Genomic DNA, 273,177 nt, shown 5'->3' on the forward strand with positions numbered 1-273,177 from the left:
ATTGTAAAAATTAAGTTCATTGTTACCTCGTCTATTTCAAAATTTCATCAATGGTATGGATTCCTTGCTGTTTTTCTGAAAAAAAAACAAACAAAATGTAAACTTTCATTCAAATAATTCGAAAACAAATGGGGCCTATTTAAGTTCTCTAGTAACGCCTCTGAATTGTTGACGGAAGAAAATTTTGTTTGTTACAGCGACAAGTTTCCGCTACTTTCCAGGGGTAGCTACAAAAAAGTTTGACGAAACAGCAAAAAGTCAAATTAATTCTGAAATCCTTGTGTTCATTTTTCATCTTCTTCTATTATAGCTTTCAATGAGAGTGCCGATCATTTCATCAATATGTTCAATAATTTCATTGTGCTTATTGTATGTGCTAAGCATAACCTATTTGAAAAAGAACGTTAAAAAATTTAGAGAGACCAGACCAACAATTTAAAAAATGACAAGAACGTTCGATTGTTACAAGCAAAACCCCAAAAAATGTTGTTTACCGGGGATTTGCCGGAACGTGTCCCCGTGCTCTGCTCCCGCGTTTCAGGAGCCCTTGTTCCATCGCGCGACTACTGCGGATTGCACTCTCCCCCCGTTGCTGCGGCGCCTGTCGCGCTAGGGGACAGCATCGGCCCACTGCCGATATTGGCAGTGCCGCACCGCAGGGGATGAAGGCGAATTTGAGGGAGGACAGCGCGCTCCCGCGGCGGCGGCCGCTCTGGTGAGCCCACGGCGCATCTTTAAAAAATCCCGGAGCATCGCAGCGCCTACCGCCGCCCCCCGCGCGGAAATAGCGGCGGGCGTAGATTAGAGGCAGGCGGCGGCGGAGTTGAAATTCGCGAGGCTGCTCCGGGGTCCGCCGCCCCCCAGCAGGGGCCAAATTCGTGCTCCGGGTAAAGGAGGCCGGGCCGCCGAGAGGGTCTTCCTCCTGCCGCTGCCAAAGGCCTGGCCAACCCCGCGCCGCCCGCCGGGTTGCGCCCGTGAGCCCGTGCGCGCGGCGGGCGCAGGCGGAGACCGCCGCCGCTTCCCGCCCCCGCGGCCTCACTGAGGTTCCACCGGCCCACCGTGGTTGGAGTTCAGCTCCTTACTGCCGGCGCCGACATGTTAGTGGCTGCGGAAGCGGGAGCGCGGAGGAGGGGCAACGGGACTGAGCAGGGGAGCAGGGCACAGACTCCTCCTGCTGCTGCTGCCACCGCCGCTCTGCTCCCTCCGCTGCCTGGGGCGCTCCGGCCTCCTCCTGCCCGGACCTGGGGCTCCCAGAGAGCAGGGGGCGGCAGCGGCACTCGCTCTGCCTCACGCTCTCCACAGCCAGCACCACCACCACCGCCGCCTCCTCCTGCTGCTGCTGCTGCTGGCGAGGGGCGGGCAGCGCGGCGCGCATGCGCAAGACCCCCCCCTTCAGGGCACTGGGGGGGGGGGTGGTGGTGTACGGCGGCCGCAACGCGCAGGCGCACCAAGCCCCCCTCCGGGGCACTAGGCAGCGGGCGGCAAGACGTTGCGCCCTCCGAGAGTGAGACCGAGATGCTGCCCGCGCAGGCGCCTCGCCAGCAGCAGCAGCAGCAGGAGGAGGCGGCGGTGGTGGTGGTGCTGGCTGTGGAGAGCGTGAGGCAGAGCGAGTGCCGCTGCCGCCCCCTGCTCTCTGGGAGCCCCAGGTCCGGGCGGAGGAGGCCGGAGCGCCCCGGAGGCGGCGGAGGGAGCCAGAGCGGCGGTGGCAGCAGCAGCAGGAGGAGTCTGTGCCCGGCCCCCCTCCCCTCCCCCCTGCTCAGTCCCGTTACAGCCCCCCTCCCTCCGCGCTCCGCTCCGCAGCCACCAACATGTCGGCGCCGGCGGCCAAAGTCAGTAAGAAGGAGCTGAACTCCAACCACGATGGGGCCGACGAGACCTCAGGTGAGGCCGCGCCGGGGGCGGGAAGGGAATGGCGGCAGCCGCCGCGGCCTCCGCCTCGCACCGCGCCGCACCGACCGCCATTTTCCCCAGCCACACGGGCCGCGGCCGGGCCGGAGGCGGGAAGAGCGCGGGGTTGGCCGGGCGGATGTGCAGGCCCCAGCAGCGGCAGGAGGAGGCCATGTTAGCGCCCTTTTGTCTCCGCTCCCCGGCCCGGCCTCCTTCCCCACGGGCGCAGGCGGGGCCGGGCGGGGGGCGCTGCGGCCTTGGCGGAGCAGCGGGACCCCCCCGCCCCCCCTCCCGGAGCAGCATCCGCGGAGCCTCATTGTGCTCCGCCGCCGCCATGATGCTTCGCCGCCTCCTGGTCCCCGCGCCGCCGCGGCCGCGTGGTGCTGCCCCGCCGCGCGGGGATGCAGCGGGGCCTGGCCGCCCGGGGAGCCACGCGGTGCTCGGGCGGCGATGGAGCCGCCCGCGTCGGCCCCACGTGCGATTCGCGGCAGCTCAGGGATTTTTAAAGGTCGCCGCGCCGTGGGTTTCCTCCCGGCGGCCGCCGCCGCGGGAAGGGCGCAGCGCTCTTCTTCCTCCTTCCATCAAACTCGCCTTCGCTCCCTGCGGTGCGGCGCCCGCTGCCAGCGCCGGTCACACACGTGCTTTCTATCCGCGGCCGCTTCTCCGCCGTGGGGAGGGCGAAGCAGAGCGTTCTTCGGGAGAGCTGTCCCCTAACGCGGGCTGAGCCGCGCGGGATACTTAACAGGGGAGGAGGGAGAGTGCTGCACTGCTCCCGCGACTTTCCGCGGCCGGTCATTCATCTCCAGCGCGATAGGTAAACAGGGCTCCTGAAACGCGGAGCTCAGGCAGGCTCTGTGGAGGGGACGTTCCGGTGCGAAAATCCCGGTAAACGGCGGCTTTGAAGGGTTTTTCGCTTGTAACCGTCCTGTCGAACGTTCTTGTCATTTTTTAGAAGGCGGCGTGTCCCCGTTCTATTGATTTTTCTGGTCTCTCTAAATTTTTTAACGTTCTTTCAAATGGGTTTGTCTTAGCACATACGGCTCAAAGCTTTTTAATGAAATTGTTATTTATGTGTCATGATCGACTTCTCATTGAAGTTGAGTTGTAAAGCCGTGTAGGGGAATGTGAACTGGGATTTCTAAGGGTGAACTCTCTCTGACTGCTGTTTCGTCAAACTTTTCTGTGCTTCAGCTGTAGCGCACCCTGGAAGTAGCTGAAGCTTTAAGTCCTTGTAATACTTATGACATTTAGTAGAAATATCCGTGTAATTCAGAAGTACGTTACTAGAAAAGGGCTTAAGCAAAACCCCGGCTGATTTGTCAGGCTTGAATGAAGGGATTTTGATGCATTTTTGTTTGTTTTTTTCAGAAAAAGAGCAACAGGAAGCAATCGAACACATTGATGAAGTACAGAATGAAATAGACAGGTAACAATGAGCAAGCTTTTACAATGAATGCTTTAGTAGAAATTGAAGTGTAACTTTCAAAAGTCAGAGTATTTAGTAAAGAAACCTACTCGGTGGTAGCTCTCACTGTGTTTAAATTCTTTCAAGACACACTTTTGTGGTGACTTGATTAGATATAAGAGGTGTTTGTATGTGATAAAAGAATTGAAGTATCCTGGGGTCTTGTTTTATTTCGGGTATTTTAAAAGGTAGGCCTTGAGCTTAAAGCTTAAAATTTATTGTGATATTTTTGATACTAGAGATTTATTTTCTATTGGGCTTTCAAGTTCTTGTGTATGCTCTTTTGCAGAAGTGTTTCTACATGTGTAAGTGGAGCCAAAAACTTGTTTGAAAAGTTAGGTTTCATTATACGTTTAAAAACTTGCATATTCATTTGCTTAGAAAGCATCACTGAATCATAAGTTCCACGTGCCAAAACTCTGTGGGTTCAGTTGCTATTTGCCTGGATTGTAGCTCTGTGCACACTGGCCTACAAAGACTGCAGATGACCACTGAGGCTCTGGCCATGTGAAGCTGTTGCATTATCGAGGCTCTTTTTTTGGAGCCAAACCCAATTGGATATTGCACCTTCAGATGTTACTTGTGTCAATCCAGAATTGCTTTGCTGGAGCTTGCTTGCTCAAAACTTAAAAAGAGCAGGTGATAGTGTTATGTGTTGTCTGTGTTTAGGTCTTTTGCAATCAAAACATTTAAGAGGTAAAAGCTACTTTGCTTTGCACAAATAAGGGTCTGTCCCTCATGTAATGTTGCAGAACATAGGATGTATTAGAAATGTTTTATTAAGATCAGTGAAATTGCTTCTGGTAGTGTGTTTCTGAATAGTCATTATGGGCTTAGGGCCTCTGTTTTTTGTTTTAGATGCCTCATCTGTTGAATATGGGAGACTAGTTTAATCAAACCTGGTCAGTTTTTTGGCTAACTATTGCTGATGTGGCTTTAAAATTCAGTTCTCACTCTTGTGCTTTAACGTGGCTCTTTGTCTTTACAGACTGAATGAACAAGCCAGTGAGGAAATTTTGAAAGTAGAACAGAAATACAACAAACTCCGCCAGCCATTCTTCCAGAAGAGGTCAGAATTGATCGCCAAAATCCCAAACTTCTGGGTAACAACATTTGTCAACCACCCACAAGGTATATTCTTAAAAGCCCTCTTTTTCAGTGTGTTCTTGCTGGTGATGGGTCTTGCAGCTCTTCAGGGTTTTCTAGAATTGTTGCTGGACATGTGTTTAAACAGAAGCCTGTTCCATATGCAAACACTTCCTCCTTTGTTCTAGAGTGCATTTTACAAGCTTTTTATTTCTTACACTTGTTGCTCAAAGGAGCATCTTGGTCACTGAAAATCCTGTGGTGGTTTTTTTTCTGTATTTCAAATGATAAGTTTCCTGATTTTTTTTCATTAGTTGGGCCCTTAAGAAAAAGGACACAAAAAAAAAATAATTCTAGTTTTAGTGGTTTTGCTAATTTTTAAATTGGAGGTGAGCTCCTGACAGTAAACTGACTTTCCATAAAACGTGTTGGTAGGCTGCTTGTAGAGTGGTGAATGCCATGTGTGAAAATCTATTTGAGAGAAGGGTAGATGCATGTAGAGCTTTTCTTGCTTCTTAAAATTAAACTATAACAAGCAAATATCATGGTTTGACCTCAGCAATATAAATCACATAAATGCCAATAGTCTGTTGGCTGATAATTTGCAAACAGTGGGCTGCAAGAGGTTGGCTTGGACAGGCGTGCTGCATTTTAAATCCTTCTTGCTGTCAATTCCCTGTATTTCACCTGCATGATTCCCATGATACACCATTCATAGCTTTGTTAATGTGGGATTCCTAATTCTGTCTTTAGTATCTGCACTGCTGGGAGAAGAAGATGAGGAAGCACTGCATTATTTGACCAGAGTTGAGGTGACAGAATTTGAAGACATCAAATCAGGTTACAGAATAGATTTTGTAAGTACTTTAAAGAAATCTTTCATTTATGATTTTTCTGCTGGTTTTTATGTACTTGCATATTGGGTTGTAGTTTGTAACTTAATCTCTTCAGTTACACAGTTAGTAATAGGTAGTGCTAACTCCTAGGACTTGGCACATGTGTTTACATGATGTGGGTTCTAACTCTTTGCTTTCAACTCTGCAGTATTTTGATGAGAATCCATACTTTGAAAATAAAGTTCTCTCCAAAGAGTTTCACCTCAATGAAAGTGGAGACCCTTCTTCAAAATCAACTGAGATCAAATGGAAATCTGGGAAGGTATGTATCTGGGAAAGAGGATTGCTCCTCTCTGTGATGCCATCACTTTAAGTATGTACCTGTGACTAGTTTTGTATTGGAAGATGCCTTGTCCTCCATTTCTTCCTCTGTCAATCCACTGCCACTTCTCTACATACATAGTGCATGCCTATCATGGAGGGTTTGGAATACCCCATTGATGTGAGATCTGTTGTGAATTCTCTTGCTCAGCTGAGCAGTGAAAGTACAAGTATGACCAGGTGGAGAGATTACAACTGCATTAGCTTGTCTCTCTCTGGCATGAATCTAGATGTGTTTTGTTGTTCGCTTAAGATAACTGTTAAATTAGGAATTCCAAAACTAGCAGGATTATGGGGGGTCAGACAGTGGTATATGATTTGATTTTATTCTCTTTATTTCCTCAATTTAATTTCTAAACACTGCATCTTTGTAGAAGTTGCAGCCGCGCAATAATGTGACCATACCTTTCATCCATCTGCTATTCAAATGTGATTAATTTGCTGTAGTTTCTGCAATAGTTGTGAATGCTTTCACGTTATTCTGAAGATTGTGAACTGAGTCTTTAAAAGCAGAACTGAGGGTTGCAGTTAAGTCACTGCTTATTTTGTCACCCTCAGACTGAGAGGAAAACTTAATCTTTAATTGAGAACTGTGCCTCTTGTACAAGAAGTTACAGCCCAGTACAAACTAGCCGAGTGATCTTTACAACATACTACAAAAGCAGTGTGAATTCTGGTATTCTTCATTAAACAGTCTAAACCTATAAATGTTGTGATTCTGTCAAGAAAACAAATACTAGAAGTTCGGAGTTACATGATCAAAGAAAGATTGGATTTAAATAGCGCATCGTAATTTTCTTTTCAATCTCCACAAAAAGATTGTTGCAGACTTCTGAAATTTGGGTAGATACAGGACCCATGTATGTTCTTCTGACCATGTTTTAGCGGTTTGTGTGGGGCTTTCTTGTCTCTTCACTTACTACGAAGAATGGCCTGAAGACTCCAAAGCAGGAAATCTTAGGATAAGAAGGCTGGGCAGTTCTTTAAGCTCTGCCTTTAACTTGAGATAGAGGTGTGGAGACTGAGTCTTTCTTAAATCATGTAGTAGTCGTAGCATTTAGCCATTGTAAGATCTTGTAAGTTCAGTATGTCATTAAACACTTGTCAGACTTGTGCTTCCCTGTGATAGAGGAACATAAATCAAATGCAAGATCTTGTGAATTTTCAGTACTTCTGTGGAGGTCCTTGAAAGGAACAGGCGGTTTTGCTGTTTTCTCATGTTCATGAGAAACATAGTGTCTTTTTCTGTGAGTTGTTTGGGTTCCAGATGTTTCTTAAAGACTTATTCCTGAAAGAGGGAGTAATAAGTGACTTCTTGTGGCTGTTTACATAAGTACATTTCTAAATGGTGCTTATTTGAAAAAAAAAAAAAAAAAAAGAAGCCATGTAAAGACCACTTTTTAGTGGAACTTCTTAACTTTCTTTTCAGGATCTGACAAAACGGTCAAGCCAGACACAGAACAAAGCCAGTAGGAAGAGGCAGCATGAAGAGCCAGAAAGCTTTTTCACCTGGTTCACTGACCACTCTGATGCAGGCGCTGATGAGCTAGGAGAAGTCATCAAGGATGACATCTGGCCAAATCCATTGCAATACTACTTGGTAAGTACAGCACGGAGCTGTTGATCCATACCCATAATAGCACCATGTAAGTGAATTTGATCACTGTAGTTAATGGTATATACGTATCTTTAAGGTTCCTGATATGGATGATGAGGAAGGGGAGGGAGAAGAGGATGATGATGATGATGAAGAGGAAGAAGGGTTAGAGGATATTGATGAAGAAGGAGATGAAGATGAGGGGGAGGAAGATGAAGATGATGATGAGGGTGAGGAAGGAGAGGTGAGTAATAATACCCCTTAACACTGTCTAGCTCTGGTGTTTGAGAATCTAAAGAAACTTAAGAGGGATCTTGCCAGAATACCGAGTTATTTTTTTGTACAATTGCTGACAAGGAGTTTGGAGGGGAGAATCCAGGCATATTTACTACCTTAATTTGTGGAATGATTTCAGTGAATTATTTCAGTGTATTATATTTCACTGTACTTATGCTTGTGCATATGACAGTGAAAACAAGTAGTTTTAGTAAACTTGTAAGGGAGATGCTTTAGAAGAATTAGGATGTGAGCATAACAAAATCCTTGGTGTACATTCTAGCAAGGCTTTACTTGTAAATAGCTTTTGTTGGTGCGTCCAGTTCTGTCATCCTCCCACCTTTGGTTTATTTCTGCTTATGGGCAGCTTAGGTAAGGTTCTCTGTTGGGCTCAGGAATTAAAAATTTCCTTTAGTAGCAAGTGGTATTTGAGGGACAGCATTCAGGGAGTTGATAACTTCAAGTTTAGAATGTCTTTGTTTCTCACATTTAGATGTGTCTCTGAGCTTCAGCAGCTAAAAAACTGTTCACATTGGGACAGAAGGGTTGTTGTGGGCACCAGCGTGTTATTACTTAACCTAGAACTCAGCATCTGGAAGTGCTAAATTCAGCCTGAAATTTAGCACTAATACATCTGAAATATATTACTCTTCAGAGTTTAAAACTAGGGGTGGGGAAAAAAAGACCCCTTCACTTTGTAAATATTAAACCTATGTGTTTGTAGTGATTTTTTCCAGACCTGGTGTTTCTTTCACTGGGACATCCAGTTATTAACTTATTTCTGTGTAGGTGGGTGCTCATGGCAAGTGTTACTACTCCTTAGTGAAGAGTGAAAGAGTGATCATCAGACAGCATGCTATGAGTAACACTGTAGGATTGTAGTCTGTAGGGTAGTGAAACAGTTGTGGTTACTGCATTTGAAAGTTCGTGCTCTATGAAGTTTAGTGACTAGATTTGTTTAATTGTTGCTTATCTTTCAACAGGAGGATGAAGGAGAAGATGACTAATTGAACACTGATGGATTCCAAACCCCCTTTTTACCTTTTTAATTTTAATCCAGTCCCTGGGAGCAAGTTGCTGTCTTTTTTTTCTTGTGCTCAGTCGCCTTGTTCTCTTGAGGTCTCTTTTTCTCTCCTCTACACCATGGTTCACACTTTTATTTTTGGGGGAAATACCTTGAGCAGAATACGGTGGAAAAGAATCTACCAGTTTCTGTTCCAAGTTCATTTTTATCCCTTTCTGTCTCAAAACAAAAAACTGTTTATGGAATCAACACACCATGTTCTGTGGGAAAAAAGAAAACCTTCTGCTCCCTTCACTCTGCTGGAAGCTGAAGAGTGCTAGGCCCCTGTGTAGTAGTGCATAGAATCTAGCTTTTTTCCTTCTTTCTCTGTATATTGGGCTCAGAGATTACACTGTGTCTCTATGTGAATATGGACAGTTAGCATTTACCAACATGTATCTGTCTACTTTCTCTTGTTTAAAAAAAAAAAGAAAAAGCTAAAAAAAATAAATAAAATAAAAAACTGGGGTTCTAGAAGGTGAGCTGGGTGGGTTTCAGATGTTGGGGTGGGTTACGTGGGCATTTTGACAACATGGCTTCTTCTCCTTTGGCATGTTTAATTGTGATGTTTAACAAACATCCTTGCAGTTTAAGATGACACTTTTAAAATAAAATCTTCTCCTAATGATGACTTTGAGCCCTGCCACTTGATGGAGAATCAGCAGAACCTGTAGGATCTTATTTGGAATTGACATTTCTCTATTGTAATTTTGTTCTTGTTTATTTTTAAATTCTTTTTTTGTTCTTTTTTTTTTTTTTTTTTGTTTCACTGGAAAGGAAAGAAAGATGCTCAGTTTTAAACGTTAAAGTGTACAAGTTGCTTTGTTACAATAAAACTAAATGTGTACACAAAGGGACTGGTTGGTCTTCACTGAAAGAAACAGTTTTAATAACCTGTTTTGAACTTGTTTTGTAGTTTCTTGGCATTTTGGGGGGCATTTGGTCAGTATTGATGCAGCTTGAAGCAACCTTGCGGTTGTGTGCACTGATGAGCAGTTCATTGAGTTGCCACTATTTGAATACTTGTGAAATGTTTCATTTGATAGTTACTGCTGCACACTCCAGTTCTTTAATTGCCAAACTTACTAAGACAGGGCTGTGGGTGCATATGCCTTGTGTGAACATAGAGGTTTATATCTGTGTTTTGCAAGAGGAAAAACCACTTAATTATTAACTATCTGAAGTAGTAGCTTGCAGCATTGTATCTCCGGTAAATCAGTTTGCATAAAGATACCATGCAAGCTCAGAATAAAAAGATCAAGGGGTTTTGTAAATCTTTTCAGTTGAAAATCTTAAGTGCAAACTAATTTTGGGGCTATTTCAAAAAGCAAGATTATTAGCAAAGCTTGTGTACAAAAAGTTGCTACTCGACTGCTTTCTTTCCTTGGTAGCAGCATGTATATATGCTTTAGATCTACTGTACTCTTCCTCATGTTAAGAGACTGCACTTGAGTAGCTTGTAACAATTTCACCTAGAAGTTGTTGGTACTGATATTCCACAAAGTGTAATGAAAGTTGTTTTAACATGCTGTGCTTTTGAAATATTTAAAAGAAAATGTTGTATCAGCTAATCTAAAATTCAAACAGCTAGTTCTCTTTGGATGTGTAGAAAAGACTGTCTTCTGGGAAGACTTGCTGTTATATTCTCTGATTCCTTTTCCTCACAGAATTTGCTATCATTAAATTTGGCATTTTTGATGCTTAAGAATACACTTAGAACAAAATCAATCTCTGTTTAAGACATGCCCAAATAACATGTGGGGGAAACATTCTGTAAGTGTCTGGTCCAGCTTGAATTTAATCCAGTTATCAGAGACAATAAAACATCCAGTCTGCACGTGAGCAATGCAAAATAAGGCAACCATTTACTTCAGTCCATCTCAACAAAAGCTTCTGCCCTGATCCTGCTTGCAGGGTAAAGATGATGTTAATCAGGAATGGTTTCTTAGCATCTAGAGAAAGGAGGAACCAAACCTATGAAGTCTCTTCAGTTTTAATTCTTTTTATTTGATTCTTTGTTGTGAGATTGGAAGCCATTTGCTGTTGTGATAGAGGGTCAATGTGCTATTTCTTGCCATGATGCCTTGTTACTTAATTGTTACGTAGTCCTAACTGTAGCTTTTCAAGGAAAATAATCTTTTCCAGGACTTTTTCATGCTTTAGGAAAAATACTGTACCATTGTTACACCCCTGTTGGTTACTAGCAGAAAACCGCTAAAAACTTTTGAAAGTAATCAAAGCTTCAGGTTCTGTAAATTCAAATCCATGAACAAGAAGTGAGAAGTCTGGATAATGAAATACTACTTCTGAGGTTTTTCTTTGCAGATTGCCTAAATCTTTAGGGTTCAGAGGTTGCCAAAACACTTGCTACTGTACTGATAATACTGAATTGCTTGAGAAGCTTAAGGTTTTACTCCTGACAATGGCTAAAGAGTAAACTAATGTGCTAAAAGAATAAACTGTTATTTAAGTGTAATTTTTTTCTAGCAATGGAAGACATGAGTAGGGATTAGCACATTTCTCTGCAATGCTGAAGAAATACTACAGATGGCTGTCATGTGCTCTGACTGTTCACTTAATGTCTAATTTGGCTGAATGTGTAATGGGTGTCCATTTTTACTTCATTTAATTTGTATATGCATATAATGAGCATTTAAAGCCTTTCACCTTGGATAAGAGTGGGAGATTCATTCTTATTATGTGTCTGTATCTCATTAATTCCCCACTGCTCTTTGAGCTCCTCACATCCAGTTAATGCTGCCAATTGAAATCTGTCACAGGTGGAAGCTGAATTCAGCCTTTCTGGCCTGAATTTCCAGAGTTAGAATATAGAGTTGGCAGCAGTTTAAAAAAGAATGAAACTACTGTTCTGGGGCTGTATGACTTGAATGACTTGAAAGACTATTTTTGTTTGAAGTTTAATTGCTATAAACTGGAATCTTTTGTCTGTAATTTCTAGTGTCAAAGGAAAGCAAATACATCCATGTGTGTGTAAATACAGTTAGAAAGGTTTGGGTTATTTTTAAACAGATGATCTGTGTGCTTATTCATACTTGTCAAGATAGTTTTTGTCCCTGTAAACAAGCATTATCTGAATGGATTGCTCAGTCGTTTATGCCATCATTTGAATCTGTAAGCTTCTCTTTGTACCACACTAAACCAGGTGCACAACCACAGTACTTTGTTTATTGGATATTGTTCCTGAATTTTGAAGCCTTTTTTTTTTCTTTGAAAAGACTGAAATCAATGAAATAATTTCTCTGATGTACCTTCAAGATATCCTTCTGTTTGAAGGAATTAAAGTACATTCAACTGTCACTTGATGTTACCATTTCCAAGAGTCTTTTTCAAAAGAATCAGTTACTAGTCCTACACTCAGCATCATCTTTCACTGATCAGGCTGATAGTGACTGCTTCTTTAAAGATACCAGATGCCCAGTGTGATAAGAGTGACAGGAGGTCACAAGTGATTTGAACATGATGCTTGCTTCCTCTGGGGATCAGATTAATGCTTAATCTCTTGCTCTCCCGCTGCTGCATTAAAAATGGAAACTTCTAAGACTTTTTATCATCACCTTCTCTGAGTGAATGTACTCTGGTGGAAGGAGCCCTGTAAGACCTAACTCCTGCTCCCCTGGGTCCTCAGCTAGTGGGGCTCCTTTGTTCCCCAAGCTCACAGGGGGATGGAGGGAGGAGTGGGTGGGTTTCTGCAGCACCCGACATGGGCTGTAGCAGGAGTATTTCCTGGCCAGGAAGGAGTGTAAAACGGGAGACTTGGCAAAGGGCTTCGGGAAGTGAGGGCATCCTTTCCCAGTGCTTCCGCCTTTTAATGCTTGCCAAATGCAATTCATCTACAAGCTGGTGCCGCAACCTCTGGATGGGTTGGTGGAAGGCAGGGCTCCCCTGCCTCGCCTGGGGGGCACAAGACCTGAAGGAAAGAGGGGGAAGCCCTCGTATGAACCCCAAGAGCAGCAAAATGGCCTCTGTAGCCACGACCCCAAACCTCTCAGTGCAAGACAAATACAACCTGAATCCTGGCTGCTGGGACAAGCCCAGTCTGCTGGAGGGATGGTCCTGTCCCTGTCCTGAGCTTCAATCCACACCTACCAGCTTTTACTTTCCCCTTTCCAGTACTTTCAATGAATATGCAGTCTAATAATAATAATCCCTTAAATACTAAACAGAGCCTGGGCCATGTTACAAATAGCAATAGGTTCCAGAGGGTTTACATTAATCTAATGCACTTGCTTTATTAACAACAAGAGCATGATCAAAGGTTTTATAGAAGTTTAAGGCTTTATTAATTCAACTCAGTCAAGATAAATTTCTGCCGATTTCCTAATTATTCACTTGCAGATCATTTACAAAACACTTATGCTAGAAAAAAAACATTCTAATTAAATAAAAGGAAACCATTTCTGTTTATTAATTTCTTTCTAAACTTGATTGTGGGAATGCTGTAACCTCCAGATGCCTTCTGACTCAAAGCTGTGCATTGCTCCAGGACCCAAACCAAGCATTTTAGTGCAATAATAACATTACATAAAACTGCTGAGGAGGGATCTTACAAGTGGTGGTCTTCACCACCTGAAAGCAATAAGTATTTGTGATGTGTTTTAAGCATTATGACACACTGTAAATCAGTTCTGCAAGACAACATAGTGGGGTTTTCACTTGTGATAGCTGGGGGGTTACTGCCAGCCTTGCCAATGGATTTGGGTTCTTTTTTCACTCTAGTCTTCAGCTGAAACACCACATACTACACATAAAGGGGCACTTAGGCAAAAACCAGCAGTGGCAGCAGGGAATGCCCCTGTTCCAGGGGAGCACCCTATCTAGAGAAGAGCTGCAGTTTGCTTGCTTCTCTACCAACAGACACCAGTTACGAGTCAATGTGGAGAACTCAAATTGGAAACCACCCGATATCCTCAGTACAGCACAGCAAGCTGGGCCCAGCCACAGGCATTTTTCCTCACAGCACCCAGAGGTGTCTACAAGTGATCAAAACCCGATACCTGGATAAGGATATCTGCCACTGTGTATGTCCCTGTACTGCCCCTCCATCGCGAACCCGCTATTTCTATACCTACACAGAACACTGACCCCCTAAAACCTCTCCTTCCCCAGCAGCGCGACGCGGAGGGGTTGCTGTCCACGCCAGGCAGCGGGAGGTACCTCAGTCTCCTCAGCGTCCGGCCTGTCGCGCCTCTCTCCTTCCCGCCGCCATCCCGCGCCAGGTCCCGGCTGCGCATTTCCCCTCAGGGCGGGCGCAGGCCGCGGGACGACCTCCTGCCAGGGAGGCGTGTGGGGAACGGAGGCTCCCGGCTCCCTGCGGGCCGGCCGCGGGCAAGCTCTCCCGGGCCCGCACCCCGCGAGAGGGCGCTGGCCGGCGGCGCGCCGCTCCCCGGGAAGGCCGGAGTTTGAAAAGTGCCGGTTGCCGGCGGTGCCGCACGGAGCAATGGCGGCGGGGACCCCGCAGGTGAGCGCCGCGCTGAGGGCAAGGAGGGGCGACTCATGGCGGGTGGGCTGAGGGGAGGGGGTTTCCCCACCCTGGGCGGTCGCCTCCATACTTCTGGGGTCCCCTCTACTTTTCGGGGGTCTTCTCCATTTTTCCTGCCCAGCCGGAAGCCCCCCGGCCCCGGGCAGACAGGGAGGGAGCGAGCGGGCTTCCCGCTGTCTCCTCAGCTGGTCGCGGTGGCCGCGCTCTGGGGAAGAGGGAGAGGCCTTGGGGGGCGGGTGGGATCCCCTAAAAATGTCCCTCCCCGCCTCAGGGGAGTGGGGCTCGGGCCAGGTTGGTGCCCGCTGGGGTAATCCCTGTCTCGGCATCGAGGAGGGGTGGGTCAGCGGGGCGCTGCCGGGGCTGGGAGGGCCGCCAGCCTCCGTGCTCCGAAAAACATCCAGTTCTGGAATAAACTCGGTGCCCTCTTCCCTTGAGGCGTTTCCAGCCTAATCTGGGAAAGATGGGATGGAGAGAGCGGCATAAAAGACGCGGTTCTCCCTGGCTCGGAGCCCTCCACCCTTACACAGACTGGAGTTGGGAAGGGAGCTGAATGGCTCCAGACAGGATTGCAAGTGGCTTTTTACGATGCTTGCAGTGTCTTTTTTTCTTGTAAAGAGTGAATGTGGCTAGCATGTGTGTGCCGACACAGGCCTTTTCCCTACAGCACACAGTTGCCCTGAAGGATGTGATTTTCAATGTCCTGGTGAACACATGTGAGCTTTCTCATTTGAATAGTTTCTGGGTAGTTGATCAGCTCATTTAATCAAACTGTAAATCGGTTTCTGTGTTAGTGGTGAAACTGTAAGAGCCAGGTCTGCCCTGGGCTTTGTGCAGGTGAAGCTTATTGCCAAACTGGGCATAACCAGTAAGGGGATGGGATCTTCCCAGGCTGCAATCCCAAGGACTAAGTGCAGCTTTGATACTGCTGATATTTCTGCCAGTTAGGAAGCAGTGTAGACACTTCAGTGCAAGGAGCCTAGTGGAAGCCCTGGGTGAGTTGTGGAGGCCCTGGGTGAGTTTTGGAAGCCCTGGGTAAGTTGTGGCAGCCCTACTACAAGTACCAAAAACGAGTTTATTTAAGCCTGCTTGGGTACTTCTCTGCAAGTTGTAAATGCATTTTGGGATTGTGTTGGAGCCTTATCCTGAAGGACTGAGCTTTGTGGGGAGCCCAGGAACAGCTGCAGCATGGGCTGGGGCAGTCTCCTGATACCGCACCGAAATTCCTGAGTCAGAATGCAAAATGGATCAATCCAAATGCAAATTCACCTTTTCCATCCTCCTCAAAAAGTCCCTACCCGTGGCAGGGGGGTTGGAACTAGATGATGAGCTTAAGGTAATTTGCAAGCCAAACCATTCCATGATTTTATGAAAACATACCATGTTTAAATTCTAAATATATTTAGAAAAACCAGCATGGTGCATTAGCCAGTATTCATACTAGCTTCTGGCAGAGAGTGATGTGGAGGAAAATTGACCCCAAAACTGCCCAGACTATACCTGTTCTCTGAATCAATACACAGGTCTCTGTATTCAGCTCCCTTCATTGGTATTACACTTGCACCACTACTCATTCCCTTGCTCTGAGCAGACCCAGGGGGTGGATTGCTTACACCCATTTGCATAGTTTGGATAGAAAAGAGATCTGTATGTTTTTTCTAATGGTTTAAATGAGAATTGCAGCCGAACAGACTCCTTTTAGTCATTTGCTACAGAATGGATAAAGAGCTTACTGATTTTTCAACCTTGAGCTGGTAAAGGCTGCCTGTGACTCAGGAACTCCATGATTCAAGTTCTTCCTCACAAAACTTTGGATGTTTATCAAAGCTCTGGCTTATAGTTCCTGGCTTTACTAATTGGGCGAGAACTTCCTGGAATCAGGATGTTAATCTGAGCCTTTTTGTTACCAATCCCAACAACTCCTGTTTTGGCTATTGTGTATCTCCTGCAGACCCAACTTGATTCTAAGCCAGCTTTAAAATAGATGTTTTTTTCCTTCTTCTTTAACTATTTTGGTGTTAGACTGAAATAAGTAAAACTGATGGAGGATGTTTGGTAGGGTCTTTGATTAAATAATTGTTTCTGTGTGAGTGGTTTAAGCTTTGAATGCACGGCACACTCCTAAAGTGCAGTATTGTTACCTGAGTAACACAAAACCAGTGTGGTTTATTGTTGCAAATGTGGTCAACCGACTAAGGAGTCTGAAAGCAAGTTGGGATTCCTGAGTTCTGTCTTCAGTCACTGACGTGCTGTGTGGCATCAGTAGTAGAGCTTGACAACCATTGCTTTTGCGTTTAAGCAGGTAGTATGCGGAATCATTAACGTTAGGTTATTAATATATGTATTGCTTTGAATGCCCTAAAGGCACTCTTCCTGTTGAAGAGAGAAACAATGTCTTGCTTGGATCTGTTACAGTTTTAAGTAGCATCCTCATGGATAAAGCTTTCACAGCTCTGGTCTGAGTTCAGTGTTTATGTGGTCAGTGAGATGCACCTCTGCTGCAACTGCCTGTGCTGTGTATGTCCAGAGCCTGGAGACAGAGCATCTCCATCCAGAGCTGATGGTATATCACTAGAACAAGCAGTGTTGAAAATAATGTAGAACAAGCTTGAATGCTACTAATGCAAATCAAAAATAGTCCGTGTTTCTAAGTGGCTTTACCGCCTGTAAATCACAGAGTAGAGACTGAGACAACAATTGGCTCACCTTTGCAGCAACAGCAGAAAGTTAAGTTACTCTGTTGCTTGTTCATTTGTTGAAACATCTGTAGGCTTTACATTTTATTTCTTCATGCATAACAGCCAAGAGTTAATGCATGCTTGTGATATGCCTAGGAAGCTCTAATGGGTTAGTTGGGATGTGTCTTTGAGCAGTCAGCATCAAGACACATCCATGTAAAAATCTGTATCTATTACATCATACTAGTAAAAGTGAATGGTGATCAGAACAAGAGCAAATATTGTCTGGGCTTTGATATTTGAAGAGCAAAGATGTGTGTGTACGTTAGATAACAAGGAGACAATGTGAAGGTTTTTCTCCAGTATGGTTTAAAATGAAATTAAGGCATGTTAAGATCAAAGTTGTGTTCTGTCCTCTGCAATTTAAATGTAGGTCTGGTCTTGTTGGAAGTTTGCTGAAAAGTTTGGCTTAAGAATTTGTTTGAACCAGTTTCTAAATGAAATGAAGGAGTGGAATGTTATGAGGGTATTGCTATACCATAAAAATGGTTGAACTGTGTTATCTCTGAAATCCTATTGGCTTGATTACAGGGCAGCTGTCTCTTGCAGCTGAGCAATGGTGTGAACTTAATGGATCCAGGCTTTCAGCAAAAACTGGAGGGTGAGAAGGAATTGCTTCGCCGTGCTATACAGAAAGAACTGAAGATTAAAGAGGGAGCAGAAAACCTGCGCAAAGCGACAACAGACAGAAAGAATCTTGTTCATATAGAGCATGTGCTGAAATCTTCCAACCGAAAACTGGAGCAACTGCATTGGGAACTTCAGGAGCTTAATGCAAGGATTGTAATAACAGACAAAGAGGAGAATAAGACAGGTAGGGCTTGGGTTATGATTGACAGGAAAATTCTCTTATAGTGCTTCATATTTATATATATTGAATTGATGTATTTTTCTGTTGAGGGCTCAGAAGTAGTAAGAGTTTCTTCTGTTGGTATTTAGCTGATGAAATTATTGTGCAGTAAAAAGTTGAGTATGGGCAATAAAAGTGAAAGAAAGCAACATGAGAGATTGATGCAGGGAGAAGACCAGCTGAGTGCTGGATACAGGTAATATTCAGGCATAGGCTGCAGGTGGAATTGAAGAGATTTGAACAGTTTCTGGGCAGTTGATCAGCCAAGTATCTGACAGGATGAGTGAGTATAAAAGGTTCAAAGAGTGCTTGTTAGAATGGGTTCATTGATAAACTAAGAAATACTGATTTTCATTTGAAAGAGTGTTTTGCAGTCAGTTTTGTAGACAAGACCTTTTTGTACTTCCTTTTATAGACTAACCTTATTTTATAGAGTCACCCATCAATAACCAGTGAAATGACACAAGATAAGATAACTAATGGTATTGATTGTATTGTTTATACAGATGGATCGGTGTCTCCATATCCTTGTCTCTGGGAAAGAAACCCAGACCCCATGGCAAGGAAGGTTGAAGCTCTGAAAAAGCAGCTACATGTTGAAATGAAAGTGAAACAAGGAGCTGAAAACATGATCCAAATGTATTCAACATCTAAGGTAAACAGGAATAAGCAACCATTTGAGAATATGGATTTTTGGATTAAAATGTGTGTTTAAAATCCATACATAAAAACTCTCTCTGATAATTGGTGTGTGGAAGAAATTAATTTGTAAAGCTTGTTTGGCTAAATCCTGTCTCTGCGTTTTGGTTCTCAGCATAGTGGCTGCATGTCACATTACAGCACAGGACAACCAATACTGTAACTGTGCATTAGGCTTCCTGCAACATGATACAGATTTCAAGAATTTAGCAGGAATCAAAAAGGGAGTGAATGATGCATGTTTCATTTGCCAAGGACTTGATCCAACCTATAATTACTGGATGATTGAGTTTGGTATAACCCTATTTAAAAGACAAATTAAAATATTTAAAAGACCCATTAAAAAAAACAATAAATTCCAAACTTATTATGAAGCTTAATTTATCCAGACCAGCAGTGTAGAGGGTGTGATACTCTTATTTGTTAAAAACCTCTGTTCACAAAACAGTGTAAGCACAGTTAACCAGTGAATCACTAGTCTCAGTGACTGCAAGATTTGGTATTATAACTGGTCATCACCTTGACCTGTCCTTTCCCTCTAAAAATGGAGATAGCAGTCTCAAAGTCCTTGATCCTCAGAGGTGTCTCCTTTACATAACTGCTTATGTATGCTATTTCAGAATCATTTATGACCCTTCTTGCAGGTACCACCTCATCCTCATATGTGAACACCTCAGTGCAATCCATTCTTAATGAGCAGGTTCCCTCTCTGCCTATGCTTTCTTTTTTGGCAGGAGCGGAAGCTGCTGGCTACAGCTCAGCAGATGCTTCAGGACAGCAAGACAAAGATTGAGATAATCCGCATGCACATTGGGAAAGTATCTCAGTCAGCAGGAGGGATGGAAGATCCAGCGGATCCAGCAGGTAGGGTGTTTTAAGTAACTGATAACAGCCGAGAACAGATGCAGCCAAAACCTTAATATCCACAGTGCTCAGTCAGTTCTCATCCTTGCCATATTTTATCTCCCAAATGGCCAGTGAGGATGGGGAGCACCATCAGTGCTTTGGAGCTGCGCGTTGAGGAGCTGCGACATCACCTGCGCATTGAAGCTGCTGTAGCTGAGGGGGCCAAAAATGTGCTGAAGATCCTGGGAGGAAGTCGGGTACAGGACCGCAAGTTCTTGGCTGAAGTAAGCACTTATTCAGTCTTTCTTGAGAGGGTGGTTTCATGATGCTTCAACATCAGTGATTTAGTATGAATGAGTAGAGTTAACCAAGAGTTATTAATCTGGTATTTCCTGTCTCTCTGAGAACAAACTGGGATCACTTTCCCTTCTAGGAATAACATTCCTTCAGAAGTGACACTGATGGGGGTGATCAGGATCTGTGGGAAAATATTTAGTCTTTTTCCTTTATTAGTAAGGTGTTATCTGGTCTGGGTTGGAAGCTTGCTTTAGTAGTTCAGAAAGGATTAAAGTACCTGGACTGGGGCTGAACGACGCCTGTTTTCTGTTCTACTTCATATTGCCAGGCTCAGGGTCGTTTGCAAGAGTCCTCTCAGAAGATTGACCTGCTGCGCTTGTCCTTGGAACGTCAGCTTAGTGAGCTTTCTCCTGATCATCCAAAAAGAGCACTCATCAAGCAGGAGCTAGTAAATACTTCCTCCCTGGGAGCTCAACATGGCAGCATCCAACCAACTTCAGTTGTCAAACCTACAGCCCTTACAGGTACATGAGTTCTGCATGGCATGTTGTTTGTGAGGAGGATAGGGCGGAAAAATTAATTGCATTTATTTTCATTATTGTACTGCCTTTTGCTACATGGGGATTTGGTTTTCTAGGGACTGGAATTATGTCTTCTAAGCCAGGCAGAGCTTTTTAATCATATGGATTTGCAGTCCCTTAATCTGGGGTAGATTTGAGCTATTAACCAAGAAAATATGAATCTGAGAAATTTTCAGACCCTTGTGAGCACAAGGCTGACTGGACTCACTTTTTTTACATTACACAAAAATTGGATGAATGTGAGGATTTAATAGTAATAATATTCTTTACTCTCCTAAAATTCCTCAGGAACATTGGAAGTGAGACTAATGGGGTGTCAGGATCTATTGGAAAACGTTCCAGGACGTTCCCGAATGACTAGTTCTTCTCCAATCTGTGGCAGCCCAAGTGATTTGAGATCCCTTTCCCGAACACGAGTTGGCCTGGGTATCCATGGCCGTAGTGTTGCAGGGAAGTACCTGCGAAATGAAGAGCCATGTAGTGAGTATGGGGTTCCCTCTTGAACTGAGTGGCATATTGGGTCTTGTCATCATGGTATTGATTAGCCTTGTGTGAGTGTAATTACAAGATACCTGTTTTCTGCAAAGCTAAGAGTTAATTGCATTGTACCTGGTCCTCCCTCTACTCTTCTAGAAATTACAGTTGTTTGGGATATTTGCCTTCAGCATAGGAAATTCTCTGTGGTAAAATATTATAATCCATGTTTTCTCCTTTGTTTAGATGAGGTCCTTGCTGTTCTCAAAGCGGACAATAAAGTGGTTGGCCAAACAAACTGGGGACCAGTTAATAACCAGGCATGGGACCAGAGCTTTGTCATTGAACTGGACCGGGTAAGTCTGCGTAGATTCCTTGTAGTGTTTGTTTTTCCATTTCTCCTTACCTGATTTGCTTGTTTAGCTGCCATTCCAGTTGAGTGAACTCTGCATTGCTGCTGTCCCCTTGTCCTTTTCTGTGCCAGTTATCTTAGCCTTCCCTTGAAGGCAGTGCATCTCTGGCAGAGGTTCAGCCTGAACAGCATCTGTTGTCCTTCTCTCCTTATCTGAGCAGTTTTATTTCCGTTATCAGCAAAGTGGCTCTCACAGGGATTTCTGAAATTGGAAGCCAAGACAACCATCTTCAGAGGGTCTATAATTAAGATGTGAAAACAACAGAGAAAGTGGGAAACAAGTATTAAAGAAGATTCTTATGCATACTGTTTAGTTTACTGATTTTATTTCTTCTATTTACTTTAACAGCAGCATGTGTGTGCCATTGCCAGAGCATGGGGTAGTATGTAACTCTCTCCTGCCTTTTTTTTCTCTCCCTTACCACTCACCCATCCCACCAGTCTCGTGAGCTAGAAATTGCCATTTACTGGAGAGACTGGAGAGAACTTTGTGCAGTGAAGTTTTTACGTTTGGATGATTTTCTGGATAACGAACGTCACGGGATGTGCCTCCCACTGGAACCCCAAGGAATGCTCTTTGCAGAGGTATAAGCTTTGTTTCTTTTTAAGAGAACTCTGCTTAGGATGCTTGCCCTCAAAGCAGTTGTTCAACCCAGGATACAAGGGATGGAAGGAGCAATAATCTAGAAGGGTAGAATGACACCTGAAATCCTTTTCTGTGTAAGAATAAGGAGCAACATGATATAATAGATGTGCATATGCCATAGCCTGGAGTGACTCCTCAACTGCTCCACTGTAATTATCTGTGTGTGTGCTGTGTAATCTGTTGGGTTTTATTTGCTTTCATTGTGAGTCATTGGTGACACTTTAATTAAACATACGGCTTAATGGTCAGAATTGAATCAGAGAGACTGTAGAATCAGAGATGCACATTCCCTCTGGGTATGCTTATTTTATCATCTTTCTGAGGTTAATAGTTTCAAGTACCATCAATGAAGAGATTATGCAGGTAATCCCGTAAAAGCCACAGTACTTTGTGTTGTGATGAAAGTTCCTGTGGTTATCTCTCCAAAAACAGGATCTTGACCTCATGTACCAAAGAAGGCAGGAGAGGAGGCAAATTTGGGTTTTGTGGGGGCTGGTTTTGGTGTTTTGGTTTTTACTTCTCTGCCATGGACTAATACTTTTTTTTTACCCTACAAATGGATGTGTTCTTTATGCATGGCTTTACAGATTAGATTAATGATGTTTGGGATATGAATTTGTCTGGGTTTTTTTCTGCTTTCAGGTAGCAGAAAATTCCAACGTCTAAAACTGTTGCTAAAGTAATGGATGCTTAGAGGGTGAAGCTAGAATAACACAGTCTGGAGTGTATGTAATTTGACTCCTACTTATCAAACAGATACGAATGGAGAATTTGATGAGAGGGCAGGCACGTGTGAAGGTCTGTGTTCACAGTGTAAATGAAAAATCCTGACAAATCCCCATTGCTTCTCTGCCAGGTGATGTTCTGTAATCCTGTCATTGAGAGAAAGCCAAAACTGCAGCGACAGAAACGCATCTTCCCCAAACAGAAAGGTAAGCTACTGGAGAGCTGACTGCTTGCTATGTAGGGTGTGTAGATGAGGGCAGGGGTTTGCACAAGCAGGCTGGTGTACCCTCCTATCCCACCGAGTTTGTAAGACACTAGAATGCTTGCTAATTCCTGCGTCTAAGTAGGTGGGCCTATTAGAATGGCAAAGTTTGTTCAATCGCAAAACATGTAGGCAGCCTGGCTATGTAATGTGATAATTGTTGTGATGTTTCTACTCATAATTAACGTTTTGAGGAAGATATAATTACTAGTTACTTAACAGCCTCCTTAGCAAGATCAGAGACTCAAGCTGTGCTAATTTAACTAGTAATGCTGTTACTGATGAACAGAGTTTGGAAGGTTTTCAGGAAAACTCTGAATTATAGAAGACTGTGTCATGAACAGGCTACTGATTGTCAAGTCTTTAGAGCTGACATCTCAGATTATTAGTTTAGAGACTGGAATAACTTGCATACTTTCTTCTTTGTCTGCAAATTCTTTCTTGTGAAGCTGAATAAGGTAAGACTTTACATACTGAGAACTCCTGGCAGTGGGGATAAATGAGATATTATATTATTCAGGAAGCAGTAAAAATAACAAAAACATTCCAAATGTTTTATTCTTTTCAAGGCATTTTCAGAAACTTTCTGTTACCAAGCTGCCTGATTAAAATACAGTGTTGAAATAGAAGAAAACCTGACTTAAAATAAGGTTTTTAATGTTTCATGCAGTTTCTACTTGAGGATTGTTATGATATTCTATGGAACTGAACTTAAGTGAAACAGTAGATCTGTATCATCATCATTACTAATCTTTCTTTCAGGGGGGAAAAAAGCCCATTTTCCCCGAGGTGGGATCCCTTTTTGAATAACCCACGGGTGTTTGGGTGAAAACAATAATTTAACAGTACATGAGATTGTAATTTATGTGTTGTTAAATCGCTGGTGGTTTGACTCTGACTCCTCCAGGGAAAGAATTTCTCCGAGCTCCTCAAATGAACATAAATGTTGCTGCTTGGGGTCGCCTGATGATGAGTTTCCTCCCTCCGTGTAGTTCCATGGGCACTCTGAGTCCCCCACTCCATGATCCCATTCACACAGACTTTTCTCCAGTTCCCCCACAAAGTCATGTTGATCCAGTGTCCAAATTAAGTAGGTAAGTCATGTTCTGAGTGTTGCTGGATGACACTCTGGAACAAGTGTAGGATAGATCTTAAAATTTGGTTGCACCTCACTAAGGTGGGGGAAGATATTGATCAGAAAAATGTATCTGAGGATTTAACTCAGGATTTTAAGTGCTGCCTGAAATTATGTAATTTTAGTGGGGTGTTCAGTACATCGTGGGTAGCTCTGACTTATTGTTAGCACTTGGTCTGGTTTCCAGAATTGCTCACCTAACAAGCAGTGTGTTCCAGAGCCAGTAAGACTTCAGCAGCTTTCTTTTCCTCTGCAGTGAGATCTGTGGGCAAGTGGTGATAAGTAACCACTGTGATGCTACAAAATAAAACACCCCAAAACAAACACAAAAAACCCAACAAAACAAAAGCAACAGAAAAAAAAACAAAAAAACAAAAGGGGGAAGAAAACCCCAAAACCCAAACCTAACCAAAAGCAGATTTCAAGAGTTACTTTATATACAAAGAAAGGTGTATTGGTTTTGTGCTGTAAAGGAAAGAAATTCCACATATAAAGTATCTTTACCAGTATAGTAACTGAACTCCAAGCAAGGTCACAATGTGATTGTTGTAGTAAAAATGCACTCTTCCTTCGTGAGGCTAAGTGTACCCCAACCACTAGCATAAGGGAGCACTCAGAAGGTACATCGCATAGAAGGTATATCGTATCTAAAAGACACTATTCCTGCTGATTCACAAGACATAGAAAAGCTAAAAAGAAAAAAAATCAGCTACTGTGTTGCTGTTAAAATCAAGGCTTCCTTTAAATTCTTGATAACAGTGACTTATTTCTACGTACCTCTGTTTAATTGATTTTTATAGCATCAGAGAGCTGTTGTTGGATGTGAGTTTAACTATCACCAACTTAATAGCTTCTTTTCATTTATTTAGGAGAGCATAACTCTTGATACCTCACAGACTTGTGATGTGAATCAGGGAGTCCTGTTGTCTAGTGTGTTGGGCTGAATTAATATACAAAAGATGTGCCTGTACGATGTTCTGTTCTAAGGCAATCTCTTTCTATTTTGTCTTACAAATGCAGTGACTTTCCTGCAGCTAAGCTCACTTTTGCTGATGAAGCTCCACCCAAGCCTCCACGTCTGTTCCAGATGGCCAACTCCAAAGAATCAACCCCATCTCCTGCAGATTCTCCGGTAATAGTTAGGGCTAACAGGGAGACCTTCTATTGGTTGTTATTCTTTCAAGGCCCAGTTCTTATTTGTTTCTTACTGGAGAAATCAGCTATAGACAGGCATCTCCTCATTAGCTGGCTGATCTCCAGGGATTCAGAATCCGGTGAGCTGTTTTGGCATGGAATCTTTAAAAAAATTAAATTGAGAGTTCGGGGCAAGAGTGCAGAGAGAAGGTGGGGAAGGAAGGTAGGCAGGCTTTTAGGACAAGATGAAGTTCTTTGTTGTTGAAGAAACTGGGCAAACCCAAGAAGAGCTCTATTTTTCTGACATTTTCTGACAGGAAGGAGCAGGAAAATTGTTTTGAGTAGTATAATGGTTAATGACCTGTGTTTTACCACATCTTACCCTTTCTTATTTGCCTTTGGTGATAGAGGAAGCTGCATTCTTTGATCACTGTGACTCTTCCTGGGACAGGAAGTGTCTTTTTTTCCTAGAAAGGAAATGTTTTATCCCAGACTTACAAAAGCATTTACTTGAAAGGGTTTGAGCCTATAAAAAAAAAAAATCATACATGTTACGTGAGACTATAGACAATCTGTTTTCATGCTGCTTCCCTCCGAGCAGAGGGGATGACCAACTGTGAGAACTTGTCTGTGGTTATGCTGATTCATGACAGAGGAGACAACTTGGATGTGGATGTTCAGGTCTGACTTGATGATTCCGGATTCTGTCCTTTTCTTTCTGTTCCTAGCGTCTGAAGAGGCTGCATGTTGAAGAGAAGTCCTGCAGCTCTGCTGTAACAGTCCCAGCATCTCCAAGGTAACTGTGGACAGCATGGGCTATCTTGGGTCACAGATTAAAGAGGAACTGGGCTGAAATGTTTGAGCATGCAGTCTAAAATTCAGCTCAAGGTCTGCTTTGGTTTCTCAGCAGCAGCCTCTTAGTGCTGAGTGTAGACAGTACCATGAAAAGTCTGCTCTGAACTTGTCCAAATGTGACTTATCTGCTTTTTAACCCCATCACTTAGACTAGTGATAGGCTGTACACTACAGTGTAATAGATTATTTGAGTAGAAGGTAAAGTCACTTACCTGTCTTCAAGTGCTTCCTTCTTTGAAGTTTTATGGTGTGGTATATTTAAATGTGCCTGTGTTCTAAGTAATAAATTTCAGAACCACTTTTGCTATCTCTCACACTTCTGTTTCTGTTGATATGCAAGATACACTGTATTTCGTTACATAGGGAGGCATAAACCAGTAAGTTGTTTATAGTCTGTGGCGGCTATATATGCACAATTTGTATGTAACAACAACACACAGCAGTAAATATACCAAAACCAGGACAGGTAAAAATAATTATTATTGTTGAACAAATACTGACAAAAAAAAGCATGAATAGCAAAATCTATCAAAGCTGATCTTACGGTTCAGATCATAGAATTATCTTCATAATTTCATTATCACTTTTGAGGGGTCCCATCTTCAAAACTATGTCAGGCACCTGCCTACTTTCCCTCTGAGAAGGCTCGGGAGGGATTTTAGTCCTTCATGGGTAGATACTTTGCTCTTTGTTTCACTGACTGGAGGTGTCCTGGAGTATCTGCTGCCATTTAAAGGATGATCCTGGACTCGGGTGTTTAGGATGTGGGTTGTTTGTTGGGGATTTTTTTATTATTATTTCCAAGCAGTTCTGCAGACTGAGTTTCCCTGGTAACACCTTGTGGCTGACACAGCATCTCTTTATTCAGCTATGTTTTTTCCACCAACATCTTATGTCTTTTGTCTCACCATGTTTCATTTCCAGTTCTTGAGAGAGAACTTCTTTTCTTATGCCCTTATCCTACCAGCACTTGATATACATGCTCATGTCTGATTAACACAATTGATGTTGAGCCTGCTGAAAGAAGCGAAGGCAAAATTGAATTTTACTCCCTCAAGGATGGGGGTGGAGGGGAACTAATCCTGTTACGGAAAGTAACAGAGAAAGCAAGCTTTGGAGAGTCAGAATTGTTGCTCCTCTGCCAGCAGAGATTCAAGTCAGACTGCTGCCACTGAGAACAGTTTCCTTTTGGTTGCCTGCTACTTTTTTCAGTGGCAGAACAGCAGCAAGCCTAAGTTTTCAGGATTTCATCTTAGACAAGAAGTGGTTGACACAGCTGTTTGCTTTCCGTTTTGCTATATAGAGCTTCTTCACCTAACAGAAATATGTACTCTTTAGTTATCTGCTTGTGCATGTTTTGGGTATTGTCTCAGCAATCCTGTGTTTGTCTGCAGGAAAAGGACAGTTCAGCTTGAGGATTTTCACTGCATTGCTATGTTGGGACGTGGTCACTTTGGGAAGGTAATACAGAAGTGTACGCTTTCTGAAAGAGGGCAGAGGGACTGTGGCTCTGAGGATTGGCCTTTGCCTCAGAGTCCAAATAGAAACGTTGCAGTACAGAAGAGATTTGTTGTAACGCAGATGTACAAAACAAACCCAGCCCAACCGCACAAGCAGCAGATAAGTTGTTAACAGTCAAAATTCCTGAAGATCTGTGGCTTCAAAGCCTGAAGAAAACTATCCTGAGAGTCATTTCATAAAGCACACCATTACCATTCCTTTCTTTTTCATGGTGGTCACTAATGGAATAGCTCCATTCCCAAAATCTGTATACATAGTTCCTTGCTGTGAGAGCTCTGAGGTGCTCATGAAGCACTGCACCAGCTGTGATACTACTGTTTGTGGAAAGAATATAACTTACACCAACATCCTTCTAGACTGTTTCAGTACAAGGAGCAGGAAAAAAGCACTAAATTTTTGGAGTTACTTGATCTTGGCGTTGAGAATGACTCCCATTGACACAAATTATTTCTATCCACTCCAGTCAAAGTAATCCAATAAGAAAGTAACAGATTTGTTTGAAGTAGAGCTTTTCTGTTGTCTTTCAGGTACTGCTGGCTCAATACAAGTCAACTGGGAAGCTGTATGCTATCAAAGCCCTGAAGAAAAAAGATATTATTAGGAGAGATGAAATTGATAGGTGAGCTTGGTTTAGAGATGGTACTATTGCCAGAGGGTACATTTACACACCTGTAATCAAATGTTAGTAGGTTTTATGTGTACTGGTCATGGCACTGTTAAAGTTAAATATGACCTTAGGGCTTGAGTAAGTAAAATCACGAGTAAGGAAACTTACAACAGTGCTCCTTCCTGCCTTCTGGTGGAATAACACCTGAAGAACATTGTAAGACTGAAGATTTGGAAGGATGTAAGATAAATGTCGTATTAGCCCTCGCTTTTTATTTCTCTAACTTAAACTGTAACGATTTTCTTCTTCATCCTGTCTTTCTCAGAACAGGCTTTTCTGCCAGGTTTTAACACTGATGTTTTCTTTCTTTGAATCCCGGCAGCTTGAACTGTGAGAAGCGAATATTTGAAGTGGTCAATTCTTCTGGTCATCCATTCCTGGTGAACATGTTTGCATGTTTCCAGACACCTCATCATGCTTGTTTCGTGATGGAATATACTCCGGGTGGTGATCTTATGATGCGCATCCATGAAGACGTCTTTCCAGAGCATGTGGCACAGTGAGTTAGAATTAGTCTAGTTTCCAGGCACTAAACATTTTGAACTTGATTCTCATATATATTTCCTGATAACTGTTCCTCTCTTTTAGGTTTTACACAGCCTGCGTAGTCTTGGGGCTCCAGTTCTTGCATGCGAAGAAAATTGTTTATAGGTAAAGAAGCAAAAATTCACAAATAAGACAGTCCAGCAACTTGAAGGTTGATTTTTCCTGTCTGGAGCTCACTATCTTGCTAGGGTCTCTGATCTTTCTGCTTGTCTTTATTTTCCCCATCGCCTGCTGCTATCAGCATGTTCATCGTGTTTAAAGTAAAGAAAGTCATCCAAAAGCTATTCATCTGACATATTGCAGGTGATTAGTCCTCTCTGACATGGCAATACATTCTGGGGGGCACCTGTATGCCACTGCTTTCTTTTTTACTATCATAGTCAAGTAATGTGTCATGCTGTTGTGGGGTGCTCTTTTCCAGATGAATAAGCCCCACTCAGCTCCAAGCTGCTTTGTGAGCCTTTCATTAAGAGGAAAACATCAATAACTTAAGGGAAATCTTTGAAATAATACATGATTTCAAACAAATGCAGACTTTGCTCAATTTAAATTTGATTTTATTAACATCTAGCTTGCACCTCTTGTGCAAAAAAATATGTTGGATGGCAAAAAAATATGTAGGACTTCATTCACTATTTTCTTTCCTCTCCTTTACCTTCAGGGACCTGAAATTGGATAATCTGCTTTTAGATGCTGAAGGATTCGTGAAGATTGCAGATTTTGGATTGTGTAAGGAAGGTGAGTGACTTTGGTGAAGCTGAAATTGAACCATCAGAACCAGTTTAGGGTCTGGGCTTCAGTAATTTGTTTTCAAATACAGATACTGAGGTGGTCCTGTGTAACTTGCATTGATCCCCATCTTTAAAACAAAATAAAACCCACTAAGACCAAAAAACCCCAACAAACCAATCAACAAAACACCGTCACCTGTCTGGCCCTGATGAACTTGGAAAGAGAAATTTGCCCTTTCACCTTCAGGAAGCTTACGAAGGAGTTTACAATGTGTTTGCTTGTTCAAAGGAGCCAGAATATAGGATGCTACAAAATGTGTACTTGAGTAAATGAGCAATGGAATCTGCAGGGAATTGCCTTGTTTATTCTGTTTCTTTAAGCATTGTCTGTATATTTCTTATTTGGAGTTGTCAAGGGCCTCAGGTTTCATACCTGCTATTGCTGTTTACAGACATTAAAGAGAACCCTCGCCTTGTTAACAACATTAGATTATCAGTGATAAGCTGTGGCTTCCAGAAAGTGAGGCTCCATGTGGTCCCTTTAGTAACGTGTGCTGGGTTTTACAAGTGTTCTTTTCCTACAGGAATAGGTTTTGGAGATCGCACAAACACCTTCTGTGGCACCCCTGAATTTCTGGCTCCAGAAGTCCTGACGGACATCTCGTACACTCGGGCAGTAGACTGGTGGGGATTGGGTGTGCTCATTTATGAGATGCTTGTTGGCGAGGTAAGACCTTTCTTTAAGAGGACTTCCCTAAACAGGCTTGTGGCAATAGCACCCAACCACGTAAGATAACACTTTGCTGAATGCAGTCAACTGTTAGTACTTAAATTACATTTTACTCATTCATAGTGCTTGCCAAACACTAATTCATACAGTTGTATGCTATTCTCATCCCTATGTAATAGTGAGGAATGGGTGCTATGTGAATTGAATAATCAGATGTCCCAATTGCAGTCACCATTCCCTGGAGACGATGAGGAGGAAGTCTTTGACAGCATTGTCAATGATGAAGTCCGGTATCCACGATTCCTTTCATCTGAGGCACTTTCTATAATCCGGAAGGTAATGGGCTTGATGGGTCGCTGAGGAATTTGCATTTATTGTGGAAGTGGATCCAGAGGGACTCTGTTAGGACTGGATAACATTTGTGTGTGTAATCTGGAGCTGCCTGCGCAGACTAAGGAAACATTTAACATTTACACATATTTTTCCTTTCCTTCCCTTTACATAAATGTTATTCTTCTGTCTAAGGATGACTAAGCAGACTTCTTACTGAGGGCTGTTGCTGCCAAGTCTGACATGGAAAAGTGTTGATTCAAGGGCAGGAATGTCGGAATCATTCAGTTTTTAAATGTAACCCAGTAGTCAGGGGTTCACAATTAAGATGAGATGCTTCATGCGGTTTATAGCAGGTACCTTAATGATGTGGGCAAGTTATTTACAAGGAGCTAGGTCTGAGCTATTACTAGCAGATTTATGACCTTGCTGCAAAGTGAGAATGAGAAGATACCTAGGGGTCAGTCCATCTCCTTTCTTTTTTTCTTTTTTTTCTCTGGAATATGATTTCTGTCCACCTTTGTTCCCAGTGTTTAATTTTGACCTGATATTTTCTGCAGCTTCTTCAGAAATGTCCAGAGCGTAGACTGGGAGCAGGGGAAAAAGATGCAGAAGAGATTAAAATCCAGGCCTTTTTTAAGGTAGGAACTCACTTTATCCCTCCTCCTCATCTCTTGTGCTTGAGCTGAGAGTGATATACTTTCTGTTGGTATGGAGGCATGTTTTCTATTAGTCATCAGTGAGATTTTAGTGGTAGCTTCTATTGCACCTCAGTGCTCTATTCCAGAATGTGTTTCATGTTTGAAATGACATCTCCCAGGAGTGTATTCTGGGATCTATAAGCTCCCAGAACTGGTTTATTTCTGATTGTGCTGCTTCTAGGTACCAATACACCTACCTTGTAAGCCATAAACATCTAATTTCATAAATAATCTTAATGTCAATTTGGTCTGTTCACTTCCTTCTCTTACAGGGAATTGATTGGGATGCCTTGTTGGCCAGGACTCTGAAGCCCCCTTTTGTGCCCACTATAAGAGACCCAACTGACATTAGCAACTTTGATGAAGAGTTTACATCACAAAAGCCCATCCTTACTCCTCCTGAGGAGGTTGCTCTCCTAACCCGTAAGGAGCAGAATGTCTTCAAGGACTTTGACTTTGTCTCCAGGCACCTTTTACATGTTTGACTCGAGCTATAAAAAACATGAACAGATTGTTACCACCTTGAGAGAGCAAACAGAGGACTTGGCATGAGCAATGGAAAAGTCAACAGATCTACTAGATCTAGTAGTAGTGCTGATGACCCTGGGATGAGAGTGATCCACAAGCTGTGTTAACCTCCTGTGGGTTTTTTTCAGCCTCCTTTGCTGGAGGGATACTGGATGTCAGTTGTTTTTAAGGAGCAATTAGTTTGACTGGATTTATCTTCTGCTGCCATTACATATAGATGGAAGTGTGGAATTTAAGATGGACTTAATGAAATCAAATAATCTCTGCAACCCAGGTTACTCTTTGCAAAAAGCCTGAGTAAGTAGCACAGCTTTTCAAAGTTGCATAGTATTAGAGGGAATGGCCACTTCTTAACTGTTGTCTAAAAAAAGATACATACAGCATTCCCTCTTTGTAATGATTTTTAAGCTCATTCCCACTCATAATTATGTGTATGCCAGAGAAGGACTGGATTTTAACACAACCAAGACAATGATATTTGGGTTTGATAATGATCCGAGTGATTTATCTTGAGGAAAATTAGTCTCTTTCTACTTCTTTGAGGATGCTAAATCTCAAATACTGTTTTTAATGATATGAAGAAGCCACAGCTTTGCACATTCTATTCTTGAAAATAAAGAAACCATTCCTTATAATGAAATTCCAGCTTTTCATCTCCTTTGTGTTAGCTGAACATTTCAGGTCAGGGCTAACCATATTCTGTCCAACAGGCAGGCTTTTCTCTGTAAATGTTAATAGTAGCATTTCCTTCCTTCCTTCCTCCCTTCCTCTCAGTTGTCTGTGTACACGTTGCATGGTGTCATCCACTGTCACAGACAAATGACTGTAGTCAAATTGTCTCTCCACAGATGTTATCAATATGTATCCTGTATCTTTTGTTGGGATAGTCAAATAATTAGTGTTAATACTGGAAAATCAGTAAGTTAAAGGTGATTTCCTTTGCCTGGTAGCATGTGTTGTAATTATACTTGGTAAGATACATTTTTCCTCTTAAATTCATAATATTAGCCTGTTGGGAAAAAAAAAAAGTAGTGCAAGAGTATCTAGAAATGAAGCATCATATTGATCACAAATAGGGAACACACAGCTATTACTCTTTCAGTTTGTCTCCAACAGAGGTAAACAGAAGTTGAAGCAATGCAATTGTGCTGTATATGGAGATAAGGCTCAGTGCAGGTAGTGAGTTGCCACTGTTACATCAAGGCTGGTCAAGAATTCATAGAGGTAAGAGCTATGTTTGTGCAAAACAGGTACTTCACACTGAATCTAGATTTAGTATTTTCAGAGCCAATTATAACTGCATCTGAAATCCCTGTGTTCAAATATCCTTCATCCTCCTGCTCTGCCTTGCAGTCTAATGACCCTTTTAAAGCAGGATATGCATTTTCCTGCCCTTTGTTTGAACAGTGCTGCCTGGCTTGCTGTTGGCCCCTACAGTGTGTTTTGTGACCTTTCTTAAGGTCAAAGCCTTTGTAAAGTGATCAGTAAAGTGGATTGTTAGCACAGTGAAATCTAGAACTTGGGTTCAAAGAAGGAGGCGTAACCAAAAAGGCATATTTAATTTTTTAATCCAGAAAAAAGACAGTAAATTACCATCCTGGTGCATTCTAAGAAGAATTACCAAGCAGTGCAAAACTGTGTGTTCTGAGTTGTAGTATCTGCTGAGGAGCTTTTATTTGACTGATACTTGAAGAACCAGAGATTGTGATGTGGCCAATGAGCCACACTGACACAAACTGCAGAATCTTCTCTGGATGACATGCCATTGTTCTGAAAATAATTCTTAGTGTTCTGATTTCCCTCTGATAGGAGTTTCTACCCTGAACTAACCAGGCTGGAAACAGATCACAAGCACTGGAGTTGGTAAAAAAAGGGATGCTGTTCTGCTTTTGGACTATCATGCTGTGTTAGTGACTACACTGTCCTTCCATGAGTGCTCATCAGCTTTAAATCCTGAGTGCTTTCTACCAGCTCACCGGATGTGCTCTTGAGCTGGTGCATTTCCTGAGCCAAGGCAATTAAGGCACAAAATCATTTTAATGTTAAAGTTTATTTTGCTGCTTGTTTGGTTTTGTTGTTGGTTTTGGTTTGTTGGGGGTTTTCTTACAGAAAAGGCTCAGGACTAAACTTCACACCATAGCCTTTTCTACTTTTAAAGCTAAAATCGGTTATCCCATACTTTCTTTAGTCCACTATGGAAGTCTGACCTTTTATTCCACTGGAACACAAGTAAGCTTGCTGCTGTCCTAGAAGGCTGTCAATCCTCCTTCACCTCAGTGAAACACACAGGACCTACAATCTTTCCTTTTGCACTGAAACTTGGTATTCTTTTATAAATTTTTATTAGTATGTTGAGGTAGTAATATTGCCAACAGTGTTACTGGAGCTAGGCAAGAAGTATCCACCTCTACTACTGGTTCTTTCCCCACAGGCTACAGTAAAGGCCTAAGCATGAAGTTATCTGCAGAAATAATTCTGTATGTAAGTATGTTGGTATTATTCTTTGCTGAGTTGATTCAAAAATAGTCTCTGAATTGTTAACAGCACCATCAGTTTAGAGAAAAAACCCTTAGGAAGCTGGTCAGAGCATTATCTCATAATCTGAATGTACTGTTTTACAGCTGTTTCTCATGCACATTAACACTATTAAAGCCTCAGATCTTTGTAAAAAAGCATTAAGTTGAGGCATGTGGTCAAAATGAAATTTGCCTTTGACTGTCCAAATATTGACTCAAGTATTTCTATTACATGCCTAACACTACTGACAAAAGGCACTGCAGTTCTCACAGTGAGAACCAGGTTGAAGAAAGGCCACGGGAATTATATTGATTCTCGCTGATTTTGTCTGTAATTGCTGTTCTTTGGCAGCAAAAGGAGAGGGAAGCTTTGGGGAAGTGAATGTGGATGATCACACTGCTCATTTGTCTCTTCTGGGGAGATATGGATGCAGTTACAAAAGGAAGTAAATTTAGAGAGAGACCTTTGCTCCATCCAGAACTCAGCTCTGCTGCCCTTCCCAGACCCAGTGTTTAACAGTGTTACCCATATGTAAAAAAAATAACCAACTTATCCTTGAAGTGTAATCTGCAGGATGAACAGCTTGTGGAATAAGCTGCATAGTTCAAGATGTACTGAAGTTCCATCTAAGGCAAGAGCAGCAATTGCATTAGCAAAGCTTTACCCAGCAGATGTGTTGGCGCTCTACCAGGTAGGTGCTGCTGTGACTAGACAGGCTCATTGTTCCTGTGAAAATAGATTTTCTCCCATGCAGTCAGGTGGCACGAACAGAAGAATCTCCAGAGATTGAGGATGACCCCTTGGTCAAAGGGATTCTCCAACTCGGAGTGTCGCAGGTAGGAGATGCGATGATGTGACATGAATTCCCAGGTGGTGGTGTTGCATGAGATCAGATAGAGGTGTGAAATGAGCAGCAGCACAACAACAATGGTGAATATAACTATCAGGAGAAAGGATGTGAGGAGGAAAATGTTGTGATTCAGCCACTCCCAGGACAGTTCAAAGTAGAGGCCTGACCTGTCAATTCAAAGAGCAATAAATTCATGGTTAAAAATGTTGAGCTAGTTTCATAAGCCAAGCGACCTTGATGGAACATGTAAGTTGGTACATAACTACTGAACTTCTGATAATCATGTTCTACAGAGAGTTATAATTCTACTGTTAACATACTGTTACTTAAGAGTTAATAAACTCTTAAGAGTCTGCACCAATAGTGACTTAGTATCTAAGAAGTTAAAAAGATACCGGTTCCCCTGACAGCTGAGACAATCATCTTCAGTTAACTCCTCCTGAACAGGCTGAAACCCTGTTGGTGTTTCCAGTACTTGGATTTGTAAGCCCAGGTCTTATTAGAGTAATTGAAGCAAAATCAGTTTTGGTACTGCTGTGAATTCTGGTAATTAAATCTTAATGATGAATATGAAACCTAAATTATCAGATTCTGCTCAACTATTGCTCAGCTATGTTGTCCCTCAGCAGATTAGGGAGCTCCAGGGTGCAAAAGAGGGTGAAGATCCAAAGCCTACAATTACTGCTTTGTTCTACAGAACCCCTTCAGTGGGACTCTAGCAACATCAGAACATTTAGCCATCTCAGAGGTCAGAGTGATGCCTCAAGGCCTTACCAAGCAACCTGACCTCCCCACAGCAGCACGACAAGCTGCACACTCAGGTAGACTATAAAGAAGGGGTGATTCTTTTCTCCTATGCAGTTCTCAATCCAGGGACAGTGATGGTCGTAGCGCCGCACGCAGTGCTGGCACAGCTGGCAGTGCCTGGCTCGCATCGGCTGCTGCAAAACACAACCAACAAAAAGAGAAGAAAACCACTATCAGTAGCCTGCTACTGTGGTTGTGCTAGTGTGGTAGAAGAGAACATCATGCAAAACTCCCTTCCTCCACAGCGGTACTGTCCCAAAACCACTCTTTTTTGAGATAACAGCACAACATACACGGCTAAGACAACTAAAGGGGATCGTGATCTCCCTGGTAAAGGTCCAAATGAATGAGTTCCAAATTAAATTATTCTCCCACATTTCTTCTAGCTATATTTTTCAATCTACTTATTTATAGGAAGTTCAGTGTGTAAGGGAGGGAGCTAGAGCCAATCGGTCTATTCAGGATTGATGTGGAAAGCTAGGACGACGACTGTTGAATAAAGTGGGCAGAGATGGGATGTTCTTACGCGACTGCATGGAGGAGGGAAATGTCTCTGCTGCTGGGGAAACACAACACACACACACAGAGGAAAGGGACTCAAGTGCCAGGAGCAGAGAATATGAAAGATCTGGCTGAGAAAAGTAGTGCCCCCTAGGATTTGTTCCCCAAGGCATATAAATGTCTTGCCAGTTTTTCCTCTTGTAATAAGCTCACTTCTCCTGGTAGATATTCTTCAGGAATTCATGGAAGCTAGGATAATGCTTGATTTTATTAAACTGATAAGCATCACTGTGAAAACAGGCTTTTCTAGGCTTTAGGCAAACTATTTTAAGAGCTTATCTAATTGCTCTAATTTTTCCTTCATGCTGTCTTTTACAACTCAGACTAACATTTTGCTGGGTTTAGACCTCCAAATGATAGAGATAGCAACAGTTTTTGTATGTCATGCTTGGATGCCTTTATCACAGTATCTTCAAAATAACCTTTTTGACAATACTGTAAAGTCTGACTGACATGGCAGTAAGAATGTTGCAAAAGATCCTTGTTTCTGTAAGCCAGCAGGGAATTGTTTCAGCCTCAGAAAACAGCAATGCCCATGACTACATCTTTAGCTACATAGTTCCTTTGGATCACTTCAATTCAGAACTGTATTGGAATTCAATTTGCTCGTTGTGCCTATTTTTTCTGTAAGTTTTTCAGCAGAAGGGTGACCCTTTAATAGAATCAATCAGATCTGCCATGCCTCCAAGCTGAGCAGTGAGCAGCAATGATAGAAAAGCAACAGCTGCTGAACAAAGAGGTTGCCAAAACATGTAAGCTTGGGAATTGCCCATCCCATTCTCTTCTAGTGTGTTACAAATGCCTACTTTCCCCATGAACACCTACCTTCACCATGCAGTAACCACAACGCCGCAGCTTGACATTACTTGGAACCAGGGGTATGACCACACTTTGTTCTTCACTCTTGTCTGCCTACAAAGAAGAGGGAGTAACTAAAGAGGTTTTGTGTGTTGCTGCTGTGGCATGACTGAGTTGTCTGTATCCTTTTAGTTAATAGTTAAGCAGTGCTGGTTCTCTCTGTCATTAAGAAGGTTAAACAGAGTAATTTCTTCAAATCCCTACAGGAACTGCAGACAGTTAAGGTACAGCAAGAGAAAACAGACTACTATAACCACCAAAAGAATGTTTTCACAGAGGCAGAAATAACTGTGGGCAAGATACCACACTGATCCCAAGGCTACACTTTGGGACAAAAACAAGGTTAGACTTTGCTTCCAAACACAATAATGGTATTTTTTCAGTATAAGCAGTGCTACTTATTCTTAGCACAGCCAACATGTACTTCAATGATGGATGATTAAAACTTGTCCTACACAATTTGTAGGCAGTTAACCTGAAGCAGACTATCTCTGTTACTGAAACTTTGCATCTTTTTTACTTCATTGTAACTTGTATGTGTACATGTCCGCTGAGAGGACAACAAATCTATACACAGTTCAATAGAGCTGCAGAGAGCTTTCTTCCAAGCTTGCCATTTGTTTTTTTGCACTTGGACCACTTGGCAGTAGTTAGTATAAACCAGGTCATGTATACATTCCATAGGGTATTGCAGCCTCTGATGTTGAGAGAGAGGACTTGTGCTCAAATGGCACAGTGCATTTAGAATGGGGATGTGGTGTAAAAGACACACTTAAAGTCTATGAACCCTACTGCTGTCACAGAATATGACTTGGACACTGTCCATCCTGATCTCCAGTGGTCCGTGTAGGTTTCCTTTATGCCAAGTGCAACAGAAACAGATTGTTCGTATCTAACAGTGTGGGGAAACAAAAGAAAAGTGTATAGATGTTATAACCTCACCACTTTCTTCCATTCATGAAGTGTTATACCTTCTCTTCCTCTTCAGCCTTAACAAAACCTGGGTCCATGAGAGACACCCTGAAGTACAGCAGGATCGAGCACAAAACCAGCGAGACGAAGATCAGCGGCTGCAGCAGCTCCCCGCGCTCCTCTTGCTTTTGCAGATCTGCAAAGGAGAGCAGTGCCTTCCTTGTGAAGCCTTTAGGGCTTTTCTCTCTGCCCCTAACAAAGGGCTCCCGCACCCCTACGGGAGGAGCGATGGAAGAGGGCGGTAACGGTAGGGGCTCCCGAGCGCCCCACAGGTTCCCTTGTGCCCTCAGGTCCAGAGGCCGACGCAAGGCAGGGAACACCCGCGCTCCCCCCGGCGCAGCCCGAGCCCGGGCCGCAGCCTCCTCTGCCCAGGGGCGGGCCTGGCCCAGCCCTCGGCCGCCCCCTCCCCGTGTCAGGCAGGGCCCCGCCTCACCTGTGCGGTGCAGGAACAGCCCCAGCGCCAACCCGCCGCTGAGGGCCGTGTGTGCCACCCTCACCCACAGCCGCCCGCCACCCATGGCGCCCGCCGGCCCGGAAGGGCGGGCGGCTCCCGAGGGCGGTGCCTGCGGCCGGCAAGGACCGGGACTCCGCTGCGGAGCGGGCGTTGTTGAGCTCCGAGCGTGGACCGCGGCTGTGCTGTGAGGTGGCCTGAGCAGTGGCCGGCACCTCGGGCTCGGCTCCCACGAATGGGAACCGGGGTCTCTTCCCTCCCCCCCCCCCCCCCCCTTGCACTTGCAGCCTGGCTGTAGCCTGCCGGCCGCCTTTCTTCCCCTCACGCCGTCCTGCATGCTGGCCCTCCACCTCCTTCAGCTCCCTTCGCTCTTGTCCTCCCACCCTGAACCCCGAGATCCACGCGGCCCCTCTGTCCCCAGACGGGTGTTGTGGCTGTTAAGTACTACGGGGAGCACAGGGCAGGGGCCCTTGAGGGCAGTGATGCTGGTTAAACTGCCCGGCACCTCAGTTAAACTCGAGGCAAATGCTGCTCAATGTAGATAGGAGCAGTAAGAGTCTCACAGAGGTGTGCCGCTCAAAGGCGAGGGGGTCAAGGTGCTGTCTGGGTGAACTCTGGTTGTGCCACTTTATTTCACGTGTTGATTTCTATCCCCTAGGAAGAAACGCAGAGGTTCTGCCTGGCTGAACACGTTTAGCTTCTGAAATGTTTGACATACTTTCAACAGGAGGCTGCTGGGGTGGGTGGGAGCTGATCTGAATTCCAGTGTCTGCAGACTCCCCTGACAGCAGCAGAGGGAACCTGGCTTGTCTAGAGGATGGTCCTTCTCATCTGAAAACAGCTGAATTGCACCCCAGATGTGTTGGTTTTAATCTCTTGCTAACAGTAAGGAAAGCGAAGATGACTAGCTTAAATGTACACATTTACACTCTCTCTGTTGGTTTGGGGGAGATGAATCTCATCACAGGCCTCTAAAAGTTCTGAAATCAGGTTTTTTTCTCTTTAAACTCTTCAGTTTTAACACAGATGTATCTTGCTGATATCTTGTTACCTTCTTTCCCAGTCAAAATTTTGTGAAAGAAAAATCACATTCTGTGCACATTTAAACTTAAAACCTATCAGATTCCTTGGTATTGTTTGACCACAAGGGGGGTATTCTTGATTTGGTCACCTTCAATCAGTGGCCACCTGCTGATTCTAGGAAAGCACCTGGCTTAAAATGGTTTATGTGAGACAGCTGTGTTGAAATGTTAATGAAAAACATAGTTTACATTTCCAACAGTCATTCAAATCCTTCTGCTTTCTTTTTTTGTTCTAGGTAAGTGCAAACCCTACAAAAATCCTCCCTCAGACACCTCATAGACTGCATCAGGGCTTGTCAAACCTCACTTTGTATGTGAGGTGGCCCTGCTACTCTCTGCCTGCTTTAAATATCTTGAAAACCTTTCCCTTCCTTGAGTTGCAAAGGAAGCCTTGCAGAACGGTAGGAAGCTCAGAACAGCACCATCAGGCTCTATCTACAAACAGAAAGAGAAGGTGGGTAGTGTCTTTCCGTTCTTTGCAGAGAGGTGTAAATTTTAAAGCTTAGTGAAGGCAATTTGCGTAGTAGCAATATTACCCGCTTGAAAGTAGAAACATTCTTATGTTCTAGAAAAGTCTGTCCTAAGGAATGTATTCTCTCTCTCTTTGTGATTAAAACCATTTGGTACATGTTAGATTTCTGGCTTACAGAGATCAGGGCTTATCTCTGCCTTAAGGGGTTCAACCTAAATGACTGGTTGAAATTAGGCTTAGCTCCAGAAAAGTCTCTACTAGCCAGTTTGAGTGGAGGATCTAGGTTCTTGTGGCATTCCAGCTAGGAATTTCATGCTCCTGGAAGCATCTCTTTGTACTCTTACAACACGGTACATTTTCAGCTTCCCAGAGGTAGTTCAGTTTCACATGATTCCTCCTTCAGCCAGCCAGAGTGTGATCCTTTAAAGTTTACATTGACCATTGAATTAACTGGTAGTTGAACCCTTGCAGGACCAGGGTCATGAGAGGAAACTCAAGCCAGCCTTAAAGCGGATTGATTGTTTAAGCCACAGTCTTAAGTATTCAGCTTCTGCCCACTTACAAAGCTTAGGCTGTGGAATGCAAGCCACAGATCCGTTGCGGAGTTCAGAGGCAATATGCAGAGGCAAATATTGTTCTGATTTTTTTCCTTCTCTCCCATAATTTCGTAACAATACTCCCTTCCTCCATGCCTCTTTTCTATGGACAAACAGTTATTGTATCCTTTGGAGTGATGAAGGGAAAAGCCACTGAACTGCATCATCAACACATGGCAGTTCCTTTCATTTGCAATTAAACACATGACAGCAAATGGAGCAGTGATGTACCTAAATGAACCACATTCATAGATCAAAAGAAGAAGACATTGTTAAGCACTAGGTTTAATACACAGCGGGTATCCAATGGATACAACAGAAAAGTTAATTCATTCAGAATTGTAAGGAAGCAACAGTTGTGCATTATTATTTTTTTGCTTGGTTTCACCATGTACAAACATTTGAACCAGGCCTTTCAACATTAGGCAGGTCAATGGACAGAGTAAAAGCAGACACTTGCTCATTATAACTGAGGTTACTTTCTTGAAGCAAAACAAGGAAATACACATTTGGTTAGCTTAAAAAATTTTTTTTAAACAAGAAAAGAATTGGAGAGAATCAGTGACAATTCGATGAAATCAAAACATAGTCTGCTAAAGCAGAAGTGTTTCAGCTCAGCAGATCTCCCTCACTTCTTTTAAGTGCTGTCTTCTCATTCAGCCCCCATGTTTTCATCCATTCCTGACTCTCTTACCCTCTGTGCTTCTTACAGATGGCTGTTGTGGAGACCAGCTATTTTCCTGCTTTTAATTCTCTTTTTCTAGCACAAGCTCCCCTCTAACACCTGAGCTGTGGCAGCTCCTCCCTAAACGGTGTCAAGAAAATGTCATTTCTGTGGAGCAATGCTTGAATGCAGTGCCCCTACAGCTCTTCTCCTGTGGGTAATTATTGCCTTCAAGTGATGAGAGGGGACTAAGCTCACAGCTCCAAGACTTTTCTTCCCCCTTATCTTTCACAGAGACCAGAGTGCCTACAGCAGAAGCCCAACAAACGGGATAAGCTGGATAGGATTGTGCTGAACAGATCATTTCATCTAGCAGGTGCAGGGTGATAGCAGCCATCACGCAGATGAGGCAGATGAATTATCTGCAATGTTACTAATTGCCACAGGAAACAGTGCTAAACTTTCTTGGCTTGGACTAAATAAGAAAGTCTGGTGCTGCTGAGCGCTAAACTTCATACAAGTAGATGCCAATCCTTTATAAGCAGTTCCTCCCATAGATCCTGTAAAATGGAAGCACTTGTGGAAGGCTGCCCACTAATTTGCTTTCTTCTCTATTGCAGAGAAAACAGCAGACACCTGACGCTCTGCATGTTGGACTTTGACTTGGCCAAGTCATTGACTTGGGCTGCTAAACCATGAAGGCATCCTCCAGCCAGGATAGAAACTACATACAGTCAAGGTAGAAGGTTCCTTTGATGGCACAGTCTCTGCAGAGAGCTACTGAGTTGTGTTTGTGCTCTGTCTGCCATGCTTCTGAATATGAAAGGAAATGTAATAGTGAGAACATGAATAGGCTGAACAGGACAACAGCTACAGAGCATGAGGAGCCCCTCTGCCACATCTTTACGCATTATGAACTTCTCTGCCCCTGAATTCTCATTTGACAGAGATTTTGTTCTAGTTTTCTAGGCAGGGTTGGTTCTTGGCTCTATAATTCTGCATGAAGTTGAAGTCTCCAGGTTCATTCCTTTGCTCCAGCAAAGCCGGAAGGCCTGAGAGGCTTCTCTAACAGTCAAACATTTCAGGGTATGCAACTTCCCCTTTTACATTAGACCTTCATAAAAAATCAGCCACTTTGCCCTCTCCTCCTTTACAGAATATTGGTGTGATAGCTGCAGATAATTACCCTGTTCTGTCCTGGGTAATTAACACCTCTTTGCCTCCAAAAAGTGCTTTTGGATCATGGTACCTGCATTATGCCCAAGGTGCAACAGCTCCTGTGCTTTCAGTTGGGAAAATGGAGGTACAAATTAGTTTTAAACTTCCAATTCTAGGAATTCTTGGATTCTGCTCAGCTATTCAGAGGATACCTTTCTCTCTTTTCCTCCTTACTGAAAGGGAAATGTTATTTTTCAGCTCACAAAGTCCTTTGGCTTGAAGACATGGAAGCTTGTAGCCAAAGCTCACATTACTCTAACAGGGATGCTATTTTAAAATGCTATCTCAGGAACTTACTTTGCTGGTGGCCTGACTCAAAATCTTATGTGTAGCTGGCTATTACAGAGCAGTTACACCTCCCCCTTCCCCTGGGCTCAGTGGCAGATTTCAGAAAGCTAAGCTTTTCTGTCAGCCTGACCTGACTCCATTAATCTCCACGGGTCTTGTCAAGTGATTCAAGACTTTAATGGCAGGAGCTTTCACTATATGGGCATTAGAAAGGAGGAAGCCTTAGTGGGTGGCACTGTCACATGAAGCAACTTCAGAAGGTCAGCAGCACTAAATGGAGAATTAAATGAGCAAAGCCTGACTCCCCTCTTAGGTTTGCATCTAGAAGGAAGATTAGCAAATGTTACACAGAAAACAGACCTTGAAATAAGCTTCCCTGTCTCAAAGCTCATAGGGACACAAATCCTTGGGGAGCAGGTATGACAGAGAGGAAAATACATTTCATTCAAACAACTGCAAAAAAACAAAGTATAATTTGTCAAGTTTTGCAAACCATATGAAAACAATTCCAAAGTGACACAAAAATATATATAAGTTTGAAAAATACTTAAAAGAAAAAAGTACAGATCTCACAATACCAAAACAAATGACGTATGGTTAAAAAGACATTGAATAACACCATATTGGCAGAAAAAGTAAACCTGTCCAGGGCAGCTGTGTTGTGTCATTTAAAGTGTCAGTTTGTGTATCTAGGATCTGTCTATATTGTGCTCAGCAATGACAACATTAACTCTGAGCATTAGAAGAACCTCATAGCAGCGAGTCAAATCTGAGAGCAATGTATACAAGGGAAGAGAGCAGCGAAGGTTACTGTGCTGAGGCCTGAAATGTCTGAACACGTGTGGCTGTGGCCTCCTCTTACTGCTGCCAGACATGGACTCTTTCCTGAATCCTTCCTACGGGAAGATTCATGAGAGAACTGTGGCAAGCAGAGGGCTCTAGTCAAAGGACTGCCCTTTGTTGAGTGTGTTGTTGAGTGCCCAGCTGCAAGACAAGCCTCAGCCTGTGGTATCTTGAGCCTTTAGAGATCCAGAGCCTGCCGGGTGAAGACCACCTCACCAGGACTCTCCTCTCACCTACACTGTATCAGTTGGAGTAATGCTGCTGATGCGAGCAGGATTGCACTGGTAAGTGATAAGAGTCAGGTAAGGATAGAGCCTTCTGCTTCCCAGAAGAGGGGAAATATGTTGTGGTGCAACAAGAGGTGCTATTTCATGGGACTGTTCTCCTTAGGGTGCCTGGAGACTCTCCAGTCTCTGGAGGGTTGTTTGGCATCTCCAGTTGCATCCTCTGTGCTGCAGTAAGCTTCCTATAAGGTAATCTCCAATAATCTCCACTCACACTGATGCAGACTGAGGGAGAGCAGAGCAGCTCCAGTACTTTACTAGGACCTGCACAAGTGGTTCATACCACTCTGGACTAGGGCCTAGTAGATCTTATCATGCAAAGCGGAAATACTGTCTCTGGCATTTGTAGCCCTTCCCCATAAAACAGAACACAAGTGAAAAGGTGGTGAAGGACCTGAATGAAGATGTGTAGCCCTTTGTGAACAAATCTTGTTCCTTGTTGCACAGGCTCCCTTAGAGAGAAAAGCTCTGTGTAGCCAAGAATGTCTAAATGGTTTTACCGGTCATTCCTGGTCTTGAGGCTAGCTGGGCTGGCAGATCCCACTGCACTGCCAGAGGGGACAAACCAGGCCTCTTGACTTTAATGGGAATGTCTTACTTCCAAATGACCCACATACAGTTAGCAATGCTTCCATTAATGTGAGTCTTCTATAAAAACCCTTAAGGGAGTGAATTAACTTGGAAGATCTTCTTCATTTCCTCCCTTTACAATTAACACTAAAAAGGTCTGTTCTTTTGCTATAATTCTCGGGTATTGTCCCCCCCAACATCTCTAACCAAATAAGTAACTCATTGCTGCCTGCAGCCCCACTGAGCAGCCAATGCCAATTAGGGACTGGTGTTCTTGCAGACATTACAGGACCTCATGCAATACAGCAAAAGGGAATTTTCTAAAAAGTGGGAAATAAAAACGTCACACTAGTGATCACACAAGTAGGTCTTCAAGCTCATGGTCATTTGAGGCTCTGTGTGGTCTAAAATAAAAAGGTTAAAAGATACATAGTGTAGTTGTCTTTGCTTTTTTTTTTTTTTTCTTTTTATACAGAAATCATACACACAGAACTTCAACCTGAAACTTCATAACAAAAAAAGTCCACTAATTTAAGGAAAGCATTTTGTTGTGCAAAAAGTCCCTCCCCGCCTCCCCTGTTCACCTTCATCTACTGAGGGTCTCACACACACACATAAAGTTTCCTTCCAACAGGCGTGTTGGTAAGAAAGAGTCCTCCCTATATACAGTGAATTAGAGAGAAGCTGGATACAGTGCTGGCATGAGGCGTTAGAGGACTGCCTCTATCTGGAAGTGTCCATGTTCTCCTCCTTAAAGTTACTGCAGTGCTCTATAACTTTCCTATGGATAAAACAAGGACAGGGAGAGAGGGTTTAGTTTAAAGCTTACTGCATGACAGTTGTGGGACAGTTCTTATACTGCTGTCCCACAACTCCATCTCTGTGTAATGTGTATGATTTGCAGCAGGCAGGCTCTTCTGAGCTACACATCAATCAACATCTGTGTCAAACCCAGTGTACTCCACAAATGCAGCTCAGAGCTCCCAGTTCCTCCCCTTGGAAGTTCAGTGGCCAGATCCATGCATGATTCTGGATACAGGGAGCCCACACAAGTATGGTGAGTAGCAACGGCTGGAGACCATTGGTGTAAGAGATGCAATTAGCTGTGGGGCTCCACTGTCTGACAAGCCACTTCTGTAACAAATTTGCCTGATACAACCTGTGTGTCCCACCTACAAACACCTCTCTAGTCTTCTGTTTTCATCCTCTTTCCCCTACTCTTCTCCTGTGTTCACTTCTTGCCCCTCACACACATCAATATAGGCCATTCTTTGGTAGCCTTACTTGATGTGGAAGAAAAAAACCTAGCTAAAGCTAATGTCTGATGGTAGCACACTGGTTTCCTACCGGGCCATTTCCTTGGTCTCTTGCCGTGCTGAGGCCATTTTAATCATGTCCTTCAGAAGAGGGATCCCACCTTCTTTGACCAGCAGTGGGCAGTACTTGTCAGCTGCAGAGAAAAGAATAAAACAGGTCATTGTGAACCTTCACAAAAGTGGTAAAAGGGTGGCAGAAGGGAAAGGGGAAACCTGTGGCCCAAAAACGTATAAAACTTTATTATGGAGCTAGCCTGCTAGAGGTGTAAAACCACAGCCATAAAATGGCTGAGAATGTAAAAGCATGGCCAGAAGGATCAAAACATCGAAGGAATTTCCTACACACTAAGTCTCATTGTTTCTTATTTGGCTTTGTGCTGCTTGGACATTCCTGCATCATTCAAAGACCGTTTTCTCTACTGCCATCACTGAAGTGGGAAGACCATTTCTAACAAGCTCAGAACCACACCCTCAGCTCTTCCAGTGAAGTGGATGTGATTTCAAAAAGGGAACTTACGGTAGACAGAGACCAGGTTATACAGTGCCCAGGTAGCCCAGTGCTGGCTGACTGGGGAGATCCCTTGTGGAAGAAGTCGAAGGATTGGTTCAAAAGACCTGCACAGAAATATTGCAGAAGCTGTTAGAAATACCAAGAGCAGCTTCTTTCAGCACTTCTACTACTTCAAGCAGCACAAACTTGGGTGTTCACAGATACCATAACAGTAAATCCACTGGCATGTCAAAGATTCTGGCATTGAAGATGAGGTCTGTGTCGCATGGCAATACAGCCCCTACTGCTTTAGCATAAACATGCTGCCTGGATAAATAGCTGCAATGAATGCAAGATGTGATTTCTATCCTCTGTGAGTTACTTCCCCACAACAGCTGAAGCCCAGCAGCAATGATCTGTAGAGGGGCTGCTTGCATACAATAGCTGCTGTGGTTTTTCTGACCACAATAATGTGTTGATACTGTAGAGCAGGCACTGGAATGCCATTTGTTCTGGATTCCTGCCAGGCATTAAAGGGAATACAGAGTATACCTGATACCCTCTTATAGGAAGGACTTTGGAGGACTCCACCAGTTGTATTAACCCTTGAAGGGATTTCTGGGAACTGTGTCTCCCAGAGAAGAGTGAAAGCTAACAGCAATCCATGTGATTTTCAGAAGCAAACAGACTTAAGTAGGCAAAATGACAAGTCTAGCAGGAAAATGGTTAAGCAGTCCCAGACAAACAGATCATGTTTCCTGGGCTATGTAATTTCACCAGAAACACACAGGAGAAACTCTTTTGGGCTCCCACACTTCTCTCATAGGAAGTGCCAGGGCAGGTGTCTTAATTTCAGCAGCCTGTGTAACACATTTCAAAGGAAGGTGTAAAACCCTCACGACAGAGTATTGTCCCTGAGGATCTTTTTCCTTTATTCTAAACAGAGCCTCCTTGCTGGGTTGCACCTCTTCCCTCCTCTCTGTTGGTGTTTGCTTCCTGTGACAACCCTGGCTCCTAGGGGAGCAGGCCAAACTTTGCTATTCCTCACCTGTAATTGATATTTCTCCTGGAGTTGATATCCCAGCTTTGGATTGCTGCCCACATCCTCTTTACAACTTCCTCTCGGTGGGGCTCACATATACCCCAAGCCTCTGGACCATCAAACATGATATGGGAGAGCACACCACAGGCATTATAGGATACCTCAATCCCATCTGCTTTGCTTTCCAGCAAGTTACTGCCAAGGAAGAAGAGATTACTCAGAGGCTGACACACCATGTTTAAAAGTCTCCAGGTGACCCAGGAGAAGAGCTCCAGAGCATTCACTCTCCTCCAGCCCAGCAGTTCATTAGCCAGGCACTCACCTGAACACACTGATGAACTGGGAGGTCATGAGCTGTGGGCGGAGCTCCTTCACCTCTGCTACATTGCCCAGGAGGCCCAACATGTTTCGATGCAGCTCCTGCTTCTCAGGGAACTCCTAGGCAAGCAAAGAACAGGATTATACAAAGTGGAGTTATAGCGGTGCTGAGAACATGCAACCTGCGAGAAAGATTGTACAGTACATCTAGAAAGGACTGAGTACGTTTAGGGAGTCAGCAATGGCTCTTAGCAGATGCCCAAATGGATCTCTAGTGTTACAGATACATGTGAAATGAGATTCAATGCTGCTCTACTTAAGGGGGACTGCACACAAGATGAGGAAAGACGAAGATGGGTGTAAGTTTCTCTGTTCTTCTTATGGTTGGATGGATAGATGTGAGAAGAAGAAAATATGCAAGCTTTTTCTTTTCTGTCTGTGCAATACAGGAAGTACTGCTTATAGATTAGCATAGCCAGGGATCCTGCCCAGGCACCTGCATCTCTACTGCTGATGTCAGCATTCCTCTGGAAGGAACCAGATGTACTCACTTTCAAGCACTCTAAGAACAGTTTCATGCCACTGTAGTTAAGGAACATCTCGCAGTTATCAGGGGTCTCATCAGTGATGTTCCAGAGGGCACTCCAAGAGAACTCCATCACCTGATCACACTACAAAGCAGAAGAGAAAGGAACTGAAACAGCTTTGCTGATGTGGGTGCCCAGTGCAAACCAACTCCTCTTGTTTCCTCTCTGGTCTCACCCTAGATGACTCCAAAGGTAAGAAAACCTTGTTATTCACTTTCAACTTATCAGCAAGTGGATTTTTAATATTTCTTGTCTCCTTGTCACATTCTCCTGCCCTCACTCTGGGACAGGAAATTCTGCAGCATCAATTGAGATGTCTTGCATTTGTTAGTGAAGCTTTGGGCTGATCTCCATGCTCAAGTCAGACTGGAGAGAAAATACTCTATGGATATGTTTTTTGGGAAACACTCACCGTTTTATCAGCCAACTTCTTCTGAATCAACTTCAGCATTGTCTGTGGGCAGAGGAAGGGGAAGAGTGAGAAACAGTTCCAGAACCACGCAGCTAAAATTAACTGCTGTAGTACTGCAGGGCTGGCTGCAGGCATGTGCAATTTTGATCCTTTGTAGAAAACCTACTTGGTATCTCTTTCTTTAAACAGGTGGGACAGGGTTATGTTCAATGTTACAGGCATTTACAGAGCTGAACTGTGTCATAGTCCCTGAGCTGTTGAATTTGCAGTCAAGTTAGTTTTGATCTGTATTACAAAGTCTGGAATGTGGTATAACTGCAGCAAAGCAGTGGCCTCTGCAGCTCTTTGAAAAGGTGTGAGGGAGATGGGTTGACACGAGCTGGGAAGCTGATGCAAACTCGGGGAGATGCAGAAGGAGCTAGTCAGAAGGGATCATTTTCATTCTGGAAATGATATGATAAAGAGGTCAGGTCTAAGGTTATACTGCTTCCTGCTCTCATAGGTTGCCTGTCTCTGAGTGGATCACATCCAGTGCTGGTAGGCAAGTAGGGATAGGTCAGGAAAGGTTATCATTGGTAGGACACTAATTTCCTCCTGTGATACTGCAAGGCTGGATCACTGGCTCATGCATTTGGTGGACTGCTGCAAGGGAATTGTGGTAGCCTGGGTTAAGGATAAGTAGACACCATGGGACCATACCAACCATGACAAACCCCATCTTGCCCACAGCTTCTTTATGATCATTGTCCACCTGGCAGACCAGAGCATTACAGAGGTGCACAGCGATGCGCTGGATGGACTCATCCTGCCGGCTCTGGTTGAGGATGTTCAGCAGCAGCTCGTTGACCCGGCGATACTGGAACTCCAGTTCCTCGGGAATGCTGAAGTTGCACAGTGTCAGGCAGCAGTTCCGCTGTACCTGGGTCAGAAGGAAGCAAATGCTGGGCCAAGTGGCTATGAAAACACGGACCCCATCACCTCATGTTTCTTTGCTCCTTGGAACTGAAGCCATCTTCTTGCTTTACTACAACCTAGTCTCATAGGGCCATACAATCACCCAGTGCCCATCACTTTCAAGCCAGTTCCTTGCTGCCTGTGAGCTCTCTATGCAGCAGTCCCCATTCTGCAGCCCAGTGGCATTATAATGTCAGCCAGCTTCTGATACAGTGTACTGGGATAATGTTTCTTTCTGTTGGCTCAACAACCCCAATGCCTGCAACCTTTTCACCCCGCAGTCAGTTATGGATGTCTATGCTGTGCGTCCTATACACCCTTTAAACACCTCTATCATCAGATAAGAAGGACACTTGCTATCATCACTTTCTTCCCCTTGTTCTGGAGAAGATCACATGGCAAGGGGGTTGGAACTAGATGATCTTTAAGGTCACTTCCAATCCAAAGCATTCTACGAATCTATGATAAGGAGCATCCTGCCTGTAATGCCCATCATTCAGTGAAGGCAAGCAGCAGATCTGGGCAGTAGCTTCTCTGGTGTCTGCCTTGATTCATATCCTGGAGGCTTAGAAGACCCAGATGCTAATGCCAGAAAATAATCCCAGATCCTAATACAGAAAAGGGGATTATGGGATCTGAAGGAGACTGCACTGCTCTTACTGTGACTTCCTGGTAGGACTCCATGCCATTCAGCACCACCTGGATGACCTGGCGCCGCAGCTTTACACTCTGCTCCATGCGATACTCTGAGTTGGTCAAGTAGAACAGTGCTGCGCTGCCTGTCACCTGGATGTTCTTGTCATCCTTGTGGCACTTGAGGGCTGTGATCACCAGCTGCAGAGAAGCAACACGAAGCTTCAGTGCCACTGCCTTGCTGCTGAGTCTTGGAGTGACTGTTACAAGCCTGCAAGGAATGTGTGGCCCAGGCATTGCAGGAACATGCTTGTGAATTGAAGGTACCCAGTTTCACTGCATGACTGGAAGTTTCTCCAGAATGGCCTGATATGGTGTCTCAGGGTCAAGAAAAGACTGGGGTTGCAAAACTTCCCTTGTTATGGTGAGGTAAATGCTAGCATGGGGCTTACCTGAAGGGCTCGCAGCAGTTGGCTGCAGCGTTCAATACGTGCTATGTCAAAAAGGAGGTTGATGGCCCGGGATGTGATTTCTGGCCGGTGTTCAGTGTAAGCCTCAATTGCATTCAGGACTTGCTCTTCGTTCTTGTCTCCACTCACCTGGGAGGAACAAGAAGCATCATTTATAAAGGAGTAAAACAAACATGAGAAGGGAACTCTGAAAGGTCGAAGGGTACAATTTTCCTCTGCCCTGCTGACGGGACTGGGCCCAGGATGGGAGCAAAGAGGTTGAATCACTTCTCAGCCCAGGCGAAAAAGAAATGGGACCTTTGGAGCAGGAAGATGATATTCACAAGTAAGACTCCTATTGTCTTAAATTCTTTTACTGTAGCCACAAACATCCTGGTTTTTCAGGCAGGATGATTCTTCCATGCTCTTCTTTAAGAGACATGTTTTCTAACCCTTGTAAAAACCATATGGGGCACAGGTCTTGCTTTATTAAGGACTTACTGAAAGATCAGAGCTCGGCTGTCACACGAGACCTGAAGAGCTCCATTTTTATGTTCTTTCAACTTCTACCAAGCTCCTACTGCCAGTATTCTTGTGGCCTCATTACCTTGTAGGCTGGAATATGCGTCAGGCGACAGAGAGATGTTTCAAAAAGGCCCAAGAACTGGAGCGGTCGTTTCAGACCCCGGAAGGGAGCGATGCTGCTCTTTGCTGGCTCAATACTGACAGAAAAAATAGAGATCACTCATGTTGGTACCATGTTTCTTCAGGTTTCTCCTGCCATAGAAACACCTATCTGCTTTGCACTCACTCTGACTGTACTGCTTCATAACCAGAGTGATAATAGCTACACAAGCCAGCTGCTCCTAAACTTAACACTAGACATTCATTCCAGATGACTGAGTGAAGGGCTAAATGTGTTGAACAGAAACAGCAGTAAGAATTCATGCAGACAGAATGCAGCTTTCCTGGGTAGAAATTGTCCTGGAAATTCACTAGCTGGGATGAACATTTCCTCTTGGAAAAGGGCTGTGGATTTCGCTAATCCAAGGTATTTACAAACTGGATTGCATGTCATACAATCACAGACTGGTTTGGGTTGGAAGGGACCATGTTCCTTACTGACCAAGAGCCAGTATTTCTTCACCAGCTTTAGTGGAAAGGAGCCAGTACTGTCCCACTCATTTGCTTTTGTTCAGTAAGTGCTTGGGGAATAGGCAGGCAGAGTTCTTGGCTGATCTGGAAGACCAGACCTCTGGGTATGCCTCTACTGAGGTGCACCAGGATTCTCAAAAGTTGATCTGCTCAGTACCCAGGTCAAATCTGAAAATATACCTTTAGATTCTGAGCTCCTAAAACACTCGGCCCTCCTATGAACACTGATGTAACAACTCAGTGTAGAATTGTTTTGTCTCATAAAAGTCGGAATTTCAAGCGAGGGTAAGAATGTTTTGTGTGGAAAATGTGTACAAAGGGTTTTGGGTTACTTTCAGGAAAAGTATAAAATACTGCAAGAGGTCCCTGGAAAATGTGTGTGGCAAAGAACTGAAACACTTCTTCAGATATGCATGGCAGGAAGACAGGATGAATTCTTTATTACTCTTAAAGTCTTTACGTGTGTCACATACAGGAATCACAGCTGCTTCCCATACCACCCTTTACTCTTATGGGGAATCTAGCAAGAGTTATATCCTGTATTTTAGTATTAACTAGACCTCCAGAATCTGGAAACCTAGAGGGAACTGTTCTTAATTCAATTTGTCTTTGACTGATCTATCTACCCAAGCAGACCTCAGTAATTGCTGTTTCTTTACCTTGTCTGGCCCATCTTCTCCTCCATGCTTGGGATAGTGCAGTTCTCCAGCATGGTGTGCCCTGAGATATCGAGCGATGTGAGGTTTACCAAGTTTTCCACAAACAGGTTTAGAACCCGCCGGGTCAGCTTGAATTTGTAGTAACTGGACAGATGGTCTCGGGAGATATCCAAGTGCCTGCAAATGACAGAGAGCATCTCAGAGCCCGGAAAGCATTGGCTGTGGCTTCTGCCTCTCTGCCAGAGGAAGATGACAAGCCAAGTGTGAGTATTATATTTTTTATTTATCTTTTATTACCATAATTTCCTTCACAGGATACAGGAATGTGGCTGTGTGGGATCTGGCAACAGGATCTAGCCCTATGTCTAACTGAAGCACACAGATATCTGGTAGAGGTCTACTCAGAATAGAGCACAATGAATTATCTGGCCACACATCACAAAGGAAATTGCTCCAGGCTCAGGAGCTGCCTTTCCCAAACTCCATCACAGCAGCCACCTGAGCATTTCTGCCTGGTGACTATAATGCACCAGAGGATCTTTGCATCCCCAAACACGTTGCCTCATCCCACAAATTGTCGCACAGTTTCTGTCTGCTTCCCCAGTCTTGTATTTTTATCACCCCAGGCTATTACACTACCCTCATTCAGTTATTTAAATGCTTAAGCTTTTGGGAAACCCTGATGCTATGTGGAGTGGTGGGACATACTGACCAGCCATCCTATGCCCGTGGGGTCACTTACAGGACAGGGGCTGCTCTTGCCTGCCAATCACTACCTAAGCCCCTTGGGAGAAGACTTTTTTATAAGACAGGAGCCAACATCCCACTCACAAAACTCTTTTCTACTTGTTATAAAGTAAGTTTCATTGCAAGTCACTGGGAGTGAAAGTTCTTGGGTTTATAATGTTATCCAGGAGGCTCCCTGAGAGTCCAGGTCATGTGTTAACGTGGTACCCCCTAGTGTCTGCACTCAGTAGAGACGATACTAAAGCCACTGCAGAGGATCCTTCACGTGAATACTATGACCCTTCTCCTTGGCTTGGAAAGTCCTGGCTCCCTCTCTTAACACCACTGTGCAATTGAACAGCAATTGTCTCGGCTCTGTTTCAGGAAGTCTTTTCACTGCCAACACCGTGGGGTCAAGAGTGCCTATTTATTTACACGGCTTGTTCCCTGGTTGCACCATCCACGCAGTGTGCTTCCACATGACACAGTGAGCAGTCTGAGCTCAGAGTTTTTCCTAGGTTTACCTCAGAGTTAGCCTTAAATTTTGGACGTTCCTGTTTGACAAGTGGTTTGGAGGACTGAGTTTCCCAGTGTGATTATTGCTACAGTAGTTTATCTACACATCAGCAGTCATTTTCTTTGCCATCTCTCAGGTATTCAGCTGTTGGTTTTTATTTGACTGGGAGGTGGTTGGTTTAGTTTATTCTTTCTTTGCTGTGTAAGGTTTTTTTTGAGGGGTTTGTGTTGGTTTTTGGTTTTCTAAGAGGGAGTTTCTGCTAAGTGACAACCTTTTGCAAGCAAAATGCAGGCTGGCTTTAGACATGTCAGATATATGTAGTGAGCCACTGAGCAAGCCTGGCCAGATGGGGGTTTATAACTTGAAACCAGCAGTGGGTGGCTCTCTAAATTGTTAGCACCTAAATGAGCTTTCCCTATCAGTGGGAAAAGGATAAACAAGGAAGAATGGATGTGCTGACCTGAGCTTGCGAAGCTGTGCGATCACTTGGATGTGCTCCTCTGAAAGGTCCATGTTGTAAAGCACTAAGGAAACCAGACTGTCCTTCCACTGGGTCAGAAATCCCACATCGTTCAGCTGGATCCCAGAGAGATCAAGAGCTGCAAGGGAGGCCAAAGGCCGAAGCAACGTCTCCACATTTACCCCCTCGATCAAGCGGCCCAGGTTCAGGAAGCGCAAGCGGCTGAAGCCTTCAAAAGTAAAGTCCTTCACCAAGACCTGGCGAGTTGGGTTCACCAAACAGTCATCTTCACAGCCTCCAGGGTTCTCCTCCTCATAGAAGATATTACAGCAGCCAAAGAGGCTAAGGGAGATAAGTGTGTGGCTGAAGCTCACCAAGGTTTGTAGGCTCTTGGCTGTCAGCTTCTCACAGTTAGTCAGGTAAAGCTCAACAAGATCCTGGAAGATGGGAAATCAAAGTTAGAACTATTTCACAGGTAGAAATAGTTTGCTACATCACCTCCCACGGGGAGAGACTGAGACCATATATTTCCAAATTTGACTAGTATTCCTACCCCATCCCATACAGTGATTCTGGGAGATGAGAAGGGAGAAGCTGAAAGTTTCCCAAGTAAGATTTGGACGGTGAAGGATGCAGTCTTGAGCATTTCTGCGTGCCTGGTATTCTAGCTGGTGCCCTTGCAGCAATGCTGCCATGCAAAGTGGCAGCTGGAGACTGTCAGTGCAATACCTGCTTCCTGATGGCCTCCAGGTCCTGGTCCTGCACAATCTGTTCCCGCAAGTGGATCCGAGCTAGCCTGGTGCTCCGGGGATCTGAGAACAGGGTGAAGAAGCTCTCATGGGGTTCAAAGATGCTGTCTGTCTTCACGAGCTCCACGTACCTGTATTTGGGCAATGGCGTTAGCACAGCATGACACAAAGGGTCAGCCTCAGCTCTAGCACCTTCCCTGGTTACAAGAAAATATGAGCAAGTGCATAAGCACATGCAGAGTTCCCTCCTGATCTTCAACCTTTGGGGCAATGGGAGCTGGCCTGTTACTTCTTCTTGCACAGAACTAATGATCCTTAGGAAAATCTCAGGCATGCTCAAATGTGTGAGTGATCAGATTGGATTCTGGCAAGCCCAGACTCCAGGGTTTTTCCCCCATAGCTGTTTAATGATAGTAATTTGGTATTTTTTCATTATTTGGAACATTAGATGGCCAAAGTTCTCTGCCAGACTTTGAGGACAGGAGTTCAGCCAGGAGAGACTGTGACAGCCAAATTACACGAATCCCTGGAAACAGGTTGCTTTGTAAAGCTGTGGGAGCAGCAGCCTTAAAATTTAACATCTGTTAGCACTTTGCACTCTTATTTCTTTGATTTGAGAGAGCTGTAATGCTTCAGTGGTGGGAAATGAGAAGGCTCCTTTGTTACTTACTGATGTTCTTGGAAGGAGCAGGAACTGTTTCACTCTGGGTTTACTTATGTGGAAATGGTGACTGCCACAGGAACTAGAATGATATACAGCAGTACAATAACCCTTGGGGACACTTCCTCCTCAAATTAATGCAGCTCCTTATTTCCAATATGAGCATCAATTGGAAACCACCCCAGCCCTATGAATTCTTCCCCATTTTGTAATCCTTTCCCATCATTCTTTTCAGAGAATGACATCCCCCCTTCCCTTTGGGCTCCTTCCCAGACCAGCTTCTCCACGGGCCTGAAACGTACTCATTGACAAGCTTGTCACAAATCTCGCTTGGCAAGAAAATGTCAGGATGGAGCCGGAGAGTTTCGTTGTCCAGCAGGTAGCAGAGAGTCCCCTCCAAGTTGCGAAGGCAGTAATCAGTGCACAGGGCCATCAGTGACTCAGGGCTATCGGATGCCATCTTGAGGGAAGTTATGGGAAGGGGAAGAGCAGAAGGAAGCTTTTGAGTCAGGAAATCCTTTCCTCAAATGAAGCTCCAGGATGAATTTACAGGGACATCAGGACAACTATGAACAGAGGGGAGAAAAAGATGCATTGAGAAAGGCACATCGGCAGGTGTCCTGCAAAGCTGTTGTACCAGATCATTGTATTTACAGGCCATCACTTGCTGACCTCAAAAGAACCTACTGCCTTTTGGCCTCTCTGGCAGTATGCCCTTAATTCCTTGGTATCCCCACCCCAGGGGACACTGTGGGAATGAGTTAACACAAACCATGTTTGGAAATGAGGCTACACAGCAAGAAAATGTTTTCTTATTGCAGGAGTTATCTGGCAGACAAGGCCCTCTGAAAGGGAAGTGGAAGAAACCACACTGCTTGGTTTCCTTCTGAATGAGCTGGATAAACCAGAAGAAAATCTACTGTTGGGATGATGCAAATAGAAGTATGGCCTCATATCTTGGGCCTGCAATTGTTTGCCACCATTTCAAGGCAAATTTCATGTTCAAGCTGAGTGTTTCTCTCAAGCCAGAAGCTTCATGCAAGTCCTTAAACTAGACTGTGAAATGGATTAGAAGCCAAAGGAAAACATACAGACTGGTTTGGCTTCTCTTTGTAATGTAAAGCCAGGTTTATTCATATGTTGGACATCTACATCCAGCAAACTGGGACACGCTCACTCAAACTGTTCCAAATCTGTCACAAAAAAGTATGAGTGACTAACCTGGAAAAGACACTTTTGCCCTTCATTTTTAGTACAGGATGAAGAAGGATGGGTAAGGAAACAACTGGGGGAAGCTATTCCTGTCTCTCTTCTTATTTGAAATAAGAAGCCTCACTCACTGGCACTGAAGAAGGGCTTGCTGGAGCCTTGGAGGTGTTTAGCAGAAGCGACTGAAGACCAAAGAGTCAAATCACATTAGAAACAACCCTGATGGACTTCTTCCGTATATTTCCATGGACATGCAACAACTGTGTTGAAATGTTTATTTTTAATGTAAAACCTGTGGCTTATCAATTGTTATGTCCCTGCACTTGTTTGCTCTCTCCTTCATTCCTGCAGTATCAGTACAAGACAGAAGAGTTTAATTCCCTTTTCTCACCTTAGCCCATATCCCCAGAGGCACCCGGGGTGGATCAGGCACCTTCCCTCCTCACTTTCAGATGCTCTGTTCAGCTCTGCCTGGCGATGACACCTGAAAAAAGGATCAGTCAAGGCTGTGGATGAGGTAATCTTTGGAATTCAGGCACCAAATGGTCTCTCTGGGTGATAAGAACACAGCTGTGACTGAGCCTGCCTGGCAGCCCGGGCTCCCAGCCTTCTGATCCCTCCCTGCAGAATGGATTTCCATGCAAACATGGAGGCAGCACAAGTTAGAAATCAAAGCTCTTTTCTTTCTTCCTACTCAGTTTCATTCATTCTTTTTCTGAGGGCGTGCTTCAATGTCAGGGACAAAGATCTGGCCAAGGAATTAACCCAGCACAGAGAGAAGCCTGGTGCTGAACTTGAATTACCTTTTGGCTTTACCTGAATTTGATCTATAGTTTCTCTTTCCTGTAAGCATTTTTGGGAAGTCTATTTGCTGCAACTGGCAGGTTCATGTTCCAATCCCAAACTACTTCTGAACCACTTGTTCTGACCTACAGCTTACAACAGCCTTTCCAGTGTGGATCTTAGGTTCTCTTCTTGTTTTGACTTAAGAGGGAAAAGCAAAAGCAGATGCTGGGCAAAAAACCCTGAAACCAGCAACCACAAAACCTGTACTTAACATCCTGATTATAGACAGTTTGAAGGGTGTATCCTGCTCTGCTGGGTCAGAGTCCTGAGCTGGGGTCACCATAATGTAAAACTGTGACTTCTTGAGGGTGCCTTAATAGCTTGGAGACCTTTTGAGATGCATTTGGAACAAAACAAATGAGTAAAGCCTTTCGTCTTCACCTTTGAAAAAGAAGGAAATCCCTAATCCAGCACCCTCTCCTTTGTAGTTAATTCAGGGAGAAGTCAAGGATGAAATGGGCCACTGGGTGCAGAGCATTGTCTCATGGGCTGTGAGGTCCTGGCTATGGGAATGCAGGTGGGAGGAACTTGTCCTGTGTTCTGTGCTGTGTCTGTGTTGGAGATGAATCTGCTTCACCTCCAGAACGAGTCCCTTGCAGATTTTGCCTGGAGCTTGCTTCAGAGAATCTTTCCAGAAAGGCAAGATCAACAGGAAGATCTGAACCACTCGGGAAACATGTTCTGCTATCCCTACCAGTTCCCCTTGTGCCATCAGACAGGAGGTCCCTGCAGCCACTGTTCTTCCACTGTTTACTACCGATGGCCAGAGAACTCGAAAACAGATTCCCATTGACAATCTATTATCACGTGCAGCTGGAAACAGCCAGTGCTTGGGACTTGTCCAAGCAGCTTTGAGCACTAAAGGGCAAGGATTGCCTTCCTGTGGCTCTGACAATCCTCTATTCCCCCTCTGCTGAGACCAGCACAATGTAGCTGGTTGATCCCAGCCCTGGAGAAATCAGCTGCCCTTTAACTTCTGAGCTCCATGTGACCCACCAACAAAATCCCATGTGGAAGGTGGATATAAAGAAAAGTGGTTAAAGCATCCCAGTAAAATAACACCAAAGAAATGCATTCATCCTCGTGATTTCTTATGGACATCTGAGCACCACCCAGAGCTCCTGCTGTGACCTTTTGTATGGGGCACAGTACAAGCCAGCCTCTCCCTCCTCAGTCAGACTCAAGACATGACACATGGGCAGAGGGAGATGGAAGTAAGTGTCCATAGCTGCCCTGATCAATAGTGTCTATAGTTATAAGCCTAGCTTGTTGATAAAAGCAAATGAACTAGAGCTGCTGACTAATTAACGTTTACTTAATTGTTATTCTTGGGCAGCTTTCCCCAGGCAACAGATCAGCACACTGCCAGCCCAGCGCACTGTCACCAGCACTTTCAATGATGAGCAATGAGCTTTCTACTGCATGTGAAAGACGCTGAAAATTCAAGTATAAGAATCAAAAAGTGACCAGAACTACGGCTGCCAAGAATTTTTCCAATTTATTTTTCCAATAGATTTGCTTCCATCTTCACACATGAAGGAACAGAGCCCACTGGAGATGCAGGAGATATAAAGGCATATAGACACAACGAGCCCTCGCTGCAGAGCATCAGCACCCTCCCATTGTTTACAGACCCAAAGGAAGCTGCAGCACATGCAGCTTCACTCTCTTCCACCACCAACCTTCCAGGCCCAGCCAGCAAATCTGGCAAATATTGCTTATGTGTATGCTCCATCCTCATTGTTACGGCACTTTAGGCGGTGCTGGCACAAGAGCCTTGGGACTGCTCCTGGCACTCCTGGGGCTGCCCATGCCAATATCCTCTGCCTTGGACTCCAGACTTATCTTCTCTCCCAGTCTCTCTCCAGGCAGTTGCCCAAGCCAAGCCTGACTCACCATGGCTGCACGCCAACAACATAACGTTTGTGCTGCTGCTACAAAAATGATTGCAAAGCGACTTTTCCAGCATCAGGGATTTGTCCAAGGAGAGGGCAAACAATATGCACTGATGGGAAGTGATTGCAATGACTTTAGAATACCAAATACAATGTAAATGCAGAATTTGGCACAGGTTACACCTTGAAGGAAAACTGCACCGTCATTTTAGCTGGCGTCTCGCAGCTGTAAATCACTGAGATTTCATTAATTGATGGGTCACCACAGTTTGTGTGGGGAAATACCATCCCTTTCTTACAGCAGCGAAACTGAAGCAGGAGTAGGCTGAACTATTCCATGGCCCAGCCAAACCTGCAATTCTCAAACCTGTCAGCCTGGCAAGACTGACACTGTAAATGAGACAAACCACGCTAGCTGAGAAACATGTTGATCTTTGTACCTGCCTGCAGTAAAGATGCTCCTTCGGCTCACTGAATCATAGCAAGGGTTCTCTTTCCAAAAGGTCACCTGCCCAGGAGGACACCCCGGGGGAGCCCCTGGGGTTCCCACTCCCTGGGTGCAATGGGCTCTGACAGCCCTATGAGCCCCTTGACTAGCCTGCGGCCAGGTCGCCAGCCCAAACCTCCCTCGCTCCCCGATTCGGGGCGCCGGCCCCGCTCCGTGGGGCGACCTTCCCTTCCTTCCCTTCCCGAGCACCCGGAGGTCACCTCTCCCAGCAGCGCCGGGGCTCGTCCCGGACGGGCTGCCGCGGCCCAGGCCCCGGCTGCCCCCACAGTCCCGAGGAGAGGTCGAGAGCCTCTCCAGGGGAGCACCGGCCGGCGCTGCCGGGGGCGGCGGTTCCGCGTGGGGCGGCGCTGCCTCGCCGTGCAGGCCCGGTGTCCCCGGGCAGGGCGAGCCCCGCGGGTCAGGCTGGGGAGGGGGACGCCGGCACTCACCTGGCGCCAGGCCCCCGCCCGGCGCGGCCGATGGGCGGCGGGAGCCGCGGCTCGTCCCGGCGCCGCTCCCCGGGGCGGGCACGGGGGTGTCCGCGTCCTCCTGGGGCCCACTCCCCCCGCCGCGGCCTCCGCTGTCAACAAACCCCGGCGTCACTTCCGCCAGCCGGGACCTCCCGTACCGGAAGCGCCGCCGCTTTCCCCTCCCGGAAACCGCGGCCAGCCCGGAACGCTCGGGCCGTGCCCGCCGGTGCGCGGGCAGCCCCGGTTCTCCCTCACGCACCGTGACCTCACGGGGCGCGACGGTGAGGACGTCACGGCAGCGGCACGCACTGCGGTGACATCGGCCGCCATGTCACGGTTGCACCGGAGCAGGTGGGTGCCGGGGCTCTGCCCGTGGCGGGGCTGCGGCGGGAGGGTGCTGTGGGGTCGGTGGGTGCCGGTGTGTGTGGGGGGTGTCTGTAACACGCGTTATAGCGGCCGCGGCTCCGCTTCCCTCAGGATCGCGGACTTCCAGGAGGTGCTGGGCGAACCCACGGTGGCGCTGGCCAAGCTCCGCGACCTGTGCTTCAGCGGTGAGCGGCCCGGCCGGGGCAGGAGGGTGAGGGCACGGCCTGAGCCTTGGGGAGGGGCCCTCCGGTGGTGGCCCGGGGCTGGGGCCGTCCTCGCGGGGCTCAGAACGCGTTGTCAGGCCCCGAAGGATGTGGCGGGTGATGGTCCCCTCAGCTACGGCGAGTGAACCCGCTGCCATTGCCGCTGTGAAGCGGCGGGGGTTGCAAACCGCGGCTCACGGGTGTGTTTTCAAGCCCAAGCTCCAGTCAGGCCGCAGCGGTCCCCACCCGGCCTCTGAACACAGCCACAGGCTTCCAGGCAAACCCTTCCTACCCTTTCGTGAGGTACTTGTGGCTTTCATCGCTTCTGGCCATCACCTGCGCGTCCCCGTCTTTCTGCTCCCAACACCCGCAGGAACCCTCCCAGCCCCGTGGGAGGCCCCGGCATTGTGGCACCGTGTAAAGCCCCATCGCGGCCCTGTGGGAACTTCTTGCCCCCCGGGAAGGGAAAGTGCTGCCTCGCCTGTTTGTGTGGTGGCATTAGCGAACCGCCGCCAGGAGACCGGGCTTAACGGAGCTGTTTCTTTGCCTGATGTTCCACAGGGATCCCCTTTGATGGTGGGCTGCGCTGCCTGTGCTGGAAGGTGGGTTTTGCTTGGGGTGCTTCTGTGTCTTGTGAGGGGGGCTTTGCGTTGCTGAGGGACACGTAGTGTTTTGTTGGCGCTTGCGGTTATGATCAAAGCAATCTAGAGCTGAAAAACCACTCAAAATCAAGAGTAATTTGCGGAGCTCAGCACTGGCACACACTCACAGCAGCATTTACTGACACGGGGCTGCCATTGCTTTGGAGGATAGAAAGTGGCTGTCGGCTCTTTTGCATGAGAACAGCTCTCAGTATTAAGCTAGGGGTGCATTTGGTCAGGTTAGCTATTGATCAGCCCTGCAGATGGGTCTGTGTTGAAAACCAGTCCCTGAAATATCCTTGGCTGTTTCTTGGCAAAGTATTGGGCTTTCTGGAGAAAGCTGACAATGTTTTCAAAGAGCCGGTTGTAGCCTCTGTGTTTGCTTTGCTCATCTTTCAGGTATAACAGCTCACCCTCCAAACACTTATTTCTGTGTCTCTCTGTCTTCTGTACAGATACTCCTGAACTACCTCCCTTTAGAGAAAGCCTTATGGAGCTCTTTGCTGAAGAAACAGAGGTGAGAACGTTGCTGCTTGCCCCTTTGTTTCTAAAGATATCTGCAGAGAAGGAGAATAGTTCCTTAAATAATTAAGTACCTTCACAGAAAGAATTGTTCTTGTGTGGAATGTACTGTTCTGTAGACTGATGGGCGGATTGACCTCTTCAGCTAAACTCAACCGAAGAGAAAATCAAATGCCCTCTGGCTGAGCAGAGTGGCACAGAGAGATCTGTTCGACCTCAGTTTGCTGCTTCACTGACGTAATCTTCTGCTTCATTGCAACTTCCTCTTTTCCTCCTAAAGGGATCTGTATTCCCAGTTCCTCAAGGAAATGATTATCCAGCCTGGGATTGCGAAAGCCAACCTGGGTGTTTCAAGGGAAGATGTGACCTTAGAAGATCATGTAAGTGTTGTTAAGTCTTTGTGCTGCAGAAAGCTACTCAGTGTTATTAACAGTTGTTCTGGATTCTGGACCCCTGGGCTGGTTTTGGCTCTGTTCTCAACTGGTTTGCCTTGCTAAAAACAGGAGAGACTGTTCCTAAGTACAAGCCTGGCACTTGTGTCTTAGTAGCTTTCTGTGTGAATTACTGGCAAAGCACCAATAGTTCTGAAGAGAGCTGTTTTCAGCTATGCATGTGCCTTCTAGCCTCCTCTGGGGATAGCTGCTCTAGGGTCTCCTAGGGAGAGGCTCACAAGAGGTACCTGTGGCAAAGAAACACTCTCCTGGAAAGTTGGGTCCATGGTGGCCTCAGAGCAGGGTAATCTGAACAGAGGATATAGAAGTGACAGGAGAGGTAAGTTGGGCTGTGGCATGGAAGGCAGGAAACTCACTCACTTCTAGTTTTGCTGCCTGGCTTTTTAGTGAACCATCTCCTGCATCCCTTGGCCTTTTCCTTCTCTGAGAACTCTGAAGAGTGTATGTGATGGGGGAGGGAATGAGGTAACTGATCAGAAAAGACTGTAAAATGATACAAGTGCTTCCATGACCAGTCTTGAACATTAACTTCTCTGCTAGCATGCAGTCATCTGTGTGGCTGTGATCTCTGGAGGCCTTGGTGCTGTAAAACTAATGTCTATAAAACTCTGGCAGGTTACAGCGATCTTTGAATCTTCTTGGTTAGTTGTTACCTGTGCTTCTTGTGTTGCAAAACTGGTCAGGTACAGGGAAGGTTGTTCATAGTAGTATGTATTTCCTTTTCGCTGGCCATGATGGTGATGTTTAATCAGCCTTCTTGGAACTGAGGTAGAGGAATATTTGCAACTACTAACCCCAATGGCCAAGAAATGGCTGGGTAACTCTTAGCCTAACTACAAAGACCATCTCCTGCAATCAGGAATCTTGTTGACATGGGACAGGGAGTCTGATTTTGGAACAAAGTCATTAAGAGACTGGTGAAAAGGGATTGGAAATGTCGGCTTCTGCCTCTGTAAGTGAGCCTGCATGCTTGCTTGTTTCACAAGCTCTAATCATTCCCTGCAGACTGTGTGAAGAACATTAAACGCAGCTAGTGAAAAATTAAACCTGATGTGCTACGAGCGTGCTGGTACTGGATGACAGAGGGACAGCAGGAATGTTAAATCACTGGGTATTTACTGAGGGTTTGGGTACATGTGAAACGTGCTTGTTCTGTCTCTGTTGTTTGTTTCTTCAGCCCCTCAATCCAAATCCTGACAGCCGATGGAATACTTACTTCAAGGATAACGAAGTGCTTCTCCAGATAGATAAAGATGTCAGGTGTGTGAGGAACAGTGACTCAGGTCTCTGAACCCCAGTGCTTCGGTTAACACGTTGTCCTTTGGAAACAAAGTTTAATATTAAACCCAGCCTCCATGGGGCTCAGACTTCCTTTTCTTATGCCTGATTTCCTTCTGTGTCCATCCTAGGAGGCTGTACCCTGACATGGCATTCTTCCAGCGCCCAACAGACTACCCCTGCCTTTTAATCCTGGACCCCCAGAATGAGTTTGAGACGCTGCGCAAGCGGGTGGAGCAGACAACGCTCAAGTCCCAGACAGTGGCACGGAACCGCAGCGGGGTCACAAATGTGAGATGCGGGGAGGCTGGCCAGGGAGCGAGGCAGCTTAGCTGATAAGGGAAGGCTGTTTCCTGGGCTTTTCTTATGTTTTTCTCACTGCTTGTGCAGTGGAATGACGCCAGTACCTCAGCAGGCACTGTGTGTTCTGGTGGCTGGACAGCTTTGTAGAACCAGTTGATGTGCCTGACACTAAGGAATTACAGGTGTATTTAATGTTAAAGATATTTTTTCCTGACTCCTGTAGGAAGTTAGAGTTGCAGGAAAATTTGAGTATTTTATGCTTGACATGTGCCTTTCTGTATGGGAACAAAACACTGGAGGGGTAATTTATTTGAGTTGAATCTGCTGAAATACACGTTGTCTCTTTCCTGAGCCTTACAGCACAAGTGCCACATGCTGTTGGGGAATGTGGCTTGTTACCACAACAGATCTATGCTTTTCCTCATTCTACTAACAAAGAAGTGGAACTGCTGTGGCTTCTTGCTGCGTGGGATCAGGTGGTGCAATGATTGAGGGGAGCTTTCTGTTGCTGCACAGACTGCTTTGTTCTTCAGGGGTACCCAGAACTAGGACTTCACTGCTTTTGTACTTCCCAAGTTGCTTGTCTTGGTTTATGTGAACACCTCCCTGCTTGGTATAAGCTGCCTTAATCTTTTGGGGGGCACTGTGTATTAAAAGCCAAGCTTGTCACATGTACAAAGCTATCTGTGCCAGCTGGTTATGCTGAGTCAGCCCTGGTCTTGTATTGCTTTCAGGTGAGCTCCCCTCTTAAAACAACACCTAATGCTCTGAGTGAGTATGAAGTTCTGCCCAACGGCTGTGAAGCTCACTGGGAAGTGGTGGAGCGAATCCTGTTCATCTATGCCAAGCTGAACCCTGGGATAGCATATGTGCAAGGGATGAATGAAATTGTGGGGCCTCTTTACTACACCTTTGCTACAGATCCTAACAGTGAATGGAAAGGTGAGAGACTTTGCTCAGTAAGGGCTGTTTTACTCTGTGCCCTCTACATGAAGAACTGCTTTGGGAAGGAGACTCTCTTAAAACAACTGATAAGAATAGAATGGGAGTACTTTGCTCATCACTTCACAGGAGCTCTGAGGGTATGGGCTCATGCTGGGGAGAGCAGATGATGTTCTTGGGCATAGATAACTGGTTTGTGACCCAGTGTCACGAAGACCTTGTGTTACACACAGGGTCTGAATCTGCAGTGGCTCTGTAGACACTTCTAGTTGGGGAAAAAAAAGAAGTATCTTGTCCCAAACCAAGTAAGCCAAGATCTTGTGGGATCTGCTACTTGAATCCAGTACAGCAACCAGATTATGGAGCAAGAATATTTCTGTGTGCCTTTGTCAGTGCTGCTTGCTTTATTCCCCTGTGATACTATGGGGGGTTTTATCAATTCTTTTTCCAGAACATGCTGAAGCAGACACATTTTTCTGCTTTACCAATCTAATGGCTGAAATTCGGGACAACTTCATTAAGAGCCTGGATGATTCTCAGTGTGGTATTACCTACAAAATGGAGAAGGTCTACTCCACCCTGAAGGAGAAAGATGTGGAGCTGTATTTGAAACTTGTGAGGAGCTAAGTGTTTCTCTGAGTCTTGGTTGGAATGTGGGGAGTGGAGCTCAGTAGTGCATTTAAATATCAACCAGTTGTGTTAAACTGTTACTGTGCTTGAATAGAAAGGCTGAGAGAGTGTGGGAAGGGCTTTGCCTATAAGGCATAGAGACCCTTATCTGTGAGCCAAAACAACCTCTCCTTGGAGTAAGCCTAGAGCGAGCTGACACAGCCAGGCTTTCCTCCCTTGCCTCACTGAATGCAAACAATAGTTGTTGCAGAGCTGTGAGTCCAGAGTGACTTGGCCATGATCCCTGGTCACCTGGCTGGAGTCTTTGCTCTCTTCTACTTAATAGACAAAGCATGAGTTTTGTGGTAGAGTTCAAACAAAAACTAGCCTTCAGTCCATGCACACACTGCCCTGATAGCACTTAGACTGCATGGAGCTCATTCCAGAAGTGAAATGCAACAAGCTGGACCCTCTCACCCACCTAATTCTATCTTTCTCCTTCATCCAGTGGTCTCTTAGTGCCTTAGTGGGAGATAAGTAGAAGGCAGCTTTTGTTGAAAACATGTTCAGGTCGTATTGTCCATTTGGTGTGAAAGCCCAAGGAGAATTTGGAAGGGAAAGCTGTTCTTGTTACCCCATCCTTCACTAGATCATGCTTTGATCTCTTTTGCCTGTAGAAAAACCAGGATGTATTTCTTTTACAGTCCAAAAGATGCTTTGTCAACACAGTGACATGATCCACAGTGTTGACTGATTCAGTGGGGAAAATATAAACTCCTTCTATTTGGCTGTCAGGAGCTGGCCTTGGCTGTGCAGCAGGTGGTGTTTAAGAATATCAGCAGGATCCTGAACTTATTTGATCTTGATTAAACCTGCAGTCCCTGGGATTTAACAGCAGAAAACAAGAAAGCTTCAGGCTGGAAGTTTTTATGCTGTGCTTTAGTGACCATCAGTGTGAACTCTGTTCCATCTTTGTTTCTTTTTGTGAATAGTAGAACTTCTGCTAAATACAGGGCTCCTGGGAAGGAGAGGAAATCCTGACAAAACAGTGCTCCGCTAGAGGGGGAGGGTTGTGGCTTTGCAGATAAAATGCTGTTCAAATGGGAATTACTTGGCAAGTTTAAAGGAACTAACACAACTGGTGCCTTTAGGAAGAAAAGCTTCCTCTGCTTCAAGTTGTGGTCAGAGGAGCATTGTCTGGCTTGGCTGTAGACATGGGGCATGGCTACATTGAAAACCTCTCTCTGTCTTGAATGTGAAAGCCTTCAAAGGAGGCAGTGGGTTTGCTGATGTTGCAGGATGAGTTGGCAGCTTAGAGCAATACCAGGGTGGAGATGGGGATGGAAACATGGGGTGCATCTCTTACTTGTAGGGAGCACATACTCATTCTTTGCCTGGTGCCTGTCTGACAGCAAGAACAGAACATCAAACCCCAGTTCTTTGCCTTCCGCTGGCTGACGCTGCTCTTGTCCCAAGAGTTCCTGCTGCCAGATGTCATCCGCATCTGGGACTCCCTCTTTGCTGACGACAAGCGCTTCGATTTTCTTCTGCTCGTCTGTTGTGCCATGTTGACGTAAGTACATCGGTAGCATTCCTGCTCTTCCCTTCCTTTACCTGAGTCTGTGGATCCAGGAGTCTTCTGTAGCTGTATGTTCAGGCATCCGGTGAATAGGTGATAGTCCTTGTTCATCATGGTAGCAGAAGTGTTTCTGAAAGCCTCTATAAGGGCACAGTGTGGCCTGTCAATAAAGCTCCTTTGTGGAGTCAGAAGTAGCTGGAATAATTTTCATCTTTCAGACTAATCCGGGATCAGTTGCTGGAAGGAGACTTCACTCTGAACATGAGGCTGCTACAGGTAAGGATTGGATGCAGTGGGCATAGGAGTCAATGTAAAGAGTCTTAAAATAGTCCTGTGAGAGGATGATGGTGTGAGGGAGGATGTGCCTGGCTGAAAAGGAATATGGATTTCTGCTGTTTGCATGCAGAAAAATCTTGAGGAATCTCACAGCGTGCTCATTGCTGGAAGTGCTAAGATTTTGCTTGTGCATCCATTCTGTCCTACAGAGAAATTATCATAGATTAGAGGCTCCTTTTGGTTTGCAAAAGATGGAAGCAAAGATGTGAAATTCTATGTGACAGTGCTAAATTTGTTGGCCAGAGGCTTTTGTTTAGTTCTGAGATCTGTGGGAGGCCAAGGTCGAGAACACCTGCACTGCACAGTAGGAGATCTTTGTTTCTGCCAGTTCCTGCTTTGGGCTGTGCAAGATACTGGCTTTGATAAGGCTTTCTGGCATGAAGATAGCCCTTGTAGCAGGCCAGTTTGCTGGCCAAATTAAAGGACAAATTAAAAAGAAAACAAACAAAACCTTGAAGGGTATTGAGGCTTGATCAGTTATAAAACAGGGAACTATTAGCTGTTAAGGGAGTAACAACATGGCATTATGTGTTATAATAGGCCCAGAATGCTCTTGCCAAGGTTTGTCCTACTTAAGTGAACCAGAAATGCTGGGCAGTCATTGACATCACTTTGTTTCTTTGACACAGGATTATCCTATCTCTGATGTTCATCTGATTTTGAAGAAGGCAAAAGAACTTCAAGATTCCAAATAGTCCATGAACCTAACAAAAGGTGTCATAGAAACTGTGTGGCAGCAGATCCCAGGAGATGCCCCTCGTGCAGCATGGAGCATTAAAGCTCCTTGTGATCTCTGCAGGACTTCAGGTTTCATGTTTGGGCTACTGGCCATCTTGAAGACTTCCTCCTACTCTATTTATTAGGTCAAGGACTGATTGCTTCCCCATCTGCTTGGGTCCTGCACTCCAGATATTTTTTCTGTGCTGCCAAAAGCAGTTCTTTGTATCTTTTTAATGACTTTCAAGTTTGAGGAGAAAGAAACCACCTGTCTGCATATCCCTGAAGGGATGGACTCCTGTATCACGGGAGTGACACATGGAGTAACTCCTGATTGGGAAGGGACAGGCAGGGTCCAGTGGATTTTGGTGGGTGAGTATAGAAGGATCTTCCTCCTGTGAATAGAATGTACTCCAATGAAGTCACACCTCCTGCCATTCAAGTAGCTCCTGGATTCTTCTCCCTCGTGTCTGTGCTTGGCCATCCCTGGGGTGTATAAAGAAGATTACATTGGGTTTTGGTGATTGTCATCTGGCATCCTGCAGTTTGGACCCCTTTGCCTGGGAAAGGGACCTTGATGAGCTAAGATGGGAGGACATGATTACAGCTGGTGGCTTCGTGCACTGAAACTGCCTGAATCCAGAATCGCCTTATCAACACAGTCTCCTTGACAGCCAGACTGTGGTGGCTTTAATCGATGAGTCAAGTGCAGTTTGAACTCGAGCCTTATTATGCACAGCCTTAGAGCAGGAGCGTGTTGCTGCAGGAAGGCCTCATGCTGCTTTCCTGGCTCTGAACTGGAGCATATCCAGCTACAATCCGGATTCTGAAACACAAGAAACGGCCATCTAGACATGTGCAATGAAGACAGATGTATATAGAGGCTTATACAGGCATGGCACTGGGCTGTTCTGCCTCAGTGGCTTGCATAATATTACCCTGCAAGAAGCTCTGGTCACAGGGACCTTGATACTGTCTCACAGTACATCTTGCCAGGAAGAGACATGGTACAGGTCTGAGCTACAAGTAAGATTGCTTTCCTGGTGTAATCCAGTAGACATACAGGCATCACACTAAGTCCTGGTGGAGTCACAGTCCTGAGCTGAACACTGGACCCTCTTGAGAGAGGAAACTACTGCATTTCCAGTACGGTGGAGCAGGTGAACAGCAACTGAAACAAACCATGGAGAGAGCTGCTAACCTGTGGCAATGTTGAGCTGATCAGAAACTCTAATCCTTGGAGGGAGAAACTGCCAGCACCCGGGTGCCTGGGTGGAGCAGAAGCTCTTGAGTGAACACTAATCCAGCGTGCTTTCCCCTTCTGTTCCGTGCTGCCTCACCTCTGCATAGCTGTTTGACACTGCAGGTTTTGGTATTTATGGGTACTGATTTGTTAAAGGTCAGTCTTTGCAAGATCTGCTTAAGCTGCTGATGGCCTAGAATTGCCTTAGCAGGAGGGATGCTGTCAGCCTGCAGCTTTTATACTGGTGTTATTTCCTTCACTGAAGGCCAGTTCTTTACAGGCTCCTGTAATTGTCACAAAGGTGTGTGGGGAGGCTGGGGGACAGGTTGATGCATGTACCTCTGTTCTTACTGGCAATCTGTAAGCAAGCTCTGCCTCTAGAGGAGATGCTAGAGTAACCCTGGGGCAGCCCAGTGTTGCTGCTGTGGTGGAGCAAAAGCAACTGAAGACTTAAAACAATCTGTAATTAATACCTATGGCTAACACTATCCCTCTCTGCTGCACTCCTTTCTAGAGGGTAGAGTTTTCCTTCAAGAAATATGGAACCAATAGGCCAGCACAGCTGTGTGATGAAGCATCCTGCCTGCTCTAACCACTGGATGGATCTTTCTGCCTTGTATTGCTGAGCTATTCCAGGGGGTCTCATGGTCTCAGCTCATAGGTACCCCACACTAGAGGGGCCAGCAGGCAGACCTCATGTGGCCAAAGAGCTAGGTGACAGGCACAAATGTAGAATGAAAAGGTCAAGCTCTTAGGCAAAATTTGACCCCCTCCAAACACTTCTGCCTCAGAACTGCTGTAAATGCACTGTTGCTTTCTCCCATTCTGTTTCTCACATTGTGTTTTTGCACACACAATCTCTGCTCTCACCTCCCCAAATACCTGGCCTGTCTGTTTCAGGCCCCCCTGGCAAGTGCAGGGGTCCCTTACACTGTATTTTCTCACTAACAGGATCCTCGAGGGTTCCTGCTCTGAACAACTAAAAGTCTCCTTAAAATAACCTGAGAAGGCTGCAGGCAAATCAGGATTAAAGCATTACTGGGAGATGAACTTCTGATGTTTTCAGAGCAGCATTTGGGCCCTGAGGTTGACCTAGAGGAAGACACTGGGGAGGTGTAGATGTAGGTGGCTGACTGAGTACTGGTATTGTGCTGTCTTCTCCCTTCCTAGGTGTTGAAGAGCTTAGGGGTGATGGTAAGTGCTTTTAAAAGGAGTCTGCAGTGGTTTAATGGGATGTGATGAGAGCTTTGGCTGCAGGAAAGGTTCTTCTGGATGAATTCTCTAGCTTTATCCAGACTATGGATTCAACTGATTGAGGACTGATGAAGGACTTCTTTGGGGAGCACTTGTAACAACTTTGATACACCCAGAGAGGCTGGATCTTACATGAAAAGTTGTTTTATAATCCTCCTTATCCCCTCCTGTGTGGTAAGCCTGTTGAAAGGAGCTGTACTTTTCAATGTCTTGGGACATCCAGTTCCTTATTCCAAGCCTTTCTCCTTTCTTTAAGAACAAAACCTGGTTTTCTGAGTGGAGAAAACAAAGTCTTAACTTGTTACCAGCTTTTGCATCTCCTCGTGGCTTCATTCCTCAAAGGCTTCTGGTGATGTTTTGCTGTTGTTGAGGTCCGGCAGTATTTATCTACCGGTTCCTTGCTTTTGTGGCCAACTAACAACGACTCCACCCTTGAGGTGCTTCCACTTCTGATCCATTTCAGTTCTGATCTGCTGCAGGAGCAGGAGGTTGGCTGAAGCAGCGGTTCTTTGGGATGGGAGGCGTTAATCTGGGGTGCCTTGGGGCCCCCTTATTTCATAGGGGCCTAAACAAGATGTTTAAATAGCTCTTGTTCTGTGTTCCTCGCAGGCAGGCCTGCTGCCAGGCAGGGGAACCCATCCTCACCTGGGTGGGAAAACAGGGATGCGGGGAGGGATGAGCCCTCCCTGCAGGAGGAGCTCTGCCTTGCACCTGCTGCAGTCAGAGCTTTGGGAAACCTTGGGGCTTTGCCAGGGAGGGTAGGACCAGCAGGATGGGTGCTGGAGATGTTGATGGTGGTCACGCCGAGCATTGATTTGCGTTGGCATTATGTGACCTAAGTACGCTTCGGTAGTGAGCAGAATGAAGGGCTGGGGTTGCTTCGGGTGCTTGGGAAAGCATTTCCCCGAATGAACGTCAGGGACTTGTCGCTCTGTGGAGCTCTCTTCCAAACTGCCCTTTCCCTGTCAGAGAGGAGCAGATCACACTTCATGGGTTCACCTTGGCTGGAGCGCCATGGCCAGAGCAGGGTGCGGAGAGCACTGCCCCCAGCGCCCGAACCCTCCGTCTTTTATCCTTCCTTTTTGCACGCTGTTTTTATAACGCTCCCTTCACCTAACGGGTGGCTTTGTGCGGACGCCTCGGGCTGGTGCTGGGCTCGGGGTTCTCGCCGCTGCAGCGGGGAGCCCCGCTCCCGGCTCCGGTTCGACGCCGCTTTCCCCGCACGCCGCTGCCGCCGGTCTATCGCCGCCGGTGAGGCCCGGGGTCGCGGTGTCCCCACGGGCAGCGCCTTAAAGGGGCGATGCTCCCTTGCCGGCCGATGCCCTTCCCGGGAGAGCCGCGGCCCCTTTAAGCGGCGGGTCCCACAACCCAGCGGCGGCCATGCTGCGGAGCCGGTGGCTGCTGCCCGGGGCCGCGCTTGCCCTGGGCGCGGGGCTGGGGGCGGCCCTCACCCGGCGCCGGGCCGGGGGCGATGCGGCGGAGGGGCTGCTGGGCCGCCTGCCCGTGGTGCCCGTCGTGGCGGCGGCCGGGCCGCCCGCGCTGCTGGGCTCGGCCCCGGCCGAGCTGACCAAGTACGGGCTGCCCGGGCTGGCGCAGCTGCGGAGCCGCGAGTCCTACGTGTTGTGCTACGACCCGCGGAGCCGCAGCGCGCTCTGGGTCATCGAGCAGCTCAACCGGGACACCCTGAGCGGCGCCTCGGAGCGAGCCGCCTGCGACTTCCAGGAGGACGACTCGGTGCACGAGTACCACCGAGCCACCAACGCCGACTACCGAGGCAGCGGCTTCGACCGCGGGCACCTGGCGGCCGCCGCCAACCACAAGTGGAGCCAGAAAGCCATGCGGGACACGTTCTACCTCAGCAACATCGCCCCGCAGGTAGGGCCCGTCCCGCTACGGGGGCAGCCGGAGCGGCCCGGGGTCAAGGGCAGGCGCTGCTCCGGGATGGGAACCGCTTCCGGACGCTCTTCCCTTCGTGCAGGCAGAGGGGGGGGGGGGTGTCTGGGTCCAGAGGGGCCAAAGTCTCTCGGTGCTGCCGTATTTCCGCTCAGCAGCGATGCTGTAGGTACCTCTGCCCGCTTCCCTCGGGCCAGGAGCTCCCTTAAACAGGCAGGAGGATGCTTGGAAAAGGGTGGGCTGAGGCGAGCGGGCGCTGTTCCTGGGTGTGCAAACCAGGACCTCGCTGTGTGCGGCTTCCCAAGTGGAAGTGATGGTGGAGATCTCTTCTGAAGGTGCTTGGGGTGTACAGGAAAGCGGGTGTTAGCGCCCTGAGCAGAGGGGAAGGTCCCCAGCACTGACCGCTGCCCTTGTCACTTGGTGTGTCTCTAGGATCCTCATTTGAACCAGAATGCCTGGAATAACCTTGAGAAGTACAGCAGGAGCTTGGCGAGGAACAACAGGAACGTCTACGTCTGCACAGGACCCCTTTTCCTGCCCAGGTAAGCACAAGGGCTGAGCTGGGGTCTGTGGTGCTGGGCAAGGACAGGAGGCTGAGGGAGGGGGGGTGCAGCCTCCCAGCTGCTCCCTAAGGCCCTGCTCAGCGGGTGCTTTCGGGATCGGTTTGTGTATTTCCCATGCAGTTGATTACGCCATGAGTGAGGGTGGGTTTCTTGAGCTACAACATCACCAAGTCCCTTCTGTTTGCAGTCCTTACTAATCCAAGTAGTAGATTATTATATTAACAGAGGAGGCTGCAGCCCCGTTCCCTGCAGGTTAAAGCCCCAAGGTTTTATTTTCTGGGGTCTTTCTCCACTTAAAAGCATGATTTTGTTTGCAAAGATCTTCACGCAGTGCTGAGGAGCAGCTGGCTCATGCTGAGACCTCTTTAGAGGCAGGAAACAGCTTGGAAGGGCTGAGACAGCTGGGAAGGGGTTTGGGCAGAGCAGTGTTCACGCAGAGCAGCCTCACCTCACATCAGCTCTGATTCAGCTGTACTGCAGAGCAGGGCTGCTCCGTGCCCTGCTGCGGGGTCGGGGCTCACTTTGGAGGGTTGGCGGGGCGCTGAGGGGGGTGGATGTGGGACCAGATTAGGAGGCAACAATGGGATGTTGCTGTTGGTGCAGGATGGAGGCCGACGGGAAGATGTATGTCAAGTACCAGGTGATTGGGAAGAACAACGTGGCTGTTCCCACCCACTTCTTCAAGGTGCTCATCTTGGAAAAGGAGAGTGGGGAGATTGAGCTGCGCTCCTATGTGATGCCCAACAGCCCCGTGGATGACAAAATCCCCCTGGAACGGTTCCTGGTCCCCATTGAGAGCATTGAGCGAGCCTCGGGGCTCCTCTTTGTCCCAAACATCTTGAAGAGAACCAGTAACTTGAAAGCCATCACAGCTGGAAGCAAGCGTTGAACCCCAGCTGAGCACATCCAGGTACTCCTGGGGAAGGGACTGGCAGCAGTCACATCTACACAGGAACAATAGTTCCTTGTGTGGTTTTAAATGTGGGAAACGAGAATCAAACCCATGTTCCCTTTACCCTTCCCCTCCTTCCGGGTAACAGCTGTGCACACGCAGCCAGTCTGCAGCGCAGGTCCTGCAGCAGGGCTCTAGAGCTTGCCCCTGAGCTGCAGTACAGAGGTTACTCCTGTGTGTGGCTCATTAAGGCACAAAGGGAAGTTACTCAGTTGCTGCTATTTAAGCAGGGAAGGATGGGAGCAAGATGGATGCAGGGGAGGAAGGGAGAGGTTCCTGCCTTTCTGTGGCCAAAGGATTGTTATGATTGTTTTCTGTCAGATGTTTTTAGCAGTAAAGCTTTGAACACCCACACTATTGGTTGTTTCTTATCTGCTCTCACCAAAGGTCCAAGTATCTCAGCAGGAGGAGGGGAGGACAGAGCCAACTTTTCCAGCTGCTTTCCTGTTTGAGCTTACTGTAGGCAGAGCTTAAGGCCTCACAGACAGAGCCAAACCGTAATGAGCTGTGCTGACATGCTTTAACACTGAAGTCCAACTGAAGCTCCATTCCTTCCTGCTCTGTTGGGAAAGATGAAGCCTTGAGCTGAAGGGAGGATGGGGGGAAATCAGGCTGAGACAGGAAAAGCTTCTTGGCATAGGGGTTAAGTTTTGCCTTCCTTTTAAGTGTGAGGGCCATGGGCTCCAGAGGTGCTGAGCATGCAGGATCTCTGGACACTGAGTGCCCATCCTCTACACCAAGACACTCACGTATGGACTTCAAGGCAGCTGAGGTTCTATATTGCTTTATTCCCCACCCCAGATGTCTCCATGGCTGAGATCCTGCTGCCAGGCTCCTCTCAGCTGTGGAGGGGCGGTGACCAGCCCTTGGCAGGACCATACAGACAGGATGCAGACTTGCTGCTCCCAACAGCAGCCAGGGGGTCAGTCAAGCAGCACCTCCAGCTTCAGTCACTGTGCTTGGCCCCGCAGGCTCTTGGAGTGATGTGCCCAGCACCCCACGTCTGAAAAGCCTCTGCCCCAGGCAGTCCTCAGCTGCCAGCAGGGTCTGTGGTTTCCCTGCCCTCAGCTGGCACCGGTGTCTTCACAGCCTCGTCGATGTGGGGCCTCAGCGCAGACAGGGAGATGAGCAGAGCTTCCTGGAACAGAGCAGGGGGTCAGCCAGGAGCGCTGCTCCCTGAGGAGCACCAGGCAAGCTGAGGTGCCACCATGGGGAGCACCATGGGGGCCGTGTGTGTCACTGCTCTGTGACCCCACCACGCCACCGCCGCCTGCCCTACCTCTGTCCGGATGGTTCTGCTGCCCTGGCTGGGACATGTGTTCAGGTAGAAGTCAAACAGGACGCTGGGGTCAGTGACCTCCAGGTTTGGGTCCACGTCAACCCCAGCTTCCAAGCCCTCCAGACCTCCAAACACGACAAGGGCATGCCTAGGGGAGACCAGAACGGGCAGGGTGAGAGGGGAGATTGGCTCTTACCCCTGCACCAAGGGAGATGCTTTGAGTGGATTAAGAATTAGCTTCACATAAAGTAGTTCTCTCAACTTGATCTGCAAGAAACAGACTCATTTCTTCTGCTCAAGTATGTGGGTCTGGGTTTGAGCCCCTGTGCTGCTGCAGCAGGGAACTGTGTCCCTGCTGATGATTCCCAATGCAGCTGCTGCCCTAACAAAGCCCCACAGCACTGCACCAATGTGAGAGTCCCTTCTACCAACTCTAGAGAAACGGAAGGAATTGGCCTTATCCTTGGGTACTTCCCCAAGCAGTGCAATGCAAAGGAACATGCTTTGGTGTAAAAGGAAGCAGCAGAACAGGAGGCATCCTGTAAGTGAGTCTAGGTTTATCTAGGAGCATTCCTGCCTGGGAAAACACCAAGGCCACAGTGCAGCTCTGCTGCCTGCACCAGGCCTCACTGCAGGCTTGAATGGGGCCAAGAGGGCAGGACACAAACCTGAAGGAAGGGAGAGTGGCCTCATCCACGGAGCTGCCCCGCTCTGAGGTCCCAATGGAGAGATCGTAGCCTTCCTTGAACGGGCACTCTGAAAATACAGCACCTGGGACACAGACACAATATGGGGCTATTTGTGTGTGCTCCTGCCCTTGCTCTGTGCCTTCTGGACAGGCTGGAGCGCTCCATGGATGACTGATGGCAGCAGAAGGAACTGCTTTTCAGTGCATGAAGAGACAGAAGAATGACTCTTCCTGACAGTTCCCTTGCTGCAGGAGTGTCTGGCACCATTCTCAGCTGCAGCACCTTTCCTCAAAGCTCAAACAGGTGCCAGGAACCATTTCTTCACTAACAGCTTATGGTTCTCCTTGGAGCTCTAATCAACCAGAAGACAGGAAAAGGATTCTGCAAGGCTCAGGTGTCACTGCTGGCTTTGATGTGAATGAATGGGAGGCAGTTACGGTGGAAACGCAGCTGCACTGGCTGGAGATGGAGAGCACCACTGCTACAATGGGGACACCTGGAGCAATGGTGCGTGGAGGTACAGGGCAGAGTGGGGGGTGACTGGCGTGATTCGTGCCCCTAGCTTCAGCCTTTACATGTGACAGGACTGAGAGCAGAGAATCCCTGCACATACTCACTCAGGCAGGAGGCAAGGCGGATGCTGTAACCCCAGTATAAGCCCGAGACCGTCCGAGGGTGCTGTGAGGACACCACGGTGCCTTTCCGCACTTTAGCTTCTGAAAGGGAAGCAAAGGGATCAGCACCCACAGTGAGAGCTGGACGTGAGCAGCCACACACAGCAGTTTCACCTGGAGCAGGGCACTGACTCGGTGTATAACAAAGAGCCACCCCTCTGAGTGCATTCTGCAAGTACGTTTGGGCTGTTTATTACTGGTCAAAGAGCTGATAGCTCTCTCCAGTTCACCAGGGAGGTGTGGTAAGGGGGTGATTAAAACTGTGTGTGGAGCAAAGGAACACACAGAGCTGTCTGGTACCTTCAGGTATCAGTGATACGAAGCTGTGATGTGAAAGGGACCATCTCCTGCAGCACTGAAGCTCACAGGTGCTAATGGAGCAGGGGATTACCTGGTTTCTGGGGTTCCTCCAGGCGCACGGTGACTCGCAGGCCAGGGTTCAGCTCTCTGTCGATCTGCACCTCCTGCAGTGACAGTCAGGTTCAGCATCAGGCGCTGCTGGAAGTACTGGGAAAGGTGGGGAAGGAAGGGAGCCCTCTGAGGAAGGTCTGTTCTGGCCTGGGGCTGCAATGAGGAGCTCTGTGGTCAGGGCCTGTGTGGCTCATGCAATGCAGAGCAGGCTCAGGGTGCCCGGGTCAGCAATCTGAGGCCTGTGTTGCTGCTCAAAGCGCTCCAGCAGTGAAGCAATTAAGTGCTGAGCAGGCAAACCTGCCAGAACTTGGGAAGCTACAAACACTGATGAGCCAGAAAGGACAAGATGGCAACGAGCACTAAACCCAGTGTGAGTCCACCATGGCCTTCAGTACCCACCCTGCCTCCTTCAAGTCTGCCAGAGAGACAGGGGAAATGGTTCTGGGCTCTGGGGGTAACGCGCACCTTCCTCATCCCACAGTTAACAAAAGAGCCTCTGCCCGCCTTGGTTGGCCGGTCCAACACTACACCTTCCCGGTACTGTGAGTCCTCATCCACCCGCATGTGGTGGGGGCTGTCCAGGGGGTTGAGCAGCCCTAAAACAGCATAAAGAAAGCAAAGAGAAGTGTAAGTACAACTGCTCTGCTACCACCTCCCTCTCTGGTCCAGCACATCACAGCCTGTGCTCTGACGGGGCACACTCGGTTCTGTGTGTTTCATGTAACACGAGCAAGAGCCAGCAGCCTGGGCCAGACACAACTGAATCATTACCTGCAAACTGCAGATCCTCATGCTTTGGGAAAAAGGATTTCCTCAAGTACCTGTTGGCAGAGAAGGTTGAAATGTAAACCCAACCTTTGTATTGAGTCTTGGCTTCAGTTCTAGTCCTTTCTGACTTAAAGGAGCTGAGTATAGAGAAAAGCTTGTTTGGCTCCCTCAAGTCCCAGAGGTAACCTCCATCATGCAGGTTCCAGCCTGCAGTCACTGCTCTTTTAGTTGAACTCCTGAACCACACATGTGAAGCAACGAGCTCCTGTGTTCTGCATAATTAGACAATATAAACAAGATCTGCCTCCTGCTCCCATAGCCCCTTACATCAGATACCCACAGCAGTCGGTTCTGATGCATGGTTCAGCCATGGGGGACTTACTGAGGGCACTCCAAGTACTGCAGGATCCGAGCCAGCTGCACACAAGCCTTGCCTCTCCTTCCAATTCCTTCAAAGTCCCCCTCCACGCTCCTGTAAGTGACAGAGAGCAGCTCGTGAGCTCAGCATGAGACAGGTCAGGCCTGCAGAGGACGAAGCCTTGCTCCTTAACCTGAAACCAGCTCCTTGTGGAAGGGCTGTTCCAGAGGCAGAGCCTGTCACCAGATCCTATTTGGACCTCTCTCTGCAGGCCACGTGTCTCTTTCAGCTTCGGTCTCTGTGCGCCGACCCAAAGCTCTTCCTGCACAACAGATCTTACTTTACATCTTCCCCGTGCTCGTCGAACACCACGATCTCATCCACGCAGAAGATGGCGCAGGCCCGGGCAATCTGTCCTGCGAGGTACGTCCGCAGCTCCAGGGACTGGGCGTTGTTCAGGATGGAGCCCGGCAGGGCCACGCTCAGCGTGTAGTGCCGCCCTGGGGAGCGGAGGAGAGCCATGGCCTGACAGCTCCATGCAGTGTTTTAGTTACTGGGGGGGGTGAAAAGCAACCTCTGTTGCTTCATCACAGGCTCCCCCTTCACAAAGGTTTCTCACTGCATCGGGTTCATGCCTGTTTAGATTTATCTCTCAAGCTGACTGACCGAGTTCCCTCAGCCCTTTCAACCCGGGCCTCCCCACGGGGTCACAGCAGCATCACCTCTGTCTTCCCGCGGCTCCTCTCGCTTCTCGGCTCGTTTCTCCTCCAGCTCCCGCATCCGCTGCTTTTCCAGCTTCTTCAGCAGCTTCATCTCCTTCCATTTCTTCTTCTCGGCTTTCCCTGGAACGCACAAACCTCATCCCCTCGCTGCAAGCCAACAGCCGCGACCGCCGGCGCAGACACGAGGGCCTCCCGCTCCCAGGCATCCCCGCCCGCAGTCCCCACACGATGCCGGCCTTACTCTCCTGCTTCCACCGCCGCCAGTCCACCTTCCGGTCCGCACCCTGCGGGACACCGGCCGCGACCATCATCACCGGAATGGGGGAGCAGGGGGACAGCATGGCTGGGTGCGGGGGTGCCGGGGGTGGTTGTGACATCCGGACACCCTCATCTGGGTGTCTGCACGAGCGCCATGTGCGCGTTGGAGGATGGGGAGAGGGACCCTGCCCCTTGCGGGGTGCGCCATGGCTTAGAGCGGGAGCCCAGGCGTACGGGGGTGTTGCAATTACTCTTCATGTCACGGTGGTTCGTCTGTTTCAGTGACTGTAGCTCTCAGCATTTGGCACGTCCGTGGGTGCAAAAGGGCCTTCAGCAGCACCCTCACCCATCCAGGCCGTGCAGGCAGGATGGGATGCGTTACCCCGCCTCCTGCTGGTGAAGGCAGGTGGGTGTTTGCCCTCCTCCTGCAGCTCTGGCTCCCAAGGGATCGGGGCCACCAGCTGCACCCCAACACAAAACCTGTGGAGCCGCTACCCGCCGGCCAGCGTGGGATGAGCAGCCACCACCATCGGATGCAATGTGGATGCTGCCATGTGACGGCAGCTCTCCAGGAAGGCTGCGTCAGCCCTGTGATCATTACAGAGCCATTGACTCTTCAGTAATTGCAGTAATTCTGCTTTAATAATTTAACTGCTACAAATACTTATTGCGCAGTCTGTTGCGTGATGGGTGATGCTGGTTTGCATTGTTATCCAGGTTGAAATCGACAGTGATGCAAGAATGACCTTACAAAATGCTGCCCACATTATCCCATCACCCATCAGCCTGGTGGGTGGGAGGCTACGGGGGCCACCAGCAACAGGAGCAGTCCAAGGCCGCTGTACCCGTCCTCCCCAGCCACTGTGTGCGTTCATCAAAGGCCTGAAGGTTTTGCTTTGAGGCCTGGATGATGCTGCTGAGCCCTGACAAAGTGCCAGGAGTAGTTTGGGGGATGCACAGGGAAGGGTTGGCAGTAGCCAGGCTATTCATGAAAGCCTGTTTCCTTGGGAGTAACCAGTGACCCATCTCAGCTTTCCCAGAGATGCACAGAAAAGAATAATGGGAAAACTAAACAGTGTTAATTCTGGGAAACACCATTTCACTGGGTTTATGATTTTCAGGATCATAGGAATTAACCTACTGATGATACTGCATGATCCCATGGGAACGTGGTGCTGGTGGAAACGGTGTCCTGTGCCCTGGGGTACATGGTAAGGCTCCAGCATGGCCTTAAAGGTAAGTCCTGAGATGCCTTTGCAGAATTTGGTGGTGGAAAAGCCCCCAGGAGCCATCCTTACCTTGCATCTTGCTGGATGCATCCCAGAACTGATTAGCGAAGTCTTTAAACTTAAGAAGAACATCATTTGATGTTTTACTGTCAGGGCATGCAAAGACTTGGTTCTTACAGTAACAGTGCAATCATTTCTCAGTGACAGAAAGTGTCCCCCAGACCCTGGGCCTGGCAAATCTCTGCCCATTTGTCTGACAGAAAACGTGGACAATAAGAACGTATCAAAGTATGGAGCCAAGCAAAGTAAGAGGAAGAAAGAGCAGCGGGGGCAGGTGAGGACCAAGGAGAGCCTGGTTCTCTCTCAGTGCACTCAGGGACTGGTTTTCTCCTGTTTCCATTTTTGCAATATGTCATTTGCTGCCTTCAGTGTAGCTTCCTCCTAAACAAATACCACAGGTTCAGGCAGTGGTTTCCAGCCAAATCCCCTTTCCCGTCACTGCAGTCATCATTCGTATAAAAATCCCTTTCTCATTTCGGAACATTGCAAATGCTGCGTGTTCAGTATGAGACGGGCACAGCCATCTCTGGGGCAGGCATAGCCTCTGGGCAGTTAAACAGGCACCCAGAAGACTGTCTTGACCAAGAAATGTGGGATGCTGCCCTGGCTCGGCTCACATGTCTGCAGGAGGGGGTCAGACCAGCCGTGGTGCTATGCTCAGGCTCAAATACTCAAGGCACTTTACACCTCTTCTTGGCATTTACATCATTAAACCACCTCTGATTATTACTCCTAACCTCACCTTCATTTATGCTGCCACACATCTCACCTTTGCGAAGCAGAACCGGATGAAATGGCTGTAGTTGTTCTTGTGGGCCCCACAGTAGAAAGCAGAGAGTGGAATGGCAGCAAGTCCCTAGGAAAGGGAAACATGGAGCTGAGGTTACTCCTCGTGGGCTGGCATGCAGCCTGCATGACACCCCTTGCCATGAGCATGTGAGACCCCACAGTGGTGGTGTGCTGTGCTTCCAGCAAGGAGGGCACAAACACAGTAGAAGGGGCCAGATGCATTTACCTTGTTCTTGACCATCCACTTTGCAAATCTGGAGTCATAGGGCTCATCAGAATTAGGGATGTCGGGGACATCAGATTCTGCAGGAGAAGCACAGCAGCACAAAGGCTGGGGCTACTGCCAGGTGCCACAGGCAAGCCCCAAACCCACAGCTTCTGGGAGCTTGGATGGGGAATGTGCTGTTGTCCATCCCTGCTTTGGTGGTGGTTTATGCAGGTTCTTGTCCCGAGCTGGACCCTGCACTCAGTCCTGCCTGAGCGAAACTGCTGGTGACTCACTGAAGTTGGAGATGTCTGCCAACAAGAAGTAGGTGCCCTCGGGGATGATGGGTTTCATCCCTGCAGCATCCAGGCTCTGGACCAGCCAATCTCTCTTCTTCTGCAGCTCCTTGGGCAGCTGGACAAAGTAGCTGTCTGGTTTCCCATAGAGCATGAGCTCCCTCTGGAAACCCTGAGCCACAGCCTCCTGTAAGGAGACAGGAGCCAGTAACCAGTGGGAAGATGGTCAAGACTTGCTTGGGAATGGAGTCTATGCTCCAATGCAATTTGCAGGTGATTAGGGAGATCTCTGCCTTCAGCACCTCCAAACGGCCCCTTTGATTTGTCAGTGCAAAATAAGGACTATACCCCATGGTGGGCTGTGCCCTCTCCTTCCTGCCAGACATGGGACAACTAAAGGGAGAGGGGAAGGAGCCTTTCTATGGCACCATGCACCAGGTGCCTTTCAGGTCAGCTGTGGGCAGAAGGACCCTCTCTCACCCTCTTTTCAGTGGTTTGGGGATTGCAGGGAGCTGCCTTACCTGGGCAGCTGTGGCACAGTGGTACACTGAGTTTTGGTGCACGGTACGGATGTGCTGCAGCAGCCTGTTGGGTCCCACGGTCCAGCCTACCTGCAGCCAGGAGAGGAGGAGGAAATTTGTAAGTCTCTGGGTACCTGCTTGGGCTCCCCTTTATTTGCCTGCACTGGCTTCACTGTATTTTCCAACCAGGATTATCATAAGGCAGCTTTAGTACTTTCAGACTCTGAGGCTCAAAGCTGAGTGTGTGGCAGCAGAGTCCCCAGTGCCATGCTATGGCAATGGAACCCATGCCCTGAATCAAAGGGACAGGGATGGGGACACAATGAGGCGCTGCATGAGGGAACTCACCTTCCAGCCAGTGGCACTGAAGGTCTTCCCAGCACTCCCAATGATCACTGTGCGATCCCACATCCCCGCCAAGCTGGCTGGCAATGAAAGAAGAGAGAAACCCCAATGGCAGTGCTGAGCATGCTCGCTTCTGGGCTGCATTAATGACAGGTGAGAGCTCTTTAACCACTGTAACTGTGGTGGCCTCTGGTCACAGCACATCTTTCACCTGGATAAGCCTCAAAGCACATCCCAAGCAGACAGCCTGGCTTCTCAAGAGCAGCTCTTTGTAATTGTGTTCACACACATGTACCGAGCCCCAGGTGTTCCCAAAGATGCCAAGCACCATCACCCTGCAACAAGGTGATTGCATGTTACTGCAACAGGAAGGCCTGTCAGGCCTCTGAAATCATGCTGAAATGGATGTCCCAAAACTAGAGACACTCGGAAAATGTGCTTTTTCAAAGTATAGGAAAAGTTTCAGTTTCACTGGAGCCAAAGGGCTCTTTGCTCTAGGTCTTGTGCTGTGAAGGTACCTCTCTGTTTCCTCTGACTGGCTCTGGAAGTCAGGGCTAGTTCTGGTTGGGAGGCTGAGACTGAAGTGCAGCAAAATACCTCTACTGGGGATACAAGCCCAGCAGAGCTGCACATGCAGGCAGCCCATGGGCTCCAGGAGACCCCAGCTAAATCACCAGATCCTTCACCAAAGACCCAGAGAAGACGCCAGCCTCAGCCAAGCCGTTCTCTGTACCGATGCGGATGTGCTCCTTCCCATCGTAGACCAGCCACTCGTACACCTCATCACTGATGCACAGGACATCATGCTTCACACACAGGTCTGCAATGAGTTCCAGCTCCCCTCGGCTGAATACCTGCAGCAGGCAGGGAATGGAGCAAGGATGCAGCAGGAACATTTCTGAGCCCCTGCCTGTCCCTGCCTTCTCCCAAGCCTGGGTGGGCAGGAGCTGGCTGCAGTGGTCTAACAGGGCAAAGCCACGCTGGCACAAAAGATCAGGCTTAAAACCACCAGAATAGTGAGTGCAGAGTGTGGGGCTCCCAAAGCACCCATTTCCCTTGTGTCAAGGAAGGTTGAGCCACTGCTACACTGCAAACATGGCTGGGTGAACTATAGCACCCCAGCAGCTTTCAGGGCCAGCCACAGCAAGGCCAGAGGTATTACCTTGCCCAGAGGGTTGTTGGGTGAGTTCAGGACAATGGCTTTTGTCCGTTTATTGAATTTAGAAGCCAGTTCAGCCGAGTCCAGCTTCCAGTCTGCACTAGACATCATTTTTCCATTTTCTGGAGCTTTCTAGAGAGAACAGAGGGGAATCTTGGCTTGCTTTGCTACCTCTGCGCTTTGCTTACCTCTCACCTCTTTGATCACTTTACTGTGACTCTTCCCTCCTCAGCTTTGCTCCGTCCCACTCACCGGTCTCAGTGGGACAAACACTGGTGTCCCACCAGCCATTGTCACCATCGGCTCATAGCAGTCAAAGAAGGGCTCAATAATTATCACCTGGAAGAAAGGGATATGTCATTGCTCAGACCTTTCCTCATGGGTACACAGAGCAATGGGGATACAGGAAATATTCATCAGTGAATTGCTGTAATGGAGAATCTGTATTGCCTGTGGGCAAGTGTCAGGGAAGAACACCACCACTTAGGCAAAAGGGTTATTCTGCCTTATGCAGAAATGAGACAGTGCCATGCAGCAGGTAATTTTTTCCTTTAGAAGCTCAGATACTGGAGAATGGAGATAAAACCATTTCTGCTTTGGAAAAGGACAATGAAAACCAGTCTGCAGCTGCTGGCAGACCCAAAGCCAGGAAGGGCTCTCCTGAGGGAAGATGGTACAAGCAGCCCAGAATCTTGGGTTACCTCATCGCCTTCATCAACGAAAGCCTGGAAGCAGCAGAAAAGGGCCTGGTATGCCCCAACAGTCACCATCACATTGGTCATAGGATCCAGGTCCTGTCCGAGCAGCTTCTCAAAAAGCTGGGCTAGGATCTTCACCAGAGGTGGGTGTCCCTGTGGGGAGAGAAGATGGGTGGGACTTGAGTTGCAGAAACCTCCTGAAACATGGAAGAGCCCATGGAAAGGGGCCAAGCACCCGGTGACTGAGTGTGCAGGGCATCTTCCATCCTGGGTGCTTGAAACACCCTGGTAAAGCAGGGGTTTACAGCCTGGGTGCAGGGGGCTCAAGCTGAGGCTGGATGCATGTTTTGCCTCATGTGGTTTGCCTTGTTCACTGCTGCCTGATAAGCCCTGAAGCACCCAAGGCTAAGAGGGACTGAGGGGGTATTGCTGAGGAAGGGGTCTGTCCACGCACAAAGGCACGGGTGTACTGGTGCAGCATGCTGTTCTCCCCGCTGAGGGCTGTCACTAACGCCTCCTTCAGAAAGTTCGGTGGGGGGAAGTCAGGGAAGCCCTGGCCCAGATTCACTGTGGAGTAGGTGGCAGCCAGTTTTACAAACTCCACCCTGGAGAGGAAAAGGGAGAGAAAGACAAGTACTTACAGAGGGTCCGGGCAGCGTGCTGGCACCAGCTCTGCTTGCCAGCATCCCTTTGGAAGTGAGTGAGATTGGTGTCCCTCCTGCAGAGCCATACTGCTGCTCACAGGTGGACAGGATCAAGCACAGGTCATTTCAGACCTGCTTCAATTAAACTGAGGATGAAACGCTATTGCCATGAGCAGTGGTTTTAATTTGTTCTTGAAGGAAACAGCCATTGTGCTGTCTGGGTGTGTGGTTGCAGCTGAAGCTGCACACCACACGCTGGACAGGTTTTCAAGCTCATGCCAGTTGTGCAATATTTAGCAGCTAGACACCACGAAGGCCTCTGCAGAGGGGAAGGCAGCCTGAACTCAGTACTAGTCTCAAAAAGAAGCCAGCTCACTGGCATTGTGCAGTTTAAAACCAGGCACAGCTGGACTTTGGGGAAAGATCATTTAAATCTGTTCTTCTAGCACATGGCTTTCCAAATGGCATATTGCGCCTGGCAGGCTGGGAACAGCATTTCAGCATCCCTCCACTTGCCTGTCTGCTTGCAGTGCCCTAGGATGGGCTTGAAGCAGATGCCAGGCTGCAGTCAGTGTGCTGCAACCACTTGGCTCAGATTTGGTGCTGCTGGGATCATTTTGATGGATGGGATGGATGGAGTGCAGTGCACTGCCAGGCGCTCCCAACTGCCTTCCTGCAGGATGGTGCAGAACACCTGATATGGCATAAAGTGTGAGCAGAAGGTACAGAACTGAGCCTGGTACAAACCTGCTTCCTGAACAAATGCAAAGCAGCTGAGGGAGACTGCTGCTCTGTGTTGTGTGGCTGTGGCAGTTTCTATCTGTTGTTAAGCTGCCTAAAACCACATCTACCATCAGGGTAAACCAGATAGTTTCTTAACTCACCAGATATTCTTATCCACTCCCTCCAGCCTCCGAGATTGCACTGGCCTTGACATTTTTGCCTGCAAAGAGAGACAAAAAAAAGAGTTTTAAGCTTTTTCCTAATGGCAATGGGGCCACATGTGAAGGGAACATGGCCTCCCCAGGTAGGTTTTTCCTAATAGGAGGTGTGTCCTTTTAGTATTGCTTCATGGGCTGCTGCTGACTGACCTTAGAGCAGTAATGGTGCTGCAGTGGGTTCTGGAAACAGCTTCACACACTTTTTATGAAAGATCAAACAGACGAGAGCTGGCAGAGGAGGAGGTTTCATTGACAAGTTCCAACAAGAATTGAAAAAACAGATGAACAAAAGAAGTGTGTGTACACTCACTGGGGAGCAGGCAATGCCTGAAACCTCATTTTCACCTGTGTCAGATGAGCTCAGCCGTATTGTCACTGCCAGGCCAGTGACCCCAGACCTCAGGCTTTCCATAGCATGTCTTGTCTTATTCTCTAGAGGCCACAAAATATCCCCTTTTCCTAGAAGAGCAAACTTCTTTTATTCCATACTGCTCTACAGAGTAGCAGAAATATTTACTCCTTGTTCTGCTAGAGCGCTTGGTGAAGGGAGTTGCTCCAGATCCTAAATGATGTGCTGGTTTTTGCACCTAAAGTTCATGGCAAAATCAGGCAGCAAGTGAGTGCAGGCAAGAGGAGAGCACAGCACATGATCAGTCTGATGTAGAGAGACACCAAGGTGCCATTCGCCCGACTGGTACCTAATTTCCATATGCATCATGGCTAGGGGGGGTGAGAAGAAGGACAGTGGGAAACATTGAGAGCAAAATCCTTCTTCCAGTTGGATAAGCTGGAAGTGGGAGAAAGTCAGATGTGCTTGATGGGGAATTTATTGTGAGGATGATGAAAAGAGGCAGAGGCAGAATTTAATAACTCAACAGTGCAGGAAAAAGGTAACCAGACAGCAAAGGGACTGGAGACCAGAGATAAATGATACTCAATGCACCAAGAAAAGCCAGCATGGGGATGCAAGGAGGATGTCTCTGAATCAATAAGCCAAGAAAACAATCACCACTGGCAAGTAAAATACGTTTGAATAAGGATGAGGAGGGCATGTGAAAGCAGCTGAGATGTGAGGGGGAGGGTCTATGCTCTGCTGTGCCAAGGTGGTGGTGGGGGTCCCAGTTCAGCCCCCTCCCCAGGCTCAGCTGTAGCAGGAATTCTTCACTTACCTGCTCACCTCTGCTATTCCCAGAGGGCTGCACCAGAATTTGAGAAGTGGCCCAAAAATGTCTTGTGTTGAGGTCTTTAGACTTTTATACAGTGTCAGCCCTCACTAAGGATCTTTGCAAATACCTTGCTGAGGAGGCCTGTGTTTCAGAGGGCACTGGGTGGACTCTGTGCTCCCCCGTGGTGCCAGGCAGGTAGCCAAGGGTGAGCAGAAGTCACTGCCTCCCCACTTCTCTCCCTCAGTTCCCTGCTTTGCTCTTTAGCTGCCCAAGTTCATGGATACTACGGTCAGTAAGACCCAGTGCTTGAGCTGACTCTGGTGGGAGTACAAGGATTTATGGCTCAGAAAGTAAAACTTCCAACTTAAATGAAGAAGGTGAAATATTAACAGCTCCAGCCCTGCTCTCTTGTGGTGGGGCTGCTGCTCGTCACAGTTCAGAGAACAGCATTGGCAAGTGTGCTGATGTCAGTGCAAAGAGGGTGCTTTAAGCCCAGAAATTCCCAGTTCTGAAGAAAGGCCTTGTCTGCTCCAGCCCTTACAGGAAGGAAAATGACAAACACTTTCTTCTTTTGATGTCTTCCCCATCCTATCCCCAGCCTGCACGATGCTGCCAAGAGTGGCTGCCCATCAGGCTAGAGAGCAACATTCCTGGGACCACACAGCCCCTAAATCTCTTTCAGCCTGTTCTGCTCCTCAAACCAATGTGTTTCTCCAGCTCCAATCTGCCTGTCAGCCAGACAGAACAGGCCGGTAAAAATGCAGAAGACTTAGGGGCCACAACCTTCCCCCACTGACTCCCTGCTGCTTGTGGTTTCCCGGCTCTGCACATTTGTATCTCCAAGGGGGATACTGTTATTTCCCAAGTCCTTTGCAACCCAAGGGGCTTTAGTAGAAGAGACTGTGAGACAAGGCAACCCCACAAACAATGAGCTTTCTTCTGTATGAAGGAGGTTCTCTTGCTTATAGGTATTACCTTTAAACAGCCTACCAGGTACAGAGATTGCACCAGTGTGGCTTTTTCTGGTGTGCCCTATCTGCCATCACTGCCAAGACTAGCTCCTGGGCAGTGAGCTCCCCTGGGCTCCACACCACTGCAGCCCAAGCCAGGGACCAGGCTGCCAGCCAGAAACAGTGCTGCTGGGCATTCAATACCTCGCTGAAGTAGGAGCTATATCCAGTGCTGCTCTTTCTCTCCAGCAAGAAGTGACGCAGGGACGGTCTCGCTCTCCTGAGCATGCCACGGCTCCTGCTGTCTCACTCCTGTGGGCACGGACCTGCATTTCCCCCAGGCACAAAGCAGAGGGGTGAGACAAGCACTCCACAGCTGCAGGGGTAAAGCAAACACTCTGTGTACCTCGGGATGAGGCAGGTCCAGCACAATTAATGGAAAACCAGAAGCCATAGTATACTATTGCTCATGACTGCAAAATATCCACCTTGTCCCTGTGTGCAGGACAGTAGCATGTCAGGGATGGGCACTGAGATGTGGGGGGCACTGCTTTGGGATGCAAAGTACTGAAATGAGGGGGCTAACCCTGCAGGAAAGCATGGCAGTAAAAAGGGCTTCAACAGACACATAAAACTACAAAGCTGCTGTAAGAGCTGTGCTCAAGGCTCCTGCAAAGGGCTAGAGGCAGCACCAGAGTCACGGTGCTGTTGCCAGTGGGAGCAGCTGAGCAGGGTGAGGGCAGAGGACTCTGCCTTTCCTCCCCAGGCCTGGAAAACATTTTGGAGCGGGTCAGCTACACAAAAAGCCTGGGAAAGGCTCAGAGAGCCACTCACCTGGTTGGGCATTCCAGGCTGCGCCGTACATACACTCCCTGCAAGGGATATGGGGAACCTCTGCCCTGGCGGGTGCCCAGGACAGAGCACACTAAGGATTTCGGAGGTGACAGCTGAAAGGTCACTGCAGGGACTGGTCACTCCCCACCTCCCGCCCTCCAGCCCGCAGGCACCAGCCGCCTGCTCCGTCACGGTGCTCCCCAAGCACCTCCACTGTGCTGAACCAGCCCTGCTGCTTGCAGATGCACCCAAAAGGTTTTGGGGACAAGGGTCCCCCTGAACCCATCCCACCATGGGGTGCTACACATGGTGAATGCAGCAGCAATAGCCAGCAAGCACACACGTGCAGGTGCAAGGCAGCTCCCAGAGGGATGGTGGGGGGGTTATAAAACCAACTTACATCAATCAAGCTGGACCACGCTGCCTGACGCTGTGGAAGTCTGACACAGCCACCCAGGCTGCCTTTCCACACATGCTGCCCTCTCCCTGCCTCTGAAATGCTTCATCTGTAGCGGGGACTTCCTGGGAGGAGTCAGAGAGCCTGCAGGAAGGTACCAGTCGAGCTACAACGCTCCGATAGGAAAACTCGTACCGGGGAAAACTAGATCTTGGGTTGCTCTCTGAGTCACCAGGGTGAGGAAGAAAAGGGCTTTGGGGAGCAGATCCCTACCTCCCAGAGGCTTGGAACCAGAGCTGCCAGAGGATTTTGGCTGCTTGGGAAAACATTCCAGGATATTGTTCAGATGGAAGCTCATACCGGCGTAATTATAGTGGGATAATTTTTGTGGTATAGCTGTAATTGCTTTGGCATAGCAATGACAAGGAATTTCCCTTTGAGTGAAGCCTTCAGTCATTTTAAAGAATGAATTTTAAAGTCAGTTAAACCTTTCAAAAATTCCATCCTGCAGGCTTAATACTATTGGAGAAGAGAATGGCTCCTAGTAGAGAAGGTGAAGGCATCAGTATTACGTTCATCAGAGGATAATGGCCTACTGTCACGATACAACCTAAAGCAGGATCCTGCAGCATTGTCTAACCGCTGGGCTGTGGGTGAGCAGGGAGACAGCAGCCTCAGAATGGGATTACAGCGCACGGATGCAGGAGCTGAATTCTCCGCCGGTCACGAGAGGTGGTAATTGCTGCAGTGAGGTGTAGAGAGCAAATTGTCCTCTTTCAGCTTCCTTCTTCCTTTTGTGACATGCAGTGATGAATCAGGTCATGTCGGTCTCCTGAGTGAGTAATTGCTGTCTCCCTTTCACAGTAGGAAAAAGTGAGCCACAGGGAAAGGAAGTGGCTGACATCCGCTGTGCCAAAGGTCCACAAATCCTAAGCCGGTGTCCAGCCACTAGATTTACAGCATCCCTGCCGTGACTAAGCAGGAGGGAATGTCTGAGATAGGAACTCTTTGTTTTCTAAACTCCTGTTAAACACTGAAACAAAGAGATGGAAGGAAAACTTGTGCTTCTGTAAGAGTGTCCACGGCACATTCTGAGCCATCTAATAGCTCAATGCCATTTATCCTCTCCCTCCTGATGCCCTCACTATGCTTTCTTTGCCCCTTCCCCTGCCATCCTTGCACCCTCCCTGGTTGTTGGCCTTTATATGGGTTCAACTGTAACATGTAACTTCACCTAAATCCAGCAGACATTGCTGGATAATATGCAAGTGGCCACTGTGGAAAAACACACATCCAACCTTCTTGAGTTTGTGTTGTAAAACGCAAGGAAAAATAGGGCCTTCTCTTTCTTCAGGGCATTTTAATTTAACAGTTGCATCTAGACATGAACAATTCTTCTTATTGATACTTTCTTTTTCAAATCTAGCTATTGCACTGGTGTCTAAAACAGTCTCCTGGCAGGTAGGGTCATATCTCCTCTGTTACAGGTCTTGTGCCTATGGCTACAGGAGGATGCTAAGACCTATCACATTCCTAGAAAGCCAGAGATATGCTTGTTTTACTGTCACAGTGATCACTGCTGGACACAAGTTAAGATTTGCTGCACTTAACCACTCAGGATTGCCTCGTGTGCAGTAATGAAATTGTAATGAATGCCTTTGAACCATCCTTTATGAATTTTTAAAAGAATTATGTCCAGTATCTCCCAATGAGTCAGCCAGAGGAAAAAAAGCAGCAGTGAATCAGCCTGCTCTTTTCAGATACCACAAAATTGCTGTTGGATATATCCTCCTAACACACCGCTGTTGCTATTCCTGGTGCTGTATTTCTCAGTGGCCTTCGTTCAGTGAGCTGTTATTAGAGAAATGGAACAGGGTTTTCAAAATATTCCACTTCAGAAACGTCACATAGGTTGGTCCTTGAGGAACAAGTGGGAAGAGCTACAATTGATATGATTTTCGTTCTTTTATTGTTACCTACCCTTCATGTTGATGCTATTTTCTGAGGTATCCAGTGAGACCTTTACCACATTTTCTCCACCAACCGGGACCATGTTTGCCCCACCTCTAAATACGAATGATTTCTGTGTTCTTGGTTATTGCTGGGTGGTTTGAAGAGTGGGAACCAGGTGTCCATCTGAGTGTTGTGCTGTTGTGGGTGTGTGAGAGGAGGACCGGGTGGTTGAGCCTGGGCTCTATATAGAATCATAGAATAGTTAGGGTTGGAAAGGACCTTAAGATCATCCAGTTCCAACCCCCTGCCATGGGCAGGGACACCTCACACTAAACCATGGCACCCAAGGCTCTGTCCAGCCTGGCCTTGAGCACCCCCAGGGATGGAGCATTCACAACTTCCCTGGGCAACCCATTCCAGTGCCTCACCACCCTAACAGGAAAGAATTTCCTCCTTATATCCAATCTAAACTTCCCCTGTTTAAGTTTGAACCCGTTACCCCTTGTCCTATCACTACAGTCCCTAATGAAGAGTCCCTCCCCAGCATCCCTATAGGTCCCCTTCAGATACTGGAAGGCTGCTATGAGGTCTCCACACAGCCTTCTCTTCTCCAGGCTGAACACATGTATATCATCCCTCCTCCTGCACAGGGCATGGCAGCTGTAGCTTTTTACCCTTGTGTTTTCACTGTGGTGACACAGCTTGAATCAGGGCCTAAAGCAGGCCTGGCCTTCCTCCCTGTTCTTCCTGAGGGACAAGAGGCTGCCATCCCTCAGCACACAGACTGTCGAACAGTGTTGCTGTATATGCATGACATTAAATCACAGAATCATGGCATTGTTAGGGTTGGAAAGGACCTTTGGAGATCATCTAGCCCAATCCCCCTGCAAAGTGGGCACACTCAGAGCAGCTTACACAGGGACGTGTCCAGTCGGGTTCGGGATGTCTCCAGAGAGGGAGACTCCACACCCCCCCTTGGGCAGCCTATTCCAGTGCCCTGATGTATAGAAGTTCTTACTCACGATGAGGTGAAACTTCCTGGGGTTTAGTTTATGGCCGCTGCTAATCGTCCTGTGACAAAAGAGTCTGGCACCATCCTCCTGGCGCCTGCCTTTGAGGTATTTATATGCGTTAATGAGATCCCCTCTCAGTCTTCTCTAGACTAACCAGGCCCGGCTCCCGCAGTCTCTCCACATAAGAGAGATGCTCCAGACCCCTGATCATCCTTGTGGTGCCCACTGGACCCGCTCCAGTAGTTCCTTGTCTGTCTTGTAATGAGCAGCCCAGAGCTGGCCACAGTACTCCAAACGTATCTTCGGTAGGCTTGATCATGAGTGGGTCATAAACTTTAATAATGAGGTAAATGTGTTTGTTGTTGTTTTTTTTTTTTAATAAAAAATAATCAATTCTGGATTGCAAATCTAGATGCCGCCTGCCCGGCGCTGAGGCTCCTTTAAGACGCCCGCCACTTTGGGCTCTGCCCTGCACCAAGATGGCGGCCGCGCCCTCGAGCCGGCGTGAGGGAGGGTGGGGGCTGTGGCGGCCAGGTGGGTGCGAGCGGGTGGCGAGGGGGGGACCGACTGCGGTCTGGGTGCGGGCAGGCGGGGTGGGACGGCTGTGAGGGGAACCGGACCCCGCCGTGGCAGGGCTGTGGCCGGGGTCTGGTGGTGGCGGGGGGGGCGCAGCCCTGAGGGGACGGCAGAGGCCAGGAGGGGTTTGAGCGCTGCCTCCCGCAGCGCCGGAGGGGAGGATTTGCTGACTAAGTGGGCAGTCATTCCTTCCCTCCGTGCCCTGTCAGGCGGCAGGGCAGCCGGCGGCTGGCGGCGAAGCCGGGGCTGGGGGCAAGTCGGTTCCTCCGAGTCTGTGGGGCGAGGCAGGGCTGTCAAGTGTGCCGAGTGTCCCCTCGGGGCACCTTGGGGCTCCGGCAACGGGGTGAAGTCCTTTATTTATGCCTGGGAGGGAAGATGGCTGGGTTTTAATGTGTCTCTTACAGAGGATGTGTTTTCCGCCTCTGGAAGCCTGAGGTGGTGTGGCAGGCTTGTGGGCAGGTGGGGCTGGCGGATGGTGCCGGGCTGTTTGGGCTTCGGGCTGGTGCTGAGGCCCTGAGAGGAGGTGGGGGAGAAGGTCAGAGAGTCCTCTCCCTTAAACGCTTCCTTTGCAGCAGTCTGTCCCAGCTAAAACAGAATAGCTGTGGGTATGACAGTGCTGCTTCAAAATCTGTCAGCCCTAATGGTAGCTCTGGGATCAGGAGGCATGTCGTCTTGAGCATCGTCACCAGTATTGAGGTGGGTTTCTTTCCCCAGTGGTTTTTCTTCCTTTTCACTTCTCCATTGTTGACAAAATGCTTTCTGATGTTCTGCTGACCTCTCCTACATAGATAAGAGGATGGACGCTTGAGAGATCCCTTGGTGCTCCGGGCTGCTCCCTTGTCAGTTTTCCCATGCCCTGTGCTGACATGCAGGAAGCAAGAAGGGGGGAAAAAAAGCTGTTGTAATTCTTGGTGGTGGTGCTAAACTGCTGCCACTTGGAAAGGATATGTGTTGGTGGATGTGTGTTGAGAGGAAAAGGGGACGGTTTCTTGAAACCAGAATGGTTAGGAACATGATCTACATTTTCAAGTACTCAGGCTTTTCAGAGTAGGAAGTAGTAAAGCCATTCATCCTTTTTGCTATCTAAAAGGAATTGTTCCTCCAGGAGGTTAATCTATCTGCACTAGTTTAGTCTTAGTTATAGTGTTAATATTCAGCATCTCCTTTGGCTGGGTCTGCAGTACCCACTTCTTGGTAACTTGTTTTGGAATGATATCGGTTACTCCAAAAAGATTCCTTCCTGTGAGTTTTACTTAGCTGTTACAGCTCTCACCATCTGTCAGGTATCAGGGAGTCTCCTGGTGACCGTCGTGAGTTGTTCCTTGCTTCTTAGATAGCCTTTACCAAACTTTTTCATGATATGGTCCCTCTATAAACTCGATCCCCTCTTCCTTGCTGACAATCTCCATTTCATTTCAGGGAAGCTGTTCCCATGGCGTGTGGGGAATGCAGCGGTTCAGCACCCGCTCAGGATTCAGCACGCAGGAATATCATCCACGTCCAGCACAGAGAACTGAAGTGCAGATAGCAGAACCCAGCTGCAGGGTAAGGGCTACAGGCCAGCTCTTGAGTGGTAAAGCCAAAAAAATGACCAGGATACTACTTAAACATAGTTGCAAAGCACAGGGCAGTGATGAGATGACTCATAACGAGCAAGGAGGAAAGATGGTTGATCAGAGGGTGATATGGGGAGAGTGGTGGTGTGCTAATTAAGTTCTGTGAGCTCTTAGTCAGCTTGACAATGAAAAAGAAATTGAGCATTGTCCAAAGTAAACATAACTGTTACATATTCACCCATACATCTAACTCTTGCCTACATAAACCCTATGTAACTAAATGGTAAATAATTGAAGGCTGTCCAATAAATGGTTTGGGGACTGCTGTCTAAAAGGAATATAGCTGAGGAGCAGCTAGAACTGTTCAGTTTGGTGTAGGAGCTTTTGTTTCCTGCAGGGTGATGTTTGTGTTGCTGTATAGGCATCTCCTAGGCAGTCTTTCACAGTGACCTCTCAGGAGCATGCTGGAGAGTCACCCATGTGAGTGTCAATTAGGCAATGACAGAAACTAGTTACAAGAAACTCCCTGCTTCCTTCATCACCTTCCCTAGGATGGTGATGAAAAGTATTGCACAATTCTGTGCTTATCTTCAAGAGGAGAAATGCTCTCCAAATAGGTCATGTTCTGATCAGCTAGCTGTGTGGCATGTTGCTTCCAGAATGCAAATATCCCGAAGACTTGTCTGATGTTCTGGTTAGTGTTTGGGCAGTTCACAGATTTGTTTTTCACACTAATCCTCTCATGGTATTTGGAAGCCCTAGCTTTATTCATGTAGCTCAAAGATGACATACATAAACATTTCCTTAAAGTATACTCAAAGCCATGTGTTGGAAGCTAGCATTTCCATGTTTGAAATGTGGAATGGCTGAAACCTTCCAATGGTGACTTACTGAATGCTTTTACATAAGCAGTGGAGGTCAAATGGATATTATGTTTTTGCTTTGGGACTGGAGCAGCTTTTTGGAGGCCTTCATTGTAATTCTTCCCATTCTAAAGAAGGATTCTGTTCAGTAGTTAACAGCACAAGTGAGTTTTATTTCCTTTTAACTTGAGCCTAAACAGTGTCTAGGAAAATGGAGCTGCAATGTCAGGTGAGTGGTGGTGGAGCACAGAGGAGAAGGGTTTACGCGTTTGGTGTGAGGCTCCTTCATGGGGGTTTGTGTGTGCAGAGCTATTGTTTTGGTAATGGTTAAAAATTATTTAGCTGCAGTGTGGTGAGCTTTCTCTGAGCATTTTTTCAACAGTCTTCAGAAATAGCTTCAGTTTAGGATATGTACACTGATACTGGATAGACTTTCAACAGTCTTTGTGCTTTAAAGGGTATATCTTGAATGCTTCCAAGCAGGATTTTCCTTAAACGATGTGGCGCATGTATTTTGTACTGGGGATTGAAATCCAGTTGATGTAGCTGGTGCCCTGCCTGCAGCTATGAAACTGCATTTGAAACTAAAAGCTGTTCAGTCATGACCTCCCTGTTGATATAATAGTGCTTCCTTCTCCTTTGTACTTCACATTGTTAATATTTACTATAAAATTGCCATAGCTATTCACAAAGCTCCTCTTGTGACATATTTGCAAGCTGCTTCTCTAGCTGCAGCCTGCCTTTGTGCACAGTGAAGGTGTGTACTGGGTTAGTTAATAGGCTCTCCTCTAGAGTCTGGGTTTTTATAAGATCTTAGTGATGAGAGGTTAGATGGCCTGTCCGTTATTAATGAACTACTGTAGTCAGAAAATGTTCTGAGCTGGGAGTCACAGTCCCTGTTTTAAAACTTATGGTCCCGAAGGCAAGGCTTACAGGGTCTGGTGAATATGTGAATAGGGGCTTATTCCTTTTCTTTCTTCAGAGTGAGGCTAAATATAATTGTGCTGATGGCTGATGTCTTGTTTATCTTGCTTTGCTCTTATCTGCGTCTTCTTTCATCTTAACTGGCTCATTTCTTTGAGCTTGAAAACAGCTGTGTAACACCCATGGATTTGTGTCTGTTGTGACAGTCTGTCATCAATTGAGATCCTCAAAAGTTTTAGCTCACTTTGAATCTAATGTCTTGATTTCTTAGTCTGTTGTTAGATACATCAAAGCTCTGCTCTGTCCACCATTTCTGTCTTTATCTGGAAATAGTTGGTTACATTTTCTTGTATGACTTCTCAATGCTGGAATTAAATGCTCACGAGCTCTCTCCTGCAGCCTCTGAGGTCTGGTTGTTACAAGTTAACGCTGTTGCTGTCTGTATCTTAAGTAGTTACTAATAAAATTAATTCAATCACTTGCATTAGTCAGTACAGGGGAATGTTTCATAGTGTCCTGTTGAAATAAGGCAGTTGTGCTTCTCCAAGGCAAGCTCCATAGCTCTGTCCTTGAAGCATCTTTCTAATGGCAAAGAGAAAATGAATTTTGGATAGGAAGCCTGTGACCATGTACATTCATAATTTATCAGCTGACAGAGACATTTTCCTCTGTTTTGTGTCACTGTTGAAAGTCATCTGATAGCACTTCAATTTACATAGCTGTATGACACTGACATATAGCCCTTGCTCCTATTGTCAGTGATGCTGGTAAATTCGGACCATGTACAGTTCTGTGCAGCTGGGGCAAAATACTGTCAGAAGTCAAAAAATGTGGCAGACCACACCAGGTCTCCAGCGTGGATTGTTCTGATAGTGCAGATGTTCTTCCCTGTGCCTGTTAAGACATGCTTGCTGGCATGATGGCAAACAGAAGCTATTGCACTAGGCTGTTAAGAATGTCTGTCTTGAATCCGACGGAAAAAGTCAAATAATAGGTAGCTGGCTTAAAGATGATAAAGTGCTATCCATAGTGTAGGTGGATTATTCTTTTTCATGAGTAAAGATGTGACCCAGTTGGTTCACTTCATCTTGTGTGTCTTGTGGCTTGGGAAGGGCTGAATGAACCAACACCTGCTAGATGGTTGTGTGCAGACCAACTTACCTGGCTCTCAAGTGTTGAGTTCACTGGTTGTCGCACCAAATGAACAGCGTAAGCTTGGCAGCTGCTGTTCCACAACTTTATCCACTAGTCTAAGTGGTAAATGACCCTTTAAACGTCACATCTTCACTTCTCTATCTCAGAAGATGTGCTCTTCCACAAGGGATTTGTTTTTTTTTTAGCGCAGAAAGGGCCTGATGTAGGGGTAATGGTTGGTTGGTCAGGGATTTGGCATCCCACTTTGCTGCTGTTTATTTCTAAACAGCAAAGGACAAAATCACTTGAGGTTTTCCACCACATGTCTTGGACTTTTCTAATTGATCACGTGGCTGTCCTTGTGCTTGGAAAGTTTTCTGAGGGGTGCCTGAAAGCAGTTCTGTTTCAGCCTCATGTTTTTTTTTCCCTTTAATGCTGTGTGTAATAAACACGGGTGAGGAGACACAAATTCCCAGTCCCACTTCTGACCAGTAAAGCTCTTGTATTTCCTGGTTTTTGAACAAAGAACTCTGTGTCCTGCCCTTCTTTAGGATTTCAGGTGGCAGCATGCTGGGGAGGGAAGCTCTGTTCTGTTGAAAACTTACTGCAACATGTTGTAGCTCGCCAATAATCAGAGCTATAGCTTTAACAGCATCAAGGTTTTTGTTTCCCTTATCTACCTCTGATGCTGTCAGCACATGAACAACTCTCTCATTCTTTGAGCTTCTGAGAGGTAAGAAATTATCATAGCAGTGCTTGACTTCTGCTTCGCAGCCCCCAATCTTAGAAGGAAATCCAGTGAAAATTAAAGAGTATGTGTAGTGGAAGATAAGAGTTGCAAGATCCAACACAAAATGTCTACTTCCAACATCCATGTCTACTTGTCTAAAACTGTATTATAAGACTGCCTCACTTGAAAGCTGCATGCCTCTAAAGGTGAGGAGGACTTCCCTGATTTTGGGAAGGTCCTGGAAGCAAGGCTGGAAACTGAAATTCTTGTGCATGTCATGAGATCTTGCATGTAGTCCTATTTTGCCAGTAGCTCCATTAGTAACAGAAAGAAGGAGGCTGGATAAAGTATTCAGCAAGTGATGAGTCAAGCTGTCAAACTAGCCAGTGAAACAGAACAGCAATGTTGTTTCTGTTCACTTTGCCCCTAGCTGGATATGCTGGCCAGCTGTTGCAGGCAGCATTTTCAAGCACTACTCAGCCAGATGTCTGTCAAGAAGTCAATCTTCACTTGTTTAGGTTGGATGGTTTAGGATATAGAGGAATCCTCCAAACTGGAGGATGTTTGCTTCTGCAGCAGTTGTTCTGTTAATACCTTAAACTTGTTAAATACCACAGGGGTCCTGAGGTTTGTGGAAGGCATTCATATTCTCAGCTCTCTCAGCCTTTATCTAGTAAGGTACATGTTGCTTTATGATGTCTCTGTCAGCCAGATACGTTTAATCTTGTTTCTGACTGGCTTTACTATTTAGGTGTGGTGTGCTCAGAATGTCCCTGTTCTTCTAACATGCGTGATTATCTTTCTCCTCCAGGTGTGTCTAGTGAAACATAGGATTAGTACTTGGTGATGCTTATGGTTGGCTGAAGTCTGGGTAGGTTTGGCAGGCTGGTTATGTAAGTCTGAAACTGCTGTTTCTTCTGTTGTATCAGCCTGTTCAGCATTAATGGTGAGGCTGAGCTGTACATTGTAGGTAGGTGCCCAGCAGGCTAAGGCAGGGATGGGCATCAGGCAATAGGAGTTTATGGTGGGATGTAGACCTGGATCCAGATGAACCTGCAGGGATTGAAGAGGTATTTAGTATCTAAACATAGAATGTGCAGAGATTTCAGATGCATATTTATTTAGGCTGGATTGATCATGCTATATGATGATGAAGCTTTGGCGTACAGATCTTTCCCTGTACAATCTCGGATGTTGCTGCTATAAAGGATAAGTTTATTTTACTTTTTTTTTTTGATATTGGATAGGAATTATAGTGCTTGAAGTACTGCTGCTTTGGTGTAGGTGAAACCCTCGAAGATCAAGTCATTTCTTGGGGGTGAGGGACTGCTCAGGGACTGTGTGGTAGCTGGGAGAGTACTGTGGAATGCAAAAGCTGAAACACCCGAGACAAACACTTTAATACTATCTTATTTCCCCCTCTGTGTGATACCTAAAGTCTGCCTGTTTAATTATACTTTAAAAGACTTCCTTATACTCCTAATAAGTTGACAGGAGGTTAGGCAGAGATGTTCCTACCTGTCAGTTTATGCAAATTTTGTGAAATCAGCTTGCCTTTAAACTTGAACAAAGCACTCCTTCAAAATCTTAGTATTGATGCCTTCCATGCAACAGTTGACTGTATCATAAGCAGATTGCCTGTTTCTGAGCTCCAACTGAGAAGTTTTGCAACATGAGGTGTACAAGGAGGACCTTGGATCCTTCTTCACCATGACTGCTCTGCCACCATACTTCTTTTACAGTTATGTCTGTTCCTGTCCATAAAGTCCTTCACTCAGTTCATGTGTTCTGTGCTCCACCTTTAGTGAGGCTGCATGACTGAAGTATCTTAGCAAATGAAGCTTCTTCACTGTAAACACTTTCCTGCTGACAAAGCATGGTGGAGTTCAACTCCTGAGTTCAAGCAGAAGCTTGGATCCTCTGCAGTATGCCTTCTGGTCCTGTGGAGCTTGGTCTGGTCTTGGTCACAAGGAAAGTAACTTTATTTTTGGCCAGCTGTCTTCACACAAGGTTTATTCCTAGTCTTATGCCAGAATAATATCTTCCGTGTAAATTGTTCTGTTCTGCTGCCTGTGTGCTTGTTGGCAGGGTCTGTGTTCCAGCTACCTGCTTGGTTTCTGTATAGTGGTTGGGATCACAGTCTTGATGGGAAGAATCCCACCATGCAGGGTAGTGTCAAGTGACAGAGGTGGCACCTGAGAATCTGACTTCTTGCAGTGAGTCTGATGTTGTCACCAACCCCATTAGCAAAACTGCTTGCCCTAATCCAGAAGGGAGAGTGTTGCAACAAGAATCACGTTCTAAAATGATTGCAAAATGGTGTCCACAAAATAAAGGTGACGTTTGCATCTTGATGCAGAACAGTCTTTCAGGATCTAGAAATTAATTGCATGCGTGGGAAATCTGGATGAGGAGGGATGCAACTTTCCGACCTGCCTTCTTAAGTTTTTGGTGGGCAGTTTTTATTGCAGATTCTGAGACTAAGGCAGACATGGCAAATTCCAGCTTCTATAGAGGTGGCCCCAGTTTAATTGTTCTTTTTTTGGGACTTGAACAGGGTCTCCACTGTTACCAGGAGGAGTGGGGACTTTGATGTGAATATCCCCTTCTTCTTCCAGTGACCCTGTCATTGTTAGTGGAAGGCAGATTTCCTGCTCCACCCTACCGGGGTTTAATTGCTGACACTGAGCTGTACTAGACCATCATGGGACTCTTGGATGACTTTTTTTAGCTGTCCTGGAGGTCCACAATGTAAAGGAAAATTTCCTACCCCTTGTAACTAGTAAATAGAATTAGGGAGCTTGCTGGGCTGGTTTCCTTCCTAGCTATCTTGAGATACAAATCAAAGTAAGCACAAGGTTGATTTCTTGTGAGAAGAAATTAGGCATTTCCTGGATTGAACAAAACTAGCAACCCAGCATTACAGCTCAAGGCTGCAAATGCCACGAGACCCCAGTTCCTGAAGAGATCTTCTCTATTTCAGTTACTTCTAGGAGTAACTATGAAAGGCCTTGACAATTCCTGCAGAAGTTTCCCTGCCAAGAGTGATGGAGCTCTGGAGGGAGGAGGAAAGAGATAAATATATGTGTGTTTTCTCCATCAGTGTGGAGTGGGAGGAGTAAAGAGTTGTTTACATAGAGACCAGTTTTTATAAACAACATTGGTGTTTTCACTGCATGTTCCTCAAAAGAAAAGAGGATCTTGCACAGTGATTATGGAGAGCAGTGGATGGTATGGAAGCATTTGTTACCTCTTAGATGTAGTTTAGAAGGAGTCACTACAAAAGCTTTCCATCACATCTGGCAAGTGTGTAAGAAAGGTATGTACTTGCTGGGAGACTGCTGTTGGGCTCTCATGGAGCCTTAAGGTCCTGTATAGCAAGACCTCTGCTCTCAAAGCCTCCCCTGGGTTATGAGCCTGGGAGAGCTGAAGCTGTGCTGACCTGCAAGCATAGTTGGATTTCAGAAGCTAAGCCAATGTCAAAGTTAACTGTTCCAGCAGATAACTGCAGTAGCCTTTTTGCAAAGCTTTCCAGGCTTTCTCTTATTTGGACTGTGGAAGTGCAGGACTCTGCTCCCTCAGTCTGGTTGCGGTGGGAGGGATGCAGAGGGTGACAGAGAGGGCAAGTTGTTCTTGTCTTGTTTGCTTTACCCTGTAGTCCGGCAGTATGTCAGTGGTCCTGCCCTGGCTCTGAAACTTTCCAGTAGCTGAACTTCCTGGTTTCTCTATGAATTGTCTTGTTTTCCTAGCCTGATGTAATAGGGTCCTAACAAAACAAAGTGCACACGCAAGAAATCATGTATATATCCTGGTTTGGTGCCTCTGAAGAGCTGCTGTCAGTATTGATTAAAGGCATGTGTCAGAGCTTTGAACTCTCCTGCAAAAAATACAGATATGAAATGGGTTCTGACTTGGAATTTTCTTGTCTATGTAGACAAACTGAGGAGACATATGTCACCAGGAGCTGTGATTCATGAAGCTTTTTAACTGCTGCCTTCATTTGCAGTGTTCTGGAGTGCAGGGGGCTGTAGTGTTTATCCTGGAATTAGTATTTCTGCAGTATACACAGGCAGCTCTTCTCAAATGTATCTTGAAAATAGATTCTCTTGAGGTGGAGGTATTCAGAGAAGGAAGCTGGGGCATGGCTGAAGGCCCTTGCAGAAGACAAGCATCAGACCTTGGAGGGGGGCTCTGAACATCTTTGTCACTCCTCTTATTCTCGCTGCTCAGGTGCTGTTCGGAAGTTTTGCCTGTTCTTCCCTCTCCCTGTGAATGTGTAAATCCTCCTGCCCTAATCCACTCAATGCAATCTGTTCTGCAGAGACATGCCTAGTGTCACACCTCACTAGTGCTCCGCAGCCAGGTCTAGTTTCTTCTGACAGTGCTGTATATGGCTATTTTCATCCCTTGTTTCTGCATCCTGTACCAAGTTTGTTGTTTGTTGTTCACTGGTTGATAAATCAGTAGATTTGCTATTCTACTTGTTTTTCTGAGGTTCTGGAACAGATAATGCCTTTTCTCCTCTCAATTCCTTACTCCAAAAAAGCCCAAAATAATAACTTGCTTGTACAGTTACCCCAGTTTGTCTTTTGGGCTAATGTAGTGTTGGAACTGGATGGGCAGAAGGGCAAACACTTCTTCAGAGATCACTGTCATCTTTCAATCTACCACCTCTAGTTGCTTGCAGCCTTAGCACTTAACACTAGGTCAAATCTGGCATTTTACCACTTATTGTTGCAAGCAGCAAACCAGGGACTGCAGTTCTGTATTTAGTGTCTCTGGGGAATGTGGTGCTTTTTGAGTTCATATTAGGTAGGGCTTCCTTTGCAGTTCTGTGCTGGAGGTTCATTTTATGTGCAAAATTGAATTCTACCAAAGCAGGTGGAGTCAAACTTGTTAGAGGAAGCTTTCTCCCATCCAGTGCTATGTAGAAACCTGCTGTTGACCCTGCAGAATCCCCAGGACTTGTTGACACTGTCTGTACAAATGATATCTTGTGGGCTGGGGAAACATGATTGAATGTTGTCCTACTTCTGAACTTTGTTAGCAAGTATGATGTGTTATTACCTCTTTTTCACCATCATTAGAACAAGTTACGATGACTTCATGTTCTTTGCTTTTGTTGCCTGTCAGATATGGGAGTTTTGTGAGCTCAGTTATCCACGGATCAGTCTGGCTTCCGGGCTTTCTCTGGCTTGCTGAACAATGTGCTTGGTTTCATCTGAAAGTCTGAAGGACAGAACAAGCACTGCCATAAGGCCTCTGCTTCCCAGAACCTTTTGATTTCCTTTGACACTTAAATCCCAGCTGAGATGAGCTCAAGGTGGGACTGATTGCTCAGGGAAGTAAATTCTTTTAAATCTGGCTCCCCTTTCCTCTAATTCTGAAGTAAATAAGGCAAAGAGTAACTGTCACAGGATTTCAGTACTGAATCTGTCAGAGGACATGTAACTAATCTTTCCTTGGAGAATGCAGAGGAGGAAAGCCAAAACGATTTACATGGAAGGAAAAGTCATCAGGCAGCCTTGTTCCCTTTTCTAGATTGCTTTATCAGTGTAATGTTGAGTTGCATCGATGAAGTGGTTCTAGGAAATACAACTATTGTAAGTAAATCCTCTTCCTTGCCCCTGGAGTTTGAGAACCACACAAAATACAGACTTATTTTCTAGCTCTTTTATCACTTCTGGCAGTGTTGGCAAACTCCTTCATCCCTGAAATAAAATCCATAGATAAAACTAGTAAAGTACCAAATACTGGTCTGGCCAAGGTAGTTTAAGTCTGTTCTGTGAGCTTTTCTTTAAGTGTGGATGTCTTGCCTCACAGACTGCTAATGATAAGTACCAGTTCTGATGTTTTGTGACAATTCATCTGTCAGGGAAGACAGCAACAAACCACCCTTGGCTGTAACAAATTACTCGCAAAAAGCCTCATCTATTTGTCTCCAAGTGACTTGAAATTGGGTCTCATCTAATTCCAGTCTTGCTGTGCCAGCACTTACCATGATTTTCTGGATGCTCTCTTGAAAAGCAGAACAAAACAGTTCAAGCTTGTAATGCTGCTTCTGGTTTTCTTTCAGGTGAATCATGATTCCAGTCACTGAGTTGCGCTACTTTGCTGATACTCAGCCCGCGTACCGCATCCTGAAACCATGGTGGGACGTCTTCACCGACTACATCTCCATAGTGATGCTGATGATTGCAGTGTTTGGAGGGACACTTCAGGTCACCCAGGACAAAATGATTTGTCTGCCCTGTAAATGGATTACCAAAGACACTTGCAATGACTCAGTCAGAGGTTGGACAGCTGCAACCCCGGAGCGTACCTACTATAACTCTAGTCTTGTTCCCTCTACTGATATAGGACCTACGGGAATACGATACGATTTGGACCGGCACCAGTATAACTACGTGGATGCGGTGTGTTATGAGAACCGTCTTCACTGGTTTGCCAAGTATTTTCCTTACCTGGTGCTGCTACATACTCTCATCTTTCTGGCATGTAGCAACTTCTGGTTCAAATTCCCAAGGACCAGCTCCAAGCTGGAGCACTTTGTGTCTATTTTGCTTAAGTGTTTTGACTCTCCGTGGACAACAAGGGCATTATCTGAGACAGTGGTTGAAGAGAGTGATACCAAGCCAGCGTTTGGGAAAATGAATGGCTCAATGGACAAGAAATCCTCCACAGTCAGTGAGGATGTGGAAGCCACTGTTCCCATGCTGCAGAGAACAAAGTCTCGAATTGAGCAAGGGATTGTGGACCGATCTGAGACTGGTGTCTTGGACAAGAAGGAGGGTGAACAGGCCAAAGCACTCTTTGAGAAAGTGAAGAAGTTCCGCACACACGTGGAAGAGGGAGATATAGTTTATCGCCTGTACATGAGACAGACCATCATCAAAGTGATCAAGTTCATTCTGATCATCTGTTATACTGTTTACTATGTTAACAACATAACCTTTGATGTTGACTGTAAAGTGGACATTGAGAGCTTGACTGGCTACAGGATGTACCGCTGTGCTCATCCTTTGGCCACTCTCTTCAAGATTCTGGCCTCTTTCTACATCAGCCTGGTGATATTCTATGGCTTGATCTGCATGTACACACTCTGGTGGATGTTGAGGCGATCACTCAAGAAATACTCCTTTGAGTCCATCCGGGAGGAGAGCAGTTACAGTGACATCCCTGATGTGAAAAATGACTTTGCTTTTATGCTCCATCTGATCGATCAGTATGACCCCCTCTACTCCAAGCGCTTTGCTGTCTTTCTGTCAGAGGTGAGTGAGAACAAACTGCGGCAGCTGAACCTCAACAATGAGTGGACTTTGGAGAAGCTGCGCCAGAGGATCACCAAGAACTCCCAGGATAAGCTGGAACTGCATCTTTTCATGTTGAGTGGCATCCCTGACACGGTTTTTGACCTCATTGAGTTAGAGGTCTTGAAGCTGGAGCTTATCCCTGATGTCACTATTCCTCCAAGCATTGCTCAGCTCACCAGCCTTAAGGAGCTGTGGCTCTACCACACAGCTGCCAAAATTGAAGCTCCAGCACTTGCCTTCTTAAGGGAGAATTTGAAATCTCTCCACATCAAGTTCACAGACATTAAGGAGATTCCTCTTTGGATCTATAGCCTGAAGACACTAGAGGAGCTTCATTTGACAGGGAATTTGAGTGCTGAAAACAACCGGTACATTGTGATAGATGGCTTGAGGGAACTGAAGAGGCTGAAGGTGTTGAGGTTGAAGAGTAACCTCACCAAGCTGCCGCAGGTGGTGACAGATGTTGGTGTACATCTTCAGAAGCTTTCCATCAACAATGAAGGCACCAAGCTTATTGTTCTCAACAGCCTTAAGAAAATGGTCAACTTGACAGAGCTTGAGCTGATCCGTTGTGACTTGGAACGCATTCCTCACTCTATCTTTAGCCTCCACAATCTGCAGGAGATAGACCTGAAGGACAATAACCTAAAGACCATTGAGGAAATCATCAGCTTCCAGCACTTGCATCGTCTCACTTGCCTTAAATTGTGGTACAACCACATTGCCTACATCCCCATGCAGATAGGCAACTTAACCAACTTAGAACGCCTTTACCTGAATCGTAACAAGATAGAGAAGATCCCCACCCAGCTCTTCTATTGCCGGAAACTTCGCTATTTGGATCTCAGCCACAACAACTTGACTTTTATACCACCAGATGTTGGACTTCTTCAAAACCTGCAGAATCTGGCTGTGACAGCCAACAGGGTGAGTGAGCAAAGAGCTGAGTGCTCCTGTGTGAGTAAAAGCAACTCTGGCACTTGTTACCTGTGTGTTTGAACATGCTGTAATGGTGTGTGAAATCCTCCTGGCACTGCTGTTCTATTTAAATTCCCAAGCTTTAGTTTCTCTCTGAGGGGTTTATCCAAGGCAAAACATTGCAAATAAGTCCAGGCTCTTTGAGCAGCCCTTGTTCTGTTGCATTTCTTCTAAGTGTCTTCTGGAGACTGTTTGGAAATCCTGGCTGTCAGTTCTTCCTCTGCAGTTGGAAGCTTGTAGTCTCTAGACTGACATCAGTTTTGGGTTTAAATTAGAGATCTGAGAAACAGTAGTCTTAATCTAGAACTAGGCACTTGAGCCAATGTACTTCAGCCATGTACATAGACCGTGGCAGCAGCCATCTAGGGCAGTATGTTTGTGGCTTAATGTGACTTTGGAGAGAGCAAACCAATCTTCTGCAGTGTTCTTACTTGGGGCAGAGTGAGCTAAACCAGGTTTATCAGGATGCATGTGAACTGTGGCAATTCCTTGATTTTTCAGAAGGGAGGAAATACAGTGGCACCTTGCTGTGCCTCATCATGATGGCTGTGGATTTTCTTGTGTAATCCCAGATAGGTTAAGTCTAAGCCTTAACTGTTTAAGTCTGTCTAAGCACAGGGCAGGTTAGAGGGGATGACCAAGGGTGCTATGCTACCTGATTACCACAAGTTGTTTCTTGGCTTGTGTTGGAGGGTGTTTATTTGCTTAAAGTAGACTGTACCCGTGTTTTTTCCTGAATCTTTGCCTGTGTTTGGGACTAAGGAGACTTCATTTACCATGTGTATCACAGAGACTGCGCAGATGTTCTGAGCTGACTGACTTGTCAAAGCTTTCATTCATTCTGTCTGTAAATTCCTGGGAGGCTCTTTTTCTCTTGGAGTTTATTACCACCTGGAGTTGCAAAAGGCTGTAACATAACTACAAATTACAGACAGATCTAATTAGTGGCTTTTGGGTTCTTCTGGGAACATGCAATAGAATTGTCCTGGAGCAGTCCTGATTTTCACTGCCATATATCAAGATCCTTAGTGGTGTTGGCAAGATGTATTAATAACTGAACATTGTCAAATTGCCTGTAAGAGGCAGACAGAGCAGCTGCAGTATGAATTGGCTTTTCACAGGGGAAATGCTCTCTGATCAGGGATTTAACTGTTAATGCAGTTCAGTGTTACACAGAGTTACTAAAACTCCAGCCAGCATTTTGAAGTTAGTGTCTGGAAGTTCAGTTCTGTGTTGTGCCACTGAAAAGTAGCATCAGACAAGCAGCAGCCATTTGGTTATCCCAGTTTAATAACTGCTCACTTGGCTTTCCCAGCACTAACAGACTGGATGACTGTGCTTTTGTTTGTATGGGTGCCTGAAGCTCTGGTAAACGTCCTGGTATGCACACATAATTTCCTATTAAATTAAAAACCAGACTACTTTCTTGGGACAAGTGGGGCTTATAGGGGCAGTTTCTGAGAATGGCATTAACCGAAGATGAGGGAGTCTTAAAGATTCTTAAGATACTGTTCAAAATGCAGGCAATTCTGCACCATTTATCTTCTGGCAACCTTCATTGCAGAGCTTTCTGAGGGTTAATCTGCAGTGTATCTTCTGCAGTTTTGGGGTGGAGCATCTCTTGGATGAAAGGAGTTAGAGGCAGCTCCATTTTCTGCAGCATAGTGTGGCACCACCCATTTCTGAAAAAGGTGCTAATGCAACAGGAAGGCTGCAGCAGCCTTCTCTCCAGTCTGTTCTGAAGCAGAAGGGGGTGAGGACCCAGTTAAACAGTTAAGTTGCTTGCAGCCTCTGCAGGTGCCACAATTGCCCTTCGGCTCTAACAGCCTGGTTGCTTACAGTAAACAGTGATGGCAAGAAACACAGGCACTGGTAGGACTGGCATTCAGCAGTCTTAGCAAATAGAGACTTCTGTATTTGGCTGGTACTGGTGTGTACCATTCTGGGAAGCAGGCTGTCTTGTAGCACATTGCTTCCTTCCTAAACCAATACTTGTCCCTTAAATAACACCATTATTTTCCAGAGCCTGTGATCATTTGATTGCATGTTGCTGTTTGCAAAACACTCAACAGTAACAGTAACAATGACTGAATTGAAGTGTCTTTCATTGGTCTGGTTTCATTTTGGCTTTTCTTCCTTGGAGTCCATCTCATTCAGAACTCATTACAGCCTAATTTAGCCCTGAATGATATCATGCATAATTTAAGTCTTTAAAAAGGACATGGTTGCATTTAAAGGCAAATGATAGCCTCCAAGTTGAGACTTGGAATTAAGGCGAGAATACTGAATTGCTAGATGTAGTTTCTAGCCTGGTGTTGGTTAAGCCATATTGTTTTCCTAGAAATTCTTTGGGAGGATTGGATTATTAAAATAAGCCTCACTAAATTAGTGACTCATGGATACATGCAGGTGGTGCTGCCCTCATGGGTTTTTGTTGCATTTTGTTAAAAAGACCCCTTTGGAGCTTTGCAGCATTTCAAAGCCTGAGAGAAATGATGGAAGAATAGTCCCAGTTCTCAGGGCCTGGAAATTGTACCCATGTAGCCTTTGCTCTTACTACAGCCAAACTAAGAGTCCTGACTAAATGCAGTCTTTTCGGGTGTTCAGTATAATGTACTATGGCTGTTTAAAGCAAAGGAGCTATGATCTAATAATGGTATAAAGGGTTTGGGATGGAAAGAGCACGTGACAGTATAAGCCAGCTGTGAGCAGGTTTCTCGTTGTCTAGTTCTGTCCTTGGTGATGTCTTCTGCTTTAGCCACCATCATTGGTGATCCCTAATGCAGTGTCTGAAAGAGGAATCCATACAGACATGGTGTAGTGACTTTTACTATGGGAACAGTCCTGATGGTTGAAAGCAGGAGCTCACTTGAGGGAGAAGTGGATGATCAAAACCAAGTGTTCTGTAAACCTTAAGCATTGCATGGGCTTCTAGGTCTTTCATGAGTGTGTCTTTTGCTGGTGACTTTGCCTATGATTGATTGATTGATTTGATTTTTCCAGATTGAGAGTCTCCCACCAGAGCTGTTCCAGTGCAGGAAGCTGAGAACATTGAACCTGGGAAACAATGTGTTGCAGTCACTTCCATCCCGGGTTGGAGAGCTGACAAACCTGTCACAGATAGAACTACGAGGGAACCGCTTGGAGTGCCTGCCTGTGGAGCTGGGGGAATGTCCTCTGCTGAAACGTAGTGGGCTTGTGGTAGAGGAGGACCTGTTCAACACACTGCCCTTGGAAGTCAAAGAGCGTCTGTGGAGGGCAGACAAAGAGCAAGCTTGAACCCCTGGAAAAAAGGGAAAAGCCTCTGACCAACTAGAAGGAAACAAAAGGCCATTCCACTCCTCTTTTCCCCAGATCCTTCCCTTTCTCCCCTCTGATCACTACCAGACTAGCCAAGGAGTCCCTGAATAGACATGACTCTGAGGCTGCTTCTTGCCTCAGATGCAGGATGGGGAAAGCTTGGGATCAGGATGAGGATCAAGACAGATTAGTTGGCCTCTGAGCAAAGGCCTGTGGGAATAGGAGGTGTTGCTGTTCTTCTGGACAGGAAGTGGGATGAGGTGGATGGTGCTGTTGAGAAGAATGATCTTTGAATGGAGGAGAAAATGAAACGTGGGGATTGCTGCATTGCTCCAAATAGGGCTTATACATGTCACGGACTGAGTGTTCAGTGTCTTGCAAGCAAAGATCAAGAGACTAGGAAACCTCTTGAATCTCCATCTCTGTGACACTTGGTACTGTCCCCTGACTCAGATTCAGTCAGTGAGGCCCTGCAGTGGGGTGGAATGGGATGCAGACAGCTCACTTGATCTTGATGCTGGCATTAGGATTTGGGGGCTAAGTTTCTCTCGGACATGAGCTTGAATGCAGGATGTTTGTGTTTTTTTTTTTTTAAACTAATTCTTTCCCCTTTGCACTCCCCACCTTCTCCTCTGCCTCTGGAGAAGGAACCAGACACCCCAAACTCCATCTTAAATGTAAGATTGCACTATTTTAACACTTTCAAGTCTCTTGTGCTGATGAGTGGATCATGCTCCATACTTCAGCTGATGTGCTGGAGGCACTAACTGACATAATTCCAGAGCTTTATCCTGTTCTGAAGTGGATGGTTATAGTGCAAGTGGGAGAAGATCTGGATAAAAATCAGTTGGACTGTCTGATCTGTTCTCCCCGGAGCACTGAGTTGCTTCTGGACCTGGCTTTTAAGGTTTTTAAGCTACTTTTAAATTCCTGGTATTTTGTCACATATCAGATATGAACATAGGACTGGCCAGTGTGCTGGGGTCTCTCCTGGGGTTGGTGGTGTTAGTAAAGAGGGACACCCAGGTTTCTCTGCACTTCTTGCCCCCTCTTCCTCCTCTTAAGTTGTGAGAGGCTTTGCCAGTGTTTTTCATGAATGCAGTCTACAGATCTGCTTGATTGTTCTTTATTGTTGTCTTCCTCACTTCAACAGTTGTCAGGTCCTGTGACATCTCTTGGCCTAAATAAGAGGCTAATGCTGATTGAACCTGGTGCTGGAAAAGAAACCTGCCCTCCTGTTTCTTCCCCTTTTCATTCCCTCAAGTGTTAAGGAGTGGTATGAGAATCCTCTGTGGACTGAGCTCTTCTAGATCCCTGGGACAGAGCAGTCTTTATTGAAACAAGTCTGACCTGTTTGGTATTGTCTGACCAAAAAAAAACCCCAAGCTTCTGCACTTGCAGAGGTAGATAACTTGTAATAGCTACTGATAATCATGTCCTTAAGGTGGAGTGGTTAAGGTGTGCCTACGATACACCCTAAGTCTGCTCTTTTCCATCAGAAGGAAGAGGAGGCTCATGGGCCTGCAGGTCCTGGCTGTAATACTCTGAATCAGAACAACAGGTTGGCTCCAAGGTGGAGTGCTGCAAGCTGAGGCACGAGAAGTTTGGAGGCCTCCTGTGTGTACAAAAGGGGGGAAACTGCAGCCATCTCCAGAGTGGTTCCTGGACAAGCTGCCAGCAAGTTCCCTGGCTTGGCAAATTGTGGTGATCCCTTGGATGTTGGGGCAATAAGGCACGCTGTGGCTTTCTTCATCAGATGTAAGATATGAAATATATATATACAAACCATGCTGAAACCATGAACAATGTTAACTGGGCTCTGGATTTGTTGATGTTCAGATGCTTAAATAAAGCTACATTAAAATCCAGGAGATCTGTTTATAAAACTGCTTTTAAGAAAGATGTAAATTTTGCTTCCCTTAGTCCATTCATTATGAGAAGTTTAAACAGGCCAGGGAAAAATATAATTGAATCTCTGTATCTGGGAGGCAGGGTACTGTAAAACCTCTTTTTGTTTCTAACAGGGTTAGTGTCTTGAAATTGTGTTAGAGATGGGGCCACTGCTGAAAGGATGGGGAAGTATTGATGCTGATGCTTATTGGGTTGAACCTGTTCTATTTGCATGAGCATTTTGGATCAACAGGGAGGACAGAAATTGCTAGATGGGCTTAAGGCTTCTGAAATAAGCCAGGAATGGCGTCAGGCTTAACTACAGTACTACTGTTTTCCAGTCAGTTCCTTCTGGTGGGTGTTGGGGCTGTTTGGGTGGTGAAGGAAACATCTTCCCTCCTCCCCTTTCTCTGTGCCAAAAGATAGGGCTGGAGAGTAATGGCTACTGAATAGAGGCTTGAACTCTCCTTTGAATTCAAGACAACTGGGTAACTGGTTTACAAAATGTGTTTTACACTAGGCAGGACTGAAAGGGCAAAGCACTTCACAGGATTTTCACCTAGCTTACAGGAGCAGACATTCTTCTGTATGTCTAGATAATAGATGAATGCATTGACTCTTGATTCCAGGTGTGGTCTTAGTTATACAAACTAAACTTTACACAGCTAGATTAGAAGTTTCTATAAGCAGCTCCTGAAAGTCTGCTGCAGTGCTTTTAGAAGCTTGCAAGCCTCCTGAACTGCCATGTATGTCCATAGGACAAGTGGACAATAGGCCATTCTGCTAGAAGTGAGACCATCTCTTAACTTCTGATCAAATAACAGAGCTATACTGCTGCTGCTTGCTGTGTAGACTGCCCTACGCCTGAGGTCTGCAAAGCAATTGTAAGACAGGCCAGTACTGAGCATGCATGGAAACACTAGCTTTTTGCTGCACTTACAATATTCCAAGCTCAGTTTTTTCAGTCATGGCTGCTACAGCTAGAGATAGCTTCCTGTGTGGCAAAACTGGGATGAGCAGGCTCATACCTTCCTGTATTGGGTGGCACACAAATCCATGGCCACTGTAAGACAGCAATATGTATTATTTACTCCTGATATGTTTTTCTTGGTCTTCCCTCAAATAGATACAGATTCCAGTGTATCAGTCTCATATGATAAGATGGAAGAAGCTTTAAAACTTCAAGGATAGGGTCTAAACCGTGAGGTCCTGAATATGTTTACTGCTCAGGACTGCTGCAAAACAACCCACAGCAGAGTGAGTCATCCACTTCCCATACATCTGGATTGCTCAGTCTTTGAGGGATGAGCTTACATCAACAATCCTTCCTCACTTGCAAGTATCCAATCAGTGTATATTATGTTTTTGCCTTTAAGCTTCCCCCAAACTGAAGCTTGGGGGGTTTATTTCTGACACTGATCTGTGTGTAGAGAAAATGTTCCAACTTTAGCAGACAATCAACGGTCTGGTCAGTGTCTTGTTCTTCTGACAGGCTTTTCAAAGCACTCTAGCAAACCACATTATTTATTAGCTGCTAAACCAGACAACAACTTGAATTGAAACCAACTGTTTCCTTAATAGCACTTCTGAGCTGAATGACTTTTTGGAGCCCCTGTAGATCACAAGCATGCTCATCCCATGTTAGGGCTGAAGGTTAGTAAAATGGAATTCTATTCTTCCTGCTAAATACCCCAAAAAGTAATAAACTGCAACTAATTATTTTGAACCAGCTGAAAGGCAAAGAATACCAAACCTAGTAAATGTGTTAAATATCTGAAACTATGCACTGAAATATTAGCTGAAGTTGTTCTTTGTTTAAGCTTATTTTCTGCTTTTATTATGTGGTCCCCAGTTAATTCAGCAGCTGGAGTGAATTTTCTCTGCCAGTCTGAATGGTTACAGGTATCTTTCATGATGTGGTTTCTTTCATATTAATTATCACTTCCTGGTGATACCCTACCTCATTTTTTTATTTTAATTACCATTTATACACCATTTAGCTCACTTCATTTTCAAGTTTTTGGTGTTTATTACCATAAATAGTATTAAGTGGCTTTCTGTTGCTCAGCCACACTGAGGTCCTCTTTACATTTTACCCCTCTCTAACCAGTGATTCTAGGAATTCCAAGAACAATAACACATCCTTTTCAGAAGATGAGGTGTATGGAAAGAAGTTGTGACTATTATTGATTCAGCAGCTGTGACGTTGTTTCCTTTCCTTACCTTTTGTCTGCTTTGGTTTTTGTCGCATGGTTTGAGTTCTTTGGATGGCTAAAATTTTAGTCGTCCTTCAGAGGAGGAGTAACTTTTCTTCCTCATTAATAGCTGTGCCTTCTCTAGAGAGACATTAATGTAACCTCTCCACAGAGGCACTGGCTCCTTCAAGTGCGTTTGGACTAGTCCCTGCCTGAAGCCAGCTCTTCCCTCTGATTCTTTTTCTTTCAGACATGGAGAGATTTCTTTACTTTTGGCCTGACTTCTCCCTAACAAAAAGTATTGTCATTCCATAAACAGTAGAGTCATCTGTTACCTAATGTAAGGCTGTTTGAATGGTAAGTAGTACAACTGGTGCTTGAACTTTGCTTCTTTTTTTCTCATTGCATTTGAAAAGGAAATTCTTTTCCCCACTGTTTGCCCACAGAATGGATCCCGTAGTTTCACTGAGTATGTGCCAAAGCAAAGTGGTTTCTGTCATACCTGCATTCTTACAGAGCGGGAAGCAGAGCTGGGTCTGCACTAGAGTATGGCTTGACTCAGACCTATCTCCCTCCATCCCTCCAGCTGCAGTGGTAGGTTAATCTTCAACTCCTTCAGCAGCATGAAGTCCTCCAGGTATCTCTGCTCTGAAATCCTGTTTCAAAAGTAGCTGTACTTGAATTGCTGGACCCCCAGCAGCAAAGGTGAAGTCACACGAAGAAAGGCTTAATTTAGCATTTCTGGGCTTGCTCTTCCCTTCCTCCCTCTCAGTCTCCTTTAAAGGAGTTTTATTGAACAAAGGGGAAATGTTTCTAGAGGAGACTTAATGAGAAGGGGGCTAATGAGCCTGAGTCATCTTTTGTAGTTGACAAATGTGTCCATTTAAGACACTACTCATGGCTGAAACATTGTTCCACTCCCATTTTGTAAATGCATGAGCAGGGTTGTGGTTTGGCATCAGAGACCCGCAACTTGATGTAACATTTCAGAATCATGACATTCACTTTGTGTGGGGGATTGTTTGGGCAGCTGATCAACAGCACCTCCACCTTAAGCACTGAAGGCTGCTATTGTGTTCTCTGAAAGACTTGTAAGACTGAACACTTTAACAGAATAAAAGTTTTACTTTTTCATTTGCATTTTCCTTTTATGTCTGCTTTCTTTTAAGTTTTCTATATGCAAAGGCACTTGGCTCTCCATGATCTTGCCTTTCAGAAGACATGTTAATAATTCCAGCTATTGTGTAGGATTGTTGGGGTTTTTTTTTACTCGTTGCATGAGTCCTTGTGGATTATAATGTTCCTTTATGAATCAGCAAAAAGTAGATGCGCAGCAAGAGGTCCTGCTCAGTGACAAGCCTGGACTGCCTTACACATTTCACCCTCACTTTAACAAATGGCTGAAGCAGTTCATGTTGCTCAATGTAGGATACTTGGAGCGTTGTCTAAAGTCCTGTAGAAGCTCAGCTGGGTTTTCAAAATGCATATTGTGCTTTCATTCCCTAGGAAAGGGACAGGGACTGAAGTCAATGGAGAAAACTGCCTGTTGCCATAAAAAATGTCTTCAGCCAACTACTGGTAACAAATTATTTGAGTGTTTCCTAGCTCTCTGCCTACCCCCACACACTACTTCAACTGAAAATGCTGTCAGAGAGTGTCCTTCCTGATTGAGCATGTCCATGATGTGGTACAGGGAATCAGCCTTTAACTTTCAAAGGCAGTTTTGAGTTTCTGTGCAGCTCATTGACGGTATGGAAAGGTATGTTTCTTGTGTTTTGGCTTCCCTTGTTTCCTTTGTCTGAGACTGCTTGACCACAGCGACATTGGCCCCACTTGAGGGACAGAAAATGTGAGCAGGCTGCGAGATGGGTGGAAGGTGGTGGTCTGTGATGCTGCTTATCAGCAGCTGATGGGTTTTAATGAAATGCTTGACAGGACTGTACCAAGAAAGGAAAGGACAAAATGCCCTTTGTCATCTAAGGCTCACTTGGACTGCAGCTCCTTCGGCAAAAGATTTACCACCTCTTTGAATAGCTGAGCAAAAGGAAAGAATGAAAGGTATCATCAAAGAAAACTGTTTTTTGCAGGACTTCAATGCAGTGATGGGGAAGGAATACAAGGGTGAAGAACTGATCTGTTGTTGTTGCAAAAAAGACTTTTAACCCTGGTAATTCCAAATTTTATATGTAGCTTACTAAAAAGCATAGAGTAAAGATGCAATAGGGGCAGCTGGAACTATATTTGGGTTTGTTCTGGTAAAGCCCTCTATTCCTACTCACCATAAGCTTTTTACATTGCTGACTTTTTTAAAGTAGCTGTCTTGGTTCTACCTGTGGATGAAAGTGAGAATTCTATTGATGGAAAATTACTGCATTTCTGAGGCTTCTGATAACGTGAAGGAAATGACTGCCATTTCAGGGAAAACAAAAGCATTCAAGTATCTAAGCAATTTTGAATACTAATAAGCTATTTAACACAATTCAATACTAATCATAGTTCCTGTGCTCCTTGTTTCTCATTTAGTGTTCTGTCCCTTGTTGCCAATCGTATCAAAGGCTTCAGGAGAGGTGACAACAGACTTAACTGAAACTTTTCCTTACCTAATAATCCTGGCAGTTCCAACAGCAGCAGTTTCAGTGAGAGTGCCTGAACTGGCAAGCTGGCTTGGCTCCAAGTGGTGTCAATAGGAACACTTATTGAGGAGGAAATGAAGGTAATTGTGCCAGTCAAAAGGGCATTTGGAACACTTTCGCTTTGCTGCAGGGTTGCCCATGTTCCACGTGTCACTGGCTCCTGTACCTTTCATACACACATGGGATGGCCTTTGTCAGCCTCAAATGGAGTTTGCTTGAAGTGCAGTTTTCTGGTGGAGCTGGCAGGAGAAAATGTGGTTTAACTAGTCTGCAAAAGAGCTCTCCAAGGGGAAGGAAAAAGGGACCATTTCCTAGTTTTGTCCAAGAATTTTCTACCTTCCTTATTTAAGCTTACTGGAAGAGGAGGTATTTACAAAGGTGACATCCTTCACTTTGACTCTTTGGGGGCATTATATGGCAGGGGTGGTTTTCCTCTTGCTGAAAATGTAATTCTAAGCCTCAAAACGGGAACGTGTCTGGAGTGTTGTGAAGATCTGGAGGACTCCTAAGGACAAACACTGATGAATGCTCCTGTAGCTGAGATGGGTTGCCTCTCCTGGTGTATGTAGTCAGTTGTTTTCTGCTACTTGCTGCACTGCGTGCTGCAATCTGCTGTTTGATTTGCTCAAAGCAATCCATAGAACAGGAAAGCTGTGGTTGTCACCGCATGTGAGCTAAATCAGCTTCTGAAGTCATCATGTATGTGTAAGTCGGGGAGTGGAGAAGATGACGTGCTAAATTGCTGCAAAAAGAAATGCCAGGGCATGAGAAGTACGGGACGTTATGAATGACCAAGGTAAGGCAGAGGGACTGAGGAGTGGCACGGGAGTTGTGTGTAGAAGGCATGTTTCTCCAGGGTTGCTACATGCCAGTGAGGGGTGAGGTGGATGCTCACCAGACTGAGTTACAGGCAAGGTTCTTATCCATCGCTTACATGTCTTCCTAAAAACCATTTTGGCTCCATCACCTGCTGGGGGTCTGTTAACAGGAAGGAAGAACTACTTGATTATGGTTTTGAGTGTTGCTGCGTTGGAGGCTGTTTGTTTCCTTTCCACTTTTGTAGCCCAGTGATCAAAGTCCCTGGCAAAATGTAGCCTTTTAAACTATCCAATTCATATCCTCTTGTGTGCAGAGAAAAGCTTGGAAATAAGCTGTGAATGCTCAAAACCAGAGCTTTTCCAGTGAAAACACTGAATTCCCCTTCTGCGGGGGTGTGTGTGTGTGTGAAGGAAAAATACTTGAACAAGATACTGAGGGATTTTTATCTGGAGTTGATACCCTCACAGAATAGAGAACTTCATTTTTTCAAGCAGCATCTCTTAAGATGGATTTGCAGTCGCTTGCAAATATATTTGAAAGTAAACATCTTCCCATGTGCATTTTGCACTCCATTTTGCTAGGTTTTCTTCTGGGTGATGCCTAAAACTGCCCCCATGATGTTATTTTATTGTGGAGTGCCGCTTAAAGGATGCTTTTTGAGTTTCCTGCAAAAGCCAAAGAGAAAAACTTTCCCCATGGATTCCTGTGCCTTGGGAAGGATGCGTTGGTGGGGAGCGCCACCGCTGGGCTGGCATCTGTTCTTCACTCTCCTGCTTTTTAAACCTAACTTCGGCGTTTTCTCTCTGTGCTTTGGGCTGTGGCTTTGGGTTTACTGATTTACATGCACATTTGGAGCTGCGGGAGGGTGAACTGAGCAAGTGAAGGTCTAAATGGCCAAAGAGTGGCTGTGAGTGAAGATAGCAGAGATATTCCCTGTGAGTGCTGCCAAACCCTCAGTCAAAACTCTTTAGCTTCAACACCCTTTAGGCTGACACTTGTCATCTCTTGGCTTGCTGGAATCCCTCTTAGGTGAGCATGCTGAAGCGCAGGCAGGACTCGCTGACCGAGCAGAAAAGGACACTGTAAGAAGCCTGAATTGGTACTTTAAATGTGTTTAAAACCTTTTAACTCTTTTCATCCCACTTGAATCTTCTTTTACCTTCCTTATGTTATTTTACCACTGCATTTACCATTGTAACTGCTCTACTCTTAAAGTGGAGTTAAGAAGCGAATCAAGTTTGTGACTGCATCTGAGCAGAATTTGTTTGCACTTTGTGTCAGCACCAAGAGCCAAAGCAAAACCCCAAATGTCCCCCACCAGGAACGGTCAGACATGGGACAGAATTCCTTGAGAGGCAGCTCCGCCGCCTGCGCAACAGCCTGGCTGCCCAGTGCTTGCTTTTATCACATGCTGGGACAAGAATCACGTGAAGAGGCGGGGAGTCAGCCCTGCAGAGCCTGGTGGGATCCTGGGAGCCTCTGCCCCTGATGGCATTTGTGAGCCAGCATCAGATCCAAAAGGTAAGGGACTGCACCCTGGGGAAGGAGCGTGTCTGTGCGCAGGCAGGTGACAATACCTGTAAGACACGGTCACCACTAGTTAACCTGTGGCCAGGTCTAGCAAAGATCTGCTTTACAAATGCTCTATATTCTTCCCAGCTTCTTGCACTACATCCATTTTGAGTGTGTGAGGACCCTGCCGTGGATACAAACTCTTCCAGAGGGCAGCTTGTCCCACAGAGGTCTTGGAGGAATTTCTCCTGTGCCCTGCTGTCTCTGCTGCTCAGATCTCAGCTGTGAACTCGAAATCTGCCTGCCAAAGGATAATCTCTAGGGTATTCTATATAAAGAAACAGTAGTGCCAACAGAGTTCACTTTGTTTTGTAAGGCACTGTGTAGTCAACCATGAGAAATTACCCAGGGATTATTCCTTTAGAGAAAACAACGCTTTCCAGCTTGTAAAGGAATCTCTCTTTTATTTGGCATACAGGTGTGACTGCTCTGTTTGTGCTAGCAGGTGTTGTAATTAAATAGTTGCTGGCTGCACATCTTAAACCACAATGGCTCTAGCCATGATACCTTCCCTGCTTTGTGAACTGAGGAGCCGAGATACGTTGTGCTTAACTGCATAGAGTCTGAGCCTGGTAATAAACAATCTTTTTTACAACAGAAACCCCTCCTGAAACTGAAACTTAAAAGCGTGTTGTGCAGCTGCAGAGCTGAACCTGGGTTGGTTTTCACACTGAGCTGAGGCACAGCAAAGAGCCACAACTGTTTTCTCTTGCTCTGTGCTGCTTCTCCAGCATGCTCAGGAGGAAAGTAGTCACCCCATCTCTTCCAGTTCCACGAGGATGGCTTCCTTGTCCTAGAGCATTTTTTCACCTCAGAGGAGTGTGACAGCATGAGGAACCAGATTCAGAGGATCATAGAGGAGATGGAAGTGCCACCGCACTGCCGCACTGAGTTCTCCACCAAGGAAAAGGAGCAGCTCCAGGCACAGGTACCAAGGAGGGCAGGGCAGTCCCCATTGGAGCATTGGAAAAAAAAGAAGGGAAAAGGCAAACTGCTGCTCAGGATTCACTCTGGGGGAGCAGGACTCTTTCTTCTAACTGAATGTAACACTGGGGGAGGCATTTGCTCTCCTGATTTCTATATATTTGGTGGTGAACTTACTGGATGGCAAAGGACGGGGGAGGATGTGTGCTTCCAGCCCTCACAACTAGCCACATGCAGCTCTCACAGATCACTTTGTGCTTGTTTTGCTGACAGAACATAGGTTCTTTTCTGGGCAGCCAGCAAAAGAAAAACAAGGGTAGCCTCAATGTGAGAGGTTCTTGTAAAGTCCTAATCAATGCCACGACATTTAGCATTGTGGTAAGCCTTTTTATGAGTGATTTTATTGACTGTGCTTTGTTTATGCTGCGTCTTGATGGGATGAAGATGCAGGTGAGTATAAATGCTTTGATCGAAGGCTCATTTGTGTTTTTACAAGAACACAATCTTTACTGGGCTCTTATCCCTGGCAGGGTAGCTCGGATTATTTCCTAACCAGTGGAGACAAGATTAGATTCTTCTTTGAGAAAGGTGTTTTGGATGAGAGAGGTAAGCCCTGTTAGCCACAGGGAGGGAACACAAGTTGGAGTGAGGGTTTGGGGCCAGTTTCCAGCTCTAGGGATGATTCCTGCTCTGCAAACAATTTTAAATTCTACTTTTGTTTCATAGGTAACTTTCTGATTCCAAAGGAGAAATCTGTCAGCAAGATTGGCCACGGTATGTTTAAAGGATGGGGTTCTGAGAGGGACAGAGAAAGAGGGAAGTGGTTTTCAGATATGAGGCTTTCATCATAATAACCCTGGCCATCTGAGTTAAAACCTTTCTGAGCAGGGAAGTGACTTCCTCCCTCTTCTGTGGCTTCTTTGTGCCTCCTGGGAACAACTGCATCAAACACCACAAACCTCACCCCCCTCTTACCATTGTGGCCACGCAGCTCCTGTCTTTGCAACCCAGGGCTGGTTTACTCTGGGTTTCTGTGTTAAATTCTCCAATGTGATTTCTACACATCGCTGCTTTTCCCCACATCGCTCTGTCACTGTCTCTGTAGTTCTCTGTGTTGCCCCTCACTCTCTGCTGTCAAAAGACTTAGAAATATCCTGTTATGATCCTTTCCAGGAGAACTCTTTTAAGAGGTTTTTCAGCTGTGCATAGCTCAGGGTCACTGACACGTGAAAGTCTGGACTTCAGCCCTTGTCCCTTTTATGTAAGACATTGCTCTGAAAGATTTACTAAGACTCGCATTCAGTACAGTTCCAACTGTCTTCTGTGGCCTGTGCAGTGGTGGGTTGTCAACACTGAAGCTGTCCTCCCCCCTTTGGTGTCACCAGGACCTTTTCTTCACCTTTACTGGTTTCAGTTTAACCTATTTCCTCTCTCCCTACTACTGAACTTGCGTTCTGATCCCTTTTTGTTTTCAAACAGTACACGGAAAATGAGAGCAGAATTCACACATCTCCTAATGCACGAACCTTGTTCAGGTTAAACGTGACTGAACTTGGAAGTTCAGTACTGAGAGTTCTTGGTCCTTTGGTTTTCTCAGAAAAAACCACTCCCCTTCCCAGGCCCTGCCATTCCCTTAGACTTCAGCTTTTCTCCAGGGGAAGTGAGAACAACTGTAGATGCTTGCTGACTCAGCAACTTAACCATTCAAAAGGCTTCTCTAGACTCATTTTCTGTCGTGACTGCATTTGATTGACTTCGGCCTCATCCCTTGCTCAGGAGCAGCCCCTGCTGGACCCGCTTGTGTGTCCTTGTGGCAAATACAGTCGGGATGAGGTGGAGGCGTGATCCCAAGGTTTTGCTTTAGGGTTTTGTCACAGCTGGGCTGTAGCAAGCATCTATATGCAAACAGCTCTGACCTGTGGGCTACAAGGGTTAAAGGGCATCAAAGCTGAGCCTTAGCTCTTTTTTTATAGCGATTACTTTCTTTGGTAGGTTTTAAGAACTGTGTTTCTTAAAGCGTGATTTCACCCTCAGGGTCATATATACTGGTTGTCATGTTAGAATTTGCATAATATAATGCTTAATCCCATAACAGTCAGGTTTTATTCACTGCTGTATACTATTCTTACATGGCTGCAGTTTGTGGCCAGTGAGTGATTATATTTTTGGTCTTTCTATAAGTGTCATACCACCTGAGGTGTGATAAGCCATGTATAACAACTCTTAGGAGGGATGAAAGTTGCTGGCTGCACTTTATCTTGCTTGGCTGTCAGCCCTGCAACTCATCCACTGTGAGCTGCCAAGTCCCTTCAGTTAATGAAACCTTCAGTCTGAGCCTTTTATTTCCCCTCAGCTTTACATGCTTATGATCCTGTCTTCAAGCAAGTCACCCACTCCTCCAAGGTGCAGGTGAGCTGTTACTGTTTCCTAGAATGGTCTCTCTGTGTGTGTGTGAATAAACGATGGAGCAGTGAATTTTCTTGACTCCCAAGGATAGTAATTTTGTCTGTGAAAGAAAATGTAAGTATCTTCAAAGAAGAAGGCTTTAAAGTGTGCAGGAAACAGCAAAGGTAAATCTTGGAAAGTTTTCTTGCAGGAATTGGGAAGAAAATTAGGCCTTGAGAGACCAGTAGTTGTGCAAAGCATGTATATCTTCAAGGTACAGTAATTCAAGTTGTCTTGTCACTCAAGAAATAAGACCCTGTTAGGTGGGAAGCTGTGAAACTCTTCACACATCACCTTTCTTTCCTTGCAGCAACCTGGCATTGGTGGTGAAGGTAAGACTTGTATTGTCTCTATATCACACTGAAGATAATACTGCTTTAGGAAAGGAAAATCACCAGGAAAAATGCTCAGAATCAGGCTTAAGCCCGTGAGGTTTGCGGTCCAAATCTTCTTACAACGATTAAAAAGCATCCGTGTTTTATGAAGTATTTCCACATCATATGCAGCTTGAACAAAGAGCTACTTTTACATTTCCAGCAGGCTGAAAGGTGGTATTTCTATGACAGACCTAATGTGTATGATAGATGGGTGGGCAGGGTAGGTCGAGAATTCAGGGAGATGCAAGCCTGTTGTCCTTCTAACGGCACTGAATTCCTCAGGCATTAAAAGACTCTTAATGCCTGTCTCTTGTTGCAGTGACACCACACCAGGATGCCACCTTCCTGTACACAGAGCCCCTGGGCAGGATCCTGGGGTTCTGGATCGCCCTGGAGGATGCCACACAGGAGAATGGATGCTTGTGGTTCATTCCTGGCTCTCACACCAGTAAGAGTTGTAGTGTTTTGTGGGTGCTGTGAAACACATGCCATCTCCTTGCTAAAGAGTGGAGGGTGACGCAGACTGTGTTATGGTCTCTGCATTGCACAGTGCCTGCAGAAGCACATTATGTCCTTGTTTGTTGAAAGAACAACTTTATTTACTACAAAGATCTCCTCCTGTGCTGTTGTCAAATCTACAGACATGTTTTTCAGCAGGTTATGAGCTCCTTCCCTTTGCTCTGGGCCACTAGTCCCCCAGATGAGTCTAATATCATAGAATCATAGAATAGTTAGGGGTTGGAAAGGACCTTAAGATCATCAAGTTCCAACCCGCCTGCCATGGGCAGGGACACCTCACACTAAATCATATCACCCAAGGCCTCATCCAACCTGGTCTTGAACACTGCCAGGGATGGAGCATTCACAACCTCCCTGGGCAACCCATTCCAGTGCCTCACCACCCTAACAGGAAAGAATTTCCTCCTTATATCCAATCTAAACTTCCCCTGTTTAATTTTGAACCCGTTACCCCTTGTCCTGTCACTACAGGCCCTAATAGAAGAGTCCCTCCCCAGCATCCCTATATAACAATATTTTTTAACCAAAAAAAGGTGCTGCCCATGCCTGACACTGTGTTTAGTTTTAAGTTGATATTTAGCCTAGAAACAAAGAAATCAGGGCACTGGGAAAGGAAGGACAGTCATCCTGATCATTTATTTAAGCCAGAATCTGTAAAGGTGAGGCCCATTAAAACTGCTCCTGTATCTTTTCACCTGCTAGGCCACTGAATGTTAAGACTTTAATGTAAAGAAGGTCTTAACCTACAGGGCTCTTTTTCCCCTGTAGTGAAACACGTCATTGCAATATGTTGGTGCTCTGTCCTCAATTTTGATTGTAGTTCACCAAGTTTGATCTGGACTGCAAATGGTAATAATCTTCTTTTTGCCTTCTAGAGTAGGGATACACTGAGAAATCATTCTTTCCACCCCGTCCCCCCTTACAAAACTGTTCAGTCCTTACAGCCCGATGTAATGGGAATAAAAATGCTCTTACACACACAACTGTCAAATACTGGTCTGAATTTCAGTGAACAAGGAAAGCCTTCAAGTCTATGCAAGGATCACTTGGACACCATCCAAGCCATTGGCAAACAGTCAGTGTCCTAGGGGAACACACACAAAACCAGACAGCACAGGCTCACGTACTGGTGGTTGTGTCTGATGGCTGTTGCTCTGTGTGTGTAACCACTATTGGGTTATAAGCAGAGTTTTCTGTTTTTCATTGCCTCTAGGGCACACTAATGAGCTTTAAACTGGTGCTCACCTAAGCATTTACTCAGTGAGTGTAATCATAGTGCTCTTAATCTTAAGGTACTCCTCCCTCATGAATTCTGGAGTCAGCTGCCCTCTGATTGCAATTTATGCTCTTACAGAAAGGAGAAATGGACGAAAGGTTGGCTTTGCTGAAGTGTATAACTATTTATGTTCTTAAAGGGCTGTGTTGTAATGCACAGAAAGAGCTAGAAAGGCAAAAAGGCAGCTGTTTCATCAGTTTCTGCCACAGCTGGAAAATTCTAAATCTTTGCTTGATGAAAAAACCCTCCCAAATTACGAAGGAAAAGACTGAATATACTGTAATAATGTTCCTATCATCGCCAGCTGGTGTTCCTTGCGGTGCAGAATATAGCCAGCTGTTTAATTTTGATGTGTGTTTGCTTATTCTGTGGATTTGCAGGAGGAATTACCCGCAGAATGGTCCGTGCAGCTTCAGGTAGCTCAACGTGTGTAGAGTTTGTAGGATCGGATCCGGCCTACGATGACAACCAGTTCATACCTCTGCCTATAAGTAAAGGTACAAACAACCCCCAAACACGTCTGCTTTACAGCTCAAGAAATAAGGGAGCTAAAAATGTATTTGAACACTTGCAACTTCCCTCACATTTTAAAGCTAGCACTCACAATGTGAAAAAGAGGAATACAGATGTTTCTTTCAAACAGGAGGACTCATTCTCATCCACGGTGAAGTTGTCCATAAGAGTGAACTGAACAGCTCGGAGTCTTCTCGCCACGCATTCACTTTCCATGTGATGGAAGCCAAAGACACCAGCTGGAGCAAAGAGAACTGGTAAGGTCACCATCCCGACAAGCAGCTGAGGAAAGTAGAGCTTTATCAATGCAACAGCCAGGATAAACTCATTGGTGGTCTTGCATGTCATACAGTTTCTGTTGGCAGTATCTCAGCATTGATTTCACACCCACAGAACTGGAACAATCTCTGAAGTTTGGTTTTTACCTCTTCCTTACTTCCCAGGCTCCAGCCGACTCCTGAACTGCCTTTTCCATCGCTCTACACTTGAAGCTAGTGATTGGCTTTTGGAGACAATAGCTGGTCAATATTCCTTTCTGATCATTCGTTCCCTTTAAATACATCTTTCACTAGGTCAGCTCTTGAGATTAATTTATCCTCTTCTCAGAACAGGGACCCATGACATAGCCAAATACCCCTGCATTAGACAAGTTTCTACTGCAGTGTGAGCCCTATTAGTATAAGAATAGTCATCCAGCCCTTTTGGTAAGGAAATCTCTCCAGTGTTGAGAATGGACCATTAAAGACCTTGACTGGGATCAGTTAAGAAGTGTTTCTTCTTGCAGACACTCCGTATTCCTTTCTGTTGAGGTCAAGAGCTTGTCTAGTGCAATTCTTTGCTGTGTCAATCCCAGCAATGCAGGCGAATGTGTCATGTGAAGACAGCTGACTTTTATCCTTAGGTCTTTGTCCTATTGTTTGAATAACAGTGATTAAAATAATCCTATTGTAGGCAAAATGAAATGGAAAGTCTGCTTCTATAATCAATCTTCTAAGTATTTGTAGTAAACTGTAGCTGAGTGTTTGATCTCTGGGTGTGTTGATTAAAATCTACAGTTCTTAAAGTCATGTTGAAATTATGTGTTATTAACCAAAAACGACTCTGAAGAATCTTTTAACATCCTCAGGAAAAGCAGTATGGAATTTCAAGAGCCCATGGAGGTGTTAAATTGGGCAATGCTGCCTTTCAGCTGTTTGAGTCCTGGTTTGTTGCAGGGACAAACGCAGTATGAGATCCTGGGGCGTATTTTGCTGGCCCAGAGGACTACTTTCACTGCACCCCAGTCCTATTCTCACTCAAGACAGTCTCAGGGCTAGGACTGCAGGACACTATTGTGTGAGGTATCTTGAACTCCCACAAAAGTGTTCGCAAAAGTGAATAAAAGAAGTGTCAGAAGTTAACTTCATCCTGCAAACAGGAATCCTGGAATGCAAATCTTCTGCTTGGATACTTCTCAGGGGAAGGAAAAAGGCAGGGAGGGCATGTGCTCCTGTGTTCTGTTCTAATGGATGCTTGGTGAACTGATGGGAAGATTGTAGGTACAGAAGTGTTTAATACATAAAAATGAATGTGGTTTTTTGGCCATAAAATGGGAGTTACAATTTTTTAATTAAATGGGTTTACTCAGTTTGTTGATAGAAGCATTTTTATAAATGATTTGATGAAACACCTAGCTGAAAAAATGTGCAAGGTAGAAAACTTCAGTAGCATTAGAAAAGTTTATTGACTTTAACAGGTTTTCTGCTTTTGTGATCAACGTGTGATTAGTTTTATCTGTGACTTGGCTTAGTTCTCCTCCCCCTATTGAATATTATTCCAAATGAACTGAGAGATTAAAATCTTGCTAAAGATAAAACATTCTTCTTGCTGCGTAAACTGCCAGGGCTAAAACTACAACCCTCTTGTTAGTACTTCTTGGAATAAACAGTCACTTGCTTTCTCAAACCTCCTCACCCAGCCTGGATAAACTCAGCTGTTACAGCTACTGAGTTTGAAGTTCTGTTCGTGCATTGCAGTGCATTAGTGTGGCTCCTGGTGACTGGGTACATTGGGACAGTTGGACTCACTCTGTGTGGCCACCCTCATTATAACACATGCTTTAAATCATGCTTAGACAGAAGGAAGGAATTAACATATTCGGCAATACAATACAGCAGGACTCAGTACAGCAAAAGGTTTTGATTCTGATACAGTACAGACGTGGCAGCACCTGAGAGGTTTGCTTATTCCTTATTTCTTTTGTTCCTCTAATTGACTTACCTCTTCTTCCTCTACTTCTTTTTCCTCTGGACATCCACACTGGATTATTAAACACAGATACTGTTTTTGTCAGTCATGTCTGTGTTCTGGGGGGAACACAAAACAGCCCATGCTGTTTCAAAGGCAATAAACAGAGATCAAACCAAAGCCTTTATTTAAAATTGGTCTTTTAATTTCTAACAGTTTTATCTGCTGTACCAGAAGCAGTGTTCAGATCAGCTTTCAGCTCTTGTTACCGTGCATATTCTATTATCACTTTTCTTTAGAAAGGGAGAAACCTCTGTTCCTGGAAGCACTTCTATGCCATAAACATTATCTGGAGGTAGAGAGGCAACAGAAGGTTGTCAATTTGGGTCGTGTAAGCTTCTAAAAGAGAAACTAAGCTCACAGATGCCAAAATCCAGGCATAGCTGGAGTTCAGATTCACATTACTGTCAAAGATCAGAATAAGAGCCACAGCAATGATCTGAGCAAAAATAGCTGTCATTGTCCCTTCAAAGGTCTTCTTTGTTCCTGGCCATTTGATTTCCCCCATTGTACTGCCAAAAACAGAGGCAATAGTGTCCCCTACCCCTACTGCCAGCACCCCAGAGTAAGGGACTAGTGCTCCTGCCCCGGACAAGGTACCTTTAGGAGCACAAGCTCTGGGAAACAACCATACTGGGAGGGACATACCAAGGAGGAGATAAATATGAGTCAAGATCAGAGGTCCACTGTCTCTTTCATCCAAGAAGAGAGACAACAGATGCCTAAGGGTTTGGCCAAATGGTTTGATCCTGAAGTACCGAATATACTCTAAGAAGATAAACACTGCCAGACACAGTACTGCAGCAACGTAGAGAAGCTGGTGGTCATAAATTAGTCCAGGAACATAAGTAGCTACAACAATGAAATGGAAATATTTCCTGGTTATAGTCGAGGCCTGGTGTTTTTTAGATTCAGATGATCTCTTAGCATTCTGGTAGAAAACTATGCCACATGCGGAAGCAGCCAAAAAGGTCCAGTATACAAGAAGGTAAACTCTTGTCTGCGTCTGAAACAGAAACTGGAGTAGCCAGAACAAAGGGTTCCTCTGTATCAGTCGGTACAGCCAAGGCATGATGACCCCTAAGCCTAGCACTGCTGTCATCATGTGGAAAAACATGGAGGAGATCCATGTACCCGAATCCATGAAAATGAAGAGCACAGTGAAAAAAAGCCCAAGAAGAACAACTCCAACAACTGCTACCAGAAGGAAAAAGTCTATGGGATCACCTCTGCCCTCGACTACATTCAGTGAGCGTTTAATGAGCTGATTGAGAACAAAACTTATACCTCCAAGAACTAGCAATGCTTCTCCAGGCGTAAAACATCGAGGCAACAAGTACAGCAAGATCATACTGAGGTAGACAAAAATTAGCAGCACTTCTAGGACCTCTATCACTTCTGAAACCGTCAAAGAGTGCTTCATGGTATAGATAATTATACTGCCAGCAATACCAGTAAGTATGCACGTGTTGGTTGGCACAGGTTTTGTGATGCCAACCGCTATTACTGACAGGAAGAGAGCAACCAGCATGCCAGTGGAAGCCACGACTATGCCAAAGCGTTCGAAGTACACAATGCCAGCAGCCTTGCACCTCTCCTTCATCACTATCCCCAGCAAGGGGATGACCATGCTAGCTGGTAGGAGGCCACTGTTTGCTGCTGTACGGAACTGGAATACAGCCCCACCCAGCTGGAGCAGACGGTCCCATTTGAACTGGACATAAAAAGCCTGGATGGCAAGGGCGACGGCGCACCAGGAATACCGGTCCCACACCGCTGCATGCACAAAGAGAACGATGACGAACACGATCAGGGATTCCACCAGCACTGGCTTCTTTAACATGATTCCAGTCCAGTGTGGCTCCATCTGTCAAAATCTTCCTCAGGAGTCCCGATCTGTTCAGTTGTTGTCCATTAGGAAGAATTCCTTTTCATGTTACTGCAATCCCTATCAACAATAAAAAGCACACAAGTGAAGAAATTACTAGAAAAACTAAAGCTTTTGCACAGCTGTTTTGTTCTTAAGTGTCCATTTAAACTGAGCTTCTGTGTCAACTGTCAACACAGGCGAAGAAAGAAAAAGCCAGTGAGGTAACGGCTCAGCCAAAATGGGTGTCTGCCCCCCAAAACTGGAGAAGTCAGCCTAAAGTGACAGAAATGAACCACTGAATGCTGGGCTATTCAGATAGTTGGAAATGTTTCTGTTGCAGTGTCTCTGAATTGCACTGTGAAGTCATAACCATACCCAGAAGGCTTCATTATGGTGGTGTGAATCTGAAATATAGTTAAAAGTTCAAAGGTAATTTTAGAACCTAATTTTGTACGTACTTTTGCCAGTACTTTTACAGAATGTTCCTCCTTTTATTAACTATTTTTCCTTCCACTGCTCTGCAAAAACTCCTGTGTACTTCTGCTACTGGTGTTACGATTGAACAATTCCACTACTGCAGCAGGTGTTTCATAATGCTGCATGGTATTTACAACAGAAGTAGAAAAGAAAACATCACAGTCATGAAAACAAAAATCATTGTCAAAGGGCATACTTTATCTAACTTGGATCTGTTACCAGAACTGTCAAGATAAGCGAAGTCAGAGATTAGCTCCTTCATGGAAGGCTAGAAGTTTATTTGAAGTCCTTGTGTGGGTTTCGTTCAGTGTTGAATGGTGTCACCAGTTTATAAATCTGATCTGAGGGATTTTAGAAGTACTATTACTGGGTAACTATTAAAGTTTGCACTGTCAAACAGACAGTGTGGGTCTGGAGTGTTTGGTTATTTATGACTTTGTACTGAAAACTCTAAATTATTAATAGATAGCTTTCTGGCATCCTCATGTGTATAGCCTGAAGTATTTGCTTGCCAAATGATTTCAATATGCTTACTGTTGCTATGCAGCTAGATCAGGCCAAGTGTAATCTTTCTGCCATCACAATTCATTTTTAAACGGCATGTGAGAGAAGAATTAATCATATAATTAAACAGAACTGGCTCGGGCAATATCTACTGACAACCAATAATGGATTTTGGGTCCCAGTTGTCATTTACCGAGCCCAGGGGAGGGAGAAGCTTAAGGGTTATTTGAGAAGAAGCAGGGTAAATACTACATGCCAGCCAGACTGACAAAGATCTCCCACTCAGTCTGGCAACTTTAAGTTGCAACCCAGCTCTTGCATCAATAATGATACATGACAGCTTCCCCCAGCAGGCAGCCTGCCAGCTCGGCTATAAGACAAGGATGAATTTCACTCCACAAAACGCAAGTCTCCTCTTTTAATGACGCAGGTTTAAAAGCTGCTGACCTGCGAGTTTGCAACACGATGTATTTCATTGCTGAATTATTTCATTTACCTGTTGCAGGTCTCTCCTCCACTCCCTCCTTAGGTAGCGTGAAGCTCCTCAGCACTTCCACACTCAGACATCGAACGGGACTCACTACCCCAGTTTCAAACCGGATTAAGCGTTTTCTGCCTGTTTCGTTATTCGCATCCCGGCTGCAACGTGATCCCAAACGCCCAGCAGTCGCGCCCCTCGCTGCAGCACTTGCCTCCTCCCTTTCTTCCCTGTGTCCTTCCTCCCCTCCCTGTGTCCTCCGCAGCGCCGCGGGCTCCCTTTGCCCTGTCCTTCCGCGCCGCCCTCCTCCTCCTCTCCCCCCAGCCGCAGCATCCCGCAACCCAGCCTTCGCCGCTAAGAAGCCGCGGGGGGACACAGCGGGGACGGCGGCCGCAACACTCCCAGAGGGTGTCGGAGCCGCTACCCGGGTGAGCCCCAGGCCCCGCCGAGGAGCCGCGGCCTCCCCCGACCGCCACCAGGTACCCACCTCGTAGGACGCAGCCATCTTGGCTCTGCCGCCTGTCACATGACCCCGTGGAAGAGGGCGGGAGGCAGAGCGGCGCGGCGGAGGGAGGAAGCGACGGCGGTTTCGCGCGGCGGCGGCGTCACGTGAGAGCGGAGCGAAGATGGCGGCGGGCGGGCCGCGCGCGAGGTGCGGGACGCGGCGGCTGTGGCGGGGAGGGAGGGGGGGGCAGTGGGGGGCGGGGCCCGGGCTTCGCCGTGTGCGGGGCCGGCGGGGAGCGGCGGGGGTGGGGCGGGGGGGGGGGTGGGGTGTTAACGGCAGCGGGGCCCGCGCCGGCCTGGCCCCGCCCCTCGCTGAGGGGGCCTGAGGGGACCCCGCTGAGGCGGCTCAATGGAGCAGTGAGCGGCGGCCCGTCGGTCGTCACTGCCTCGCTCTGTCGTTGTGCCGTGCCCCGCAAGATGGAGCGGTCAGTAGAACGGCTGTAACAGCTGTTGTTCCTGTGAGGCTGAGGTCCCGGTGTGGGCTCAGGTGTCGGAGGTGGGCGTCGGGACACCCGCCACGTCCCGGAGCTGCTCTCGTGAAGAGCAGAGCGTTCAGGGGTTGGTTTTCACCTTGCGGACAGCTCTTCGCAAGTCTGAAAGTCAAAATAGAGGTGGGGAAGATGTACAGTGAAGCGATTGAATGAGTCCCGGGTTCACTGGTCACCTTCAGTGCCCTCAGTTGTCCTGAGCGCTTTTTGGGTGGTTATTGTAGCGTCCCTGGAGCTGCGATTTTTATTAAATGAGTATTTATAACCCCAATGGGGACAAGAACACCTCAGTTACATGTGATCACACACGAAACGCTTTCCTTCCTTGGCTGGAGGCTAATAGGTGAACTGGCCACACATCGCGGTCTCTTTTAGTTCCCAGGAGAGGGTAGGAGGGAAGGACGAGTCGAGGGTTGGTTTTGCAGGGCTGGTGCTCAGGTCTGTGAGTGATTCTTCTCCTGGTAAAACCCTGTGGCTTTTGGGTGCTGTGAGGCTGCACCTGCAGCTGGTGGCTGCCCAAGCCGTCAGAGGTTATTTAGCTCCTGTGCGGGGAGGTGCGCCCAAATATCGAGGAATTGGATACAAGTTATGTTGATAGGTGCCCTGCAAATAGAATCATAGAATTGTTAGGGTTGGAAAGGACCTTAAGATCATCCAGTTCCAACCCCCTGCCATGGGCAGGGACACCTCACACTAAACCATGGCACCCAAGGCCTCATCCAACCTGGCCTTGAACACTGCCAGGGATGGAGCATTCACAGCCTCCCTGGGCAACCCATTCCAGTGCCTCACCACCCTAACAGGAAGGAATTTCCTCCTTATATCCAATCTAAACTTCCCCTGTTTAAGTTTGAACCCGTTACCCCTTGTCCTATCACTGCAGTCCCTAATGAAGAGTCCCTCCCCAGCATCCCTATAGGCCCCCTTCAGATACTGGAAGGCTGCTATGAGGTCTCCATGCAGCTTCTCTTCTCCAGGCTGAACAGCCCCAACTTCCTCAGCCTGTCTTCATACGAGGGGTGTTTCAGGCCCTGATCACCCTCGTGGCCTCCTCTGGACTTGTTCCAACAGTTCCATGTCCTTTTTATGTTGAGGACACAAATCACAGGTCTCGGCATGCATTTAGGTGGCCCCATGTGTCACACGCTGCAGATGCCTTTCACTGCCACAGTGAGTTAGTTTGATGATGCTGTTCTAAAAATAAAGTTACTGGGTGATCTTGCTTTCTTAGTCTCTGCATGCGGAGCTCTGGGCTTAACTCTGACTTGCAGTGTGCTGCTAACAAGTCGTCATTTGTCTGAATTCCTGAAATGTTCTTTTTCTTGGCAAACATCTTTTAGAGGTGTTGTAGGGAGACTCCATTGTCTGGGTTTGTATGCCAGGGTTTGATTTGTAATACCTCATAGCGCAGATTGGCTTTTCTGTGGAGTGCTCAGGAAGAAACAGGAGCCAAGGGTAAATCAAGATCTGTAGTAAATCATTCTGCCTTGTGTGAAAGTGTTGGAATCTTTCACTTCACCCAGTTTTATGTTGCACTTAGAGTGAAGGAGGAAACTGTTATGAAAGAGTTTGTTTGGAGGAAAGCATTGAATGTGACTGAATCAAATGTTGATCTGTACTTTCATTAGGTTTCTTCTTACTAATCTCAAACATCCTACTACCAAAATCAAATTCAGCTTTGATACGTCACACATATGATTTGTTGCGAGTTTGCAAGTCTTGCTTTATCAGTTGTCACCTTCTTTGGGTCTTTCCTGGGTTTTCTCAGGGCATCTGAAACTGGTCAGGTAAAAACTAATCATAGAATCATAGAATAGTTTGGGTTGGAAAGGACCTTTAGGTCATCCAGTTCCAACCCCCTGCTATGGGCAGGGACACCACACACTAAACCATGGCACCCAAGACTCCCTCCAACCTGGCCTTGAACACTGCCAGGGATGGGGCATTCACAATAACGTTCCTTAAATAATTTTTCTTGTATCTTATCTTGCAGCGTGATGTGCTCTGAGGTAATTGCAGGTTTGAAAAGGTGTAAGCTGAATGGAAGCCTGAAACAGTGTTCATCATTAAAATACTCCAACTTTTCTCTTTGTTTGCAGGAGCAGCAGACAATTATGGAGAGTTCTTCTGGGTAAATCATCTTTAAGAGAACCAGTAAGTCCTTGTCCTGCTAAGCAGCTTTGCCCATCACTGAATAGACTCTGTGGCCAAAGACATCACTTGTACATCTCTTTGAATATTAGTGAAAATACGCTTTGCTGCTTCCCCCTCTTCCTCAGTGCAAGTTTTGTCCTCGATCTTTGCTACTTGTTCGTTCTTCCACTCCTTGTTTATAGCTGTTTCATGATCTGCCTGGAAGGGTGTGTGTGAAAAAGTGGTTCCCTTTCTGGAGCTGACACAAGACTGGCTGGCCTGGGCTATTGATGAATGGTACAGCTGGCTTCTTTATTTTCAGGGATGGAGCCTGTGCTTTGAAGAATTTGCCCAGAGGTTGGAGATCCAGATGTTTCTGAATCCAGTCCATTGCCTCCTATTTCCTCTCCCTTCCCGTGATTAGGCAAGGCAGTGAGCTGCCTGGTGCAGTTATGCACCTTGAATCAGTCTGAATCATAGATGCTTGTCTTGCATTGTTCCTGTCTCTTTGTGGTGGTGGAATTTCTTTGCTTCATTTAAATTTAACAGATCTGATTCTCAATAATGTACATTGAGGAAGCTGTTCAGTAGTATTTGATTCTCTCTCTTTTTTAGGCACAGATTGAGTCAGAGTTGAACAACCACTTGCAGAGATTGTCAGAGGGACTTTCATACTATAAGCCTCCAAGGTATAGTGATTGCCTGATTTTAGGAATTAACCTCAAAAATGGGGTCTCTTAAAAAGGAGAGGAACATGTGGAATATTTCTTTCTGATTACATAAAAGTAGATCGTTGCTCTCTCACATGACTTCAGATTTCAGGAGAGGAGTAGCAAGAGAAAACACTTAATTCCATAACATTTTGGGGCATGAAATACAGACCTGAAAGAAATAAGAGCAAGTTTCTGCTGTCATTATTCCTGTTAGGTAGCTCTTAACCCTTACGCCTGCTGAGCTGCCATCATGTGCAAGTGTGAAGCCTGTGGAGAAGTGACTCCTCTTGACACTGAGTCATTCTGAAAGGATATCTAGAGTCCCTCATTGGAAAAGATGGAATTAATATAGCCTGCGTTTATTATAGTAATAAGATTGTGAACAATGTTGAGTTTTATGTGGTGGGAAGGTTACAAAATACTGTTTATCAAGTATCGAAAGGCCACTGAGTTAAAAACAAAGGTCCGGTTTAAACTGGTTAAACTGGGAACTGGTAAAACTGGGAGCATTTCTTGCTGCATTTTTAGTGACTAAAATTTCTTTTTTTTTTTTTTCCTGTAGCACATCTTCAGCAGAAAAAGTAAAAGCTGATAAAAGTGTAAATGCTCCACTGAAAGAGCTGGGCCTGAGAGCCAGCAAGTTTTTGGTGAGTGAACGTGCTATCCGGTTATGTTTTTTATCCCTGCACTTGGAATGCATTGTTAGTAGGATTCTGATATTTAAAACAGCCTCTTGATGTTGAATAAAGGTGGTACCTTTATTTAAATGACAGTTATGCTCCTTTTGCTGAAGTTAAAGTGGTCACATCTAAGTGACATCAAAGCTTATGTATATTGCTTTAAGCAGAAGTGTGACCAAAGTATTTGCCTGGTCCAGGAATTGTCTTTTGGCATGTTTTGGAAATTACTTGTTTTGAAGAGAAGAGCTGCCTGAATATTTGGAGAGAATCTTCATCTTGAATGAATTCAGTTGCCTTTTATCCATTTCAGAGCATCTCTATTTTCCTTCTGTTTTTCCAGGGTCTGGATGAAGAGCAGAGTGTGCGTTTGTTACAGTGTTATCTCCAAGAAGATTATAGAGGAACAAGGGACTCCCTGCCGGTCCGTAGCTCCCATTTATGTTCTACTTAATCCACATCTTTCCTTAATGCCAGTAGTTTATTGATGCACATGGTCACATGTGAGTCTGAGTTCTGATTTGGAAATGGCTTTGTAGCTTTTCGTCTCTGGACCTACAATGCTGCAGTGCTGCTCTAAGGAAATGTCATAGGAGATATCCAGAACTTACTTTTCTAGTATCTGCTTGAATCTCTCTGCAGGAACTCAGATCCTCTCTCTATTACAGGAACACAGGAAAACTATAGATTGTGGAGGAGAGTGAAGATGAAGAATAAATATGTTGTTAAAAATGAGTGCTTTGGCTCTGTGCTTTTGGAATCTGTCTTTCCAAAAGAAAGTGAAAGGAAAACTGGCTTTTATTTCAGTCATTTTCTTTGTGAATATCTATTTTGTCAGTAGGTATTTAAATATTTCTTTGTTCTTTTGTGTTTTGCTTACAGACGGTTTCTCAGGATGAAAGGCAGAGTCAGGCTCTGATGCTGAAGGTTAGTCATTTCCATTTGTATCTGCTGAAAAGATCTGTTGACAGAGAAGCGACTTCATTTCTATGGATCCAGAAAATCTTGGAATAATTGAAGTATTCCTTATATAAGGAACAAGTTTTAGAAAATGCTTTGATCAATTTGAACAGTGTTAATAGTTGCTACGGAAAGAAGAGTTTAGGCTTAATATCAGGAATTTAGCTGGGCAGATGTAGGCTCCCATGTTTTCCATAGCTTGTAGGTTTATATGTTACTGTCTGAAGTGGTAACTCTGAAATGGTGACCACTGATCATATCTGACAGAGCATAATAGGGATGAGGAGGAGACATCATCTGTCTCTGTCTTGTCATCTGTCTTGTTCCCTTTCTTTTGCAAGTTTTCTCACTTAGCAGTGTAGTTACAGCCATGTCCCTGTGGGCATGTTTTATTGAGTTCTGTGAAGCTAATTAAGTATTTTCCCCCCAGTAACTTAAAAACTGCTTAGTTGAAACTCCACCTGCAGTAATGTTTGGGCACTCTGTGTTCTTGTGATGAAGGCCTTGGCAGTGTATGGGGGAGGAAAGTGTTGTTAGACACAATACCAAGTTGATACCAATTGATGACACTATCTATTCACAGCTTGCTGACTATTACTATGACGAGAGGATCTGCATCCTGCGCTGTGTCCTCCAACTACTCACTTATTTTCAGGACGAGAGGCACCCTTACATGGTGAGTAGAGTACACAAGTCCACTTGTGATTGTAAAAGACAGTTGACTGTGCATGTGAGAAGTTAATTTGTCTATTGGTTTATTTAAGGCTCAATACTTCCAGTGTGTTGAAAAGTTGGACAAGGAACTAGTTCCTAATTACTGGAAGCAGTTTGAAGCACTGTACAAAGCAGAAGCTCCTACATGGGAAACACATGGAAATCTCATGGTATTTTATTTCTTGCTATTGTTGGTATTATATGGTTTAGTGTGAGGTGTCCGTGCCCATAACAGGGGGGTTGGAACTTGATGATCTTAAGGTCTACCCTAACTATTCTGTGATTCTATGATTATTTATCAAACTTATAAAGTCTTCTATGTAGTGTATTGGAAAGTGTGTATGTGCAGATGCAGTTAAAAAGGATGTTTCTCTTGGTCCAAGAAACCTAAAGTTTTTCTAACAGAACACACTTTTGCTCAGAAACAGTTGCATGGCACATACTATTCCTTGTAATAAATCCATTGATAGCTCTAGGCTAACAGATCCATTTATGTGTAGTTGTCCACAGTCTCTCTGCATCAGCACACTCTGTATTTACAGTGGCCTTCTTTGCCACTGATACTAACTGCTGGCTACACAAGCCATTGAAATGCTTCAACACTTCTCAGTTTCCAACTGCTTTGACCTGTGAGCTTCAGCATATGATGGTAGAACTTCTCCTTGTGCAGACAGAACGCCAGGTTTCCCGTTGGTTTGTGCAATGCCTCCGTGAACAGGCCATGCTCCTGGAAGTCATCTTCCTCTACCATGCATACTTTGAGATGTCACCTGATGATCTTCTGGCATTTGCAAAGAAGTTCAAAGAACAGGGATTTGGCACTAGACAAACCAACAGACATTTGGTAGATGAGAGCATGGATCACCTGGTGGATCGCATTGGGTAAGTATCATGTGTATTTGTGGGTGAGTACAGAGCAAAACAATTATTTTCCTCAGGGGGAAAAAAGGCATTTATAATTCTTGCTGCTGCCTCTTAAAATCACCACTATTTCAAGCTAAGATTATTGTTATGAAGGCAGAATAGCTTTTGTGGTCACATTGATTGGAGGCTTATGGCAAAACGAAGGTGTGATTGCAGAGTAGAGAGGTGTCCATATACTCGTTTTAATCTAGTATATAATCTTGCCTCTTGTAAGAATGGCAATGAAGACAGTCCTGTGCTGGTACTCTGCCTGCTACCTGCATGGGGACTAGCCCTCCCTGACCTGTATTGTGAACTGTGTTGCCTCAGGTCAAGCTCTGGTGGGTGTGCTTATGAATGGCAGCAGTGTCTTCATTTTGCTGCACACAACGGAAGTCAAGCCATAGCCAGGGAGAATGAAAATGCTGCCAGGTGGCAGAGTTACAAAGGGGGAAAAGCTATCCTCAAATTTCAGTGACCTTTTCTTTGTCTTTTCAACATGAAATGATAGTTCTGAAGATTGTAATCAGTCATATACTAGAATTTCAAGACAAAATTTGGATTACGTGCTGTTAATTTCATGTAATTTCTTATTGCTTTAAAGAACAGCTGAACAAAAGCGAAGTACAGGTTGGGTTTTGACCACTTATCAATAAAAAGAAATAAAAATTCTTCAATAACGTTTCTGACCTCCTTGCTTTTATTCTTCTCCTGTTTGTAGCTACTTTAGTGCTCTTATTCTGGTGGAAGGCATGGAAATCGACTCCCTCCATAAGCGTGCTTTGGATGGCAGGACTGACAGGCACAAATTAGCCAATAAGAGCATCCACCAGGTAAAGCACTGTCAGAGTAACCCCTTGTTTGGCCTAATGGTACAGAATGTACTGTGATTACCCAAGCAGTGCTGTGTAAAGAGTCTGTCTGTAGGTTTCTGATCTTTCAGTTTGTTGACCAAGTGTAGGAACCAGCATCTGCGTAACACTCTGGGGCAAATAAGAACAAAATGAATTCCTCTTCCGTTATACTTCCTTGGTTATCCTGAGCCTTTCTCTAAAACCAGATGTGTACAAAAAAATAAGCATTGTGAAATTTCCAGATGGGAATGACACAAAAAATCTACAGTGTCTGTGCTTTTAGGACAGAGAACAGCTAAGTTTAGACTAACTGTAAGGCATTAAACTGTTCAGGAAAGCAAACCATGGCTGCAGGTATATAATTTGGTCAGTTGCATGTGTGCAGTAATTATCCGCAAGGGAATGGTGACAGTTAGCAACATGCAACGAGCTGTATTCTTGTGAAGTGTGAGTTTCTTTCAGAAGATCTCAGTTCTGTTGCTTTTGCCCTGTCTGTGCAGGAGATGGACAATCAACTGCTGCAGTTAGGAGATGTCTCGCATCATGCTCCCGTGCTTTTGGCCTGGGCCCTGCTCCGTCACACTATAAACCCAGAGGAGTCAACAAACGTTATCAGAAGAATGGGCAGCACTGCCATCCAGCTGAATGTTTTCCAGTATCTGACAAAGCTTCTGCGATCGCTGAACAGTGGGGGGAAGAATGTGAGTTTTTTGGACTCTGTATGTAAGCTCTTGAAGGTTTTTAACTGCTACTGATGTAAAAGTCTGATGGGAAGTGAATGATTTGGAACCAATGCTCTTTCTAACTAAATCTGGTTGGAAGCAGACTCTGCAGTAAAGCATGTTTTAGCATCTTCTTCCAGTGAAGATCAGAACTCAAGTTCAAATGACACAGTTTTTTATGCCCAAAGAATAAGAAAAAGCTTCTGGAAGTTGAGGAACTACATCTCTTTTGAGCCGAATAGACTGCATTTCATCACATTGGTTGATTTGCCTCTCCAGTGTACTGCCATTGTGCATTTTGAGTATTAGATGACTTAACTCTGCACTGTTTCCCTGTATGTGGTTTCATTAGACAACACCATGTACGAGAGAAAACTGTTTTATAGGTAGAAACCAGTGAAAGCAAATCCTTTTGACTTCCATGAGCACTGAGTGTGTATTCTTTCTTTCCAGTGTGCTACCAGCACTGCTTGCTTGTGTATTTATGGACTTACTTCCTTTGTCCTGACATCACTGGAATTGCATACATTGGGCAATCAGCAGGTAAGCATGCAAGGCTCATTGCCTCTGTTACCTAATTTAAAATAACCTGTCATAACTGATGCTAACTGCCTTTGGTAAATCATAATCCTGCATTTGAGACTACAGGCTTTGTGAGTTTGATCTAGAAGAGTGTTTTGTTGGTTTTCCTGCTGCGTTTACACAATGCAAACCTAGTAAACACCTCTGCAGACTGGCTGATTAATAATGAAAGAACATATCTTGCACTTGAAGTCCTGTGGGTTTGAAACTAATTGTTGATGTGTTATTTCCAAAGCAATGGAAATAATCCATACTCCATTTCCAAGGTTGAGAAGACATCATCTGCCCTTTGCAGATATAGTGGGCATACTTGTCCTGGCCAGTCCACTCACGATGGATGGCTTTAGGCTGGTGGAGTGCTCTGGGTTTGGATATGTTGGGTGTTTCTTTTTGTTTTGACTAGAGGAGGTGGTTACATCTTGGCTGGTAAACATGGAAACTTAAATTCCAAAGATGTGGCAGAACTCTTTAGGGATGAAATTCCCCTGTGTAAAGTAACTTTTCTCCATCCTCTCTTCTGTTGAAGGATATAATTGATGTTGCATGTGAAGTTCTGACAGTTGCCAGTATTCCTCAGCTATTCTGGAAGACGGTGAGTGTGTTGGCAACTTCTTTGACCTACCTTCCTTATAAGTGAAACTCAATAAAAGATCCTCTTTAGGAAAGGAACAGACTGATTGTATTTAGTTAGCTTCTAGGAAGGCCTGAGGAGCTAGTGTTCATTTGTTTCTGTCTTTGATTTACTTTTGCCCTTTCCTGCCTTTTAGGTACAGCCTTGGCTTTACTCTTGAAGGATACTGGAACGAGTTTTAATATAGGTGATAGTTGAAACCAGGGCTGGAATTGCAAAGATTGAACTAACTGCTGGCAAAAGCATCATGCTTATTTTTCTGTTGCCACAGAATTAGGATATGTAATGCGTTACAGTCTTACTTCCTGCCTTATACTTGCACACTGCCTCATGCTTTAGTCTGTTCAAGGACTGGAGTGATACTTTTGTTGCATGATTAATGTGAAATGTACAACTTAAAAAAGAACTGTTTCCTTATGCTCTACTGAGACCATTTTAGCATTTCTTTTTAGTAATATGATACTTGTTTTCTGTTTTCACCACCAGGAACCTACTGCAGGTCTGGGTATTATCCTGGACAGTGTGTGTGGATTGTTTCCCAATCAGCTTACTCCTCTCCTTCAGCTGCTCCAAGCCCTCGTGTCTGATAAATCTACTGCAAAAAAGGTACAGGATCTCTCTTGGTGTTCAGGAGATGATTTATTTCAGGACAAGGATACCATGCTGTGTGATAATGCTGCGTGATTCTTTCCATCACGTGTGCTTATCTCAACTGCTGTTTTAGATAACAGACATTAAGCTTTTGTCAAAGAACAGTGGACAGGAATTACCTTTTAGTTCTGTGCTGTTGCAGGCTCCTGGAAAACTTGACTTACGAAGATTAAGTTGCTGCCTAATTTTTCATGTTGTACTTTACTCCTAAGAAGTTCCTGGTTCACTAGACGAGATATGTCTGGACGTGTGGGCTGTCTAGTAATGATTTATGTATTAGAAGGATATTGTACACATCAAGAGAACTTGCCTATTCCTGGAAATGGTCTGGTTGGTTAATTTTTAAGGTCTGGCTCCTTGGCTGTATTGTTTAAGCTGTCTCTGCACGCAGGTGTACAGCTTCCTGGATAAAATGTCCTTCTACATGGAACAGTACAAGCATAAACCTCCGGATGTGATCTCTCATGAAGATGGCACACTTTGGCGCAGACAGACTCCAAAGCTCCTCTATCCTCTTGGTGAGCACTTCACCTTTTCTTATGGAAATACTTTGGGGAAATTGGGATATAATCCATGGGTAAATTTGTGACTGTATTTCACCTGCTTCTTCAATCCTAAGGACTAGGTCAAACAAACCTGCGGATACCTCAGGGAACGGTGGGCCAGGTGGCGCTGGATGATAGGGCTTATGTGGTACGATGGGAGTATTCCTACAGTAGCTGGACACTGTTTACCTGTGAGATTGAGATGCTGCTTCATGTTGTATCGACAGCAGGTAAGACAGGTTGGGAGAATAAAAGAGAAGAAATAATTATTAATTGGTATCAATTTGGGTTAATAGTAGGATTGAACAGCTCTGAATACTTTCAAAAGAGCATGAAATACTTTCCCAGAAACCTGACTGCTTAATTATTATTATTATACTGTATAATTCACTGCAAAAGGCCAAGACGAGATAAATTTTAGATGAGGGAAAAGTTGAGATAGATAAAATAAATGGGTTTTGGCATGGGGAATGCTCATAGGGCTGTATGATGAGCTTAATGTGCGTTGTTCCAGAGTTGATTACTGCTTAAGTATGATTTTGCATTCTAGTGTTAGTTTTCTCTTCCCAGATGTGATTCAGCATTGCCAGAGGGTCAAGCCAATAATTGACCTGGTTCATAAAGTCATCAGCACTGATGTATCAATAGCAGATTGCCTTCTGCCCATCACATCACGGATTTACATGCTCCTGCAGAGGTAAGTCACCGCCTGGCATGAAGTCACTGACACCTGAGAAGATACAGTGAGCTGGAAGAATGGCTGATTACTCATTTTGCCAAGAGCTTTGCAAGAAGTGTCTCAGTGCTGGAGCTCCCCAAGACTGGTGTTCAGTTCCCAAGGCTGTTGTGGCTACACACTGTTTAATGCTTTGATGCATTCTTTCCTGAATGTTGTGCAATTTATCCATTTTTTATTAGTAGCTGTATTGACATGAAAGGGGAATAAAACATATCATTAGAGCAGTAACTTCCAGGTGTTAAAACAGTTATACTTATTAGCTCTCCTCTAGCATTAACTGCCTGGGAATTGATGTGCTGCTGCATAATTACTGTTTGCTGTGACAGTGCTGTCTTCCCAGCTTTGTCTGTTGCAGTAAATTCGTCTGACTCAGGTGTGAGGGGGAGGCAGCAAGTCTAGACTGAAAGTGCAGACTCTGGTGTCTGTATTTACCTACTTAGGTTTTATGCATGTGTACCTCGGTGAGAGAAGCTTTTTTGGTTAATAAAACAGTATGTATGCTAGACCACAGTGCATTTGATTGATACTGTTTCTCTTCTGTAGGCTAACAACTGTCATCTCTCCCCCTGTGGATGTTATTGCTTCTTGTGTCAATTGTTTGTCAGTACTGGCTGCTCGGATGCCAGCCAAGGTGAGGAAATGGCCTTCAGGGCTTGTGGGTTTGAGAACTAGTAGATGTATACATGTGAATGAGAGGGAATAGCTGTACTTACTCTCTTGCAGGTCTGGACTGACCTTCACCATACGGGTTTCTTGCCGTTTGTTGCCAACCCAGTGTCCAGTATGAATCACGTTATTAGGTATTCATCGCCCCTTCCCCTGCCTCTTGGTGGTGTACAACCTGTTCCTAACATGTCATAAGCACTTTCTGCCAGTGTGAAATCTGGGTATCTGACACGTCTCACTCAGAATCCTGCTATTCATTAATCTCTCTTGCTCATATCACAGTGCAGAGGGAATGAATGCTGGGGGCTATGGAAACCTTCTGATGAGCATAGAACAGCCTCAGGGCGAGTACAATGTTACCATCTCCTTCCTGAACCTGATAACAACTCTTGTCCGGGTGAGTGCTTGTGGAATGGCCTGCTTGGGAAATCATATGTAAGCTGTTACAATAGGAAGGTGAAATACAGCAGTGCCTGAGATCCATCTCCTGTTCAGTGGGTCTCTCTGAGGGATCATTGGTTGACACTTCCTTTGGTGCTACTCTGGGGGTTTTCTCTGCAGTCTGATTCTTTCAAAAAGCCTGTTTTGATTCAGCTGATCTACAAGATAATATAAGTCACTTGTAAATCTATCCCCATGCTCAATTTCTCACACTTTAAAGACATATGGCATATCTTCCTGCAAAAGGTTTCTTCTTAACAAGAAATGGGACAATAACATTTCTGTTTCTCCTAGGGACAACTTGGTAGCACTCAGAGCCAAGGACTCGTGCCCTGCATTGTGTTTGTCCTGAAGGAGATGTTACCAAATTACCACAAATGGCGTTACAACTCTCATGGAGTGAGGGAGAAAATTGGTGAGGATATTGGGGGGGGAGAAGGAGGAGGAGGGGGTGAAAGGGGTCTCATGCCTTCTCAGACAGAATGTGTGAATTTTTCCTTCCTTTTTTCATCATACCTTTCCTAGCAGCCATTTGGGATTTGCTTTGTACGTCTAACAGTATTGCTAGATGCTGTGATGTGCTTGAAAATAGTAGGAACTAGGCAACAGATCTTCCCAAAACCTCACTAGTCCATTTCATCTCTGTTTTAGGGTGCCTGATTCTGCAGTTGATCCATGCTATACTGAATTTGTGCCCTGAAATGGATCCTCGCAGTAGGTAAGACAAGTGATGGATTTCAGACCTGCGCTAGCCTGGCTTACAGTGTAGGAATCATTATCATTTTGTTTCAGGTTTTGAATGCAAGTGTTGAGGAGTGAACTGTTAACAGTTGTGCAGTGCTGGTTCCAGCTCTTTTCTGTGTTACTGAGTACAGGAAGGGTAGAAAAAGATTGAAGACAGAGAAAGCCATATTGGTTTCTAGAATACCTGATGAAGAGAGAGAAAACAATAAATAGATTCCCTGGGACACTGCCATCCACTTTCCTATTTGGTGTATGCTCTCTGAAGAAAATAGGAAGGACAATAAAGTAGGGGTCAAGGGGGGGATGTAGAAATTAAGAGGTTACTTTGTGGTAGTTTTCCAAGTGCTGTGTGGTAAAATACTGCAGGTGCTCCTAGTGATATGTCCTGTGCTGTTTGTGTCTCACAGCAATGCCCCCAGCCTTCAGTCCCTGTGCATCTTCAGCCTGGCCAACACTGAAGCAGGGCAAGCTGTCATTAACATCATGGGAATTGGTGTGGACACTATTGATATGGTAATGACCTCCCAGTGTAACAGGTGAGTTGTGTGTTTCAGTTCAGTAGTGTGAGGAAAGAAGCAAATGATATTTGAAATGTAGCTTCGACTTGATGCACTTAACAAGGGATCAGTGTAGCAGCTGGCCACTGCAGCCTGCCTTTGTACGGTCTGAGGAACAAGCCTTGTTTGTTCCAGGTCTGTGTGTACTCTTTGCTGTACACTCTCTGTTTCATGCCGTTGTTTTCTATTTCTAAATGCCATTTGGAGCTGCTGGTGGGTGTAAATGTGCTCAGTTGTTAAAGGGTTGCATGCAGTTACAGTTTTTTAATACAGAATTCACTTGAACTCAAGTTTGTAAGATGAATTAGAAGCAAGGGAATTAGGGCCAGTATTAGTAGTTCTGTGTCTTTGGGTAACGCCAGAGTTCAGATCAGGCTGTGGTCATGAATAAATCATAATACAGCTTGAACTGTAATTTGGAAGTGCTAGGGATGAGCAGTCTATTCAGGATGGTTCTGAAGATGCCTTGAAGTACTTTGGAAGTATTGAAGATACCTTTAGTGTTGAGCAGCTTCACTTCCTTATGTGGCTTTCTGAAGGCTTGATCTGATTTAGCTATGATTGTTTCTCATTCCTTTCCTCTGTTCTCGTTTCCTGGCCTATTTTACTTGACACATAGCCAGTCAAACTTGCTAGCATGTTGTTTCTGCTGGTTTTCTCTTTCAAAACAAGTGTGGAAAGAGTCCAGACTTGCTGAGATGAAAGTGAGACCAATTTCAGAAGCCTTGGCTTCAGTGTCTCCCGAGAATATTTAGCTGATAAGGAAAATCGTAGGGGAAAAAAAGCCCAACCCGTCAGTTTTATCTCTTCATCCGGTTTTGCTTCACTATAATTTTTGTGAGATTGTTCCTGTAAATGTTTCTCCCTCCGTCTTTGTGCATTTTAAATCTCCGTATCCTAAAGAGGTTAAAAAAAAACCATGGCAATAAACAGGCTCAGGCTCTTTGGCGTTTTTGTTGCTGAAAACTTGGGGCTGGGTAGCCACTATTTTTTGGGGATATGTGAGGGTTTGTATTTCAGCAGCTTGTACGTGGAGATGTGCCTGAATAAAAACGTCTCACAACCCTGACTGACAATAGAGCTTCCTCTTCCAGTGTTGTGCAAATAACAAAATGTTGGTTGTCAACAGTTGCTCACTTTGGTTTCTTTTTGTGAACACAGTGATGAGTCGCAAGGCCACGGTCAACTGCTCATCCAAACAGTTAAACTGGCGTTCTCAGTCACCAATAATGTCATCAGGTTGAAACCCCCCTCTAGCGTGGTATCTCCATTAGAACAGGCGCTTACTCAGCACGGTATGTATTCCTCACTGGGGGCAGCCTGGGCAGTTATGCTTCCATGTCATTTCCATATAGTCAGTGTGTGTCTCATTACAAACAGTAGTTAAGATTTCAGGGGTCCAAAAAGAGGTTTGTAGTGATGGGAGAAAGCCTGTTCTCCCTCCTCTAAGGCATTCTTCTCCTCTGGGACAGCTTCTAAAGTATTAAGCAGATATGGCTTGTTGTTTGCTGCTTTGTAATGTTGGAAGACTGTCTTAGTTCTCACTTTGTGCTGTGGAGATCGTGATTTGGTAAATAGTTACATCCTGCCACATTTTCTTCTCGTTGATTTTAATTGCATTCTCTCCAGGTGCTCATGGAAACAATCTTATTGCGGTCTTGGCCAAATACATCTACCACAGGCATGACCCTGCGCTTCCACGCCTGGCCATCCAACTGCTCAAACGACTGGCTACGGTAAGATGAGACTCACACAGTCGCTCCTTTGCCCTTTGGTGCCTTTCAGTGACTGGTCCCATCACTGACATTATTTCAAGATCATTTCAGAAGTCACCCAGCATCTCATTGAGAGGCTTCACATTACTGGGGTGTTTTCTTTAAAGAATTTGCACTTCCAGTTGATCTCTTTCTACTTTTTTGAGCAACATTCTCAAGTCATGCTCTTCAGTACAATTCCTGCACCTTCTTAACTGGAACTTTAACATCTTGCTAAGAAGAGTATCCTATTTAAGTTTTTATTGGGATCTTTCAGCTTTGTCTCTTAACTTGCTCTTTTCAGCTGCTAAACTTCTGAGAATGTGTTTGCAGTTCTATTAGGGCATACAGATCCAGCTCGGGGTTTATTTATTTCAGGAAACATTATTCCAAACCTTATTTTCCTCTTTGTTTTATGCTGTATTGTCATAGCCCTTGAGGAATAGGTGAGGGATAGAACAGAATTGCCAAAGAGGACGATTTGGATCACTTTGTAGGTTTCTTCCCGCTTAACAACAACAACTTAGTTTTGAGTTCCCTCACCTGTGTTCATAGATTTAATACCATGTATTTTGGAGCTCCAATTTGAAATGAAAATCACCTTTGATATGGACAAGAAGCATCCTGGAGAGTTTGGTTATTTCTGACGTTTCTTTCCTTTTGCAGGTTGCTCCCATGTCTGTTTATGCCTGCCTTGGTAGTGATGCTGCTGCCATCCGTGATGCCTTCCTCATCCACCTGCAGAGCAAGATGGAGGACATGCGTATTAAGGTCATGATACTGGAGTTCCTCACAGTTGCAGTGGAGACACAGCCTGGGCTCATCGAGCTCTTCCTGAACTTGGAAGTGAAGGATGGCAGTGATGGGTCAAAGGTAGAATTTCCTCAGTATTTCAAGGCAGATACTGAGTTAACATAAGAACATCTACTGGGTCAGACCAGAGATCCCTGTGGCCCACTCTCTTCACTCTGGAAGTGTCCAGTCAGAGAGAAAGCTGAAGACTGGGGTATAATGGACAGTATTGGTTTTCCAGAATACCCATTCTGGTGCTTTATTTTTCAGGGTCCTCTTGAGCTGGGACCTTTTGAAGGCACTTGGTCATATGAAGTCATAGCTTAGCTAATTTTTTACTCCCCTATATATGATTACATTCCTTATAGTCATATACAAAATAATGATGGCATCACATACTCAAGATTTATTTCTCAGTGTATTATTCAAGTGGAATCGAGCACATTCTGCTTCAATAGGTGCCTACGTAGTGGTTCTGTGGTGACGTTACCTCTCGTGTTTCCTTTTGCTTTAGGAATTCAGCTTAGGGGAGTGGAGTTGCCTCCAAGTAGTGTTACAGCTGATAGATACCAAACAACAGGAGAGGTACTGGTGCCCTCCCCTCTTGCACCGTGCTGCCATTGCCTTCCTGCATGCTCTGTGGCAAGACCGTCGCGATAGCGCCATGCTGGTGCTGAGGACAAAGTGAGTTGGTTTTCTGCAGTGCATTTTCCTGTCTTTTTTTTCCTAAAACACATTTTCTTTGGTTCATCAGACTTTGCAGGGACATTTACCTCTTAGTTTTTGTGTGCTCTGTAAGGCTATGCAGTGCGTGGGCTTTGAACTTAGTCCCTCAGGAAGCCCCTATGTGTGTGTTCAGAAGCAAATGTGTTTCTTTCTGTTTCTTTTATAAAAAGCTATATAAACTTGTATTTACCAAAGCATATTTTCTATGCAGTCAAAATGTTGCTAAGCACGTGGCATGGAGGGGATAACTGATGTTACTTCTCTATGTATCTTTTAGGCCAAAGTTTTGGGAAAATTTGACTAATCCCCTCTTTGGGACCCTCCCTCCGCCTTCAGAATCATCAGAGGTGAGTTACCTCCAAAGTAAAGGCAATTGTGTCCTTCTTAGAAGTTTCTAAGCGACATGTGAGTCTTTTTTCTCTGCTTGCAGTTTTCTAAGAGCAGGTGTGATCAAGTGGTTTAAACACAGGCAGGAGAGGAAGTGAAGGCTTTCTGGCTTTGCACAGTGCTTGGTGCTCACATCTTGCTTTTCTTTTTGTCTTTATAGCTCAGTGTCTTGGATACCTGTGCCTTAATCATGAAAATCATCTGTTTGGAGATCTACTATGTTGTCAAGTGAGTCTTTGGTAGTCTCTCGTTCATCCCTGTACTTTACCTAAACTGTGTATATTAAATCTCGATAGACCATGCAGGTTTTGAGGGACAAAGTACTTGTAGTCCTGTAAAAATGTGGGAGAAACAGTGGTGTATAAGGAAACTGCAGACATACATTTGAGATTCTTGCAGCTGCCAATTGCAGAAGAGATGTTACAGTCTTTCTGCAGCCTGTAGGTGAGAATGTTTGTGTTAGTATTTTCCTTGTATCCTGGGATGAGAATATACAGTGTTTCTCAAAACTAATGATAAGCTAAGTTAAGCACACCTCACAGTGATTGCTGAATAACATTTTAGTGGTTTTCTCCCACTCATTTTGTTTTACTGAACAGAACTGCCCTTTAAAATGTTGGAAAGTCAGGATCGCCTAAAATCTCTACTGAAAAGAAAATTAAATCACAAGATTTTCTTCAGGGATCATGGTTTTCCTTCACATTTAATGCAAAAAGTGGGATTCCCTGCGCAGGTCTAATGTGGAGTAACCTTTGCTTGCAAGCTGTGACCTTGGCTTTCCTACGTGAATCTCAGAAGTGTCTTTTCTGACCAAAGAATAAGTGAAGGTAACTTCTCCTCTTGATTTGGTTTTGGTCAGGGGCTCACTGGATCAGTCCCTGAAGGACACACTGAAGAACTTCTCCACCAAAAAGCGCTTCACCTACTGGTCAGAGTATGTGAAGTTACTGGCAGATCATGTGGCAGAGACAGAGGGCAGCAGCTGTGCCTTCATAACAGAGTATCAGATGCTCATCTCAGCCTGGCGGATGCTGCTCATCATCTCCACGAGCCACGTAAGAGCTACCTTTTATCTCTCATTATAAACTGAAATTAACCTTTTGAAATAGATAATATCAACTCCTTAGGGCCAGCTAAACCCTAATGAAGAACTCATTGTTTCTCTTTCAGTTTTGTTGTATATATGTTTGCAACACAAGTTGGCATAAGCATGATACAAGAGGTTAAAGTAGGTGGTGTTTTGCTGTATGCTCAAAACAAGTTGTCTTTCTGAGCAGAGAAAGGAGGTAGTAAATAATTTGAGTAGCAATGCTAAGTAATTCTGGAATCCCAAAGAGATTTTGCTGATCTAAGTGAGGTGGGGGTGCACCATTAGGGAAATCAGTCATTGCTGACTTCTTGTCAACTGTTACTGTTGTACTTCAGTGATTTCTGTAACACTGCATCATTCAGCAGCTATAAATTTAGTGCCTTTTTAAAGTAACAAATGAAACCAGCAGCCTGATGTTAGACTGCTGACAAGTTGCATCTTTTGTTGTGCTTGACTGATCTCTGTTTCTGTGGACTTCAGGCAGATATAATGCACCTGACTGATTCTGCAGTTCATCAGCAGTTGTTTCTGGATGTGCTAAATGGCACCAGAGTTTTGGTAGGTGGCACTTCCTGTCAGTTCTTTTATTTCCCAATTGCTCATCTTCTCTGTACCATGAGGAGCTCTGCTTCTGCAGCTGCTTGCCTTCATGGGGTTATTTTAGATCTTGTGAAATCGGGCTGAAACGAAGGCTCTGAATTGATGAGCTCCTTGTAAATCTTATAAATGACACATTTTTTATTTGGGCCATTCTTGTCATCACTGAGTGACCCTGCAGAGGGCCCTGAGTCTGCTTCCTTCAGTGCTGGTAGCTGCTGAAGAGCAACCGTGGTCATTTGGTGGTGGTGCTTGGGCTGAGGTTTTCTGAAGCATTCTTACATGTGACTACTGTGACTGTAACTCTTGTAGTATTTCTTCTTAGCTCCTAGTTCCCATGTCAGTATCCTGTCTGCAGCTGGGGTCTATGCTATGTACCCTTCTTCTGATCCTGCTCAAACAGTGGAAGAGGTAGGTATTTTGTGTCTATAGTTATTTGTCACTGCTCAATATAAAAACCTGGGAGATGATGTTTTAAGGGTTTTGCTCTAGAGAGATTCCTGTGGTGACTGGGGAGGAAACTGAAGCCTTATCATAGAATTCTCTTGGGATGGCTCATGTCTGTGGGTTGTTGCTGGAATCTCTTGTAGCAATGTATTTATGGTTTGGCTTTTGTTTGCTGCTGCAAAGTATACCAAAAAAGCCTTTTAGATAGTCCTGCATTCTCACTGTGCTCTGGAATGTCTTTAGTGAGATCCAGGTGGTGACTTAAACTTGGAAGAACTGCTTTTATTTGTGTGGATCATATAAGCTGTGATCCACACAGCTCAGTCAAGTGATAAATTTACTGAGGGATCTTGTCTGATCTGAAGAGCTCTCCCTTTTTGTTGTCAGCGAGCTGGGATCTGTGGATAGCATCATAAACTCCTTGACGCAGATTCTGGAGGGGGTGCTCCAGGCAGATCAGCAGATGATGGAGAAAACCAAAGCCAAAGTGTTCTCAGCTCTTATCACTGTTCTGCAAATGAAGGAGATGAAAGGTGAGGTGGTGTGGGTACAAGTGTCAAGACTAGGGCTGCCATGGTTGAATACACCCTAACACTCTCGTGTTTCTACGATAAAGACATACATGGGGTTAGTAGTAGTAAAGGATGCTGGATATAGTCACCAACCTGTGGGACTTCCCTGCTTTTTACTTGTTATAACTCATTTTAGCAAGAGATGAGGTTTATAATTCAAAGCCATACAAAGGCAACTGTGGTGTTGAGAATGTATCCATTCACCTTCCTGTGTGTTCCTCGACCCACTGCTTGGGGCCTGCAAGCCCACCTGTTTTAGATAGTGAATAGAAACTGGAGGGTTGGGTTCTTTCTGAATGCCTTTCTTTGTTGAATTTGAGTTTCCAGTCGTGCTGGTAAAATGTGGTGCAATTTATTGTAATGGTTTTGATAAGAATGTGGTATTTATACAGACACAACGAGTATACACTGCACCCAGTCTGCAATCTGGAGAAGTGGGTAGGAAGTACTGTAGTGAGGAGTTACGGAGTATTCTGTCCATGGTAGTGCTTGATTTGTGCTTTGAGATGTCATGAGTTTATATGACTTCTTGGTAAAACCACATGGTCTTGTTAGCCAGATGAGCATCTAACCCCTTAGTACATACTCCTAGACTTAATCATTTAACTTAGTCACAGCTCCTCTCATTCTGTTTTGTAGGTTTTGCAGTGAAAACAGGATAAATACTAACTCCAAGAAATGTGGCCTGGTGATGTTACCAGTTAAACTGGAGCCCTGAGTACCAGGATTGTGTGTTAACTGTGGTCTGTTCTCTGCGTGTCACAGTGAACGAGATCCCTCAGTACTCCCAGCTGGTGCTGAGTGTGTGTGAAACACTCCAAGATGAGGTCATTGCGCTCTTCGATCAGACTCGACACAGCCTGACCTTGGGAGATGCCACGGATGACAAGGACAGCATGGAAACAGATGACTCTTCTCGAGTTAAACACAAAGACCAGCGGGATGGGGTAAAGGAGCTTTCAGCTGCTTTGCAGTTGTGTTTCTTCTCTCTAGACAAAAGCTCCGTGTTTGGAATAACTTTCCCTTGCAGCCTGCTGCCTGTGAGGGATATCGGGTCCCTTACTTATGACTGAATATGATTGAACTTTAGGTTGCGTTAGTAAATGCTTTCAAGATTTTCTTGGTACCCATTTCAAGCTTATACCTCCTTCTCCTTTCCTTGTCACAGCAGGTGTGTGTTCTGGGTCTGCATCTGGCTAAAGAGCTCTGTGAGGTTGATGAAGATGGAGACTACTGGCTGCAGATTACTAGGAAGGTCCCTGTGCTTCCCACTATCTTTGCCGCATTGGAGATCAGTCTGAGAGTGAAACAAAACCTGCACTTCACAGAGGCCTCATTACATTTACTGCTGGCCTTAGCAAGGACTCAACAGGTGAGAGATGCAGTGAAAATGAGGGCATATAGCCATACATTTTTAATAGGAACCGTATAGCTCGTTGTTCTGTTTGCAATTCAGCTGAATAATGATGTGTAGATAAAGGGATTCTTTTACAGGCTGCAAGCAGTAGGTCCTGTATGTATGTCTGCTTAGTTAGCCTTGCTCTTGATAATGGGATGTCCTGGATGGAAGACCTGTAATTTAGAGCAGGAGCTTTCACTGAATGTATTCTTCACAATGCAAATTATCCCCCTCTGGTTAAAGCAGCATTAAGTATTGGAACCTGCTTTCTCAGTTGCAATAAAGTCTTATTTTTCTATTACAAATGCAGCTTTAGGTAAAAGGCAGGGCATTCCAGAGCCAGCCCTTTTCAAAGATTATGTATGTACCAAACCAAATGGAATTCACAGTGCAGTTGTGCAGGTTAGATTTTACTGGAAGAACAGCGTTGCTTTTCTGGATGCTGAATTGTCATCAACACAGAAGTGTGTGTGGATGGAAGTTCTCTGCAAGGGTGGTGACACTGCAGGGGACAGGAATACCTCATGCAAAATAAGTCTCTTTAGTCTCGGAGAGCAGAGATACGGGCACATTTTAACAGTGGTTGGTTCTGTGCCTTGCAGGGAGCAGCAGCTGTGGCTGGAGCTGGTGTCACACAGAGTGTCTGCCTGCCCCTGCTTAGCGTGTACCAGCTCAGCACTAATGGAGCCATTCAGGTGGGTGCTCTGTCCTTTTGTGTGGGGATGTGCCAGGAGAGCTTGCCATGCCCTGCCTTGCTGGTGGTTGGAGCAGCCACCCCTAGAGACTGGAGACTGCTAAGTTGGTGTGGAGGGTGTGTGGCAAGTGCCACCCTGGGCAGGAGTGTAAGTCAGTCACTTACCTTTGTATGTGCTCTGTTCAGACGTCTGCTTCATCACGCAAGTCTCTGGATGCCCCCTCCTGGCCTGGGGTCTATCGTCTCTCCATGTCACTGATGGAACGCCTCCTTAAAACACTCAGATACAACTTCCTGACGGAAGCACTGGACTTCGTTGGTGTCCATCAAGAGAGGATTCTTCAGGTACATCACATCCTTCCTCTGGGGTGGTTCACTTGGCTTCTGTGTTGCAACAGCAGTGGGAACGTGTCAGAAAGTGCAGAAGCATTGAAAAGAGGCTCCTGCCTCAGAAAGGTTTATAGTGGAAATAGTTCAGGAGTGGGAGGAGGATGGACTAGCCAGGCCATGCATTCAGGCAGGGATCATTGTTATGGTACTTGTGAGAGATAGGCAGGCACCATCCATTCATCCTGTTGAGATGAACTTTGCTACAGGTGTTTAGGAGGCCTGCTCAACACAGTAACAGATGTGGGAATTTGATGGGAACTCACCTTGTGTCTGGCTGTTCTGGAGAGAAAGGCATGGGAGCTGTTCTTGGAGGTGGCTTCAGCTCAGCCTTGCTCAGATAATGAGAACGCTGTGGTCAAGGTTCAGTCACCCTTTGAGTCAGCAAATAGTAGGTTGTGTCAGTGCAGATGTGCTGAAGAGTCCCGTTTATAAGCGTGCTCCCTAGAGAAGCAGCTCTCTCCTCATTTCACAGAGTGTGAAGTGCATCGACCTCTAAGAATATAAAGTTCTCTGATTCTGATCCATGTGCTGTGCATCCACTTTCATGAATGCATTCTCTGTCCCTGAGGACAGATCCTCTGAATCTTCAGCTTTTTCTTCTAGAGGAAGGAATGGGAGGTTTGTGATTTAACTCTCATTGCCCTGATTTCCTTCTCTCTCCTCTTCAGTGCCTCAATGCAGTGCGGACAGTGCAGAGCTTGGCCTGCCTGGAAGAGGCTGATCACACTGTTGGCTTCATTCTTCAGCTCTCAAATTTCACAAAGGAATGGCATTTCCACCTGCCACAGCTTATGAAGGACATGCAGGTGGGAATGAGGATATTGCTGTAGATCGTACAGTGCCTTGGGGTGCAGGGATTTGGATGTGTTAAGAGAAAATGGCCCTTTATCACCTTTTTGTTACTGCTCTTAACAGGAGCTGTTGCTGAGGTTATTTAGATGTCTGTTCTGTCAGTACCTTGTCTGAATTGAGTGACGAAGGATGACTATAAGGGCCAGGAAGATGATAGCTTGGGGAATTCAGTGGCTTACTCTCAGTCCTCAGTATCAGGAAATCAAGACACTGCATTGATCCTTTATGATCACAGTGTTCTGTTTAAGTGGATTTTCTAGCTTCCATCAATGGCAGCGAATAGATGGGCTTTGGGCTTTTAAGAGCTTTCTCCCTTATTTATTCCAGGTGAATCTGTGTTACCTGTGCCAAGCCTGTACCTCCCTCCTGCACAGCCGCAAAATGCTCCAGCACTACCTGCAGGTGAGGACGGGGACCATGAACCAAACTACATCAGGAGTGTTGCATGCTCATGCTCCTGGTTAAAAAGCAAATAGTACTCAGACTGCAGGCTCTTGGATATTGAATTGACTGTCAGTAATCCCAGTGGTGATTACTGACAATCATCAGCAGTGAGGATTTGCATTTCTCATGTGCAAAGAGCAGTCTGGACTTGAAAAACACTGGACTGTGTAAAACCAGTCCTGGAGAAACAGCAGCCAGTGTTTGAATGGTGCTGTTGCCATTTTAGAGCTGCCTACACTGCAGCAAGAAGGGTGCATTGCTGTAGTACTCTGTAGTGCCATTAATTAAGCTACTGTTGAGCTGGTGTCCTTGATCTGACTTAATTTGTTCAAGAGAAAGAGCTCTTATTCTTGGGGAATCCTTAGATTCATGGAGTGGAGAGGATGCATTGCTACTCATAACGTGTTATTTCAGCATTGCTGGAATTGCTGTGTTGATTAGAAATGCTTTTTCCAGGACATGGAATCTAAATAGCCTCTGCAGCTGCCTCCCTGCAATGCAGAGCCTCCCCCAGCACACACTAAGTGTAGATTCTTGTGTTTCCAGCAAGTGACAGAACTTCGCGTGCCTTATTCCCACATTCCCTTTGTTCGCAGCACTTTTTTCCCCTCGAATTATTCATCTTAGTGCAAAATCATCATTTTTGTAGTCAAGATTTTGAAGACTTCAGGGTTTTTTTTTCTCTCCACAGACAAAAAATGGTGATTCCCTTCCAGCAAGTGTGACCCCACGAGTGCAGCGAAACCCCCAAGCCCCCTCCAAACACCCGAGCCCTGAGTCAGAGGCAGCAGAGCAGAAAGCACTGCTTACAGTGCAGTACAGCCTCTTGAAGATCCTCAGCAAGTGTCTTGCTGCCCTGCGCCATTTCACCCCTGATGTCTGCCAGATCCTCCTTGACCAGGTAGGGAAAGAGCAGAGGAGCTGTTCCCTGAAGGGGGGAGTTTCCAGCAATTCAGGTGATGTTCTGGGTGTGCGTAGTGAGGCACAGCCTGTCCTGCTTGGGAGAATGAGCCCAGCAGACATCCATCTGTTCTGCTGCACAAAGCAGGACACAGGGTATTTTCCTTAGGAATCAGTGTGGAAGGAAGGCTTGGCTGAGCTTTTGTGTGATCTGCATGACGCTGTGTTTGTGTGACCTTGCAGACTGATAACCCAGGCTAATAACTTGTATCCTCAGGGTGCCACTCAGAAGAGACGTCCTCCTGCTGTCCTCCTGTGTCAGTGTGACCCAGTGCCTGCTCTCCAAGTGCAGAAAAGGAAGGTTTAAGCCTTGATTCTGGCTGCTAACAGGCAGTTAACTTCCTTTTCCTGTGCTTGTAGGCACATATGCCTGGTGTTTGGAAACAATCTGGAAATAGTCATTACTGTACGGCTTGGGACCTGGAGAAGGTTCGTCTGTGCGAGGAGAGCCGTACAGTCTGATTGTGCACTGCTGTACAGCACACTCTGCTGCTCTTTACCCGAGATCTGGGAAATGATCTCAGTGCTGCTAGTTCTCCGTACAAAAAGCAGGATGCAGGGACTGGGTGTCCCTGTTACCATGACAATACCATGACAAGAGCATACTCATGACCTTAAAGGTCACTCCCTCCTCTTTCCTTTCTCCACAGTCGCTGGACCTTGCTGAGTACAACGTGCTCTTCGTTTTGAGTTTCACCACACCAGCCTTTGATTCCGATGTTGCACCTTCCTTTGGGACCCTCCTTGCCACAGTCAATGTGGCCCTTAACATGCTGGGAGAGGTACTGGCCATTTCTCTGTCTGAGAGAACACAGAGGTTGCGGTGATCTCAGAGTGCTCATTGAGCTTTGAAGGGTGGGAGTATTCCTTCTTTCGTTATCTCCTGTTTCTAATGCCTGTCTTCTTTTCCCTCCAAGCTGGATAAGAAGAAGGAACCTTTCCCTCAGGCTGCAGGGCTGAATATGCAAGAGGGAACCAAAACCCTCAAGTAAGTTTTTAGCTCTTTGATTTAGTCGTGGCTAAGAAACAAAACTTAATGCTCCTCAGGTCAGAACTGAGGTTTAGAGGTATCTGTGTAGCTTCGGAGCTTCTCACTCTGAATCCAAGGAGTTTAGATAGCCCATCAGAAGCTCCCCAAAGCAAGCAGGGTATTTTGGGGGGAGGGTGTGTGAAGCTACACATCCCATCCTAAGTCAGCCACTGAACTTGCAGGTAAAGAGTTGGTTGATGCTTATTTACCAGCAGTTTTTAGTTAGCCTTCGCTGATGGCCAGCGTTTGAGAGGAGTGAACAGGAACTGTTCCCTCATACATACCCAGTGTATGACGACTGAGGAGTATTTGACCATGCAACCAGAGTGTGCTGACCTTTTGGGCTCCTGCTCCTGTGTTTCTCTGCACAGGTCTCTGCTCATGTTTACAATGGAGAACTGTTTCTACCTGCTCATCTCCCAGGCTGTTCGGTACTTGAGAGACCCGGCGGTGCATCCCCGTGATAAGCAGCGCATGAAACAGGAGCTCAGCTCTGAGCTGGTGAGAGCAGCTTGGACCCTCCTTACTCCCTGTTCAGTGTCAATGGGATCGGGGGGAGAAGGTTGTTTGTATTTGGCTGCCCGTTTAATGGCTTGGGGCATCCTGGGGAGGGAGGGGGCCTGTGTCTGATGGAGGCTCATTTGTTCTGTGCTTCTGCTTTCAGAGTACTCTGCTCTCCAGCCTGTCCCGTTACTTCCGCCGGGGTGGTCCCTCTTCCCCTGCCAGCGGGGTCCTACCCTCTCCCCAAGGGAAATCCTCCTCCAAGCTGGGTCCTGAAGGGCAGGAGCCTTTGATTCAGCTCGTGCAGGCCTTCGTCCGCCACGTGCAGAGATAGATGCGATCCTGCCCCCGCCTCCCTCCTCAGGACTTGCAGCAGAACGATTCACATCCACCACAGACGGCAGCACCTTCGGCAGAGAGCTCGGAACAAGGGCTGGGCGAGGGAGGGAGGCCTGGTGTGGGCAGGGCTGGAACCAGAGCTGTAACATCACAGCGAGATCCCATTGAGCTCTTGCGACCCAGCAGCAGAGTGAATGTAAGGAAAGCCAAGAGCTTTTGGGGGTCAGGATGCGCGCAGCCTGCCCGCTCCAGCTGCTGAGCTGGGGGCAAGGGCTGAGCAGTCAAAACCTTTATTTTTATAGCTTGCACCTCAGCTGGGAAGGTTGGGGCTGGATGGGGAGAGGAGGCGAACTCTCTGCTGGGCATTAGCTGTGCTCTTAACACAAGGTGCAGCCTGCCTCTCCCAGCCAGAGCCCGGCTGAGGCACAGCCAAGGGATCAGCCAGCAATTCAGAGACCATCTTTCTACTGCTATTTTTGTACTGAGTGGTTCAAGGCAGGATGGTGTATGTGTGCTCACGCCTTCCCTTCCCCCTGCAGGCTGTGTGTTGCGTGTGTTTCTGAAGAGCAAGGCCTCACTCGAAGTTTTTAAGGCACAATTCCATTGCTCCAGTCTTGCAGTTTTTTGTAACTGTGCCCTATTTATACTGATATTAAAACGTTTATAGACAGCAGCTGGATTCATGGCTTTCGGTTGGACCAGTTCTGCATCTTCTGTGGCTGAAGTCCCAGCTAATGGTGGGGTGAGTTGTGGCTTGGGAGTGACAATCTAGGTACCTCTTGAAGCCATTTATAATCAAAGGTTGATTCCCTTGGCTTTCCCATATCCCTTCCCTTCTCTTACTCTCATGTTGGGGAGGTTTTAAATGAGCATCACTATGAAATACTCCTCCTGCACACAGGGGGGAAGCCCATGCACACAAATTACTCCATGTGGTCAGGTCCAAGGTGCTGCTGTGCCTGTTGCAGCAGCAGGGGAAGGCACAAGTTCAAGCTAGAAGACGCTGTCCACAGTGGAGTTGATCTCAATAGATCAACAAGCTCTTCAAGGTTCTAAGGCTCAGCATGTGATGGAGGCAGTGATTATAGGAGGTCAGTGATTATTGCTTAAAGCCTGAAATCTAGACAGGCTTTTCTAAGGTAAGAAATCCCATTTCCATGTAGCTGTGAGCCGGTGACCTACCAGCTCATTCCTAAAGAGACACTCAGTTGCTTCGCCAGTCAGAACCTTTTAATCTCTGTGGTTTTAAGAGACTAGAGGAAGCAAATGAGCTTATTTTGCTTTGAGTTTGTTGTTAGCTCATCTGTTGTGAGCTAAAGCGATGGCAGTGTTTGATGTGCTTTCACTTGCCCTGCAGGCTTTGAAGAGGTTTGAAGGTGGCTGGAGCAAAGTGGTCTTAAAGTAGGAGAGGGGTTTGATTATCTTCCAGCACCTGCAGGGCCGGTGAGGGAGGTGGTGCTGCAGGGCTAAGCCTGCTGGCGTTCAGGTGGGGTTACCTGTAACCTAGGACAGATTTCTGCCACAGAGGAGCTCCCAGTGTGAATGTGGAGGTTTGAAGGTGAAGAACAGAGCAGAGGAGGTGGCAAACTGGTGCCAGGCTATGGGGAGTGGAAGTAAAGCTGGAATCCAGGACACATAAGCAACTTCAGTGTTGCTTAGGGCACTAGAGTGAGAGTTTAAGGCTGGCCCTTGGTGCCAGATGACAAAGAGCAGTGGATGCTGTTGGTTACAGCTGTGTTTTAGAGCTGTAGCTTCCCTTCAGACAGCAGCAGTTCAGCCTTGAGTTGTACCTTTACTGCCCCACAGCCACAGAGGGGCATGGAACAGCCTTTGGCCAAGGGCGGCTCACCCTGAACTGCAATGAGCAGCACGAGAGTGTAAGCTTGTTGTAGGGAGCCAGTTAGGAGTAGGCACAGATGTGCTCTTTGCTAATGGAGAGGGAAGGGAGTGCTGGTGCCAGGAGCAGCATTCCCACTGGCTGTTCTGAGGGAAGAGACACCGTTTCCTCTATCATTGAGCTGAAGCTGGTTTTAACTGTTCCTCCTCTTCAGCAACCCAACGAGATGAGTAACAGGGAAAGGGGGATGTCACTGGCCTAAGGGAAAGGCACAGACACTGGAAGCTGGAAGGGGAACAGGCAGGGGTAGAGCTCTAAAAGGGCAGAGCTGTGGCAGCTGTAATCAGGGCAATTGTAAAACTAACAAAGTTGTACAAGCTAAGTGTAAATTGTAAATGGAATGTAAATATAAATGTAAATGTAAATGAAACTTCCTTCCATCTGAGCTTACCTGGGAAGCCTGAACACCACTGCTGCACTGCAGGGCACTTCAACAGCTGCTTTTCCCAGGAGTTCTTTCCAAGCTGGGTGCTAGGGACAAGGCTTTGGGATGTTTGAGCTGGTTTCCATAGCACCACCAAAGCCTGTTCGACCTAGAAGAGCATTTCCAGTCTCGCAGCACATAAAGCCGTGCCGCTGCTCTGGTTCTGCTTCAGGTTAAGGAGGAGCGTCGAACAACGGAGCTGTGTCATCTGGGAAGGGAACTACAAGGCATGAGCAACGCTGAGGCACGTGGGGAGAGTTCCAGCTGGGACAGGAAGGACGAGCAGCTCCCAAGGCTGGGGTAGCGGAAGGGCACTGCTCCCACCCTTGCATCCCTTGCTTGGAGAGCAGGGCCAGGCCTGAGCCCGCAGCAGACACTGAGGCAGGAGCTCAGGCAGGTTGTTTATTGGCAAATAAGTGCTGAAACCCGTGAGCCCCCCCGCCCCAAGAGGTGCTCAGTGCCCTGTTACATCAGAGTGGTCACGATACCATTGGGGAAAGTGCAAAAGTCGATAAACAAGCAAAGTGAGTTCTGTCACACCGAGGGGAGGGCTGTGAACAGAGAGCTTGGTGCAGGTGAGAGTCTCTTCCATCCAGCTTGAGTGGAAAACCAGATACACAGCGGCAGGAGTCCTGCAGGTGAGCTCTAGCACAAAAGCTCATTATAGGATTAAAAGGCATACACACCTGAGCACTCCCTTGGAGCTAAACCACCACGGGCAGCCTGGCTTGGTTACTGTGTGTATGGCCAAGAGCAGCTCGTGGTTGGAGATAACAGCAAGTGGGACTGTCCCTTTCTGCCCTAGGATACACCAAGTCTGTTCACTGCTGCGATGGGAGGGAAAGCGTTACTGAAACCAGTGATCCAGGGGGAAATAAAGTCAGGCTAAAACATGCCTGGACCAGATGCACTGAAAGAAAAGCCTGGACAATCAGCACAGGGAGCAAAGCTTGTAAAAAGGCTTGTAAACTCTTTGCAATCTGTGAGCAGTTTCTCAGAGGAAATGCAAGCAAGATGCACGGCCCCTTGCACTGAGGTTTGATGTCTGCCATACAGGCCCTATGTTATTAGGCTGGTCTTCACAAGGAAACTCCCAGCTCCATTGGCCAGTTCTAGATGGAAGCCATCAGGCACCACGACGGTAAGCACAGCTCTTGGAGAGCCTCGTGATCCTGTTCTCCCACTCATGAGCAAGGGGGATGGGTTTAATGGGCTCTTAAATTCAGCTTTCTTGCCTTAAGAGCTAGGACCATTGGGGGCTTGGTGTGGGACACTTCCCACTGGAATGCTTGATGGTTTGACTTGGGGAATTCTACTGCTGAAGAGGGAGGACAGGAGGGGCAGACAGGCACTAAACCCACACCAGGCACAAGGGAAGTGTAACTTAAACTCCATGAGCTGAGGGTTACAGCTTGCTGGCCCTGGGAAAGCCACTATGATAAATGACACTGGGGTAGGGCAGGAAAAGAAACAAGTGATCAAGGAATCTTGCACCATCAAGACTAACCCCAAAGCAGCTGCACTGGTAGTGAATGAATCCAGTCCTGGGTGCCACCAGCCCCTTCCCAAGACCTTACTGTAACAGTTCTACCACTCCTTTCCCACAATTCCCATACTAGCAATGGAGCATCGACCCTGAAGAGAGCAATGGTCTCGGATGAAGAAGTCCGCATTAGGAGTGCCAGGAGATGAGGGGTGCATTCTGCTTGTACATTCTTCTTCCTGGAAACATTTAACTTAACAGTTCCAAGTAAGTGACAGGAACTTTCCCTTTCTGGTTCCCTCTTTCCCCTATGAGCCAGTCTGGATCCATGCCTGGCAGGCTGTACACAGTGATCATCTGGGGAGAGAAGACAGCGTTAGACAGGACCTGAGCCTGCTGAGAGAGCTGAGGAGTTCAGCCAGGTGGATGCTGAAAGAACAGCAATTCCTGAAGCTCATTCAGCAGGCACCAGTGCCCCTTCCCTGGAGCTATTGGCAGCTCTCAGGTAAGGAAGCTGCATTTGAGGGTGACAGTGAAGATACTGAGTATTGGGCTATTTGGTTAGCTGGCTGCAGCTGGACTCCAATAGGAATAAAGGAGTTACTGAGGTGATGTTCTTCAGTAGCAGACAGCCATGAGCACAAGCTCACTGCAAATCAGCGGATCAAGACTATCGAGGCTATTAATAGTCCCATCAAATGGGGCTTAGGGGCAGGAAAAGTAACCAAGACCATGCTGAGCACACAAAGGGGCTGTTAAACAGCTACAGCAACACTGAACCCAAAGGGAAGTTACGAACCTCATCTGCAAGGAGCGCCAGCTCGGTGCTGTCGGCTGCTTCATAGTCATAGAGGACTCTGGCTTTCCGTGTGCCGCTGGCTGGAGGCTTGACTTCATTTGGGTTCAGCACCCCCTCTGCCACGGCACTGGGCACCCCGACAATGGTGGGCACAACGGGGATGGTAGGCACAGCAGGGAGGGTGGCAGCAGCAGCAGCAGCCGGAGGAGAAGCAGCGGCTGCGGGAGGAGAGGTGGATTCTGCATTGCCTACGAACGTGCCTGAAAATCTTACACAGGAGAAGAAGAGAGTTCAGTGAGGCTGCAGGATGAGGAGCCAAGAAAGAGCTGCTTTCAGTGGTTACAGTGCAGAGGTGATGCTCGAGTTTCACCCAACACCTGCAGTGCGTGCATGCTGCCCTTCGAGGGGGGAAATGCACTTCTCAGGTGCTGAGGCCATGCAACAGATAATCTATTTTCTTATGTTGATGCCAGTGCTGGCACCCAACCCGCAGAGTATGAGACTGAAGCGTGGCACTAAAGCATGGTCTGGGCTCTGTGCCTGTTTTACTGGCTCCATGGTGCTGTGTCCTTGCCCTGCTCTCACATGCTCTGTGTTATCTGTTTAGTCTGCTTGTCCTTCAGGAAAGGGACAGTCACTGTTGCTGTTAAACTGGATGCCACAGCTGGAAGCTCCAGGCTTTCTGGGCTCTCTGGAGAGAGTCAACGATGGAGCTCAGTCTCACTGATCTCATTTACCCACTCTGCACTAAGGGAATGCAGCTCTGGCCTTTGCAATAAGGCGAAGGCTGAGGTGGAGAGCTCTTAGAGGTCATTGTGTGCAACATCGTACTTACATTTCTCCTTTGGAGCTGCCAGCATGGAAAAGAATGGAACGGGAGTAGTGAGTGATCACACAGAGGCAACAACAGCCCCTCCTGGGTCAGGCTGATGAGACAGGTAACAGACAAAACATCCCTGCTGTGCCCATGGGATGTGCAGCTCCTGCTGCAGCTGAGCATGCTCAGGCTTGCTGCTTGGCAACAGGAATGTGCTCCCATGTGATCTAACTAATTTAGAGGAAGGATGTTCAGACTCTCCAAGCCACCATGAGAGATGAATGCACAAACCCCACATGAATCCAATGGCTAAGTCTGCTCTAGATGCGGTACTGCCAGGGCTGGCCTCCAATCCGTGTGCTCAGAAGCTCTGGGGGAGCTTGGAGGGAGCTTATAACTTCTGTGATGTGAGATGGGGAAGGAGGCCAGAGCTGGGGGTAACCCTCAGAGAAGTAAGAGCCATTTCTTGTCTCACCTGCCCAGTTGCTTCTGCAGGTCCAGCATGTACTGGTAGCACTGAGCATAGTAGTTGGTCTGAGACTCCACAAACTCGTGGAGACAGCGAAGATGATTCACCTGGAGGGAGAAGGAGTTTGGGCTGTGAGTCTGGTTGCCAGGCACAGGGACTCTCTTCCTGCAGCTACCGCCTACCCCAAGGCAAGCAGACTTGTGCAGGCCACTATTTAACCGAGTGACTTGGTTTGCTTGAATACACTAATCTGTTAAACTTGGGAATGTCGCATAGGCACGGGGGTGATCTCGGAGAGGAGGCTGCTCCTGGCACTCCAGCCATGTCCCTGTGCCTGATTCACAGCTCTAGAGACATAACAACAAGGTTTTTCTGGCTTGGAAGCATTTTGAGGCCCACAGATGCCACAGAGGCACTGCCTGTGCCTGCTTCATTGTGTTTCTAGCTCGAGCATTCCAGCTCTTACGAGGAGGTAGCATCCAAACTTAGGACCTCTTGTACCTCTGCTCCCAGTGCAGGGCTCCATGACCCTCATGGCATCCTTCTAGAAAGGAGCCAAGAGTCCCCGTAGTCTCCATCCCCCTGCAGTTACTCACGTGCGTGCTGCTGATCCCCTCCAGCAGCAGCCGTGTCACCTCTGCCTGGCGATCAAACTCGGTCTGTGTGAGCCTCAGCTCGTGCTCGGCCTGCAAAACAGGACAGGGTGCTCAGGACAGCACGAGGCAAGGGCCCTGTTCTGCCTCTTCCAGAGGGGAGCAGCCACCTCCTCCTTCTCCAACCCCCCTTTGCACTGAGACAAGCGTGCTGCTGGCTCAGCAGGGCCCACCTGCACCTCTGGCACCCAGCCTCATGACCTGGGTGAGGATCCCAGGAGCCTCTGGCTGGGCTTTGACTTGATTCCTGCTTGATCCTGCATTGGATCAGTGCATCTCAAGACTGATGCACCCAGGAACCTCCTACTCCCATAAGACTAGAACATGAAGATGGAGGGGCTTTGTTAATGCTGAGGTATGTGGAAAGCCAGTCCCATGCCAGCACCTGTGCTTTTAAGCCCCTCTTTCTAAGCCTACAGGCACAGGAAGGTGCAGCTTTTGCTGGTATCCTCTTGATCACCACAGAGCAGGGAGCTGAGGCCAGGGAGCATTTACCAAATTGCTGTTACTAGATCCCTCTGCAATGGAGATGAACTTCCCAATCCAACCGCTACCCAAGGCTCTCCTTTGAAGCTAGTTACTTATTCTGAGCTAGGAGGAACTGAACAATGGTTAACTGAAGGCAGCTATGCAGCAGACATTGGGAATTCAAAGACAGATTGATCCCAGAGACTGTACCGGACAGAACCTCTGTCTCCCATCACCAAACAGCATATTTACCCTAGGGCAGCTCTGCAGTGCCAGAACACCCAGGTGAAGCCTTGCAAAGAGAAGAGCTCCAGAAGTCCTGGAGCCATCAGGAGCTCTGGTGCCTGCTCTCTCCTCCTGCTGCCAGAGGGCAAGGGGTGACAAGCAGGCAGCGTTCTCTCTAGCATTGCATTGCTCCTTAACACCAAGTGGAGCAGGCCAGGTCCCCCTCAATGTGTGCAGTGACCCAAGCACAGAAGTGATGGTCACTCAGCCACAGCTTACTGGAAGAAGCAGCCAGTCTGGAATGGACCCCAGAGGGCTAATGCAGCCAGGCTGGTGCTCTCAGAGCAGTGGCCCCATCGCTGGGCACCCCAGAGGAGACCCAGCCTTCTCAGCAGGGCAAGCTGGAGGAGCTGCTGCTGCCCATTGCATCCCTCATCTGTCAGCAGCGCTACCAGTGTACAGCTAAGTGAGAACAAAGAAATGCTTTCACAGCTTTTTAATCAGATTTGTCTATTTTAAGCTACAACTGATCTATTTTCTTGCATCCTCTGTATGAAAGGGATTATTTAAAGGAGAAAGGGGAATGTACCGGGGAATGCCAGGGCGATACCAGTGCAATACCAGTGCAATGCCTTCCTAAGCACCAAGAGATTCCTGACTTCAGTGGCAGCATTGCTATCTGAAACTTGTGTCAGGCAGACCCAGCTCCACTTGGCACTGCCTGGATGTGACCCTCTTCCTGCCAGCTCTGAGCAGTTGCAGGATGCAGTTTCCTATAAAGGCAGCGGTGGTCTGTGGCCTGGGAGGTCACAGCCTTGTGCTTCTCCAAAACATGGAGAACATTGAAGCTTACTGACATTGGTCTATCCAGCCAGGACAGATGGAGGAACAGAGCCTTCATGCCTAGAGCTGACTGCAATCAACTTGTTTGTTTGAGAGACTGAAGGATTTAAAGTACAGATGAGCTGGGGTTGCTGTCATGCACAGCATGCAGGAACGTGCCATCTACCACCTCACAGCTCAGGCTTCAGGCCACCATCAGTCAGGGGTGTTTGAGGTATGAAAGGCAATGGGATCCCAGAAGGTGGCTCTGGAAGCTCCATACCATGCTGGAGCTGCACACAGAGCTCACCCTGGTCTCCAGGCCACTAGCAGCCCTCCATCCATCTTCATGGACAAGTCTCACTGCCCATGCAGAGCCCAGAACACAAGAGGTGGGATCTGCCCCCATGGCTCCGCTCAGTAGGGTAAGCACAGCTCACCCAGGCAGAAACAACCCACAACAGGCTCCAAACCTCCCCCCTGCCCTCCTGACAGAACTGCTCCCTTTGGCTTCAGCTCTGCTCAGAGCTCCTGCTGGGACCTCAGAACAAGCAGGCAAGGGGCTACTAGAGGCTAATGCATGGCACATGCAAAACTGGAGCAGGCAGGGCCTTTGCCACCAGAGCAGAGCTGAGTCACAGCACAGCACAGCACCTCTGCTCTGTGACACCCGTGCTCTGCTCTGTGACACCCTCAGAGCTGCCTTTTCTCACACACAAACACACACCCAAGACTGCCTCTCACAGCAGGTACAGCCACCAGCCCGCAGGGCAGGCTCTTCCCAAGTCACTGCTGCACTGAACCATAGGGCTGCAGGACCAGGATGGGGCTGATGACAGGAACATCCCACTGATCCTCCCCTGCCTGCGTGCAGGGAAGGAGTCCACAGCACCCCCACCCCTGAACGCCAGCATCACCCCCGGAAGCTTTGAGCACAAGTTCAGCTGGGTACTTACTTTTTCCACCTCGTCGCTCCAAAGCTGTAGGGGCCACAGAGCAACAGGAAAGGAGATCAGTGTTGGAGACGTCAGGAAGCACTCGGCATTAACACCAATGGGGAAGGATGCTCCGTGGACACAGGAAGCCAACTCCAAGACAAGCTCGCCCTTCACCCAGCAGCAGCTGCCACATTGATGCCCCCTCCCCTCACTCCTGCATCCCCGAGCTCAGTTTTATGATGGGGGAGCAAGTCCACACCACCAGAGCCAGCACATGATGCTCCCTGCCAGGGCTGTTACAGCAGCTGCTCTCAGAGGGCTCCAGGAGGACCAAGCAGCAGAGTCCTCTGAAGAGCAATTTTGCTGCAGCCTGCAGGGGTTGGTGTTGAGGACAGCCCTTCCTTTAGGATTGTGAGAGGCAAGCCCACGGATAGGGCCTGGGAGATGCCATGAGCTCAAGGCAGGCAGAGGCCAGCGTTCCTCACCCACTGGTCCAGAGAGCTGAGGTTAACGGGATCACAATCCAGCCAAGTCTGTGCTACCAACAGGAGTGTTTAGGTACAGCAAGGAGGAAGAAGCAGCAGGATGCTGCCTTTGAGACAGGCGCAACATCACGCTACTCCCTCCTCCCCTCATCACCCATGGGGGCACGTTTGGGGCAGCACAACACTGCCAGCTGCTTGCTGGGATCTGGCTCCAGGACATGAAACAATTGACAACAAAAGTCACGTGCAGCAATGGGAAAGGGAGAGAAGAGGTAGAAAAACACATTGATCCTTCCCAGAGGTCCTCGGCACACAACTACTCCCTCAGCTCTGGCGACACGAATCACCCTGGATCAACTGGGAGCACAGCAGCAACACCTCCATCAGTGAGGCCGGGGGTGATGGCCTCTGAGGACCTCAGCTTCACCCTCTCACGTCACCTTTGCACATCAGGGATGTTCACCATGGCACGGCTGAAATGCAATGCAGGCACGTGGGAGCCTTGTAGTGGATGCTGTGGTGTCAGAGGGGGAACATGATCTGTGTAAACCCAAGGTCTCCCAGCTGAACCCTGTAGAGGTTTGCTCACCATCAGCTGCCTCAGGTGGGCTGTGGTAGCCCCAGGTGACGAGAAGACTTCACCAGCCAATATAAGGAGGAGCTGCCTGTGCTGATGAAGCAGGAAGATGTTATATGGGGTTCATCAGCTTGCTGTTAGCTCCTGTTCCATGGTATGTACCCTGAGTGGCATCTCCTCTTACCAGAGTAGAATTCTTTTGGCTGGTCCCCTTGTGATCCCAGGGTGTCTCTGTGGAGCACTCAGTGCTCTGAGGCTGGGTGTTTGCTCTGAGCTTTAGGAGGATGTTTTGTTACTGCAAATTGAGAGCTGGTTTAAATAGTGCCTGGGCAATCCCAGTCATGGGGACATAAACTCCTTCCCCTTCTCAGGCTAAAGGCTCTGGAAGGCAGATGGTGGGGAGATCTCTGTAGGCAGGTCCTAGCTTGAAGTGCTGCTCTGGCACAAGGCCTCTACAGGCACATCCTTGTGTTTTTGGAGCAAGGTTTGCTACAGGGGCAATGGGAACCATTCACTCCAGCTACAGGTCTGCCTACTTAGAGGCTGAGGATGGTACTGAGGCCATTTCAGGCCCATTTAATCCCTGCAGTAACCACTGGATTTGTAGCTTGATTTGTTTCTCTTCTATTAGCCTTGCTGTGTGATCTCCAGCCCTGCTCCTGTGCTGCTCTGGGGCAGCTTTACCCAGCTCTGTCCCTGGACTAAGGCACTGTGTGGCCCAAGCAGCCCAGGGAGTAGAAAAGGTCATGATCTGCACCCCTCTTCCTCCACCCCAGCTCAAGCCAGAGGAACCTTCTTTAAGGAACTCAATGTGTTGTTCTTGGAATCACTCCTAGGAGCATAGCACATGGCAAGTGGCAGGGTCTGAGAGAAAGGGATATTGAGGCTCATGCTGCCCATGTAAACCATATACAAATTCAAAAGGTCAGTGTGGGAGAGAGGAGAAATGGCTCCTCAGCCCCCAACACATACAAACAAGGGAGGTGCTTGTCTGTAGATGGATCTAATTCCATCTAAATCCCTCCTGTTATGGAAGGGGAAGAAGCAAAAGCACCATGTTATCCAGCTCTCCAAAACCAAACATCACTTTAGAATGCCAATCAATGCTCTGTAGAGGACATATGGTCCAGGAGAGAGCTGACCCAGCTGCTCCTCTGAGACAAAGTTGTTACCTGGGCACAGGAAGCCATCCCCTCCTCCAGAAAGGAGCAGTGCTCAGCAGCAAGCTGAGCAGCAACCACTGCTCTATACTGCCAGTACACACCGAGACTAAAGCAGCACAAGGACTCTGGCCTGGAAGAGAAGCAGAGCAAGAGTATGAAGAGCTCCTACCTTCACGGTGCCTGACCCCTTGGGGTGAGTGCTGGGATGAGAGAGCTGCTTGCACAGCTGTGCTGCCTGCATGGAGCTGGGGAGCAGCCTGGGCTCAGCACGTTTCCTAACTAGAGATGCCAATTGTTATTCCAGGCTGCAATAACCACCAACTGCAACCTCTGAAACAGATGGTATGGAAGCCACAAGGACCACAGCAGATTTCCTGGTGCGAGGCCTTGCTCTGCAACCATCAACCGTGATGAAGGTCAGTGCTAGCTGCTCACCTAGAGCAAGCCTGTCTCCTGGAGCCCTGCTCTAGCTGCCCTGTATCATCACTGCTGCTGTCAGAGCTTCTCTAGCAGAGCTCTGAAGGGGGACCACTGAACTGGGCACAGATGTGGCAGGGTAGACACCTATGGTCTAAGAACCCCCACAAAATCTACTCCTGTTGTGTTACTGTACTTGGCATCTGCTCCCCAGAACAGCTTTGCAGTACAGCAAAAGCAGACCAGCTCACAGTGTGGTGAGGGCTAGACATGTTCAGCTGAGCATCTGGGTGCTCTGCAAGGTGCTGAGTCGTATTATGCAAATGCCTGCCTTCAGGTCTGCTTTAGAAAGCCTCTGGGAATGATGAGGATCCCCTGGTCCAATCAGAGCTATTCAGAGGCAGGAAAGCCCAGTTTCTCTCCTCCAGTTCTCCTGGAGATCAGTTTTAGTCCATTCTTGTGCTGTCCTTGGAACAAACCTTTCCAAGGGGGAAGGCAGCACCGCAGGCTCACTGCTAGTTGCTGTAGTAGATAAAAGCTGAGCAATTACTACAGCATCACCAGTACCAGCTTCTTCCTAAGGAATCCCATCATTGAGCCTGTTACTATGGAAATAGTTTTCCAGCTACAGTGCAAAGCTATTTCTGATCCCAGCATCACTCTCCGAGAAGGTCAGGTCAGATCCCCCTGGGAGCTAACACTGATGCTATCAGCTCAGACCTACCTCTTTCTTCAAATGGGAAGAGTTTCCCATTAACCAAACCCAACTTGTTTCCATGGTGTTTTTGTTTGTAGAAGGCTGGGCTATCCTTTTTTTCCCTATAGATCCCACTTCCCAGCCCTTCCACTCCCAGATTAGTCTATGACCAGGCATCAGTGTAGTTATGAATGCTGTTTAGGAAGCAAGATGATCAGTTTTCAACATTTTAAGGAGCAATGTGACATTGTGCAATGGGGAGGCATGAACACAGCACGGAAAGTCAATTGCTTGACCACAACCACTCAGTGCAACACAGTAGGGATGCAATGGGCTGTTCCCCACCCCCAGAGCATCTGCCTGCAGAACAGCCACCAACAGACAGGCCCCAAGATGAAAGGAAAAAAATGATCTCTCTATGCAGAATAGGCAAGTCCAAACTGTCAGACTGTGTTTCTGACACGATGGGTGGCAGAGAGATTCCTCCACCTTTGCTTCTCTTGACCAAATACAAAGCCTCCGAGTACTGATCAGGATGTCAAGCATGTACATTGCCGGTGTACAGCTGGAGCCACCCAGAAAGGCTCACCTTTGAGTTTTTTCCTTTCAATTTCTGTACTAGCAATAAAAAAAAGTCAGAATATCCCCACCAGAAACATAGGAAAGGATTGGCAGAGAAACTGGAAAGCAAACCAAGGAGCCAAAGTGCCAGGCCCTGACCATGCACCCCTCCAGGGGTGATGTGCATCCTTCAGGTGGAGTCAGAGGAAGCCTGGGCAGCCCATGTCACATTAAAATGTTGAAAACAGCAGAGCACTGGGTCTGATTTGTAAGTCAGGTGGAGAGAGGGGCAGGAAGAGGTTGGAGAGGCAACATCTATGGGGAGGCAATCTTACCGCTGAGGCGCTGGCGGAGAGAACGTAATTACGAGGTCTAGTCTCCTGAAAGTCAGGCACAGCCTAATGGGGGAATAGAGTTTCATGTACAAGTCACAGGAGGCCACAGGAGTCACTTGGGCAACGGATGACAGAAGGGACCAGCATCTTTCTCCTGTCTGTGCTGGGAACTTAGCTCAAATTCTTATGGATGGAAGAGGGAGGTCTCCCAGCAGTCTGGGCAGTGGTGTGTGGAAGCCAGGCTTGTGCAAGAGGAGGTGGACTGGCTCATGCAGTCACTCAACCAGCAGGTATTTCTACGGTTAAAACTCTGCCTGCATTTACAGCTTGTACAGCAGCCAGTTGGAGTGGACATGAAACAGCACAATCTCAGATGCGTTTCCCCTTCCCTTGCAGCCAGCAGGCTGCTCGTGTCATCTTGGCTCAGTCCAGTGGGCAGGACCTTCCTTCCCCATGCTTCCCACCCACTGACCTAAAAGTGTCCCTGTGGAGGGCCCTATCCTTAAGGTGAGCATGTTTACTAGCACCAGAGCACCCTTTCCACAGTGCCTGTTAAACAAACATCTCGTTCTTACTCTCCCCAAGCTTCTGGGCATGTTTCTTCCTAACAGATCTGTTTTCAGTAAGGCGCATGGCTTAGCCAAAGCAGATCTAGGCCAAAGCCTTGCTGTTGCCAAAGGTAGTGTAAGAGTTTTCATCTCAGAGGTCAGAAAACCTTCAAGCCACCCTCTCCATAGCTAAACCTCTGCCCTGAGGCAAGAAGACTTAAGCACTCTGGAAGTTTTTCTCATTGGGAATGTAAGGGATCCAGTCCACTTGCACGTATGTGTGGGCTCACTAACCAGCACATAACGTGGTCTCTATTCAGCTAAGCTAAGGCTAGGCCTCCTCCTAGGATGGCCTTTGGCTGTAGCAATACCCAAAAGGATAAGCCAGCAAGCTAGCTTACGTCAGGACCATGGCACTGGTTCTATGGATCAGGGTATCTTCCTTGGGCAGCCTTTACCTGCAGTGGTTGGGCTGTGAGGCTGGCACACAATCCAGCTGTAACTCAGCTATGTTTTAATCCTCTCAGGCCCCATGTTTCCTCTGCCAGGTTAATCTCTTTGCAGCTCACCCACATCTACTTATACCCGCTGACCCGGTTTGCTGGGCCCCAAGCAGCTTGCTGGGATGAGTGAGCAGTGGGTGGCAGAGCACTCGGGCAGTCCCCACAAGAAGAGAGCTTCTGTAAACCATCTAGAAGGTTTGGGGATGGCTGGAGGAAGGAATAAGGAGGATTCCTGTTACAAGTCAAACCTGAATACAGGGAGAAAAATGTACCAGCGAGATCTGAGGCCAGCACAGCAACTAGGCTTGACTCCTCCCTGTGGGGAGATCTTTCACAGGAATAGCTTCTTAGGCTTTATCTTTTAAGGTTAAGAGCCATCTCCTCCCATTCCCTGGTCTCCAGGGAGTCCCACAACTAGTCACAGCACATGGGATGAAGGAGGCAAGCTGCTCTTGCACGCCTGTGCATGGAGAAGTTTTATTTGCAAGCAGTGGTCAAAAGGGATCCACCTCCCTCCCCCTTTCACTCTTGTAATGGGGAAAAAGGGCAGAGCCCTAGAGCCAGGAGGACAGAACAGCACCACAACCAGTTCAACCTGCCTGTCATTGTCTCTGGCTGCCTCCCTTCCAGGAAAGGGAGCTGCCACCCAACCCAACCTCCTCTGCTCGCAGCCAGAGGAGCCTGAGTGGGAGCCTCTGCCTCTCTTGAGCATTGCTTGCAAGCAGTGGTGATGGAACCAGTGCATGCTCCAGAGGGGCTGCAAGCAGCTGACGGATGCTCCCATCTTTCTGGAGCATCCTCCCCAGGCAGCCACAGCCCTGACCACACTCAGTACATGCTCCAGGGCCAGTCCCAATGAGACAAGGGAGATAGGAATTTTCATTTAAAATAGGAAAGAGACAATGAGAGGTGGCAAAGAAAACCAACCCATCACAGCACTGTTAGCACAGTCAATACTCACATCTCCCTCACACTGAGCAAATCACAAAGAAACAAAACAAAAAGGTTAGTGAACAAAACAGCATCAACAGGAAGGACAAAGCACAAAGTCTGAGGGAAAGGCACAAGCCCAGACACCCACACAGCAGCTCACAGGCCTGGGCAGCGGCACACGTGGAGGGTCAGTCACGACACAGAAGCTGTAGGAACACAAGTTTGCACTGCAGAGGGAAAGAGCAGCAAGAGAGTGGTGAGCTGGGAGAGGTGCCCTACTTGAGGCCAGTTTGGATGGAGAGGTGGGGCATGGGATTCCAGGTGTGTCACAGGGAACTGTTGTGCTCTAATGATGAGTTAATGTGTCTGGAGCAGAGGCAGCAGTTGTCCCCTGCTTTGTTGGGAGCTTCTACCTGTGTCTTGTCCTCTAGCAGTTAAGTGAAGCAGCCAGGGACCCCACATTTAAGCTAGGCTGGGTAGGAGATGGGTGCCCACAACAGCAGCTGAGGTTATCTTCTGTTGTGTGATCTCTGTTTCAAAGCAGAGTGGCTGAAACACGTTGGAAAGCCTGGAGTGACTCTGATCCTGCTTGGGGCACCCAGCCCTGCAGGTCCAGTGGGAAACCAGGCTTTTCTTTTCCAGACAGAGAAGTCCTTCACCCAAGGGTCTGGGTGCAAGTGAGAGGCCTTGGGATCACTTCATGTAGGAAGCAAAGAGGGTGAAAATGGAGGAAGCACAGGAGGTATCTGAATTCCTGCTCTGATTTGAGCTTAAGATAAAGCAATGGCCACCACTTCCCACTGAGACTGGGGGCACTTCAGAGGGGAATCTGCGATCCCTGAAGTTAACTTCAATGTATCTGAGTGACCTGACTGATGAGAGGAAGCTTTTCTTCTTTTAAAAGGGCAGCTATGACTTTTATTCACCCAAAGCTTTGTTCAGGGTTTTCCCCACACAGGCCTAAGCACTCTGTTAGACCTGCTCAGGGAGGCTGCTGAGCTTAGCACAGCTTCCCCATATGGCACGTATGCAGTTAGGGCTGGAGAAAGGGGAAAACACCTGGGAACTGGTCACGCAGGGAGCTGCAAGGGCAGAGGCCCAGCTGAGCAAATGGCTACAAAACAGATTCATGGCAGGGCTCCTAGGCTGCTATCCCAGAGACTGACTGACAAGGATTCCAGCCTACTCTGATTGCACCTTTGGTAGCTGAGCTCCTGGCCCCAGGCTAGAAGCAGAACTTGGCATGTCCTTGTGCCAACAGCCAGAGCACTACGGGATGGCAGTCTGCTTCAACAGGGTCCTCCAGGGAACCCAGCAGTGCCCAGCTACATCCTCTCTGCCTCCTCTACACCGCCCCTGCCCAGGAAGAGCCAAGCTTAGGAGATGCTTTAGGCCCAGGAACACCCTGAGGTGGTGTCAGCCTCAGACAGGCACTTTGAAGTGCTTGTCCCCATTACTCAGGCCTGTGGACAGTGGCACTAACTGATTTACCAGCCCCTTCTGCACTGCTCTGACCTGGCACCTTTGGTAGTTTACTTGCCATGGTCTCCCCAAAGGGAGAGGACAGGACTAGCCCGGAACTCAACAGCACAATGAACTAAATGCAGAGGTTGAGGGAAGGACCTCTTGGTGGCCAGTCTGACCCCTGGCCATGCCTTACAGGCTCCTGCAGCACTCCTTCCTGGGGAAGACTGAGTTGGCAGAATCCTAACTCGTGTGAAAGCCTGGGACTGCTGCAGAGCCTCAGCAGGTGCTTCCCTTGCACACTTCCCAGCTCAGCACTCTCTTGGCTTGCTTTAAGATTCCTCAGGGAAACTTAGTCCTCAGAAGATGCAGCCCTTAGTTACTAGCACAAATCATCCAGCAACCACTATCAGTCAGGAGGCAGAAAAGTGTCACGTAGAACTTTCCAGACTCTGGAAGCTCACAACTATATGTTTCAGCAGCTCCCCCAAGGGAGGACATCTATGGACGGGTCCGTGGCTCCTGCTCACAATTCCCTTGTGCACTAGACAAGGAATTCCTTGCCCTCCCATGCCTGCAGAGCCAGGACACGATGGAGCAGCCTAATTTTGTCCATGTGAGCCAAACCCTGGGCAAGAAGGACAGAGAGGGGAAGGAGGGAGACAGTTACCGCTGCTTTGGCCTCGGCAGCTTTGGCTTTCTTCAACCTGGCCTTGCAGGCATCCAGGTCCAGGCGGCAGTTCTGCAGGGTCCTCCTCTCTTTCTGGAAGACATAGAAAATGGGTAAGAGCAGACCCAGGACTTTTTGGGAAGGAAGGGGACAAGGTAACATGTAGGAATCAGATCTGTTTCCTTCTAAAAAATGCTAGAGAGAAAGAAGCATCTGCTATGTTCATCTCATTAGCAGGGGTTCTGAGCCTGGCTGCCAGGGATACAGGCTTGCTTTCTGGGAATAGGGCAGCACTAAGGTGCAGGAGTCAGGAAAGGAACTACCTTCCTCATGCACACAACTGGCAACCCTTCCCTGCCACAGAGGGAACCCTGAGGAGATCCAGCACTGGTATTCCTCCATCCTTGCATTCTTTCAGGGGAGAGGTAGAAAGTCCTTTCTTATAGGGAAAGAGAATTCTTCCAGTGCTGTTTCCCTCTCCCCCCACCTTTCTCATGTCCAGTGAGGTGAAACCTTTCCTGCTGCCACACTTACAGTTATGGTTCGCCAGTCCCCTTCCAGGAAGTTGCGCAGCGGGGTCAGGAAGTTGATGGATGCAGACTGGATGAAGTCCCGTTCTGCTGCACCTAAGCGCCTTTGAGTCTCTCCAACTTTTATCAAGGTCTTCCCTGCAATAACAGGAGACCTCAACTCCATGAGAATCCATTAACATTGTGTTGGCTTCAGCCAACTCATCTAAAGCCACCAGGTTCCAGCGCTGGGGGTCAAAGGCGCTGTGTATCCTGCCTGGGCAAGGTGACCATGCCTGTACCACACCAGCTTCAGCCCTGTCTACAGTCTGCTTTTAGCTTGAGGCCTCTTCTCAGCTGCTTGCAAGGCAGCTTTGATGTTATCTATCTGCTGAGGCACTTACTCCACTGATGTCCTTTTACTGCTCCACCTGCATGCACACAGTGAATGCTGTTTGCCTCATAAAAGAGGCCCAGGAACAGAGCAGCAAATTAAAAAGCACCAGAGCAGAAAGAATGAGTTAATGAGGCAGTGCTGGCCGTAGGTGCAGTTACAGCTGGTCTGCCTGCAACAGGACTGGCTATTGAACAGCTATTGATCTGGAGAGCAGTAACAAAGCTCATGGCAGAGGCAAGGACAGACGGAAGGTAAGACCTTCTGTGCATGTCTGCTGCTCAAAGAAGTACCAAATGCCTCCAGAAAGGGGCAACTGTTAGGATTTAAGAGCAGAAAGGTGCTCTGTGTGGTCAGGAAGGGGCTTGTTGAGCCTTGTAGACAAGCACCAACCTTTTCAAGTCTGTTTTCCTGTTCTCTTTCTGCTAGAGAAAGATTTCCACACTCCACTTGCAGGACACAGTTAAAGGCTGGTTCTCCTGTTCAGAGCCTATAGAAACTCTGCAACTGGATACCACCTTAGATCAAGATATGCTTAAACTGCTCAAAGCCAAAGCCATTCACTGCAATTCTCTGTCCAGGCTGGTTTAGAAAGCCACAGAAATAGCACAGAATTGTTGGGTTCTGTAAACAGTTCCATTACCTACCCTGGATCCATGTGTCTTTATTTCTTTGCTATCTCTGCCAGACTTGAGTATTGAGAATGGGGAGATCCCTTTCCCCACACAGCATGGAGCATGCTTTGCTGTGGAGTAAGTCTTGACTTCCTACTCCAGATAGGCTGTTTGCTTCTGTGCTAGAAAAGACCCTTCTCTGGCTTCAGCTTTGACACTAACAGGCAGGTTGCCGCAGGGGAGAGCAGGCCACTGTGCCCTCTTCAAGAAGCATGCTGCAGGTGTCTTAACCCAAAACAGTCAAGGGGATGCTCCCTCAGGAAGGGATGGATTCCCAGGGCTGACTTACCATAAGGTGTCCCTGGCCCAAAGTCATTAGCTGCTTCTGTCATGTACTGTGCCAGCAGCTCCCCGTTGGTGACCCGGGAAGGCACCTTCCGGTCAAGCTTCTCATAGAGGAATTCCTCTACTCTGGCACCTGGAATGAGGATACCACTGGTGGTTACAGGATGGAGGATGAAGGAGGGACCCCTGGAGCTGGCGTTCAGGGTAGCCCACCCCATGCAAGCCTCAGTAATGCACTGGATAGCAAGCACCAGGAGAAGGTGTCCCTTCCAACCCGCCCAAACTCAATGCAACAGGGCTCTCTGCTAGAGGGCATGTCTTTAACACCTGCAAGTGGTAGTTGTCCTTCAAGCATTAAAAGAAACTAAACTTACTAAGGTTTGGCTGTAACAGAACTTCAGTCTGACGCAAGATCTTCTCTGTCCAGTTCTTCGTGCAGTCTGCCCTGGCCATAAGGTTTTCAAAGTGGGCATCTAGTTCAGTCTTCTCAGCCTGACCCAGCTTTTCTTCAGTAAACTGCAAGAAGGAGGCAGTTGTTAGAAGGTCTGTTCTACTAAAGCAAACTAGCAGTGTGCTACAGGACTATTAAGAGACACTGAAGCTTCTTGTGTCTCATGTGTTTATCTTAGAGTAGAGCTAAAAGGCCTTCAAGGTGTCATTCTTTGTTCCTAGGCCTCTTTCATGGGAAGAGAACAAATTTTGCCCAAGAGTGGAACAAGGACTGAGCTAAAAACAGAGTGCAGGTTTGAGAGGTGCTCCAGAATCAGTAACTTTTAATAAGCTCTGGTACAAAAATACTCTAGTTGTGAGGAATCCATTTAAATGAGAAGAACCGCATGCAGAAGAGCAACAGACATCCTTCATGTAAGGGAAGGTGTCATCTCCCTTCACCTCCTCCTAACCAGCTCTATGTCCTGCAAACCCAGCAGGATTGGGGATGCCACTACCACCTTGGGAGCTGAGCTTTCTTCTCATCTTATTGGACAAGCATGTACACCCTGGTTTTGTTACAGGGCTTGTGAGTGCCTTCTAACAGCCATCACACTGAGAGGGTCGGAGCACTGCATCCCAGCTCTCCTCCTGCCTTGCTGGCAGTGAGCTGCCACCTCAGCATCCGACCTTTAAAGAGGCTCAAACTCAGGATTTAGACAATACTTCTAGCAAGTGACTCTTCCTCTAGGACATGCTCTGAAGCAGGGTACCGAGAGGAATAGAACAGTGTCTGGCTTCTCTCAGCGCTTGGATTCTCCCTCCCTCCCTCTGTGATTCCTTTTGAGTTTAAATTCAACAGCAGGGAGAAGCAGGCTGTCCAAGGCTTCAGTGTTCTTATCCTGGGCAGTAACATCTGACACAAGCGGGTTGGTCTGTCTGGAGGTGCAGCATCAGACGGCCTGGACACCCTCCCATTGCTTCCTTGGGGCATGTTTGAGAGAAGCGCCCGTTCCCTCTCATCCCAGCCCCACTTTCCACTTTCTCCTTTCAGTGAAGTTGCCAACCTCAGTGTGTTTCTAAGCTTAATTTCCTGTTTTTGACAGAACCAGCATCTTGTTGGATCATCCCAAAAGATCCCTATGGACAGCTGAGGTTGCAGTTGTCCTTTTAGCCCTTATTGCTGGCTTCTGCTACCACTGTTGAGTTACCAGGATGTGATACTATAAAATATCTGGTAGACTCGGGTGCCAAGAGAAACACAGATGAAATACAACTCCTGCCTGAGCTTCCACTTGTACCTTCTCTCCCCTCCCTTATCCCACAGCTCAGAGGAGATGCCCTCTTCACCGGGTTTCAGTCTGGTGGCTGCTGCCTCTCCTGAATGGCTTTCTGCCAAGCTCTGGCTGCCCAACAGCCCAGTTCACATCCAGTACAATGCTGGGAACAAAGTGAGATAAGGAGCAAGCCCAGAACCAGCACGGGAGGCAGGCAACCAGCCCTTAGGAGTCCTGTTACCAGCCCTGTGTAAATGTTCCTAGATGTCAGAGATACACAAGCCCTGCAGGTATGTTTACACAGTGACCTGTTTGGGTGAGATTCGAGCTAGAGCCACTGAACTGCTTTGCCAGATGTCTGTGGTGACACACAGTGAAGTGCAAGGACAGTCACACTCCCTCCTGCAGCCCAACGGGGCTGGAGGAGTCGCAGCCATCCATGATCAGGCATCGCTTTACTGCTCACTTCCTCAGCATCAGTAGCCCCTGGTTACTAGCACTTAATTTCAGCTCAGTCTTGCCCCCCTGGCTATTGCTGGACGTGGCTAAAAGCAGATTCAAGGTGAGAGGGTGTTTGTGCTGCATTGTACCTAATGTCTGCAATTGTCTTTGAGGGCTATCAGACATGTGTGAGCGGCTGGGGCTCTCTTCCTCTGTCGCTGTTGGAAGCCCAGGGCTGTTTTCCGACTCTGCCAGGCTGGGCTGAGTCACTGCCATACAGCAAACTGGGGCTTCCCAGGTATTTGGCATCAATTCTCGAGTCATCTGTTTAAGAGCTATAACTCTTTGATGCAAGCATAACAGTCTCTCTTGTCCCCCTTTCCCAGACAGCTTTTTCAGATCTCATCTCACTTTCAAGTCCAGCTCTTATTCCTGCAGTTCAGCAGCATCCTGCATCAGCATCTGCCCTGGAGCTGTCAAACCTAAACCTAGTTTCTTATCAGCTGAATTTAGTCAGCTTCTTACAGCATTGCTGCAGTCAGATCACTGCTGAAACCCTCCAGCATCCCCACTGCTACTGCCAGCCTCTTGAATCGCTCCAACTCTGGGGTCCTTTGCTCTGTTCCCAAGCAGCATCTCCAAGCATCAATGCCCTTTGCAGCTCTTTCGTGTAACCTACCCCTTCACCCAATGCGGTGGAACAACTTGCACAGCACTTGGCCAGGGAGCAGCCAGGAGTCAAACTCAGTTCTTATCTCAAGATAGGCAATAAACGTGTTTGTCTTGCAGTGCTGAGGACATGCACCACAATCACTGCAAGCCCGGGGGCTATGCCAGAAGGGGAGGATGGGCAGAGGCTCAGCCACAGCCTGTGGCTCCAAAGGGTCAGGCCAGAAAACAGTCTCTTATTCAGGCTCTCTCAGCTGGAGGAAAGCAGCGCTTGAATGTCATGAAGTGGGTGCAAGGGCATGGGAGGCTGTTACTCCATTTATACTTAATTCCCTTGGTGTCTCTCTGTGACCCCTGCCCAGGAATCAGCTATGCTGCAGAGTCCTGCACAGCCTGGGGCAGTTGGTACCTCTCACTGCAGGCTGCTGCAGAGGGTGCTCTATTCCTCCCCTGCAGCACACTTCTGCCTTCTCGTCTGTGCACAGGAAGCCACTGATCCAGCTCAACTTGGCCTCAAATGTGACAAATGTGACGGACCAGGGAACTCACCCAACTTCACAGCACTACTGGGGATACAGCATCAGGTGCAGGGGAGAGCAGGACCACCTTTTGCAGGAGCAGTGTGCAGTGAGAACAGATGAAAGGTCTCATGAAAACACGGCCAGCAAAGGAGACGACAGGTAAGTCACACCACCTTGTTATGAGCTGGTTCTTGTCTGATGCAAGTGGGGATCTGAGCTTTCAGATAGCAACAGGTCTCAGCTGCTGATCCCCTCTTAACCAGCTGCCCAAGTCAGGGCTCTCAGTGCAAAGCAGGGTAGAACAGCAGCAGTTTATGAAGTCCGGCTACTCAAACACTTCCAGCAGAACTCCCCCATGAAGGATTTTTATTCCCAGGAATTTGTTTTCATAACACTTACAGAGATTTCATTGTTTTCCTTCCCATTGAACAGACACAAGATTTCACTGTGAGGCCAAGAGGTGCAGGAGCAGAGGTGAACTGATCTCCCACATGCTCAGCCTCCTGACTGTAGAAAGATTAAAAGTGTTTTCCTAAAGGCATTGCTGTCTTTTGCAGCACTGAATACTCCAGACTGCTACAAATGGGGGTGTTACTTGGTTTTATCCGGTTGACTTGGTGCATATCCACCTGGGAGAGAGGCAGGCAGAGCATATCCAACTGCAACGTCTGGGGAGAACACTGAGCTCCTCCGTCCTGCCGTAGCAGAACTACTACATTTGTTTTCCAGAACCTGACAGATCATCAGCCCTGCCCTGAACCGGTTCCAGGATCTGCATCCTGGGATCACATGCCAGTGCTGAGAGGCTCCAGTGATCCTGCCCTGCAGGAAGCGTCCCTGCAGCTGACCCAGCTGAGCACCAGCCCCACGGCTCTGCAGGGAAGCTGGTGACATGATTAATAATGCAGAGCAGCCTTTTGTCAAGTGCCACTCTGGCTCTCCAGGAAGAGAAGTGCTGCATTCCAGGGCATCAATAATTCAGCCAAAGGTTGGGTTTCCTCTGGGAGGCTTGGCTGGCCAGCAGGAATGCTGGATGCATTATCTAGGCCCATGGGGGCAAGCAGGCTGAGCAGCACTTGGGTGACAGCCCCAAGAGAAACAAGACTGTGCTGGGCTGCAGTTAGGGCAGCTGCCTGCATTCACACCTCCCCTTTTCCTAAGAGAGCTGGTAGAGACACTAGTGGCACATCAGGAGGGTCAGCAAGTAGAGTTGAGCAGGATGGGTCCCTCTGTAGCTACAGCATCAAAAAGGCTCTGCCTATAGCCCTAGTGACTTAAAGCCATCAAGGTCAGGCTGTAGAACAGCACATGAATTGTTTTCTTTGCTAAAAGCCCCATAAAAGTGAGTGCACTAAAACCCCAGTGCTCCCACTGAGCTATGCCAACACCACAGCTGCTTTGCACAATGCAGCACAAATCGACTTGTATCTCTTCTAAGCTTGTGTGATTTTTGCATCCCTGTCCCCTCCAGCTGGCCCAGGCTGTATGTGACCTCTGCCAGGGTAGCTGCAGCCCCCTTGCAGAGAATCTGGTGGCAGAGTTCAGGCCCTTGTACCACTTGCAGGGTCCTTAGTAATGTTCCAGGTGGACATCACTTACGATTTTCCACCTTACATCACAAAGATCAAACCAGGACCAGGAGTCTTAAACCAGGAAGAGTTTCCTTCATCTGCCACTAGACCTGGGCTGTTGGATTTTCTGAAGCCCCCAAACAGTTCAAAATGCTCAGGCTACGGTAACATTTGTTCTTTGGGTGATCAGAGGCATGACAGAATCAGTTGAGGCAAATCTACCTCCTGCCTTGTACAGAAGCCACAGCTGCTCAGTCAGCATCTAAAAACTACCTGAATTTCAGCAGCTCTGGACAGGATACAGGGCACGCTTCAAGTCTTTGGTCACCAGGAGTCAGGAGAGCTAGGCTGTGAGCCAAGTGAAACTGTGCTAGAGGACAGAAGGAAGCTGTAAACAGGCCAGCTTGCTTTAACTCATGAGCAAGACATTTAGAAGAGGAAAAAGATACTGCTGTGGTGGGTTTACTTTCTCTGGATTCCAGGTGCCTACCATGCTGCTCTGTCACTCACCTCCTCAGCAGGGCAGGGGGGAAGAAAAGAAGATGGGAAAACCCCTCATATATCAAGATAAAAGGGAGTTTGGTAAAGCAAAAGCAAAGGTCATGTGCAGAAGCAAAGGAAAACAAGAGATCTGATCGTCTACTTCCCACCAACAGGCCATGTCTGGCCACTTCCTGGGACACAGGGCAGTTGCTCCAGAAGACACACATCATAAATAACCAATGCTCCTCCTTTCTCTTAGCTTTGATTGCTGAGCAGACATCATAGGGTATGGAATATCCCTTTGGTTAGCTGGGGTCTGCTGTTCTGGCTATGCCCTTCCCCAGGATCTTGTCTACCCCCAGGCTATTGGTGAGGGGGAATGTTGGAGAGGCAGCCTTGATGCTGTGCTAGCACTCCTCAGCTGTAGCCAAAACACTGCTGTTATCAACACCCTCCTAGCTACCAACACACAGTACTATGAGAGCTGCTATGGGGAAGTTAACTCCATCTCAGCCAGACCCATTACAACTACCCTCACAGACTCATAGGTGTGTTCCAAATGGAAACACGCTCTGTCTTGTACCTCTTGCCTTCAAACCCCTCTACTTAAGTCACTTGTTGCTCTCTTAACATTTCCAGCAACCAAGGTATCAACCCCCGTAAGGTCAGCAAACAGAGTCTATTTTGTCTATTATACATATTAAAGTCTGTTTTATCACCAGAGTTCAGGGAGATGTGAGAGTCTGTCTGCAGGAGCTTCGAGATAGAATAAGTCAACCTCTAGCTGCTGGTAGTAATTACATTAGCAGTGGGATAAGCACCCAAAAGCTGTACTCACACTTGGGCAACTTCACCCAGAGCCAATTTATATCAGAAATGACAAAAGACAGACACCTACAATTATTTCCAGACAGCCCGGAGAGAGCCTGGCTTGCAGCCTGTCTAGAACGGAGACATCCAGTGTGTTACCTTTGGAAGGAGAGATGCCAGTTCTGTGGGGAAGCTGGAGCTGTTGGCACAGCTTCCCCTGCAGAGGTTTGGGATCAGACCACTTACTGATTACTGGAAGGTGCATCTGGTCAAACAGAAAGGCCTTATTCTTCTTCAGTGAAGATGAGAAGAATGATCTGTTTGAAGTTTGTCTGCAGGTGCTGCATCCCACCTGAGGATGCATCTTGATGGCTGTGACTGGTGGTGTGTCAGTACAGTTACAACCTCAAGGAAGATGATAAGCCCTACAAAAGCTCTTTATCCTTGCAGCTGCTCAAGCCTAGAAGCTTGTTAAGCTTGTTCCTTACTCCCAGGGTAGCAAAGCTGACCACCACCTTCCCACCCCAGCTTCTACTCCCTGCTTTGCTTTTCTGAAGGAGATTATAAGAGATGCCATGATACCCACAGAACACTGTCTGGTCAGAGAGCTGTACACACAGTCCTGCTAAGGTAGTGCTTATACAGCTTTGGGGACATACCACACAGCTTTTGCCACAGCCACCTCTGTCGTGCTCCTGCTGGAGATGAGGACAGGATTGCCCACCCTGGAAGCTGCCCAGCTTCTCCTCAGGCAGGTGTCCTGCTAACTGCTGCTTGAGCTAGGAAAAGCTATGTAAAGGCAGCAGTGGGTTTCTGAGTTATTGTTTTGGCCTGAGAGAGGTCAAGCCTAGCCCAAAATACTTCATCTGGAACCTACATTAGGTTGTATTCGATAGGTTTCAAACCAGGACTGCTCCTGCCCTCAGCTTTTGGGAAGCCACCCCAGAAGTGGTATGCTGAGCACCCCTTCCCCCTGGCTGAGCAACACTAAAGCCCTTCTTCAGTTGGGGTTCAGCTCTTGCGTGTTGGTCAGACATCTCAGCCAGACAGCAGGAGCTAATGGTGTCTGAGCAGCACAGCACATAATGGCCAGTCCATTTATCTCCCAGTCGCTGCGGTTCCAGTAAAACATCACTTTGTTAAATGCCTGGAGATGAAGAAAGCATCTCCAGTGCTACAGAAAAGGGAGCTTATTCTAGGCAGGGCTTATTCCCCTCCTGGAGGACCTGCTGTGCTGAAGAGTGCTACAAACCCCGTCCTTACTGCCAGCCACAGACCCCAACTGTCACTTGTGGCTCTTGGTGGAGACAGGGCAGTGCTCACCCACACTAGGACTCCATGGGGACAGCCCAAACAGGCCAAATCCCCCCCCCCCCCATTACATTTCAGAAGGTGTTTTTCAGCCTCAGTAACCATTTCCTTGCAGTCTCCCCTCCTCACACAAACACCTGACTGCTGTCCACAAGTCCCAGGGCCCGTTTTGTTCCAAGGAATTACTACTGTAATGAGACATATGAATATTCATATACGAGATTATGTGGAGTAGGTGTCGCAGGCAGAAGCCACTATTTATAAACGCCTCCTTTCTCTGGAATCACTGCGTGCAGACACTGTTCTCATGCCTGTCTCCTTCCTACGCCTTGAAGCTAAAAACCACTTATCAGAGATTTACAATAAGGCTTAACATGAGATTTCTTTCCATCATTTCTTTCTTTCCCCTGCAACCAGGGTCATTTGCATGAGAACAGCATCTTAAAGCTTTCCATCTGCTCCTTCTTTTGCACCTGTAGTTAATCTCTCTCTTTTTCATAACATATGACTCATTGGCACGGTCGCAGGAGGTGATATCTGTTTACAGGAGATCGGTTCCTAAAAGAGCCGGAATGACTCCGCCACGCAGAAGGTTTGCAACAAGACAACGCTGCTCTGTTTATCAACCCCCACACAAGAGCCTTGTCTTCTACAACACGTAGGAACGGCCCAGTCCCAGAGGCACCGGGGGGAGTTCACTTTGCAGGCAGGATCCCAACCAGCTCTGACTGATCTCTCTCCTCTCCTGCCCAGCCAGGAGTGGGTTTCCAGTTGTGCCCAAGAAGCAGACTCAGCCACCACATCTCATCACTTTCTGCTTTGCTCCTCATGGATAGCCCTGTTTCTTCACTCCACAGCTCCGGGAGGGGGGGGTCTTTGCATCCCTCAGTGTTTGTGAGGGCCAGGCCTGATGCCACATCACCCTACTGAGACACTGCTTGCTCAACCTCAGCAGCTCTTTCCTATCACTTTACAGCACTGTGTTTGGGCAGGGCCTGGGAGCTGCTGCCTGCTGAGGGGCTGCGGTGCAGACCCCCTCACGGCCACCTCTGCCACACGCCCTTACAAAAGGGCCCGGGCACAGCCAACAACAGCTCTTTACAGGATAAGCTTTACCATAAGCACAACCACCGTTAAGAAAGCGACGTCCCCTCCACAACCCGCAGGTCAGAAGCCTCTCTGGGGCTCTCCTCATCCACCTTCACCACAGCAGCAGCCCCACGGTCACGCAGCACCGCTCATGGTGGCTGTTGCTGATGCTGTGGCTCAGACCTACTCATTCCCCAGCCTCTCCGGGCTGCGGCTGGGGCAGGCCCGGAGCCCCGGGCCCCATGGCGCCGTTGCCATGGCGACGCGCTGCGGCCCACCCCGCTCACCTGCATGGCGCGGGAGAAGAAGACCCCCGCGTCCGACGCCAGCTTCTTCACGTTGAAGTCCATGGCGGCTCCGGGACCCGCCGCCGCCTTCGCCGCGCCCCCGCTGTCACCGCGGCCCCGCGCCTCCGCCCTTTATAGCCCCGATCGATGCCCTCCTCGAGCCGCGCCGCGGACTCTTAAAAGGGCTGCGTGTCACCGGAGGGGGGGGTCTCCCGGAGCTAATCCAGCCGGGCGGGCGGGCGGCACCGCGGCTGGACGGGAGAGCCGAACCGGAGCGGTCCTGATGGTGCTTGGCTTCCCCTGGGAGCGCCTCAGCGGGCGGGGGAGCGGGCTGGGGCCGCGGCCCCTTTAAGCCGAGCCTCGGTAGCGGGTGGGAGCTGTCATCCGCTGACCAATGAGCGTTGGCTCCGCCTCCCCGCCCCTTCCCCTCGCTGCTCAGCCGCACTCATCCTCGAGCTGGTCCCTGGGATGCCCTTGGCGAGCCGGCCGCGCCGCCTTATTGGCTGGCGCGCAGCGCGCCCCCTCCCAGGGTAGGCTGCGGAGCGGGGGAAGGAGACGCTGCCCTTCCGCGGCCATGGCGCGCAGCGCGGGGAGAGGGCGCCGAGCGGGGCTGCGCGCCTCTCCCCCCCGCCACGGTGAGTGGTGCCGGCCGCGCTCGCTCGCTGGGGCCCATAGGGCAGCACCATCGCTGGGGAAGGGGGTGATGGGAGAAGCGGAGACGGGGACCCCGAGAGTGGGAGTCGGGCCTGGGGGCGCCCTGAGGTGCAGAGGGTACGGGAACCCGCGGGCCGCACATGTGCGGGACGCCCCGGGGTGCACAGGGCCAGGGAACTCCGGTTCGTATGGCCCGGCTCGCCTCGCCGGTGGGTTCAACACTCCCACAGTGCCCCGGCATCAGAGCCCCTGGTGCGGAGAGCTGCGAGGGGTGCCCCAGGCAGAGGCGTTTCCTCGGGTCCTTGCTCCCCATGCAGGCGTAACACCCCCCCCCCCGGGGTGTGCCTGTACCCGAGCCGCCTGCACCTCGCTGCCTTCATCTCTGCGCTGGCCAAAGCGTTGCGTTTAACCTTGTGAGGAGAACGCATCACTCGTGTGGGCCGCGGCCCCTGCCACCTTGAGACCATTTCCTAGCGTCTCCCAGATGGGGGACCTGCCTGCGGGCAGTGAGGTGAGGGCAGGCAGGAGCAGGGGGTCCTCATGCAGCTGGAACACCACGGGTGGGTTTAGCCTGTGGGTGCAGGGGAATGGATACCAGAGCCCGGTGTGGCTGCGCGTGAGGTAAGAGCAGCGTGGCCTGGCAGAGAGCGGGGCCAAAGGGTTTGTGTTTAAAAGATGAGGTTTCAGTTTCTGTCGCTCTGTCAGTGATGTGAAGCATGTGCGTCTTCCCCAGCTGCACTGAGTAAACTCGGTGTTGAAACCTCTGGGGAAACACCTTTGGTGGTGGCTGTTGAGCGGGTCCATGGTGCACAGAAAACTACAAAAGCAGATTTTTGACAATGAAAACAGACCCGTGGTTATTTGTAATCTATTTATATGTATTCTTTTATAATGGTGCTTGTGAGCAAAATCCCTCCAACCACATGCTACCAGTTCTGGTGCATGTAGAAACCTCTGGCAGCTGTCAAGTCTGAGGCTGCTGCTGCTATAGAGCAGTGTAGGGACCTGCCCCCGTGGTTGGTAGGATAAGCAAAGCAATTGCTGCTGCTGCTGCTGCTGCTGGTGGTGAGAAGATGCTTTGGATCTGCTTGGCTTTAGTGGCACTGCTGTTACAGTGTGGTTTGTGAATTACAGTACAAGGAGCACACCTGGAGTATTGTGTGCAGTTCTGGTGTCCTCAACATAAAAAGGACATGGAACTGTTGGAACAAGTCCAGAGGAGGCCACGAGGATGATCAAGGACTGGAGCACCTCCTGTATGAAGACAGGCTGAGAAAGTTGGGGCTGTTCAGCCTGGAGAAGAGAAGCTGCATGGAGACCTCATAGCAGCCTTCCAGTATCTGAAGGGGGGCCTATAGGAATGCTGTGGAGGGACTCTTCATTAGGGACTGTAGTGATAGGACAAGGGGTAACAGGTTAAAACTTAAACAGGGGAAGTTTAGATTGGATATAAGGAGGAAATTCTTTCCTGTTAGGGTGGTGAGGCACTGGAATGGGTTGCCCAGGGAAGCTGTGAATGGTCCATCCCTGGCAGTGTTCAAGACCAGGTTGGACAGAGTCTTGGGTGATATGGTTTAGTGTGAGGTGTCCCTGCCCATGGCAGGGGGGTTGGAACTTGATGATCTTGAGGTCCTTTCCACCCCTAACTATTCTATGATGCTGTGAGGTGCAGGCTCACTCACCTGATTTTCCCCTCTTCCTGCAGGAGGAGCATTGCTGGATGAAGGCTGAACCCAGGACTCTGAGCCAGGTGTCAGAGGAAAGTTGGATTTCTTTGTGAGCAGCTCACACAGCATCCGCAACAAGTACCCTTCCCCTTGCTGGCTCCTGGAGGTGCCAGCATCCTTGTGCAGACATGGCATTTAGAAGGACAGAGGGAATGTCCATCATCCAGGCCTTGGCCATGACTGTGGCAGAGATCCCTGTGTTTGTTTACACCACGTTTGGGCAGGTACAATAGTGGGAAAGGTTTTTCTGTCTCATTCCTTGGGTTTTCTTTGTGATAGTTGTGAGGGACAGAGGCATGACGGGGTGATGCTGGGGGACCTGGGTGGTTTGGGGGTTGGTAAGAATTGCATGGAGAATTTGGGGTGGTGGGAGATCTGCTGGTGGTGGGCTTGGAGTTGGTGGGTTTCCCGCATCCCTCCCTGGGAGAATGCATGGATTCAACCCTTCTTGTCATCAAAGGCGCTAGAAAAAGACTTCTGTTTTAGAGAAGAGTAATGTATTTCCCACTTGTTGTAACACAACACTTGGAGCCATAAAGCTGAGCTACATACCAGGGTTTCAGAGCTGAATTTGGATAGCCTGGACTGCATCTCTTGCAGGCTGTGTGCAAATATGCAGTGTGTTTTGGCAATGAAGATTGAGACCAAGTTCTCCAGGCTCTGTCAAAGCGATGCTCCACAGTTTCTCCGCTTCCAAGTCTTAGTTGTGTAGCAGGGGCTGTGTTTTGCAGGTGGGAGGGGGAATGCCAAGGGTGTTTCTGTTTAAGACTGCTTTAAAAATAAACCAAGGGTGGTGGAATTGGTTTTTCATTGTTGCTCTTTCATATCTTTTGTGTTTAAAGTCTGTCTTCTCTCAGCTGCGGCTCTCTCCAGGCCTGCGTAAGGTGCTGTTTGCTACAGCTCTCGGGACGGTTGCGTTGGCTCTTGCAGCTCATCAGCTGAAGCGGCGTCGGCGTCGAAAGAAGCAGATTGCTCCAGAGAAGTGTGGCTTTAAGCCTGGCGGGATCACGGTGCCCATCTTGCCAACCAGAAGGGTCTCCTCTGTCAAGAAAGGTTGGCCTTGCAAAAAGGGAAATGCCCCCCAAAAGCCTTTTGTGAGGGAGCAAAGAGGGTGCACAGGGAGTGATGGGGGAGAGGAAAGTGAAGCCATTTATATAGTCCATCAATGCAGAATGTAATTGGAAGCCTGAAGTACAGTGCCATGAACATAGGGTTAGTGCAGGAAAGGGAGGGGCGCTGAGCTCAAAGCCCTTGCTTTGAAAGAAGCAAGACAAAAGTGGCACTGAGGTTTTCACCAAGGTTTGCAGTTTCTGTCCCCCTTCCTACAGGAAGACTGTGGACCTGTTATGCTATGTGCCCCTGACAGTAACAGCCCAGGGTACACAGTGACCTGGTTATGTATTGATCTTGGTGATGCCAACATGAGGCCTGACCCAGGGGTCCCTCGTGCAGACACGTTGGTGAGGTTGGGATGGTAGAGGGGAAGTTGGCCTGGGGTAGGCTGGGGAGTTGTGAGTGTTCATCCAGCTCTGAGGCAGCTCCTGCACCTGATTGTATTGATTTTGGGGGGGGTAAGACTGACCCAAGTCCTCAGCAAAGCACTTTTAAGTATTTGTTTTGTGAAACATGAAAATCCCTAAACAGTTTTAATAATAACCAAAGGAGGGCCATCTGTGCTCTGCCTGGCCTGGGGGAAGCTGGAGGAGTTCCTTCTTGATGCTTCCCACTTGCCTCCTGCTGTCCATGAGTGGTGAATAAACATTAATTCCTCAGCCGTGGATCCCCACTGATATCAGCTTTATTAGTGTCTCAGGGCAAAATAGAGCATGAAGGAGATCCGTGACTTATTTCTAGGTACTGGATGCTGCTTTGCCCATTCACAATCACACTTCCCAGGGCAACGTTCCCCTCCCTCTTCACAGCTGCAGTGAACTGAACCTTAAAATCCTGGTTTTATGTGACCTTTCCTTGCAGGATACTCCAGCAAGAGAGTGCAGAGTCCTGGCAGCAAGAGCAATGACACACTCAGCGGGATTTCCTCCATTGAGCCCAGCAAACATTCCAGTTCTTCCCACAGCCTCACCTCGGTAAGATGGGAGATGTGAGTTCACCTACCTGTAACAAGGGCACCAAGTCCTTGGTCTTGTGCTGGCCCAAGGATAATGCTAAGGCTCTTGGAGCAGGACAGGTTACAGCCTAATTGTAGGGTGAGTTCTGATATTAACCTTGCAGTGATTGTCTGGGGTTGCCTGCATGAAATCGGAACAGCATTTTCCCCTCCTGTGCTGGGGCTGCTCACAGGTTGCTTGGTTGTTAAAACCAAGGTAACTGCCAAAATCTGATAGCTCTGTTCAGGAAACAGTGCAGGTTGAGCACAGCCCAATCGTTCTACCTCCTCCAAAGCCAAAAGCAGCCTATAAATACAGGTAATTCAGGCATAACCAGGCAGCAGAAGCCATCACTGCTTATATCCACCTCTTGTGAGACTAGACACAGAATTGCTGGGGAGCATTTGTGGCTTTAAGACCTGTTTTATATCTATCTCCATTGCCCAAAGCCTTGTGGGCTGCTGTTGGAGCATTGGGCAGCCCAAGTGAACCTCTGCAACTTCGTGCACTGTGACTTACTGCAAACCAACCCCTTGGCATCACCTGCCTGGGCTTGGTGGCTGGTCAGCAGTGCTGTGGTAAGGAGAGGGGAAAAGCACCCCCAGGCATCGCTGGGTTTTAGCTTGTTCTCTACAGTTGAAGCAGCAGAAAGCTGCCAAACTCTGTGCTGGGCACAGTGTGTCTCCAGCAGGCGGCAGTGTCGGCCCAGCGATGAGTGTGCGCTGGAATTCTCATGGAATAACTGGGACATGATGGGACGTGTCAGTAAGCACCAAGCTGTGTCCAGCTCTGACCTCCCTCTCCCTTTGGGGGCTCTCACATCCATTTAATTCCCCTGCGGCTTCTCCCTTCCCACAGATGCCGTCCAGGATTTGTATCCTTGAAGCCGGTGTCTCTTTAGATAAAAAGCTACCTAAATACCTTTTTTGCTGCTGGTGCATGGGTGGGGATATCCACAGAGAGGGATCTGTTCCCATATCCCCTCCGTGGTGTGGGAGCTGAGTGTCTGTGACACTGTACTCATTGCTTTCATGTTAGTTGATGGAGAAACAGCTCATCCTTCGCACAGCTGCAGTTTCTGTCTCTTCTCTGGTCTGCTTCCTGGGGTTCTTCTTTGCCATCTAATAAGTAAGTCAGCAGCAGTGAACTGATGATTTGCAGTTCTGGGTCTCGAGGTGATTTATTAACACTCCAGAGATCAACCAGTGGAGGCAGGGCAAGAAGTCATTGGTCAGATTATTGCGGTAGGTTTTTTTCTATGATCAGACTCGCAGTTGGACACCTTTTTCTGAGCCATATGAAAACACTGGCCATTGATGGTGTCTGAGCCCAGCACTTTATTGGGTGGGACTTTAAAAGCCATATATGAGCTAGTATGAAACTGGAGAAAGGTGACAGTTTGCTGTGTAGCTCTTAGTGCTTGGCTGTCGCAGGAGAAGCTTTGGTTACAAAGAGAAGAGTGAGGATCCCCCTGGCCAAAGCTCTCAGCTGTTCCGTTGTTTGGACTGTGGTCTCTTCCCTCCCACTTCCAGTGTTTCATGTATGGATACCAGGAGCTGCCATGAACTTTCTATCAAAATCCTTGTGCCTTTGTAGTGATTGCTTTGGAGCTTTCTGGGGCTGTCACCTCCATCAGTTCTCTCCTGCTAGTGCTGCCCACTGTACCTGGTTTCCTAATGAAGCTTCAGTGTAAATTGCTTGGGAAGGTAATTCCCACACAATTTCCTGGGCTTCCCAAGACCCTCCTGCGGTGCTGGGTGGAGAAGGGGAGAACTTCTCACCTTGCCTCCACTCTCAGCATGGTGGGGCTGTCGCAGCTGACAGCGTAGTGTGAACCCAAGCAGGAAGGGGCTGGTAGCCCTTGATACCTTCCCCTTCCCAGGGCAGGGAGAACTGGTACAGGGGAGCACAAGGACAAACTCAGGGAAGGGAGTGACTCACTGGTGGTGGTGTTTGTGTGGTCTGAACATAGCTACCCCTGGAGAGACTTCAAAAGGTGTTTGCTGCTCTCTGCTCCCTTCCTGCAGATGGCAGCAGTCAATTCCTCAAGTCCAATACCAGCATCAGCAGGGATGTGGGAGGCCCAGGTGATGGGAGATGCTGGAGCCATTGGTGATTCCAGTGCAGAAAGCCTCTACATTCAAGGTAAACAGGCACAAGGGTAGCATTACCCTGGGGAGGGATGTTTATCACTGTCATTCAAAAAGAGCGTGCAAATTGACACAGAGCATCAGCAGCTCTCTAATGGGAAGCTCTATCCTATTCTGAGCTTAAACTCCATCACTTGTTAGGTACAAAAATCCCGTCTTCTCCTAAAGAAATGTTTCTCTTTTCTCAGGGAATAATTTACTTCCAAAATACTGTTCTTGAGCAACAGGATCGCCTTGTGCAGAGAACAGTACTTTAAAAGTAACATGGCTGATGTTTTAACCAGTTTGGGGATGTTCTTAAATACGGTTTAATTTGGATTAGCAGTTAAAAGGGAAAGAAATAGAATACATTTATTCTTTCTTATCAGCTGGGGAGAACTTCCCTCTTCACTGTATTGTCTAAATGAGCAAACACTCATGCTGTATTGCTTTGGCCTCAGAGGGCCTGAGGCTCATATAGCTTGTTTTTGGTTGCATTGCCAGGCATGGAGCTGTTTGAGGAGGCCCTGCAGAAGTGGGAACAGGCACTGACCATCAGGCAGAGGGACAGTATTAGTACCAGCACTCCTGTGCCCTGGGACAGCAAGAAACAGCAAGAGAGCATATCTGAGAACATCTCAGAGGTAGGTCTCCACTATTCCCTTGCTGGGCAGCATGCTGAATGGCAGCCTCTGTGCTGGAAGCAGTAAGTTAGTAGGAGGCTAAAGAAGAGCAAATTAAGGGCAGAGCTGGGCCAGACTCTGTTTAAGACCTGTCTGTAGCTGCAGCTTCTTTATGCAACGGGAGTGGGTGTTTTTAATGTCTTTTTAATAAGTCTCGCCCCCTCATTCCCCAGCTTTTTCTACCCACCCTCCAGCATGGTGTCAGTCACTGTCAGGCAAGTCCTCCAGCAGCAGAGGCTGCGGTAGGAAAGGCTGTAACTATACAGCATCTGAGAGGAGGGAATAGCTTTTGTGTGACAGTGTTGTGTCTGCGACTTCTGAATGCATTTGAAAGCAGAGATCATGATGGTAGCTATCACTTGCTAGGGAGCTGGGTGGAGAATAAGAGGCCAGCTGGCTGCATGAGTAAGGCAAAGTGGGAACTCAGAAGGAGTTAAGTAAGCAGGAGGGGTAGGGAGATGTGTAACTTGTTCAGCTACAGCTATGAACCCCAGTATTTTAGGACAGCACCTTCTATGCAGGGAAGACCTCTGATAAGAGGAGATCCAAACTAGAATGGCTTACTGACAACCATGAGGCTCAAAAGAGCAGCTGTAGCTCAGGACTGTGAAAGGAGTTAAACTCCCAACTCTCCAGGAGTTCTCACTGGCAAAAAGAGTTCCTGGTGTAGGAAGCATGCAAGATATTTGTCTTTTGTCCTGGATAATATTTACCTAAGTCAAATCTGGATTCTCTTGTTATTGTCTCTCTTTGAAGAGTCCTATATAGTATTTCTAAAGCTGATTCGAAACCAGTTGGTTCATTATCAAAATAGATTTCATGCTTGTTATAGATTTCATTTCTTGTTAATGCTTCTGTCATCTGGGTGCGATACTCATGCAGACACAGGGCCATGAAGGCAAGTCTTATTTTTCTCCTTTTTCTTCATTATCCTCCTGTGCTGCTTACAGCCAAGTTTGCTTATGCCCAGCATCTTAATCCAAGGACTCTTAGTCAGTTGTCCAGTCCTAGATCCTCTCTTGTATTCAACACAGCTTTTCTGGCGCAATTCCCTCTTGAAATTAGGCTAAAATCACAAATCATGGGAGCTCAGTGATACATAACCCGTTAAAATACCTGTTATTCTGGATGGCAGGTTAAAGTTCTCAAGTTCTTTCTTCCTTTTTTTAACAGGATAATAGAATTGCAAAGCTAAAAAGCCAGATGGTTTGAATAGGCTGTGTAGAAACTTCCCTCCGCTTGCGTTATTAGCTGCACTGTAGGATTAAGGAGTCCTCTCTCTTGTTTCTTTCTTTGTTTTTTCAATCATTTAATCTGCAAACTGCAAATCCCATTTTCCTGAAAACTTCCTCCCATGTCTGTGCTGTCTGTTTGTCTCTGCCCTGGCTAACTAAGGGTGGCTTTTATGTGTGTTCAAGGAGGAGTCCCAGAAAAGGGAATTTGCCGAGAAGCTGGAGTCCCTCTTGCACCGAGCCTACCATCTCCAGGAAGAGTTTGGGTCTTCACTTCCATCAGACAGCATGCTGCTGGACCTGGGTATGGGAGCTGAGTTGGAAATGCGTGGAAGGGGCAGTTTCCATCTGGATGTATGGCTTTTCTGTAAGCTAGGCAATGTAAGCTAGACAAAGGGCTCTTTGTGGGGTGGGGGAGAGGGACAGCACAGGAGCTAAGAGGAATGATAATTCATAACCTCCAACACATGCAGCTTCTTCCTTTCGTTCAGAAAAGACTTTAATGCTTCCATTGACGGATGGGTCACTGCGGCTACGGACAGATGATGAAGACAGCTCAACCTCGGAGGACTCCTTCTTCTCTGCAGCAGAGGTGACTTAAGTTTCAGCTGTGTCACAGCCCAGCTACTTGGAGGGGAGCCACAAAGGAGCCAAACACCTCTTGGTAGAGGAAAATAGTAAAACATGGAGCAGCAGCCCCAAGCTGGGAGGTTCTTGATGGATATTAGAAAAAGCCTTTTTTTAATCAGGGACGTGGTGCAGCCCTTTCCAATTGGCATTTCCATGTCATCTTCCTATCTATTGTAGAAAGCCTGCCATAACAGTCAGGGAAGTACTGTAAATGTAATGTAATGTGGCTTGGTTACCTAAAATTTAGGGGATATTGAGCTGTCAGAGCTGGGACAGCTTTGAAACTGGTGGGAAAAGAAGTATCTCTGCATGAAATAATTGGCAGTGATGCAGGCTTGCTGGCTGAGGAAGGCACATCGCGCGTGTGTGCGGTCTCTATGTGCAAACGTTAATGAGATCATTTTGTTCTTCCTGTGTCTCTTGCCACCTCTACAGCTCTTTGACTCTCTCCACTTTGAGGAAATGCCATTCCACCTCTCTAAGCCAGTAGCAGCATATGAAGAAGCTTTGCAGTTAGTGAAAGAAGGGAAAGTTGCGTGCCGGACACTGAGGTGAACACAGCTGGAGTTGTGGGTGTTTTTGTCGAGGCTCCTTTGAGTAGTGTGAATACATAATTTGCCTCTGAGCAGCCCTTTAACCAGAATAACCCTGTGTGGTCAGAAACTCAGCATCCTTCCTGCTCATTCAGACTTCCCAGGGAAGTAGCCCCAGATTTTAGGACACAGGTTCAGAAAGGGTAATTGTCCCAGGAAATTAGCAATGGGAGATGGGACTGTTGTGGGAGGCTGGTAGGCAGAGTCCTGTGCTGTAACTCTCTTTGCAGAGGTGCTCTGGTCCCCCAGGGAGCTGTACAAAGGGAATGTTGTTACTTTCTCCTAGGCACAGACTGGGGGTTTACTTTTTGTTCTGGGGACTGTAGTTGATACGAACACAGACATCAGGAGAGCTGGAATTTATGCAGTCCTTCCCCTTTTCCTCTAGGACGGAGCTCCTTGGCTGCTACAGTGACCAGGATTTCCTAGCAAAGCTGCACTGTGTCAGGCAGGCCTTCCAGGTGAGAATGGCTCCTGGGTTCCTGCAGCATGCTGTTGTCAGCAGTGTGGTCTCCTCCACCAGCACAGGGCTGAAGGCTTTGCCTCTCTAAAGCAAATCAAAGCAGCAACCTAAGCTTCCCTTGCTTAATTCTGCAAGGGAATTAAGCAATCCCATCCTGAGCAATTTGATTTGGAGAGCGGTGGTTATGTAGCTGCTGATGCTGATTTAGTTCTGGGAATCAAAGATTTAGGAATTTCAGAGCTGCCCAGAAGCTGGTGCTCTCACTTAAGAGATTTTCACTGGGCTGCAGTCAAACCTCTGAGGTGGGGGAGGATGGTTTCTGTCTCCTTACCACAATCCTTTTCCTGGTAATGTATGCCTAGAGCCTGAAGAGCAACTTTTGCACCCTGGCCCCACTGTCAGGCTGTGGCCCCTGTGCTTCCCTTTTTGCCTCTTCCAGTCTTTCAGCCTGATTTTTTAACTTGCTTCCTGGAGACAGCAGGGTTTTTTTTCTACACTCCAGCTTATTAAAGGTTGATGATACGGTGTCTGCAGCATTCACTGCTTCATGTCTTGTCCTTTCTTGATCCCAGCTCAGAATTCATGTAGGTGTATGTGCTCACAGGAGATTTTTTATGTTCCCTTTGCAGGAGCTGCTGGAGGATGAAAGCAATCAATTGTTTTTTGGGGAGGTTGGGAAACAAATGGTGATAGGACTGATGACAAAAGCTGAGAAGGTAAGAAGTTTGTATAACAACTAAGCTGTGTCGTGAGCACGGAGACACTTGTTCCTCCATCCCAACCAGAGTTTGAACAGTGTGTTGGAAAAAGAAAACTTGGATCTGTGTGCTGGTGACTAGTGATAAATACCTGTGCTTTTAATCTTGTTTAACCAAGTTCTCTGGAAAGAGCTGTTCTGTGCATCTCCTCTCCAGAGTTTGATGCTGTGCCTCACTGGAGAGGATACGGTGTGTGCATCCTACATACACAATGGCAGCATCTCAAGCGATAGTGGAAAGGGAAGAGATAGTAAAACCTTTGCCTCAGTGATGTAGCAGTTCAGATCGCTGGCTTAGTCACTTGGTCACCCCCTGAACAGGGAGATTGTTGCTTGCACAGTATTAGTCCCTTAGTGGCTCAGTTTGCATCTAGGTGACAGGTCTTTAGCTACTAGAAAGTGGAGCAATGTAGGTGTGTAGGTGCTTTGAGGCACAGCTGAGCCTGGGGCCATCAACACCTCCTAGAATTAAATGATCTCTTTCTGCATGAAGAGTGTTTTGGCTAAAAGCTTTATGAAGTCACATGCATTTATGTTGGTGTAAGCTCAGAGTAGACAAACTTTGGTGCCTGCATAGCTGTTGTACCTTCTGAAGTGTTTTGTTTCTCTTCTCTCCCAGAATCCCAAAGCTTTTCTGGAAAGCTACGAGGAAATGCTGCATTATGCACTGAAGCAAGAGACCTGGCCGACCACTCAGCTGGAGCTGGAGGGAAGAGGGGTTGGTAAAAGACATTATCTCTACCAACTTGCAGAGGAGTTGGAAGATAATGGATGTGTACGAGCAGCCCAGGAGTGAAAGTACTGCTGCTGAAATACTATTACATTGTGTACTTCGGCTCATTGCATTTTGTTACTTCAAACCAAAAGAGTAAAGTCCATTTCTTTTCTTTAAGCCTGTTCCCTTTACAGACTGTTCTGCTCTCTGACAGGTGGTGTGCATGAGTTTCTTTGATATTGTGCTGGACTTTATCCTCATGGATGCTTTTGAGGATCTGGAGAACCCGCCCTCCTCCGTGCTGGCTGTGCTGCGCAACCGCTGGCTCTCCGACAGCTTCAAGGAGACAGTGAGTAAATGGGGAGTTAAACTTGTGCTGAGTGTGAGATTACAGGGCCAAGGCTGGGAAAGAGTAGAACCTCAGCTGTCCTGGCTGAGCTGAATTCTCTCTTTAGAAATAGCAGCCTTTCCTGAAGCTCTAAACAACAATCTTCTGGTACAGGTAAATTGTTTACAGGAAAGCTTTCCCTGTTTTGAAAGCTCCAACAGATTTACTTCTCTAATGGCCTTTATCAGTGATGCTAAATGATGACAATGCATGTTCTCATGAATGAAAATGAGAAGCTCAGAATGTAGGGAAAAACGTGTGGTTTTGTGCACTTGGCCATTCATTCTGGTGGTACCTCAGCAGCTCCTGTGGCTCCAGTGGCAGTGCTTTCCACTAGTCCTGGCCCCTAGCTGGGTATTTAAGACTGATTAGTTTCATAGAGTGGTTGGGAGGCACCTTTCAACAGCTGTCTGCTTCCAGTCTGCATGCTGGGGGGTGCTTGGTAACCAGATCAGGTCATACTTTGGCTTTTCTGGAAGGGATCTGGAGTGGTTAAATCTGCTTGGTTGAGATGGTCTCTCTCGGTTAATCATAGGCTCTAGCAACTGCCTGCTGGTCAGTTCTGAAAGCAAAAAGGAGGCTTCTGATGGTAAGTAAAACTAAAAGGGAAAAAATCTAATGTATTTGAAGCTGCAAGCACCCAACTCTTGACAAAATACAAAACCACAGTGATGTAAGACTGACTCACATTCTCTGTGATGCTTTAGAGCGCTGGGGTCCTGCTGTTCTTGCTCCAGTATTGCCATACCAGTATTTTACTGAATCAGCCAGAGTTTATTCTCCCTTTTTCTTAATGTGAGGATTCAAAAGACAACATTTCATGTCTGGTATTCCCTCTCCCTGCTCACAATACCATAGGAATGGTCACAGGCTCCAAGAAACAAGGTGCTGGAATGAATGGCTCCTGCGCTTCTCTGCTTCTCAGCACTGATTTCTGAGTAGCTATTACTTGATGCATTTCCCTTAAATCTGTGGCTTTCTGAAGTTTCACAGCAGATGAGTTCATGGACCTGTGGAACAGGAAGCTGCAACTTCACAACCTCAGTTCTGCCACAGGGTCTGTGGCCTCTGGCAAGTTTTCAACTCCTATCCCACAGCCAGCTGGTACAAGGAGGTTTGCCTGATGAGGTGGTACAAACTGAAATGAGAGCGTTGAGAGTTGTATTGCTGCTACCATGCAGTAGCTCTGTCTTGGATATTTGCATGCCCTTTCCTGGCTTGGTCCAGATTTTCTTCTGTTTGTTTTCCTCCTGTAATAGTAGTTTAGCAACATGAAGACAGAAAGTTCTAGTCATTGTTCAAGGGATCTGAAAGATAAATGTAATCCTGCAGGAAGAGATGTTCTTAAGTAGCTCTTCAGTTATTGCAGTGTGGTGCTTTCTGGCAGGGAATTTGGTAGCTGGTATGGAATAAGCTGCTAATTCTGAGCATGAAGAATTCTTCCTTTCCTTGTGACAGGTACCAGATGGTTTTATCTCTCATTTCTACTCCGTATCGGAGCATGTCAGTCCTGTTCTAGCCTTTGGTTTTCTGGGGCCCAAGCAGCAGCTATCTGAAGTCTGCAGTTTCTTCAAGGTAAGGTGGTTTTTTTTGTACCTAATTTTGTTGTGGGACTCCTGCTGTCTCCTGTCTTAAGGCTGCAGATGTGTGCTTTTGGTGACTGATTTGGCATTAGAGAAACTTGGCTCTGTACAAAAGCCTTCTCAAAATCACTTTTTTTGAGATGCAGATCACTGAATTTGGATTGGTAAGAATCCCACAGCACAATTTGCCATAACTGGTAGCAAAAATGTGAGGTTATAGAATCACAGATTGGTTTTAGTTGGAAAGGACCTTTAAAGCTGATCCAGTTCCAACCCCTGCCACAGGCAGGGACACCTTCCACTAGAGCAGCTTGCTCCAAGCCCCGTCCAGCCTGGCCTTGAACACTGCCAGGGATTGGGCATCCACAGCTTCTCTGGGCACCCTGTGCCAGCGCCTCAGCACGCTCACAGGGAAGAGCTTCTTCCTAATACCTAATCTAAAGTTCCTGTCTTTCATCTTAAAGCCATTCCCCCTTGTCCTACCTCTTCAAAACTGCCAAAAAGTTCCTCTCCAGATTTCTTGTAGGCACTGTTTAGGTATTGGAAGACTGCTTTAAGGTCTCCCCGAGCCTTCTCTTCTCCAGGCTGAACGACTCCAGCTCTCTTAGCCTGTTCTCTGTAGGAGAGGGGCTGCAGACCTCTGAGCATCTTCATGGCCTCCTCTGGACTTGGTCTAACAGGTCCATGCTCTTCTTATGCTGGGTGCCCCAGAGCTTGTGTTGGCAGGTGGGGGGAGATCTCCTTACTGTAAACCTTCCTTTGCCTTTGCAGCACCAGATAGTACAATACCTAAAGGACATGTTTGATTTGGACAACGTGAGATACACAACAGTGCAGTCGCTGGCAGAAGACATTCTGCAGCTCTCACGGCGGCGCAGTGAGATCCTCTTGGGATATCTGGGCACTGAGACTTCCCCGGAGATGAACGGCATGCTTCCTGGTGAAAATGAGCCGCTGAAGGAGCTCATCTGATCTGTCAGGGGAGGAAAACAGTTTTGTACAAGGACCTTTCTCCTTCCAGAGATGGATAAAACTACCTGCAACGTGCTGTGGTGGCAGCGAGACTTCACACGCAGCAACCTGGTGGGACCTTCTGCTTTGTGTAGCCGGTAGTGTTTGCTGGGATGGATCCAGGACCACTTGCCAGCTTATGGTTTGAATTTCTTGTTTTGTTCCACCATTCTGTTCTTGTTATTTTTAATGTGTCATATGAACCATGCCTGGGCCCAGGTTTTTGCACAATTCCCTTGGCTAGGGACAACATACACGCACCCATTCACCCGTGTGTTCTCTGGGAGGTAACCCCTGATGTTTACGGTTGTGTGTGGGAGCAGGAACATCATTGGTAAATTCTGCACTTGACCATTAGCTTCTTGAAGAGGCTTTGTTTGCTTTGGGGTTTTAATTATTGTTCTTCTCTGCTGTGTTGCTACAGACATTACTGCTGATTTTTACCTTTAGGTGTTTTAATACATGCAATGTGACTAGCAAAGGTTTCTTTCCCGAGGAGGAAGAAATACTTCTGTAAAGCGCTGAAGTAAAATGCAGACTTCTGTAACCAGTCTGAAGCTCTAAGGAAGTTGGTCTGTTCCCTCGATGTTGCTGCTGTTTTCAGGCCAGATGACAGGCTCTGTGCCATGGTCATCCACCCTTAGGAGATTGCTGAGGTCTATGTTTGCCCCTAAGGCAAGATATTGTGAGAAAGGGGTGGATTTGCATCCTGCCTGTGCATGCACAAAGTCTTTAATGTCTGTCAAAGTGCCTTGCTGCATTTCAGTATGAGCCATTAGCAGGTTTTGCTAGGTAGGAGGTGTGGGGTGTACACAAGCAGAGGGAATTGATGTACTGTGCTGCTTATTCCTTCATGCACAACGTAGTAAGAGGTGTAGATGGTGGATGTGATGTACAAAAGGGGTTATGTGTGCAGGCAGCTGGAGAGCTGGGATCAAGCTGGTGGAGAGGAAATGACTCATGATAGTCTGTCAGTCCTAAGAAACATAGCATGGTTTTGGGTATAGATCAGATGCATGTGTATGTGTGCCCTTGTAATGCTGAGACAGGCTCTTCTCAAATGATGTGATCCTGCCTGCATAGCCAGCACCTGAAACCTGGCTGCTCTGGGACATGTGCTGAGTTGGATGCTAGCATAGGATAGCACTAGTGTTGCATGCTGGACTTGAAGAGTCCTGGCTTGTGTGAGGTTTGTGGTGATTGACTGAGTCCTCTCTGAATGCAGTACTGTGGATGAAGGTCGAAGGTCCAGCCTGTGCTTTCTCCTGGTTTAATCCACAGACAGCTCCAAGTCCCAGCCTCAGAACAAGGAGGTATTCAGGGAGAAGAAAATGAGGACTTTCACAAAAACATGGGCTTCACTGTTTGTTCTCCAGACCTGATTAGTTATCCCTTCTGTCTGTTCTAGGTAAAAGGCATAAGTGTTATCTAGCCATTCTTTGTAAGGGGGACCAGAAAATGTAAGAATCTGGAGATTCCATGTGAGTGGAAAGTCAGTGCATGGGCTTGGAGAACACAAATGTCTTCTTTCTTCCTTCTAGGATATCTAATGTGGATTCTGCTGGTAAAAGCAGGAAGGAAATAAGCAGGGAAAAATTAAACAGGAGGATGTCAAAAGAGTAGATAAATGCTTCTGAGATGCTTGCAAGAGGGTAAGTGTAGAGTACGTAACATCTGTTGCTTTATAAGCGCACCAGCCTGATGTGGCTTATCCTGAAGACCGAATTAATGCTGTAAACAAGACAGTGCTGAAGCAGAGGTGAGGAGCAGCTGACCCAAGTGAGGCTGCATGAAATAAGCTATTATGAGGAGGCTTTAAGAGGCAGCAATTGAATCTAGGAGAGGTCTCTGAGGTGTTTTGCTACTGGCAGCATGATGTGAGAGAAGGAACAGTGGATGTTGTATTAGCATGACACACCTGCTCTGTGTAAATGTGATTCAAAAATGTGTTATATTATAAAAGCAAGTTACTTGTGGGGGGGGAGTTTATAGTACTTTATGTTCTTATGTGGCTGGTTTAGAAGAACGAGTAACTTCAGCAGCTTTGTATAATGGTTAAAAAGATGCTAAAATGTGAAGGTTAATGTAATAATACAGATTGTAATTCTAAAGAATCAATGCTGTTAATTTCTCATTTTTAGAGTTGTTTTATGTGTATTTATTTGCTACTTTGAGTGTCTTTTGGCCTCAGTGCATGAGGCAGCATGTTGTGTGCAGGTCTTTTCACACTGTGGTGGGAAAATGGCAGTGAAACAGCGTCCCATGAAGCAACACTAACTTGCACTGCGGCTTTTTAAGCTAAGAAACTGTAAATTCCCAATCAATTAAATGGAAGAAAGGTGTTTTTTTTTACAGCTTTATGCTTTTCCTTAGCTCTTATTGCAAATAGAGTACCCTGCCCTCCCAGCGAAGGTAAAGAGGAGTCTTCCCTGAGAACCTCTGCAGCTTCTTGAGTGTATGTCTGCAGAGACAAACTGATTTTCTCTTTACAGGGGAGGATGGGAGGATGTTAAACTCTGCATGCCCTGCCCTGTCCCTGCTATTTCATTGCTGCTCTTTCTCCCTTCCTAATCCCTGTGTAGCCTGAGAAGAAAGGTGTTTGCAGCCTCCTGAAGGATACTGTTGAGATCAGTGCGGTCAGAGGAGCTGTTCCTATGAAAGAGGCTCTCCCTGACCTGAGGGGTGGTGATCAGTGACCTGCTGCCTTCAGCTCCTTTGGATGCAACCCTGAGCAGAGACTTGGGCTGCTTCCACTGATCCCAGCAAGAGCAGGGCTTGGCCCAACTGGCAACCACATACTCAGGTTTGCAGGATAGAGTCAAAGGTGATGACCTCCTGCCCCCTGGCTTTGTAAGAGATCACAAGGAAATCTTCTTCTCCCCAGCATATTCTGTTTAGCAAAGGCAATTCTTCAGTATTAGTAGCAGATGAGATAGGCATTCAGGTAGAATCTCTAGAGATAAGCATTTACCTTTTTTATAATGAACCCTTATTCTCAAGGAGTTAAATCATGCTGGGCTGACACTTGCACGATTTTATCACTGGGGATTTGAAGTGGCTTTGCAGCTATGAAATAAAATCCTTCGGTAGTTTCTGATGCTTCAACAGACCTTCAGATATGCATGATTTTTTTGTTTTTTATGTGGGGGTTGTAACAAGGTTCACCAGTGGTTAAAGTACATCCTCAGTACTTTAGCGTGTATGTAGAGACTGCACCAAATGGCTCTAGGAGGGTCCTTATGATCCTTAAAGCACAAATACATTAATAAATAAGAGGAAAAATCTGCCTTGTTATCTACAGGACTAAAATGGCTTTGAAGAGCAGGACTTGTGCTGTCTCATATAAGGAGGCGGGAAAGCAGGATGTCATCCCTCTTCAGTAGAACATTCCTTTGCTGTATCTGAAACTAATGAATGTAAACTCGTGCCTATTTTTGCTTGATTTCCTAAAGGTGTACAAATCTCTTGTTTTGCCTCTTCCTTTTTTCTTTGCAGCTATTTTTTTAAAATACTTTAATCTTAGGCTGTGGGCATTCCATGTCAAATAAAACTTTCCTTCATTGAGTGTGGCCTTTGTTTCTAAATTCCCTGGCGAAACTTGCTAGAACCTCATTCTCTGGTTGCTGATGTAGGTGACAGTTGTGTGACATTTCTGGTGTTAGTGATGGTATGAAACAAGGCTCGCTTTTCCTGGAGTCAGACTGCTAAAAGTAGGTTTTCTTGGTCTATGGGGTTTGTTTGCATGGGGACTTTTGCTGCTTCTAGCAAAGACAAGTCTGTGGATGAAGCAGGTTCTAAACCAAGACAATTCATTGCATGTTGAGCAGTGGTTGAAAGCTGGGCTTTCATTTCTGAGCTGTTTCTGGCTCCGTGGTGGTTTGGTTGTGTTTGGGTGTGATGTGGGCAGGCCAGCAGGCTCTGATAAAGTGGTAACAGAAATCCCAGCGAGGAGCAGAATCTCTTCAACACTGTCCAAGTTCTTGTAGCATTCTTACCAGCCTCCTAAACGGTGTGAAAGAAACCCAGCTAAAGCCTGTGGGTTGGTATCAGAGGTGCCCATCTGCTAAGCAACGCAGGAAACTCATCTCAATCATAGCGTGTTTAAATACTTTCCTTTCCGAATGGTGCAGAAACCAGACTGAAGCAGGCAAGCTCCTTGCTTCCACAGTGATTAAGATTCCATCCATACACTTAATACAAGCCAGCCCCGGTTAGCGTTAATGCAAGTCTGTCATGAACTGGGATATATGCAAATAAAACCTTCATGAATAGGAAGGTTTCTGTCTTGTGCCACACCCTGAACGTTGGTTGGAAGAGTTAAAAGGAGTTTGTCTCGGTTTCCATGGTGTCAGACTGTATATTCATTCCATCTCCTACAGCAGCTTTGTGCTTTCTTATGCTGAAGGAACAGAGCAAAGGCTGTGCTGTGTATTGACACTTTCTTCTTCTGTTCAGGAAGGAGTGGGTGAATATAGCAATGAAGCCCACAATTTTCAGTACTTGTCATGGTACATAGATCAAATGTAATCCACTCTGCCAGCATAACTCTATATTCAATAGCTTGGGAAGGAGGAGATTTATTTAACTCGACTATGAAAGCAGCAAATCACTCATGCTACCTCGCAGCAGCCTTCTGCAACGAGCTTGACTTCTGCAGTAAATATTTGCTCTTTCTCTCCAAATAATAAGACTTTATTGCTATTTTAATTCCTGCAAGGGGGGGAAATGTGTCAGCTTTGAAGAACCTGTTGGAATTAATGGGACGTAATCATCATTGCTATCTAAAATAAGGTATTTCACAACTGCAGGAAAAGGAGTTTTCTCCCTGTTTGGGTGAACGTGTTGGGGGATAGAAACCCTTCCCTGACATACACACAAATTAAAGGCACCCCCTTGCCTATGTTTATCACTTGTGCTGCTCTTGCATATTATTCTGACAGGAAAACCCCATAAGTTTTACGTTATAAGACAATTTGATGTGCTCATGTAAAGATGGCTTTGCCTTCTGCAACCTTTCCTGTGTGATGCTGCTCCTGGGTCTCGCTTGTGGAGTGCTGCAGTTTGTTCTGGTGGTTTGGGCTCCGCAGGTAAGTATTACCCTCTGGGGTCACACTGATTTCAATTTGGTCTTCAAAGCAGCTGATTGCAGTACTCAAAGTTAGTTGGAGAGGGGATGAAAGGTTATTACCTTTAGACCAGGTGGTGCCTGGTCTTTGTAATGCCTTTTGAAGGGTGCACGTTGTTTTCTGCCAGGGCTTTACTTCAGGAGTTTCACATGTGCACGTCCGCTGGTCCTTCACTGAGCTATAAAGGAGATGTGGCTATTAAAAGAAGGATAAAAAAGGGCATTTTCAATTTTGGAGAGGTTATAAATTGAAAATCATCACCTGTGTGTTGAGCTAAGAAATGGGCTTAAGCTGTGCAAGAATCCAGTGCTGTGGTAACACCGTTTATAAGATGAAGGATTCCCTCCAACCAACACCCTTTAAAGGGTGACAGGACACAAGGGGATTTTTTGTCACTGACAGCGGGTGAAGGGGATGAAGCAGCTCCTCCAGCACCAGCCCCACACGGCCCCTCTCATGGCGGGCACCACACGGCAGCAGCCGGGTGAGGAGGCCGCTTCACCCCAACCCCGCTGCCCGCCGCTCCGCTGCCCGCGGCGGGGCCCCTCCCGCCGCCCCACGGCACCCCTGAGGGCCGGGATGGCAGCTGCGAAATAGTGAGCCATTGAGCTGCCGGCCGGAGGCGGCGGGGCGCGCGTGCGCCGGGGCGCGCTGCCACATAGTGAGCCGCCGTTTGGGGATGGGGGGGAACGGGACGGGACTGGGCGCTGCGCATGCGCCTGCCTCGGAGGGTACCGAGCCCCAGCTGGTGAAGGGGTCCGGGGGGGCGGCCCTGTCCCGGAGCCGTGGGGACCCCCCCTCTATGCCGCCCTCCACTCCCCACACCACGGCTTCACACCCTCCGCAGCCCCCCCTGGACCTCGAGATGTGGGTCCCACCTGGGGCATCCCGCACCCCACAGCAGCATGGTGGGGCGGGTGTCCCCCTCCTCGCCCCGCTGTTGGGTGTGTGGGTGATGGTGGAGGTTTGAGGTGGTGTGTTAGGGCTCCGGTGTGTCCCTGTGGCGTGATGGGGACTCTGCCTCTTGAGGTGGGCCTGGCTGCCGGGCAGGGTATGGTGGAGTGAGTCCAGAGGAGGACATGAGGGTGATGAGGGGCTGGAGCAGCTCCTGTATGGAGACAGGCTGAGAACACTGGGGCTGTTCAGCCTGGAGAAGGGAAGGCTGCGTGGAGACCTCAGAGCAGCTTCCAGTGCCTGAAGAGGGGCTCTTCATCAGGGACTGTAGTGGTAGGACAAGGGGTGGTGGGCTTAAACTCAAGCAGGAGAGATCTAGTTTAGCTCTTAGGCAGAAGCTCTTCCCTGTGAGGGTGCTGAGGCGCTGGCACAGGGTGCCCAGAGAAGCTGTGGCTGCCCCATCCCTGGCAGTGTTCAAGTGCAGGTTGGACACAGGGGCTCGGAGCAAGCTGCTCTAGTGGAAGGTGTCCCAGCCCGTGGCAGGGGTTGGAACTGGATGATCTTAAGGTCCTTTCCAGCCCAAACGACTCTGATTCTCTGGCCATGCTAGGAGCAGGCAGCGCTGGGTTAATGCCGGGAGCATGGCAGGCACAGGGCTCCACTCAGGCCAGCTCCTGGCAAGGTGGGTTTGGGTACAGTCAGTGTTGAGAAGCAGCGGGTGCCATCGTGCAGGATGCACTGTTCCAGCTGGGGCAGTGGTGTGATCCACTGAGCTCCTGCACTGCAGCCTGCCTGCCCCTCGTTGTGGTAGGGAGAATCCCTGATCCATCCGTGTGCAAGAGCGAATGGGTCTGTGTACGGATAGCAGTTGTCTGTTAGTGACTGCTCTTTAGGTGATTTGTGCTGGTTTTGGGTGAGATCGAAAAGAATAGTTTTTGGCTGTTTGTTGGGATCAAAGGGAACAGAAAAATCAGGGTATGAAGTGTCAGAGCATTAGTACTGACAATCTGGTCAAACTCAAATCTGGGGGTAACTGTGTTCTCAGCATTGCTGGTTCTCCTCCCAGGTCCCTGACTTGCCACAGAGCGTTGCTGTATGTCCTGTTCAGTAGCTGGGTTTTGGTTCCTGATGAAAGCTCCTCAGTAGTGCAATACCTAAAGTGTCTAGGGTTCTTTTGGGTTGGAAGTACCCATTTAGCCATGGGACTTGAAAGGTGATAACACTGAAAAGGTCTAACAGTGGAAATGTATTATTTCTTGTCATTGTGTTCCGTCCTCCCCATATGGCTGGTTTGTGGTTTTCTGTGATGCTTTATGTAAAAGATTGGTGTTTCCTTTCGTGTGTCGCATTTTCCTTCACCCTTTATGTTCTTGTGCCATCCACCTTCTCAGATAAATTAATGTGATAGTTCAGGGCAGATAGGCATAGAATCTTTCCACTGGTACTGATATATTCATCTTTGAATCTCATCTCCTTATCTGAACCTGGCAGCACGCACAGAGTGACCTGTGCGTTACTTGTTGGATTGCTTTGGGAAATGTCGATGGTTCATATTGCAGCATGAGTGTTATCTGTCACGTCTTAAAGAAAGTGACATAACATGATCATTTTTGTTCTGCATTGAGTGCTTTTACATGGGCAAATGGAGAAGATGATTGTGTGGAGGGGCTGAATCGCCGAGATTATGTATTGAGAGGAACACTATGGTTTGGACAAAACATAATTATGGAAGGCTATGAAGTGGAGGCAAAGGACTAAAACATTAAAATAGCTGGAGGGACAGAAATGTCTTAATTTATTTTCATAGAATCATTTAGGTTGGAAAAGACCTTTAAGACAGAAATCTCAGTGCATGTCTTGTAGTGTGGGGCCCAGAACTGAGCACAGGATTTGAGGTGTGGCCTCACCAGTGCCCAGTGCATGGGGCTTGGTCTCTGCCCTGGCCGTGATGATACAGGCCAGGATGCTGTTGCTTCTTGGCTGCCTGGGCACAGGCTGCTCGTGTTCAGCTTTCAGTCAGCACCCCCAGGTCGTTTTCCATGAGCAGCTTTCCAGCCACTCTTCCCCAGGCCTGCATGGGGTTGTTGTGGCCCGAGTGCAGGACCCAGCACTTTGCCTTGTTGAACCTCATAGAACTGACCTCAGTCCATTGATCCAGTCTGTCCAGATTCCTCTGCAGAGCTTCCTGTCCTACAGCAGATCAACATTGCCACCCAGCTTGGTGTCACCTGCAGACTTACTGAGCATGCCATCGATCCCCACGTCCAGAGCATTGATAAAGATATTAAACAGAACTGGATCAGCACTGAGCCCTGGGGAGCACCATTTGTGACCAGCCACCAGTAGGATTTAACTCTAGTCACCGCCATTCTTTGGACTCTGCCACCCAACTAGTGTTTTATCCAGCAGAGAATACACCCATCCATGTCACGAGCAGCCAGTTTCTGCAGGAGAATGCTGTAGGAAGCTGGGTCAAAGGCTTTTTAAAGTCTAGCTGGACAACATTTTGGTCTGGACAGCTGTGTTGCAGTAAGATGGTAGGTCTGATACTGTTACCTGGATTTGGGGAAGTGTTCTAACTGTATTTAGAAGGCTGTATACAGCTCAAGTCCAGGTCCATTAAAGCTAGTAGCTAATGTATATTTATAAAATAGTGATGTTGGCAGTGTGTGCAGCACAATGGAGTTAATGTAGCCTTGTGCTGATAGAGAGGGGTCAGAATAAGAAATAAGATCCTGCTTTTACCGACATAAATTATTAAGCTGTCTTGGCATGTCATCCATCGCTACGTGGCAAACACATTCTGCTTTGGCTCATCCCAGAGGCTGCTGGCCTGGAAAGCAGCGTGCTGAGCTGCTGTGGCAACCAGCTCTGAAACACATCTCCTGTCTTTAAAGACTTCCAGTGCAGAACTGCTGTCATCCCAGCTTTCATCTGCCAGGAGGGATGGTTCCTCTCACTGTGACCAGGTGGAAAGCAGCCACTGCTGATCTGTCAGCCCATTTTTTGCTTCTGCTTGTAAACGTGAAGGGGAGAGGTGTCTCCAGAAGGGTGCTCGTGCTCCCTGTCTTTATCTCATGTTTCCTTATCAGTAGTGATATAGTGGGAAATGCCAAACACGCATCGTGTGGCTGCTCGGTTCTCCTGCCATGTCAGCTTTGAGCAAGAGCAAATGAGAAACAGTGGATGAACGCTGTGCTAGTCAACTCCAAACTGGTTGAAGTAATGCGATCTTGGAGGCCTGTCTGAAATATTACCCATAGTAATGAAGATCCAAACACAGGGAGAAGCAGCCAATAATGCCAGTGTTAGTTGACAGTGTGTTAAAGCACACTGCTGAGAGGATGCTTAAGAAATATCATACCGATATTGCTTTGAGAAATGTTTGATCCTGGTGCTTTTTATGTCAGCAGCTACTTTGAGATGAAGAAGTACTCTGGCAGTGCTGGCTTGCTGGCAGGTAGGCAGGAGTAATGCTTCTTCTGTATATCTTTCCAGTAATCAGCTGGTGATTGCATCAGGATTGTTAAGTCCTTTGATGGATATATAAAAGCTATACTCTGAAAATGTCTAATTGCTCTTTGAACCCATTTCCGCTCTGGATATCGCAATATCTTTGGCTCTGACTTAATGTGGTTGTTTCTTTTCTGCTTTTAAGTCCACTGCTCAGTAATTTCATCAAACCCTCTCTTTCTCGTGTGCACTGAGAGGTAACAAACGTTTGCTGTCTGCTTCTCCATATCATTCATGATTTATGGAAAGGTTTTATCCTGTTTTTCCTTTTTCAGCTAAAAATCTGAGCCATTTTCTGAATGGCTGCTGTACACTTGTTATCTCTGTCCCCTTTCCATCAGCCTTTCTGTGTTTACTATCCCTGTTTAGATAGTGACACCAAAATAGCATAACTTTGTAGTGCTGTAATACTAACTTATGTTTTGCTCTTAAAAATGCCTTTCTTGCCTTTTTGACTGCTGCAGAGCATGGGATATGATTCTGAAGGTATTGGCTCACGTGAAGCCTGAGGGGTATTGTTTGATAACAAACTAGATCCTGTCGTGTGCATATACTCAAGGTTGTTTTTTTCTCGCATGCAGTGCTTTGCATGGGATGAGACTGTGTTGCAGGCTTAAAACTCATCTTCAGGGACTTCCTGTCTGCAGGGTGAGTTTCACTGGAGAAACACAGAGTTCCTGCTTTGTTTGGGGTTTTGATTATTATTTGGAGAAAAGAACAACAACTTCCTCTCTTCAGTGCAGCTGGGATTCCTAAAGCTCTGGCACTGTCTGGACCTCCTCTGCTCCCATAGAATCATCAGACACATTCTTTAAGGAGAGAAACCTGCCAAACCTTTTCTCTGCGGAATGACAGAGAATCTTCCTGCTTTCTCACTTGCAGATTTGGAGGGGCAAGTGTGCAGAATCAACGCATCGGAGCCAAGGTGCTCGTGCTGTGTGTGTGCTTTGGCTCAGCAGGTCTTGTTGCTGTTCAGGATCAGCACGTGTTGCTCCTATAGGAATGTTTGTTCTGATAACCCTTGCTGTGATTCCTGCTCAGGATGGTAGCTCACCAGGCAGGGCTCAGTTTGTAGCTAAGTAAGAGCTGTTGAAAGAAGCAGATACCACTCAGTTGTTTGACTTCTTTAATGTGGGGGTTTACATTTCATCTTCCTGCAGAAGTTTCATTTCTGATACCTTTTTATGCCATAATCTAAAGCCTCCTGTAGATATTTTTATGTCCTCCAGCTTGTGATATCAGGATATGCCCAAGTAAAGGGAATGACGATCAACCGTGAACATTTGCTTGTGTAAATGCATGTGACACAAATACCCTGTGTTCTCTGTGCACTTTGCACGCATGCATTTAATCAAGCACCCGCACGACCAGCAGCAGTGCCACAAATAGATGCTTCAATAGGAAGTGGTGATGGTGAAGCTAGATCTTGTGGTAGGATGTGGTTAGTGCTGTTGATTCATATTTTCACATTATATACAGGTTAAGCTAATGTGGTAAAGCTTGGATGTTTCCACAGAAAGAGAGCTGGGTGAAGTGTTGAATTGGAGCAGAAGCAGACGCTGAATGAAGGCTAAAAAAGTCCAGCGTGTTTCTGAGCTATGTGTAATGTTTCACCTATTTAGTTCTTGGGTGCCCCAAAATGAGGTAGGTGGGGATTTTATTTTTGCCTCTTGAGCTACAAATGATGTCCAGAGAAGGCTGCCCTTAAAAAAGGGAGAATTTAAACCAACCCCCAAGCTGTATATTAAACAGATCGTCCTTTTGCATTTTGTAAGAGGCTATGTCTCTATTCTCACTGGTTGGAGGAATTGCTTTACATTCCCATGTTTGTAAAAGGAAGGAAAATGAATTGTTATAAAAAGATGTGTGTGGGAACCTGCTTGCTGGGTCTGACTGGACTGCAGGCAATCAGCTCTCCTGCACATCCCCTTTCCCTGGAAATAGGTCTCTGAGCACCCTAGAGTGTGAGTGTGGGTAGGAGCAACACAGCAATCACGCTCCCGGGCCCTGGGATCAGCACTGACCTTTCTCTCTGAGCTTGCTTTGCCTTCTTCACGGGGGATTTCCAGTCATTTTGGAGCTGGGTTAGTGCAGCTCTGCCTTGAACTGCTAATCCAGTGAGTATGTTTGGGATGGTGTTACTGAGTTCATCTCCCAGGGCATAGCACAAGTGGTGCCTTCTGTTAGTGCACAGCTATTTATTTGCCTCCTCCCCTAGAAGAAGTGGCTTCACAATGTGATTTCTGTTTGATTGCTATTAGTCACAGTAATATGAAGTATTACTAATGCTATCTCTGTTCTATTTTAAATGGACAGTTGATATGTTTGGGGAACTATTGTGTTAAGATTGTCTGAGGGAAGGATTTGGTTCTCTGCCTGAAGGCAGTATCTGGGAGTGATAGTTTCTGGTTCTCTTCAGTTTCAAGTGTGGGTTGTGTGCCAGTGAAGTCCAAGTGGCTTGATTTATTGGGTATATTATTATACATATTGAATTTGGTAGTGCTGATGCTATTTAAAGTGAAAGACTACCTCCTGAAGTATTCTTCCACCATCTGCACAAGAAATAGAACTCCTCTGAGAAGATAAATAATCTGGTTTGGTTTCTATGTGACAAAATTATGGCTTACAGTCTTGAAGTGCTAAGCCTTTATATACCAGGGATTAACAGTGAAGGATCTGGAGCATGGTGATTTCTCAGTGATGAGCCATCTTCAGCTGGTAACACTAGAACTGGGACTCTTGGAAAGCATTCCTAAGGCTTTTGGGGTAGCTTTGATTGTCTGGTGGTTTGTCTAATGAATTCCCTCATCATTTGAGACTTAATTTAAGAATTAATTTTGTTGAGTTTGTGATTTGTGTGAAACCATAAGGGGCTTGATTCTCTATTGCCAGGTAACTGATACTGTCACATCCACTTTGCATTACCATAATACACTGCTGTTTTGCTTTGGGAACACTTGGAACCCACCCGATGCAAGGCAAACCTGCCTTATCCTGCAAGAAAAAAAACCCATTTCAGTGTCTTCTAATGCTTTCCAGGTTAAACCAAACCAGATCCTCTCTTTCGAGTGAAACCCCAGTGTTCTTGGGAGTTTTGTCCTCCAAGTCTCCCTGATTTCACTGGTGTTGCAAACTAAACCTCCTGCTGCTGATGTTGCTGGTGCCCAAACTTAACGCAGAGCCTGGAATTCAGGAGGGATCTGCATGCTGTACCTGATGAAACCACAGTTATGCTGCAAGAACATCAGCAGCGTGAACTTTGGAGCAGTGCAGTAACTTTTTTAATCAGCTCCAGTATTTGGAGGTTGAGGTTAAAGTCCATTTTGCCAAGTGTTGTTTAAAACGTGGGTGCGTGGGCTGGGGAGACTCAGGCTCTTGCAGTGGAATTGATCTAGGAATGAATCCAGTGCTCAGCCTTGCAAAGGCATCCTGTTTCCTTCTGGGAGGAGGGAGGAAGGGTAAATGTATGTGGGGGCTGAGCCTTTTGTGTTCGGTGATGGGATGGAGAGGATCTGAGGACCGTTATAGAAAGTACCATCTCTCTTACGGTGCTCAGTGGGTTCATTCTGCATTTTGTAGCAACTACTGGCTTTTCTCTCTGGTAGAGAGTTCTCATTCTCCTGATGGGAATTGCTGATCTTTTAGCAAAATTATGTGTGATAATTTTTTGTTTCCTTGGAATTTATGCTGACATCTTCTCTCCAAATATTGTTGTATGTGTCCTTTTCCATGGAACATAGGCAAGAGAAGCTTAGATCATAGCTGCTCTTTACTGCTGCTTGCCTACTTCTGTGCCTGTGATAGCTCAGGGTAAAGGTTTTGAGGTACCTTATGACCTTTTGTGAGGTCCTGTTGTGGCTCCCCAGTTCTCTCTGGGGGGTAACTACACTCTTAGCTGTAGGGGTGGAAGCCTAAAGTCATTTCAATGTGATACCTGTGGGCTACTTGTTAAAAAGCAGTGAGTTTTCTCCCTGTATCTCCTGCTATGTTTAGCTCTTTATTTCCTCCCCATTTTGCTAATGCTAGTGTTCATGCAGACACATGGTGAGACAGATTAGGGAGCTGATCCAGCTGAAAACTAACCCATTTTAGAAAGGGAGTGGGAAAGGATTTGTTTGGGGAGTGTTTGCCGGTAGTTACTGGCATCAGAAGCCAACATTAGTGAGGGAAAGATGCTGCCTCTTTACCTTGAATTCAAGCGACTCTGGACCCACACCCATGCTCATTGTTGTAAACTGGCTGGCAGGAATCTCTGCTGAGTGATGCCAAGCTCCTCTCATTCCTGCTTTTGAAGCCACATGCAAGCACTGCTGTCCTTGCCTGGGCTCCTCTTGGGCTGGAGCAGCAGTAGGCAGTCTGCAGAACACAGACTTCCTGCAGTGCTGAGCTTGCCCCTCTGCTCTCACTGATTAAGGACACAAAGCCACCCATGCTCTGGTGGCAGGCAAGTACCTGTGAAGTTCACACTGATTTGTTTCTCTTGTTTGTTTCCCTAGGTGATTTCTCTGGTCAGCTTTTAGCTTATTTGAGTCTTGGTCCAATATTCATTATTGTTGGCTTTGTAACGCTCATCATATTCAAGAGAGAGCTTCACACGGTGAGTCCTTCTCTCCCTTCCCAGCTTCTCCTTGTGGCAGAAGTTTTTCCTTTGTCACCTGGTGTTCCTGTATTCACACTTCTTTTCCCCTCTGTAAAGAGCAAGCTTAGGTAGGGTGATCTTCCTGCCAAAGAACAGCAGGAGACACTTATCACTTGTACCAGCTCAAAAACTGCTTAGCCTTTGCTAACTTGTGCTCCTGTGTGGTATGTTTTGGGTATTATTTGTCCAAAACCATCAAGTGAAATGTCCAAGGAGCTAGAGTGCTGTTGCAGAGTGAGAACACTCCCAGGATCCAGTAGGATCGTAGATGGCAGTGGTAGGTTCCTGCAAGATGGGCAGCATATGCAGGAGATGATGTCTGTAACTCACTAGGATGTGCTTTATTTCAACTACTGAGGCAGAAGAGGGGATACCAAATAAAACTTAGATTCCCAAGGGAATGGATCTGTCTGTGAGGGCAGCTGTCCCTGGTGTTTGATTCAGAGCTGAGAAGAAGAGGTTTGCCCCTGCCCAAATGACCAACGACAGACTCTTGTCATACATAAGACATGATGCTTTCTGCCTGCTCTGACAGGTAGCTGGGAATCGGCGGCATTCCCTTGAGGAGGTATAAACCTCTTGTGAAATTTGCCCTCAGTAAACAGATAAATAGGGGCCAGTGAAAGGGTTTTGGCAGCAGATTTCTAATATAGGGCCACAGTGTCATGGGAACCAGTGGCTCAAGGGACCTGGAATGGGACAAGGAGGTTAAGCCGATTCTGGCTAGGAGAGGCAGCTGTTACGTTTTGGCAGCTCAGAGGTTTCTTGTTGACCCAAAAGAGAGACTAAGCTAGAGCAACTATTGCACAAACCCATGGGGGCTTGAGTACAGGGGCTTGTGAGGTGTTGGTAGGGAGACAAGCATTGAGGTTGGTTTCCAGTTCTGTATGTGGGAAATCACCATTGAGCTGGAGAGGGATGTGAGCTGGCCTGCAGCAGCCTGCGCCGTAGCTCAGGACACAGAGTGAGAAGCTGCTTCATCATCTGGAATGGGACCGAGTGTTACGGAGGCAGAGTATCAGCAGCAGCTGGGAATTTGATCACAGCAGCAGGACTGACTCAGGGGAGGTGTGTGGAGTGTGGAATTAAAGAGTAAAAATAACTGCTGCCAGTCTGACGGAGTTCAGAATGGGACTGCATTGTAGGCTGAAGACAGCAACTTCCAGATGAAAATACTCGGAGAGGGAAAAGCCAGAAAGCCTGAAAGTCACCTTTTTGAGGCTATTTATCCAAATAACAGTGCGTGCACTCCCCCTGTTGGTTGATTGGGAAAGGCAGTCCCTTAAAACCTGCCCTGGTTTGCTTGCTGGTGAAAGGATGCTCACAAAATTGTTACCCAGCCTCGTAACAATCTCGTTCTGTGTATCATCTGAAAAGCTGCGTATACACAATGATAACAGTCTCTGTGTATCATCTGAACAGCTGCATATACACAGTGTGTTGCCAAATATACAGAGTGGGCTGAAAAAGAAATGCTTTTTTTTACCTCAGGTAGAGGACTTTGAAGCCATTGGTTTTAACTCTAGCAGTCAAAAAAGAAACATATGGTTTGGGCTTTTCTCAACAGAGAGAGCCTGGTAAGTGGGTGGATCTTCTAGATAGGATGACACGGTTGTCTTGCCTTCACAGATCTCTTTCTTGGGAGGGCTGGCATTCAACGAGGGAGTGAACTGGTTAATAAAACATGTAATCCGGGAGCCTCGGCCCTGCGAAGGTATGCAATGACCCAGTGGTGTTCTGGTGTTGAGTTTTGGAATGCTAACTGGGGGGGGGGCGGTTAGAGGGTGTTTTCCATTTGCCTCATGTTGGCTTTGGATGTTTGGGTGCAAGAGGGCTGGCAGAGCCATCTGAGCAGAGCCGTGTCCTGTGAGCTCATGTGTGCATACTGCAGCAGGATGGTCTGGCTTCGCATCTGGAGCGTTCCAGCTGCTATGGACAGAGTAGACCTTGACCATACTCTTTCTTCTTCTCTTCCCAGAAGCCCATTCAACAGTGACCACAAAATATGGGATGCCGTCCAGCCACTCCCAATTCATGTGGTTTTTCTCTGTCTATTCCTTTCTGTTCCTTTATTTAAGGTAAAAATTCAGCGTCAGGTTTTGGCTGTTACTATGTTGAGACACCTGAACTAGATGGCTCCCTTGCTGTGTGCTACTTCAGTGGCATATGGGATGAAATCTAAGGAACCGCACAATTTACTGTGGCTAGGGTGGATGAAGCATGTCCATCTCATCTGAAGTTAGGATTGAAGGGTATGGGTGGGCTTCCCATGCCTGTCTGGGTACAGGTCTCCTGATCTGCCTTTTCTAAGCTGTGATGATCCACCAGTGTGAGGGAAGAGGGTGGGAATAGGGAGGAGGAAAGAAGAGCTGCTTTCTCATGTGTCTACTCAGTTTTGTCAGTGGGGTTATCTGCCCTCTTTTAGGTAGTATCTGTTGCCCACTTGCATGACCTTTTAGTTCATCTCGTTTCCCAAATACCAGTTGTACACACTCTGCTGTGCTGCTCTGAAATTCCTGCTGGGGCATGGCTCTGTCTTGTGGCTACAATGTGGAGGAAGACAAAACTCACAGTTCCTCCTAGCTTTGTGGATGATGGAGGGACTCTGACGTCTTGGCTCCCTGTTGCATATGCTCAGCATGTGCCTTTCCCATCAGCTGCAGTACTTGTGAGCGTTCTGCCTTCCATCACAGTGATCCCTGTTAACAGCTGGAGAGGGAGAAGTGTGGCTTTTTGGCTTCTCTGTGGCTGCTGCCAGTGGGACAGATTGCTGCTGGGATGGTTCGAGCTGCCCATGACCCCACCGGAGTAGAGCTTTCCTAGGGTTTCAGAGGTAGTGAGGAGCTAAGGGGTGCTGAGCTCCCTGCCACTGTGCTAATGGCTCTCCATTTCTTTCAGAATGCACCAAACAAACAATGCGAGGTTTCTGGATTTACTATGGCGACATGTGCTGTCCATCTGCCTCGTCACAGTGGCTTTGCTAGTCTCATATAGTAGGTATGGAGCAACTGTTTGTCTTATGCTCTCATACAGTCCTGTGGCCTTTAACAGCCAGCAGCCCTGTCATCCCTTGTCCTGCCTTTCTGATGTGATTCTTGACTGCATTGTACAAGTCAGAGCTTTGTGAAGGTCCTGTGCTGCTGTGAGACCCTTCGAATGAGCAAAGGTGCTACATGTGTGGTGCTTCAGAAGCATTTATAAAAGCCCAAATCGGCTGAGCTTGTACCAAGTCTTTATGGGCTCCATTGCCATGCTGCAGCCTCACTGCCTTGCCCTCTTGCCAGCACTAATCATGAGAGCATTGCACCATACCTTGGCACACCAGCATCTGCAGCATGTGCATTGCTACAGTTGATCAGTGGGATTGTTTTGTTTGAGTGGTAGTTAATGAAAACGTGTGTAGCTGTTTGACTTGCAGGGTTTAGTTGTATGAAGAAGAATACAGAAAATGAACATTTGATACTTATTTTTCCCTGTAGTAGATTAAAAATGTATATATACACACATATATATAAGATGAGCTCCAGTGACTAGAGACCAGGCACGTTCAGGCCATGTTTTCCACAGAAAAGTAATTACTTTTTGGTGTTCTTGACTCTACATTAGAGCTGATTCCTTATTCCTGGTTATCTTTAAAGTTCTGACAGGACAATTTCATAAGAGATATATGGTCTAATTCAAATAAAAATTAATCAGAGGAAATGCAGTGGCCTGTGCTAGGCAGAGGGTCAGAGAAGATGAGCTTAATGGCTTTGATATATGGGTGAAAAGCGTTCTGAATGTGACTCATGTCCATGCACAGAGGCTGCTATTAATACAGGTTTCTGTTTGGCTGCAGCCTTTGTGCTGTCACATTGAAAGCAGCAAAATCATAACAAAAATGCTGTGTTCTGAAGAATACCTTTAAGGTGCAACTTTGATGGCCTGGACGGGACTTGTCCTGTTGCTGGCTTTGAAGAAGTCTCTTCTAGGAGCCAGTGGTAATAGTTCTGCAACTAATCCAGAGATGCATGAAGAAGAATGTGGAGGGTTAGTGAGTTAAGCGCAAACTAAAGCCCTCTGAGCTGAAACTGCTGTAACAGAGCAGACAGTTTTTCCCATTGTTTTTCCAACTTTTTCTGCCAGCTTTTTAATGAGAAAAAGAAGATCACTTTTAACATCAGGAGCATAACTTGGTCTGAGGGTCTAGTGAAACATCAGCCCTTGAGTCATGCCTCCTCTTGTTTTAAAGCTTGTCTGGTGACTCTTCTCTTCCACTGCAGGGTTTATTTGCTTTACCACACCTGGAGCCAAGTCTTGTATGGAGGTGTGGCAGGAAGCATTATGGCTGTAGCCTGGTTTGCCTTCACACAAGAGATATTAACTCCTCTCTTCCCAAGGATAGCTGCATGGTAAGTCTATTCTGTGGAGGCTCTATTCCTGCAAGGCTGCATTCTGTGCACTGCTGGTTTGCTCATTGAATGAGTCTCTTGCAATGAGTTGTAACACAGGTGTTAGGAGAATTACCTGGCAAAAGAGATGTTTCCTAATCAACCAGTGTCAAAGATGTACCTTGCATGTGATGCAGAACAAACATAAAGATACTTCAGGCTCCAAACCTTTAGTTGCAGCTGTGCAAGCCCTGACTGGAAATGGGCTGCTCAGACTTCTGTGAACCACCTAAGATGTTATAAGAGAGAATTCCTGGGTTCTGTTCCAGTTTTCCATACTGAGTGTTGTGTGACCTACTTGTTCCTCCATGTTTTCTTGTGCATGCATATATAAACGATCCCGTATCTGTACCTGATAGGGTGGAGGAGAGGAAGTTCAAGCAACTGTTCCATGTGTAAAGCCCTACTCAAGTGCTGAGGTGTGGCAGAGAGCTGGAGAAGCCTTTCAAGCAGAACAGACATTTCTTAATGAATGTCTACTGACCTCATAAAATTGCAAAAGCCATTTAAATGTGATGTAGTCTGGAAACACTGTGTAAGGAATTAAAGAGGAGAGGAGCTTTGTGATTAAATTGAACAAGGAGCCCTCTTCCCAGCCTAAAGAGTAATGGAATAGTGGTGTTAAGTCTGGAGCAGGTTATTTTTCCCCTTTGTTTCTTGTTAAATCAAAACAGTGATGGAGAAAAAGACTCATTATTTCTCTGTTTCCCCCCACCTTGTCCATTTTCAGGCCAATTTCAGAGTTCTTTTTAATCCGAGATACCAGCCTCATTCCGAACATCCTGTGGTTTGAATACACAGTCACGAGAGCAGAAGCAAGGTAAGTTTTACTGGGGGTTGGAGGAGCTGTAGCTGGTTTGACTTGTCAGCTGGAGTTAGTAATTTATTCTCCTATATGTAGATGACTGCTGTGGGTAGAATAGTGCAGAGTAAAGGACTAGCGAGTTGTGGGTAAGCTGCTGCACCTGGAAGGGGAGTCTGTTGGGGTGTGCGAGACGAAACAATGCTTCATTTCAGTAGTATTTCGGCTTCCTAGCTTGTGGTTTTTGGAAGCAATTGTTTATAACCATGCACCCACATGTGAGCTTGTGAACACTTAAGACCTGGTGAACGTTCTAGGTCTGTAAAGAACAGGAAGGACTCAACTCCTTGTGGAGATTGGGCAGCTTTATTTTTGTGTGAGGTTAAGCAGAGCCTTACTTTAATCCTCCCACCTTTTGCCCACTGCCCCGGCACCCAGCAATGGGGCTGGGGCCACCTCTCACCCTTCCCTCTGTGTTGCTGTTGCAGAAACAGACAGCGCAAGCTGGGTACGAAGCTGCAGTGACTCGAAGCGTGGGGACCAGAGAGCGCGTTTTAACGGAGACAGACAAAAGCAGAGACCTGGGAGCAGCAAGGAGCCTTTTAACAGACGGACCAAAGGAACAGGCAGGGACCATACCCGAAACCTGAAAGCCTTTGCTCTGCTTTAGCAGCTAGCTGGATGCTCCCTGATGCATGTGGGACCGTGCAGGAGTAGAAACTCATTTTCAACACAGATGCACATTGCCGGTTGGAATGTAACATCACGTCTACGTCAGGGGCAAAGGGGGGAGAAAATGCCTGGTGTCATGTTTGGGGGAGGGAAAACCAAAAAATGAATCCTTTCTGTGACTTTTTTTTTTTTTTAGCTTTTTCCTTTTTTTTTTTTTTTTCAGCATGAAATATACACACTATTTATTTATTTTTTTAAATGGAACTTTTGTTTCTGGGGTGGGTGAGGCCTTGACTGCGTGTTCTGGTTTTGCCTTTTTCAGCTGGGTTTTTCTTTTTGGAAGAAGAGGACAAAACTTAATCTCAAGCTGATCATGCTTCATTAGGGCTTTAATTTCTCTAAGCTCCTTAGGAGGGAGGGATACAAGGATGCGGTGACCGAGGCAGAAGGGAGAGGCAGACTTTGTCCTTTCTGCAACCAGCTGGGGAGATCAAAATCCATTCCAACTGCACTTTGTACAGATAGGAAGAAAGCGTAAAGGTCTGATTTTTAACACTAGCGATGGTTCTGCAGGGAAGCCTGCACGGATACCATGAAGGGGAGTGTGTGTGTGTGTAAAACAAAGGATAAACTGAAATATACTGACTATTATTTTTTTTCCACTGCTGCTCCTGGTGTGTAATTAGCAAGAGTGTCTTTCTCAGAATCTCTTCTAGGTGGCAAGATTATTACACGTATCTCATGTTTATTCCATCTCTTTCTTTATCCTTTTATTACCTCAGGGTTGCTGTGATCTGTACAGCTTCTGTTGTACTGAGCGTGCTGCCAATGGCACTAGGAAGCCCATTGGTGAGAAGCAGTGCTGTGCTCCAGTGAGAGTCAGCCCAAAGCCTTACAAAATTCAGTTGCTTGTCTCTGTCTTGAGCACTGGATTTTTCCTTTTTCTGTTAAAGCTTAAGGGAGGGAGTTCTAAGCATGAACAAAGTGACAACTATAAATGAATATCAAGGCAGGTGACTAATCACTAGCTCAGCTGCTGGCTGAAGTATTCCTTTGAGTCCTGTTAGCATCCACCCATGAGCTTGTCCTAGCAGAGACTCCTGCCACTTACTACATTGGCTTGGTTGGGGTTCTGGAGCAGTAACCTTGAATACTGAACTCCTACAAGCAAGTTTTGCTTTCCATCCTTCTTCCGTTGGGATTCTGTGTCTGGCCAGTTTGCTCTCGGGATGCTGTTTCTCTGTGGGAATGTGTCTGCCATCTGTGTGTGCTGGTGATGCCTACAACCTCTGTGAACCATGAGTTAACCTGGCAAGGGCTATACTCACAGTGCTTCAGGGCTGTGCATGGACACTTTCTGTATTTCTAGTATATAATGCAGCAGTTCAAGTGTAACTACAGAGAAGTATTTATTCAAAGCACAACTGACTTGAACTTTCACAGATAAAGGACAGCTTCTGAACTGGCTCAATGGTCATCGGTGTGCCTTCGATGCAGTCATGTGAGCAGAGGTAAACTGTCACATCTTGGTCTTGCTGCCTGTTTTACTATCTCCACTTTAATCAGACTCCTGCATTATAAAGCTGCTTCAAGTGAGATGTGTTTCTGTTCATCTTGATTATTTTTAAGTTTTCATCTGTGCCTGTTGCCATAGGAGTTTGTGTGTTCGTGTGGAGTGGGAGCTGCTGGAGAAACTGTTGGACAAGCAGAGTGTTAGCTGTGGAAAGATCTAGGAGATAGGAATGAAGGCTGTTTAAATAGCTGTTTCAGTAGCTATGGGTAGTAAAGTGTTTTCAGTTGTTACAGCTAATTATTATTTAAGGTTCTGTTTAGTATTTGCACAACATGAGCAATCCTGTTCACATCTGAAGGACCTGAGCACTGGATCTGCTTGAAGGTGCATCAGAATAAAGATGCGTCTTGCAGCTTTCACGAGGACATTGGATCTGACTTAGAGCAGCTCTGTTGAAATGTGACAGGCCATCAGATTGGAAAGCTGGTACTAATCACTTATGTCTTGCAAACCCATTTATTTGCTCTTCCTATCTTTTGGAAGTCAACTCACAAAACCAGAAAGGGGATGACAACACTGTTCCCTAAGGACAAGGCTGGGAAAGTGGATTGTTTCAGGAGTGGCTGGTGCTTCCCTAGCTCCTCTTAAGCTGTTAACAGACTGCTGTGGAAGCTCCTATTGAGAACTAAGAGTGTAGGGAAGAGGTTCCATCTCTTCATGGAGAGTGGTGTAGTGTACAAAGCTGTTCCGCTTCATGTTCCCTTCCAACCCAAGCTTCCCACAGTTAGGAGTAAGGGAGAGGAAGAAGAGCTCTTGTAAGACACTGTAATAAACTCTCCTCTGTTCTCTGTGAGTTGTTTGTAATCTGCATCTTCTGCCTACTTTTGCTGTACCTTTCCAGAAACCTTTGCAATACTTGATACAGTAGAAATTCCTTAGTGGTTCCATGGATTTTCTTAACTAAATGGTGCTGTGCAGGAAAAAAAAAAGATTTGAGCTCTGCCTTATTATCCTACACCTGTATGAAGTCTCCTGCCACTAGTTTTCTGAAATGGAATATTTTCTTTGGAATATGTGGCTTTGCAAGCAGATGCTTTCTGTTCCTCCCCTGTACTCAAGGGGGCTGGATGGAGATATTAAGACAATAAAAGGAAGGTGACAGAATGCTGTGGTTCACTGTTCTTGCTGTCCCTGCACCAACATCCTCCCATAAGGCTGGTTATGCAACTTCTGCGGTGTCTAAGGAGATTTAAGCCTTTTTTGTAGCATTTTATCTGTTTATTGTGTTTTCAGTTTATTCAAAGAACAGTTTGAAACTTTGCATGACATGGATTTACAACAACCAAAACAGTATTTAACACAGCTAACAGCAAAGCATGCAACACTACCAGGCTGTGGCATAAATTGCACTCATACCCCAAGAGTTATCTGTTTTCAGCTTATTTGTTCCAAATCAGTTATTTTCCTGCAACTTACGGTTTTCTTTTGTACTTAATGTGCTGTTAAGACAATGGGCATCTCTTGATAAAACCATCAGAAACAGGGAGAACGGTATTCAATAAGTCAACATTGAAAAACATCAAGAAGGTATGAATCAGAACATTGCATTTTAGAACTTGTACAAGAAAAGACTTTATAAAGGAAAAAACCTTGCAATGGTTTTAGTGTCCTTTCAAGCACTTAAAAAATCAGCTTCATTCATCTGAATTTCAGCTCTGTATATCATTAAGGATGCATTGAGTGGTTCATGAATCTTGTATCTCTTCTGGTGTGATAGTCTGCTTCTTGCAGCTGTGCTCTGCCGAAGCTAGTGGGATGTGGGATATCCAGATTTAGATCCAGAAAAGGTCAATCCCATCTTCTGAGATACAGTCACAGCAGCACATACTTCTCCTTAATCTTTATAGGCACTTTCCTTGAGAGCCTTCCCCTTTGAGACAGAAGCTGCAAAGGGCCAGTCTCAAATATTTAAAGTGATAAATACTGTAGCATCAGTGGTTGAAGACATTGCAGACAGGGAAAAATAACTCCTCCCTTAGCAACAGGGGTTGATTTAGTATGGGGGGAGGATCACTTTGGCAAAGATGAGTATTCTTTCAATGTAAAAGGCTCCATAAATCCAGATGTTATCCCATCAAGGTCTGGTCTTTTATGTAGTATTTACACACTTCTGTTTTGATAATACTGAGTATCCTCTTGCAGTTTTCAGTACGGTTCATACAGTGAAGCCAACAGAGCAGAGGTTTGCTTGCAGGTCTGCAGTGCTCCTATTGGGTTGATTTTTAGACTATCTCACTCCGTTCAGGATTCTTCTAAAGATCAACTAAATCCATGTAGATGATGTGAAAGTGGCAGTTCATACAATCACTGGCTGTGCAGGTGAGTTTCAGTTAAATTTTCCTTTTTTAAGGTTTAAGTATAAGATAGAAGCTTTGAAATAACATCCTTTTAGGAAAAGAAAAATGCAGTTGTTGGTTTGTGTCTTTCAAGAAGGAAATTAGAATGAGTTTTCTTACTTTAAACATGTTTAGTGCAAATTTCTTCACGTGTGTTCCCCAAGGCACTTTGATCATCTCCCTTGTTGTTCTATGATCAGGAAAGCAGTATGATCAAACACTTCCCTGTTACCAAAACAGGCCATCTGACTGCTAATGCTTCTAGTTTAGGGTGGTGTCCCAGCAGCCACTTGCTGAAGGGTGTGCAATTGAAATGTAAAATTCCTGTTGCAGAAATAGCACTAGAATTCCTCGCTGCCATATGGTTTTGCTAAATAAAAGTAGTGAGGGGCTTGGATTCTGGTAGATTCATTGGAAACAGCGCTTACAAAAACTCCTGTGCTGCAACTGTATGTTTCTAGAGAATATAGTCTCAAGTTTGTCAGCTGAACATGGAAGTGCCATGATGAGTTCTGTCACGGAACAGAGCTGGCACAAATGCGAGGTGCAGTAAGGACGAACTCCAAGAGTGGTGTACTGTTACTGCAGGAACAGTGGCTGCCACAGTGCACAAACATCTACAGTGACCACAGGTTCTCAGCTTTCTTCCTGCTTTCTAAGACTTTCCTGCCTTGTTAAAGCAGAGGGGTGTAAAAGAAGGGGGATTCTGCACCTGGTTTTCCTTTGGCTCTAATAGGTTTGAACTCTGTGGCCAGAAATGGAAGTTATGTTCTGGAGTTCCTGATCAGAAACATTTTTATTTGTCCACAACCAAGATATAACTCATTATGCACAAATAGGTTGTTTCTGAAAGCAGGGTATAAAACCACATCATGTTAACGTGTGTGCCCTGAAGGAGGCAAGGCCTGGGGCCTCTGGCTACTGAAGGGCAGAATCTTTTCCTCCATTCCAAAGGAAGGTACAATGAAGCAAGTGGCCTGCTAAATGCATAGGCAGTCTCTTCTCATCTCTGCATATATTAAGAAACATAAAGCCAAAGCTAGCAAAACATGTGGGAGAGAGGTCTTCTAGAAGCTCTGTGGGGATAAAGCTTTACACTGAGCCTGAAGATCCGTGGCCAGGACCACAAAGCAAGCTTAACAGATAGCCCAGAACAGCAACAACAACAGCAAAGCCCCACCTGAGTTTGTAGCAAATGGTATCTGTTGTAAATAGGGTCAGTGCAACAGAAAGGACATCCCAGCATCCTGAAACTGAGGGGAAGGGGACATTCCCAAGCTTGTAAAACATGTAATGGTTGGAGTGCCTAGGATAAGTAGTGCAGTGCACTCTAATGGGGCTGGATCTGCTCTGACATTAAGAGCTTCTTTCTCCCCTTGCCAAAGTTCAATGGTGGAAGTTGTGCTAGAGCAGCAGAAAAACCTTCAGTGAAGTCTGAAAGACGTTGCACTCTTCAGAAGACTGAACCAGCAAAAAGACTTTATGCTGCAGCAGTCCCATCCTATAATAAACGTTCCCTGCTTTCCTTGGAGAACTGCCTTCCTCATGCAGTGGGTCTGGATGCTGGTAAGGACTGTGCTTTCTGCTTTTCTTTACAGCAAGTTCCATAAAACTCTTATTTCAGTCCTCTTTGAGGACAGGAAGGTGCACTTTGCATTGATGGGAGAGGACCAGTCAGTTCAACTTCAGACAGTGTTGCCTCCCCACAGAGTTAATATCTGTGGATCACTATTCTGTAACCTCTTGCTGAAAATAAATGGTAGATGCCTTCATAGGTTCCAGTGCAAACTGTCCCCTCAATCAGGAACTGGGAAATTCAGTGCATAAGGGATAGCCCCTTTAATGTGGGGGCTTTGCATTATGTTTGCCTCTTACAGTTTGGATCTAGGAGCAGACTGGAGCAAGACCCTCATGTCTAGCAGTGCTTTCTCAAGGTAATGTGCCATGCGGGCTGCGTTTGTGTCAGCACAGCTGTTGAATGCAGAAATTGCAAAGTTGATATGTTCATCCATAGGGTTGTAACAGATGCCATAGCCATCTGGAACCACGGGGCCAAAACACATCACACAGTCTGTCTTTGCTGGGACCTGTGGAGACAATGCAATTAAAAACTGAACCAGTCAGAGCCATCACATGTTACGAGCTCTGTCAACAGCAGCAGAAACTGCTGCTTTGGGTGATCTTGGCTTGGGTTATGCTATTCTTTTTGCAGGGTTGACAGGGACTGTGGCAGCTGTAATCACATCTTCAACTTTACTGGTAGCAGGCGTAACATTTCTGGCCCTAAATGGAGATAAGTTGCTAACAGAAGGGAATGAAAGAGAAATCTGGAGAAGAAAGGCAATGAAGAGAGAGAGCATTTCTGTGTTTGCGTTGGATGAGTCCTACCTGGCTGGTGGAGAGGTTGAAGTGCATTGCAATAGCATATGCTGTGTCCATGAACAGTTCAGGTATGCTCACTAGGTCCTCGATGGCTTGAAGCTTCAAGCCTAAGAGGTGGCGGTCTATTGCATTGCCCCTTACTGCCTGGAAGGAAAGAAGGCTACATGAAAGCCTGTTTAGCAGCAAGTGAGCAAAAACCACCCATTTCTCTGGGTTGAAGAGCAGAACACTTCTGAAAATCTCTAAGTGCTTAAAGTTAGGAGGAAACTTGGTCTTGCCTTTAGGACTGTAAGTCTTGCTTTGTAAGGACTCTGACATTAAAACACACCAGTGGAACCAAGCTTAAAGTTCCTGCCTATGGCCTCCCTCTGGTTTAAGGGGTCCTCATGCAACTTTGGCATTTATCAGCAACAGTGACAGTGAGAACAGAAGCTGTGTTCATATTTGTTTCTCTCGGGTCAGTCTCAAGAGACACTTAAACCACTAGTTAAGAGAGGATTCAGTCTGTGGCCTAGAGCATTCTCAGACTGAACTTAGACCTATGATCAGCACTAAGAGCCACATTGCTGTGTCAGCAGAGAAAGCTTTTGAGATCTGATCTTTCACCAGAACCCTCATTTGCTAGATAAAACCCCAAGTCTTGGTGCAGAGACTCACCATATCAGTGTACTCCCTGTGGGCCTGGACAGCTCTCCTCAGCAAGTTGGCTTTCTCCTGGTCCTGAGAACACACAGACCTGTCTGTAAGTTTTTCTGCAGAGTGAAAACCTCATTTTGGTTGTTTCTCTCTGATGGAGGCATTTCTTGTGTGAATATATTAAGATATAAAGATACTAGATATACTAGATTTAAATCATTAGGTCTGCATTACTTCATTCTGAATGGAGCTCGCTCTCCATCTGTCAGCAGCAGAACTTGGTCTGAGTAGCTGAACAGACTTTTAGAAGGGACACAGTACTTTTTGGTGGGATTAGAAATGTCCACATGTTGTCTCCCAGGCTTTCAATTCATGTGAAAGGAGAGCCAAAGGAAACCCAATACTAAGTTTTAGGTTAACTTCACACGGGCTCCAGGTCTGTTTAGCTGAAACAGCTGCCATAGGGTGAGCCACGTCAGCAGCTTTGCTCTTTTTGTGGAGTCCTCCGATTCCACTTCAGTCCTCACCGATTTGTCAGGGCTGTCCATTGACTGCACAAACTTCAGGGAGGCCACAGAAGCGGAGCGGATGGTGTCTGTGCGGCCCAGGCGGAACATCCGCAGGGATGCGCTCTCGTAGGTGGCACAGGAATGGCCATACATCCTGGAAGGTGGAGAAGGAAGTCACAGGAATGAGTTTGTCCTGGGAGAAACGGCCATGGGAGAAAAGCAGAGGAACTAAGGGAGAAGGGGAAGACTTTATATGAGTGAATCCCTTTGACAGCTGACTTCTGATGCTTCCCTGCTATGACTGAACAGGCACAGAGGGGTAAATCTCACCTATTGTTTGGCAGCTGCCACAAGAGATCTGCTGTTCAGTCCCTATGCATGGGGAAAACACAGGACTTGGGAAGCAGGCCACAGCAGCCTGTGAGAGACTTGTCTGTGCTGCCTTTATGAAGCTTACATGTTTGATATTGAAGAGGTGGTGAAGATACCTATTGGTCTTACCTGTAATATGCTAGCTGCAAGGCCAACTGGATAAAAGCATCAGGACTTATCTTCTCTGACTTGGGGAAGTCTTTCCCAAATTGATGAAACACCATGACTTTGATATCCAGGTCTTCGACCAATCTGCAAGGAAAGAAGGAGAGGGTGCTCCTTTGCATGTTACTTGTTCTTGTAACAAAGATGGGCTTTTGCTTTCACAAGGCTCAGACAGAATGGGCCGTCTGGATCTGGACTATGTAGGGACAGAGAGCTTCATCACACACAGATTTGTTCAAGCAGCACGATGGAGATGAGGTGGTTTTGGCCACTGCTGAAAATCTTCACCAGGTCAGATGGGCTTCTGTGTGTGTGTTCATGCTCCAGTATCCCTAGTTAAACCCAGTAGAGCCTTCCTCTTTCTCAGTAAATGGGATGGATCAGTAATTGCCCCTTTCCAGCACCTCTGACTTTATTCCTAGCTTGTGGCTTTAGTGTCCTTCTCAGGTAAGTTCAGTGCTGCTGACTCAAGAAGTCACTGGGAAAAATCCCTGGCTGCAGTGGGGATTGAGTGAGTGCCTCATTGAAATGAGTGCCTCATTTAAAACACTGACATGTTCGTAAGGGGAACATGAATGACTCCCTCAGTCACTGACCAGACTTCTCCACTGCTTTGTACTTACATGTTGAGGTCCTGCTTTGCCTTCTCTATGTCATTCTTGATTTCTGGGGTGATGTTGAACCGCAGCTTTTTGGGCATTGGCAAAGGAGTCGTGGGTGATTTTACCAGCTTGGGTTTCTTCCTGCAGAGAGAAATGGGTGTGCTGAACCAGACCTTTAACAAGAGGCTCCACTAAGCACACCTGAACCTGGGTAGAAATGCAGAGATCTCTGCTAGCACCTTGTGATAATAGTCACAGGCTGCAAAATTCCTCATGGTGCCATTATAGTGTTTTTTTTGAAGGGTGTGAATGAAACTTCTGTGCCTTCTGCCCAAAAGAAACACTTCTCCCAGGTGAACATCCTGTTCACTCTGCCATTCCTGAGAGTGGAAGCAGCAGCAAAACTTACCAGAGCACCTTGGCCACTTGTTTCTCATCACAGATACAAGAACTGCACTACCTAATGAGCAACCATTACCCTTCCTCCAGAACAAGTTCCTAGGGGTGGGCTGTGAAGAAGTATGTTCTTGGGGAGTAGGTGGTTTTAAACCATCTCCAATGCTAGGGTAAAACAGAGGAGGCAGGACTCACGTGTATTCCACAATGTGATCCAGAAGAGCAACGATGGGGGGCCCTTCAGCTGGAGCATGCTCATATACAAGACCACAGGAGCCATCTTCAGCAATGATGAACTAAGAGAAGCATGAGAGGACAGTGTTGAGGACAGGCACGCAGTGTGTGAAGCAGGAGCTGACTTACTCTCACTTTTCAATTAGCTGGAACATCTAAGCTTTATCCCATCAGTGAAGACTTCCAAATAGGTACAAAATAGCTGAAAACATTAGAGTTCAACAGATAGGAGAAGAATCTTTAAAAGTACCATTGCTGCTATCCACAAGCCAGGATACACCAAGTAATGAAGGGTAAGCTTGAATAGCAGCTGCTGTTGAAGGCTCTTGACAAGACTTGAGTGGAGAAGAGATCAGAGGGATGCTGTGGGATGGCAGCTTGTGTTGGAAATAACAAAACAGACTGCCATTGGGCAGCTTCTGGCAGAAGAAGTGACAAGCCTTGAGGAGACACAAGGCCCAGCCCTCCCTACGCTGGGGCTGCCTCCAAGCAGACGAGGCATTGTTCACCGCAGGCAGAACATTGATTTACAAGGAACACAAAGAACTGCTGACTGAGTAAGCGTGGGCAGAGGCAGCAAAAGAAACAAAACTTCCTGAGGCAGAAATGAGTGCTTGTGGTGACTGCAAGGGAAAACCGTAGGATCTCCTGCTGTCAGACACCACACCTCGTCTCCCCTATGAGATACACTCTTGATAGGAGAACTCTCCTGCAAAAGGTTTCTGGGATTTCTTGGACCTCTGGAGCCTCAGGAAGCAGCAGCTCCTCCCGACCACGTCAGCATCTTTAGAGCATCAGCACTTACTTGGATGGTTTTGTCGAACCATCGGTTCCCACTGTTGAAGCGACTGCCTCCTCCGTGCAGCATCTGAGCGGCCACGGAGCTCTTGTAGGTGTCATCAGACACCCGTGGCATAGGTGCATCCAGGCAGATAGTGCAAATGCTCTTCTCAATCGCACGCACGGATTCCTTGTTGGTCTTATCTGGGGAAGAAATGAACAGCACACGAGGAAAGGGAGTGGGAAAACGTGTTTTAATTGGAGGGAGGTTGCAATTTGAAAGAGCAGGTTTGAAGGACCCACTGTTGGATTCCCGTTGTACCTCAATGCAATACTGGTTGCCATGGGGTGTATAGTTACTAATACTGTAGCCAGCTGGGTTGTTATAGACGTGAGTGTGCTGCATTCACCCTCCTGTTTTTACATTTCTTGCATCCCACCCATGTGCAAGGTGACAGACTCTGGGATGTCAGGTGTCAGGCTTTACCTGTGTACCTTCCAAACCAGAAATACCTCTACTTTGCAATGAAATCACATTGCTGCTTTGAGGTGAAAAACTCCTTATCTGTCCAGAACAAGCTTCCAAAGGAGAGAATGGAGCAGAGCACAGCAGTGAGGTTGGTAGTTCAAGTTAGGGGCTTGCATGTTAGGGGCTCCACAGACCTTTCAGAAGGTTGTTATAGGCTTTTGCCCAGCTGTTTCGGTGGTTGGTGGTGAGGATCCCAACAGGTTCTTTGTTTGTTTGGAGGGAGGTGTTCCATATCTTCTCCAGCTGAATGAAGATCTGGTCAGTGGTAAGGGGACTTCCATCACTGTGGTAAACATCCAGCTCAAAGAACTGAAGGGGAGAAGAGTGGACAAGGACAGAGACAGAACATGAGAGATGATCTTCATTGCCCAGCCTCTTTGAGAAGGTAAGACCTGACCTAAGAACTCCACTTGTAACCAGACCTTTGAAAGGATGCTCAGAATTGAGAGACCCAAGTCCAACCTCCCTTACAGGCTATAAATACAGTCCAGGTTTTAAGCAGCTCAGAAGCCATGGTAATGAGGGCTGAAACATGTTAGCAGTTTCTGTTTCTGAGACTCAGCTGTGGTGGTAGGGTCTGTTACTCAGTTTCCACTTCCCATTTCCAATTCCAGACATGGTCTCTAAGCTTTGAGATACAGGAATTGCAGGGACAGGAGCCAGGAAGAGAGTGGTTTTCTGCCTCATAGTCTGTTGCTCACGCATGGCAATCCCAGCTGTTGGCCAAACAGGATAAAGGGAGCAGGAATAAATCCCTGGTGAGGCAAATCTTGCTGTTCCCTTTCCTCTGGACCACCCCTAGCAGAAAGGGATACCTGCCTCTAAACACCCCTCGAGAGCTCACCATACCTGGAAGTTGTGAACCACTGTGATGTGTCTGGACTGGCTCTTGCCTTTGGCATAGTTGACGATGCTGTCCCGCTTGGGCCCGGGGATGCGGCAGGATGAGAGGATATGGTAGTACTGGTTCATGCAGAGGGGCTTCCCACCCATGTAGTCCACTGGAAGGGTCTCACTGGAGACACAGCAAGGTAAGGAGGAGGGGGGAGAGAAAAGAGATCAGTCAGAAGGTTTGCACTGCCCACACAAGAGAGAACAGGCTCAGCCATGCAGCTGCTGTCACCTGCTCCAGCAAGACCTAAACGTGTTGGTGCTGATGGTATAAAAAGGGGCTGTCATTTCCCATTCCTCCCAGCTTCCTTACTAGGGGCTACAAATGATGTCTGTTTGCTGTCCTTTCCCTTCCTCTCTGTAACACCAGAGTGAAAAATCTCTGGACCTGCTACATAGCTTAGCATACACCAGAAAAGAATCCAGGGCAGGATATACTGGGAGATGTGTTTGTTTCCTGTGAGTGGCACAAAGAGGTTTTCGGCTGTAATTTTGTGAGGTGAGTGTCTTAGTGTGACTCATGAACTAGACTGGGACTCAGTGGAACACTTCAGCAGTCATATTCCAACTGCCCTTTCCAGTGCTAACCCTGAGCCTCATCTGAATTTGGATGTAAAGGTGTGATGTTGGTAATGTGTTGGTAAATGTATTTTTGGAATATAAATAAGGCATATTTAGCAGAGTTGGTGATCAGAAAGAAAAAGGGCCAGGAGGAAGAAGTTTCTTTAAAGCTCATCTCATCTGACTGAGAGATGAGAAACAGCAAACCCAAACTGAGAGGAGCAGGTACCACTGCCTGAGCTGTAACTTGTTCTGTGGGCAGACAGAAGCATGTAGCTGTTCAGAACTGCCAGCCAGGCTCACTCCCTCTAAGCATGTACACATGCCAATGGAAGTATTAAGGTAAACAGAGAAGGTGAAGAAAGCAAAGTTAAGTTTGCTTTTTTCCAGTTGTGACGTTGGTTGCAGTATCTCATTTCAAACGCATGCTGTTGTCTCTTGCCTTCCTATTTGGAAGGGAGATTTATGGGTTAGGTTCGGCCTCTGACAGGAACACATGAGCAGCCAGGAGGGTCACTAACTCACTTGTCAATCATGGACTTGAAATCCAAGATGCCCTCAATCAGCTTGGCAGCAAACCTGGAAAAATAGCAAACGTGACAAGTTAAGATTCAAACAGAACATCCAGGGCTGAAGGAGGAGCTGGGAGGGCTGCAGAGCTGCTCTCTGCTCCTTTCACAGCTCAGCCTTTCTGCCAAGCCCCTGCTGTGCCCATCTCTGGTGAGTTGATGCAGCCACTCTGGGGTTGTGGTTCCAGATTGCTGAACAGTCCTGCCATGTACAACTTTCTTTACTGTATCTTGCTGTATAACCAAGGAACTCTGGACACCTTTCAAGAGCTCCGGGTTCAGTCCAGATGCATGACCCTTTCACAGCAGTATTTTCTACTGATGTGTCGTGATTTTATCCTAATTCTGAGTCTTAGCATTAAAATAGCACTAAGAAAAGGAGATTTCTGCCCTTCCCTGGCCAGGGGCCACCTCTGTTTCAAACCAAGACACAGCTGTATCTCCCTGCATCCAAATCTCACCACTGCTGATGTAGTTCCTGCCTGATAAATGTTCTGCTGCTAATGCACCTCTTAAGAGCACTCTTATGGCATTGTGGGGTCTGAAACAAATACAGGCATGCTGCATGCTGCCACTGAGGGGTTGTGCTCACCAGGATCCACATAAACACAGCAGGGAGGGAGGCTGGGACAGGCCACATCAAACTGACAGGTTGGCCTACTCTGATCCAAGAGCTCTCACCCACACATAGGAGGCAGGAGGTCACTGTGACAACAGGCTGCAGTCAGCTGAACTTCAAGGCTTTAAAGTGGTGCAAGCATTTGGCGTTTGCAGGCAGTGTTGTTGTAGATTTGCTCAGCCTACTCATCCCTAGTAAAGATCAAAGGATGCAACTCCAAGAATCTGAGGGCTGTTAAACAAACAAGTCATCCTGCAAGAGAGTTTCCCAATTTCCCAGCTTTATTGCAAATCCTGAAGCAGTAAAACAGCTGGGAAACTTCAGTGAGAGAGCCTGTGCTCCTTCCCAGAGAGCAAGCATCCTGGGAGCAGAGGTGGGGATTGAAGGGCAGATGGGGCAGAAGTGAATTGACTTGATTTTAGCCAGCAGTGTGGCCAGATTGAGGAATGGCACTTGTCTTCTGGTTTCTGCAGCTTTAGTAGCAAGCTGTCAAACTTCTTCCTGCAGCTGCAAACCATACAAACATGCATGCAGATTGTGTTTTACATAGGAGCCCAGAATCTTATGCAGCTGCTCAGTTCCATTGGTTGGGGCACTGCTACTGCTCCAGATCTTATCTTCTGCTTGGGTAAGTTAAGAGTGAATAATATGAGTGAGAGCTCTCAAAGATGTTTGGTCCTGCACTGTCCCTGTAAGGCACCTCTCAGGTATAGCCAAGGAAGTAGAAGGGAGGATTTGTTCTCAGCCTCACTGCTCCTCTTTGGATCTGCAGAGCAGTGATGACTGGTAACTGTGGCAAAGGGAAAGCTGTATAAAGGTCAGTGCTAAAGTTTTGCAGATGGGTTTAACACTTGTCATGGTGGTTAAAAATTAAAGGGAGAATACAGGGAAGAGAGGATATAGCAGGGTTTGACTGCAAGGGAAAGCTCCAAGTAGAGGGGCTGCTCAGTGTTAAGTTTCCCAAACCACAAATCACAAGTGAAACAGCACAACAGGGGCAGTCCTCTGCAGGAACAGGCTGAATGACAGTCTCTGGAGAGGCTCCCTCACCCCTGTCAACTAGCAAACTCCAGAGGCATTCCTGGTTGGTCTCCCTTACATGCCTGGGATACTTTTTCATGCCTCCTTTCACTGCACACACAATCTTACTGCCTCTTAGTCTTCAGTGTTGAGATAATCCTGACAGTGCCTCCAGGCTGTGATTTGTCCATCTTGCAATGAATTTCTGTGCTAGAGCAAAGACTGATAGATAGGTTTTTAGTCCCTGTTTAGTACCTGAACCACTGGACTCTTTGATTTTCCCTCTTGACAAAATACTTAGTCTGGTGCAACCAGGAGCTTCCTTATCTGTACAGCCCTCTTGCACAGCACAGCTGGCTATCAAACTTGGGGACCACATGATGATTACTCTCTTTTCCAATCAGCCTAAATACCCTCCTCCCTGTCCAGCAGAGATAGCTCATCCCATCTGAAACCTAGGGGGAAGCAGAAAAGGACCTTACCTGAGCTGACCTTGTCGATCCAGAAAATCTTGCTTGGGTAAAACCACGGCTGGGCTGGAGTGGACCACAACAGGCAGGCGGTACTCCAGGTAAGCTGTCTTCAGCCACCAGTCTGAGAGCTGGGATGGAGAAAGGAGACATGGAGGTATGGCATCTGCTGCTGTCTGACCCAAGCCTGGCTGAGTGGTCTCGGCATCCTGCCCCCACTTTGCAAACAAGCTGTTTGGGTTCTATGCTTTGCACATGGAAGGGTAGAGAGCAGTCTGAATAAGGAGGTGGGGGCTCCTGGTGCAGAGCTGGAGCAAAGGCTTTTCTTCAACGTCTTGGGGCAGCTGTGTGGTGCGAACAGGTTAGACACTTCAGAAGCCACAGACAGGGTCAGTGACTCCCTGTTGTGCCATAAATCTCTCTGCTCACCCAAGTGCTGGTGAGGAGCTTGCACAGCTCAGGAGCAGAAGGTGATGCCATAAAAACCGAGGTGCCAGTGGATGCAGCCAGGACATTGGAGAGGGGTGGGGAACACCCTCCCCAACCAGAGCCTGGGGGGACATACCCAGTTTTCTGTTTTCTTGGCTCTTCTCTCCAGGCCTTTCTGCAGCCTCTCCCCGACACCTCCTGGTTTGCAGAACTCAGCCACCAGCTCCTGTGTGTGGTTCAGCTCCTCCTCGCTGATGATGGGCTGCAGAGCCAGCAGGTACCGGTCCAGCGTTTGCTGCAGCGGCGGCACTGGGAGATGGGGCAGTGCTTCCTGATGGACATGGAATCTGCCTGGGATCTTGCCTAAAGCTTTTGGCTTCAGGAGGCCGCAAGGCCTGGCCTGTAGAGCACAGAGCAAATGTCAAGACAAAACTTCCCCCTCGTGTGGTAGCAAATAACCTGGATCTGGGAGTATCCAGCCCAGCCTCTCTGAAGCACAAGGATGTCTCTGCACAGGAAGCAGAGCACACAAAGTGCAAAAGCAAGGCACAGGTCTACTGAGTGTGTGCTACAGATGGTTGTAGGCCATCCAGAAAAGCTGCAAAAAGGAAACTTGATCTCCCAAGATACTGACTCTCAGCTCGTCAGAGGAAATGGTGCCAAAATAATGATATATCTCCCACTCCCTGGGCACCTTTCCAGCTGTGAGCCTCCCATGCATTCATGTCAAGTCAAACCCTTCCATCCCATGGTGATTGGGAAGAAAGTAAATTATTAAAGAAATACTCATCTTACTGTCAGAAATGGTTCCATTCCTTCTTACAGCAGCCTAAGGCTAGATAGGAAGTTAACCAGAACCCATGTGCCAAATCAAACTACCCACTGGGCTCTGATGAGGCAGAATGCAGGTAACTTTGGGGGAGGATTAAAATGCCTCTTCCCTGACTGACCGGGGATCATACATCCCAGTGATGGTCAGGGAAGGACTGGCTGTGATGTGTAGGCCTTGGGGCAATGTTCCTTTACGCTGGTGAATCTCCCAGTTACTGGAGGACCCAGCTATATCAAGAGAACGGCTATCCAGTTGTAGCAGCATGGGACTGGTCAGGTTCCAGGAGCCTTTGGAGAGGGAACAGGGGGAGTTCTTCAGGAAACTGTCTCCTGAAGTCCAAAGCCTTAGAAACCACCATACCATTTATCTGGGTGGAGAAGTGGAATGGAGCAAACCCAGCTGCTAACCAGGAAATAAGCTTGCTGGTTTTCCCTCAAAAGAATACCAATGTGTGAAGCTCATCTTCAGCATGAAGATGTTTAAATTGTACTTTAAAGGTTTTCAGTTCCCTCTGCTCCTCCCCCTCTATTGGATCCACTGACTCGAACAGCCTCCAACAGGACTCTGGACTTTGCACTGTCAGTGCATGGCAACACAATGGAGGATGCAAAGCCAGTGAGAACATTCCCTTTGATTTCCAAGGCAATGAGAAGATAGCTGTCCCCCCACCTCCTCCCAGCACAGAGAAGAAGAAAGGAGCTAAATCTGCAAGGTGACAAAGCCTCTGGTGGTACTGAGACCCCAGGACTATGAGATTGAGGTCTGCAGAAGGTATGTTAAGAACGAGAGAAGGGGGAATTGCTGAAGCATGAAAGCAGAGCTGGGCTGGGAAGAAATAAAGGGTGTTAATGCTGGCAGTGTGGGCATACCATACCTCCTCTGTTTGCTGCTGCTTCCTATCCATGGCTGGTAGGCCAGAAAAGACCGTAAAGCTCTCTCTCTGCCTGTCTCGGTTTCCTCTTCCACCTGACAATGCGGTGCCCGTGCAGGGCGTCACCTCATTAGCAAACTGCCACGTGGCTGCTCTTGATCAGAGGGCTCGAGGCCAGGCCCAGGAGAGGTCGGGGGTAATCAGACCAACAGTGTGCATCAGCTGCCACCAAGGTGCCTTTCTGAGGAGCCCTGCACTGCCCCATTGGTACTTCCTCATAAGTCTCTTGCTGAGCAATAGCTCTGGGCCTGCAGCCACGGCAGACAGAAGTGAAGGCGCTGGGGATGTTGTTCCCTCAGCCTTTGCCAGGACTGTTTTCATGGCTGGTGTGAGAGAACCCTGAATATCAGGCAGGAGAAACCCCAGTCTGTGTCTTGGAAGGATGTGCCACTGTGGGCTGCCGCTGGATGGGATGAGCTGCTGTGCTGATGGGCTGTTTAGGGCCGTTGCTCAGGCAAAGGTGCCTGGCGGCTGTCAGAGGCTGTCAGCAGGAACCAGACATGAGCCACCAGCTCTGTAGGTGTGTAGGATTAGTTGGACATGGGAACACATTCACTCTGGGGAAAAAGGCAGTGTCTAACCATGCTCATACCTCATGCATGGCCATTATTGCAAGAGGAGGCTTTGGGCAGTTCTGCATTCTCATCCCTTAGAATAATATAGGTTTCTCCATAGCAGGGCAACACGAGAAATGTGCGGTCATGAGGAATATCACCCCCTCCTTTGTGTCTGTGGGGTAGACAAGCTTAGTCTTAAGATCAAGATGATGGTACCTAAGGTCAAGTATGATGATTCCAAACAATTTTTGGTTTTTCCTGTTACCAAAGGGAAAACCTAAACCAAATCAATGGTTAAAACGTGGAGTGCATTTGTACCTTTCCTCTTTTATGTCCTCTGGTTGGTTGGTTTGATGTGAAACTCAAGTGTTTGGTGGGAAGAGGCCCAGGGATGGCAGCTGAACAGAGGCAGCAGCTGGCAGGAAATACTCCACCTCTCCCCACAAGCAGCAGGGAAACCAACACCGGCAGAGAGCGGGGTGCGCAGGCAGGGGCAGGGCGGCTCGCGGGCTGGCATTGCTCCCCAGCCACGTTCCAACACAGCGCTGACCTTTTCCAGAGCCTGCAAAGCTGGTGGGAAGTGCACCTACAGCCTGTGGCTGGGGGCAGTGCCTGATTCCCAGCATGGCTACAATATCTGGTGTCAGGTGGCAGAGGCTTGTCTCTTTATTTCTAAGTTAGAAGCTACACAACCCTACCAGCCCCTCGGGAAGTGTCTCCAGGAGCACATCCATTCACGTAGCTCTGCCTTCTCCTCCCTGGGATCCATCAGTGCAATAAACAGTTCCTCTAGGAGTAGGGCTGACAGCTCTGCCATATGTGTAGCCTTCCCCTTGCTTGCAGGCAAAGTCATGTTTTAAAGGCAAAACTTGCAGCTACAGATGGCTGCTCCATGGGCCTCCCTTGCCCCTGACCAGCACCCACCTTCCCTGCCATCACCCAGCCCCAGGGCCTCCATCTCTGGTGACCAAGCCCCTGAAGAGCCCAAGTTCGTGTGAGCAGTGTCCCTCCTGCCCCCGGGTAAGCAGCACTCTCATGGCTCCCTTTGCACGCTCCTCACAACCGAGATCCTCTGAGCGAAACGCCTCAGCCTCCATCCATACAGCCCTGCCGTGGTTCTCCTCCAGGCTGAGGGCGCGGGGCCGGACCCTGACAGCACCAACACGGTCGTGCTGGGGTGAACTTTGGAGAGCTGTGGAGCCATCTCCTCCCTCATGGAATCAACCAGGGTGGAAAAGCCCTTTAAGCTCATCCAGCCCAACCCTGCCAAGGCCACCACTAACCCACGGCACTGAGGGCCTCGTCTTCACGGTGTGTGAACCCTTGCAGGGACGGTGACTGCAGCCTTGCCCTAAGCACTCTCTGGGGAAGGAACTGTTCCTCAGCTCCATCTAAACCTGCCCTGCCGCAGCTTGAGCCCGTTTCCTCTCGTCCCTTCCCTTGTTCCCTGGGAGCAGAGACCGACCCCAGCTCACCACCACCCCTCAACCGGCTCCAAGGGGCGCAACCGGCCCGTGCCACCGCGCCCGGGGGACGCAGCCCCGGCTCTGCGGTCCGCCCGCTGCCCGCACAAGGAAGGCCCCAACCGCAGCCAGCCCCTTCCTTCCCGGTGCGGGTGGCGCAGCCCGGTCGCCCCCCCCCTTCATCCCGGACCACCCAGAGTCCTCCTCCCGCGATGTCCCCGCACTCACCGCAGCCTTCGCCACCCGGGCCAGCATAGCTCCCTGCCGCCCGCCGCAAGGACACCGGCAACACCGGGCGCCACCGCCCCGCTTGGCCGCCAAGGGGCGGCGCCGACCCGCCGCTATCTTGGAGGAGGACGAAGCCCGCGCAGCCATCTTTGTGAAGGGCACGATCCCACAGTGAAGGGAGCGAGCCCCGCTGCGTGTCGGCGAGGGGATGCGGCTCCTCTGTCACCTGGGAGCCGGCGAGAAGCGTCCTCCTGCTCGCCCAGCCGTGCTTCCTCGCCCCGCGGTCCTGTGTGGACACAGGGGAGCGTGCTCCACACAAACATGGCGGCGCGGGCGAATGGGAGGAGACACGCCTCCGGGTGACAGCCCCGCGGGTGACAGGGCCGGGCGGCGTGCCCGGCTCAAAGATGGCCGCCGGCGGCTTCGGCGTGGCCGGAGGTGAGGGGTGAAGGGTGGCGGCAACGGCGGGGCTCCGGGAAGATGGCAGAGAGCGAGCGGCGGGCAGGTGAGGGGCGGCCTCGGGGCCTCCGGGGCTGGGGGCTGCGCTCGGGGCCTTCGGGGGAGTCTTTGGGGCCGGGCCAGGGTGTGTGGGAGGAGGCCCGCAGGGCCTTGTGCTGCACGGGGGCGACGGCAGCGAGTGCCCGGTTCTGAGGGGGGTGAAGGGGAAAGCGGCTTTGCTGCGGCTGCGGAGGGGCCCTGGAGCCGCCTGACCCTGGGCCGGGCCGGGAGGGGAGCTCCGGCACCGGCCCCGCTGCGCCTGTTCCCGAGGCGGCGGGGCTGGGCTGGGCTCTGCACCCAGCGCAGGGAGCGGGGACGGGCGGGGGAGCCTCGGGCCTGCACGGTCGGGTTTTGGGGTGCTGGAGCTGCTGCAGCCGGGGCTCCCCGGCACCCACAGCCCGGTTGTTGTGACGCCGGTTTCCCGTGCTGGGCTGGGGGCTGTTTGCAGGGGTCCATTGCACCCCTTCCCCACGAGCTTGGACTTTTGCTTCTGCATTATTACAACCTCTGCAGCCCGCACTGTGCTTCCTTCTTTCAGTATCCGTGGTCCCCTCCCCAAGAGGCAATGCACGAAGTGTGTGTGTGTGTGTGTGAGGAAAGGGATGGCTGAGAAACAAATAAGAAAGATGACCCAAGTTCTGCGATAAGGCACAGGCTGGGCTGAGACCCGGGTCCCCCCGCTCCAGGGCACTGCCCTGGCCCCATCTCTGGCCTTTCTGTACTATCTGTATTGATGGAACAAGTCACTGTTTGCCGTTTCCCCCCACGGCTCTGGCGTTTATCATTGTTTTGGTGTTCCAAGCTCTTTTAAAGTAAGAGCTCCGTGGTTGCTGTGCTGGTCACTGAGCTGTGTGCTGGATTTCCAGGGGAGGTGTGTGTGACTTCCATTTAAACTCCCTGTGTGCTGTCCCTCTATCCTTGTACCTGGAAGTTTTACTGTAACTTTGGAATTAACCATAAACACCCCGGGCAGGTGATGAGGTTTGTTCCAGAGATGAGGAATCTGAAAGGCAGAGAAGCTCAACGACTACTGAAGCTTGTGTGACAGTCTGCAGCAGACCCGGGTCACAGTGGTTCCTGTGATTTGGGATTCCTTTTTTCCCCTTAATCTGCCCCCAAGACAGCGCTGCTGTGCTGCAGAAAGGGCTGCTCATGCTCCTGGGTAGTGTTTTCCATGTAAACGCAGCTCATTATGCTTTAAGGAGTTGGAGTTTGTGATGGGGGCCTATAGGGATGCTGGGGAGGGACTCTTCATTAGGGACTGTAGTGACAGGACAAGGGGTAACGGGTTCAAACTTAAACAGGGGAAGTTTAGATTGGATATAAGGAGGAAATTCTTTCCTGTTAGGGTGGTGAGGCACTGGAATGGGTTGCCCAGGGAAGCTGTGAATGCTCCATCCCTGGCAGTGTTCAAGGCCTGGTTGGACAGAGCCTTGGGTGGCATGGTTTAGTGTGAGGTGTCCCTGCCCATGGCAGGGGGGCTGGAATTGGATGATCTTAAGGTCCTTTCCAACCCTAACTATTCTATGATTCTATGTGTGTGTTAGGGAGCCAGTGCTTGAACTTGCTTTAGTGCAGAGAGCAGCAGCTGAAGCTGGTGCTGAGCAAATGCCCTCAGATGTTCTAGGATTAACAAACTGAACTGGGTGACTCTAACACAATGCAGAGTCTCACATCAGCACCCAGGTTCCTTAACAGTGGTCTCCTGCCTGCTTCTTGCTGTTGAAAGCTACACTTATAGGAGTATAATGCAAATCACCTCTAACTTCATGCAGCATTTGTGGCTTCCAGTGTCCCATTGCCATCCCCCTCACAGCAAACCTTGGTTTGGAGGCTGGGGAAAGGAGCCCCTCTAGAGCATTAACAACTTGTGTTTGGATTAAATATTACATTCTGGGCTCTGGGAGAGCTTTAAAATGAAATGATCTTCACAGCATCCCCCTGGAAGAGGCTGTGTCTTGGAATCCTCCAAGCCCTTGTGCTGCCGGGACCAGGGGCTGCGGCTCTGGAGTGCCACCTATTGAATTGCTCCAGCTTTATCTTTGCAGGAGTTGGCCTTTTTAGAGGAGAGCAGCTCAGGTTTAACACCCTAAACCCAAGGCGCGGTTGGTTTGTTAGGAGAGCTCAGTGCTCCACGTGGCCTGAGGCTTGGCTTCACTAGACTGAAACTAGGTGGGTGTTGTCTTTGTTATCTCCTGCACCAGCCTCTCTGCCTGGATGGGAAATGCAGGGGAAAACAAACGTAATGCCACTTTCTGAAGCCTTGCAGTGTCCTTAGGAGTATGTTATCTGGGGATTGGGAGGGCACTGTTTGGTGAGGAGGACTTGGTGAGTTAACAGTGCAAGCTGGGAGAGGTCTCCTAAGAAATACATGCTGATTTCTAAGAAAAGATAGAGAATTCCTTCTCCACTGCCTCTATTTTACCTCTTTTCTGCATCTCCCAGGCACTACTGAGGAGGTGACTCCTCCCCTCCAGCAATGCTTCATGATCCCCAAAAAGGAGATAAACATGGTTTCTGACATGGCCAAGTGGAAGCGTTCTCAGGTACGGCTCTGGGCTCAGGGAAGACTGGTAAGTGGTGGTTATGCTTCAGGGGCAGCCAGGTCTGGTCTGGGAGCAGCCAAGAGGTAAAGCAGGTTTGGGCAAGTAATGGGAAATGAATTGGTTTGTGTTTTAAAGCAGAAGAGTCACTGCCTCTTTGTAGGAAAATTACTTGGCAGCAAAATGCTTCAACAAAGGAGGGAGCCAGGGAGAGCCCAGATGTTCAGAGAGCCCAGAGATGCTTAAAAATCATTAGTGCTCCCTCCCAGCAAGCTCAACAAGAAGCCGGTAACTATTCCACCCTACGTGGTCTGACATTACACCAAAACTGGATTTACCCAGCACTGATCAAACTCAATGTGGTCCTGGTCCTCTAATAGCACCAGTCTGAGTTGTATCCTGAGGCCTTCCCACCCTGCTGTACTGGAAAGGGCTCTACAGCCCAGGCCTTCAATTGCCTGGGTAATTTCTGTTTACAGTATGTGTGGAGCTGGTGGAACAGCCCTCCTGCCTCTGAGGGCTTGGTGTGTTAGCCCAGACTTGTCCCACCTCTTAGGAGCAAGTTCTCCCTTCCAGACTGATCTGTGATGTCTTAAGAGAAGCTTAAGTTATAGCCAGGTGTCAGGCAGATCTTTGAGTGCAGCTTCTTTGCTTGGTCTCCTGGGTTTAAGGACTTGCTCCTGGTCAGGATTTCTGTGTAAGAGAGGCCTGAGGAGGGAGAAGTGGCAGTGTGCTTGTCTACGGTTCCCAGACACTGGATATGGTGCTTCAAAAGCAGCCAATTTAAAGGGAAGAGCAGCCTGGGCTGTCTCCCACTTCTCTAAAATGCATGAGCATGGGAGAAGAGTCGAGGGAGGAAAGGGGAGATAATGGTGCAGGTCTGGGAGAAGCAGAGCAGGATGTCTGGGCACAACTGAGCCCAGCTGAGCTTGAATTTGAACTGGCAGGAGGTAGGGAGCTGCAGGAATGATTTCAGGGGCATTTTTAGGATTCTCTTCTCTGTTTCCACAGGATGCAGAGTTCTTGGTGCAGTCACCATCTGCCTTTTGCCCAAAATAGCAGTAACCTCACAGCCAGCCCTGCACCTTGGCTGTCTCCAAGAGAGCAGCATTGCCTGTTGGGAAGGGTTCCTTGGGAGTGCAAGAGCGTTTCCATGCCATATTGCTTGGTCAGGCAGACTATGGGTGCTCCCTAACACCCTGCTTTCTTGGGTGTGTTTGCAGGCATATGCAGATTACATGGGCTTCATCCTCACTCTGAATGAAGGTGTCAAGGGCAAGAAGCTGACCTGCGAATACAAGGTTTCAGAGGTAGGAGAAGAGGTTGGATCCCTTTCTTTTCTGCCTTTTTTTCCCCTTTTTCCTTTTGTTTTTGGCTCTACAGTGAATATTTCCTAGGTGAGGAATGAGTTGGCAGCTTAGCTGGGAGCCAGGGAGAATAAATGCAATTGGGGATGCAAATGTCAGCCTGCAGTCCTCCCTCCAGGATGCAGAGGCTCTGTGTGTGCTCGCTGGATGGGAAATGAAGCAAATTACAAGTGGACAGGCGCTGGTGGTGAGGAGGAGGATGCAGAAAAGGGCGTATTTTAACCCTGTTTTCACAGCAGCTGAGCTGTGCAGGGTCTGGTTTGACAGTGTGCAAGCTCAGGGCATGTCTTTGGCCCTGCTTTGCCATAGCAAATTGCTATGGGGACTGTGGAGCAGACGGGAGCTGGGGTGGTTGGGTTAGCCTGTGGGGCAGGATTGCCCCTTCCAAGGTGTTAAGCAGAAAGGATGTGTTTTTCCCCTTGCTCCAATGTGACTGTCACCTGGCTGTGCTGCAGCCAGTTTTAGGGCTTCTTCACTTTATTCAAGCACAGCAAAACCATTTGAAGCCAGAGGGAGAGGGAAGGTGTCCTCATTGGTGTTACTACCTGGCCTCAGCTGTCCTCACTGCTGGCCTGAGGGCTCTGTGGGTGCTGTTGTGATCTACAGAGCAGATTAGGCCACCACCTTTGCTTTTGTGCTGCATGCTGGATCCCCCTCCCTTGTTCTGTATTCAATGAAGAGATTCTTGGGTGCATTTTACTGCTCAAACTTACCATGGTTGTGCAAGAAAGCTGGGAATAGTCTAAAAAGATCCAGGCAGAATGGGCAGCAGGCTGGGCCCTGTGTGTTTCGAGCTTATTTCTGGTGTGGGAAGGCAGCCTACAGTCATCTTTAACCTAGTCATTTATGTTTGAAGCAGGCATGTTGAATCCAGCCTTCCCTTCTAGGAGCCAGTGTATGGATGAGAAACTTGCTTGTACTTCTTGCGGAGGGGGGATCAGGGATAACAAGTCCCTCCCCAACAGGCTTTGCGTCCACCTTTTGTTCCTTCAGTTCAGTAGAAACTGCTGTCAGATGCTGCTCTTGCTTTCTGCTGTTTGCATTCACCTCTGAGTTTTCTCTCTGTCAGGATCTCCCTCATTCCCAACCACTCACAGAGCAGTTCTAGGGAAACAAAGCATTAAAAATGAGCAAAACAAAGGAGGGGGAAAAAACATTCTCTGCCAGCCCCTCAGAGCTGTCAGCTCTGTATCGGGGCTGCATCCCTGCAGCAGATCCCTCTTGAAGGGAATGTTTTCCATCCGTGCTTCCAGTCCAGGTGACAAACAAGAGACACAATCCCACTGCTTGGGAAACGGCAGGGAATGTGTCTCACCCCCCTGGTGCTGAGGAGAGCAGAAGCCTGTGGCTGGAGGCACAGGTGGAGCATCCCCAGGGCTGCCTTGTTGATGAGGTTGCCTGTTCACGCAGGTTCCTTTGTACATCAAACTGCTTATCTGTGCTTTTAAAGGCTCAGCCCCTCGTGGCCTCTGCTTGCATCTCTGCTCTGCTTTCTTCTCCTTTGCTGTACCTGCTGCCGATGTGCTTTTGTGCCATCCCATCTTCCTCCCTGATCAAATGCTGGGGATGCCTTCCTTGGGCAAATGACCTCCTGGAATCCTTTCTGCTGAATGTGTATCCTCTCTGTGACCTACTGCTATTGCTTTGCTATGGAAAAGAAACACAGGGAAGTATATGGTCTGTTGTGCTTTGAATGAGACAGCTTAATGGTTTCCAGCATAGCATGTGTCGATACCAAACTGTCTGCTGGATCCTTTGGGGGCTGAGCCCCTTCTGAGACTTGCTGAGCTTGCTCTGCTCTTACTGCAGGATTGCATGGAGCTGTCTGGGGTTTTGCTGGAGGCATCTGACAAACAACGATAGCTGAGCTGTTGCTTAGGACTCTGGTGTAGACGCTGTGTCTGGCACGAGGTTGTCTGACTGATAGGCTGTGACCTGCCTTCTCCTCCTGCAGGGAATGCTTTTCACATGGGGATCCATGCAGCAACTGTTGGGGCTGCAGCCTGGAGCACTTTCAGAGCTGTGACTTTGATCAGAGGAGCAGTGCAGCGAGGAGGAGGAGGAGGTTCATTTTGGCCATGTGACAAGCAGACCTTCCTTTCACACAGCCCACTGCACTGGAGGGAAACTGACTGGTCTGTAGCTCCAAGAGGGAAGCAGCAAATGCCCTGGTTTTAGGAGCTCTCCCCTACTCCAGGAGCCCACAGGGGCAGGCTCGGTCCCCGCAGGCAGCTTTGGCTGCTGAGATGCCTTCTTAGCACCTCTGTCTGCCTGGCCCCTGCTCTTGAGAGATGCTGACAGGTCTGTGCTTTGTAGGAGGCTCTGTGGTTTGCCTTTGGGACCGGTGGCAGGCTCAGGGTCAAGGCGATGCAAAATCAGCACAATGAGGAGAGCAGGGGGGAGGCTGTCCTTGCTTTGATCACTGGAAAGGTAAAGCAAAAATAGAGCTTAAAAGCCCAGCCAGGCAAAATAAGGCTGCAGTGGTGCTGATGGTTGTGTTCCGGGAAGCTCAGCTCTTCCCCTCCTTCTCTCCCACCTAGGGTTAGCTCTGGATCTAGGATTTCCTCTGCTGGACAATGGGAGGCAGCTTCTTTTAGGAACCCCCTTTTCAAAGGGCTTTGAGCCCAAAATGAGCTGCATCTCTTGAATTATTTATTGGCGTGGCTGAGCCGGCAGCTGGGTCCTGCTCTCCCATGTGCAGTGGGGCTGGGCTTTTCAATCCCTTTAAAGCAAGTGAGTGGGGAAGGGGAGGTTGGACCCTGCTGCTCCCCAGGGGAAGGAGCTGGTCCTTACCAGCCATTTATCCAGGCAGCTCTGAGTGCTCGCTGGGAAGGGGTTGGGATACGGGGGCTGCTGGGAATGAGCTGCCGGTGCCGGTGGATAAATCACCAGCATGGTTTAATTATTTAATGCAGCCCAGGGTTGGGGAGGCTGTTGCTTAATTGCAGGGGAATGCAACAGCCAGGAAGGAGCAGGGCTGAGTCCAGACCTGGCCCCGAGCAGTGGGGAGGTGCTGGGTGTCTGCAGGAGGGAGCTGGGTGTTTTAGGAGGGAGCTGAAGCAGAGGGGGCTGCGCTGCTGTGGTCCAGGTGTATGTGGGGCACTGGCCTGTAGTGGCTCCAGCTTGAAGCCTCCCCAGAGGAGCTTCTGGTCCCCTCTGTCCCTTGGCACTTAGATCTTGTCCTCAATCTGTCCTAGCCTCTAGCCTGGCTCAGCAGCCGAGTGTTGAGGTCCTGTGGGGTGAGTGGATCTCTCCTCTACCCAGTCCTGCTGGATCCCACTGGTGATCCCACCATGTCCTTGAGATGGCAGCTTGGGAGCTGCTGTCTGTGGGAGCTTGTGTCTGCCACAGGACCCGTCCTCCTGGGAGCAGAGGATGCGGGGAGCGATCTGCAGCTGGTTCAGCCCAGCTCTGCCGTGCCTGTCTCTGCCTGCCCCTTCAAGTGCCACTTCAAGGGCCGGAGACGAGCTAGGCTCCGCTCTTTCCTTGTCCTCCCGGCAGGCAAGACGTGAAGGATTGAACCACAGCCCAGGAGACCAGCCGGCTTCACATGCCTCCAGCAAAGTCAAACCAGCCGCTGCTTCTGCTGTCCTCTTTGTCCCCTTCAAGGAGGAATCCCCTCTCGAGACACAGGAGCTCCATTGCCTGGGGCCTGGCCAGCTGCTCTGGTGGCTGTGGTCTCCCCAGCTGCTTGGAGTCAGGCGAGGAGAATCCCAGTGCCTCTGGCAGGCTTGACCAGTCATCAGCACAGCCTCCTACAAGTATTGGGAGCTGCTTAAAGTGCTGCCTGTGGCGTTGCCTCTTGGTGCTGTATGGGCAAAGCAGGGAGGAGGCTGTGTGCTTTGGCCAGCCCTGGTCCTAACTACAGTCTGAGACACTGTGCTGTACTGCGTATTGGATCTCTCTTCCTTCATGGCCACAACAGTGTCAACTGCAGTCACTCTCTTGCATCCTACACATTCCTCCTTTCGTGCTAGATATAAGAAAGGGGGCCCTGTTTTCTTGCTGTTGCTGTCTTCCCATCAGCTTTCTGTTTGTGATGAGGTATTTCTATGACAACTGAGAGCTTCTCATGCTTGCTCTGATGAAACCACCCTTGGGCAAACCAGGCTGCCTCTAGATAGGTTGTATTTTGCCGCTGAGTATCCCTGGGTTGGAGCTGCCTTGCTGGTATGAGTTGGAAGCAACAGGAATTGTGCTGAGAAGGTTGACTTGTGATTAGGCCCTGCTGTGCTGGGTGCTGTACAAACACCAACACTGCTAATCCTGCCTCCTAAGAGACTTTGGGACAAAGATTAGAGGCCTTGAGAAGGGCAAATCACATCACCTGCCACTGGTGAGGTTGTATAGTAAGTGCCGTGCTATATCCAATGGGGGATGCAGGGCCCTCAAGATGCAGAGCCTTGAGTTCTGTGTTGGGGATCCTTGACCTCTGTAACACTTCCCTGCTGCTCAGTGCTGTGTGTCCCATAGCTGGGAGCTTGCTGTAGCAATTCTCCCAGAGGCTTTAGAGCACAGTGCTGTTAACAGCTCATGAAAGTCTGTGTGGGTGACTGAAGAGCCTGCCTCAGGCTGGGCTTTGTAGTGGACTGATCTGCTGAGGGTAAGGCTAACCCAGCCCTCTGCCTTTCTGGGAGGGTTGGCACATCCTGTTTCTGCTTGTCACCCTTGGGAAGGATGGTGTGGGCCTTAACAGCTCCAATCCAGAGCAGAGATGCTGGAGCCTGGAGGACTGCTCTGGTTTATGTCACTGTAACCCCTCATCTTCTTTGTCTCTGTAGCCCATTGAAAAGCTGGTGGCTCTCCTGAACACCCTCGACAGATGGATTGATGAAACCCCGCCAGTGGATCAACCCTCTCGCTTTGGGAACAAAGCCTTCAGGACCTGGTATGCCAAACTAGACCAGGTGAGCATGGCTTTCACGTGTAGCATACGTGCAGCTCCTACAGCAGGGCAGCATGCCCAGTAGGGGCAGCAGAACAGCTCCATCCCTGTGTGCAGCCAAGCAGTTTCAAGAGGATCTGCTCAGATGAGCTGTAAAGGATCCACCTCTTGATATGCATCACTTACCCCTGATCTGGTGCTGTCTTCTCCTCTTATGAGAGCATGTGGTCCACATAAATGCTCTTGACTGGGTCTCCTGGTCCTGGATGAGCCACAAGGCCCCTCCAAACCCAAGGAGCTCCTTTGGTTTGTACCTGCCCTCTGTCTGCTGGCTGGTGGCTGACACACAAAATCTGAGGAAGGTTGTGAAACTGCTCCAATTCCTTCAGCTCAGAGCACTTGCCCTGCAGTGAGCTCTGGAGGTGGCACAGTCCCAGCCACAATGAGCTTGCAGGAGGTCTGCTGCTCTCTTAATGCTTTTGTCGAGTAGCTGACTCAAGTGGGTTGATGGACTTGGATGATGAAGCTTTTTTTTCCTGCACAATACCTGTGGTCTGGGTAATGTCAGGACAACCTCTCCCTGGATTGTTCCATCTCTGGAGCTGAGCTCTTCAACAGAAGATTCCCTCCTCTGCCGTGCTGGCTCTGGCCACTGCACCATTGCAGCTCCCACTCTGCAGCAGTGTCTGAGCAGGGGGGGACTGTTTCCTGGGGATGGGACACATCTGCACTCATTCAAGGGAGTCTGTTGTGTCTTTCAGGAAGCAGAGAAGTTGGTGGCAACAGTGATTCCCAAGCATTTGGCTGCTGCTGCACCAGAAGTGGCTGTGTACTTGAAGGAATCCGTGGGGAATTCCACCCGCATTGACTATGGCACAGGTACTCGGGCACCAAAAGGCAGAAGAACAGGATGCTGTGGGTGCAAGGAAACACCGCTTTGCACCTGGATAAGGAGAGGAGGAGGAGGACGTGGGTAAAAGGATGAAGAGCTGGAGGTGGTGCAGTGCTTGCCAGAGAGCTGCTGCTCGCCGGCACCAGGGGGAGACGTTGTCCTTGGAAAGGGACCCAGTGGCTGGGGTTTTGTGAGCTCAGGGGAGGAAATTCAGCCTTTCCTCCCCTCCTGTGTGTCCCAAGCCAGAGGCTCATGTCCTACCTCGTGGTGGTGAGACTATAGGTGTGTTTTGTTCCTCCACTGGGAGCAGCAGTTCCTTTCTCAAAGTTAATAATGAATGTCTAGAAGGTGTCTTCGGGGAAGGGTGCTGTGTGGGGATGAAATACTGTCAGCTCATGGCTTTAATAGGGACAATAGAATTAAGGCGCTTGAGACAAGACTGTGATTTCTGAAGAGCCATTGTGCCTACAGGAAGCTTGTCCTAGGCTCCAGAGACACCAGTGTCACATCTCTTCATGTTCTTTAGGTCACGAAGCTGCATTTGCAGCCTTTCTCTGCTGCCTCTGCAAAATTGGTGTGCTCAGAATGGATGACCAGATGGCCATTGTCTTTAAAGTATTTAACAGGTGAGGTAATGGAAGGAGAAGGGCTGCAATGTGGCAGGTCCCTGTTCTCTTCCAGCTGTGTGAGATGTTACTGCCTGTTCTATGCACCAGACTCCTCCTGTAGCCTTGTTGTGCCCCTTTCTTCCACTCATCCACACCCATTTGGGAGTAACAAAAGGAGCCTCCTCCTTGGGGTGTGAGCTGAGCACTCGAAGGCCTTCAGAGACATGTACATGGAGAACATGAATGCTGAAGGCCTCGCTGGCCTAAGGAAAAAGAGCAGAGTGGGAAAACTGAAGGCAAATTTAGACAAAACTAGGAGGCAGATGTACTGTTTAATGGTCTGTGTGGTGGGTGACCTGTGATAACTGCCTCCAAAAGAGGTGAGAGCGCTTTGTCTGTTAGAGGCAGTGTCTTTCTGGAAGGTTACTTGAGCTGAGCACCAGTTACTGAGCTTTGCAGAGGTACATGGGTGAAGCTCTGTGCTTTGTGACAGACAGATCTGATCAGAGGATCCAACAGCTCTCCAGGCATTTAAAAAGCCCTCTATGAAGCTGGCAGGTCCCCACTGCTCCTCGAGGTGTGTTTCCAGCCCGGGAGGTAGAGTTGGTACTGATAGAACTGCTGGAATGGGTGTTTGGGGTCCAGAGATCTGATCCCAGCTGTATCACTGTTTGGTGGCAGGGAAAGAATTCCTTCAGTGGTGCTTCCAGTTTTAGTTTTCCTGCTGAAAAGTGGAGGTAGCAGTTGCCATAAGGGGGAAAGCTTTCTGAGGTCTTCTGGAAGTTGTTGAAGGAGAGCAAAGTGTCAGTGTTATCAAATAACAGGGGGGGTGAGGGAAGGTCTGCACCAACATGAGACACATTCAATAAAATAGAGCCCTGCCACTTGATTTGTTAGTGAATTTGGTGTAAAAATCCCCAAACCAACCACAAACCAAACCAACAGTTTTTAGAAGGGGCTGGAATTTACTACTATACGTACCTTCAGGCTGCTTTCTGTGGCAAAGGAGTTGAATTCCATGTACTGTGCTGTAGATGGGGGTCTTGCTTGTAAGCAGACTGGTGGTTCTTGGCCTCATGTAAGTCAGTGGAGATAGAGGAAGACCTTGTCTTAACTCTTACCTCTCTCCTTGGTCTCAGGTACCTTGAAGTGATGCGAAAACTTCAGAAGACCTACAGGATGGAGCCTGCTGGCAGCCAGGGCGTGTGGGGCTTGGATGACTTCCAGTTTCTACCTTTCATATGGGGCAGTTCCCAGCTGATAGGTACTAATGAAAACCTTCTCATGTCCCAGCCTGCCCCCTGTCTGTCTGAGTTGCAGAAATGTTGGGGTTTGAGACTTTTAAATTCAAATATGTCAAATTTGTGTGTGGTGCAGCAGAAGAGTTTCCTTGGGGCTTGGATTATTGTGTTTTTTCCCTCAGCTTTCCAAATGAAGCTGGCTGCTTAGGTTGGGAGGTGGAAGGCTTCTCTGAACAGTACATCTGTCTTCATTGCAATGGCTGCAAGCTTTTTAAAAGGAGAGGTTTGGTTTTGGAGCTAGAAAACACATTTCTTTTTTGCCATGGGGAGTTTACCAGTGCTGAGGCACTGGAGTGGGAGATAAGATGGAAGGGGGCAGCTCTGTGGTTTCTTCTGAAGAGCTCTGCAGTGGGGGGATCCTGTTTCTTCTGAAAGGGGGACAGGAAAAGACCTGGTTGAACTCGGTCTCAGGAGGGGGATAGCATCCAGGTTACTTCTTATTGTCTCTTTTTAGACCATCCAAGTCTGGAGCCTCGACACTTTGTTGATGAGAAGGTGGTAAATGAAAACCATAAGGACTTCATGTTCCTGGAGTGCATCCTGTTCATTACAGAGGTGAGGACTGGAAGGGAGTTTGTCCCACAGGGAAGTTCTCTTTACAGTAGATACTGTGGTTTTCTCTTCCTCCTTTGCTTGTTAGTTTGCTCTCATGGAACTGTGTGGATGAACCATTGTTGCATGTCTGAGGTGCTCTCCTTGAATGAGTTGAGACAGGGATGTTGAGAGGGAAGTATAATTAAGGTAGATGGGCTGTGGATTGCAGTTGAAGGGAACTGTAACAAGAGCAAACAAATCACCTTGGATCAGTCAGTGGGAACTCGGATGGAGAAAACTGGTGCCTGCAAGTATGCTAGGAAGATGAAGTAGGAGCTGCAAACCAGCTGGGCTTGCCAAGATCACCTCCCCTCCCTGCAGCCCTTGGGCGCTGCCTGCCAGGCCCTGGGCCTCCCCTTGCTTAGGGCAGGCTCCCAAACCTCTGTGCACCTTGGTCTCTTCCATGTTCTACCAGGAGCTGCCCATTAAACGTGCCTCATTTGCACACAGTCTGGAGCAGAGATGGTGCTGAGATTCACTCAGCTGGCAACACTATCGGGACTGTGTTTCTGCTCAAGCACTATAGGACCCTTGAGGTGAGGGGCTGGTGATACTCGGCCTGTTGCCAGCCATGGGCAGTGTTTCTCAGTGAGAGAGCTCACAGCTTTCTGCCCTCAGCTGGATCATCTGGCCATGATTCTACTGTCCCCCTGTGTGGTCTGGGCAGAGAGCAAGAGCTCCATGCTCTGCTGTGGTAAGGGATTTATTGTCTCTGTAAGACAGAGCTGCTTTGGAGGTGAGAGTGTGATTCTTCCCCTTTGTTCTGTTTGCTTTTCCCCCCTACTCAGCTCTAATTTAGAGATTAGAGAGAAGGAGGTTACAGAATATGAACTTAGCTTTTCACGTAGGAAATTTTCATGGAGCTTTTGGCACAAACTCTGTTTCAAATCCTGCTGAATGTAGTAGGGTTTGTTGGTGCTTAGCACCTCACAGGGTTTCACCCTTAATGTGGACATAAATCTTGCCACAGGTAGTAAAGAGGTGCTGGTAGAGGAGATCAAGATGAGGACAGGAAAGTGGGAGCCAAGATACTTTAAGCTTCATTATAATTTGGGCCTCTGTCATACCCAGACAGTGCACTGAGCTGTTAAAAACATAAACCCATGCATCCCTTGACGTGTCTGTGTAGTGTTCTGCAGTGCACAGCTGACACGTCAGGTTTAAGATACACAGCACCGAGCTGCAGGTTCAGGTCACTCTGTTTTTGCCTGCAGAAAGTCAGCTTCCTGGGAGACTTCTAAAGCGAGTGATTTTGCTCCTTTTCCTGTACATTTGTTGAGAATCTTGGAATTTGGCGTTTCTCTGAGTTCCTCAGTGCCACCTGGTGGCAAGGAGCCCTCCTGGCGTGATCGCTGATGGATGGCAGCAACCTGCGTTGGTAAATGCATGGTGTTTTCAATCCATCTCCATGCAGGCACCGGTTCTCTTTAGGAAGAGTTTGCCTTTAAATTTTGGGGTTTTCTTTCTCTCCCCAGTTCCTGGGAATGCTGTTACTGCCGCTAGGTGGGGCTGGGACAGCCTCAAGTGCCCTCCAACCGCTTTCTCTCCAAAATCGACAACAAAATAGCAGGGAAAGAAGAGAGAAGGGATTAAAACCTTTAATAAATGAACGATGTGATTTTTCTTCTGAGCTTGTCAGCTGGAAACAGCTCTCCTTTAGTATTGTTAAACACGTAGCATACACCGCAGCAGTTCCCATAGTGTCTCTGGTATGTGTTACCGATGTGAGAGCAGGTTTTGTTTCAGCAAGCTACAACCAAGGCTGGTTGTTTTCCTTCAACCAAGAGGATATGCTCTTGAGCAGGTATTTTTCTCAGCCTCTGTGTGACGTTTCAGGGTATGAATACACACTGTCGTGGGGTTTGCCACGTGTATATTTAAACCTCAAGTAGCAGCGAGGTGATGTCCATCCTGGGCTCACCAAGCACCACCCTGCAGGAGCCTTGCATAAGCTGGGAAATCTGTGGGGTCATTTTGGACCTGAATGTGTGGATCTGGAATAGGGTGAGGTTTGTGGAGCTGGCTGGGACTTGAGCTGTCCCCGTGCTGCCAAAGTGTGCTGCAGGGTGTGTGCAGTACCCATAGGTGCGGGCATGAGGATGGTTTGGGAGCATCTCTGTGGTGCCTCCTGCCCCGGGGGCTGTGGGTGGCAGCAGTGGCAGGGCTGTGTGTGTTTGTGCAGAAGAGGGGTGCGGGTACCCCCCGGCTGTTGCAGTGGAGCGCTGTGATTGCCCACATGCTCCTCCAAGGGCCCAGGGCAGGCAGCAGGAATTTCAGCTTCAATCTGGCTTCTAAATTTGGAGGTTTGGGAAGGGAGGGCTCGGGTTTCTGCTGGAAGGGAAGGAGCTGACAGGAAAGCACGGCCTCAGCCGTCCCCCTCCCCCCGGCACTGACAGAGGAACCATTTACAAAAGGCCGATTCTCTTGGGAACCGAGAGGCAGGAACGCCGCGTCTGTGAGTAATTTCCTGCTCAATATGGCTGCTCTGACTCACTCCGTTCCCCTGGGGTCACTGCGGGACTGCAGCGTGCTCGCTGCCTCTGCTCTCCCCTCCCGCTCTCCCTCTTCGCCCTTTGTGGCTGGAAGGAGATGATTCCTTTTGGTTCCCCCTCCTTCATCCTCCTTGTTTTTCCCTCCCCAGTAGGAAACCATAGCCAAGCCATCCCTCACTGGCACCCTGCGTGAGGAGGGCCGCGGTGGTGCGAGCATGGGGCTGGAGAGCCATGCTTGCCTCTTCTGTGCTCACCAACACGCTCACTCCAGCTTAGAGGGGGCGAGAAGCAAAGCGGAGTGGTGGTGGTGGCTGATGCAAGCTGTGCCCCTGCAAAGAGCAGCCATGCTGGAGGGACGTTTGGCGTCGAAAGGCGCGCAGCCACAGCTCCCATAGGGGGATGCTGCGAGCGACCCGGCTGGCGCCGAGCTCCCTGGCAGCCTCTGGGTGCCAAATCCTCGTGCTTAATACAGCATCGTGCTTTGTGTATCTGCGTGCTTCATCTCGTGTCCGCGAGGAACGTGCACGGTGGAGGGGAGCGGGAATGGCTGCGCAGTTCATCCGGCATCCCGCCGGCTCCCAAGCACTGCCGAGGGGAAGTGGGGATGCGCCTGCGCTTTCCCGACTGCAGGCAGAGCTACAGACCCGCTTCTGGTGCTCCAGCCCCGTGGTCAGTGCGTTTGAAACACGCTGTCCTCCAAGCAGTGGGGTGTTCTGGCTTTCCCTCCCCTCTTTGCTGCCACACAGACATTGCAGAAGGGCAGCAGCTATTTCCCACAGCAGATTGGTTGGCTTTGCTTGCTTTTAGAGCAGGCAGAGGGGTGGTTTTGGAGGCTCTTTTCCCACCCTCGCTCTAGGCCTGTGCGTGCGCGGAGGGAAGGGGTTAGTTGTTGGAGAAGGAGAATCCAAGAGATTCCTCTCTCCCCACGCTCCCTTTTAGCGTGAGCTTCGGCCTTGTGGTTTCTGATGTCATGGGAACTTCACTCAGTCAGAGTGGCTGCCTTGTGTTTCTTTTTCTCCCCGAGGGTCTGGTTTTGTTCATGGAGGAGAAAGAGAGACAACGACCCAGGGAATCTCCATGCAACTGTCCCTGATTGCAGCTCCCCCCCCCCCCCCCGGGCCTCCCTCTTCCAAACCATAGGAGGAGAAACCTTGGGATATTCAAATACAACCCCCCATATTCAAGATATATTTAAAGCATCTGCTGTGAGCCTGCAGCTCGCAGCCATGGAGCCAGTTTGGAGAGTGGGAGTGGAGCGTGTCCCCTCTGCTCCTGCCTCCCCACAGAGCCCTCCTGTGCTAGAGGCAGGTGTGGAATGGGCTGCAGGCACCGGAGCTGCTGCCAACCTGCACTGCCCTCTGTATTCAGGGAAGGCAGCGGCGGTTGTCGCTGCTGCCTGTTGTTGATCTGAATGGGGAATGAGTCATTTTCTTGGAAAGCCCAGCAGAGCTGCACTGTGAGGTTTCTGGGTAGAATAGGAACAGCGTTGAGCCAAGCTCTACTTGGGGGGGGGGAGAATGGGACTTATGTGGGGCTTTTTTAATGCAGTCAGTAAAAGGGAGGTGTGCAGATGAGGAAAGCGTGGCAGGAAAAGGTTTTAATTCCATTGAGGAAGGTGGGGAGCTGGATTGCCATGGCCTCGTGTGATGCGGGCGCAGCAGGAGGGAGGGAGGGAAGGCGCAGTGAGGTGGCTGCTGCGTGGGTCACAGGGCTTGGTGGGAATGTTTGCTTGGAGAGAGTGTGAGCGTGAGTCACTGCTGGTGCACGAGGCTCCTGGCTGGCCTGGCTCCCTCAGCCCTGCTTTGGGTCTCTTTCAGATGAAGACGGGTCCCTTTGCTGAGCACTCCAACCAGCTCTGGAACATCAGCGCCGTGCCCTCCTGGTCCAAGGTCAACCAGGGCCTCATCCGCATGTACAAGGCAGAGGTGAGCGCCATGGGCAGGGGGAGGCTGCTTTCCCCACACGCCTCCTCCCTTCCACTGCACTGTGGGTCAGCTCTTCTGCTGCTCCTTGGTGTGGGGCCCCCATCACAGCAAGTTGCTGTCCCATGCTGAATGGGGCTTGGAGGTGCAGAATGGTTCAGGTGCTGCTGGCTAGGAGCAGGCTTCTGCCTGCCTAGTGCTTGCCCCCAGTCCAATCCCAAATTGGCCATTCCTTGCAGACATGACTTTTACCCTTTCTTGTCTTCCCATAGTGCAAGTTGCGGGTTTCCAGATTAGATTATGGAATCGTAGACTGGTTTGGGTTGGAAAGGACCTTAAGATATCCAGTTCCAACCCCTTGCCATGGGCAGGGATGCCTCACACTAAACCATGTCACCCAAGGCTCTGTCCAGCCCGGCCTTGAACACTGCCAGGGATGGAGCATTCACCACTTCTTTGGGCACCCTGTGCCAGTGCCTCACCACCCTCACAGTAAAGAACTTCTTCTTTATATCTAACCTGAAGGGTTAGGGCTGATGTCTTGCCCTGCTTGGCTTTCTGGTCCCCACACTGTTGTTTTACCAGCTGAAGGAGACTTAGTTTAAATCATCATCCCATGTTTCAGGAGCCCCAGAGCAGGCTGAACACTTCCTACCCATGTCCCACCCATGCAGTGTGCACGGTGAGGCCACTGCTACCTCCTGGGCTTGGCAGCCCTCCACACACCGGGGCTGTGCTGGCGCTGCCCCAGCAGGCTTTCCTGGCCAGCCCTGACCTGAGGAACTGGGCAGTTTTGGCTCTCCCTTATCTCTCCTTCCTGCTCGAGCTAACCCCGAGCTTTAGGAAGCAGGACAGGAACCACCACATCTGGGCCTCCAGAGGGAATGGCCAACAGGCAGCATCTCTTGCTGGGAAGGATGGGAGCATGCTGGCTCTGCAGGGCGGCACGGGCTGTGCTGAAGATGCTGGAGGAGCAGGGATGGTGCAACTCCCTGGGGCGCCCGGGGGGACCAGCAGTGCTTGAAAGAGTTAATCCTATTCTCTGTGGTCTCTTGCTCAAGGCAGCCACGCTCCTGGAGCTGGGACATATGGCAGAGGCTGGCGGGCAGCTCAGGCCCAGCGCACAAAGGGGTTAACTGTGCCGAACTCGGCGCTCCCTCCCCCAGCCCTTCCTCTGCACTGCACATCCTGTGTTTAGGTTCCAGGCCACATACCTCTCTAATCTGTGAGGTGTCACTCCCAGGCCCGCTGGCTCCTTCCGCCCCCAGCTCAGTTTTCCTCCCAGCCTCCAAAGAGGAGGAGAAGTGGGGCTGGGGGGTGACCCCCTCCCCTGGCTGCTCCTCGGAGGGGTGCCCCTGAGCTGCTCCTCCAGGACTGCCCCTGCTCACAGCTCTGCTGCCTGCCAGGAAACCCAGAGCTGGAGGCTCTGCTGTGAGAGCTGGGGGGTGTGATGGGAAGACCCCAGCCCTGGGAATGCTGTTAAAGTGGTCCCCTAAAAGCTAGAGTGTGCTCTGCTGCTGCCTCAACAGCCCTGCCTCTGTCCTTCCTTTCCTTTCCATCAGTTCCTTTGCATGCTGTTTGGGTACTCCCCAGGCATCCCACATGCCCTGTACTGTTTGGGTGCTCCTGACTGGTGCCCCCATGCCCTGCACTCTAGGGTTGCTTCCACTTCATGCACATGGCTGGAGGAGCTTGGCAGTGATATGCCCACAGTGCAGTGTGCCTGTCCACTGGTGTTTTGGGGCAGATCTCTCTGGCACAGCTTAAGGATCCTCTAGAAAGTGCTGGGTTCTTTGGCTCCTCTGGGTGCAGCCAAGATGTCTTTTCTGGAGGCCTTGGTCTGATTTGAGTAGCAGAGGATGTTCTGTGGGAATGCTGGATCCAGTACTGGTGGGTTGCTGGAAATACCTAGAGCTGTGTCAATGGGGAGAGCACACAAACTGCTGGGGGTAGTAATGACACAAACTTAGGCTGAGGCATAGAACTCATTGAGTCAAGCAAAGTGCCCCTCCCTTCCCCCTGCCCCTCTGATCACCCAGTGCAGGTAGATCTGGTGAAATCAGACACTGATGGAAGCTTAAGCTCCTGAGCTGAAGTGCTCAGTGCTGGGTTTTAAATAGAGGCAGCAGCGCAGCAAAGGGCTCACTTGCTAGGAGCAGACCAGGAGATGTCAAATGCTCACTCATAACCTGCTCTCACTTGGTAGGAGTGGGGCAGTCCCCAGACCTGGGTCATTTAAAAGCACTCTGGATGCTTTATCTCTTCTCTGTCCCTTCTGTGGGATGACTTTAATCAGCCAACAGCAAGTCCAGGTACATCCATATGGCTGGGAGTTCTGGTCTGGATTTAGGTGTTCAAGGGTGCTTGCTGCAGGGTCTGTGGGTGGGCAGTAGACTGAAGACAATGTGTCTTCAGCTCTATGTGTTTATGGAATCTCAAATGTGTCTATTTATAATAGAAATATAATGGGTGAAGATGTGTGCAAGCACAAGGGCATTTCTTATTCTTTCCATCAAAAGCAAGTGAAGAGTTGACAGAATAGAATCTGGTTAAAGCAGCAGCCTTGATGTTTTCCCCCTGAGCCTGCTTTTGAGTCTCCTGACCTTTCCTTCTCTGCAGTCACTCGGGAAATACTTTCCATTGTAACTAATCTAGTCCCAGTTCCATCTTTAAAGGGTGGACTCGATGAGAGAATCTACTCCCCAGTTGAGTCCCAAGCAGACCTTCAGTGTGATCAGGATGGTGACAAGAAGAAAATAAGCCTGTCCTTTCCATTGAGCCAGTGTTGGCTGCATCAGTCTCACCCAAAATGATGCAAGGAAAGTCCTGTCTCTTGGCCCCTCTAGTAATCCAGTCAATTTGTGCTTGTCCTGCTGGATAGAGGTGGAAGTTTCTCTGCTTGTCTCCTCTTGGGCTGGCAATATGTTAAGTGGAATGGATAGCCATTGTTCCCATTGGTGGGAAAGGCTCTTCATCTGAAGCCCAAACCAGTCTGGTCTTCCATGGGACCCCTTGGAGCTAGTTGGGCTGACATTTCTAGCTGTCAACATCTCCGGTACTCAGTTGTCAGCTCTTCCCCTCATGTCACTGTTATCCAGCCCTGCTTCCCCCAAGGGTTTGTCTGAGGGGTTGTGCAGAGAGATGGCAGCAGCTCTGAGCCTTAGGAAGCTTTAAAGGTGATGTGTCCTGATGGTCACAGGCCTTATTTCTCCTTGGTGCCTTGCCATGGAGGCATGTGGTTTTCTGTGTGGCTGTTGTTCCCCAGGATTGAACAGTGCTGTGGTGTACTTTCACCACCTCCGAACTTGTTTTGGCTCTAGCACGCTTGGGAGCAGTTCAGTTGTGCTGGAACCAGTTGTCTGACCTCTGGCTCCAGAGGGATTACCATAGGCCTGGGCTTCTGAGCAAAAATCTGCCTGCTTGCCTGTGATGACAGCACAAGGGCAGGCTGCCTGCCTCAGGGGGAAGAGCTGTCTGCAGCACACTGCTTCCTCCTCACTCTGGGATCTCCCCCACTGCAGCCTGGTGAAGGGCACAAGGCTCCTATGGAAAGAAGAGTGGTAACTACAGCATGGCTCTTGCCTCCCTTTGGTAGGAAGGAACTGTGCTTTGAAGAAGAGCCTGGAGGAATGAGTTGTGCATCCTGTGCCTGAGATGTGTCTGGGAGGCTGTTGGTTGCAGGCAGGAGCCAGTGTGGCCTTGACACCCTCCTTCTGGGGCTGCAGCTTGTGGGGAGCTGGGTGCCTGCCTAGTGCAGCATCCATCCCTCCAGCTCTGAGCAGATGCTCTTTCTGCCAAGAGCGTAGATGGATTCCTGTTCGTTCGTAGCTGCTGTGCTGTGGTTGTACTTCACATCTCCTGTAGAACAAGACTCCCATCAGTAGATCCATACCTCAGCTGCGTACAGGGGAAAGGCTCTCTTCCCAAGAGCACTTGGCTTTCTTTTTTCTCTCTTCATATCATGCTGTCTAGGGAGGGAAGAACTTGCCCCTCTGCCTACAGCGAGGAGGTGGCCAACACCTTACTAGTTGTACCCAGGCACCCTGGTAGATGAGTCCCCATTGCAGCACAGTGAGGTGCTCTATGGCCCTTGTTCAGCACAACTACTCACAAGTGACCTGAGCAATGCTGGTGTAGGTGCAGTGTGGGGCTGGTCCACACGTACTGCTGAGGTTTGTGTGTCTGGACGTGAGTCTGCTCTGTGCCTTCTGAGCTCTGGGCAGTCTGAATCTGCAATGACTCAAAGAAACAGAGCTCCTGAGTGGCTGTGCCAGGCTGGTGCTGGCAAACCAGACATGGTTATTGACCACAGTCACTGACCTGCCTGCCCTGGCAGCATGGTGAGCAGAGGAGGCTGTGCCCTCACATCTTAAGCTGCCTTGTAGTGGGTGTATACGGCTGATCTGTGATCCATACTCCTTCCATCATTACTCTGCAATGGTGGTGGGAACTTCAGGGTGAGAGGTTGTTAGGAATAGTGTCACGTCTTAAATTATGGCAGCAAAATCCCTGGTGCTTGTCTGTCAAAGACCTGAGCACCTGGAATGCAGTTTGGGCAGTGCCTTGGGGCTGCAGGGTGATGCCTCAGACCCAGTGGCACTGTCCTGGGGAGGGAGAGTCTCTTCCCTGGGGGCATTTCTGCAGCTCTCAAAGTGTTTGTAGAGTGAAGCTCTTCAAAGGGATCAGCTCCAGCAAGGAGAGGTGGCGAGAGAGAAAGCTGCTGACATCAACATGCCTCTTCTGCTCATGCTCCAGGCCTGAATTTCAGCAGGCAACAGGCTCTGCCTGAAGGGAAGGGGATGGAATTATGAAGTGTCACTGGCCTGAGGAGCCTGACAGGAATGTTGTGGGGGGAGACATGGGACTGACCCCTCTGCCTGCAGCTGAGCTGAGCAGCCCCAAACACACTGCCTCCTGACCCCAGAGGCAGGATGTAGCTCTGGCTGCATGCGTAAGGTGCAAACGTCTCCTGAATTCACCCTTCTTTATCTCTCCTGCAGTGCCTGGAGAAGTTTCCTGTGATCCAGCACTTTAAGTTCGGCAGCCTGCTCCCCATCCAGCCTGTGACGTCCTAAGGAGGCCGCAGGAGGAGCGGAGGCAACGGAGGCATAGCGCGGCGCTCTTCCTCGTCCCCTCACCCCCACCTCATCACCGTGCCCGTCACACGCAGCCCATTCATTCCTGCACATCCTCATCAGCAACCACAGATCCAAAGCACTCGCTGGCCTTGCATGGGAGATGGGACACGGAGCAGCTCCTCCTGCACGTCCCCAGCACGTGGATGTGTCGCCAGCGCCCAAGCCGGGGCTGTGCTTCGCTCTGCTGCGCCCGCGGGCAGTGTGGCTGCTGTGAATGGGGTTTGAGTAGGGGCTGCCTTGTAGCAAAGACCCTCTGCTTCTCGTGGTTGGAGGGGGGGTGTGTGGAGGGGAGGAAGGCACGTGTGTATGTGTCGGGCGGTGGTAACTGCAATTTCCCTTTTGAATTTCATTGAAGTTTCCTGTTGCTGTTTGGTTTGGGAAGCCACTGCGAGGGGCGAGGTGGGAGCCACCTCTGCTCGCACGGGGAGGGCTGAAATGGGGAAAGGAAGTTGTAGGGAATGTCTGTGCGTTGCTGGAAGCCCAGGGTTCACCTTTCCCTTTCTCTGGATAATGAAAGCCCCCTCCTTCCATCTCTTCTGCAAGGTTCCCTGGGTCTTTCTTTCCCACCACCGCCTCTTCTCTTGGGTGAAGCTGAGGATCTTTTCTGGGCTGTGGGGGGCTGAGCTGACCCTGGAGCTGGAGCCAAGATCCCTGAGGGACCCAGCTCTGTGGGAACAGCTATGAAAAGACACTGCTCGAGCGGTGCCTGCTGAGGCTCCCTCTTAAACGGGCACAAAACCTCACACGTTCACACACATTCATCACTGGGTCCAACCTGCCCTCTGTACTCCCTGTTTCCTCCTCTGTGCTTTGCTGCCCCAGGGCTGGGCTGGCCTCAGTGGCACGAGGTGACTGTGGTTGCTACTGCTTGGTCATAAATTGTAGTGACAACCCCAGAGCAAAGGGATTTCCCCTCGAAGCAGCATGAGGGGGGCTCGAAGCAGCTCTTTTAGGGACGCATCCCCAGAGCGAAGACAGCATGAGGGGGCAGACATGCAGCTTTCCATGTGTTTATATACTTGTGCTGAAACAAAAGGCATAAACAGTCTGGGATAGCAGGTTATACCTGGAGAAAGCTCTTTCCCTTTGCATTCCCTGCTGGTGTTGCTGTGCTGGACCTTGGGGAAGAGGGACCACACTTCCAGTGCCAAGAGCAGCAGCATCTCAAAGGCAGGTGAATGGATGGAGATGTGGTCCAGATCATGCCAGCAGCATCACTTGGGGGCCAGGAATGGCTGGTGCTGGGTTTGAGATGAGCTGATGTGGATCGACCAAGGTGGTCCATGGCTTTGCATCGGGAGAGGGGATGTTTCTTCTGCAGGGCTCTCAGGCTGGGAGTGGGGGACACAGGGCTCTGGTGAGGTGTTTGCAGCAGGGATCCTTTCCCTGGCAGTCCCATAGAGCAGGGAGGGGGCAGTGGGGCTGCTGCAGGCAGGCTGCTGCACTGGTGGTGGTGGGGGGGAACCTGCTTGTGGCTTTTTAGCTTCAGTTTGTATTTTGGTCACTATTTTCTTTTTGTCAGACCTGCTCGCTCCTCTTGTAAAGGTTCTTTGGGGGAGGGAGAGCAAGAAAAGGGTCTAAATAGAGGCAGTGAAATGCAGGTGTCTGCAGAGCTGAAGCAGAGCTCTCCGGCACTGCTACTGTCCCATCTGCTTCTGGCTTGGCCCTGGGCAGGGACAAGGATCTTTTGACCTGCTGAAACAACCCTATAAACTTGCATTTGGAACGAAACTGGAAGACTGGGGTTAAGTCTTGTTTTACTCCTTAATGGGATATGTGTTTTGTGTTGGCTTTCCAAATGGATCCATTCCTGATGCGGTGCTGGTGGTCAGTGTGCTTGCTGGGACCCAATGGCTCCACGTCCAGAGGAGCAGTTTAGTGCCAGGAGTGGGACAACAGGCATTTCCATGCTGTGTGGCTTTTGGCAAGTGTCACCATGCATGAAGTTACTCTGCAGCATCTGTGCCTGAGCTAGAACCCATGGTATCCCAAAGCTGCCCAAGGTCAGGAATGCGTCTCTCCAGTCATCCCATGGAAATGGGGCTTCCATGCAAAAGGATGGGTAGAAACATTGATGTCCACGCACGGGAGGGACACCAAGAGTATGACACACAGCACCAAAACCGGGTGGGGAGGTGCTTCCTTCCCCTGCAGCTGCAGCCACTGCTCCCTGGGGACGGTGTCCCTGCACTGGGGACCTGCCGAGGAGGATGCTCACGTTGAGCTCTTGTGTTTCTGGCTTGCCTGAGTGTGCAGATGTGTTCTGCTTAGGGGGTTTTGGACTTCAAACAGCTAATTCTTGTCTGACTCCTATCCTCCCGCTTGGGATGTGCCCTTGTCGCGTGGCAGTCGGCTGCTTGCCTTCTTCTCGCTGCCATCTGTACTGGTTCTTGGGGCTCTGCTCCTCTTACCAATGGCTCCACGCAGGTAGCAGCCCCCAGGGCAGCTCCTGCACCGTTGTGGCTTTGGTTCAAGTCCCCGTGTTTTGCACTGGGGACTCTTTGTCTCCCCCAGACCGGGGTTTGCTCCTGCTTTGGGAGCAGAGCCAGCGTGGCTGGAGCCTTTGGCACAGGGAAGAGGCTTTGTGGAGGCACTTGCTGTGTTGGTGGCTGATCTCTTGCTTGCACCATTGACTTACTTAACTGCATGAAGCGGGTGTACCGTCTGGCTGTGCCTCCTCCCTGTGTCTTTCACCCATAGGTATGTTTGTTTATTTAATGCTTTGGCTGTGTCCCTCTGTCCCAGCTTGGATTTGGCAGGCAGGTGATGTGTGAAGCCTGTTCCCAGGCCAGCAAATACCTTGAAGATCAGAGACTTTGGTAACCAAAGGTTGGTTGAGCCTTGTTTGTGAAGCAGGGGGAGAACTGGAACCCTTTTGCTTCAGCTGTTTCTCCTGTCCTGCTGTAGGGGCTGACTTGGAGCTTCCAGCATCAGTTTAGTCAGCAGCTTTGTTGGATTCCCGTAGGGAATCATACCTGGACCTTCTCGGGAGTGGTTGGAGTGAGTGTAGATGTGCTTAGCAAATGTTGGTGTTCTTGTCTCTGGGTTGTATCTTCTCTGTCAACACAGGGCAGCTGTGTGAGTGCATGTTGCTAAAAGCAGCAGCAGCATGGAGGGATGGATGGTGAGCAGGAATATCCTCTTGGATCATAGATGTTTTTGGAGGCACTTGAATTCGTCTTGAGCACGTCCCTTGGTGACCGTGACGTGCAGGGGAGAGGAAGCAGATGTGGTGTGGGTTTCTCACCATCTTCCCCCTCAGCCCAACTGACCAAGGCAGGCTTTTAAGCTCAGTTTTCCCAACTGGATCCTTCGGGGTTGCCATTCTTTGGCTGGTTCATGGTGTTATTCAACACTGTCTTCACATCCCTCCTTTACAAGTGGTTGTTCGTGGCAGCCAGGAATAAATGAAGTAAGAGTTAAGCAGCCTCGTGCGGTGATGGCAGTGAAAGAATAGAACTGTTTCATGCCATTGTTGCTGCATTAACTTGTCCCTGGTGTGCAGCTCAGTTCCATTACGTAGCGCTGGGTTCCTGCTATGAAATAAACAAGTCCCCACTGCAGGACCAGCAGTTGGTGAGCAGCAAAACCTGAGCTGGCAGTTTCCAGGATGCAGACGTGCTTTGTATCGCAAGTCACTGGTGTAGAACCATGCAAGAGCCCTGGGTGCTGTGCTGTGTCCATGGAACTGTGTTGACTTCCTTTGTGAGAGAGGGAAGGAAGGAGGCAGAAACGGGTGGGAGAAGGTGGAATTGGTTGTTAAGGGTGGCTGCTAACGTGACCTGAACTCTCCTGCTGCCGATGTGCCAGTGGGAACCTTCTGTGGTTGAGAAGCCCACGGGGGTCTCATTGCTGCTTCAACAAGCAACTTCTCAGATATAGAATTGAACAGGGCTTTTGGAGGTCATTACATACTCTAATAGCCAAGAGGAGTGATCTTCATCCTTTGGCTTTGCTTCTCCTTCGGTGGATGAGCACTCTTCCCATTGACATCGGAACAAGCTCCTTGAGCATCCTTGGGACGAACACCTCTTTCCCTGGACTGATCTTGTGAGACCCGTGCCAAACTCCAAACTAGGATGAGCCAAACAGAGCAAAGGGCTGAACCCCGACGAGCATCTTCAGCTTAGAGAGCTGCTCGTTGTGAAGAGCACGAGGCTGTGAGCAGGCTTTGGAGGTTAGAGCAGGCTTTCGAGGAGGTGAAGTGGGTGCTTCTGCTTGCTATAAAAAGCCTGGGCTTGGGAATGTCTGCATCAGCCGGCTCTGTGCAGGGCGTAAATGCAGTTGTTAGAATTGGAAGGAGTCGCTCCCCATGTCCCCGGTTGCAGCTGTAACACAGATAATAACATCAGAATCCCCCATCAGGATTCGGGCTCCTCAATGCTCGCTGCGGGCGTGCCCGTGGGAACAGGATGGGGTCTTGTGGGAATGGTGCTGCAAGGCCTGGATCCACTGGCACCAAGGGGTGGGTTCAGGTCCTCTTGAGCTCATACCTGCTGCTTTTGATAACAATAGATTAAGGATGCGGTCAAGGATTTGCTGAGCCTACAAATGGAGGCAGGAGAGAAGGCAGAGGAGCAGTTCCGTATCAGTCCATCTAAGACCCCAGCAGACTGCACTGCCCAAGTCAAGGTACCCAAATCCTCTGTTTTAACATGAATTCCTCCTTAGTTTTATGTGTAGAAACAGGTTGAGATGGTGACGTCTGTGGTGCTGGAGCCCAGCCTGATGGTTGCATGGGTGTGCAGCTATAGAACACTTGATATATGCAGAGTTAATGAGGTACCCAGCACTGTGTAGACACACACCACTTGGCTTTCAAGAGGTAATGCTGCTGAAGAGAATATGATGTTGCACTATTGCTAAAAGAGCAAAGCATTCCAATATCCCAAAGAGTCGATATGTCCTGTAATGGCTACAAGCTACATAAAACTGACTGGTGTGCTGGTTAGAAAGGGATTCCAGCTGAATTATAAGGTACTGGAGGGTATTCTTTTATAGGGCACTGGCTGATCAAGCAACTGCTCTGCACAGGGTTTTCCTTTCCCATGTTCAGAGCATATGCCTTTAAAACTATCAGTTCAGGTATTGCATCTCCCCTTTGCAAGAACTCCCTTGTAGGCAAGAATAAAACTTACAAAAAGGCTGTTACAGAGATCATCAGCTCTCCATTAGATAGCTTGGAATATGCTCCACTAGCACCTGAGTTCAGTCTTCTCCAAATTACTGTGGAGGATTTGCCTGTATCTTGCTGATCCATCCACATTTTAATTTCCTCTGCACGGATACATACTGCAGGATGCTGGAAATCCCCAAGCCCACTGGAGCTGCAAGGCTGGATGTTTCATCCTGTAACACCAATAAAATGTTAATGCATACTAATAGCAACAGCAAAGGGGTTGATGGAGCGAGCTTGGAAGTGTTTTATAATTGCCAGGGTCTCTGTGTCACAGAGAATTTGGGGTTAGAGTGATCAAGTGTTGCACTTTGTCAACACAGGAGGAGAAAACCCCTCAAATATACCCTGAAAGGACTAATTGTTATAATTAAAGGGGGAAGATGGGAGATGAGTCCCTGGGGAGAGGCTCAAACAGAAGTTGCATACACATGAGAGAGCTGCCCACTGGTTTGGATGGATTCAGGCATGGGTTCAGTTGCTGACTGTACCACAGACCCCCACTGTGAACTTCCCTAAGGCCATCGCCTCAGTTTCCCACCTGAAACCAGGAATAAAAGCGTTGTCCTGCTTTATAAAGCCAGGAAATCTGGGCATGAGGTGACATAAATGCATCAGGAACACGAAATCCAGGGAGCTGAGGGTGGCTTCTCTGTGCATTGAACTGTGTGGCTGGAGCATCTCATGACTTCAACAGCTCCTCTTTCTGCTCAGCCCAGCCTGGTGGTGTGGTCCTGGTTACTGCAGCCTAACATATTTATATATATATGTATATATTATATGTGTAATATATAGAGATAGATAAATCTGAAATTGGGGTCAGAGGGACCAGGTTTCCTCCATCTCGCAGCATTCCCATGGGCTGTTCTTGCTGGAGCTGCCACCCTTCAGTTGTGCCTGTCCTGAACGCACATCTCTGGGATGCTCCAGTTGCTGCCTGTTGGTGTTGGAGGACCATGGGACAATAAGGTATCAGTGATGCTGTGGAGCAGCCCCACTCCAGGAGCCACTGATTCCCCATGGCTGGTGATCAGCTCCCCCGTTTCTCACGCTGGACCGGAGCTCGTGGTCTCCATGGTTCATGGGCAGAAGGGAAGAGCCTGGATGACCACAGTGCTGCTTGTTTTAATGGATGTGCTCCAAAACCTGGGGCTTTTCCAGAGTCAACAGATCCCGAGCCAAGGTAAAAGCCAGAGGCATTGCCTAACCCCGCAGCACTGGAGGGGCAGGCTGCAGAAGCTCTGCATGTAAATGCTCCTTAAACAATGTTAGGCTGAGTTAATCCAGCGGTAGCTCCAGGGGACAAACCGGAGGCTCAATCCTCGCCCTTTTCTCTCCTCCTCCGGAGGACGGATTCCTGTGCTACAGAGCCTGGGATGTTCCCAGCTTTTGGGGCTTTTTAACCATGTTCTTGCCTCTGGTTCATATGGGGTGGAAGAGCCAGGATGTTCCTGTTGCTGTGGGGACCACAAGCATGGCCTTTGCTGGGGGGAGATGGGTGATGGAGGAGAGCAGCCGTGGAGCCTGGACATGGGGGTTGTCCTCTGGTCCTCGGAGTCCTCCAGGCTTTAGTGGCACCCGTATGACCACATGCAAGGTGCTGCTTTGCCCCTGCATGGGCTCACCCGAGTCACAGGATCACAGAATGGTTTGGGTTGGAAAGGACCTTAAGATCACCCAGTTCCAACTCCTTGCTATGGGCAGGGACACCTCACACTAGGCTATGTCATGCAGCCAGGGATGGAGCATTTACCACTTCTTTGGGCACCCTGTGCCAGCGCCTCAGCACCCTCACAGGGAAGAGCTTCTCCCTTATATCCAACCTGAACTTCCCCTGTTTCAGTTTGAACCCATCACCCCTTGTCCTATTGCTGCAGCCCCTGATGAAGACTCTTCCCTTTGCCTGCACCAGCATGGGGCAAAGCCTCTCACTTCACCCACTTATTGTGGGCTGATGTTGCCTCTCCATCACCAAAGCAAATGAAGCAGAGGGTTCCTGAACCACCAGCCCCTGAGCTCTGCATCCAGCTCTGTGCTAGGGGGGCAGCCCACGGAGTACCCCTGGATCCTGAGCATTCCGTTTGCGCAGGGGTTAGGAGCAGGTTCCTGTTTGGAGTGCACAGCCCCAGGCACTGCTGCGGCAAGAAGCAGGCATGGGCAGGACACGTCGTGGTGGTGGTGGTGGTGGTGGTGGTTTGCTCATCCTCACCAGGGAGCAGAGGAAGGACAAAAGGCAGAGCGGGATGGGTGAGGAGGAGAGAGAGAATTGTGTAGGGGAGCTTGGAAGGAGGAGATGTGGTGAGCAAACAGTCGGCTCCCGGAGCACAACTTCCCCGTCTCCAGTTTCAGCATTCCCTTCACATCGACATCCACTTTCATGTTGTAAAGTGTGGGGGAAAAGGGAGGCAAGGAAGCAGCTTCACGTGTTCCAATGCAAAAGCCTCATTTTGGTGAAGGAAAAGGAGGGGGAAGCGCATCTTTAGTGGGAATTTATGAAAACCAAGCTCCCAAATGGAGGTGTAGAAACACTCAGGGACCTGAGGCAGGGATGGCTGCTTAGGGCTCAGCCCCAGCAGGGGCATGAAGCAGACACTGAGTGCACCCCCAGCCTTTAGAGATGTGTTTGCTTTACCCTGCCTGGGGAGAATGGAAAGTGGCTTTGGTTGGGATGTGCCTCTGGTTTCATGCTGCAGCCACTGTCCCTGGTTCCCACATCAGGGGGCACAGTGATGATCTTGATGTTTTTTCCAACCCAGTTGATTCTTTGAGTCTATTCTATGATTCTGTTCTATGAATCTGCTGCACTCCGATGTGTGTGAGTCCCCATTAGTTGGACATAACAGGAGCAGGGGGAAAACGCTCCCTTCCCATCCATGGGTCCGGTCTGAAGGGTGACCTCAGTCCCATAAGAGGAGCTGGAGTTGGGGAGCAAGGAGCAGGGGCCCAGCAGCATCCCAGGCAGCTCCTGGGGGTTTTATCCCCCTGGGAAAGCCCTTTCCCCTCCTCTGGGCAGCAGCACTCGCAGGGTTAAGGCTGTGCATCACCCCACAGGTGTGGGTCAGTGCCCTTGATGATGGGGCCGGAGGTGAGGATAAGAGCAGGGTTTGGTGGGGCTGCTCCTTTGTGTGCTCCTCTCCTTCCTCTGCAGGACGTGGAGCGAGTTGGTGCCTTCCCTGAGGAAGAGGAGCCAGGGCAGTTCTGCCTCTGGGCTTGGTTGGCTCCTCTCCATGCCAGCCTCCGGGTGCTCTTTGGCACTGGAGGAGCTCGTGGCTCCCTTACCTGGCCAGCATGAGCACCCTAGAGAGCAGCTCAGCTGGAAGGGCCCTTGTCTTAGGGAGCAGCTGGAGAAGCATTTGTCCTCCAAGGGACACCAGTGCTGCAAACCTACCCCAGGCCTTCCTGCAAGGGCAGCAGGATGGTCCCAGGCAGTGACACCGGGAGCCAGAGCCCAGGTGAGCCCATTGCTGGGTTATGGGTTTTCCTTGGCTGAGTTGCATTAGTCCCACCGTGGAGCCTTTTCCCCATGGTTTCCCCCCTTTCCCAGGCTGTGGGGTCAGCGGGTCCGTCCCTGGAGACCCTTACTTGGATGTATGCGATGGGAAGGCGGCTGAGGGGGTCTGTGCACCCCTGTTTGCTGCAGGGATCTGCCCAAGCTTGTGTCTCTGCGGTACCAGCAAACCCCAATGCACCCAGTGCGGGCATCTCATGATGGCTGGGGGAGGCTGTTGCTTCTCCTACTGCAGAGCAGGGCTCCTGGGGCGCGGATGGTGGCAGCGATGCGCTGCCGGGGTGCTTGCTTTGTGCTCGGTGTCTGCTGCTTCTCTGCGAGGGCTTTTGTTGCCCTCAGTGTTCTGTTGGGTTGGGTTTGCTGTTGGATGCAGGGGCAGCATCTCCTGCCCCACAACAGCCTCCTCTTAACTTCCCCACCGCGTGCTGCGAGCCCAGGGTAGGCGACATTCCTCATGGACTCTATAAGCAGGCTATAGAAAGGAAAGGCCAAGTGTGAATAATTACTGCTCGGATGCTAATTACCCAGACCAAGCCCAACATGTTCCACACCCTGTGAGTGGGAGCAGCCTCTTGCCCACGTTGCTGTGGCCCCTATAGCTCTCCTACTGCCCTCTCTGCAGGGGACTCCTCCAAGCATCTGCGAAGGTGTGCATGTCCCCAAATACACTCGTGCTTGTTCGTGTCCGGGGAGGTGAGATGGGAGGGATCTGGTGGGTTGGAGGTGGCCGGATCCTGTGCTGGGATCAGCAGAGGTGTTCTGCTATGGACTGGGTGCCATACTGTTCTTGGCTCTCGTGGTTTAGGAGGATGCGGAGCAGCTCCGACAGTGCCTGGGACCTGGTGCCTGGTTCATGGTGCAAGGGTGGGTTTTCCTTGGGGAAGCTTGGAGCTATGGACAGAGCTGAGGGGGGGTCAGATCTCCATCACTGAGTCCATTCTTGTCTCCCCTGGCACAGAGGGACCTGCTGGGTGTGCAGTGGTGTCCCCCTGCAGGCAGACCCGCTCTGCCGGCTGCTGGCTTTGGCACTGGATTTGGGGTACAAGTCCCTAATGCCTGATCTGAGCCCTCCAAACGCCCGTGGGCAGAGCCTGTGAATGCCCTGTGCTGGGGACTGCGCTGCCCCTCTGCTGTCAGCGAGCCCAGCTCAGCCCCATCACTGCCTCTGGGTCAGGGGGATGAATGGAGAGCAGGATCTGACCCTCCTGGGCTGGATCAGGCGCTTGCACCATTGGTTGAGGTCCTGCTTGTGCTACTGGGGGGGGGGGCAGCATCTTCCCCCCGGGCAGGGTCACTCTTCCCCCAGACCAAAGGGTATCAGTGGGGGGCCGCTGAGGACACCCCAAACCCTGGGTCTGCCCATGGAGAGTGGTTTTGATGGTGAAGGGAAGGCTGCAGCTCTCTTGTGGCCGGTGATGTGTGAACAGAGGTGCCACGGACACCTCTTGCATTGCCCTGTCTCCCACCTCCCTGCCTTGTGCCAACCAAACCCCTCCACAGACCCCCTCAGTGCCTTGCTTGGGGGCTGCCAGGCACAGAACCCTGGTGATGCCCATTCACCCCCAGCCGAGGCACAGGAGGACATGGAAGAGTTTTGGGGTCAAACCCTTCAGCATCAGTGATGTTGGGCAGCACCGGGGCGCTTGAACCGTGCTGGGGGCAGATCTGGGATGGGGACCGGCAGCAGAGCTCAGGGCTGGGCTGGGGGGTCTGGTCCTTGGGTCCTCCCCACTGCCCTTGAGTTGAGCTTCTCCCACTGGAGGCAGGGACTGAAGGGATGTGGGGCTGAGGCAGAGCCCCCTCCCCTGGCAGCACCCAGGGGCGTCAGCCGAGATGGGAAGGGATCAAAACATTTTGTGCCTGGGAGATGAGGAGCGAGAGTGAGGATGGGCTTGTGCTGGGGGTGCAACCTTCCCCTGTCACCTCCCTTCTAGCCTCAATGCTTCTGCCATCATGATTAATTTATCAGATACTTATGAATATGCAGATGAGCCTCTGGTTTCCAGGCTCTGCTTTCAAGAGAGAGGCTGTGTGTGTGTGATGGGCTTTCTGCTGCTGCCGCCTTCGTAAGGAGAGAAATGTCATGGACCAGGGCTTGAGATAAATAAATAACGGCTGTGCCGGGTGCGCCGGAGCCCTTGTGGCTCCGTGGAGCTGCGGGATCGGCTCGTTCCTCAGTGTCAGGGGGTACCCAT

The 273,177-nt window shown here is 47.7% G+C and overlaps 16 protein-coding genes across 35 annotated transcripts; 10 read left to right on the forward strand and 6 right to left on the reverse strand.

The window, feature by feature from the left end:
• Positions 1 to 1,572: 1,572 nt before the first annotated feature.
• SET (SET nuclear proto-oncogene) lies at positions 1,573 to 9,444 on the forward strand. The gene is made up of 8 exons (XM_057401462.1): positions 1,573 to 1,881; positions 3,256 to 3,313; positions 4,341 to 4,483; positions 5,192 to 5,295; positions 5,483 to 5,596; positions 7,085 to 7,255; positions 7,350 to 7,496; positions 8,512 to 9,444. The coding sequence occupies exons 1-8, from the start codon at positions 1,809 to 1,811 to the stop codon at positions 8,533 to 8,535; spliced, it is 834 nt and encodes a 277-aa protein (XP_057257445.1). The 5' UTR covers positions 1,573 to 1,808; the 3' UTR covers positions 8,536 to 9,444.
• Positions 9,445 to 13,823: 4,379 nt separating this feature from the next.
• PKN3 (protein kinase N3) lies at positions 13,824 to 32,137 on the forward strand. Its single transcript, XM_057401464.1, has 22 exons — positions 13,824 to 14,070; positions 17,358 to 17,640; positions 18,183 to 18,331; positions 19,110 to 19,239; positions 19,354 to 19,505; positions 19,847 to 20,042; positions 20,388 to 20,579; positions 20,820 to 20,929; positions 21,427 to 21,570; positions 22,488 to 22,563; positions 23,527 to 23,713; positions 24,775 to 24,886; positions 25,617 to 25,684; positions 27,138 to 27,204; positions 27,792 to 27,883; positions 28,254 to 28,430; positions 28,520 to 28,582; positions 29,139 to 29,215; positions 29,793 to 29,935; positions 30,167 to 30,274; positions 30,829 to 30,909; positions 31,242 to 32,137. Exons 1-22 carry the CDS (start codon positions 14,050 to 14,052, stop codon positions 31,452 to 31,454), a joined length of 2,841 nt encoding a protein of 946 aa, XP_057257447.1. The 5' UTR covers positions 13,824 to 14,049; the 3' UTR covers positions 31,455 to 32,137.
• Positions 32,138 to 34,713: 2,576 nt separating this feature from the next.
• On the reverse strand, positions 34,714 to 38,628 carry ZDHHC12 (zinc finger DHHC-type palmitoyltransferase 12). 2 transcript variants are annotated; one of them, XM_057401475.1, is made up of 5 exons: positions 38,496 to 38,628; positions 38,062 to 38,198; positions 37,058 to 37,144; positions 35,639 to 35,802; positions 34,714 to 35,031 (listed from the first exon to the last, which is right to left on the reverse strand). In XM_057401475.1, exons 1-5 carry the CDS (start codon positions 38,578 to 38,580, stop codon positions 34,722 to 34,724), a joined length of 783 nt encoding a protein of 260 aa, XP_057257458.1. In that variant the 5' UTR covers positions 38,581 to 38,628; the 3' UTR covers positions 34,714 to 34,721. The 2 variants fall into 2 exon arrangements, with proteins under 2 accessions (XP_057257458.1, XP_057257457.1); XM_057401474.1 differs by having other exon boundaries at positions 35,639 to 35,805.
• A 5,725-nt stretch (positions 38,629 to 44,353) lies between these two features.
• Positions 44,354 to 60,791, reverse strand: ZER1 (zyg-11 related cell cycle regulator). Of its 3 annotated transcripts, XM_057401470.1 has the most exons (17): positions 60,545 to 60,580; positions 57,259 to 57,338; positions 55,961 to 56,224; positions 54,978 to 55,128; positions 54,249 to 54,685; positions 52,546 to 52,722; positions 51,339 to 51,453; positions 50,735 to 50,881; positions 50,310 to 50,483; positions 49,399 to 49,614; positions 48,696 to 48,737; positions 48,248 to 48,367; positions 47,701 to 47,816; positions 47,385 to 47,573; positions 46,364 to 46,461; positions 45,878 to 45,980; positions 44,354 to 45,311 (listed from the first exon to the last, which is right to left on the reverse strand). In XM_057401470.1, exons 3-17 carry the CDS (start codon positions 56,116 to 56,118, stop codon positions 45,254 to 45,256), a joined length of 2,301 nt encoding a protein of 766 aa, XP_057257453.1. In that variant the 5' UTR covers positions 56,119 to 56,224; positions 57,259 to 57,338; positions 60,545 to 60,580; the 3' UTR covers positions 44,354 to 45,253. The 3 variants fall into 3 exon arrangements, with proteins under 3 accessions (XP_057257453.1, XP_057257452.1, XP_057257451.1); XM_057401469.1 differs by lacking the exon at positions 57,259 to 57,338 and having other exon boundaries at positions 60,545 to 60,791; XM_057401468.1 differs by lacking the exon at positions 60,545 to 60,580 and having other exon boundaries at positions 57,259 to 58,053.
• Positions 52,780 to 70,806, forward strand: TBC1D13 (TBC1 domain family member 13). 2 transcript variants are annotated; one of them, XM_057401471.1, is made up of 12 exons: positions 52,780 to 52,808; positions 61,043 to 61,116; positions 61,696 to 61,736; positions 62,231 to 62,292; positions 62,578 to 62,677; positions 63,927 to 64,009; positions 64,159 to 64,318; positions 65,065 to 65,272; positions 65,724 to 65,887; positions 67,294 to 67,454; positions 67,679 to 67,736; positions 68,426 to 70,806. In XM_057401471.1, exons 1-12 carry the CDS (start codon positions 52,795 to 52,797, stop codon positions 68,489 to 68,491), a joined length of 1,191 nt encoding a protein of 396 aa, XP_057257454.1. In that variant the 5' UTR covers positions 52,780 to 52,794; the 3' UTR covers positions 68,492 to 70,806. The 2 variants fall into 2 exon arrangements, with proteins under 2 accessions (XP_057257454.1, XP_057257455.1); XM_057401472.1 differs by lacking the exon at positions 52,780 to 52,808 and adding an exon at positions 60,893 to 60,916.
• A 1,569-nt stretch (positions 70,807 to 72,375) lies between these two features.
• Positions 72,376 to 74,772, forward strand: ENDOG (endonuclease G). The gene is made up of 3 exons (XM_057401473.1): positions 72,376 to 72,885; positions 73,336 to 73,445; positions 74,070 to 74,772. The coding sequence occupies exons 1-3, from the start codon at positions 72,391 to 72,393 to the stop codon at positions 74,353 to 74,355; spliced, it is 891 nt and encodes a 296-aa protein (XP_057257456.1). The 5' UTR covers positions 72,376 to 72,390; the 3' UTR covers positions 74,356 to 74,772.
• A 414-nt stretch (positions 74,773 to 75,186) lies between these two features.
• KYAT1 (kynurenine aminotransferase 1) lies at positions 75,187 to 89,958 on the reverse strand. Of its 3 annotated transcripts, XM_057401465.1 has the most exons (24): positions 89,815 to 89,956; positions 88,785 to 88,956; positions 86,408 to 86,466; positions 85,334 to 85,484; positions 84,883 to 85,032; positions 84,434 to 84,520; positions 84,185 to 84,313; positions 83,756 to 83,876; positions 83,022 to 83,102; positions 82,678 to 82,763; positions 82,157 to 82,343; positions 81,882 to 81,958; positions 81,636 to 81,722; positions 79,561 to 79,603; positions 79,320 to 79,439; positions 78,938 to 79,097; positions 78,622 to 78,711; positions 78,243 to 78,292; positions 77,937 to 78,067; positions 77,452 to 77,524; positions 77,004 to 77,102; positions 76,366 to 76,468; positions 75,698 to 75,845; positions 75,187 to 75,556 (listed from the first exon to the last, which is right to left on the reverse strand). In XM_057401465.1, exons 2-24 carry the CDS (start codon positions 88,866 to 88,868, stop codon positions 75,449 to 75,451), a joined length of 2,424 nt encoding a protein of 807 aa, XP_057257448.1. In that variant the 5' UTR covers positions 88,869 to 88,956; positions 89,815 to 89,956; the 3' UTR covers positions 75,187 to 75,448. The 3 variants fall into 3 exon arrangements, with proteins under 3 accessions (XP_057257448.1, XP_057257450.1, XP_057257449.1); XM_057401467.1 differs by lacking the exons at positions 75,187 to 75,556; positions 75,698 to 75,845; positions 76,366 to 76,468; ... (6 more) ...; positions 79,320 to 79,439; positions 79,561 to 79,603 and adding an exon at positions 80,198 to 81,247 and having other exon boundaries at positions 88,785 to 88,906; positions 89,815 to 89,958; XM_057401466.1 differs by lacking the exons at positions 75,187 to 75,556; positions 75,698 to 75,845; positions 76,366 to 76,468; ... (8 more) ...; positions 88,785 to 88,956; positions 89,815 to 89,956 and adding exons at positions 80,198 to 81,247; positions 86,775 to 86,921.
• Positions 89,959 to 94,766: 4,808 nt separating this feature from the next.
• Positions 94,767 to 115,376, forward strand: LRRC8A (leucine rich repeat containing 8 VRAC subunit A). The gene is made up of 3 exons (XM_057401477.1): positions 94,767 to 94,898; positions 104,637 to 106,800; positions 109,855 to 115,376. The coding sequence occupies exons 2-3, from the start codon at positions 104,644 to 104,646 to the stop codon at positions 110,128 to 110,130; spliced, it is 2,433 nt and encodes an 810-aa protein (XP_057257460.1). The 5' UTR covers positions 94,767 to 94,898; positions 104,637 to 104,643; the 3' UTR covers positions 110,131 to 115,376.
• A 3,776-nt stretch (positions 115,377 to 119,152) lies between these two features.
• PHYHD1 (phytanoyl-CoA dioxygenase domain containing 1) lies at positions 119,153 to 126,055 on the forward strand. 2 transcript variants are annotated; one of them, XM_057401478.1, is made up of 11 exons: positions 119,153 to 119,209; positions 120,030 to 120,188; positions 120,715 to 120,790; positions 120,911 to 120,958; positions 122,538 to 122,593; positions 122,781 to 122,843; positions 122,940 to 122,961; positions 123,326 to 123,454; positions 125,182 to 125,298; positions 125,445 to 125,571; positions 125,758 to 126,055. In XM_057401478.1, exons 1-11 carry the CDS (start codon positions 119,177 to 119,179, stop codon positions 125,801 to 125,803), a joined length of 876 nt encoding a protein of 291 aa, XP_057257461.1. In that variant the 5' UTR covers positions 119,153 to 119,176; the 3' UTR covers positions 125,804 to 126,055. The 2 variants fall into 2 exon arrangements, with proteins under 2 accessions (XP_057257461.1, XP_057257462.1); XM_057401479.1 differs by lacking the exon at positions 120,030 to 120,188.
• Positions 126,056 to 127,710: 1,655 nt separating this feature from the next.
• On the reverse strand, positions 127,711 to 131,491 carry DOLK (dolichol kinase). Its single transcript, XM_057401480.1, has 2 exons — positions 131,417 to 131,491; positions 127,711 to 129,548 (listed from the first exon to the last, which is right to left on the reverse strand). The coding sequence occupies exon 2, from the start codon at positions 129,465 to 129,467 to the stop codon at positions 127,872 to 127,874; it is 1,596 nt and encodes a 531-aa protein (XP_057257463.1). The 5' UTR covers positions 129,468 to 129,548; positions 131,417 to 131,491; the 3' UTR covers positions 127,711 to 127,871.
• Positions 131,492 to 131,505: 14 nt separating this feature from the next.
• On the forward strand, positions 131,506 to 158,800 carry NUP188 (nucleoporin 188). Of its 3 annotated transcripts, none has more exons than XM_057401481.1 (44): positions 131,506 to 131,581; positions 134,021 to 134,075; positions 134,670 to 134,743; positions 135,330 to 135,414; positions 135,788 to 135,868; positions 136,327 to 136,371; positions 136,988 to 137,080; positions 137,169 to 137,288; positions 137,789 to 138,000; positions 138,743 to 138,854; positions 139,376 to 139,576; positions 140,051 to 140,140; positions 140,706 to 140,771; positions 141,297 to 141,416; positions 141,853 to 141,979; positions 142,081 to 142,236; positions 142,577 to 142,703; positions 143,289 to 143,376; positions 143,469 to 143,545; positions 143,694 to 143,808; positions 144,147 to 144,267; positions 144,504 to 144,570; positions 145,004 to 145,132; positions 146,315 to 146,448; positions 146,783 to 146,889; positions 147,574 to 147,780; positions 148,214 to 148,383; positions 148,703 to 148,772; positions 148,973 to 149,040; positions 149,672 to 149,867; positions 150,383 to 150,460; positions 150,825 to 150,910; positions 151,334 to 151,479; positions 152,284 to 152,465; positions 152,687 to 152,890; positions 153,520 to 153,612; positions 153,798 to 153,956; positions 154,670 to 154,807; positions 155,181 to 155,255; positions 155,989 to 156,198; positions 156,908 to 157,039; positions 157,175 to 157,245; positions 157,659 to 157,788; positions 157,952 to 158,800. In XM_057401481.1, exons 1-44 carry the CDS (start codon positions 131,556 to 131,558, stop codon positions 158,120 to 158,122), a joined length of 5,214 nt encoding a protein of 1,737 aa, XP_057257464.1. In that variant the 5' UTR covers positions 131,506 to 131,555; the 3' UTR covers positions 158,123 to 158,800. The 3 variants fall into 3 exon arrangements, with proteins under 3 accessions (XP_057257464.1, XP_057257465.1, XP_057257466.1); XM_057401482.1 differs by having other exon boundaries at positions 152,690 to 152,890; XM_057401483.1 differs by lacking the exon at positions 131,506 to 131,581 and adding an exon at positions 131,768 to 131,790.
• Positions 158,801 to 160,836: 2,036 nt separating this feature from the next.
• SH3GLB2 (SH3 domain containing GRB2 like, endophilin B2) lies at positions 160,837 to 186,435 on the reverse strand. 5 transcript variants are annotated; one of them, XM_057401491.1, is made up of 12 exons: positions 186,226 to 186,434; positions 177,712 to 177,853; positions 177,342 to 177,470; positions 176,010 to 176,143; positions 175,476 to 175,568; positions 171,358 to 171,420; positions 167,141 to 167,164; positions 164,613 to 164,702; positions 164,023 to 164,123; positions 163,566 to 163,580; positions 162,731 to 162,998; positions 160,837 to 162,288 (listed from the first exon to the last, which is right to left on the reverse strand). In XM_057401491.1, exons 1-12 carry the CDS (start codon positions 186,286 to 186,288, stop codon positions 162,181 to 162,183), a joined length of 1,230 nt encoding a protein of 409 aa, XP_057257474.1. In that variant the 5' UTR covers positions 186,289 to 186,434; the 3' UTR covers positions 160,837 to 162,180. The 5 variants fall into 5 exon arrangements, with proteins under 5 accessions (XP_057257474.1, XP_057257476.1, XP_057257475.1 ...); XM_057401493.1 differs by lacking the exon at positions 171,358 to 171,420 and having other exon boundaries at positions 186,226 to 186,435; XM_057401492.1 differs by lacking the exon at positions 163,566 to 163,580 and having other exon boundaries at positions 186,226 to 186,432.
• Positions 186,436 to 186,800: 365 nt separating this feature from the next.
• Positions 186,801 to 203,032, forward strand: MIGA2 (mitoguardin 2). Of its 4 annotated transcripts, none has more exons than XM_057401487.1 (16): positions 186,801 to 186,860; positions 188,585 to 188,830; positions 189,449 to 189,659; positions 190,581 to 190,693; positions 192,742 to 192,859; positions 193,348 to 193,487; positions 194,945 to 195,062; positions 195,250 to 195,350; positions 195,824 to 195,939; positions 196,370 to 196,442; positions 197,074 to 197,160; positions 197,821 to 197,919; positions 198,131 to 198,265; positions 198,840 to 198,893; positions 199,763 to 199,879; positions 200,659 to 203,032. In XM_057401487.1, the coding sequence occupies exons 2-16, from the start codon at positions 188,735 to 188,737 to the stop codon at positions 200,857 to 200,859; spliced, it is 1,779 nt and encodes a 592-aa protein (XP_057257470.1). In that variant the 5' UTR covers positions 186,801 to 186,860; positions 188,585 to 188,734; the 3' UTR covers positions 200,860 to 203,032. The 4 variants fall into 4 exon arrangements, with proteins under 4 accessions (XP_057257470.1, XP_057257469.1, XP_057257471.1 ...); XM_057401486.1 differs by having other exon boundaries at positions 186,821 to 186,860; positions 188,588 to 188,830; XM_057401488.1 differs by having other exon boundaries at positions 186,821 to 186,860; positions 188,588 to 188,830; positions 194,948 to 195,062.
• A 7,873-nt stretch (positions 203,033 to 210,905) lies between these two features.
• Positions 210,906 to 223,651, forward strand: DOLPP1 (dolichyldiphosphatase 1). Its single transcript, XM_057401663.1, has 9 exons — positions 210,906 to 210,917; positions 211,314 to 211,356; positions 214,928 to 215,028; positions 216,700 to 216,784; positions 217,049 to 217,148; positions 217,969 to 218,067; positions 219,333 to 219,461; positions 220,231 to 220,320; positions 220,791 to 223,651. Exons 1-9 carry the CDS (start codon positions 210,906 to 210,908, stop codon positions 220,825 to 220,827), a joined length of 696 nt encoding a protein of 231 aa, XP_057257646.1. The 3' UTR covers positions 220,828 to 223,651.
• A 92-nt stretch (positions 223,652 to 223,743) lies between these two features.
• CRAT (carnitine O-acetyltransferase) lies at positions 223,744 to 240,205 on the reverse strand. Of its 2 annotated transcripts, none has more exons than XM_057401484.1 (14): positions 240,059 to 240,205; positions 236,184 to 236,447; positions 235,631 to 235,749; positions 233,466 to 233,519; positions 232,338 to 232,503; positions 231,623 to 231,797; positions 230,985 to 231,163; positions 230,141 to 230,241; positions 229,571 to 229,690; positions 228,912 to 229,034; positions 228,429 to 228,564; positions 227,923 to 227,985; positions 227,272 to 227,409; positions 223,744 to 226,970 (listed from the first exon to the last, which is right to left on the reverse strand). In XM_057401484.1, exons 1-14 carry the CDS (start codon positions 240,203 to 240,205, stop codon positions 226,755 to 226,757), a joined length of 2,001 nt encoding a protein of 666 aa, XP_057257467.1. In that variant the 3' UTR covers positions 223,744 to 226,754. The 2 variants fall into 2 exon arrangements, with proteins under 2 accessions (XP_057257467.1, XP_057257468.1); XM_057401485.1 differs by lacking the exon at positions 240,059 to 240,205 and adding an exon at positions 237,754 to 237,988.
• Positions 237,460 to 262,647, forward strand: PTPA (protein phosphatase 2 phosphatase activator). Of its 3 annotated transcripts, none has more exons than XM_057401502.1 (10): positions 237,460 to 237,650; positions 243,002 to 243,102; positions 244,323 to 244,409; positions 249,248 to 249,373; positions 250,113 to 250,230; positions 250,770 to 250,869; positions 251,991 to 252,115; positions 252,607 to 252,707; positions 257,056 to 257,163; positions 262,161 to 262,647. In XM_057401502.1, exons 1-10 carry the CDS (start codon positions 237,629 to 237,631, stop codon positions 262,233 to 262,235), a joined length of 963 nt encoding a protein of 320 aa, XP_057257485.1. In that variant the 5' UTR covers positions 237,460 to 237,628; the 3' UTR covers positions 262,236 to 262,647. The 3 variants fall into 3 exon arrangements, with proteins under 3 accessions (XP_057257485.1, XP_057257483.1, XP_057257484.1); XM_057401500.1 differs by lacking the exon at positions 237,460 to 237,650 and adding an exon at positions 240,372 to 240,496; XM_057401501.1 differs by lacking the exon at positions 237,460 to 237,650 and adding an exon at positions 240,452 to 240,563.
• The last annotated feature ends 10,530 nt before the right edge of the window (positions 262,648 to 273,177 follow it).

This window comes from Pezoporus wallicus, unplaced genomic scaffold, assembly GCF_028554395.1.
Source record: "Pezoporus wallicus isolate ANWC-B61680 ecotype Strahan unplaced genomic scaffold, APGP_CSIRO_Pwel_v1 contig_8013, whole genome shotgun sequence".
NCBI lineage: Eukaryota > Metazoa > Chordata > Aves > Psittaciformes > Psittacidae > Pezoporus > Pezoporus wallicus.

Bases quoted from the DNA above. Each gene is read 5' to 3' on its own strand.
- LRRC8A (XM_057401477.1), top strand. From the start codon at position 104,644: ATGATTCCAGTCACTGAGTTGCGCTACTTTGCTGATACTCAGCCCGCG. The intron at 106,801-109,854 runs GTGAGTGAGCAA...TGATTTTTCCAG, and splicing joins TGGCTGTGACAGCCAACAGG to ATTGAGAGTCTCCCACCAGA.
- PHYHD1 (XM_057401478.1), top strand. From the start codon at position 119,177: ATGGCATTTGTGAGCCAGCATCAGATCCAAAAG. The intron at 119,210-120,029 runs GTAAGGGACTGC...CATCTCTTCCAG, and splicing joins GCCAGCATCAGATCCAAAAG to TTCCACGAGGATGGCTTCCT. The intron at 120,189-120,714 runs GTACCAAGGAGG...TATCCCTGGCAG, and splicing joins AGGAGCAGCTCCAGGCACAG to GGTAGCTCGGATTATTTCCT.
- SET (XM_057401462.1), top strand. From the start codon at position 1,809: ATGTCGGCGCCGGCGGCCAAAGTCAGTAAGAAGGAGCTGAACTCCAAC. The intron at 4,484-5,191 runs GTATATTCTTAA...TTCTGTCTTTAG, and splicing joins ATTTGTCAACCACCCACAAG to TATCTGCACTGCTGGGAGAA. The intron at 7,497-8,511 runs GTGAGTAATAAT...ATCTTTCAACAG, and splicing joins ATGAGGGTGAGGAAGGAGAG to GAGGATGAAGGAGAAGATGA.
- ENDOG (XM_057401473.1), top strand. From the start codon at position 72,391: ATGCTGCGGAGCCGGTGGCTGCTGCCCGGGGCCGCGCTTGCCCTGGGC. The intron at 72,886-73,335 runs GTAGGGCCCGTC...GTGTGTCTCTAG, and splicing joins TCAGCAACATCGCCCCGCAG to GATCCTCATTTGAACCAGAA. The intron at 73,446-74,069 runs GTAAGCACAAGG...CTGTTGGTGCAG, and splicing joins GGACCCCTTTTCCTGCCCAG to GATGGAGGCCGACGGGAAGA.
- MIGA2 (XM_057401487.1), top strand. From the start codon at position 188,735: ATGGCATTTAGAAGGACAGAGGGAATGTCCATCATCCAGGCCTTGGCC. The intron at 193,488-194,944 runs GTAGGTCTCCAC...TGTGTGTTCAAG, and splicing joins TATCTGAGAACATCTCAGAG to GAGGAGTCCCAGAAAAGGGA. The intron at 196,443-197,073 runs GTGAGAATGGCT...TTCCCTTTGCAG, and splicing joins GTGTCAGGCAGGCCTTCCAG to GAGCTGCTGGAGGATGAAAG.
- KYAT1 (XM_057401465.1), bottom strand. From the start codon at position 88,868: ATGCTCAGGAGAGCGAGACCGTCCCTGCGTCACTTCTTGCTGGAGAGA. The intron at 84,314-84,433 runs GTGAGTGGGACG...TGTTCTCTCTAG, and splicing joins TGTTTGTCCCACTGAGACCG to AAAGCTCCAGAAAATGGAAA. The intron at 75,846-76,365 runs GTTTGTGTCCTG...GGTCTCCCCTAG, and splicing joins GCCACTCTCCCTTCCTTCAG to GCATGCCCTTGTCGTGTTTG.
- DOLK (XM_057401480.1), bottom strand. From the start codon at position 129,467: ATGGAGCCACACTGGACTGGAATCATGTTAAAGAAGCCAGTGCTGGTG.
- NUP188 (XM_057401481.1), top strand. From the start codon at position 131,556: ATGGCGGCGGGCGGGCCGCGCGCGAG. The intron at 137,289-137,788 runs GTATTTTATTTC...CTCCTTGTGCAG, and splicing joins AAACACATGGAAATCTCATG to ACAGAACGCCAGGTTTCCCG. The intron at 156,199-156,907 runs GTAGGGAAAGAG...CTTTCTCCACAG, and splicing joins GCCAGATCCTCCTTGACCAG to TCGCTGGACCTTGCTGAGTA.
- PKN3 (XM_057401464.1), top strand. From the start codon at position 14,050: ATGGCGGCGGGGACCCCGCAG. The intron at 21,571-22,487 runs GTATAAGCTTTG...CTTCTCTGCCAG, and splicing joins AAGGAATGCTCTTTGCAGAG to GTGATGTTCTGTAATCCTGT. The intron at 25,685-27,137 runs GTAACTGTGGAC...GTTTGTCTGCAG, and splicing joins ACAGTCCCAGCATCTCCAAG to GAAAAGGACAGTTCAGCTTG.
- DOLPP1 (XM_057401663.1), top strand. The intron at 216,785-217,048 runs GTATGCAATGAC...TTCTCTTCCCAG, and splicing joins GGAGCCTCGGCCCTGCGAAG to AAGCCCATTCAACAGTGACC. The intron at 218,068-219,332 runs GTATGGAGCAAC...CTTCCACTGCAG, and splicing joins TTGCTAGTCTCATATAGTAG to GGTTTATTTGCTTTACCACA.
- ZDHHC12 (XM_057401474.1), bottom strand. From the start codon at position 38,580: ATGGGTGGCGGGCGGCTGTGGGTGAGGGTGGCACACACGGCCCTCAGC. The intron at 37,145-38,061 runs GTATAACACTTC...TCTTCTTTGTAG, and splicing joins AGGCTGAAGAGGAAGAGAAG to GCAGACAAGAGTGAAGAACA. The intron at 35,032-35,638 runs GTAAGGCCTTGA...TTGAATTGACAG, and splicing joins TGGGGAGGTCAGGTTGCTTG to GTCAGGCCTCTACTTTGAAC.
- TBC1D13 (XM_057401472.1), top strand. From the start codon at position 60,894: ATGTCACGGTTGCACCGGAGCAG. The intron at 61,117-61,695 runs GTGAGCGGCCCG...GATGTTCCACAG, and splicing joins CCGCGACCTGTGCTTCAGCG to GGATCCCCTTTGATGGTGGG. The intron at 62,293-62,577 runs GTGAGAACGTTG...TTCCTCCTAAAG, and splicing joins TCTTTGCTGAAGAAACAGAG to GGATCTGTATTCCCAGTTCC.
- PTPA (XM_057401500.1), top strand. From the start codon at position 240,466: ATGGCCGCCGGCGGCTTCGGCGTGGCCGGAG. The intron at 244,410-249,247 runs GTAGGAGAAGAG...TTGTCTCTGTAG, and splicing joins GCGAATACAAGGTTTCAGAG to CCCATTGAAAAGCTGGTGGC. The intron at 249,374-250,112 runs GTGAGCATGGCT...TGTGTCTTTCAG, and splicing joins GGTATGCCAAACTAGACCAG to GAAGCAGAGAAGTTGGTGGC.
- SH3GLB2 (XM_057401491.1), bottom strand. From the start codon at position 186,288: ATGGACTTCAACGTGAAGAAGCTGGCGTCGGACGCGGGGGTCTTCTTC. The intron at 177,854-186,225 runs GTGAGCGGGGTG...TCCTTCTTGCAG, and splicing joins TCTTCTCCCGCGCCATGCAG to TTTACTGAAGAAAAGCTGGG. The intron at 162,289-162,730 runs GTTCGTAACTTC...TTCTCTCCCCAG, and splicing joins TGGCGCTCCTTGCAGATGAG to ATGATCACTGTGTACAGCCT.
- ZER1 (XM_057401469.1), bottom strand. From the start codon at position 56,118: ATGGCATCCGATAGCCCTGAGTCACTGATGGCCCTGTGCACTGATTAC. The intron at 46,462-47,384 runs GTGAGGAATAGC...ATTTCTGTGCAG, and splicing joins AGGAGAAATATCAATTACAG to GTCTTTTGAACCAATCCTTC. The intron at 45,312-45,877 runs GTAGGAAACCAG...TTTTATCCATAG, and splicing joins GAGACCAAGGAAATGGCCCG to GAAAGTTATAGAGCACTGCA.
- CRAT (XM_057401484.1), bottom strand. From the start codon at position 240,205: ATGGCTGCGCGGGCTTCGTCCTCCTCCAAGATAGCGGCGGGTCGGCGC. The intron at 231,164-231,622 runs GTCTGTGGAGCC...TTTCTTCCCCAG, and splicing joins CTATAACAACCTTCTGAAAG to ATAAGACCAACAAGGAATCC. The intron at 226,971-227,271 runs GTAGGACTCATC...TTGTCTCCACAG, and splicing joins TCAACCTCTCCACCAGCCAG to GTCCCAGCAAAGACAGACTG.